Source organism: Pomacea canaliculata, linkage group LG12, assembly GCF_003073045.1.
Source record: "Pomacea canaliculata isolate SZHN2017 linkage group LG12, ASM307304v1, whole genome shotgun sequence".
NCBI lineage: Eukaryota > Metazoa > Mollusca > Gastropoda > Architaenioglossa > Ampullariidae > Pomacea > Pomacea canaliculata.
This window is the reverse complement of record NC_037601.1, coordinates 21,494,261-21,735,179: the sequence shown is the minus strand read 5'-3', so window position 1 is coordinate 21,735,179 and position 240,919 is coordinate 21,494,261. Positions and strand designations below refer to the sequence as shown.

General features: G+C 41.4%; 11 protein-coding genes and 1 long non-coding RNA gene across 23 annotated transcripts; 7 read left to right on the top strand and 5 right to left on the bottom strand.

Annotated features, from left to right (window-relative positions):
* Nucleotides 1-4,074: 4,074 nt before the first annotated feature.
* LOC112553131 (coiled-coil domain-containing protein 102A-like) lies at nt 4,075-5,718 on the top strand. Its single transcript, XM_025220155.1, has 2 exons — nt 4,075-4,331; nt 5,459-5,718. Exons 1-2 carry the CDS (start codon nt 4,075-4,077, stop codon nt 5,577-5,579), a joined length of 378 nt encoding a protein of 125 aa, XP_025075940.1. The 3' UTR covers nt 5,580-5,718.
* A 12,561-nt stretch (nt 5,719-18,279) lies between these two features.
* Nucleotides 18,280-33,515, bottom strand: LOC112577248 (zinc finger Y-chromosomal protein 1-like). Of its 5 annotated transcripts, XM_025260290.1 has the most exons (14): nt 32,374-32,766; nt 31,798-32,033; nt 31,059-31,441; nt 29,805-30,068; nt 28,992-29,252; nt 27,978-28,747; nt 26,167-26,352; nt 25,414-25,769; nt 23,853-24,010; nt 22,996-23,166; nt 22,092-22,406; nt 20,914-21,230; nt 20,188-20,299; nt 18,280-19,775 (listed from the first exon to the last, which is right to left on the bottom strand). In XM_025260290.1, exons 3-13 carry the CDS (start codon nt 31,410-31,412, stop codon nt 20,209-20,211), a joined length of 3,243 nt encoding a protein of 1,080 aa, XP_025116075.1. In that variant the 5' UTR covers nt 31,413-31,441; nt 31,798-32,033; nt 32,374-32,766; the 3' UTR covers nt 18,280-19,775; nt 20,188-20,208. The 5 variants fall into 5 exon arrangements, with proteins under 5 accessions (XP_025116075.1, XP_025116074.1, XP_025116078.1 ...); XM_025260289.1 differs by lacking the exons at nt 31,798-32,033; nt 32,374-32,766 and adding an exon at nt 33,362-33,515; XM_025260293.1 differs by lacking the exons at nt 31,798-32,033; nt 32,374-32,766 and adding an exon at nt 33,362-33,515 and having other exon boundaries at nt 25,651-25,769.
* Nucleotides 33,516-36,617: 3,102 nt separating this feature from the next.
* On the top strand, nt 36,618-58,738 carry LOC112577276 (enhancer of mRNA-decapping protein 4-like). Its single transcript, XM_025260329.1, is given in 30 exon segments — nt 36,618-36,871; nt 37,915-37,957; nt 38,296-38,316; nt 38,993-39,064; nt 40,860-40,968; nt 43,154-43,259; nt 44,046-44,232; nt 44,445-44,602; nt 44,882-44,988; nt 45,280-45,392; nt 45,615-45,698; nt 45,951-46,046; nt 47,256-47,358; nt 48,310-48,481; nt 48,937-49,033; nt 49,383-49,471; nt 49,656-49,803; nt 49,999-50,249; nt 50,252-50,463; nt 50,711-50,833; nt 51,830-52,038; nt 52,554-52,797; nt 53,844-54,090; nt 54,911-55,066; nt 55,387-55,502; nt 55,695-55,860; nt 56,295-56,481; nt 57,138-57,369; nt 57,499-57,662; nt 57,906-58,738. Coding segments are annotated over 30 exon segments (4,272 nt in total). The 5' UTR covers nt 36,618-36,786; the 3' UTR covers nt 58,081-58,738.
* An 11,703-nt stretch (nt 58,739-70,441) lies between these two features.
* Nucleotides 70,442-82,203, top strand: LOC112577251 (serine/arginine repetitive matrix protein 1-like). Of its 3 annotated transcripts, none has more exons than XM_025260297.1 (2): nt 70,442-71,015; nt 77,425-82,203. In XM_025260297.1, the coding sequence occupies exons 1-2, from the start codon at nt 70,949-70,951 to the stop codon at nt 79,647-79,649; spliced, it is 2,292 nt and encodes a 763-aa protein (XP_025116082.1). In that variant the 5' UTR covers nt 70,442-70,948; the 3' UTR covers nt 79,650-82,203. The 3 variants fall into 3 exon arrangements, with proteins under 3 accessions (XP_025116082.1, XP_025116081.1, XP_025116083.1); XM_025260296.1 differs by having other exon boundaries at nt 70,445-71,580; XM_025260298.1 differs by lacking the exon at nt 70,442-71,015 and adding an exon at nt 75,004-75,204.
* A 29,293-nt stretch (nt 82,204-111,496) lies between these two features.
* LOC112577259 (zinc finger protein Gfi-1b-like) lies at nt 111,497-115,958 on the bottom strand. Its single transcript, XM_025260306.1, has 2 exons — nt 115,341-115,958; nt 111,497-114,477 (listed from the first exon to the last, which is right to left on the bottom strand). The coding sequence occupies exon 2, from the start codon at nt 114,437-114,439 to the stop codon at nt 112,937-112,939; it is 1,503 nt and encodes a 500-aa protein (XP_025116091.1). The 5' UTR covers nt 114,440-114,477; nt 115,341-115,958; the 3' UTR covers nt 111,497-112,936.
* A 14,339-nt stretch (nt 115,959-130,297) lies between these two features.
* LOC112577267 lies at nt 130,298-136,804 on the top strand. Its single transcript, XM_025260320.1, has 8 exons — nt 130,298-130,477; nt 131,129-131,232; nt 131,411-131,471; nt 132,068-132,200; nt 132,503-132,658; nt 133,091-133,231; nt 133,355-133,468; nt 133,885-136,804. The coding sequence occupies exons 4-8, from the start codon at nt 132,080-132,082 to the stop codon at nt 134,091-134,093; spliced, it is 741 nt and encodes a 246-aa protein (XP_025116105.1). The 5' UTR covers nt 130,298-130,477; nt 131,129-131,232; nt 131,411-131,471; nt 132,068-132,079; the 3' UTR covers nt 134,094-136,804.
* Nucleotides 136,805-137,714: 910 nt separating this feature from the next.
* LOC112577250 lies at nt 137,715-141,232 on the top strand. The gene is made up of 2 exons (XM_025260294.1): nt 137,715-137,837; nt 138,698-141,232. The coding sequence occupies exon 2, from the start codon at nt 138,720-138,722 to the stop codon at nt 141,192-141,194; it is 2,475 nt and encodes an 824-aa protein (XP_025116079.1). The 5' UTR covers nt 137,715-137,837; nt 138,698-138,719; the 3' UTR covers nt 141,195-141,232.
* Nucleotides 141,156-143,116, top strand: LOC112577268 (zinc finger protein 90-like). Its single transcript, XM_025260321.1, is given in 2 exon segments — nt 141,156-141,656; nt 141,659-143,116. Coding segments are annotated over 2 exon segments (648 nt in total). The 5' UTR covers nt 141,156-141,298; the 3' UTR covers nt 141,949-143,116.
* Nucleotides 143,117-145,505: 2,389 nt separating this feature from the next.
* LOC112577266 (calbindin-32-like) lies at nt 145,506-216,821 on the top strand. Of its 2 annotated transcripts, XM_025260317.1 has the most exons (13): nt 145,506-145,652; nt 152,506-153,504; nt 159,502-159,587; nt 196,285-196,374; nt 197,623-197,709; nt 202,462-202,518; nt 203,211-203,294; nt 204,083-204,138; nt 204,997-205,042; nt 208,459-208,467; nt 214,314-214,370; nt 214,868-214,939; nt 215,889-216,821. In XM_025260317.1, exons 2-13 carry the CDS (start codon nt 153,375-153,377, stop codon nt 216,057-216,059), a joined length of 945 nt encoding a protein of 314 aa, XP_025116102.1. In that variant the 5' UTR covers nt 145,506-145,652; nt 152,506-153,374; the 3' UTR covers nt 216,060-216,821. The 2 variants fall into 2 exon arrangements, with proteins under 2 accessions (XP_025116102.1, XP_025116103.1); XM_025260318.1 differs by lacking the exon at nt 208,459-208,467 and having other exon boundaries at nt 145,509-145,652.
* On the bottom strand, nt 145,646-150,134 carry LOC112553130. Its single transcript, XM_025220154.1, has 6 exons — nt 149,794-150,134; nt 148,648-149,307; nt 147,770-147,802; nt 146,858-147,070; nt 146,302-146,452; nt 145,646-146,110 (listed from the first exon to the last, which is right to left on the bottom strand). The coding sequence occupies exons 1-6, from the start codon at nt 149,956-149,958 to the stop codon at nt 145,815-145,817; spliced, it is 1,518 nt and encodes a 505-aa protein (XP_025075939.1). The 5' UTR covers nt 149,959-150,134; the 3' UTR covers nt 145,646-145,814.
* A 6,491-nt stretch (nt 216,822-223,312) lies between the features above and the next one.
* Nucleotides 223,313-234,159, bottom strand: LOC112577247 (zinc finger protein 341-like). Of its 5 annotated transcripts, none has more exons than XM_025260287.1 (16): nt 233,906-234,157; nt 233,662-233,752; nt 232,830-233,045; nt 231,867-232,081; nt 231,553-231,681; nt 230,584-230,670; nt 230,079-230,433; nt 229,551-229,828; nt 229,033-229,221; nt 228,614-228,760; nt 227,260-227,459; nt 226,878-227,038; nt 226,143-226,343; nt 225,452-225,612; nt 224,786-225,208; nt 223,313-224,388 (listed from the first exon to the last, which is right to left on the bottom strand). In XM_025260287.1, the coding sequence occupies exons 2-16, from the start codon at nt 233,738-233,740 to the stop codon at nt 223,972-223,974; spliced, it is 3,258 nt and encodes a 1,085-aa protein (XP_025116072.1). In that variant the 5' UTR covers nt 233,741-233,752; nt 233,906-234,157; the 3' UTR covers nt 223,313-223,971. The 5 variants fall into 5 exon arrangements, with proteins under 5 accessions (XP_025116072.1, XP_025116071.1, XP_025116069.1 ...); XM_025260286.1 differs by having other exon boundaries at nt 230,584-230,715; nt 233,662-233,759; nt 233,906-234,156; XM_025260284.1 differs by having other exon boundaries at nt 230,584-230,715; nt 233,906-234,156.
* Nucleotides 234,160-235,578: 1,419 nt separating this feature from the next.
* LOC112576916 lies at nt 235,579-239,486 on the bottom strand. Its single transcript, XR_003101971.1, has 2 exons — nt 239,357-239,486; nt 235,579-237,570 (listed from the first exon to the last, which is right to left on the bottom strand). It is a non-coding gene; the product is annotated as an uncharacterized LOC112576916 (long non-coding RNA).
* Between the last annotated feature and the right edge of the window lie 1,433 nt (nt 239,487-240,919).

Here is a 240,919-nt window from a genome sequence, read left to right as displayed (position 1 = left end):
ATATTTCCAAACCCATCTATTTCTGTCAACGGCACAGTACTCAAAGTGGTCCAGGAAGTAAAACTGTCCTTTCTAGCTCACATTAAATCTCTATGCCATTCATGCCAAAAAGCCTTGGACATTCTTAGAGTAGTTGGCCATGTCAGCTGGGGGGCGGATCGCACGGTCCTGCTTCGTCTGTATCGTGCCCTGATCCGCTCCAAGCTAGACTATGGATCCATCATCTATGGCTGCTCGAGAGTCCTACCTTAAAATTCTCGATCCAATTCGCCATCAAGGGCTCCGCCTCTGTTTGGTTGCCTTCCGCACCACTCCTGTATAAAGTTTGTACGCAGAAGCTGGTGAGCCTCCACTTTCTCTCCGTCGTTTGAAGCCCATGCTATCCGATGTCTGTCGCTCATCCTGGAAACCCTGCGTATCGTGCTGTCTTCAGACCTCAGCGTGCTGCCCTGTATGCCATTCGTACCAAGGAGCAAAAGCCTCTATCACTCCGGGTAGCACCTCACCTACAAGCTGCCGGAGTAGATATTAATCAGGTAGAACCTTTATCTCTGCAAACAACTCCTCCTTGGACCCTTCCTGTTCCAGAGATCCGTTTTGATCTAGCAACTTTCAAAAAACGGGACACTTTAGTGACCCCATCTACCTCCAACACTTTCATGAACTCATTTCTGACTATCCTAAATTCTGCTCAGTTTTTTACAGATGGCTCCAAAGTCACAAGTGGTGGCCCAGTCGCTGCGGCAGCAGTTCCGTCCTGCCAACCACAACGGGCTGCTTCAGTCCGACTGGCAGACGAATGTTCTATTTTCACAGCGGAACTCCATGCCATCTTGCTTGCCTTGCAGCATGCTCACCGCTCTTCGGAGCACAACTTTTTGATAATTTCAGACTCCCTTTCTGCACTCCAAGCTTTCATTTCAAATGATTCTGACCACCCCCTTGTGGTTCAGATTCATAAAATTCATGCAGCACTTATTCAACGAAATACATGTAAGGACATTGTTTTTATTTGGGATCCTGGCCATTCTGATATTCCAGGCAATGTTCGAGCAGACCAGGCTGCTAAGGCTGCATGTCAGTCCCCTGGTAAAATACAATCACTTATCTCATCCGACTGCAAAACTGTATTCTCAACCTACATTCTGACCTTATGGCAACGCCACTGGAACACTTTAAATCAAAACAAATTATTCGCCACTCTTCCCTGTCTTTCTGACCGCCCACCTTTGTGCCACACTACAAGGCGGGAGGAGGTAGTCCTTACAAGACTAAAGATAGGAAATACCTATGCCACGCAAGGATACCTCTTGCGAGGTGAACCATCACCAGCCTGCCCCTGGAGTAAGGGAAATTTTAATGTGTTACACTTTTTGATTAACTGTCCAGAGCTCCAGACCATCCGTCGACAGTTTTTTGGAGTAAATTCTTTGTCTTATTTAGGTCCGTCCCATCGGCAGCAGTCTTTAAAAACCTTTTTTAAAAAGTATAGGACTATATCATCAAATTTAAGTTTTTTTACATTCTGATAGTTCTCTCTTGATTTCTGGTGTATTGGTGGCCTTTTTGGGCTTCACCACCCTTTTTACGCTTCATTTTTTTTCGTTTACACCTTGTTCACTTACTATGTTGGTTTGTTCTTAAAGATACATGACTTGAGAAGATTTACCCCGAAACCTTTAAATTTAAAATTACTTTTATTGCGTGATATAGCCCTAGTTGCTGGCACGGAATAAAACACCAACAAATCCTCACAATAACCACAAAAGCACCCAGTCTGAAAATCTGATAAATGAATCTATGTACACACTGTCGCGTGTTGCCTGCCGCAGCGTTGTTTGAGAGGTGTGTGCCCGGGGAGGAGGGGGTCGGTGTAGCTGGTCACTTGATCGGGTCAGGAGGTAATGGGTCCGCATTGGGGTACACCATAACTCAGGATGCGTACTGGTGGGGTTTTTTTTTTTTTTTTGGGGGGGGGGGTCCTGACGGGACAGGGGCGGAGACCTATTAGCGGGGGAATGGTGATTGTTTCCTCTCCCCCTGGTTAGACCTGAATCTGGTTTTGGAAAGCCCAGGGTCGGGTGGGCAGAACGAGAAGAACTGGCGAGGTCAGCTGCGCATCGCCTTTGGCAGAAGTCAGGGAGGCGGATAAACTGTAATGTTACTGTGAACATTCGTCGAGCGGGACCAAGAGTCTGTTCAGGGGGTGTAATTGACTGTTTGCGTATTTTTTTTTCCCGGAAGGGGAGGGGGGAAATCTCTCCTTCAGTCGGGTTACTTTGTAGTTTTGATTTCGTGCCTGTTTCCTTTTTTTTTTCTTTCCCGTCCTTTGAAGTTGGCGAGTCGTAGTTTGGGTATCGCCATTAAACCTGGGTGTTGTATTGTCTTCTCTTGTCTGCGTTTTGTGTCCACTGAGAAGTGATTGGCTTTGTTGCTCGCTTCGGGCGTGTGGAAGTCTGTGTGTGCGGCTGTGGGTGTGTGTGAGGGTGCGAGTCTTGCAGCGCCCGACTGCGGTACGCGACACACACACATTTAAACAACAAACATATAAGTTAAAAGCACAAGCATAATAACATATAAAGCAAACGTCTCTGCTTGAATTCTATGCATCATTATTATAAAGTAAGCCATTAGTGGAATTATTCAAACTAGACCCCCAAAAAGGCTGCAAATATCGTCTGTTTAAAATATTTAAACACAGATACAGTCAAATCTCTCTACTATGCCACCCCGCTACTATGCCACTTTTGTGTGATTGTTAAAAGGCACAAGTTGTGAAATTCCGCGCAGTGCTCGATTATTATACTCTATGGTAGTGTGGGACATCGCAGTTAGGTGGGATGGAACATAGCACGCACACAGGGAGGGTGGAGGCTGGCGATGGGGGTAGGTCGCTGGACGGGTGACAGTCACGTGACAGAGGGAGAGCGGGAGGGGGTCGACTAGCGACAGGATGCAGGTGTGCGGATGTGGTTGGGAGGGTGGAGGATGAAGAGGTGAGGGGGAGAATGAGAGGAGACAGCTAGCGCCAGCCGACTATTCTTGAGAGCTTTGGACTGACGGGTAACTAGAGCAAATAAAGCCGTTTTTACGAACCCTCCGTCTTATGCCACTCTCGCTACTATGCCACTTTTGCTCGGTCCCGGTAGGTGGCATAGTAGGGAGATTTGACTGTATTTCGAAATATTAATTTTTGAAACTATCCTTAGGAAAGTTCACTTTAAACCCCAAATTATCATAAACAATGTGAATATTCCGGTGTGTGTCTGACCGTGTGAAAATGACGAAATTCAAACGCTGTTTCGGTATCGCTTCCTTGTCAGAACCCCGTTGTCTTATACCTTGCTAGAAAGCCCGGAGTCTGTATTTTTAATCGCTTTAACGACTGATTCAAATATACCAATCAAAAGATCACTAATCCCCTGTGGAATGCGGCGTCCCTCGTTCTCAAACACTGGTTTCCTCCCAAGACTAAAATCAAGAATGAAATCCATCGAAGACAGATTGAGAGACGGCCTTACGTAGGGATAAATACTTCTTCTTCCCTTTTTTCTGTTTTTCTTTTTTCGGTTTTGGTTTTTTTTTTTTCTTTCTTTATTACTAACATACCGATTTCCTGCACTGTGGGCAGAAGCTTCGCGGGCCGGATATGACCCGCGGGCCGTAGGTTGGGCATCTCTGTACTAAGAGATTTTCTTCAACAGCAAAGGATTGAAAGATATTCGCGGACACAAAACAAAGCGAGCGGAAATTGCCTGTCCTGCCCCATCTCTTCCACCCCGCGGTCACGCGGCGAGTCAACGCTTTCCCACTGCGCGCGCCTCGAGTTGGCTGTCCGAAGTGTATAACATCTCTGTCCTGTGTCTCCATCTCCAGTTAGTAACAAGAATTCGTTTAACTGTTCAAATGAGTGCTCACACAGGTGATCGACCTTTCGTATGCACAGAGTGTGGTGCTACATACAAGCAATCAAGTCACTTGGCCAATCACATGCGTTCCCACACTGGTGACAGACCATTCGTGTGTACGAAATGTGAGAAGTCATTTATCCACGCCTCATCCTTAAATCGACACATGAAAATCTGTGGGGTACAAAAGAAGGATACAGACGAGTTAGATTCTGTGAGCTTGAAAGAAAGACTCAGGAAGAAATCAGATGATGGAGCAGGAAGGCAGCAAGATCTGGTTGCAAAGTCAGATGCGGACTATGAAGAAGCTGATGAAAATGCCAATGCCAGCAGACCAAGTAGTGAGGCATTGTCATTTGAGCAAGCCAGCCAACTGCAACTTCAGTTAGATGAAGCACAGAAGACAATCCAGTCACAAAAGTAGTAAGTAATAATACTAATATATCTTTAGTATACTGTTTGTGAAAAAAAAAGTTAAAAATTGTAATGATGCTTCATATGCTTCAGATTATTGGCATGTAAATATAAAGTAAATATAAATGAACATGCTTTTCTCAACATTGGGATTATTATTACCCTGACTGTATGTTTTCCAGTTTTTAAACGCCCTCCTTTAGACTAATGAGCTAACAACAAGATTAAGAATTGGACATATTGCTTTGAGAAGGCATGCTTGCTTTGTGAAGTCGGATTACATCGTAAAAACAATTTTTTCCATAAGAAATAAAGGAAATAGATTTAATTGGTTCCCAGCCCCTGTTGATAATATTTGAAAGTTACAGGCTATATAGGTATTTGTTTTAATGAGAAGAGTTATAATACAATATAAATGGAGTTAAATAAACATAAAATCATTAACGAAAGCATTTAAACATCAGAAAACTTGCCGTTTTTACGGCGTGGGTGGCAGCAGGTGTGGGGAGGATGGGGTAGAATTACTGCTTTGATTCCCCCTCCATGAGCACACGTGACATTATAATCGGGGGAGACTTCCCTTTTCTGTAGCTTTGAGGTTAAGGGAAAAAAACTTGTCCAGTATCTGTTGCTTCTTCCTTTTTTGTAAAACTCTTCGGTAATACGACATCACATATTCTACAGACGCATGCCACCTACATACTTTGAAATCATTTCCTTTTTCAATTCATTTGTTGGCCGCTTCTTTGTCATTACCTCACTACTATTAATTGCTCTTAATCTTCTTTGGAGCCATGATTGAGGATTATCTTATTAAAATACAGCACAAAAATCACTAAATAAGAAGGATGCGCACACATATGGGACGACTGATCGTAACTGTGTCTCGAGCGCGAATGATGACATGCTGGTCGGTCACGTGTGGTTCACGTGGCTGTTCGTTATCCGAAATTTTGTTCGCTATCCGAGACAAACATTTGACGAAATTTGTGTCGTTATCCCAAATATTCGCTATCCGAGGCGTTCGCTAACCGAGGTTCCACTGTATATAGTTTATATATATAGTTTAGTCCTTGCTACTCCTTGAAGAGCATTGGGCCATATCATGATATATAATTCACAGTGAAATATTTCAGTGAGAAAGATACACCATCAAGGACCATTGAACAGCTGGAAGGAGAGTTGTCCTCACTGCGTGTTAATTGTGATGAAATCAAGCAGTCCAAACAGGAACTACTGCAGCAGGTAATATATTGAGTAATTATGGTAGCCTGATCTCTATGAAACAAGTTCAAAGACAAGTTTCTAAATGTATGAGTTGTAGTTTAACAACTATTTATTTGTCACCAGGAAATCTATCTGTCCCTCAACCCCCAGAAAACTGAAGTCATGCTTCTAACAACCAGACAGAAAAGACAAAACCTAGCCACCTATTTCCTAATATCCAAATCGGCTCTCAATCAATAATGGAAGTACAGTTCCACAAACTCATGGGTGTTACCATTAACAATAACTTATCGTGGTCCCAACACATCTCAACCACAAGTAAAAACATCTCCAAGAAAGTCTACCAGCTGTCAAGAATAAAACATTTCCGTGACACTCATACAAGAAAACTCTTCTATATCACCCACATCCAGTCAGTCATTGACTATGCCTCCACCCTCTGGGACTCCGCTAGTGGAGCTTTCATGAAACCTCTAGCTAGTGTTCAGAGGCGAGCAATCAAAGCTGTCCTACTAAAACCGAAATTAGACCCGAATGACTTCACCTCTCTAGGCGTCCTTCCTCTACAAAACAGACTTAAATTTAACAAATGTATTTTCATGTATAAAATACTGACGGGCAAACTATCGCTAAGACTCTCTCTACTATTTTCCTCCAATAACTCTAGAACCTTCCCAAAACTGAATATCCCTTTCCTAGACTAGACCTCTTCAAATCAAGTCTGAAATTCTCAGGAAGCATGCTATGGAACAGCCTCCCTCTCCATCTCAAGCTATTGCACTCCCTGAACTGCTTTCGACACCATCTATCTAAACACTTTCAAGATATATCGATGAGGCCTCTAGAGATTCCTCCCAACTCCGTGACCTTGTAAATTATCTTCTTAACCATCACCTTGTACATATCCACTCTTCTTTGTGTTTACTACAAATTTTTTCTATAATGCTTAATTACTTCATTTATGTAGTTAATTTCCTTCCCTGTAAAGGGCGAGGGCTAAATGGAAAAAAGCGCTCAGTTGCTTATTTTACCCCTCGTAAAATGTGTGTATTAAATGTCTGTATGAGTATGTATCCTGCCCTTGTGAGCAAAAGAAAAATTTCTGTCTTGGGTCTCCTTGACAGACAATAAAGTCTGATTTGATTTAAATAAAGAATTGTAATTGTAAAACTCTATATGCATTAAAGTAGGATCAAGCCTGTCAATGCAAGACTGTGCCTTAGCCTTTAGTTTGCAGCTGAAAGTTGTTACCTTCTGTGTATTCTGTATGTGTGTGTTGGTGGGTGCGAGGAGGGCAGTCAGAGTTAGAGATGGAATGTTCATTAGTGTTTGCATGCCTATTTGCATTATACACTGTACAATAACGGTAGTATTTGTATGGTAGTGTGAGTGTTGTGGGATGGAGGTGGGATGGAGGATGGCACGCACACACAGGCACACAGGGAGGGTGCGGGCTGGCGATGGGGGGTGGTCACCCGCAGGATGCCGGCCCAGTGAAACAATAGGTGGGTGACGAGTGATCGCCGATCGGGGGAAAAACGGACGACAGGCCGCCTTGATTGACGGACACGGTAACGGCCCCGGGGTCAGAGCGAAGTTAGTGAGATAGCTTAGTCACCACTTCACAGGTGCGGGTGTTAATTGAAAGACCGTGCGAACACAGTTGTTTTGTTGTTTTTTTTTGCCACCAACGGGACACCGGTGCTGAAAAAGAAAAATAAACTGAGTGTCGCGGCAGTCAGAGGTTGATGTGGCAGACCGTGAGAAAGAGGAACGGTAGATGTCATAGGTACCCCGATGTCGGTATGACACACAAAAATAAGTCCAAGAACTTTCAGTGCAATTTTTTTTTTGGTCATAGTTGTAGAAAAGCCTTGTGTTGAGAATCAAAGCATGATGATGGAGTATGATGGTGTTTGTAAAAAGTAGACTTGGTTTATGTAGTACACAGTGAGCAACATTTCCAAGTCAGACATTATGCACATCTAAGTAAGACCGGTGGCCATCTATGTTTTGTTTCCTGTATTGCTTGAGCTGGGTGTTGAAAGAGTATTGCAAAATTTGTGGTGGTTTCTTGTCATGAAATCAATTTAGCATGAACTTGTTCTCAAATTTGCCCACAGTTGAGTTCAAAGACAGCTCTTCGAGTTTCTTGTATTTTTTTTTTTTACATGTGTTTAAAACTATGTATGTGTTAATATTTATGTCTACCAGTGTTTTTTTCCAACACACACAGTTCAGTGCTGTGTTTATCAGAATTAAAGTTTCTGTATTCATTTGCACAATTATAATCTTGACATTTGTTTCAACTTTTTTGTTTTGTTTATTGTAAAAAATGTGCTCTTAATGGAACAAGCCTTATTTTTCCATGTTATTTAGTTGCATTTTAATTCATGTACAAGAGATTAGAGAGGTATTCATTTTCATGAAGGAAAAGCATGCTGTTAGGTGTGATTTTTTTCTTTGTTTAGAAGCATTCTTTTGTCACTTTGTGTCAGTGCTGCAATTCATCCAGCTCATTTCTAGATTCAGCATAAAGTGATCATTAACCTGGAACTTGTTGGTAGTTATAAAAGTTACAATTTCATTTTCCAAGGTGGAGTACATGATAACATTTCACCAAAACTCATCATGCCATAGCCGCTGCCTATAACCAGTCAAATACACTTTTTTTTGTCTTTTTGCAGTCTGTGATCCTTTTTATAGATGCTAGAAGTGTGATTTTCTTGAAATAATTTTTGTATATAAGATTTATATGTATTTATTGTGTGTTCATGTGATAAGGGATAGACTGAAGTTAAACAATTATGGTTAAAAGATGCAATTAAGTGCCATAACATCTTTTTCTTTACGGCATGTTGCGTTTCTCTATTTAATAAATTAAAATTTGAAGTGCTAGTCGATTCTGTTGCTTATATCAATGTGTTTTTCTTAGTGGACACCTAAAATTTAATGTGTTACAGTTAAGACAATGACAAGAAGTTCCTGTTAAGTAGTATTTTTGTTGCTTAAAAAGTCTGTATAATGTTAATTTCAGCCAACAAAATTACGAGAGGATAATGAAAATGAGATGGGGCGATTGACACCTGACCTTGAAGATGAGAGTTTAAGAACATCCTCAATGAATCCACGTTTGACAGAACTGAGAAGGGAGGTGAGTAAATTTAATTACTAGAGATGGTCATGAAACCTCATACCATTTCTCATTGGAATCATATAGTATGGCTTATCCACCTCAAACAGTTGCAGAGTTCTAGAAGCGTACACTATTTTGCATTCTGTGGCACAAGCATTTAAGGTAAATTATTGTTTGGTGATGGTCATCTGTGATTTCAGTTGGAGTGGTTGCAGGCTGAGAATGCTGTTGCATGGGGCAAATTCAAACGTTTAGAGTCAGAAAAGCAGTCATTAGAACGTGAAAATCACAAACTTCGCAGTGCTGTGGCAGACCTGGAAGAGCAGCTGCAACGCAAACATCAGCAAGCTGCAGCAAGTGTGGATGAAGATTTGCGTGCCCTGCAGTTTGATCTTGCTGAGAAAAACAAGGTGATTTTCTCTGAATGACTAATCTGGATTTTTTTAAAAGCATTTCAATCAAGGGTTATGTACAAAGTAAATGTCTTCATATTCTAAGTATTACCTCTCAGCCTGGAACAACAAATAAAGTTCTTGCAAAATAATTAAAAGGCTTAGAGAAATGCATATTATGCACCAAAAGCACTGAACTAGCACTTGTCAAGAAGGTTCATGTACCATCTAACCAATGCATTTGTGTGTGTGTGCACATTGCATGCAATGATCTATTACTATTGAACTTAAGTTCTACGTTATATTTTGTAACATTGTAGGTCATGAAATTTCAGGGGCAAAACTAAGCTTGAAAATAAAAACTGCCAGGTTATGTCACCTAATAGTTCAACAAAATAGCCTACACAAATATAAAAAATGTGAAAAACCTTATTGCATGTTGATTGTTAGTGAATATGGAGGAAGAACATTTCTTTCTTGGCTGTAGAGTTTGAAATAGTCATTCCTTTCTGTGTGTAGGAGCTGACAGAGTTACGTCACACTCACAGCACAGAACAAGAACATACACGTCGTCGAGCAGACCATTATGAAGCTGAGGTCAAGAAACTCCGGGGACGTGTAGAGGAGCTAAAGAGAGATCTTGCCACTGCAGAAGATGAGGTATGCCTTCACATTATATTTTGTTTTTAAAGATCATATGTGAAGATTATGTGTTTTAAGATCATGTAGAACTCGGTTTACATAGATTCAAGGACCCACAAGCCCTTGATGACAACGAAAAAGCTTGGGTCTTATGCATCATCATCATCATCAACACCTTCATCCATCTTTCCATTATACACTTATCTGCAGTTTCGTTGTAAGGCACAAGTCAGGCTGTTGTTTTATACCATCTGTAGTTTTTATTATGTTTATTTGTTGTACATATTTGTTTATATTGTTCTTGTAATTGATCAGTGCTCAGAGTATAACCCTCTAATGGTTGTGGAAGAGTACTATAAAAGTCTACTTTTATAATAATCATGAAATCCAGCAGGGAATCTCAGAGTTTGAGCTTCTGAATTTATCCCCATTTCTTAATGAACTTTAAGGAACCTGCGGTGAAATGAAGGTAGTATATGTTTATGGCATTTTTCATATTTTCTGGTAGTAGATCTACAGATCTCAAGCTTGCAGAAATCTTTCTTCTTGTTCCTAATCACCCCCAGTGGAGCATAGGGCACGGAAATCTTTAACAAACGTTAAGACATTTCCTGTTAAAACACATCTGAAGAATTGTTAACTCTTGATGGATAATTTTGTTTTCTGACTTCTTTTAGAAAGCAAGAACTCTGCATGTTTGCATTAAATTTGCATAATATTAGGTCATTGGCAGCACAGGGATGAAATGGTACTAGTTGTCTTGAAATGCACAAAAATGCCCTGTTTTCCAAACAAGAACTTTTATAAGAGAAGGATAAAAAAACAACAACATAAAAATATGATAAATAAACTTATAGAGTGAGGTGTTATAGACATGCAAAGGAGCTACTTTGTAGGCACTGATTTTAGACTACGCAATAATTTAGATATCCTATACCTTCAGGTGAAGCACATGTAATTGACATTAAGTTGGTAAAAGCATGTTTTTTTAAAAAAAAGCATTTCAATGAGCATTTCTTTATTGTTTTCTTAGTAAATTGAAGGAGTGAATTAATTTATCAAGTGCAGGAAGAGTCCAGGTTAAAAAAAAAAACAAGCACCAAAGATATAAGGTTGACAAATTACCTCACCAATTAATCATTATTAGTGAAGTATTTTTATAAGTATTCTATTTGAATGGCGCTTATTTGAAATTCTCTGTGAAATTGTTACACAGCATACTACTACAAAGATGCTCCCAAACTGGACATGCATATATAGCTTTCCAAGCCTAAACCTTGACTACAAGATTTTATGATCACACATAGATTCACATTACTTCTGTCTTATAAGAGAGAGGCCTACACACACACTGCATATTCCTCATTTGTAAGCTGTCTCTTTCTGAATCATAGTTGAGTCATGGGTGACATTGTACACAAGTTTTCCTGGGCTGCATTGATCTAAAACAACTCAAGCAGTTTTAAAGAAGACCATGCCATTTCTTTTTCAGATTGTTGTGCAAGCTAACATGTCAAGACGACTTCAGCGTACTATTGATGAGCTTCAAGAACAAGTGGACAATCAATCTTACAGTGCAAGTTGATCACCTTGAGAACAGGTAATTAAGATATAAAAAAAGGCACAGTTTAGGATATGTTGTCTTAAGGGAACATTTGTAAGCAAAGATGATTGACATATCTGCATGTCAAACAGTAGTTTTAGTTAGCTTTTTCTCATGGAAATAGTACTGATGTTGATGTTAAATGGAACTAACCTTACATCATAATAATTGAAGGTATTATTATTTGCCAATCCTTTTCAATGTTCACTACATTCAAGTCTTTGTTATGTGATTTTTATAGAGTTTTGTTGGGTTTTAATTGATCCTAAATGGAGAATAAAGTCCATTTTATTATTTGTTAGCATAAACTATCATTTTATAGGTTGCGCCATGAAAGCCAATCCATTCCAAAGATACTCAGCTCAAGTCTGAAATCATTTACTATGGAAGACTCAGCTGAGCTTGTAGACAGTGAAGATGATATAGAGGAAACCTAAAAAGGGCATGGAATAGTTTAAACAGTTAAAGTCATAAAGCATGTGTAATGTCGAATGTACGTGACTGCTCAGGGAGTTTGCCACCGTTTCCTTTTTAAACTCGAAGTAAGGCTGTCCTTTGTGAACTTACTCCTGGTTACACTGGTGTACATTGTTGCCACTTGCTCATCACTTCCCATTATTTGAGTGTCATGTTAAACTTATTTTTAAGGTGGGACACCTACTCCAATGAGTTGACATAATAAGTAAAATATTTGTTTTGAATATTTTTAAATGTTTTTTTATGTTTATATGCGATGTATTTCGCTTGTTCAATCAATTATTTTTAAATTTGCTTTGATAGCTAAATGACAGCGATAAATCGTGTATAACAACTATCAGTTGTTTGCTAAATATCTGATGGGCATTTGGAAATGTTTTTTAACAGATATCACACAACAAGCATTTATTGCGTTCTAATCATATGAAGTGTTACATTTTGTATATGCTTTGAAGAGCTGTTGACCTGTTGCTATTTATACAGCTGAATGTGGTTGTGTCTTTTTTCTTTGTTTTGAACAATCAGGTGAAAACGATACAGATACTGTAACTATTAAGTACTGGATATTTTGTTAACAGTTTCTTTTTTCTTTTTTTAATTTCAAGTTATTATGCGACAGCATCTGGTCACTGTACAGAACATATATCACATGCTGCTGTTGGCCTTTATACCAGTTGTCTCCCACCACAGCCAGTGTGCATGCCACATGCAGTGCTGTTTTTGCAACATTATCTGACAATCTTTTTGCTATTTGTATGAGCTGAATGTACATTTTCAAAGATGCATAAAACAAAATGTGGAATATCTCTGTGCTGTTGTGGTCTAGATGGCGCAAGCAAGCTGTTAGATCTATTAGTCCCCCCCCCTACCCCGACTCTCTCACTACTGCTATGCAAATTCACCTGTTTCCAATGCCTGTCTCTGTATCATTTCTGATTTCCTTGGTCTTTCTGGCAGCGATAACTGGTGAAAGGCTGTGGTCATCTGACTGCTCTTCCTTTGAATGAAGACATGGGCTAGAAATTTCCCAGGTCATAATGTTACTGCTTTTTCTGCTAATCTCAGAATTACCAGTTTGAGTCTGGCTTTCTACAGCTTCCATGGACTCTGATTAGCTTCTGTTGTCATTACAGCAGTACTATCAGTAACATTCATGCTGCCAGAATCCATTAAAAATTTTTCTAATACTGCTTGCTTCATCTTTTGCACCTCACCACACACATTTCATTTTCTTCCTTTAGAAAGTGAGTAGCAGCCTGTTGTACTACCATCTTTGGAAAAATTAACTCATCCTCTGACTTGTAAACTGGGAAACCAGAAACTTTAGGTCATTACAGTCAAATCTCTCTACTATGCCACCCCGCTACTATGCCACTCTCGGTATTATGCCACTTTTGCTCGGTCCCGACTATAAATTCAATGTAAAAAAAAATTTACTATGCCACCCCTACTCTCGCTACTATGCCACTTTTGTGTGATTGTTAAAAGGCACAAGTTGTGAAATTCCGCGCAGTGCTCGATTATTATACTCTATGGTAGTGTGGGACATTGCAGTTAGGTGGGATGCAGAGGCGGCGTTAGGCATACGCGGGGCCTGGGGCAATGGAGTACATGTATCAATATCCTATTGATATGATGTCAGAAGCACAGATTTATATACAGTTAGATAGGCCAGATCTAGTTCTCGAAATAACACGCGAATTTAGTGTTTTAATTGTTCGTAATCTTTCCCACCGTTTGTGACAGTAGCGGTTTTTTCTTGAAGCGAAATATGGTGACGATATCTTAATAAACTGCTTGTTATTATTGTCGGGTTTAACGTGAAGATATGGGTTCAATAATTTGCTTAATTAGAACTTAGAAGTGTTTTCTGAACGTAAATTTTGTTGTCACAACATGTTTAACACAGATAGCAATAAGTCAGAAAGATGACCTCGGGTTAGGTGACCAGACGTTTCGGGGGCGAAAGCAGGAGGCGTGCCGATGATGGTGTCGTCACCGACAAAGAACGCCGATAAACAGGGTGGGGGGGGGGGACTTTCCTCTGACTTTGCCGAGTAGTGATGCTTTCAACGGCAGATCTGTCCACGCCACTACAGTATTCCATTTTAAATAGAAAACCGGTATTTAAAATTTAAATTAAAATATTCCTACCTTATCTCGCGCTCAGCCAACTTTGCGGACGTGCAGGTGAGGCGCTGTATAAATTATCGTGCCAATAATGGTCCGGCACCTTCGTCATTTGGCGAGGCTGTTACTCCGAAACCTTACTTCATAGACCGTGAATCTCCTTGTAAAGTTTGGGCCATTGCAAGATAGTGTCATACATTTTTCCACAAGGATTTCCTGAATTTTCGCTGTAAGTTGCACCTCACTATTAAAAGTCCTTTCAAAGTTTCCATCTTTAACTGTCTTTTCACTGGCGATGTTTGTATGAGGATTACTGGAAGTGAATAAAATGCCGGGCAGCGGAAAACACGCGAGAGGACGAAATGCCTAGAGGTGAGGGGAAACGTTTGACGTAGGCTTGATGAGATGGCAGGGTATCTGATGTACCCGGGCCCGGGCCTGGCCTTGGTCATCGGATTGTTCTCCTTCTTCTTTTTCTTTTCTCTTACAGAAAGGTCTGAAGAAGGAACACCTAAGCATTACACCTGCAGTATACAATTTCCAGACCTAAGGTAGACGGGGGCGTTGGGGTACGGGTCAGGTGTCCCAGGGCCGCTGGACACAATGATTTATGGCGCATGAACCGTTTAGAAGAATGTTCGTGCATTGAGGTCGCTGGATTAATGTGCCACTTGGGGGACCTGCAAGCAAGTTGGAATGGACAGTAAAGAGGTGGATATGTTACTGATGTATGGACACTGTGAATGGAAAGGATGGGGCCCGCCATTGGCACTACAACCTCTAAGCCTGAAGTGAGAGATGTCAAAGGAACTTGTTTCGTAGTTACTTCACAACACCGTGAAACTTTCTCTTCCCGTCTCTCCATCACCAAGCAAACTACATTAGTCTACAACTCTATACCAGGGGTACGGCCTGTGGATGCCTTTGGATCGGCATCATCTGCCAAAATGTAAAATGCACTTGTTTTCTTTTCTTTTTTTTTTTTAATCAGCCTAGCTTAATTTGCTAAAAAATGTATTTTATCAAGTATAACAGAGTTAGAAATCAGCGGTCCGCATCATTCCAACATAGACAAAGTAAAAAGATAAAAAAATAATAACAGGCTGACATGTCTGATGGAGTTGTTAGAGGCTGCCTTCAAAGGAAAGCGAGCGACTTCAAACAGCTTCACTGTACACAACGAATTCGGCAGGTGAAAGCCATTGTGTACTCATTTGTCCATTCCACACATCACTAGGTTTGGGGTGTATAGTCACCTGCTGGAGTGGGTTACCACTGGGAAGTAAGGGGAACAACCGTAACCAAAGAAGCTGACACCTTAAAGAGGGACGAGCAGACGACCACCGGCGATGTACCAGCGGCGCGTGCAATAAGATATCGGCCGGCAGGTCATTATCGTCACGGGTCAAACACCGGAGCCCGCAGAGCGACGAAAAAGAAATAGGGATCAGCAAGACACCGCCAACACCAAAGGCGCGGATGCGAATCAGTGTACGGTATTTTTAAAGACAAGCGGGACATTGATGGACTTGCCACAAAGCGGGACATTGGGCGTCCAGCCCGGACATTTTATGAGCAGGCGGGACACGAGGTCAAAAGCCTCTGGTCACCTTACTTCGGGGCTGAAGCGCGGGGCCCCTTCGAGAGCGGGGCCTGGGGCGGCCGCCCCATTTGCCACCCCCTAACGCCGCCGCTGGTGGGATGGAACATAGCACGCACACAGGGAGGGTGGAGGCTGGCGATGGGGGTAGGTCGCTGGACGGGTGACAGTCAGGTGACAGAGGGAGAGCGGGAGGGGGTCGACTAGCGACAGGATGCAGGTGCGCGGATGTGGTTGGGAGGGGTGGAGGATGAAGAGGTTAGGGGGAGAATGAGAGGAGACAGCTAGCGCCAACCGACTATTCTTGAGAGCTTTGGACTGACGGGTAACTTGAGCAAATAAAGCCGTTTTTACGAACCCTCCGTATTATGCCACTCTCGCTACTATGCCACTTTTGCTCGGTCCCGGTAGGTGGCATAGTAGGGAGATTTGACTGTATCTGTAAATCAGAAATGAAAATCTAAGTTTAAACAATTGACAGCATTCAAGACTGCAACTGGTGAGAGTCAGGAAAGATTTACCAAAGCGGGACGTGCGATCAACAGTAGACGATTTTAAGCGACAGGTGATTGGACATATACAGGACAGATGGAGTGGACAGAATTAAGCCGGGCACAGCTTTCTACAGCATAACGCACGACGCTCATAGAAACAAATGGCCTACCTGTAGGCGGAACTATGCAAAAGACGGCCTGTGTCGTGTCGTCTGTTCGCTGCACTCGCTTGCTGTCGTCTGCTCGGCCCCCGTCGTCTGCTCACGAACTTGTATTACCTATACACGTCCGTGGTCTGCTCACTCCAGTCGATACGTGAAATATGGAACATAAAACAATCTAAAATATTCACAGAATTTATCGTCTCCAGACGATTTAGTCATTTAGTCGATCTTTTAAAAAAAAGGGGGGGGATCAAAATTGCACTCAAAATATTCCACCAAAGTTTCCTTACATAGTTCCTCCAGTCAGATCGACTTGAAAAATCTCGCCAGAAGCAATCAATTTTAAAATATTCATAGACGTTTGATTTAATACGTCCACTCGATCTCTTCTCGTCATAAATCGACTTCTAACAGCACCACCCGTACTTAATTGTTTCCTCAAGAAATTTTCCAAAGACACAACTCAAACACAACAGCCTCATCACATGTTCATCGACTTAATACGTTTTTCTACTAAACTTTACCGGTTCCTCAGCATTCAACTTTTCTGTAAACGCCACAACTATATACACCACAAATTCTCGCCATGCTGTCGTCTGCTAACCTCAAATCAAATCAACCCCCCTCCCCCACAATTCATCGCTAAATATCACGTGACTTAAAGTGACGAACAGAACAACCAATCACAATCAATAATCCTCCAAATCGCGACGTTTTACTCACACCTGAAAACTAATCCAACCCAAACTATCATATTAGCAGATTTAAAATATCTAAAATATCTTTATCATGCGGTTTATTAAACGACATACAGTTCATACCTATGTAAAAATAATATAAGCCAACGCCAAAAAAAAAAAAAAAAAATCTAAACTATTCCTATCACACGGTGGTACTCCCCATAAGAAAGTTGTACCGCAGGCTGATTTTTAAGAGAATTTCTTTAATAAAAATGAGTAACTGTTTGTAAAGCACACCAATACGAAAACCTGATTGGAGAATTGTCATTGTCATTGTCAAGCAGTCAGCTGGGTACTGATCAGTTTGTTCATAGGCACGAATGTTTGGGAAGTCTGAGCATACAACGCTGCAAATTAAGGAACACTAAGCACTCAAAACACTTCAAATTAAGGTATATTATGTTTAGCTTTCTTGTACATTCTTATTTTCAACTTCACACTGAACCAGTAATTCTGCAGATACCGTTGAATGAATGTTTATACTTCCGTTATCAACATTTAAAGCGGATGGTCAGTCACGTCGGAATATGACACGACTGATTTCAAAAACTTGCTACAAAGCCTTTAGCTATAGAATGGAAACAAATTTTAAATATATAACTGATGTTTCAGTGCCCTGTTGCTTCCTCTGAGCTTGCTTAACAAACCCCATTGTTGAAATAACTTGAAATAAGTTTTTTCCCAAAATACAGGAAATTTTAAGTAACATTTCTTGTGCCGAACACTTTTGTACCCCTAATTCTAAGGCTCAGTGTAATTATAACTGCCATTTCTCCTCTTCCATGCATCGTTATCCCATGTTTTTCGGAAATTAGGAACATAATAGCTGTTATCCTGCAGCTAAGTCCGCAATTGTTTTGATAAATTTATCATATAATATATAGCTCATTAAGGTGTATTGTGATTTTATCTCGTATTTATATTTTAATGAATCTATGCAAGGTTTTTGTGTGGTTTTTACAAGACATCAACATTAATAAGAAAGCATTCCAGAATTATTCAATTGGCATTATTTATTATCCACAATTGTGGACAGTTTCACATTTAATAATAAAAATGAAAGCACAAACAATCTATATAGTGTACAAACTAGTACAAATAAAAAAGTAAAAATAGGTGCCCGATACAGCTGTGTATGAGATTCCTTTAGATTTCATTCTCTCTCTCTCACACACACACACCAACACCACTCCCTCTCCCCCCACATACACACACAAAGTAGCAGAATTGTAAGGCACAACCTTCACATAAATAAGTCACAAATGGAAAGCAATGTCACATACCAAGAGTAAACAATAGTGCTAATATTATGAAATGTCAAGGTTGTAAATGAACCAGATTTTAGTAACACATTTTTATTAACAGATGTGTTTATTTTCATCATGCCGTTTTTTTGAGTGCATGCAAAATGATTCATTCCTTAAATGCTCACACTGAAGGTGTCATTAGATATCAGTGTTTATGAACCCACAGTTCCTTTTCAAAATAGGGTTGACAACTCTCCCACATGTTCCTCTGTAAAAGACTGCTTGTTGGGCCTCTAGTAAAATAGCTTCATTAATAAACAAAATTTTGAAACAGCCAGATATATGTTTGCCAAGATTGGGTCAGGTAATAATATACTTTGCCTTTATAACAGAAAATGGTTTGTGACATGTTCATTCACCCTTAACAATGTCATTTCACAGTGAACTGCTATAAAATGCTGGAGATTATCATTGGACTGTTATGGCTGTATTTATCAACAATTTGTACCTATGTCATAGTTGTGATAACAGTGGACCATTATAAAAGATCATGAAAACCTCAGTAGTGCACAAGGGACAAAATACAGTCATGTCAGTGATAAATCTTCATTTGCCTAGAAATTTGTGATGATCTGTTGCTTCTTTCTCCCACCAATTTTTCATGCCTGTCGGTTTTATTTTCAAGGCACAGCAATTTTTATCAATTTTCTGTGGATCGTTTGTGCTGTTAGATTTGTTAGACATTTTTCTTCTTTTTGGGGGGAGTGTGGTGTAAGGCTTGATGTAGGCTGAGGAATCAGCAATCCAGAATCAGCAGAGGAATAAGCTTTAACCTTTCAGCTTTAAAGGAGCACTTGGCAATCATATTTGGTCGTTTATGACTGTATTCAGTTTGTCTGCTGCACAGCAAAGAACTTAAAAAATGCAAATAAATATAAACCAAATTTTTCTGATGCAACATAAATAGCAAATAGCTGATAACTTTTGGCAAGTTTTGGTAGAATTAACATTATACATTGACAGCTGACCTTCTCATGCTTTCTTTATGCACAAAATGCACAAATGTAAGTATACATCTGCACAGTATTTCACATTTAGAGACTATCATTCTGTCATAAGAACGAAGACACGTTTTCACATTTGAATGAAACTACACACACACTTTGCAATTATCCTTCAACTTTCCTCTTTGTCATATATAATTGTTATAAAATATTAATCTACTACATTAATTTACTAATATGTGATTTATATTTTATAAACAGCATAACAAATGAACTTGTACATATTTCCATTCAAATCAGCTGCAGTCTCTTCTCTGTATGTCCATTTTTGCCCCCATTCCTTTCACCTGTTCATAAATAGCTTGCACAAAGCATTTTGTACTCTAGTTTGGGACATGGCAGGGTACAAAAAGGTAGCCAGGATTGAAATGGAGCCAAAAAAATAAAGTTTTAAAGGGGAAAACAAGAAAAGTGCATGGCAAGATCAAAGAATGTGATTTCCAATGAAGTTGACAGTAACATTTCCAGTTTGGGGTTATTGTTTTTCATTTTAATTGGCACAGCTGCCTCTGGGGTCATCTGGAATGTTGTTGACATCTGCAAAAAACAGAAAAATATCAGCTTTGTAAAAAAAAAAATTCGAAAACTAAATAAATAAAATGAAAGACCAGTTACCATTTAAAATAAAATATGTGGGCACTTTTTCTCTAAAGATTTCATTAAAACAAAAATAAAATTTGCTTAAACAATATAATGTTTCAAAATAGTTTACCCTTGGAAGTCTGTTGCTAAATCCAGATGTACTGTTTTATACCCTAGTCAGGAACAGTTCTAAATAATTCATTACCTGTTAATGTCAGAAATTGTAATTGCTTCCCAATTAAACCACCACCTAAAGACTATACCTATCTAAAACAAATTGCAGTGCATTTTTGAACCCAGATGAAAAAAAGCATTTAAAAACATTTATTTATTTAATCATAACAAATTTCAAAATGACATGACTTACAAAAATCAAACAAAATAACTCCTAAACATAGGTATATCGTTGACCAGCTACAGCTCGTCTTGTTCGCTTGGCAGGAGATGCTTGTTCCACTTCTTCCTTCCTCTTCATGCTCCTGAATAAAGAAAAGCTAATAATATTCTGGAGATGCCACTTAAAGTCTTTTTTTTCAGTTCAACATATTGAATGTACATGCAGGTCTGCATATGCTTCACATCTCTAACAGTTGCACTCACACACAAAATAAAAATTCAGCATTGGTCTGCATGATGATCACAGATTTTTACTTTTTAATCCTGAGATGCATTAATAAAGTATGCTGATTCATTTGTTGATAGGGATACTTTCTGAGCAATGGTTCAGTTTTTTAAAATGTACAGGTATATTGGGGTAGGAAAGAGTAAGGCAGGGAGCTTAGGTTGGTTTGACTGGTTTATTTGGTAGAAAATTGCTTCAACCTTGCAACGATTTCACACTATATGAGGAGAGGAGTGGGTTAGGAAACCGGATTAATCAGAGAAAACCCCCAATGCCCCAGCCTTGTGGACAGGTCACTTAGTCCCAAGACAAGATCTAAACCCTGAGCCATTCACTGCAGTGGAGACAAGTGTGTTAACTACACTACCAGGCGACCCTGAGGGAGCATAGAATGGAAAACTGGAGAAATACAGATAAGGGAGGCAACTGTTTTAGGAGGAATGGGGAGAAAAAGAGGACCAGAACACCTACCGGGTTTTCCTTTCTGTAGCTTTCAACAAGCTGCTCCCTGAAACCACTGCAAATGTCTTTGCTGCTGAGGTCTTGAGGTTCCCAATGCTGGCTCCCGTTACAGTCACAATCATGGGTTGAGAGTGATTATGCTTACTGCTCATGGTCAGAAGATCCCCAGGGGAGGAGACAGGAATACCCTGACTGGAGACTTGTGCCAGAGGAAGGGACAATGGAACCGAGATGCAGTCTGTGTCAACCTCAGGCTTCTCTTGTTTGATTACTTTATTTGCAAAATCCAGATGTGCTAAAATTTCTGGGGCATCAATGGTAGGTATCTGGAAAAGGAATTCTAAGTATATACATTTTTTCAACAAAAGATTACAAATAGCAGCAGACATTAACTGCAGCCAAATACAGTTAAAAGAAAGATTAAAGACACTTTTTCAAAAAGTTGTAGCTTGTCAATGTCTCTCAAAATATTTAGCAGCTCAAATCATGTCTATGTTTCTTAATCTCACTCTTTGTTTATATCCTAAAATAAAAAATAGAAACCCCCCACCCACCTCCCATTTTTTAATTCAAACCCTAAGAATTATTCTTAAAGTTCTTTTCAATTTGTCAAATAAACTCTACCAAAAGGAAGAACTACTCCTAAAAAAAAAAAAAGGATCATCAATAACAGGGACAGGAAACATCTCACCCATGGTCTGGCCCAACCAAGGCAATCACAGCCAGGACTTGAAATTTAATAAACAAGAGCTTTTATCATGGTAACATAAATTATATTAAGTGAATCATCATAATAAATTTTATAGGACTAGCAAAGAACCTCTAATGCAGGATAGACAGGACACATACAAGTACATGACAGGAGAGACATGTATGCTTCTCATCTGCTGCCTGTGGCCTATTTGCCTGAACTCTGATGATTCAGAGGACTGTCAGTGTCAGGCAGGCTGGGGGTGTATACATTGCAAAAGTACTGGGGCAAAACTACAGCTTGACTAAATATAGCAGGCTATTTTTAAATTCATAATTTTGTATGTCCTGCAAATGATGTTATAAATATCCAAATCGCCCTTGGCAGAAAAAAAGGTTCTCCACCTCTGATCTATAAGAAACCCTATTTAAATAGTAATACTGGCTATTTACCCATGGATATTTCTGAAAAAGAGGACATGGATCATTAAATCTACCTGGTGCTGCTGCACTTCCGCTTCATGCTGATGAACATGATGATGCTGGTTGTCCACCTGACAAGACGTGTGCAAAGGCAGAGTGGCTATTACACTCTCCAGATCTGCCCCAGCTGAATAAAGTGTCACACCACCTCCTTCAAGAACTGGGCTCAGTCCAGTCACCTCCCCTTGACTTCTTGCCTGTCCCAGTTCATTCAGCAGCTGCTCAGTAGACAAGACATCCTTGATCTGCTGTGATACCAGCCCTTCTGGACCATCATCTTCATCTTCATCAGAATCTGATTCCAGCTCAACTTGGGTGCCAGCTTCTCGCTGAACAGAAATAAATTTTAAATTATTTGAAAGAAAGAGGGAAACTATTACACTGGCTAGATTATAAGCTCTAAATTATAAGCAAAGTGCTACCTAGTTCAATCAGACTAGACATTGCCAGCTGAAACTAGACTCAATGTTCCTAGATGTAAAGGTAAATGGTCCCATAAACTTGTTGAACCAGGGATGAGGAACTGCCAATGGTTCCTCATGTTCAGGGTATCCCTAGTGGAAGGTGGATCCCAACCATATCCATTACCTTTTTCCTTCCCTGATAAATCAAGCACCTATATGCAAGATTGGCAATTATTCTAGTGAAACTCCAATGATGACCCTCAAACTGTTGACCTGCTCCAAAGCAGTGTCTTAACACTTCTACTTGCTGATGCATTTGGTGTGTCTGAATGAAGGTTCCATTCATTTTGCATCTATACTGGTATTTGTTTTTGTTTCAAGTACGGTATATATGCCTGCTGTAAAGTGGGGAAATGCAATATATAAAATCTATGTTGTGATTATTATTGGTTACTGCCCTAACAACCACAATAATAGAGGTCAGAAAGTTTAATAAAAGAAACTTTAAACTCACATTTCCATCATCATCGGTATCAGAACCATCATCAGAGATGTTTGCTATAATTCCTTTCTCAGCGCTTTTCAAACCATCCTTTTCTTTTCTTGTTGATCCAGAGTTTGTCCCCTTAGATTGTGAGCCTTCTAAAGAAGCCAGAAGATCATCAACTGAACGATCAGGTGGTAGCTGAAACAAGTTAAACTGTGGGTTACCAACCAGTCTGATCTATGGGACTGCTATTTGCATCAGTATTGCCTCACTTGTAAATTACTTTTAACATAAACACAGCAATGGCGTACATCATTTCAAAATGACTGTCTTCTTTTTCTAAAAGTTTATTACTGTTATGCAGGGAAATGAAATTAAGCTAAAATTAACAATTAAGCTTTTTGCTCAAAATGCTCTAAAGAAAAAAAATTGCTTCAGAAAAATAGCCACTGAAATATGTGTGACAATTTGTGACCAATGCTGTTATGTCAGAATGGTGCTTGGACAAAATAAATTTGATGCTAACATTCACTGCAAAGTTTCTGGTTTCTGGTGAAAATGACAAAAAACAAAAACTTGTTTTATAAAAGATTAAACCTTCTTTAGTAAATCCTAAACCTAACCTTTTTTAGTACAAGAAAAATTTAATAACAAATTAAAACAAAATCTGTGACATTACAAAGCTAAGCTTAATCTATATCCGTGCTCCCCAACTTCCCCACCAGGAAAAAGTAAATACAATCATAATACATTTTTGTTACAACGGAAGGATATATTCGATCAACCTGACAGAATCTTTAAATTAATTTAATTTACAGTTAATTTAACCTGTAAAATGTTTAAACAGATGAGACTTTTCTGTGTGAATTTCTATGTCTACATACCTGTAACTTTGGTGTGACTTCCTCAATTCGTCCGTCTGGATGCACAATGACTACTTGTGGCGCATTGCCCAGTTTTCCTTCTCGCCACTCTTGCATTAAATTTCCATGTAGTATATGGTCAGCAGTGATTGTCCGCAAGGATCCACCTTCTCTTGACCCTATTTTAAGTTTAAAGAATATATGCAAAAATCATTTCCATTCCTAATTTCATGTCTAGATTGTAAATAAAAATAACAGTTAATTTATGCAATACCTGACGACTGAAACAAAATATTCCAGAGTTGCATAAATTAATGCATAGAAATCTGAGTATTTCAATAGCTAAATTTAACTAGTTCCTTGTGGCTGGCACATTTACCTTAATTCACACAACTGAAATTAACAAACTGGGCCCAGATTACACTAATCATTACAACTAATTACAGTTAATCATTTTGGTCATTACACTTTAATGCAACACTGGCAAAAACTATGCAGTAAATAGCCCAGTTACAGTGAGTTAAACAATAATAATCTCTTAATAATACGACTGCTTCTGAATCAACATATAATCAGCACAAGCTAGGTAAGAAGACAACATAACTAAGACAAAGAAACTAGATTCTTGTCAGTTGATCCCACTCCCCACCAGTGTTTATCTCTAGTTAAAATTGTTGGGGGCTTTCAAACCCCGAGTTAGAAGTGTTGGACGTTTTTTAGCCCTTGATCTAAACATTTTTAGGGAGCAGTTATCAATCAGCAGCAGGTAAAATGTACACATCAATGTATGTGTTAATATATTATAATCTTCATCCTCGATGTCAATAAATTAATTATTAGTTCTACGTTTAATGTATGTAAGAATTTGTCACTGATTTGATAACATATAATCACAAAATATCAACTTTTATGTTTCTGATTTTTTTTTTACAAAATATTTTACTTAATAAGACCCTCAACCTGAACTCCTTCACATTTTAAGATCCCTTGACAAATTTTTTTAAACTTTTTTGGCTTCTCTAAATTTTGTTTATGAGATTTGGATCTAATTTGTTCATATTTCCATATTACAGGAAACTCTGCTCCCTATACATTGCTGATAATATATGCTGTGTGCACAGTTTTTTAGACCTGACTTACTGAAAACTTTACTTGCTACACAGGTGTATATGCAACCTAATTGCATAATTAGATTTCTTAGATGAGATCCTTAGAGCACAATTTATGCTAGTAGAAGCCAGATGTCCTAATAACCTGGTTTTATATATATATATAGAAATCCATTATAGTAAGAAATCAAATGACAGGCTATGACTGTGCATATTTACTATCAGCATTAATCAACAATTGTTTTAAATATTTGCATGATACTGAAACTAAAAGAATAAGCTTCAAAGTTTATTTCAAGTTTAGTTAAGCAGCTTACCAGTACTTTTATTAATGGTTAGAAATAAAGACCTTCTTGATAATACGAAGAAGAAATAGGACAATATTATGTATACACTACAGAAAGCTAGTTGAAACCCATCTATTATTTTTTCAAAGCTGGCAAAACTCAAACGTATCCACTAATTCTACTTACCTTCACTGGTAACAGCAGGTGTTTCATCCTCTGAGAAATCACAAGTATGTTGAGCCATATGGCGCATAAGATTTCCACGATGGGCAAAAGATTTATCACATGCTGTACAGTCATGATTCTTGTCACGAGGTGGTGGGGGTTGGTAATCCACTGTGTGGTGAAGATTTTTATGTCTTTTCAACAACTGCTTTTGACGAAAGGCATGCTCACACTCATCACATTCAAACGGTTTCTCACCTGAATGTGTGAGGATGTGAGACTCCAGGTGGCGCTGTGAACATGCTGCATAATCACATTCGTCACATTTATAGCATTTTTCACCTTCATGTGTCTTCATATGCATCTTGAATGTATATCTGCCAAAAGAAAGTGAGAACAACAGTTACTAGCTAGAACCTTTCTATACCTGGTGAGGAGATATTTTATCACAGCTCCACTAGTGGGAAATGCACAACCCTAGCTAGAAAAAATGCCATCAATAGTTTAAATTTTCTTGAATCTTTGGAGACAAAAATTTACTGTGACCTCCAATATTTCACTGTACTTTGGCCTTCATAATCTTACTTCCTTCTATATGGAGCTGACATTTCATTAGCGTCTTAAAATAAGAGACAGCTACCAACATATAGGACATTAACACAAATCTGCATGTTCATGGTTGGAGACATAATAAAGAGTACTTGTATATCAAGCTCACCAATAATAATGCTAATCCACATAATAGCTTTCAGTTTAAGCTGTAACAGCACCTACCTGTCTGGAAAGCTGTTGCCACACTTGCGGCAGGTGAGTGGCTCTTCACTGTAGTGCAGCTTTTGCATGTGTATCTTGAGGTCCGTCTTGCGGCCACAAGTAGTAGGGCAGAACTGACATTGGAACACTGGCTTGTTGCCAGAGTGAATCAGCTTGTGTGCCTTTAGGCTGTTAGACTGAGTGAACCTACATCAAGAAAAGTCACACAAATGAGTAAAATTAATATCAAGAATTCGCTTACTTTTGAATGTGAATAGTGTTATTAAGTAGTATGTACGTAAGTACATGTGTGTGTGTGTGCACGCATGCGCATCTGCATGTGTAAGTTTTAAACAATAATGATAAATGTTCTGTTCTTTGATCTGTACAGTCACTCCACTAGAGCTTTTATTCATAAATGCATATCACACAGTTAACTGGCCAAACATTTATATATGGCTTTCTTCCTTTACTTTAAAAGATTTTACGTCCTCAGTGGCCCCCATTCAAATCTTTAAAGACACTTAAAATGTTCATTCAATTATTGCAGATATTTTTGTCTACCTCAATACTTCAGTCCTTGTGATCTACAATATTTTGAGCTAAAGTTTTACTAAAGCTCAAGAAAAGTAATACTGGTTATTCAACCTCCTTAATGTTAACTTTAAGCATTACTCAGGCTAGGAATTTTATGTTTTAACCCCAAGCACATTTTGTGGTAACCTGATGCAGCAGTAAGCAAAGTACCAAATAGGGTTAACCATTTTTGTGTCAATCTCCAGGCATTGTAATGTTTGGAGCTAAACACCAAGGGAGGACACATCTACAGCTCTTGAAACAAAATGTTCTCTCCCTTTCACCCGTTGATAGCCCTTTTGGGACCACTTTTGAACAGTGATATAATCTACAACACTTCATGTGGATGCAAAGACTATTCAAACATTTCTTGAAAAAAATGGCATAGCTGACACTGAAATATTTTAGATCTCCAAAGGAAAGAAAAAACAACATAAGACACAAACAATACAACAAGCATAGCACAACACAGTACAGCACAGACATGAATAAGAACAACAGAATCTTCTTGTTAGGTGAAGAGAAAGGGCAACACAGGATCAGAGTTAACCAATCTATTCTCTATAGATTTCTAATAAAAAAAAGTTTTAAAAAGTCCAATTATAACCCTCCCCAACACGCACACAAACATTCACAAGTGTATGCACACACTTGCGTCTTTAAAAACTTACCAATAAATCCTGGTAATCTACTGCAAATCTTTCATATGTATACATACACATTTGCATATCTATGCAGGCAGAGGTTCAAAAATCTAAAGAATTTCCTTTAAATTCCCCAAAACAGAAATGGAGACACACATGAATGAAGGAGATGTCCAGCTCTTCTTTCACATTTTTGATGGGCTCATCACAGTCTCCAAAGTGGGTATTTGATTTTCAGAAAAAGCCAAAGTCATTATATAGGAGGTCCATAAGTTAGAGCTTCAACTATGTTTATACCTAAAATCACTATAGACAGCTGTTGCTGTTTTACACCATGTCAGAAATATATATCATGTTGATGAGGCCAGGGAAAGTGACCATCTCTTTTCAAGCCATTTGAAGAAAAAAAAGTACTCTTTCACAAAATGTAATAATCATAATCTTTTAACTTCCGTCTTCATTTCTGATCCAGAGGATGAAATTCAGGAAAATCTTTAATCAGATATCAAGATTCATTACATATATTTGTGTGTGTGTGTGTATATGAATACATATATATAAAAACAACACAGAAGTACACTGGTTCTTTGCATCCACATACAAATACCTTACCTTGCATGGCATATATTACATTCATATGGCTTTTCCCCTGTGTGTATCCGCATATGACGTTTGAGTTTGTATGTGTCAGGACTGGCATAGCTGCAGTTTGGACACTGATAGGGTCTTTCTCCTGTGTGGGAGCGCATGTGGCGCTTCAGTTTACTGAGTTCAACACTAGCATAATCACAATCTGGACACTTATGTGGTTTCTCGAAGGTGTGGCGATAGCGAACATGTCTCACAAGCTCACCTGAAGTGGTGAATGCTGCATCACACTGACGGCACTTGTGTGGTCGTGTGCCGGTGTGGGTGTTTACATGGTTTGTTAAAGAAGCACATGTTTTGAAACCCCGATCACAAATTTCACACTTGTGAGGACGGTCTTCTGAATGAGACTTCAAGTGTCGTTTTAGCAAGTACGGCTTGGGACTAGTGTATGCACAAAAATGGCACATCAGATCTGACGAATTTCCATGAAAGAGTTTCTTTGGTGTGATTTTCAAGATTCGCTTTGTTGTCCCATCTTCTTCGATGATTTCCTCGGTGAACTCATCACTGCCACCTTTTAAGTCAAAAACATCACTGGCATCAAGGGTGAGGCCCTGGGCAACTAATTCCTTACTGGTTCCATCAGGCTGCGACATGATCAATACATAGTTGACTTCTCCATTTTCACCTTCGGAGGGTACTATGGCCAAGGTCTGAAGTGTATTGGTTGCATTAAGAATAACCGGGGTCCCAGCAGTATTAATCAGTTGGTCACTGCCTTGACCCATTATCTGCAAAATTCAACCATATAATAAACAACATCATCTTATGATCAGAAGTTCATATTCAAAGGCTGATAACATTTAGTTTCGTCAAAACGATATCTGCATTCAAATCCAATCTTACTTTTACATAAAACTATTTCTTTTATCCTCTTTACTGTCCTATCTACTGACAACAGTAACAAGAAAAAAATTATAACATGTTACATTTACCAGAAAAGCAACTAGACCTAGTCTAAGACTGAACCCCCACCTGCAAGGAGTCAGCTGAAATTTCTCCAGCTGGCTGCACAGCAATGACCTGAGATTGAGACCCATCCCCAACACTCTGCAAAGTCACTAGGCGAGGAGTAACAGTGCAGACACCAGTGTTTAGGGCACTTTGCAGCCCATGAGCCACAACAGTGCTGGTGCTTACATCAGTTGATGAGGAACTGGCACTGGTCAGCAACTCTTGGTCACTGGATGTCATCATCACGGACTGTCCCAGTGGTTCCAGCATGACTGGAATATCCTAAAATGGGCAAACGCATAAATCACACAGACCCCAGACAACACCATCAAGAAATATATCAGGAGATATTTTACACTAAAATATAACCAGCTATTATAAAAAAAACTAAATCTACTGGATGCTTTATTTTTAATTAGTTTGATATCCCCCTATCCTTCTGATACATTCTCGAGAATTATAATTGGACTGATAGTTGATTAGTAAACTCATGTACAATATATATCTGAATGAAAATTGGAGTCTATGCTGCCCTACAAATCAGTTTCAACAGGAATTGGAACTGTTTAGAAGCTAAACAATGATGACAGCAGCTCTTTAGTGCAGCATCAGGTACGGCCATAATCCAGCACTTTTTAGACTATAACTCTCTTGTTATTTCCACTCACTGCCAAAATCATGACAGAGAATATATGACTATAAACTTAACTAATTATAATCTTTAAAATGATGAGGAATTGTTTCAAAATGTCTTTATTTTATTTATGATATGCGCACACACAGAGTCACATACTCTGATATATATATATAAACATAAGAATATGCTGCCCATACCTTGATATCTGCTGATCCCTGCAAATCATCCTCACTCATGATCTGCATTTGACTCCCATCACCTAATGACAATACGCTTCCATCTTGTCCAAGAGAAACAATGCGAATGACCTTGCCTTCATGAGCTTCAAGACCATCTCCAGTAGAGGTCATGATGAGTTCTTGTGATGATCCTGTCAGATCAGAGATAGCGCTGGTGAGGCCGGCCAGCTGAGCATGCACCGCTGCCATGCTATCATCTAGGTCACCAACATTAGGAACCTCCTGCAACCAAGACAATATTTTACAAAATGAAAAGTGTTACCCTAAAATGTAAGGATACAATTTTCTTTGAAATTTAACATTGGTAGGCTCTAAATATGTGACATCAAATAATAGCTTAAAAAATTGTAACTTCATTCTTTTGCAAGGAAATTAAATTGAAATAACATGACTGCAAGCGAAATCATGCAGAAAGCCAATGACATACAGTAATCCCTTGTTTATCGTGGAAGATGCGTTCCAGAACCACCGGCAATAACCGAAAATCCATGAAATAGAAACGATATATTTATTTTTATATTTATACACTATATTAAAGCCTTAACAAACCCTTCCCCATACTTTTACACTGCATAAACCTTTCTCATTTCCTTAATAACCATTCCCACGCTGTTCTGCACATGTATTATACATTTACAGCAAATAAAAGAACAAACAAATAATATGTACTGTACTGTATAGTAATACAGTGCCTGAAATAGAACAATAAACCAACTAAATCTCTCTCTGCCACACATATAATGTAAAAAATTTTATAGTTATATATTTTTATACACTTTGGCTTTTTTTTAATCAAAGAATTCATTTAGTTTAGTATAGTTTATTCCTTGTTGCTCCTCTGAGGAGCATAGGGCTGCAACAACACCTTGCCAATGGACCTGGTTTTGGGCAGCCCCTTCAGTTGGGCCCAGGTGGTTCAGATGTCTAAAAATTCATAATATATATTTTCCACTGATCAAATTTTGCAGAAAATCCGCGAAGAAGCGTAGCTCCGCAAATCCTTTTTCCCATTAATTTCTTTTGAGAACCCGCGAAACAGTGAAGCCTCGAAAGGTGAAGCGCGAAGTAGCGAGGGATTACTGTACATTCATAACTTTGTGTGCATATGTTTTCTCTGTCTCTCCCACACACACCACCACCCATCTTGCTATCAACTTTCAATCAATAATTAAAATCGAAGACACAATTTTTTAGCTGAAAATGTTAGTATACCTGCTTAATCTGTTCAACAATGTCATTATCTTCCCCGTCCACTGTGTTCACTAAGGAGTGTATGTTTTGTGAAGTATCATCACCAAGACTGGAATCCAGCAGTGACTGCTCCGAGTAGAAAGATGTGCTAAAATGATTGGCCCCAGTGGCATCAGGTCCAGACTGCAGCGTCTGGGCCACAGATCCTGGTGTATACATATCTGTGACAGGATCCGAGCTGTCAGCATCACCAATGACTGGGATGGCTGACTGACCAGTGACTTCAATCTCTTTATTAAAAGTGACAAGATAGTTCTGGAGGTCATTGAGATTTTGGGTGGATACATTTGCCTCCACAACCTCACTGGGATCCATGAAGATTTCCTAAGCCCTGCCCACCTAAACTGAAAAAAAAAAAAAACAGGCATGAATTAACAACTGTGCAATACAAAGAGTTCATCCTCTTCACAACAATGTCTTAAGTATTCATCATGCATAACGGACCCCCTATCAATGTTACTAAGCTCAAGTAAGAGACTACAATCACAGGAAGTAACACAAGAAACTCTAGTCATCATCATGTGGCTTAAACAAATACTAGTGAATATGACATTTTTTAGGAAGAGGAAGCAGGACAGAACCCTGGCATCAATCTTAGCTAATTATTTTTGGTTAAAAATAAATGTAGCCCAACAAATGTGGTTGCTGATATTCAATTGCCTTCATATGGGTGTACATTTCATGATTCTTATGTTCTTACAGCATGTCTTTCGACTCTCCATTCTGTCCTGGCTGAGAATGACATGGTTTGTCAGCTTCTGTGTCAATGTTGTAATTCTTGCCCAATCACAACGGTTAAATATAATGCACATGCAGTGGCATATGAAGAGGGGTGCTAGGAGGGCAGCCTTGCAATCATAAAAGATACTGCAAGAATGTAAACCTCTTGTACTGTCACCATGGAGCCCCCTTAAAGTCAAGCATCTTCCAACGCCGCTGTATACAAGATGCCAGGTTGTAATAAACTGGTTCATACATGGATATTAAGTTATATATCTCCGTAGATTGCATGTAACAAAGCTGTGTGATGTGTCAAAACCTAATTGGTTATGCCACATGTGCAATGATATTTAGTGTGGGTTATGTCACAGACATGCAAGCTTCCCTTCTAGCCCTGCTTTATAGTTCTCATCTTTTAAAACTATTCTTTAAAGCTCAAAAGTTACTTAAATAAAATATTAAAATGGTCTTCATTCATCAAATGCTTAATGGTTAATGATCTAATAAAAGCACTCTCTATACTCTTAACAGCTTTCGATATTAGCGCTAAACCGACCTCAAAATAGAAAATACCAAACAGCCTGTTTGCGTTTCGTGGTAAGCAACGGTTAAAATAAAATGTTCTCAGCTTAAACTCATTGTCTTTGAAATTCTTGTTTAAATGAAATTCTTGTAGCCTTCTGTTCCTATAAATGTTCTTTCTCTTGCACCATAATGTACTATGTACATCATGTCATTCATTATCGTCAGCACAAGGCAGGCCTACTCATCGAGGAAGTGATAATGTCGTTTGCAGGTTTCCATCATCGTAACGACGTTTACTTTTAAATTACAATATCTCTCAGTTAATTGCGGTTTCAGATAAATATCCACTGTTATTTATGTTTTTTTCTTCAGAAATACAATCTTTAGACTCAGTCTATATCGGTCTACTTCTTTGTTACTCCCGCTTTCCCCATTTTGCCTGATAATAGTCTGAATAGTTTCACTGCATAGTACCAAGCCGCCATTGTTGCTAGTCATAACAAGATGTTAATCAACAAAGCATCTCGTTCGAAATATTTATTCAGGTAACCATCCGTTGGCGAAAGGTACGCAATCCTAAGATACAGGTGATGTTGCCGCTAGGAGGGGTAAGCTTGACTTTCAGCGCCCCCAAGACAAGCGCCCTCTGTAACAGCCCACACATAGAGGCGCTGTCGGCCAGCTAGCATGCACTCACTAGCTCTCCATGTCAGCACGGGACTCGCCATCGCTGGGTCGTATCTCTCTACCACTGTGCCAAAGGATAATCACTTTACAGTTTGACGACCGTTTCAAATATGAAAAATTTTACGCGATTCGTGAATTCTTTATTTTTTCTAAATCAGACCAATCTATACCAAGATGGCGGCGACCTCATTTGTATTTTGGTTGCTTCATTCCGTAACTTAAAGCCTTTAAAATCTTTCAGTCGCCACTTGCTAGCGGTATTGGACTATCAAGCAGAAGTGAAATTTTGGGACTTGTACAATTTAGAATGTACTACTTTGACTACAGCTTACCAGTAATGCATAATTTTCTCACTGGAGGGCGTTGTAGTCGACCGATGTGATTTCTGGCCCATGTATTCGATGCGCATGCGTGACATGAATTAGTTTTCTTTGAGATGCCAAGACTGTACGATTGGTGATCTGTTCGCGTTCACGCATGTTTCGCAGGAACGTGCAGCTGTACTGCATTTGCTAAAGCGAACTTTACCAATGGCAGAGTTTTTTTTTAGACAGTCCCATTTAAGAGGATTTCTTTGTAGATTAAACAATGGAAAAGCTGATTCAGGGAGGCGCAATTATGCAAACTGAATCTGTAAAATGTGCCTGCATAAAGGCAAGAATCCGAGAAGCCACATTTAGCTTAAAGTATATTTTCTTACCCTATTTCTCCTGAGAAAGCCAAATGGTACAGAAAAATTGGAACTTAACCTCTGTCAAAAAAAGAAGATTGATCAGAATTTAGCTGCTGTTGTCCTTAAAGAAAACCCAAAGTGTTGATATTGCGTTAAGGCTATCAATAATTTAACTAATTTGGGAGGAATTAGAAAATTATGTTTATAAATGGTCTGAACAATTGTGGACTATATTGTTAACAATAACTTGTTAGGTCATGGATATTATACACCATTTCCTGGTAGACTTAACTCTTTTGTCACTCACAAAAATTTTTTAAACAGAAAACAGGATGTAGGATCTGATTTGAGTAAAGTTCTGAAGATGATGCAAGTGACAAGCAAAACAGAAAAAAGTGACTTTCAGGTCACTGAATATACCTTCTCTCCAGATGCTAAGAAAAAATGCACACATCTCTAATGGAAACTGAAAGCATAAAGAAACCCCGTTTTTATTGTTCTTGGACAATTTTTATTTATAATGATAATCACAGGATTTATAGAGATCATATCACCGTTTGACAAGTAAGCTCTATACCAGAGATTCTTATTTGCAACTGGACTCCCAAAGGGTGAAAGTATGTCCATGGTACCCCTCGCACATAAGTTTGCCATGAAAGTACTTATTTTTATGATGGTGTTTGCTTATTCATGTTGCTCCATACCCCTGCATAAACCTTGCCGTACTGTTAGGTGCTCATGCCACCGTTTGAAAACCGCGGCTCTATGCAGTACATAATTATTTTTAATTATTTGCCTCCTTTCTAAGAAGTACACAGCATCTGATTAGGGTAGAAATAGTGTTGCAACTATCACAAGAACAGAAAAAAACATGGAATAGCAGATGTTCTCTTCATGAAAGCTCACATTTTGTATTATCAGAGACTGCATTTCTACTAAACCTTTAAGAAAAGTTTAAGACTTTTGTAGGGTGGGGATATCAGTATATTTTTTCACGACTTTTTATAAATCTCTATTAATAAATAAAAAAATAAAATCAGAAAACTTCATCACTTGGCGCTAAGCTCAATATTCTTGAACATAAAAGCAACAAGAGAAACATATAACACCACAGTTGACAAATTACAAAAATAAAGCAGGGAGGAGAGAAAAATGTTGAGCAAAGAAGTCTGCCAGCTACTAGAGACATGGGTCTTCAGCTCACTCTTGACAGCTTTGAAAGTGCTAACTGCAAAGCCATAACAAGTCATACGGATGCACCAGGGGTACCCAACCTAAGGCCTGTGGGCCACATCCGGCCCGTGAAGGTTCCTCATCTGGCCCACTCATTTTAACCAAACACAGCATAATTTCATTTTTAATGTGATTCTTGCAAAACCGCCATGTTCTGGCCCGTGAGATGTATATCATATCCAGTGCAGCCCTTGGGCGAGAAAAAGTTGGGCACCACTGGGATAGACCATTGGGCAATTTGTGGAGCTACTAAAACAACCTTCTTCATACAAAAAAAAACCAAAAAGAGTTCATGCTCAGTGTATTGGGTGTGGATAAAATGAGATATGAAAAAGTTCTTGAAGTGGAAAAAAAAATACATTTCTAATGGTCAAACAACTATAAGTTTTTGTTCCTGAGCAGTATAAGCATCTGGGAAAGACCACTGCAAAATGGGTAAGCGCTTACAAGAAACAGGCTATGATTACTACTAAGACCAATTTGATGCATTTTTTTTTTTTTTTTTGCTGTGTATGGCATGCTTTCGATCATTCTGCAACATTAAATTTTGGCACAATTTCTAAAATAAAAATGTTGACAAAAAAACAGCTTAAATCTGGGGAACCCCAAATATAATCCCTAGCTACGAACCTCATACTTAGGGATAAAATCCCTGATGCAATTCGAGCAGGCTACATGCACAAAAAGTGCTCAATTAAAGAGTTTTATTGCTGGACCTGAGAGACCAGGGACGACTTAATGGGAAATGGAGCTGCATGAAATTTAGGCTGGAGAGTTATGATGATGATGATCCAGAAGATGACAGAATAAATGGGTCTTTTTTCTTGGATAAACACATTTGTGTACGTGAAAAAACGTATTCCCGAGAATAAGCCCTAATACCTCTTTTGGGGCAAAAGTTGACTCGAGAAATCATGCATGCTAATCACCTGAGATTTCACAGATAATATTGGTGACATAGGGACCTTACATATTGCATTTAGAAGTAAGACACAGGTCCCACTGAAAGCAATATTACTATTGAAAATAATACGGTTTGTCATCGTTTTGCTTCGTTCTGTCTTCGTGGAGTATTTTAAAGTAAACAATTGGAAGTTAAAACAAAATGGACAATCACTGACATGCACACAGCAGTGTAGTGTAATTTGATAAGGAAACCGAAGACACCACGAAATCAGTGAAAGAAACAATGCAACTAAAAAAAATGGCAACTAAAATGTTCGGATGAAAGGAAAATGGAGGTGCAGAAGATCCCGTGGCCTAAGTGGTCCATCGGCACTGTGAGGGGTCACGATGACATAGTGACTAGTCGGTATTCAAGGCGGCGACATTTCATTTGCCTCGATTTATAGTTCTTTGCCGATGTAGTAATAAACACATCTTTTGGTGAAATAATTTGCATTGTAAGCTCCATTTTATAACGCCGACGCCACAGCTTTGTTAATTTTTAAAAATACACGTACAAATGAAACTCGCTTCGGTAAGATCAAGAACTTGTATTACCTATACACATCCTAGGATGGATGATCAAATCAATGATGCACATTTTTAAAAGCAAATTTAATTCCACAAAACTCTATATTTTTAATCATAACTGTATCATTTTCTTTAAAAAACTGTAGACATTCAAATTTTTATAGATAAAATTAGATTGTCCAACGAGACAGGTAAAGTCTCGCAACTACGAGATGGAGGTTTGCCGCCATATTTAGAACCTCGAAACGAGTTTCGATTCTCTTGGCCGGCTTTGACCAAGTGTTTACACTTAGATACCCTTAGTTTTGTGAAAGAGTTTGTATGGTGGAAGAGTTCAAATTGAACAAAAAACAAATATTTTAGTTTAAAACAACGATGAATAACGAGGATGGAACACATTCATCCCTTAACAGCACCGATACAAGCCAATTCCTGCGAGAACTGCAGGCGCTGAACAGTGGTAGGCTTTCTTACCGTTATTTGTAAAGACGAAGAACGAGACTTATATGGTTTATTGATGTAATACAGTTCATAATCATTTAAATTTCATATTTTTATCAGATTTTGATAGACTTTATGTGTTGCACATGCTATAAAAGCTGACAATATAAAAAACTTACCAATAAAGACTCATCACATTTTGTGATTGAAATCCACGCCTTTATATTTTGATATCTGAAGACTTCTTTCAAGTAATTTAGACTCGATTTTACGATTTCATCATTTTTTCTGTTACTAAGGTTTCACGTTTAGTTCGAGCATTACTTTCACACTCGGTAAATGAGTAGGTTAAAGCACACCAGTCTATGACGAAAGTCACAGAAGAGTTGAACCAGTGTGAATAGAAGACTTTTTTTTTAGTGCACAGTATCCTCTTATCCACCTCCAAATGCATGCCTGATAGAGAGTGAGAGCAAAGATATTTCAGGCAACAGACGAAATGTCAGAAGCATTGTCAGCAGTTGTTCCCTTATCTCACAGTATTTTTGTGGTTATGTGAAGCAGTAATTGTTTAGAACAATAAAATCTCTGTAAGAAACATTTCCATAACCTGGATCTGTTATTGCAAACAGTCACCACCATATGCATTTCCACCTTCAATTTAACAAAGGAAGCAAAAATAAATAAATAAAATTTTACTACAATATCTTAATTAAGATATTTAATGATTGTCAGAGTCCAGAAGAAAACTAGATAGTTGACCATTAGTACACAACAATAGTTGTTAATAATTATACTTTTATTTTAATGTATTAATGTCTTAGAAAAAAAATAAACTGATGGGTTGGGCATACTTTTCCTGATATAATCTTTTCCCACATTTTCTATAGATCAGTAGTATAAGGCAGAACTATGATATTTTTAATATAACTACTTTTTCCTAATGAGTTGGTACATTAAGTGGTGTATATATGTATACACATACACACTTTTTATTGTAATAATATGTATTAATCTGTGCGTACATTATAATGTTATTTCATTAAAAAAAAATTGCTTTAGGTGCTGCAGGAAGCTTTCCAGGATGTGGAAACTCAGCAGAGATGTATGTATTTGTTTGGTATTTATGCTTAAAAATTAGCGTAAAGGCAAAATGGAATTTTGTAGTGTATGTTCATAGTATTAAACTTGATTGTGTCAGGAGGACTAGTATACCTAAAATATTATGCTCTTAAACTTATTAAACTTCTTGTTTTGAACTGTTGTCATTTTTACCAACCGTTTATAAGTAAATGATGGAGTAGTCTTTAGAATTTTTGCTGTGTAGTATTCTCTGCTCCACAGACTGCTTATTATCAAAAGGGATTCCAGATATTTTAATGCTAGTGATATCTAAGAAAGAGGTATAAAATATAAACTGAGTATAAACAATGGTGTCTGCAGCATCTTCTATGAAAAGAACAGGTGTGTTTTTTCCTGCCATCTTTTTCTTTCTTTGGTGAAGTATTATGATGATCATAATTTAAATGACATCATTTGAAGCTCTGCATGCTTGGAAGTTTACATTTCCTGTGGTAAACTAAGTTGTTAGATATAAATATTTATAATATAACCTTTATCATCTTCATAATCCATACTTCCAGACTTTATTCTTTTTGTCCTTAAAAATTAGCACTTTTTTATTATGATTAATTATACTACAGCTTTGATTTAAAAAAAAAAAACTAACTGTGTGTGGGTGTACATGCACACTCCTTTACACATATAGATTTAGGAACTCAACGAAGGGCAGTCTAATGTTACCACTGGCAGTGTCTTAAATTTTATATTGAGTGACATGTCTAAAATTTCATGATTTACAGTTAAAGGTTGGAATACAAATCACAAACTGTATTGAGATATAATCTGATTTGATAAAAGCCTAAATTAAGATTCAAACTAATGAATGAATATTTAGGCCATAAACAGAATTTGCAGTTCTGGCTGCATGAATTTCTTAGATTTGTATTTCTTCTTAGAAAATTTTGCATGGTATTATTTTTGCAATGGAAATAATTTTTACATTTAAAACTTCACTTTTGTGGAAGACATTTTTAAATTGTGCATGCTAAGTGTTGATGTTGTGTTGGTTTCATGGCAGTGGCGGTTCAGGGGATGCAACTCTGACCCAGCTTATGAGAACAATCTACAGTTCAGCACCTAAACAGAAAATGTAAGATTATAACGGTTGCTATCTATAATAAACATGAGGGGTGATAGGGGAGAAGGGTTAATAAGGGGGATTTGCCAACTCATTTGTTTGTTGGGCTGATAGTTTTGATACTTAACATTTGGGATTCATTGTCACAGGTGACATGACCTTAGATCAACAAGTTAAAGCTGTTGTCAATCTGCCTACACAAGATCAGCACCTTCTGTAACATTCTGTCCACACGTGCTACCAACACTTTTGTCTGTGTGTTCTTTGTAGGCTTGATTACTGCAACTCCTTGCTCGCTGGCTGCCCCTCATACATACCTCATTCATAAACTCCAGAGAGTACAGAACTCCCCTGCACATCTGGTGCTTAGAGCTAGGAAACCGGACCATATCCCTTCTCTTCTTCGTTTACTGCTCTGGCTACCAATTCATTCTTGGATTCAGTACATGTCTGTGTTGTGTTTTAGTTTTTTTGCAGGCTTCTGCCCTGTTTCTCTGAATTTCTCTTCTCCTGCATTCCAGTCAGAAAACTATCTGCTTGTCTGATGACTATATTCTCACTATTCCTCTCACCAGAACAACATACGGTCACAGGATTTTCAGTGACTGTTCAGCAAAACAATGGCACTCTCTCCCCTTCTACATTCTTTACCTATCCAGCATTTAATCTTTTAAATGTGCGTTGAAAACTCGGCTCTTCCTTGAGCATTAATCCTAATAACAGTCCACAAAATGCTACTTCTTTTTCAACCCCTTCCCCCTTTTTCATTTATTGCTACTTCTCTTGTCTTCCTCTGCTGAATGGCGACGCTCTTAGTTCTTGTTACCCAATTCCTCTTTGCATCTTCTACATTTGTCTTATTCATCAGTATTGTTGTTTATCCTTCTGTTCTTTTGTATGTTGTCCATATCTCATTCTTGTCTCAAGCACTGACAGCATGCTCCTTACAAGCGTGAGTATGCACTGTACAAAACACACATTTATTAGTATTATTTGTAACTAAACTAAGTTCAGGAAATGCTTCTTAGTGTTAATTTACTTATTACCTGTTTTAAAAAAGTCAGAAAATGTGTGCATAGGGCACATTTTAATAGTTACATTTAGAAAGCATTATGCATTTAAGTTTAGCTGTTTTGTGGATCTTTCCACAGTTATTATTCTTCGTATCAAGTTAAATCTATGTTGTTTCTTTGTGTGGTCCGGTGACACAATGGGTAGCGCCTGTCACCAATATATAGCGAGGGTTGGCTGTCATGGGCTCAGTTTTTGTCTTGGGCATGTTGCTCTCTCTCTGCTTATGGCATCTGTTTACAGTGCTTTTTGCCTTGCTGTGATATAGCCTTAGTTGCTGGCTCGGCATAAAACACCAATTCCCCCATCCGCCCCCCTTATTGTTTTCTTTCATGTGATCTCTATATGTAGTATTGTTTTTCTCATAAGACAATAAAATAGATATTGTAGCATATTTCCTTCATAGTGTAACATGTCATATTACAAGAGACAAGAAGCAGCCATCAACAAAGAATTTATTTTTAAAATAATTTCTAAATAAGAAATTTAAAGTTTAGCATGATGCTTAAAACAATTCTCACAATAATAACAAAACTGGTTTTTCTCAGCTAATTTTCATAATAGACTTTAACATTCTTTGATTGCTTCTTCTTTGTCTTGAGCCAGCTGGGGCTCATCACTGTTTCAGTGAGGGAAACATTGGAAAGGTGAGGAAATATATCTTGAACATCCACAACACAATTAGACTTAAAATGCATTTATGATTATTTGATGGGGATGGGTGCATTCATTTCAGAGTGTTGCCTGGTAACCATGAGGAGGAAAACAGCTTTAGTGTCTTTGGACGAGAAGTTGACATTTTTATCGCCACAAGTGGTGAAGGGCAGCGTGGTGGTAGCAACAAGGTGAGCTTGTTTAAACACATTGCCTTGACCTTTGATTATGATCCCCAGGTAGGAAAAATTTGGAGTATTTTTTTTTTAATCATAAAAAAGTAAATGAAACATGAGTGGAAGATAAAATTATAATTTAAGTTCACAAGCTTTTCCTACATTACTCTATTGTGAAATTTCACTTTCTTTTAAATGCAAACAAAATAAAGTATATCAAAATGCTTTTCCAAAAAAGAACATTTCGATACAGGCTTAGACACATTCAATCATCACTGCATGTTTGATATACAGTGGATTTTAAAGGTTACAGATAATTTAGAAATAAACATAATTTATGATGATGAAGAACAACTTAAGTGTCAAAAATAGGCTCAAAAAATGATGAAAAATTGCTAGCTGACTTTGTGTGTGTACATATGTTGCCATCCTTTTAAAAAAAAAGGGCACGTCCAAAAACATTCAAACTAATTTCTTGCTATTCCTATTTTAAAGTATGTAACTCTTTTCAAATGTGATTTTCCTAGCCAAATGACTGGATTTCATCCCCTTTTGTTTACATAGTTTTGTAGTAAAAGTTGTTTAATATGACACATTGGTGGGTGGGCTTAGTAGTTGCTCGTCTCGATAGGTTAAAGCATGTTTACAATTTGCACTCTAATCTGTGCCTTTGCGCTCTCAAGGATGGACTGTTGTAATTCTCTTTAAGCTGGAATTTGTAAGTACCTTGATAGACTTCAAAGGGTCCAGAATGACACTGTTCATCTAATGCGCAGACCATCTAAATATGAACATATGTCACCTATTATGTGTTCTCTTCACTGGCTGCCAGTCGTGGATTGTAAAGCCTAAAACTTTCTACTTTGACTTACTCTTCGTTTCTGGCGCTGGTCCTTAATACCTCTCCAAACTCATTCATATGCTTGCACAACTTTGCTTATCTTCTGACACCAAGTTACTTCAAGTCCTACTAACACAAAGACTTATAGACTTATCTCCTACCAAGCCCCGTCAGCTTTGTATGGATTACCCATCAGCCTTTGACACTCAATCTTTTACCACCTTTAAGTCTAAACTATTTTGCTGTATGAGAGAATTTCAGTCATGTGTCGGCGGTCTGGTGGCGCAACGGTTAGCGCCTGTCACCAATATAGTGAAGGTTGGCTGTCCTGGGTTCAACTCTCATCTCGGGCTGTTCTTTCTCTGCATCTGTTTACAGGGCTGGCTGCCTTGCCGTGATATATCGCCCGGTGGCGCAACGGTTAGCGCCTGTCACCAATACAGTGAAGGTTGGCTGCCCTGAGTTCATTTCTCGTCTCGGGCACGCTATTCTTTCTCTGCACGTGGCATCTGTTTACAGGGCTGGCTGCTTGCCGTAATATAGCCTTAGTTGCTGGCACGGCGTAAAACACCAATCCCCCCCCCCCTCCCTTGCCGTGATATAGCCATAGTTGTTGGCACGGCGTAAAACACCCCACACACACACACACTTTCAGTCATATGTCTTTTTCATACAAGCAAGATTTCAGGAAAAAGGTTTAAGAATGAACTACTTTTTTTTTCCCAAACTCTACTTGATTCAATGCCTTTGACACATTTGATAACGTAACAGATTTTCACCATAAAGGAGCATTTAAAGAATGATTTAAGCACAGAAGTCTGTCTATGCCTTAAATCATCAATTTGCTTAGTTTTTTTTTTTTATAGTCGTCAATGTGGGAAAAGATTTGCACAGTAACTGTACTGAAGATTTTATTAAATGGGGCATTAAAACAGTATTGCCATTTAGAGAATTTTGAGCTGCTATTTGTTTTAAATGGAAAATTATGCTAATGTCATCTTTATATAATATTTTCATCATCAAACTATAGCTTACAGAAACATTTAAGTCCTATCTGTGAATTAAGAATTACAGATGTGACCATCTATTTTTCCATTTTCAGCTTTAACAGGAATTAAAATTTTCAAGTGAATACCGTGGAAAATTGATTTAGCTTTTGCATGCAACATCTCCTTTACTTGTTTGACCAGTTATTACTCTTGACGACCAGTTGAAAATAGTTCATAATATTGCAAATGCATTGACATCACTATGATTGTATTAATCTTTCACAAGTCAGCTGTAACAACAGTTTGTCAATGGCGAGTGTTGTATTGCATCCTCTTATATGGGCAACTCTGCATCTTATATAACTTGTAGGTGAAAATTACTCCACTTGTAAACCATGCTTGGGAATCACGTTACTACTATGGAAACTTGGTGGCTGTTCACCGTGACAATGACTTCGTGGCATTTGCACTTGCAGGTGAGTGTTAGATGTGCATTTTCTGCTGCCTCACTCAAAAAGACATGTTCTGTTAGATTTTGGTTTAAGATTCTGGCTTGATGGTGACCTTTTGGGCCACAACACCCCTTCTAACATATTACTACCCCTTTTATATTATCCTTATTCCTTACGTTGGCTTTTATTGTTAAGGGTAGTGTTATTGTATCACCTGGAGGTCTTGTTTTCTAACCTTTTAAGGTATTATTATCTTCTTTCACCTTGATATAGGCTTCTTTGTTGACATCATAAATATCAACCAACCAGTCAACCCATATGGACAATATTCTTACCTCCTGTTATGTCTGTTTTTATATTCTTCTTTACTCTTAGTATAAAGTATTACTTGTCTTTCAGCTTTTGTCCTTTCTGGCTTTTGTAAAATTAGCAGATAATGTTGTTGGAATGCTGTTTTTATTTTCATTTATGAAGACGGCATACTTAGTCCTCTTCAGTATCACATAAAAATAGCATCCAAGTTTTGTCAAATGAGAATAAGTAGCTGTGAATGCATTTTTGATGTATGGCATCATCCCTGTGCATATTCTGTGGATAAGTATCTATGCTTTGTGGGCCTGCTCATATATACATGTAAAAGTATGTGATGAATTATTTTATTAACAACTGCTGTTTGTGCCTTTCCCCATATTGACATAGGCCTTAGTTAACATTGTACTGTCACCTCTATAGTGCAGAACTAGTTTTCTGCAAGTTAAAATATTATTCTGACTTTTTATGATGGTATAACATTTACTCTAAATTTTACAGGAAAACCTGGAGGTGTAGTGCGAATCCTTAGTCGTCGTACAGTAGAGCGGGCACTTCTGAAAGGATTCTCTGGTTCAGTTGTTGACGTGGCATTTGCTCATAGTGAGGAGGTGTTACTAGCATGTGTGGATGAAATGGGAAATCTTTTTGTCTACAACTGCCAGTCTGCAAAAGATGGAAAGATAGTGTATTCTTTCATGTCTGTCACCAATTAGTTGTTGTAATTGTGAAGCTTGTTTGAGAAGTTGGGTTGTGTGATTCAGACATAAAAAATGCTGTAAAAATCTGATGCTTTAGCATCCTTCGAGCATAGATCTCATGCATGTGTTGAATATGTTACTTGAGTATTTGCCTGTTATTGACATAGATAGTTTTATTACAAACCTTGACTATAAACAGAACAGCACCTGTGCTGCAAATTAAGCGTTCAGGCAATCCACAAGCAAGCGAGTATCATCGTGTGATCTGGTGTGCATACTGGCCAGATGACGAAGCTGATGAGGAGGCAGAGAATTATCAGGACTGTTCCAAGATGCTGGCTGTTACACAGGAAGAGAAAGGTAGTTGGAAGTAGTTGGAACCATCAGAAGATGGTTAGTAGGTACATGAGAATTATTAATCCTGTAGCTTTGGAAATAGGTTGTGTGCAAAATTTTGATGGAGCTTATCTACAGCATCATTCTGTCTCTGGCTCATCTGTTATATGTATTTATCATTATTATACCCCTCTGGTGTCCATCTTGTCTATCCTTTATTAGTTAGCAAAAGCCATTTGTTTTAATTAATGTGGGAAATATATCCATTGGTGTTACTGAAGTCCTTGATGTGTTGTGCATAGATTGAGCTATGGGCAGTGGATGTTGTCACACGCGACTATGGTATCAGCCCGCTTACTCCTGATGATATTGAATCTGGTCTCATTGTGGTAGAGGGACATACTCAGGTATGTCTGTGCACCTACATTTATGTGTTTATTAATTAATACATAGAAGTAATCCTTGCTTTTTTGAGAACGTAATAGTTGCAAGCAGGTATATTATAATAAAAAACGATGAAAGGGGAAGGGCCTTCAACTTAAGAAGCCTGTAACTGTTGAGACAGTATCAAAGGTATGAGAAATAAAAAATGCAGACTTGAGAGCTTCAGGAAATTAGTATTTAAAGGAACCCTTTCCCTTTTTCTCACCTGTTGTGTAACATTATAGTAAAATATGTTTTATGATCAATATCTGCAGCCTATCATTGATGCAGTGTTTTCACCTGATGGTTCAGCCCTAGCCACAGCATCATTAGATGGGGAGATTAAATTCTTCCAGGTGGATTGGCAATACACTAATAGCTCTCCAAGGTAGTGATTTGTTTTGATGTTATGCTGTATATGTATAATGTATCTATGCTGTATATGCTGCTTTGTACAAAAAATGCACAAAATAAATCATAAGTAGTACTTGTCAAAACTGCATTTTGTATTTTTTGAGTGCCTTGAAGCAAAGAAATACAAACATGCTATGAAAGTAATCTTATATGTTTTGTAGACTGATTCTTAATCATTTTACTTAAAAAAAACCAGGTGCTTACATCAATGGAAACCACATGATGGCCAGCCCCTTTCATTTCTTGCCTTTCTTGATAACTTGAAGAACATGACTGCAGAGTAAGTGAACACTTTATCTAATAGGCATAATAGGATTTGTCCACCATTTTGGTTCTTGAGTTACATCAACAGTTACACTATGAAATATATTTTGAAGTAGAAATAACTATTGTCATTGCTTAAGTTGATTTATGTATTTTTTTTTAAAGACTATTTTTTTCATGTGATCCTTTCCAAAAGTATGAATTTTGATGTAATGATTTTTAGTTTTACAGTGCGTAGTTTTGATGTAATTATTCTGCATTTTTGCAGTGCACAGTTTTGGAAATATGCAGTAACTGGTGCCAATAAGAACCAAGAGCTAAAGGTGTGGAGTTGCGAAAGCTGGAATTGTCTTCAGACCATAAGGTGAACTGCTAGTGTATATTTGTATTCTCACAAAGTACTTCAAACATTTGGCTGGTTGCTGGTGTGCATTTTATATTTCCTGTGAGCAGTGTTTGCTGCTGTTTCCTGCATTCCACAGGTCTTCTATCCCCACCCCTACTCCTGCTCTCAGGTTGACAAACTGGTGCCTTCATTGTCATCTGTGTGGCATGTGTCAGTGCATGCATCGGTTACAGCCTTATTTGGTTCTAACTCCATCATGATCAGGGCCATAGGGCTATGCTTTTCAATATCTTCTGTTTTGTGGTTGTGGAACAGAGGTCTTAACCTGAGCACCTGATCATCTGACTTCCTTGCCAATTTTTTTCTTCTCACTACTTCCCTAATGGAATGAAAGGTGTGTCCTTACCTTTGTGATCTTCTGTACCCTTAATCTTGTCCTGAGCCCCTTCAGCTTTTTAATTAATAGAAGGAACAGATCCAGATGGTTGGTGATTCATCATGTTGCATGCAACATTTCATCTGGTCCACCCTTTTTCAGCTGCACAGTATTCCAGGTGGAATTGGGGTTTATCTTTTTTTTAAAAAAAACCTCTTCCTATAGCAATAAGCTTCTACATAATTTGCCAAACAACCGCTACTTTCACCTATTATTCTTCATACAGTCATATCATGGTAGTAAAATTTTTTTCTTTGAGTACGCTGTTCTCCATACAGTCAATTATTTAGTACAGTATGAAAAAGAAATACAAATTTTGGTAGTAGCATTTTTTTTCCTTTGAGTTCTTACCAGATGACATGACAGCTAGTTTCCTGCAGCCTTCCTCCGTGGATCTCTTTCACAGTTCTGGTCAAAAAGTGGAGAATTGAACAGGCAAAGCAGAATAGGAGGTGATTTGGTTGCGTTGTGTGCTGTCTGTTCATTGGCCAATTCTGGCCAATTAGGAGCAGTCACCTGTAATTGAGTAGCTTGTAGGCTGATCACCATATAATCCTGTCATCAGTACTCGAAGAAAGAAATTTTACTTCCAAAATAGTAGTTCAAAGGGAATCTAGAGTCATATAAATAGCATTAAGCTGAGCAAGTTATTGGCACTTTATTATGTTATTGAATGGGTAAGAAATACATAAAACGAAGTAGCTTGTGTTGGCTTAAACTTTGTTAAGTTGGCCTGTCAGTGTTTTCGCTAGTTTAAAGAGAAGCAGTTAATAACATGAAATGTTTTGCAGGTTTTTGGTTCCACCTGATGCGCCTCAAACCATGGAGCCAATGCTGAAAGCTTGTGTGGATTCCAGTTCTCACTATCTTGTATTGTCTGATAAAGTTCATATGGTATGTGTCATCTTCAGTGATTCTCTCTCTGCCTCCTCTGTCCATAAATCACCCAGTTGTGCTCATATCACCATATTATGGTTACCCATCATGTAAATCGTAGTATAATTCCAAGGGAGTCAGAAAAGGTAAGCAATTTGGCATTGGGAGTCTGAAAACAAAAGAGTTTGTCAGAGGTCTTATGGTGAAAGACAAATCATTGTTACCAGATGTCAGTGGCACAGCTCTATATGTATAAAAATAGAACTAATAATTAAAGCAGTTTCGAGATTAGGGATGAAGATTATGATAATATTATGTCATTGATGTGTGCTGCTTTTTTTTTTGTGATTGGTTGATACTCATCCCCATGTTCTGTTCAGGATGCTTAGAGGGGAATCTAAAAATGCGCAGTGGTTAGCGCCTGTCACCAATATAGCGAGGATAGGCTGTCCTGGGTTCAGATGTCATCTCAGGCATTCTGTTCTTTCTCTGCATTTGACATCTGTTTACAGGGCTGGCTGCTTTGTCGTGATATAGCCCAGGGGTGGGCCAATTAATTTTCCCAAAGGGGCCGCAGGAGAAATTGGGATGGTTTTAGAGGGCCGGACTAATATAGTTAACTCAGTTTTACCCAATACTGCATATATAGTATATATACTGGCGGGCGGGCCGGTCAGAGACAGAAGGCGGGCCGGATGCGGCCCGCGGGCTGGCCTTTGCCCAGGTCTGATATAGCCTATGTTGCACCCCCGAAAAGTGCCTGGATAAAAATTGCATGGGAAACTAATAAAAAGTCTTAGAAAATCTGACATGCAATAGTATGCTCTAAGGGTAATCTGAAAAGTCCCAACAGTTTTAACTGAAGGTCTTAAAACCTGAAATTTTAAGGCATCTGAAAGCCTCATGTTTTTTGTCATGGGTAAACATTGCATATATATTGTGACATACTCTATGCTCTATTATTTTCAGGTGCTCTATGTCCTACAAGTTCATCAAGACAGTCTGGCTACCACAGCACACATTAGCTCAGTGGCAGAGTTCCCCCTCACTCAGCCCTGTCTAAGTCTTTCTATTTTAGAGGCTTGCACCAAACGCTTTAAGCTCTCACCAAATGATTCACATTTAGATGAAATAACCACAGGTAAGTACAGGGGGCTTTGTTCATTCAAGATTGCACAAATTTTTGGCTTTCTTTTTATTTGGTAACTTTCAAGTGTTGGTATAAATCACTTTTAGAGGAAAGATATGGAAATTAATATGTATAGGATAGGATGGGCCTCTGAATATGAAACACTTACCCACTTGTGGTCACTCATGCAGGTGCACACAGGTGCATACTTTTTTTTTAAATAATGTAAAACACTAAAACTAATATTTCTAACCACTGGCTGTATTTATCACTAAAATGTTGGGCAAGAAAGAAATGTTGCAAGTGTATACTTTTGATGATTGTTTTTATGCTCTACCTTGAAATGAGCCAATGGCCTAGTCAATGAAGTTTATTGCTCTCTTTCTCTGAAGGAGATAGTGGCTTGCTTAGTATATTGTAGCTTATGAGTTTTTCCCATTTTTCTGAAACTTTTGCAACCTCTGTAGGAGAGCTTGAACAGGAGAGAGATGAATCTCAAAACCGTGACGATGAACTTGAATATAGAACAGGTGTTCAGCTACGCCTGTATGGTGTTCACACAAAGTAAGTATTGCATAGATCTGGCATGAAAAAAGGAGCTCTGTATCTTCCATATCATGTAAACAGACAGTGGCAAAGCTTGCTGAACTTTATTTGTACATCAGTGTTCTTTTAATGGATCACTGGGTATTAATATAATCACAGGAAGAGACTAGCTTGTTAACAGACTGAAGGAGATTGTTCTGTTTGCTCTTGAGCCAACAAAGAGGGTTTTTTTTATGTACAGTGTAATGTACAAGTGACAACAGAGTATGGAGTATTAACTACACTATAAAAAAGTTTTTGCAGCTGGTGTATTGACATAATTCTTTCAGTCTGAGCTAAATTATGTAGATGATGTTCTTTGTTTTAGGGCACTTCAGGAACTTCTGATCCGGTATCGACCAGAGTCCTCTGTTCCAGCCAATGGATCAGCTGCTTCTTTGTCACATGATGAAACAAGTAAGTAACAATGAAAGTGGCTGTCTGGCCCAGCAGAGTATTGTAAATCATGTTTTTATTTGTTGCAGAAGCTGTTAAAGCCTTAACAAACATGAAGGTACACAAATAAAGAACCACATTTGCTTTTTATTTATAGTTTTTAAAATCTATATATATGGCTAGATATATTTTTTCCTTCTTTTAGGTTTGCATGATGGCCTGTCAGATATGAGTGTTGGGGTGGAAACAAGTTTTGCTGACAGTGAAGATGTTGAGACAAGTATGACTTGTGGTCCTGGCCTTCCACGTGGAACTGTACTGCTCACTCCTGAAGCATTTACTTCCACACCAGCGTAAGTGCTAGCGTTACTTGTGGTAAAGAAGGGAAAAATAAGAAAAATTATAAAAATATTTGAAGAAAGTTTTTGGGATATGTTTGATAATAAAAAAATTTGTCTTTTAGACTTAGTTCTGATTTTGTGAGGATTTTGAAACATTAAGAAAGCTTGGCTTGTTGACAAATTTCTGTGTTTGATAAATGCTGACAGGAAAGCAGTTTTGTCAGGACCTCTTCCCAACTCTTCAGGGGCAAATGAGGACGTCCTCTCCAGCACTAGCAGTTTTACTCATGTTACTGGATTGACGGGCCAAAATGTGGATGATGTTCTTCTCTCCCCTGGCAGCTCTGCTGATCACTCTACCACCACATTTGTCACCCCTTCTCCCAAAACACCTTACTCCCTCCCAAACACTTCTCATAATGAACAGAGATTAAATGGAATCCCCCTTCAAATGAAATAACCCCAACAAACATTCCGCTACCTCCTGAAGAAGAAGATGAACTGGCCACACCAAAGAGTTCCCTCCATAGTAATGATAGTTTCACTCCAAGAAGTTCACACCACTCAAATGAGACCTTGACACCTAGCAATCATATGGTGGTAGGGGCTCACTCTCCACAAGTAGGAGACATTCTGGAGGCTTTTTTTAATCCAGCATCGACACAACTGCAGGTAACTGTAGATGTCAGCATAACGTGATCTTTAGTTGTTTTTGTCGTGTTGATATATTCTTAGACTTCCACATGTCTTGACACCATCATTCTGTGTTTTAGAAGTATTATACTGTCTGCAAACTTCCATTGTCTTTGAACATGTTTTTCATAGGAAACTGAGTAAACATGCAGATTTTTGCCATAAAGAGCTGCTAGAAATTTACAAACTTGAAACTAATAGTTATTTGTCATTGAAACATTTTCAGGGAGACATTGTCACAAACACAGGCAGCTTTGAGGTGGATAGTCTAGTGCCTAAGGAGTCTTCTGCAGCAGATGCTGGAGATGCTGGGAATGGTCAAGATACATACGACGAAAATGACCAAGAGGTGAGGTGATTCTTGTGATTGAGCTTACTGTCTTCAGCATGTAGAAATCAAGTTAGATGCACTGCTCAAGTAATAAAAGCAGAAATATTATTCTGTAGTTAAAGATGCTATTTACATTGTTTGGCTTAGTTTTCTACTTTTCTGACTTGTAGCGATAAAAACAAAACCTTTAAGTTGTTGGGGAGCAAGGTGCTAGAGATTACACTATTTTTGACATTACACTTTTTTGACATTTTTTTGAGAGTGCGGTGCCCCATCTCACCTTCACTGCCTTACTTTCCCCAACCCTCTGTGGACAGCTAGGTCAACTAGGGGTTGTTTTCTGTGCTACATGAGTATCAAACTGGTGTTGTTCCTGGTTTGGATGCCAGTTCTCTAACCTCTTGGTTATCCAATTCTCCTATGTTGTGGACAAATTAAAGCATTATGCTTTAACTCTTTGAAACTGTTACCTTGACATTGATTTTGCTATCTCAATGTGCATGCAGTTCAGTTTGAAATAACCATAATAAATAAAAGACTATTGTAGGAAAAAAATATTATTGTCTAAAATGTGCAAAAATGATTTTTTTCCGTCTTAACACTTTCTTTTGCAAAGCAAAAAAATAATTTGGCATGGTGAACACTTTTCCATAAGATTATTCTCTATAGGCTGTTGCACAAACAAGAAAGATCATAGCTAGGTGTATGGCCAGGAGATTTAGCAGATGTTGAAAAAGCTTCGAAAATTTTTGAGTTAAAATTGTCGTTTGCAGAGTCAGAAATATCTTTTGCAACATTTATTTCACGGTTATTTAGCAATGATGCATTCAGATGGTCATGATATTCATGGAATTTTATGTTAGTTTGTCCATCTTCATCAAAATATTGATTTGAGTGTGTAGTCTGACATTCTACAGCACATATCCTGACATAGCTTAAAGGCTAACACTTCAACTTACATGGGTGGACAGTTCATTTTTGAGTAACGGAAGCCAATAGAATTGTTGTTGTCAGGTGGCTGAGGTACTAGGAGAGGATTTGGACCAGTCTTATCAGAGTAGCATATCCAGCACCACTGCAGTTAGTGGCCAGGGAGCCACTGGGGGGCCCACTGAACTTCCTTCTGAGCAAGTTGAAGAGAAGACATCACATAAGCCATGGCCTCAACCACCTGATGTCAGCTCAGAGGCCAAGAGATTGACCACTCAAACATTGCAACAAATGTATGTTCCATTTTCATTCTTATTTTTTTATGGTCCAAATCAACACAAATCAAACTTTATTGTCTGTACAAGGCAGTCCCAGACAAATTTTTTCTTTTACTCACATACGAACATAATATAAGCCTGTCTAAATATATATACACACATACAAACATGCAGGCATGCATACCCATACATGATATTCAACAAACGCACACCTACACTCTCATGCACATACCCATGAACTTCCTGAGAAGGATGCCATGTAATATGATAGCCTATGAGTCCTTGTGTCTTCAAATTAGGATGGTGAAAGCAGCTGGCACGAAGGACCTCTGGCAGGCAGTTTTTTTGCGCATGTGTCACTTTGTACATAAAGGCCTTTGGTTGCATTTTCTTACACACAGATGCCAATGTGTACCAACAGAACATGAAAGTACCTTTTTACAAGACCTTTAAACATGTCATTTTCTGTGTGTTGATTCTACTGTGCATGGTGTTAGAAGTATATAAAAACACGGAAGACATGTTTTCAGTACGCAGGAACAGGCAGAGAAGTCTGCAGATGGTCAGGTTGATGACGAGTATTCTGAAGATCAGAACGAAGAAGAGGAAGCTGATATTGAAGAGGAAATAGAGGAGGAGGTGGTGATAGAGGAAGATGAGGAGGAAGAGGAAGTAGGACAGGCACGAGGAAGGAATTACAGAGGTCGTGGTGGTGTCAGGGAAACACCAGTTCAAGTCATTCGAGAGGTGGTGGACCGCACCATGTTGAACAAGGTGATTTTTTTTTTTTTTTTTGCTACATGAACCTTTTATTCTGAGAAAAAGATAAGAGCAAGTTGCAAGTGCCAAGCACAAAGAGGTTTGCAAAACAAGGTCAAATATTATCAGCTAGTTAAAATGGAGTGTGTGGCCAAATGATACGCATTGTTTATGAAAAAATTTCATATGACCAAGCTACATCTCTTCTTTTTAGCAGAAATCCCACCTTACACATAATACATAAATTATATGTCATTATACTCCTACTGTAGACTACTCAAGCAGCAAGAAGGATAATAGGTTAAGAAGATTAGGCGCATCATTATCTTAGACCAGTGATGCCCAACCTTTTTCGTCATGCGGGCCATATCCATTTCGGACAGCCGTATCGCGGGCCACTGCACCGCAAAAATACAAAAAAAAAAAAAATAGAGCAGATACCATTTTTTACTAGAAACAAGTTGTACTTACCATTAATTATGCAGTAATTAGTGGGATATTTGAAGTTGTTTTCCCGAAACCAACTTCTGAATGTCCGGCCTCATCGTAGAGACACCAAGTCGGAGAACTGAATCGAAATGTTCGTCCATCGAAAAAAAGATTGGGAAACGCCCCTAGGTGGGGATAAATACTTCTTCCCTTTTTTCGTTAAAAAAAAAAACATGCTAACATGCCGATTTCCTGCACTTTGGGCAGAAATTTCGCGGGCCGGATGGCACCGCGTCGCGGGCCGGATATGGCCCGCGGGCCGTAGGTTGGGCATCCCTGTCTTAGACAAATCCCTGTACCACTGTTGTCTTCCATAAGGACATAATTCAGTAAAAGTTAATGCTGTAAAATTGGTATAATGCTATAAATTCTAAAATATTCTCATCTTCACTTTTGTTTTAACAACAGTGAAAAGGATTGTAGTAGATGGGAGGAAATGAGCGTATTTGTGACCCATGCTAGATTTCAACTTCATTGTCAATATTGAGCACATTTTTATGCCTACCCGTGTTCACCATTTAGTCATAAGTCACATTGCATCCCTTTGCTTGATTCTTATTGTCCGTCATCAGCTGCAAGAGTTTATCAGTCAGCTGAATGTGGAAGTAAGCAATCAACAGCAGCAGCTACGGCAGCTGCAGCGTCAACTGGCTGAACAACATGATGTACAGATGGAATTACAGCGGCAGCAGCTTGAACAGACCACATTGCGCAGTGCTGCACATCCAATAGCTGATCTTGAGCAGCAGCTGGGTCGTGTGCAGAATGTTGTGGCTTCCCGGGTGGAGAAGACATTGGCACAGACACTGCAGCGAGAAAATATCCTTTGTTTATTTCAGCCATAGAACATTTTCTACATATGTGCTTATAAAAATAAGGTGTAAAAGTATTTTATTTGGGCATGAGACTCTTAACAACAGTGTAGACTCAGTATTATATGAATGCTGGGCTAATGATATCTGACTAAATTATAATAGAAATCATACTGTGTCATATTTATGCTCTGAAAGAAAATACATCAAGTGAAACCTGATATCAAAAGTAAATTGAATCACCAACAACCATACATCCATATTCACATATAACACTCATGCTCACTTCTGCAACAAAAATGCTCGCTCTTACATGAAGTACATACAGACACATTAGGCATGCTCAAGATCAGGACAGGGTCTCAGTAAAGTTTTTGTTCTGGAAGGATTTGTCTAAGTTTAGACTAAAGGTCGTAAGAGAATCCCTCCACCATTTGTGTGTGGGTAAGTGGGTGTTGGTGAGTCCATGTTCATAAAGGTGCATTTGATGCCTACCCTAAAAAAGTTGTGTGCTTGTGCATCTTTGTGTATGTATATGGAGCACTTAGAGACCAGCTAGTATTAAGGGAAAGAGGCAATATAAATGTGCCTCATCATCATCAGTATGACTTTGACATCTGCAACTCCCTAAGACTTCTGTTTTATTTGGCTTGGTCAGCAAGACACTGAAACAAACATTTTTAGAAAATGTATTTTGCTGTCTAATGTATATTAAATTGATTGAAATCATATTTTTAAAAGGTTTGTGCATTTTTATTGATCACATCATTTTAGTTGGAGAAGAGGCCACACAGTTTGCAAATAGAAAATACCTTAACTTTTCTCACTAAAAACTTTACATGATCGACTTGTAACAAGCGAATCTAGAACAGCAGCCCAGCAAGAATCATTTCATCGAGGTGTCACACAGGCTGTGAGTTCAACAACACAGCGTGCACTAGAGGTTACAGTTCGAAATGAATTTAGGCAAAATGTTGTACCAGGTAGGTCTAGTAGTATTTTTGTGAATCATTGCACACAAATACTGACCCAGCTGATCAGCCCCTTGCAGGACATAATTATATGATACTGTTGAGTTTCAGTTTTGGAGTAAGAGGAACCATAAACTATCTTTTCTTTTAATTATTAATTTCTTAATGGAATCTTACATGCCAGTTAGAGTATGTCATAGAGTATGACTATTCAACAGAATGCTCATAAGCTAAAAATATGCTTTGGTAACTTTAAGTTAATGCTTTGATTTTAGTATTTTTGCAGTGATGGGATCTATTAATAATAATTGTTAATGTTCAAATCTGTGCAGTGGTTGCCAAGGCTGTTGAACAGCTGAAGGAACAAATGCACACAGAGATGGCTCAGAAACTGACTGCTACTGATGCTGTCATGAAGGATAACATTGGCAAAATGGTTCGCTCTCGAGTAAGTATAGCATTTACATTTCATGGTATCATGTCTGGATCCAGAATCATAAATTATTTGTAGTGTATTAGTGCAGGTTTACATGCATTAGGATGGAAAACAACTTGTGTCTGAAGATGAAATACACACAGATGTGTGTGTATATATATATATGCAAGTTAATTTGAATAAATATGAATGGCTTTTGTTCAGCAAACCATAGAAGCTCTTAGCATCACAGCAACTGGAGCTCTGCAGGCACCATTGCAGTCATTGCTGCGGGACACTTTCCAAACTCATGTGATTCCTGCTTTTGAGCATGCCACACAGACCATGGCCAATCAGATCAACACAGCATTTCAGAGTGGTACTAAAGAATGTAAGTACCGGTTGATGTTTTGCAGTGTCAACTTGTATAGTGTCAATAGCTTTAATAATTTATTTCCTATGATCTCTATATTTTATATGAAAAAATATTTGTCCATTGCAACACTGATATGTGGAAAATTCAATTAATGTGTTCTCGATAACTATACATTAAAATTGTGTCTCTTGTAGCATTTAGAAAGAAATTTCACATTTGATTTATGTCTCGGGTATTTATTTCTTTTGAAGTATGTCACCACAGATCTTTTTCAACTTCCTTTATTCAAGACTTGTCATAAGTAAGGCATCTTGTGATAGATGCATACACCCCATGCATTTGCATATATAAATATTCACAAGCTGTTTTGATTGTTCTTTGAAGGTCTGTAATTGGATTATAAATATCTTTTGCTTAATTTCTGAGATGGCTGCTTATGCTTCTTACAGACACAGCACAGCTCAAAACTCATTTGGAGCAGGTTCGTCAAGAACAGGTTGTGGCACGTGACCCCTTGCTTGCACAGCTTTCAGCCTTTGCAGACTCCTTCAAACAGAGCACTGCGCAATTTCAAGAACAGACACTTCAGACAGTGAAGGCAGAGATTGGTAACCAGATGACAAACTTCATGTCCAGGTAAACCTTACTTCTGGTGATTGCTTTATTTCCCAAATCATACAGTGATAAATTCTCAGACTGCATTAGGAGTTAAATATGAGCATATATATATACTGGGAACTGGTTGCAAAACTTTTATTTGTGTGCTTCAGGCTCTCTTTGCATGCTAATAGATATGATCATTGCATAAACAAAGAAGCATTAACTGTGGAGTGGACAGCACACAGGGTATAATTATGTGCTGTTGGACCTTCCTTGCTCAGCTGGCCACAGTAAAGTGACCCCAGGCCTAAGACTGCAGTTGATAGACATAAGCCGTGCCGTTTGCCAATGCCAGTCACACATTATTAGAAACATACCCATTTCTTGCCTTGGGATTATGAATGTTCTTGTTTAAATGATCTCTAGTGAGCTAGCCATTCACTTTTATTGCTGGATGCTTTGTCTTCTGATTCTATTTCATTGAGTTCTGGGCAGCTGACTGCCTGCATTGTAGGTTGATAGCCATAAATTGAGTTATATAATCTTAGAGGTGAATATACTAAAAGATTAAAAAATAAATCATGCTTCTGATGTAGCCTTGTTTTGGATTTAGCATTAAAATAATGTGAGAAAGTGGAAAATACATTCTATCGAATTACTGAAAATTTTGCTTGTGTGTTTGTCATTTGTAGTTTCCAGGACCAAGTTCAGAAAAATCTGCGTTCCATGGTGCAGGAAGAAGTAGGGAAAGCACTGAAAGAACATAGCACTACAATGACAGAGCGCATTAGCACCTACCTGCGTTCAACAGCAGGGACTCCCATCCCTTCAAGCCAGACTCCAGACCCTAGCACTGTTCGTGCTTTGGAAGCACAGATAGGACATCTTGTTTCACAGGGTCGTCTGAACGAAGCTTTCCAAACAGTGAGTGGTGAAGTTTGCTGCTGCCCAATAAAGCCAACCAGTATCCTTCACTTAATGTTTGGATGGTGTTGTGATGCTCATTATGCAGTTCATGTATTGAGCATGTATTTTCTTTGATGTATTTTGCAGGCCCTGACAGCCTCCAACCTTGAGCTTGTTCTGTTTGTGAGTGAGATGGTAGATCCAGCAGTGATTTTTCAGCGTAATCCATGCCCCCTGTCACAAGCAGTTCTTTTGTCCCTGATACAGCAACTGTCTGCAGACCTCAATTCAGCTGTGGGAACCAAATTAAAGTAGGTTCAGTCAGCAGACGCTTTGAGTTGAATGCTGCCATTCTTTATCAGAATTGTTGAAGATGCTTAGCATCATTGCATGTGAGATTGCTGTAAGGGATGGGCATGTATCATTCACTGTGCATATTCCATCACATTTTCTTCCTCTTGAAGCAGTGGTCCAGTTGGTAGATAGTTTTCTATTATGAGACACATTTTTGTTTTTAATTTCCATTTTTATTGTTCCATTACTGTTTCTAACAGGTTTATCACTGAGGCAGTGACAACCTTGGATCCAAATGACCCCATCACAAGGGAGCACATTCCCACAGTGCTTGAGGCCCTTGTAGCTAAGCTACGCTACTTTCAAACAAAAAATCCCACAAACAAGGACGTCAAATTACTTATTATGGCTGCCAGGTCAATGCTTGCCAGATAAAACTGTGTGGAGTTGATTTTATTTGTTGAAAGTGGTCACCTTGATCATCATCTCTCAAGATCAAGTTGTAACACTTGTAAAGTTATGCTGTTCATGTGTGGATGGAATTTGCATAAGTAAGGATGGTATTATATTTGGCTGTCTGTGTCTATGTCTGCGAAGTCTGCCTAATTGTAAAGTTACTGAAGGACTGTATGAAGTTTATAATAATGGTGGAGCCACTGGCCTTTTAGGCACACTGCCAGTTGATTTTTAGACAGTTATTTTATGATATGTTCATGATGGAATAAAGGGATATAGGAAAAGTTATTTGAGCAAATTCTTTGTTAGTCTGGTTTTGTTTTTCCCTTTTTTTATGTTGTTATATTAGCAATTTTGTAGAAGTGCGTGCCTTCAGTTATTATAATGGTGCATTATCCTGACTGTAATATCTGTGTTACAAAATTAATCTATTTTTAGCAAATGTATTATCACTGAATCATCAGTATTATGCTAAAAAGTAGTCATTTGATGAAAATGTTGATTAAAAAAAAGGCAAGAAATGGCTGATGACGGAAGCCTTGAAGATGGAGTTTGTATCAGACTTCATAAATGTTCACAATCGCTTTCACTACAGTCTGCAGATGGAAGCATTAAAAGACAGTAAAGATGAAGAAATGTTTGGCTTTTAGCACGTTTGCCACTAGTGAGCTCTTACTAATTTACAGTCCAAAAAGAAAAGCGAACTACTCTAGTATGTGTGGGTGGTGGGGGTTGTGATTGGGAGACAAAAATAAATGCAAACAGTTGTGTAATTATAGTCTATTGTCTAATGCCTTGTTTTGTCCTTTGACCTTGGTAACGATCTCATTTTTGTCAACTGGTTGAAAATGGTAATAATGGTAAAAGAGAAGGTCAACAACTCTTTTTCTTAAATGCTGTACATTGTCTCTGTCATGTACTGTCATGTAAATGTAAAAATGGCACAACGAATAATGTACTGGTTTTCATTCTGCCAAAGTATTAAGTGGATTGTGACAGCATTCATAAAATCAGAACAGCATTTGGTTTAATGGTGTGTTCAGGTGAAATCTGTGGGGAATGTTTACAGTTGAGCTTATGAAAAACTTTTTTTTGTCTAAGCAGTATAGAGCGCATAGCTGTAACGGAGGACATTTTGAACAACATAAAAAAGCAGACTATGAAAAATAATCAACAAATGGCACCAGATGATTTAATACTATTATTTTCGTAAAACATGTATTTCACATTCATCAGCATTTTTGCGTTGGCTTCAATCAGGGTCTTTTGTTTAGATGCCGTCTCATAGCAATATCCAATCAGCTTTGAGCAGTTTTCTTAGTGCCGTGCGCAAACCAGAAAAAAAAAAGGTAGACGAGCGGATCGATGTGTTAAAATCATAAGAGGTGAAAGCTTCACGATTTCAGCTTCATTAAAATGGAGAAAGAGAAGTTCTGAGTCGCTTTCACGGTTGGCTTACTGAAGTAGTAATTTTAGGTTGTGGTAGTAGAGATACGACGATGAAAGCGAGGAGTGACTTTGTCTCCGTGATGCTTGAGAGATTCCTCATGTCTCTCTTCTACTTGTTACTGTGCTTTAGCGTTTTGAGGGAGAAAAATCCGATGTGTGTCGTCGTCAAAGAACCCGAGTGGATTTTTGCCAGAAAGCCAGAAAGCGGGACGATGAAGGCGGGACACGAGGTTTTTGGTCACCTTAGGGAATAAAGTCGTTTCCAGTCATTTGAACCAACGATTAACTTACGCGCGAACAACACATTGGTCATTACAGCTATAAGCGTAATTAGATAATATATAATGAATAACAAGTTAAAGACAACAATGATTAATTATTACATGTACTTAAATGATACGTGGACAGACTCATTAATGCTAGGAAAATTGTTTTCACAATGTGTTTGTTTGGGGTGTGTGGTGTGGGTGGATGGCAAGGCTGGTCGTAAAAACTTAGTAATAAATATTTCTTATTTATTGCTTTATATATTTTTGATGATTTATTAATCTTATCACGGTGAAATTTAAATGTGGGCAAAGCATCCCTACACATTTCCCTGACTGCAAGAGTTTCTGTTAAAATATATATAAAACAGATTTGTGGATATTTATTAACATATCTTGTAACAGTGCTATTTTCACACTTAAAAGGCTCTTTCCCCCACTGTTATTTCGGAATCAGTGTCTGAGGCTGCACACACGATTTCACGATACTTTTCTCTAAGCCTGGTAAAGATGGAGTTTGCACTGTAGGCGGTTCTTCTGCTCGTCACGGAGACACTTGTATGCCTTCACTGACTTATACATCCACGATGTAATATTGAGAACTAGCTGATTAAACACAGGTAGTTAATCTTAAATTATGATACGAAATATCCACCGCATCCACTAAGTTTCATATCAGTTGTCTTCATATCTCTTCCAGCCACAATTTTCATCTTTCAAGTTTTTAGGCATTTATTATCGGGAAAGCAGATATTAACTTTCCTCAAGCATACAAGTCAAATATCCTGCTGTCCAAAATAATTTTAACATAAATCTGGACACAATGAAAGTTATTTTCAGAGCCTTGCTACTGGCCAACAGCTAGACCAGCAGTTTAATTTCTTTACAATTTTTTGCTCAGAAACTTGCAACGTTTCTAGGGAAGGAACTGCTACATTCAAAACACAATGAATTTACTCGAGTTACATACCTTGAAATTCTAGTTCTTTTCTGATATTACCATTGAGTTAAAACCATTTCAGATATAATAGGCGAATTGTAGCAATTTTAAGAGAGTTCACAACGACATTATCTTAGACACAATGCTACAGCACATTCCATTTGTATACTTAAATTTTTTTCTTTTAAAAAATGCTTTCCTCAGTCTACCTTTATTCTTTCCCCTTGTACTGTATTCAGCCTCAACTTTCTTTGCTATGTCCCTTGGATCTCATTTAGATAGTGTTTGTGGCTTATGTTTATTGTTTTAATAGTTGGAGGTCATCATTGTATTAGTATCACTTGTATTCAGATGCACAGTATAATCCTGTCGCTGTGAGGAGAGAACAGTAAAGACGAGGGCTAGCGGCGGGATGCAAAATCTGTTTGTTCAGAGTCCGGCAAGCAGGAACATTGCTGAATACAAGTTTTACTTGGTTATTTTGTCTCCAGGTGAACACTTTCACCTAAAAAAAAAATAGTTCTTTCACCACATGCGAAAGCACAGATGTTGCAGACGACACTTGGCAGCTTATTTCTTTCACATGACGCGGCGCCGTGTACAGGTTATAAGTATTGTGGCGGTGGATGCATCCAGAAATGCATTTTCATGTTCATAAAGACTGCAGTTTTTGTTCGTTCGGTAAAATATAAAAAAGAACCCGTCTCTTTGAATCTTTCTCATAGGATTTCAACGAATCTGAGATCGGTTTTGTAGTGAGTGCACCAGGACGAGACCTGGAAAATTCTCCAAGCGATGTCGAAGGGCAGCAAGGTGCGAAAAATGCAGGGCCACCAACAGAAATACAAACCGTGCACCAGACGGGAAAGGGTTAAAGGATGGAGGAGGAGGAGGACAAGGAGGGGGGTCGCTTTCATCTGCTTGTCAGCGGTTACGCACCCCTGTCAATTCATACGTCAGGTGCTGCGAGCGACGCCATCCTTTATCGACCCGTTGATTAGCGCAAGAAGCTGGCCAAGGAGGCTGCAGCACGTGCTGTTTATCGACTGCTGCAACCTGTTGCCTGCGCGCTACGTGTGTCGATGTTGTCCAAATGACGTCGCCCATCTTGAAGGATGGGGCGAGATGGTGTTGGGAGGCTTTGCCGTGATTTCCACTTTTCGATTTTATCGACTCCTTACTTCAAACCTGTCCCGCGTTGCTCGCCTCCAGTCCGTTCTGCAAACTCAACCTGTGACCGCGCAGGCTGGCAGGAGGAGGGGTGGGTGGGCGGAGCCGGGGGAGGTCGTGTCTGCGCTCTTGTGGCGTGTGCGTGCGAGAAAAATCAACCGTGCTTCTGATCTTTGCGCCTGTCTCTTGTGTGTGTTTATTTTGTGTGTGTGTGTGAGAGAGAGAGAGCGAGAAAGAGAAGGGGAACAGAAAATGGCAAAGATAGGGTTTTAACGAACTCAAAAGTTCTTTCCGAGAATTAAAACCAGAAAGAAGAAATGGTTTACAGTTATGCACCGCAACCATGCAGAAAAGTTTGCCCCTTTATGCGAAGTTAGTGTAGGTATAAATTACTTCATAGACTGTACTCGTACATCGATGACCGAAACGTTGGTATTCGACGCATGACTGCACACAGTTTTCCACGACTTTCCCCTATTACTGGAAACTTAATTTAGTGTGTTGAAGAACGTTATTAATAATCGAGAGTATTTTCAACAATTTACTAAATGATGCAATCTCAAAATATCTAGGGTGTCCCGTTATTTGTCTCTCCCTAGTCTAGGTAACATGAGCCACTAATTAGCTTAACTAATACATACAACGCACACACTCGTGTAACACACACTCGCCACTTATCTTTCCACACAAAAGTCTCTTGTCACGTGAGGGGCCCCTCCGATGTTGACGTTCGAGAATCCGTTGATGATGCTCCGTTGATGATGCTCCGTCGATCGTAGCTGACTCCCTCACAAGCGCCGAGACTCTGGCACCAGCGCGTGCCACCACGTGTCTGTCTCGTCCCTAGGCCGGACTGCTGTCTCAAGCTTAACAGCGCCTAACAGGACCAGCACTTACCTCCAGCCTCCCTCTACTGTTTGCGACCAAACAGTTACTGGCGATGAAGTGTTGTGCACTTTGTGGTAGAGTGGGTCTTCTACACCTCTGAGTCGGTTGTGCTGGAGCTGTCACGATTCGAAGACAACTCACAGCGGAGAATCTGAACAGCCATGAACAGACCTCTGCTACAACTTTACTCCTCGAGAACCCGGTACGAAAGACCACGAGTCTGGACCGATCACAGTCCTAAATCCTCACCTGCGAGGATCATCCTCTCGCGCGATTGGTCAAACATACTTCAGTTTTACCTTAAACCATTCTGCCACCTAGCTACGTCCAATCACTTCGTAGCTAACACATGATAGACAGATGGTCAGTTTGCTTTATTCCAGCCCAAACTACCCCCCATCTTTACCCCCTCTCACTAGTAACGCAATCTGCGACTACGGTGCCATCCCGTTTGGCTTTCCATTGACTACCTGTGTCCAACGGTAGCGCTGTTATCCTGTTTCAGGTGTGCCGCGGACTTCTATAATTAACGGGCGTAGGGTGACCGATGCTCTCCCCTTCTGTGAGAGATCCCCTGCAACGACACCTACCACCCCGCATTCCAACCTGACCGTGATCTATGTCCGTCATGACATAAATGGTCCGCGGTCACAGGCCTACTGCTTCCAGGGAGATAAACGGTGGTGAGCCTTCCTGGCCTTTTGTCCACCCGACGGTCCAAAGGCCGACTACTACGTCTCGACATACCTCACACGCGTTCCCCAGTTACCCGTTTCGACTTCTGACAGTCTGCTTACCAGCGCGTCCACCTGTTTCGTGGAGGGAACAGAAGTGAGACACCAACACTATAGCCCTATACTAATTATCACGTGACACGGGGAAATCTGTCTCAAACTGATATAATGTCAATTGGCTATGGTGTGCTAAGGTAGTATATATACTCTGTCCATCTCAGCCACCAACATTTTCATCTGCTCATTTGTTCTGTCTAGACAATTGCAACTCTCTTCTTGCTGGACTGTCCACGAAATCTCACTCACAATTAAGGTCTAGAAGTCACCTGCTTGTCTCATTTTCCGGACACACATCTGAGCATGTCACACCACTTCTCTTCATTGGTAGAAGAATAATAATATTATTAATAAATTTACTAATATAGTGTAAACTGACCCTGTGCATCTTATAGGAAAGAAAAAAAACCTTCTATGTCCGATATCACATTTACTCCATATTATTTATTATCTAGCAAGTATCAAGTGAACCAAAGTGAGTTGAGTTTGGGGGTGAGGGAACGGGGGGAACATTTCAAACGAGGCGAACTCTCTCATCCTCGGACAGCGTACTCGGCAACCGCAGGGTCAAAGAGTGCAGTCTATCCCAGCCTGCGCGAGTTAACGGACCGCGGAACGCGAGTGCAGCCATTAGTCAAGCAGCTGCGGATGAAAGAGTGGAGATGATAACAATCAGGCATTGGTGGGTCTCTCTAGATAACCGCCCTGTCGGAAAATACTCCGTGGAGTTACCGATCGTGGCTTATGGGGCAGATTATTTGCTCTTGGAAATGGCTGACGCCTTTTTGTGACATCAGACCGTTGTGACAGATAAACACGGATGAATTGCGGAGCTGTTAACTGCACACCACCTTCCTGTCCTCACAATTAGCAACGAATTTCCATAAAATCTCAGTCAGCTGGTTTTAGTAGCAGTACTTCAAGCAACTGAGAATTGAGTGTTCTTATTTCTTTGTGTTTAGTTCTGCACGATGAACAAGGCCATGTGTTTATTTTTTCGCGGCACCAGATTCTGTAAGTGCCTCGACATCTGCTGCACCTTGGCAAAGGAAAAGCGATAGGTTAATCAAAAGCTTTTTTTTCCTGCCTGTAGCCAATTGTGATATAAATATATATTCGTTATGTCTACTTTTTACTGGTCTATTTCACGCATGGATAGAGAAGGTATAAAACAAACTGAACACAGAAAACAGCAGGTAGGACAACAATATTCAATGACCGTTGTATAAGGTTTACAGAATTTGGGGTAACAGGAGACTATTACACACCGAGGATATTATTTCTGCTTTTAATGATTTGTTTCACGGATCGGCAAATAAGGCCAAAGGCAGTACAGAACATTTTCTTTCTTTTATTTTCTTTCTTTTATTCTTTATTTTCTTTCTTTTATTCTTTTTATCCTTTCTTTACTTATTTTAGTTCTTTCTTCTTGCTTCTTTTCATTTTTTCGATGTGTTAATTTGAGGGCTTCTAGCAAAGTCCGTTGGGAACAGCTGCCGCCACCTTTGGTCTACTCATCGCGATGCCTAGTATTTCTCAGCAAACATTCTCATTCAAACATTCGGAATATTTAATCAGAAATATTTTCATTCTAGACTGATTAAATAAAACAGATGCACGAGTTGCGCACACTGCTAATACCAGAAATCCTCCGGTGGAGGGGAAGATTGGTCCACTGCTGTTGCACATGCACGCGCCCTGCTAACGAGCGTCGGTACTTGGTGTCATTCGACTGCCTCAGCCTCTTATGAGAAAACAAAACAAAAAACCCTCCATCTTCGACTGAGTTAAAAAAAAAAAAAAAAAAAGGTCATTGTTATGAGCACTCCTGTGTTTCTTTATTTATTTTAGTTTTTTTGTTTTTTTTTTAGTTTTGCTCGAGAGAACTCGGTAGTTGTGACTAATATATGTCGCCATTGGCAATGAGAATCGAAAGGGCCTTGGTTCACAGCTCGTCTCTGTGCACTCGTAATTTTCTGTATGTACTCTGCCTCCCACCCCCAGATACTGGCTTGCGTGCGTGCGTTCGTGCGCGTGTGTGTGTGTGTTCTTAATATACTGCGGAGAGTGAAAAGCAATGAACTACCCCTCCTCCCTTTTTTTTTTTTGGGTTGGATTTTTCTAAGTTTACAGTTACCTTTTATGGAAAAAACTTCCCATCGTCAGGTAGGGATAAAGAGATAGTCTTGAGATTTTACAAAGCCCGGTCTCAAGACAACTGAATCTTAAAACAAAACTTGAGGGGATAGGTTACTCGCTTGAACTCTAAACCGAGTTTGTGGCATCCATGGGGACAGAGGATCCGAAAAGCTGTTTGACCAGCACAAGGTCAAAGGGTAAGAGGCAACAAAGGATGGAGTAGAACGGAGGGGTAGAAGAGGAGGAGGAGGAAAAGAGAGAGAGAGAGAGAGCGATTGACGATATGGGCAGTAAAATCAGTAAGATTCATCTCCTGACTCCTTCCTATCTCAACCTCCCCCTCCCCACACACTTTTTTTCCTCCGAGCCTTCTGTTTTTAAAAAAAACTACCATATTTCGTCAACATAAAACCGATTTCAGTAAAAAGTACCAAATATTTCGTCAAAATAAAATATATTCCAGCTGAATGTGTGTTTGAGGAAGCAAAAGCCAAAAAGGCGGGTTAATGGGGCGTGTCCTTTCCTGGCCATCATCAGCGACTAATGAATCGTGGACAGGGAAAAGGCAATAATACCTATTACAGTTTGAAAAGTCTTTTTGTACAATATTTCCCCTCTCATTTTTTTTTTTACATAAGATGTAATAGAATAATAAAAACAGAAGAAAGTTGTTTTCTGATGAAGGGTGGTTACATTAATATTAAATTTAAGTGTCATAATGTGTCATAAGGCAACATCGGAGACACAACGCACCATGCTGATCATCAACAACAACACGAACATCCCAACCTGGTGACCTGGCGCTTATGTTGAAGGTAATCACAAACAACTTTGAACTTTCTCAAAAGTTCTTGATTCTTCAGCTACTTACACACAAACAACAGTGGTATCTGTATGTGTGGCTTTTGAATCGGCATTCAACCTGTAGGTCTGTCAGAGATATTTGTTCAACGATGGATGGAGGGAGAGATGAAAGGATGAAGAGATGGATGGATAGGATATGTGTCTACATGGACTTTTTAGATATATATATTTAAACCTACCTCCACCTCCAATAAAACAAGCATTCAACTTGGTGTAATTAATTTTAATGCTGCCTGCGGTTGAAAATGGAGAGGAAGTTGGAATGTATACCTTCAGCACTGCTGTTGGTTTGTTAGCTGTGAAGATGTCAACTCCAACAGAAGCACGTTTAATCTTTGGCTACAAGGCTACCATGCTTTATCATTAACGGCCGCTTAGCCTCTATTGCCCTCTTCAATTAAAGCTTAAGTCTCACGTGTGCTCACGCGAGGAGTCGCGAGCATTCTGTTTAGCCAGGTGTTGCATTTTGTAAAGCTGCCATAAATTACTGATCACATTTGGGTTCACTGGGTAGTCTTTAGATGTTGCTGTCCCAGGCCTTTAATCAGGTCATAAACGGCTCTTTTTCTTTCATCTCCTTTCATGTGACTCGGTGGAATGTTGTTATGTCACTAGATAAACTCAATTTACACGATAGATGTCGGGGTTGATTTTAGGAGGAACAGCGAAGGAAGGAGCGTGGAAGAAAGAAAGAGAAAGATAAAGAGAAAATAAGTGGTGGTGGGGGAGAGCAATGAATGCCATGGGTGGATAGGTAGGTTAATCATTCATTAAATCCTATCTTTTACAGTTTAGAGAGAATACAATTTGAGAAAAAGGACACAATATGGGGAGCCCCTCCTGGCTGTACTTCACTGCCACGTGGCCAGGTACTTGTTCGAGTAACCTAATTATCCCTCCTGTTCAAGTGGACCAACACTTTTGACTGCTTTTGCAAAGGTGTGTTTATACAGGTCAATGCGTCCTTGTTCAATTTTTGACACGTTGACTGCCACCAAAGAGTATTTAAATTAATGTTTCAACACCTTGTTGCCGATGCCGCTAGGAGCTGTGCAAATGTTGGTACTTAAATCCTCTTTGGTGAGATGCACACACACACACACACAAAAAAAAAAAAGGGGAGGGGGAGAACAACAAAGAAAAGGTTGGGGAAAGGATACAGTGAAACAGAAGCAAAAAACAAACAAACAAACAAACAAAAGTGTCTTTGCCACCTCTGAGACTTCAGCTGCAGGCCAAAGGTCTCTATTGCTAATCTTAACTATGGCTGAAGAAGAACAAGTCTCCACTTTCCTTCACCTTCATCTGTGGATGCTCGTCAAGGTCTTATGTGCCTGTAATTCGTTGTCCACATGCTGGGGTTAGTGTTCCTAGGATTTATTACAATGACAACCTGTAAATGAAGGGGAAGGAAGAGAACTCTAAGAATTTCTTTATTTTTTTTAATAAAACTTTATTGAATTGGACTGAGCTGCACATAACCTTCAACACCATCCTGAGAAGCTGATGTTCTTATAGCTCTTAAGATTCAAACCTTGACTATCTTCGTCTCAAAACAGGCAGAACAGCCCTGTTCTCAGACATCCTTGCCCCTCCACACACACACCTTCCTTTCAATCTCCTCCACGTCTTTTGATGTGACTGCATTTCAGTCCCCTTGGGCCACAGTCATAATCTGCTCCCTGCTTTTCTTTCTTTTTTTTTTTCTTTTTTTTTTTTTGGTTTTGTTAAGACTGCTTCTTTCACGGTCTAGAAACAATAGGTTGCCTGTCTCCAAGCATTATCACTTTGCTCTCTCCATTTGTTCCTCAGATTATCTCCTCCTGCGTTCCTTCGCTAGGTTGTCCGCTTTCGAAGGACAGACAACTCAAGAGACTACATTATAATTCCGGCTTGGCAAAACGACCTTCGGGTATTTAAAATACCCTGTTTCACACGGCTTGACAGACCTTGAAAATGTGCTTTGATAAAATTATCTGCATTTTTATTATATCTTAAATAATGGGTATGTATGTAATAACTATGAGTAGTGAGTATGTATGAAATAACTATAAGTAATGAGTATGTATGTAATAACTATGAGTAGTGAGTATGTATGTAATAACTATGAGTAAATACAGTTGAGGACAGTGACCCAGTCAGTGAGCACCTTATAAGAGGTAAACTAGATGCAAGTGTGTCTGTTTGCACTTACACCATTGCTATTTCTGGTACTTGCTGCTTTTAATTAGGTGATGATGTTTGTCATGGCGATTAGTCCTTGATTAACCCTCCCACCCGACAACATTGTAAGCGCGTCCCTCCCAACTGTGGAAGAACTGTGTAAGAACTGTGTAAGATTATTTGAAGTCCCCGAGAGCTGTGCTGTTGCAAGATTGACAACTGAACCGGACCCACTAATTATCTCTGAACGATTCACGTAACTTCAACAGGAAACAGTTTGGCTGTTTAGCCAAGCATTGCGTGGTAATCTAATTGTCTAATAACCAGATATTGAACTCAGTGTTCTGTAATGTGATCGTCTCACCACCAAAATATCATCCGCCTTCGACTGTATGCATTGTAGTTGTAATTAAAGCTATGATATCGATTCCACAAATTAACAGAGAAATATAAAACAACGGCTATAACAATCATTGTTACAGGATATTTTAAACAGAGAATATGTGAATGGAAACTTCAATTTATGGTTTAAATAGATATTTTGAATGTGAATAACCTATACTGTAGACAAGAAGTAGAGCGGATTCGTAAGCGTAGTCGTACCTTATTAACCTGTTTAATTAAGATTCGGAAGTGGACTTCGTGGCTTGGATATACAATGTGTATCACTGTCACACATTGTAAGACTTGTCATATTAATTATCTTGTCAACATTTCTGTTTTAAAGTAACATCTACATTTAAATGCCTATTGGAATGTTGTCGGTGTCATCTGTTTCCGTCAATGTCTACAGACTACGTTAGAACTGATGTCAAGCGGGTATCGTCTGAGTCCACATTAGATCATCGGAAAAATAAATGATGTTATTTTGTAGCTGTGCTAATAACAATAAAAAAGCAATAAAAGAAAGCAAATGCCAAAACAGGACAAAGAAACTAGGTTCATTTCAAAGCGCTGTCTGGGAAAAGATTGGTGTAATGAACTGAACACCAGCGCCTCCCCTAAACAATCAACAACAAAGCTAACACAAACACACAGAAACCAAACCTTTCCCTTTGCGATACAACATTCAGTTACTAAAGAGTTAAAAGACATCAGAGGTTACAATCTCAGAATCTGTTTGTGTTCCGAGAGGCGCTGACATTGTCTAAATTTGAGGTTTAAATTTCGTGTGATCGAGAGGTCACGTGCGGCAAAGGTCAGCTTTGTTCCCGTGGTATGGAGTTGATTTTTTTTTTTTTTTTTTTTTTTGCATATTCCTTCCCCTTTTCACGAAGCACAGTTAGTAAGAATGACAAGGAGTGTTCTCAGTGTTCTATCCTTCTGCTTTGTGTGTTTTCATGAGGTGAACTTGCAACCAAACGACCAAAGCCCTGAAGTGAATGAAAGAGAAAGAGAGAGGGGGTCACTGTTACTTTTCTCATAAATTATGTAAAGATTGGTTGTAAAATCTATGGTTTTTCTCCCAAACAGAATCCAGTTTTGCGCTTAAAACTTTTTTTCGGAGGTTTGTAGCGAATCGTCATGTCTGAATAGGTTAGTGATTGCTTTTTGTGTGTGTTAAAGTCTGTACAATGAGGAAAAAAACAAGTTGTTTTATACTTTATCAATAATTTAAACTGTAGTGTAGTTTACAGACATTGAGGGACCTTTGTCCTGTGTTACTTCTCACATGCACCATCGAAATAAAAAAAAATGTATACAAGAAACGATTTTTTGTGTAAGTTTGAGGCACACGCGTTCCTCAACACAGCCGGGAACCTGCCAATCAGTCGCACATGCCGCAACACCTGTCGCAAACAAAAGCCAATCAAGTGACTGTAAGGCGGGGCGAAGACATCAAATCGATCTTCCATTGGTTTGCACAAGTCTCTGTAGGGCGTGGCTACACTGACAGGCGAGCGCGCGCCGCTAAGTGTGACCTGGCGAGGCGCATGCAGGGTAAGAAGACAGCCTCGTGTTTTGGGGAGTGAAACGGCCAGGGACCCCCCGAGGAACCTGTCGCAGTGGCCTTGCAGTTCAGGTGACAATAAAGTCTGAGAGATTCTAGACAGATCGTGCCACTGGAGATATTTCGCGCTCTGGCATCAGGCGAAGCATATTCGGGTACATCGACTAAAAGTTTGAACACTAGCGAGGGGTTAAAACATTCCAGCTTCTTGACAGCGTCCCCCTCTATGTGCTGTGCATGGATCTCACAAGAATCTACAAACCTAGTGCTGCTGTGGTTTGCATGTTCATCTGGTAGGTCTTTTTCAAAGTTTTGTTCTTGTTTTTATTTTTTCGGGGGGAGGAGGAGCAAATGACAGAAGTTCCTTTATTTCACAAGTGGAAACATTTTGTGTGCATCAGACTTTTTCGAATGAAAAGATCTTCTTCCAGTGCTTGAACCAAAAAACGTTATTTGCCGACCAAGAATGTGGGTGGAGGGCAAAATCAGGATTGCCACCTCTCACACGCAGGTGTTGTGATCACCAGCTGTGACCGCGACACCCCGTGGAGATCTTAAGCACGTCAGCGGACCATGGACTCGTCACTACGTGTGTAACACGTGAAAGAAGTCTGTGATCCGGAATAAAAGGGAGGGTCGCCGTTTGTAGACGTTGGTCGATAATGCCTCGAGCGTTTCTCATCAAGAAGAAACGTGACGTCGCTGCATGTATGACGTCATTGACGGAGACCGAGACCGCGGACAAAGCGAGAGATGAGATGGACAGAAGCCCGGATGAAGATATGGAAGATGAAATGACTGCGCGGAGCACGCTGCAGAAGGATTTAGAAGATGAGGATACAGCATCCTCAGATGAATGTGAGTGCTTATTTGCTCTCTCTCTTTGTCTCTGTCTCTCTGTCTCTGGGGCGCAACGGATAGCGTCTGTTACTAATACAGTGAGGATTGGTTGTCCTGGGTTCAAATCTCGTCTCGGGCACGCATTCTCTGCACGTTGTTTGGCTGGCTGGCTGATTTGGCGGGAAAGTGTTTCCAGAGGTGATATCGCCCGATGACGGGTAGCAATCTAGAGTACCCGGAAAACCCCGCGCCGGCTGACGAACACATGTCATGTACAGAGCGTGGGCTGAGACGAGATTTGAACCCGTGACGAGCGATTGTTTTACACTACCGAGAGCCCCTCCTTTTTGCAGGACTGGCTGCTTTGCTTCGATACAGTTTTAGTTTCCGGCTCGGTGTTAATCACCAATCCCATCCACCTGTTTCTAATGCGAACTCTTATTTCCTCCCGTATCACCACAGACGATGAGGTTGGTGATCCAAAGACATCATTATCTCATTATCCAAGTAAACTATAACAATCATCGAAAAAATTATTTCAAAAATAGTTTAGTGACATTCTGCCTTCGCTATCCATTTCAGTTCAACCTTTGTTAGTTACATTTAATGTCTTGCATTAACTTTAATTACCAGTAAAATCTTTAGCCTAATTTTTTTATATAATATCATGTTACTGTTAGCCAGAGTTTTTAATGTCAGTGCAGAAAGTGCAGGCTGCTTCTGGTTGTAATGCCGCGCAATAAAAGCGTTGAGTTATTATTATTATTGTTTTATTACTACCGTAGTTTGTTCAGTAGATATACATGTACTGAGTTTTATGACTTGCTACAACTCCTGCTTTCACTCGGTGCCGACAGTGGAGAGAGAGTGCAGATGCCTTAATCGATGGTCCATGTCCTTGATAGGCGAGAACTTGTCACGTGCTGTCACACCCGTTATCTTGCCAACCCCTGTTTCTTTATGGCAGAAAGGATTTCCTGAATATACCCTCCTTTGTTTACACAACATCTGTGTTGGACGAATGACAAATTTGCGACTGTATTTGAATGTCTCCTTACACATTGCTGACCTCTTGACTCCTAGAGGGAGGGAGAGAGGAAAAAAGGACAGGAAGCATCCTCTTGAGGTTCAGACACAGAGCAGCAAGAACTGTATATCTGTAGGTTACCAAGAAATATATGATTGCCGTTATCAAAGAGATTTTACTCAGGTTAAGGGATGAAAAATGTTATCGTTCTATTTTTAAGTATGCACCCTCCTGGCGTTCGTTCTAGTCGGGGTGACGACACTACAGGTAGAGTGTCATTCGGGAGGACAGTTGGGAGCTGTGTTCGAGTGGTGTTCTGGCGACTACTGCTTTTCAGAATACATGGGTCACTTTAAACGTTTATATAAACGTCTATATATGTTTGATATACTTGTTATATTTCTAAAAGTGAGACTCTTCTTATTTCAAAGAAAAAAAAAACCCGAGTGAAACTATTAAATTAATCAATCAATTCAAAGCACCGCCTGCTATACAACATTTATTATAATGTGTTTTAAATGACGGGAGAACTGTAACTCGACAATAAATTAACCACAGACAGATCGTTGGGTCTGTGAAGACAAATATGGAGGTCTGACCAAGTCTGGCCAAGTTTTTACATGGCGGTTATACATAAGTTTGGCAAACTTGCTCAAATATTAGCGGAAATAGTTGTAGTGATTTAGTGGATGTGTTTGTTCAGTCCCCAGGCCGAGTCCTTCTGTCGTCTACTCTAGTCGTCTGTCCCCCCAAAAGCTGGGTGTTTATTATCACATGACAATGACTCCTACCTGTGCCGCACAAAAGGTTGCTATTTATATCTCGATCGCAATGACGCTGATCGCTGGAGTTTTATGTGCCTCCTTGTGCTGACTTGCGAGGTACCCGTCAGTCCCCCACCTCACCCTCAATCGCACCCCCCGAGGGGTTGGGGAGACACGAGTGACTATAGCGTGAGTTGTAGTAACAAAGTAGCGGAGGATCGCGCAGTTCTCAGTCGGCACTAGTGGAGGCGCCACACGGAGGTTTTGTCGCGTGAGCTTGCGCGCGTGGCCGTGAGCGTGCGGCACGTGTGCTGAAAGAAAAGGCTTTGGCGTTGGAGACGGTGACAGGTGAAAGCTGGCGGCAGGTGTAAGCGAAGTAAAAGGTGAGAGTAAGAAAACGCTAGCTTCCTTTCCTTCCCTCCCCTTCTCCCTACCCGCCAGGGCGCGCGCGCACACACACACACACAGCCAACCTGTTGAGATGTAAACCTTATCGGTTGGTTATATTTGTCTACACAACATATATCACTACCCGGAATTTTAGTATTGATAATGTGATGCAGTGCTGTCTACGGTCAAGCTCATTTGTTCTCTCTGTCCTTCCACATATCCCATTTTTCACGTGTGATTCTTCTGGTAAGACACCTGCGGGATGTAGCACCCACCCGGTACCTTCCTGCGCACGCGCTCTGGCATATGACCAACTGCCTTGAATGATGACGCTAATCCGGGTGTACGTCATCGAACACCCAGTTGTCACTCACCTCACCGTGGACAGCACGCCACCCGACCTTCAGCGGTTGGTGAGAGGATATGTTCATAAATTCGGCTGCCATCCACCAGGTGCGCGTGTAAATCCCGAGCAGCTCCACCTGAATAACAATTTTACTTTTGTTTTTTCCTGGTTTGGCCAAGAAATATTTATGCACGTTTCGAGCACCAGTCGAGTGGATTACGCCCCCATTCCCTCCACAGGAAGAGATTTTTTGTAAAAAAAAAAAAAAGGAAATTCAGAGAATCTTTATGAATTTTTTAAGAAGAAAAATGAAAGACACACTACACGCAATTTCTTTATCATCTATAGTTGTCAAGTTTATATGTGAATGTGGCACATTTTCTGTTTTGAAAGAGTCCTGTTGAAGTCAGCGTCTGAGGACAGGGTAGCACAGTACGCGCTTGAGAGACAGAGACGGTGGAAAAGGGAGCCCATCATTGGAATAATATCCATGGATGAGATGGTTGTCAGAAAATAGTCCATAAGAATATCTCGTTGGTATACTCTGACACCTGACGGTCCTTTCGTCAAGGGATGTGTTCTTAGTGCTGCCAAGGCTTTCAGTAGGTGTACCAGAGGGCCTCCCACACAAGTTTTGTTAAAAAAAAAAAAAGTCGTGTAATCAGCACGCGTTCGTGCACGGCATCTCACGTTACACGGGGAACAAAGGGGGAGGCAACTGATGTAGGCGAAACGAGAGACCCGGAAGAGGTGAGGGCAGGTGCGAATCGACAGAATACAGGAGTTCCGCACCTGTCCTGCCTCGGCTACGCTTCGCTTGGCCAACACGGGTCACGCCGCCGGAAACAGGTCGTTGGCGCGGCGCGCTGGGTGGTGGTGTTGGTGGTGTGTGAGTTGGGGGGGGGGGTAGGGGAAGAGAGGTCAGGGGTGAAGGGTCATTATGCTGGGGAGCAGCAGCTTTCGTGAACCCTTTTCCCGGAGCTTGGCCGTCAGTGGCATCCGCACTTCCGCTGCAGCTAAGGTGCCGACAGGCCGCACAGGCAGACACTCTGACGCACGCACGTCACAGCTGCAGCCCTGACGCCATCGCGGTCCCTGTGACGTATCTCACGAAGGTTTGTTCCTTTGCAAATTTTGTGCATTTTCTGTCTGAACGGAGGGACTCCTGTTTGCTGGCTATTTTATTGTATTGGTTTGTTCTTTGCTTATACTATCTCTTCATTCCGAGACCTCACTATCTGGTATTTGTGTGGAGCATTTTCTTAGTTCTGTCAAAAAGCCAGTTGCTGAATAAGTTGAGGCGCGGTAGGCACAAAATATTAGAATGTTAAAACAAACATACCTAATCTAAATCCCAAACTTGGTGTTTTGGGGTCTTTTTTGTTTTGTTTCGACTTTTTTTCTTTTGAAACTTTGTCTGAAACCAGACGTTGGTTGAAGTCCAATGTCTTCGCCCTTGTTTCTTTTCTCCACTCCTCCCCAATATTTTTTTTCGTTCTCGGCCATCAACTGGCTTAGCCACTCATTTCTGTCTGCTGTTTCTATCTGCTCCAATAGGGGTGGGAAACTGCTAGCATGAGGAGAGACACACACACAAAGTTACTTGCTGTCTGTCAGGTCCTTGTGGCCACGGGTTCAGGGTCAAGCTTGAAAATAAATCTCCGGTCTCAAGTGCAAATCGACTATTCAGACCTAACTTAGCAAAGTCAACTCGCATTATGTCTGTATTGATATCCAAAGCAGATGTTTTTTTGTGATATAGCCTTTAGTAAATATAAATTCTGTCATCCCCATCATGTTCAAAACATTGTACAAGGAGTGAAAATAAAAATAAAATAAAATCACAAAAGAAAGAAAGAAAAAACGAGAAGAACTTTAAAGTGAGGAGCCTGTCCATGACATGCAGTCGACCTTAACGAACAACGACCGGTGGCATGTCAGCACTTAAACAGAATTTGACTTTAAAGCCAAGATTTCGCAATAAATTACCACAAAATCATAAATAATTTGATTTAAAAAAATATTATCTTAGGGGAGAGGTAGATGATGATGATGATGATGATTAATATTATTATCATTTTAAAAAATAGAACTTTTATTGTTTTGCGAACTTTAGTTGTCTCGGTTAGCTTACACCGTTAGTGTTGATTTCAAGGGAAGACAACGCACCCCCAATCTGTAACGCTCTTAGTTAAAGAAAAAAAAAATCGCCGAATGTTAGACACCATATAAAATACCTGCCTGAACGAGGACAAAAGAGATTTTTTTTTGTTTTTGTAAAATACCAGAAAGCGTCGGTCCCTCCGACGTGTGGAAAACGCCCTCGCAAGCTGTGCCCTTGAAGCCCCCGAAGGTTGTCGCGCGAATGGCTTCACTTCGGTCCACAAAGCGACTGATAGGTGGAGCACCTGTCCGTTGGAAAAAAACTGCTAATCGCATGATGGGATCTCACCCAGAACAAGAGCGGGAACATCCGCCGCGCGTGTGCACGTGCTGACGCAAACCGACGCCAACGCCACCTGCCAGCGCATGCGCGTGGCTTGGACTTCGAGTCTGGCCGCCGCTTGCCATTCGTGGGTGGTGGTGGTGGTAGTGGTGGTGGCTGTCATGGTGGTGGAGGTAGGGGCGGCATGTCTATGGAATCTGAGGGCAGTGTCCTGCTGCTGGACGCGCGCCACCTTGCGAACGCCTGGGAAGGAAGAGTTCGTGCCAGTCTTTTATGGTTGACCAATCTCAGCAGCTGCAACCGAAATATTCCCACCCCTTGTATAGTTTTTTTCCTCCCTGGTGAGTCGATCACAGATAACTACATTATAGGGTTCAGTTCTCTGTCAACACAAACACACAGACAACACAGGTACACTGTCACAATGTTTTGTCTCATACTGCGGTGCTTGACAGATTTTTGTATTTTTTTACTTCACACACTCACACAAAAAGAGGGAGAGAAAGAAGAAGAAATCACACAACGTAGCTCAGAAATATGTCGACAGTGACTATTAAACATCCATGTTTACAATCACAAATAGTTTGCTCAGCTGTGACTGTCAAACGTCGCCTTCGGTAATCATGGTGGTCATGGTGGTCTCACGTGTTGTAGCGGCTCCTTTCTCAGTAGATGTCACCGTCTGTTGCTGTTCCCACACCCCATACACACCCCTTCAGCACCTTCCCCCTTCCTTCCAGAATAAATACACCGCCTTTATTGATCATCAGGTGTTCGGTCTAGTTAAAGTCTTTGATGAGCTCCAGACGTATGAAAAATGTTATTTATTTATGCCCCTCTACTTAAGAGTTCAACAAACAACTAAACAAATATTTTTTGTCTTTTGCAGTGACAGAGACAAAGCAACCCGTTGAGGAACCAATGCCGACGTGCGGTTCTACTGACGTAGGGTTGTCACGTGACCTTACATTAGCTTCTCCACGTCCTGTATCCCCCGCAGACATGAAAATAGGATGTCGCGGGTCTCCTTCCAGACCGAGGGGCAACGAGGACAGCCCGTCACTGGGACGACAAACTCCATCTGCACAACGGACGAGTCTGTTATCGAAGGCCTCGTCACCAGGGTTGGTTCGATTGCCGCCAGCAGGGGTCGCCGCGTCGCCGCCCCACTCGGATGCAGAGCAAGAGGGGTCTCAAGCAGAGCAGCAGAGGATGCCATGCAAAAGGCATTCGGACTTCAGCGCAGAGTTCCTGCTTAGCCGTCATCCTGGCCGACGCCCCGCTAGGTCGCCGGTGACCCCAGTGACGTCATCTCGTCAACCGTCGGAAGCGCTGCTCACGACGTCATCCGTTCTCGTCGACAAAGTCTGCGAGGACGATCCTCGTCTGTGTGAGCACGCGAAGATCCCTCGCATTCCCTCTCCTGCCAAATACACACCGCCATGTCTGTCCGTGTCGTCGTGGCTGGAGAGCAGCGTGCCCACCCCAGCTCCGTACCCTCCTGCCAACATCTGCCCATCCCCTTGCAAAAGAACCAAGGATTCCGACAGTTCCCTGTCACAAGAGGAAGAGGGTCAAGGCCGGGTGCGCGCTGACCTGGCTGACCTCAACCGGTTTCATGACCTCTGCGCCCACTACGAAGGCTTCTCGGCCTTCCGGAGAATGACCTGCGATGAAGCGGCGCCCTCGAAACGGCCTCTCACCTCTTTTGCGGCCAGGTTTCTGGATAGGAGGAAGTCCAGTGAGATGACATTACACAGAAGAGACTCGAATCTTCCTCAGCTGGAAACAAGAGCCTCCTCCCCGCCCCCACCCCCACGCGAGAGAGGACTGACGGGGACATCGCAGGGCAGGAGGCTGCCCTCCTGTCTTCTGCCACCAACAACCCAGTCGCTTAGCAACCTGGGGGAGCATAGGCGGGGGAGCAGCACGTCTCCAGCACACAGCGAACGAACATCATCTGGTACTGAATCCCCGACCGCCAGTTATGATGGAAGCCCTACCCAGCTGCACCCTCCCTTCATGGATGACGTGGCCTGGAACCACCCTGCCTCGTCCTCCTCCTCCGCCGTGGCCAGTGAACCTTTCATACAGTCGCCGCTGGGCCCAGTGTCTCCGCACCATTTGCTGTCCATGGGATTCCCATATCTTCCGGTTCCTGGTTTGACGAGGTCCCTCCCGGAGCTTGGTCAGCCATTAAGTTACCCTAAGACACTCAACGGCAGTCTCAGCCCTGCTTTCAAAAGCACACGCTATCCTTTTCTGTATCCTGCCGCTGCAGCAGCTGCCGCCGCCGCTGCCTACTATTCCAACCTGCGGGGCTCTCTGCCTTTTTCCTACCCGTTCGCATCTTCCAGTAGCGACGTTCCCAGCAAGTCTCTTGGGGAGAAGGTTCAAAACCCGCTGATGGATCACATTGACGCACTGCAAGCAGCAATGCGCAGGTCTCACCTGGACTCCATGACAGCTTTCTCCTCGCAGCAAGGTTCTAAGGTAATGTCACCCACTTCCACAGGTATGGGCTGCCGCCCAGCTCCTAACTCCCCAACTTCTGCAAGAGATGCTGGTCATATGGGGAAGAAGAAAGAGCTAACAAGGCGTTCCTCCTTCGGAGTGGGTGTTGCTGCCGGGGTGGAGCTGCCAACAGAAAGAATGATGGTGCGCAGCAAGGAGCAGGACACGGTGCGCTACCAGTGCGACGCCTGCAGCAAGAGTTACTCCACCTTCTCGGGCCTGTCCAAGCACAAGCAGTTCCACTGCGCGGCGCAGGTCAAGAAAGAGTTCAGCTGCAAGTTCTGCGACAAGACCTACGTGTCCCTGGGCGCCCTCAAGATGCACATCCGTACACACACGCTGCCCTGCAAGTGCGGAGTCTGCGGCAAGGCCTTCTCACGACCCTGGCTGCTGCAAGGCCACCTGCGCACGCACACGGGGGAGAAACCCTTCACCTGTCCACACTGCGCACGCGCCTTCGCGGACCGCTCCAACCTGCGCGCTCACCTGCAGACGCACTCTGAGGTCAAGAAGTACAGCTGCCGAGCTTGTTCTAAGACTTTCTCTAGAATGTCGCTTCTACTGAAGCATGAAGACGGATGCTGTTCTGGCATGGCCTAGGACTCCAGTTTGCTTACAATTACGCAACTTTCACCTACCTGTACCCCCGCCCCCACAAAAACAAACAAACAAACAAACTGGCGAATACCCTGTTGAACTAGTTCGCAAAGCTAAGGCAGTTGAATTGACTTCCTTTGAAATTTACTATTTTTGACAGAAAGGTTACACCTTGTCTAATGATGGAAATTACTGAACAGTCTGTCCAGGACATCAAATATTGAAAGTCGCTGGATTTTTTTTAAAAATTAGTCTGTCTTGTGAAGAAATGAGTAGTGGATGGTGCAGAGGTTGGCATTCCAAAAGCCGAGCTGAAAGACAGTTGAAGCAGATAACATGTGGAGTCACTGCTTCCTTTTGTTTTTCTGAAATGAAATTAAATCTCGGATATTTCATACCATGGTCTTCTGCGGACCTAAAGTGTCTGCAGAGCAGTTTTCAGTTTGACACTTGGCAATATGAGGTTCGCACAGCCGCTGTGAAACCTTTGACCTTTGTAAGGATCCCAAAGCATGTAGTGCTTGGTGTTGAAATGATGCTCACATGCCCCCATGGTTGTCGGCTCAAGCTTCGAATTATTCGAAGACATGTTCTTGTTTTAAATTAATTTATTTTCATTACTAATAAGTCCATGAAGATCTGACCATTCATGCTCTCAGGTTTGGGGTCTTTTTTCGAGTTTTTCTCCGGAATGTTCATTTTCTAGGCTTCCGGGAACCTTTTGACCTGATGAACAGTGTTTTCAGTGTCGTTCGGTATGATGTAGAGAAAAAGTAGACAAATTGTGTTTTCCCACACTGCCACCTTGTGATCCCTTCAACATTAAGGACAGTGCCACCACTGTGCATTGAGCATCTCTGACTGATCTTGAGACTATGACGAGGGCTGCTTTAGCAAGTTTTCTTCGTGAATGCATACCCCGGGACATAAAAACAAAGATTGTCTATAATATATCACAATGGCCACAATGTAATTGTTGTTCCACAAGAATTTAATGCAGTAATTTCTCCTTAAGCGGGGTTCGACAAAAGATTGCAGTTTTAAAGGAAGTACATAGTGTAAAATGTTTATGAGCTAATTGCTAGGAAATGTAATTATTTATTACAAGACTGACATGGCATTTTCTTCTTCTTCTTCTTTTTTTGTTTTTTTTTTTAAACTACCGACTCATGTTGAATTTAGATAACATAGATATTTTTTTTTATAGATTCATTGGATGTCAATGCCATATGTGTGTGCGTGCATGTCCGTGCGCGTGCGCGCTATTTATGCTGTTACGAGTATCTTTTGATGATTTGCATCTAGTCTTTAGAGTTGTCATAGCAACACTTTCCTTCTTTGACTCATAGTACTTGTATAAGACAATACCTTGATGCAGACTTTGAATATTTTTGGTGTGTGTACAATGTTTACAACAATTAGCCTGAATTTGAGAGTGAACGAGCATTAACAATGTCTAAACTGTGGAGAGAGCGAGTGAGAGAGAAAGCTAGATAGAGAAAAGAAAGATGAAATGCAGTTTTTATCCGGAAATGTCTTGGTGGTGGCCAAAGAGCGTTTCTCTTTTCTTTACATATTTTACAACCTCATTCCAGAAAAAAAAAATTGGGCAATATCTTCCTGGCGTTCTTTTCTAACTTCCATCTTGACATCTGCAACAACTTGTAACGTGCACTTCCGCGTCACGTGACAGCGCGACCTGTCCCTCCGTAATTACACGCGCTTTCAGTATTATGACATTTTACTCGCCATTCCAATCCAAACACTTCTGTTCCTTTGCAGTTCATGAAAACAAACCTGAGAGTGGGTTCCTTTCTCTTCTACACAGTGTGTGCAAAGAACTAATTTTTGTTCCTTTAACATCCTCCTGTTAGACCAGGGCGACCCCCTGACACATCCTCCTGCTACATCAGGACATGCCCACTACCTATCATCTTGCTATACTGTGACATTCCCATCACACCTTATTTTGTTATTCCGTGACACATTGCTACATAAATATATATTTCAAGATTATCTCATTGTGTTGTACACGAGGCAGGGACTAACTAAAGGCCATCGCGAGTTGCCCCAAGCAAAAAAAAAAAAATTTTATAAAAGTACAAAAGCACTTCTGGAGATGAACGCTTGTACTTTACGAGAGGATTTTCCAGGTACAGTAACGGTTCTAACGTTCACTTTCACACGTCAATCGATCTCGACTCATTTTTATTTATTTATTTACAGTGTCTTTTTCGTTCCGAGCGATGTTTGTTTAAATTCCCCCTCCCACCACTACCCCCGAAATCGCCATGATGTATCCTTCCACACTTCGCAGTCTTCCTGAGTGCCAAATCTGTCCACGAAGTTTATTTAGTTTGTTTTATTTTGTTTATGCAACATTTTGTTCTCTCCAGTGAAGGCGAGCGGTTCGGTTCTCGTCAGTGTTCCGTTGAACCACTCGTGTAAATTATTTGTGTGAATGGCACGGGGTTGACCGCAATAAACTGAAATCTGAAAATGTTGAAGAATGTGTTCAGTGTTTCAGAAAAAAGGCAAATATTGAGAGAATGGAGAACAAGAGACAAGAGGAACTCTCTCTGTCACACACTCACAAACACACAGACTAAGAGAGTTGTGTTCAGAAAGTGGAGAAAGGGTTCATCACACACATCTCTTCTCACTTCTTTTACTCACTTCCTCCTTCGCCACACGCTCTGAGATTATTTTTTCACATTTGTTTCAAAGACAAAACCAAAAAACAAAAAACATTTTTGTCCATTATTAGGTTGAACAGTTGAACAGTTTCTTGTTTTAAAGATAAACTACCGTCTCATTTCAATTCCACTCCCATTCTTTAAAAAAAAAAGTGGTCGTGCGTATCAGTCTTCTTAACCCTGTCACCACCAGGCATCAGGTCACGAGCAGCAGTTCTCCACCCCCCTTACCAACCCCCTCCCCTGCCACAGTCCCTCCACTATCACCTGTCGGTTGCTACACGAGCCTTGCACCTGCCGCTGTGGTATCAAGCGTCCTCATCCCGCCGCCACGCGACATCATGGCAAGGGAGGGGCGATAAAGGCGGAGGTGCTAAAAAAAGAAAAGAAGGTAGATATTCAGAAAGGATAATTTTTTTAATGTTGACAGACGAAAGGTCTAGCCAAAAAAAAAAAAAAAAAAAAAAAAAAATTGGCACTCATTACTTACAAATCGCTTGTACTGGAAAGTATTGTTGATTGGTTTGGAAGGTTTCACAGACTGTATGTCAAGTGGTTCACTGATACAGGTTCACACCAAAAACCTAGTCTTTCTAAGCAAGAGCAAAATTGTGCAGGTGTTTGCTCACATGAAATAAAAGGAAGCTATAGAGAGCGCGATATATATATAATAAAAACGGAACGGAATTGCAGAAAATTTTTGAACCCGCTTTACTCAAAATGGCAACCACCCTACTTGCAACCTTTGTAATTTGAGTTTAGAACCATAACCCTAGCCCTTAATTTTAGAAGAACTTTGGTAGCTAAGGAAAGGCCAAAAAATGTTAAATATGAAAAATCTCAATTTTCTGACAAGACTCATTCTGTGATGTCGGGTGCCATGAATATAGAGAGTGGAGTTGTAACGCGCTATAAATAGAGTGGGGGGAGTTCACGGGGGCTGTAACAGTATTCACCTTCTCTAGAAACAAAGGTCAGGCACTGTCTTTGACTTCACCTGGGTAGCCAGGTATCGGAGGAGGGATTGAATAGTGCATGGCAGGGGGTGGGGGTGGCGTCAGGACTGGCAGGTGGCACGACAGTCGCCACGCGCCGGGTGCAGCCACGTGGGCCGCAGGCTGGGTCGGGACGAGGAAACCGGGTAGTGGGTGGGTGGGACGGTGAGGGGGACCTGGGCTGTGGCGGGGGGCTGGCCTGTGCGCGGGAACCTTCACGGCATCAACTCTCAGCAGGCGCGCGTGAGGACACGACAAACAGAGAGAGAGAGAAGGGGGCACAAACACATACCCGGGGTCTGAAGATGGCGCCAGGAGGGAAGAAAAGATTGTGTGTGTGTAAGAACGAGAGAGAGAGAAGGAGGGGTGGGGAACCACATCGAGAACGAGGCTTCAATAAGACAAGTGAGGACATGATTCACTAAACCTACAAACTGCTTTGTTGGGAATTTTTTTAATTTTAATTCTTGAAAGGATTTGATATGCGAAAAGTCAGAAACTCCTCCTTCTCCCATGTTAACCACAAAGAAATTCTTCTAGTCATTGTGAACTGTTCGCTTTATCAAAAGTTATCTCCCTCGTAATACTTCGTGGGCAGGACCCGCATGTTCACTGTTTTCTCCCTTTTCAAAAAAAAAAAAAAAAAAAAAAAAAAGCCCAGTTATCTATTTAGCATCTTATGTTTCCTTTCGTCTTATGTGTGTCTGGCTGGAACTTTCACGTTTTCAGTCCACCTGTATGGATGCTCCATTATCCGGGTCTCAAACTCTGAGCTAGTCTCTGTCTCTCTCAAAGTGTGTGTGTGAGAGAGAGAGAGAACAGTTTTCATCGAAAGTTATTTGACTATGAAGTATGAAAACTCTCATTATCAATTATTATTAATAATATTATTAATATTAAATTTAAAACTACGCAGGTCCGTTCGTTGGATAGCTGGATAGCTCGCTAGACAGCTAGGAAATGTGAATTGGACTGAGGGCTATGTATGGAGGGTTCGCAAGGTGCAAAGCAATCTCCACGCCTGCAGCACCCACCCTATTCTCAAGGTGACAGGTTGCACCGCCATTATCGCTTGACAACTCTCTCTTTTGTCTCGGCCAATGAAAGGCGAGCAAAGTCGGCCAGCACGTGACCGCGGCGCTCATGCGCATTGCCGCATTGAATGGCAGACGCCATGGTGCTCCCCTCACTTTGTGTGGCTGACGCAATGAGCGGCTGGCAGGACCTGCTTGATATCAGATTGTATTTATCACACGGCATCTTCCTTGTCTGAAACACTTTGTCCATCCACACAATCCCTTTGAACATTTCGCTGACCTTTTACCTTTAACCTGGGCCCCATCGCCTTTTCCTGATCTCTGCAATCATTTGGCAAGCACGCACAGTTAATATTTATTTCTGTTACTTATTGTTGTATGTCTTCCTCCAAGTGCACTTTTCTTCTTGACCTTACCTACATCCACAGAACGTGGAGTTTCATGACTCCAACCCCAACCCCTGTAATCCACAAGTCAGGAGGTGAATCTGTGACCGCGCAGGTAATCCTTATTGACTGGCAGTGTTTACCTGCCATACTGTCCTTGTGTACACGTGTGGGCAGCTGTAGATGTGGTTACAGTTTTAAAGCTGTGGGTGTACACCTGTAGCCTGCAGGTGTCAAGTGACTGGTCTGAAGCTGTGGGTGCAATTTTGTGTTGAAAACCTAAAAGTCTGACAGTTTAATTTTCTTGATGTCTGGGAGGATGGTGGGTGTCCATGGTTACGGTGATGACTACTCCCATGTACTACTCATGATCTTTGTCACGTGATCCATGCAACATGCCTCAACTTCACAACCTCACCTAGACATAGATACAGGTTTGTTTAAATAAGTTTGAGTTTTTTTTCCCCTGTGTGACCCTTACAAGAACTCACAGACCTACAGGGAATAATGTGTTGCGTAGTTTTCTTTGTCAAAACTTTAAAACTTATTATGAGAAAGTCTTTACTTATTTAAATTTATAATTTTACTTTTTAAATTTTTTTTAAATTTCAATGGAAATGGTTTTAGAGATACTGTAGTTTTTTAATTTTTAATTAAGTGGGTTTTATTTTTTTTAAAAAGCTGTCGTTAAAACACACAGTGTGTGTGTGTGTGTGTGCGTGCATACTTTTGTGTGTTTCCCAAGGAAATGTGAACGGTAGGTTGTTCACAATGTTTATCACAATGAAAGGCTGTTTGAGTCAAGCAGTTTTCTTCCCTAATAATTCAGGTACCCCTTCACCTCTGGGTAGACAAAGGGTGAGCGTGGGGCGGGTATTTCTCACGTCACTGGCTCGAGTAAACTACATTGTGTGGCACGGGTACCGACCTGGACCAACAGGTGCAACATGGGTACCAAGCCTTCTCTGTTTCTCAACAACATTTGAGATATATTTTCACCTGCAGTAGTATTTCATCCGGTAAACGTTTCATTTCAAACATCTCTACTTGACGGACTTTAGACGGGGAAAAAAAAAAAAAAAAAAAAAGAGCGACGAGCAGAGAGACGAGGAGTTAACCGTTGTTTGATCACAACTGTTTGACCATTTCCAACTCGAGTGCGTGACCACACGAGCCCGTGCGAGAAAAATCCTTGTTGGGAAAGCCACCATCGGCACTTGATTCGCACCGACGCGCATTCACCCGCGCATAACTCCGACGCATGCGCGCGCCTGGCGAGATGAGCGCGACGTGGACGTGACGGCAGGTCGGGCGCGCGTGTGTGGTGACCGAGGCGAGGCGGAGGGCCCCCCGGCATTGTTCACATTGCGCAGGTTGCCTCCCGTCTCGACCCAGGCTCGACGCGCAATGCTCAAACAAGGGAGGACCAAACACACACCCTGACGAGGACACACTGTTTAAGCAAGACATCAAAGGCACAAACCCCCGGCCGCTCAAGCAGGTTGTGTTTTCAGTTAGGGGGATCAGGCGGGTTTGGGTAAAGGCGAGCGCATTCTGGGACTATGAATTACTGAAGTTTGTTTTCAAAATTCTTCTTTCCTTTCACCGCTAGCCAAGCACCAGGGAGTCAGGGTGGGAGTGGAGGCTGGTGGAACTTGCTAAAGGGAGGAGGGAAGGGAAGAGTGAATAAAGAAAGGTGGTTGGGATGGGAGGAGGGGCGAAGATGAAGCTGAATGGGAATAGTAGGGATGGGGGCAGTCGGGCTAAAACGCCTGTGAATGAGAATGCTGCAGAGAATGAACAAGGGAAGCAGCCTCAGCTCGGTGTACAAACTGTCTTTAGAATTGTTGAAAGCTCGTCAGGAGTTCAGTGCCCTTCGCAATGGCTGTCTGTCAGCGAGAGATGAGTCTGGCTGTACAGTAGGAACCTTTGGACTGGGCGACACGACGGCTGGAACCGATCCTCACCCCGGGGAGCTGGCTAGAGCAACGGCATGCCTACCCGAAAGCGAGCATCCCATGAGGTCCGATACCGCGCGACACTGACGTCACGGTAGTACATCGATGGGTTTTTCAGCCAATGAGAACAGAGGTTAATAGCATATCATGACGTCATAATTTTGACCTCTTTCTGAGCTTGGTGATGTTTGTGCGTATAAAACGAGAAACTCGCAGAGGCATTTGTTGTTACAGTCTTGAGCAAAAGTAGATGCTGTGTCTAGAGCCACTTAAATTAATGTCCGCCAACCATGCCTGGACTTCAGAAAAGAAGAGTAAACCTAATGATGTGAGTTATTTAAATGGTTGAGGTACGTTACCCCTCACTCACTCAAATAGACGACGTTAAATAAATATTTTTCTTTAAATATTTTTCTTTAACACCGACTACAACAAATCTAAGAGTATATCTCACCTTTGACACGCATTGACTGAGGGTTTTGAGTGAACATTTAATAAATCTCCTTTGCGAAAACATCTACAATACTTTCTCTCTCTCCTCTGTGTGTGTGTGTCACAAAGCCGTGGAACCAGCTGCATGACATATTCAAATTTTCCAAAGTTAAATCAGTTTAAATAATATATTTGATGGAAACAATACCAAATGTAACTATAGAACTTTTTCAAGCTTAAACTGTGTTAAATAAGACAAAATTGCTTAAGTCGGACCTTCTTTACTTGTCAGCATAATTCTGTGCCACTCTATATTTGCAAAGGAGGGATTTATGAGAAAAAGTTTTTCTAGAGGAGTTTTAAAGTTTTATAAAACATGTTATGCAACTAACCTCCGAAATTTAAAAAAAATTGTAGCCAGATGAACATTTGAACCCAACGCGTGTCATGCGCATCAAGACAAACCTTTGATAAGAACCTGTCTGATGTCTCACAACGAATTCAGATGTTAGCCTTAAAACTATATGTCCTCAGTTTTGTTTGTTTGTTTTTTGTGTTTAAATTTTTTTCTTCTTCCTTTGTAGACGTGGCGACACCTTGTGGCTCAAACCCAGCGCTACCTTGGCTGTTGACAAGACGCCGAACGTTGCCAAATACAAAAGACGGATCGCTTTCTTTTCGTGGTCTTTCATGACTGCGCGAACTTTGCCAGTCACGTGACATTGGCGACCTGCCAAACACGATCAGGTCTGTTAGACAGGTACACCTGTGTCCTTCGCTCGATTGGGGTCCACGTCACTGTGGGCCTCGAGACAACGTGGAGTGTCGTCGACCTGTGTGTGTGGTGCACAAAAAAGAGCATTGCGCATGAGCGGAGAGGAATGTGTGCGAGACTTCCTGTGACTTTCTAGAAGAAAGGAAGTAGGGTGGACATAGATTGCAATTACATCGACGGGATAAAGTAACTGGATGGAATTAGACAGAGAAGAGCTGCTTCCAGAAACGCTTCCAGAAGTTGCGTTGGGAGGGGTGTCCAAGGGGAGACAAGTCGGAATTAGTCGATGCCCTTTCGCCTCTGGTGGCGTGGGATACAAGGCACAAGCATGCTGTGGAAAATCCACACGGCAAAGCCCGTCGCCAAATTCTGCACAACGCCGCTCATGGAAAGATAACTGTGCAGGATTTCCTGCAGCAAAGCATGGGCACCGACGGGGGCGCTGCTCAAGGATTACCTCCCTGATTTGAAAGCTTGCGGCTTTGCGCAGGCCTGTTGGTCGTAATCCGGTGCCAAACATCCCATACAATTGAACCCCTCTCTCCTCCAGTCTGCGCACTCGGCGCGACCCTGTGTTTCGCGGAACAGCGCAGCGGACCATGCAACTCCTCCATGCGTTGCGCTCTTCTGCGCGCTTTGGCTGAGTCTTGTTTGCGCTCGGAAATGGCCTTTGTCGCTTCTCGGCGAGTGTTGTTGTCCCGAGAGTTAGCCGAGACTTCAGAGCGATTTGTTCGAGACTTGCTCTCTCTAATTTCTTAATCTGGGGCGCGCCACGAGGAGAGTTTTTTTCCTTCTCATGGACGACAACGACGGAGTGGACAAACAGCACCTGCTGACGACGTGCTTGGTGGAGTTAACTGCTGGTGGTGTTGGTGATGAAGATGAAGGCGCTGTGTTGGCAACAAATGTGGCTGAGAGGAGGGTGTTTTGGCCGTGGGTGTCAGACATCGTATCAGCAATCAGCAGTATATCATAACAGTCTTGTCAAACCCTGTAAACAGGTGTAACAGGTTGAGAATAGTAAGTAGTTATGGCCCTTAGATAGGAGAAGAAATATAGTGAATACAATGTAAAAAAAATAATAGACTGTAGTATGGTATAGCATATACAGATACAATGATTGGTTGAGATTGTCTGTCACTAATATCAGTCATTTGATCTTACACGTCAGACGTCAGAGGTCTTGAAAACGTCTTAAATCGCTGTTCTTAAAGACAAAGTCGACCTCACTAAGTTTGGTCTAAACAGTCGACTTGTCACTTGAGACAGAAGACTTAAGACTCACTTTCAAGATCTCACAACGGTGAGTTTTAGAAGTTAAGCCCCAAAACTTCGGCTTAAAGTTTAAGTCCAGCTAAGACCTGCAACCCAACCTAGATAAACCCTCAGCCAGATTGCGAGGCTATTATTTTGCACCCATCGTTTCTCTTCTCATCACCAAAGCCTAGCACATCAGTAAAATAATTCTCTGACGATTTTTTTTTTACCCAAATCTGTTTATTTGCTTTTAAACAGTGGGGATTCTACTAAAAGCGTAAGTTCTCATACATAGAAAAGAGGAACCACGAAGGAACGGTTGATCACTTCAACGGGCATTCAATGTTAAATAAGAGCTTAAATTAAAATAAACAACAACAGCAAATGTCGCAAAAATCAAATCTGATGGAAGCAAATACATGTCTAGAATATATGATCAGTCTTTTGAATGTTGTAGAGAATTCTACCTTGGCTATAGAGGCGCCGCCTGCTGTCACTATTGTCCTGCTCAACCAGTTCACTGTCACTGTGACAGATGCTGAATGATTGCTGAACCAGTTCCACGTGGCTGTAAATGATAGGTTCTTGATGCCTGCTCGGCGAGTGGAGTTGCACGTGTAGACTAACAAAAGAGATGCTTCATCATCGAGGGTGCACCACGCACACGTTAAAACAAAACGAACAATTTCATACCGACAAATCGAAAGCAAATAATATTGCAACCCTGTGAGTATTTGACCCCTCATACTGAACTTAAAATAGACTTCATTATTTACAGGGGTCACTGTAGGAAGACACTGTAGTTTTGGTGATTAATTCACTCCTCACTGCTTCTCTATGGAAACATGACTTACCACGGAATGTAAATAGTCATCAAGGACATGACCATATTAGGAGTGCTCGGTGGGTACACCACTCTCTTGTCACCCCTACAGTCAGAAGCCCTGGGTGCAGATCTCGTTTCGGGACAATCTGTGTGTGACACGTGTTCTCACCTATAGTAAGAAATTACCTCTCCGTGAAAGCACTTTCCTGCCAAACCAACCAACCAACCACGGCCTGGTTTTTTCTCTTGGACACGATGAACCATTTACAATTCCCTGCCACTGTGAAACTTCTAACCGTTTTCATTCTTTCACTAACAGATCATCCACATGAAAGTTCCGTCCGTCACCAAGCCGGGATACGTGGTGTTCGAGTCCCATCAGTGTCAGGACACCATCGCCATCGCTTCCTTGCCCTCCCCTCCCAACCTTTACCCCGTCCCGTCCCTCTCTCCTCCGTATTGATCCGAGGCGGTGTAAGAGGAAGCAGCTGGTGTCGAGTCTCATGGCGAACAATGGTTGCAGCAACAGGTCGTGCGCTGGCGGGGTGTCGCCTGTAGTGGGCGATGTCTTTAGGTAGCGCCAGCTTCTTTCAGTCTTTTTTTCTCGGTTGGGGACTAAGCCAATGCGCGTGCCACTCGCGCGGTCACACATCCACCCTCACCCCGCTTCCCCACCCTCGTGCTTGCGGTAGGGTCAGGTAGCAGCCGTCATGGCCTGACACACTTGATTGGAAAGATCACAAAGATCTGTCAATGCTTATGAAACCATATCAAACTTAACATTATCAAGTTAATCAAGTTTTTTTTATTAAAGTTAGAAGAGTAGAGCTGTTTATTCAACCTCGAAAACCTCAGTGCGACTGTTTTATCTTTTTCTTAGAAAGCAAAGTCAGTTTACAAATCTTTCCCACCCAAAGATATTTTGTGTGTGTGACCCATCTGTGTCGTTAACACTTACTACATCACACTGACCCCAGAGTCAGGATAATTTAAAGGTTACTGACCACAGGTATTCTTCGACTGTACTGAAAGCGTAACAATAAATAAATAAATAAATAAATTAAAAAAAAAATAAATAGCTAAAGCTTTCTGCTTCTGCCAGAGTTAGAATGAGAACCAGTAACTGATGGGAAAAAATTGACATTGCTAATACTTTTGACCAATTGTTCCTCTCTCCTTCTCTCTCTGTGTCAAGGCGCTATGTCGAGGGCAACGAGTTGACTGTCTCCCCAGGGCCAGGTAGGCTGTGCGCTGTCTTGACGCTGTCTTCTGAGGACGTGGTCCACGAAGTACTCATGCACGCTTCCGTGTCGACCATCACTCCGGCGTCACCTGCTGCAACCGGTGGGCGAAATTAAAACAGGATTTGAAACAAATCAATAAATCAAGGGGGACACAGGATTAGGAAGAAAAAAAAGTCGGAAGCTGTGATCGATAGCCGTGTTCTGGGTGTCCTGGGGGTGGGGAGCATTCAGTAAACGACCCGGATGTTTCTGTTCTCTTTTTGCGTGCGTGTGTGTGTGTGTGTGAGCAGGACAAATATAACAAACTACGGCTGGTTTATTAAATAAGCCCGTAGACTTGTTTTAAGGTTGGAGAGGGGGTATACCGTGCAACAAAAGCCATGAAGCTTATGTAAAGTTTACTTGGACATCGTTCACAATATCAGCATAAGTATTTTTCACATTGAAAGAAAACAAATAATTAAACGCACGTGATGGAAATAAAAAACACGCACGTGAATTTTATTGATTATTCCACAGGACAAAGATAACAAACAAACAAACAAACAAACAAACAAACAAACAAACAAACAAAAGGACAGTTACGGACCAGTCCATGTAAGACCGAAACCTGACATTTTATGAACTCTTTTATAACAAACAAAGGAGCTTACCACCATAGACTGGTGCAAAAGGTTAAAGGTGTAATCTCTAATTTTTATTGACCAGTATATTTAATAAGCATGGGAACAGGAAAATCTTTGTTCCGGTGAGTATTCGGAGATCGATCACTGTGCCTACGAGACTTGTATCGCCGCGGTCTCCGAATGGCGCCAGTTGTAACCTCATCTAATCGAAGCAAAGGCCTTTTTTGTATCATTAATGCTGAAATGAGAATCGCGATGATGCGTGGTCTATGTATTTTGTATTGTTGTCTACATGGTGAATGCAAATGGAGATTATATGTGGCTTATGTGGGGGATAATTATATTAGCTTTAAGGGGATATCCCTTGATTCTGGCTTTGTAAAAGGTTACACGCTGGTTAACAGGAAAACAATAGGACTTCACGTTGAAGTTCTAGTGTACTCTAAGCCGCGCAGAGCTGTGCACTATATAGTTGCGCCAGTTAACCTTAACCCTAACCCTTCCTTACATGACAGAACTGAACTCGGGTGTATAAACCCCAGGGTCGTATACATGCGTGTCTTGGAAAGCGAGTCAGCATTCATCCCTGTTCTGATTCACCAACTCGTCTTCTCCAGGTGACGTCACATTCGATGACCCCATAATGAACTGTCGACATCCGGTGTGTGAGAAAGATTCTTATAATAATCACCATAGTTGTCAATAGTTGTGTGTAGTCAGTCGATTAGTCCGCCTGCTCGTCTTCCTTCTTGGATTTCTGACACTCTCCATCCTTACTGCTTGAACCTTGGTTCCTCTTTGTGTCTTCTGTCTTTTATTTCTCATCCGAAAAGTTGTTTCTCTATCCACCGTTAGTATTCTGTCTCCTACTTGTCAACCACCGAGAGCATGTTCCTTCGTGAGCATAATTATACGCAATATAAATCACACGTTTATTATTATTGTTCTTATTGTTTTCTTCTACCCAGCGAGATCTTCGATTTCCACCGTGACGTCACCCCGAGGGCTTAATCTGCCATCTGTAAACACCATAGGGACAACATTCGACCGCGACCTGGGTGTATTTATAGAAATTGTATTCATCCCTGTGAAGTCGGAATTTGATTTTTGTCGCAAGTGTATGTCGTTTGTTTTTCACCTTTCTGTAAACCTTCCAGCCTGGAGCTTCCACAGCAGGTTTGTGGTGTTTGTTTTAAATACATTTTGAATGTAGGCAGGAGTTGATTAGGGTTTTAGGGGTTTGTTTTATGTTCTTCTGTTCAAAGTCCTTTGTCCAGAACCTGGACAGCTAAAATAAAGGCAATTATTTGGTGTCTTGTATATGTGTATGCACGCATGCTTTCTGGTTCATCTTTCCTGAACCATCCCTCTCTATGCTCTCCCAGTAATCCCTCCCGGACATCTTCTGTGCCCTCATAAATCATCAACCCTCGGTTACTGTTCCAAAAAAGGCAATTTTAGTCGGAATCTTCTCAACTCTTCACTAGCACTGACGTTCCGCTTGAGTTATTCCAGAAGGGGAAAAAGGTCTTCGATGAGATCAGCCGCCGAATTCCATCGCTTGGACCATAAAAAGCTGTTGTGTGAGCCACAGGAAGCTCGACTGTGCATCATAATGAGACACAAGCGATATCATCGAGCATCAGCTTGGGTATGTGATGCGAGCCGGTCGCCGCTCAGATCCGAGTCCAATATCAAAAATCCTCGCTTCATTTCATTTTCGCGGAAGGATTCCAGTCCAGGCAGTGTGCAGCGGGTGCGATGATATCTGTCACACTTAGAAAGGTTGGGCTGGTGGAGACAAGGAGTTTACAGTAGCGGAGATTAGAGTGTTAACAGATGTGTTTGTGGCGCAGAATCCTCTGGAGCTAATGTAAACAGCGATGGCTGGCTGATTTCTGTGCGGCTGGATGAGTCTGGCAATTAAAGGTGTATTTATTGTTGGCGAGGACGATTGATGAAAGGAAGGAGGCAAGAACAATCATCGATAAGCGACGCTGTTAATGGGAGACAACTCTGGCACCGGAGCAGGGTCTTTTGGAACTCCAGATCACGTGGCTTGTGGGAGAGTTATTACCCTCGGCGAGGTGTAGAAAGGTTCATCTGGGCTCGTTTGTCTTGGTCATCCCGTGATCAGAGCTCGCAGGCCGCCAATAGAAGGATTAGAGGCCCAGCAGATTCAGGGGAGATAACTACAAGCGAGAATAAGCAGCGTGTGATTGGATGGTGCGGTGCTGGCAGCAGTGGCAAAGCATCATGGCGGGGAGGAAGCGGCAGGCTGAACCTCGCCAGATCGTCCTCTCCGATAGCATTCGTCACCGATGCAAATTGAGTAAATAAAGCAGCACGCAGACGCACTAACACATATCAACACGGACACACGATCTGATGCACTCATGGACACTCTGAAACATAATCCCTTGCCCCTTGTCTCCATGTCTGCGACGTAGTATTAATACGCACGCTACTTTAACTGCTGCATACCAGAAATACCTGTAAAAAAATTGCATGCACTTTTTAAACTGAGAAAGTAGACAAAGCATTAGTCACAGCAAGTGAACTTTGAAATGGCAACCCTCACGTACCCATTCCCGCCAGCTGGGTGGACTGATGGAAGTTTGCTGCGCTAATCGGGAATCGAACCAGCGCACTCTCCTTCAGTAGCCTCCTCCAACCAGTTAGGTAGGATTAGCTAAGAGCTAAAGACCAACAATCAGCCACGGAACAATTGTTCAAAGTGGATGATTATGATGCTGTACAAATTTCTTCGGGAGGCAGCGTAGCTTGATTGGTTAATAAGCTAGACTGTGGAACAGAAAGTTCACCCCCTTCGCCATTCATCAGCTGCTTTGCCGGAATGGACAACCCATTTATCAGGGGAAGTAAACAGGCCGGAAGCAGAGGATTTCGCTTCATCTTCCGTCTGCCATGTTTATCAGGCAACCACGGAGGTAGCTCCTCCCATGGGTGTTAGAGTATCGAACTCTAACCTTCATTGTTTTTAAATGTTATCTCCCTTTTCTATGCAAAGTATCTGACTGCTTGTGATGCAGGACCCTGACCAGTGATGACAGTACTAACTCATTGACTGCGACTGCACCATCCCCATCACCACTTGACTGCGACTACACCATCGCTGCACCACCACGCACCTGCGGCCATGTTGCTGGTTGCAGTCCTCAACAACATTTTGCGACTGATGGCGTACATGCTTGCTGACTCATGTCCTGTCCTCATACATTCTTAGAATACCTGTCCCGCTGTTTGATTGATTAGGTAAGTATTAAGGTAGGATTAGCATATTAACAATCCACCCCTGGCGATAATTGTTTAGTTTACATATTACTTATTCCGCGGCAGGTCACCGCAAGTAAGTACTAAGGCGAGAAGGAGGGAATGAAGGATGGAGAGAAAGAGAGAGATGTACAGAAGGATGGAGGAATAAAGACGACAAGCACGTTCTGCAATCAAGACGTTACTAATATATCACCACAGCTGTCGCCATATCGCTAAAATTTATGCTGCTGGATCCTCAGAGCTTGCTTGGAGAATTCGAAATCGACTCAGTCTGTGGATAGCGGGGTAGGCTGAATGAACGAACACTTCTGTTCGAAAAAATCATCGAAAGGGAATCCTTTCATGGGGCAGAGGAGACAGGAACTACTGAGTGTACAGTTGTTTACAAATCACATTTAAGACAGGCAACACGAATTCAGTTTCAGGGGTGGGTAGAGTGAAACTGAGACATGACCACTGAACGACTGTCACCACAGACTCCACCACCAGACCATCCCTAGCGGTCACATTATTTTCTTTCTGTGTTTTGCCACAATACTATGATGATCTTCACGAGTATATTGATACGTACATTCTCCATGTTGAAATATATTGCAACTGAAAATTGAAGATGGCTGATCAGGAAACTTAGTTCCTTCGTATCCACTTGTTGTCTACGATCTCTTCAATAATTCTGATCATATCGGATGTTGAAACAATTCGTTGTTCGCTTTGTTCCTTCAAGACTTCTCTCATCTACCTTTAAGGTAGTCGATTTCTTCTAGAACCTGATTCTGATAACCATTGTCATCCTCTGTTAAAACGATTTTAGCGAGTTTTAAACTCTTTTCAAAGAAGAACCATGTAAGTAATGAACCAATACGAGTAGCAAAATCTGTTGAAACCGAAATACAATTTTTAAATTAGCTTCTTTGAAAAGGTAAAGCTTAAAAGAGTTTACTCAGACCCTGATTTTTTTTCTGAGTTTAAATAAACTCATGAAATATTCAGCATTTATAAACGAAAGCCTAAATTAAGAGTATTGACTTAAATGGTCGTTTGGAGCTTGCAGAAAAAAGTAATTTGTTGGCAGCATGGAAGAGAGACACAACTAGATAATACAGAATAATAATACAGCCCACCCATTATTTACCTGACGCGCAGGAGAAAATAACCTTTTGAACCTAACAACCTCCTCCTCGGATCGCTGCCTCTCCACCTGCCCAGGTGTAGATTTCTGAGCAACCTTATGAAACGGCATGATTAATCGATGGGCAGGTAGTTAGCAAACGCAGGTGTTACAACAATCTCACGACATATCAATCTTTTATTACGACGCTTAGATGACTTTTTTCCTATCCTATCAGCCAGTGCGAGTGTGCCTTACACCAGTCTCCATCCGCCAAGATGATGCTCACATCCAGCCTGTCTTGGGTCGGTTATGCCCGTGTCACACACCATCTAAAGCTTGTATGAAACTGTTGAAGTCATCATGCACTCGTACTGTCATCTAAATCAGCATGACACATTGAAAATATTTCCTTTTGATATCAAAGAACGAAGCAGCTCAAAGAAAACCAAATAAAAAAAATCCTAAAAGACAGTGATTGGGGATTACTAATAACGAGACATCGTCGTATGAGGGGTAAGATTGGTCAACCAGCTTCAAACAAAGCCAACCAAAGTTTCTAAATTATTTTCAAATCAGTGATTACACAACACGACATTGTCCATCTCGTTTCCTTCAAAGGTCTCATAACTGAGACCATGTTCATTGGACCCTTCGTCTGAACAGCAGACTCCGTCCAGGTTCACTGTATTTTGGAAGGCTGGCCAAGTTTGCTGTGTGTCTGACGATTTTGTCAAGCTGTGTGAATGAGGCTTTAGAGCAGTGGGTTTTCTGCTTCCCAATGACAGATTGAATTTTGTTCGTGTCGTCCGTGAGGCTGCATGCACGAGACGCATTACACTTGACGCCTGCTGGCCCTCGCCTGAGTGAAGCTCACCCCCGGGGTAGCGCTGATCGAAGGGCAGGGGCAAGTGGGTGTTACACTGCCTATTTTTCTGTGTGTGTGTGGGAGAGTGTGCGAGTATGCGTGCGTGCGGGTGTGTGTATGTGTATTCTACGCGCAAAATCCTTTCTGTTTTCCTACGCGGTTGATGTGTATGCATGGGTATGCGCGTGAGCGCGTGAGGAAGCCAGCCCCGAATACTTGCAATCATTGTTGTACAAAAGCCAATACAGCAAAACCAACAACGGAGCGTCTCACACTATACCTCCCCTGGCAGTTGTCTGCCCCTGTGTATTTACCGTTGCCGACAAAGGTGACATCGTGCACCTGTCGGCGGACACATAACTACCTGCCTGCGCTACTCTCGCAGTTGCCCCGGGCATCGCGGCCAGAACCGCCAAACCTTTCTCGCGGGGACGAAAATAATGAAAACTATTTTTTTTTTTTCTTTTTTAGAACCACGCCGACACTTAAAAAAAAAATCGCACTTGTCAGAAGAGAAAAGCCAAGCACTGAAGACACACGGGGACGAAAGGCAAAGAGCCACGACCGGCCACCCAGGCTGGTAAAAGAATGAAGAATGGCCACAATCGTCTCCCTTGTCCATAGAATGCGAACAAGGGGACGCCACTCCGTTACCTGAGTGAGGTGGCGCGGCAGGGCAAGAAGTCTTCTTTATTGTGTCCCCTGACAGTGGCAGCCGCTCACACGCTATGATTCGTAAACAATTTACAAGTCCAGGGGAGGAATCCACAAGAAAATACTTCGTCAGAGCTTAGTAATATAAGTAACACAACTTGTACACCATCAGGTTCTGTGACCGCCTGTAAAACGAATTTTATTGAACTGTTTTTCTCTTATGAGAGTTCTTCTCCAGTCATTTTTATTTCGTACCAGGAAGGCAAGTGTGCACATTTTGAGTAGTAGATAATATTATGGCATATGTGTAAGAGAGAGACAGCGTGGGTCAACTTTCTGGTGGCATCGACAAGTATAAGACAGAGGGCTTGTGTATCGGACAGAGATGCCCGTCATTCAAAAGATTTTCTTAAAATATTATAAATTGGCCATTTCCAAGTATACCATCTTATAAATTGTTTATATTTTCAAGATGTCTTTTTACCAATTTTGAACTTTAAGTCCCTTAGGTGTGTGTGTGCTTTTGAAAAGCTTACTGCTTGTCAGCTAATGTTCTTCATGTCTAGATGCTATCATTGGAATATTATTCTTATTTACATTATGATTTGTACTGGGGAATTTTTTATTTGATTTGTTTGATTTGGCTTGTGCTTTCGGTTGTTGGTTAGCTGGTTGATTGGTTGGTTGGTTCATTCGTTCACTCTTTGTCACGGGACACACATGCATTCTTCATGTGTGAAAGGCCATTCTGCACAAAGCTTGGACCCAAAAAGTTTAGCGAGAGGAGGGTCTTGGCAGGAGAAAAGATAGATGAAAAGAAAAAGAAAAAACCAACAAAGATTCCCATCTTGCTATCGACTGGTGCACAATCCCTCGACGCCGCCAAAGCACCGCTCTTGACCTGTGACCTCTGCCACCTGTTCTTGTGGACACTTAGAGCTTGTGAGTGCCTGTCGCCGCCTCCATGTCGAAAGAGACTCACAGCTAAAAAAATGCAGATACGGTTGCCATAATGCGCACCCGGCCCACACAACAAAAGCTCGAGCGGCGAAGTCATTGACGGTGGGTAAGCTTGTCGGCAGGGTACTTTTTTGTTGTCCGGGGTCGACATTCATGACCTTTGCCTGGGGTTGCTTATGAATTATGGCATGAAAAGTCTGGCGATTCAATGTCTTTTTTGCGAACAGAGAGCCTGTTCATTGAGCATACACAGAAACGGGACAGGTAGCTGGGGTGTGTGGGGTGGGGTTGGTGTACGGGTGCAGGCTTGCTGTCGGTCCACCCAAGCAACGGCTTTGTATCGCCGTCCTAGAAGTTGTGAATCTTGGACGATGTGATTTCAGTATACAGTGCATCGTCCATGCAAGGTCTGTTCTTGAGACTTTTGACTATCCAGCTACGGAAAGTTGTCACAGATGGCATCACCCTAAGTATCTGTTGTCTGCGGGAACTCTCCTAACCTCACCATGACAGTTCTCATTCTTCATGCAGAACTGGGTCGAGGTTGAAGCCAGACGGAGGTTCCAGCTCACGGACAGACACACCCTAGTTGCTGTGGGGTCCCATGTGAACAACTATTTTATTGCTATTAATGTGTGCCGTGAGAGTTGGTTAGGTATGGTACCCGCCACCTCTCCCTCCCTTTGTTCTTGTGGAGGAAACACAGCCGCTTTGCTTATAGTCCGGAAGTGGCACTTGATGAATTTAGCATCCCTCACATAGGTCACAGGTCGCATGTGCAAAACAAGTACCCATAACTGCTAAACATCGACATACCGTGTACCCTACTACCACTGCTGTGATCATAACCACTACTACAGCTGTTCGTTCGAATAACTTTTTCACGAGTAATTGAGCGAGCGAGTGAAGCTGTCGTCAAACTATTTCAAATTGGAGTCAGAGGAAATAAGCGAAGGAGTGAGTGAGAAGGGGGAAGGAGACGAGAGACAGAAGAAAGGAGGGGAGGGAGAGATTTTTGCTGGGGGAAAAGGTCGAGCAAGAAGTAACAGACTGTGCTGTAAAGTCTAGGGGAGGTTATTAAGTTTCCGCCCCATTGCGCACCTGGTATGCAACAGGTGCGCATAACCCAGCCCCCTCCCTAAAAAAAAAAAAAAAAGGCCATAGACAGGAAAAGAAGATCATTCTTTGTTAGTATACTCCGTCACTCCCCTAACCTGCAAGTTACATTCGATGCTTTCTAACAACGCATTCTCTCCCTTTATCGCTTTAGGAAGCATCGAAAATTAACATTATCTCCCTTGCTACATGCTTTCGATGTCGAGACTGATCTGTGTGCAACGATTTATGGGGTCCTTCCCCTACATCATCCCCCCCAAAAAGGTTGGGGGAAGGTTTCGCAACATGGTTTAAAAAATGAGGTTGAGGTGGTGGGGGCTGGAAGGTCTACACCTGCGACTTCCTCGTTTCTGCTCGTTGTCAGCAGCTTGTCGGCGTGAAGAGTTTCCAAGCCGCGGGCTCGAGCTGTGGTAAGGCCATCAGTCACGCCTGTTAATGAGGTTAGCGATGAGAGTGGCGATGGTCGTGCGAGCAGTTTCACACTCCGCTTGACGCCTGCAACCGTGACGGAGGCGAGGTGCCGAGGACGTGCTTGATAGACAGAACGATAAGAGTGCTGAAGTCGTTTTTACGACAGAACGCAGACAAGGGGATGTAGGGTGGTGGTGAGTGTGGGTGGGAGGGGACTGGTGGAAGAGCGGCAGGGGGAAAAGGGGATTTCCACGAATAATTTTTATAGCGAAGTTTTGACATTTTTAGTGCCGAGAGATTGCCTGTCTTCACATTTCTTGTTGGAGTAGCGACGACGGCCATGGCAAGATGGCAGGCAAATATGCACGCATGCAGTTAATATGCCGCTCTTCTAGAAGTTTACAAGTAGTTTCTCAAATGTGATCACGAAAGGCAAGGAGATCCATGACAGATCTCCTGTTGCCGTAATGCAAGGGTCATAAGTCAGAGGTCAGCTGCGCCTTAGCGGTAACGTACAGGACATCCAGTGCAGGTCCAATGAGCTGTCAGTGTACATGGTCCTCTTAACGGACATCCACTACAGGTCAAATGAGTCAATGTACATGGTCCTCTTAACCAGACACATGTTGCACATGACAGTGTTTGGCCAATATTTTACACGACCCTCATGTAGACGTTTGTCCAAAGTGTTTGATCTTTTGTGATCTTAAGAAAGCTTTCACTGCTGTGACAACCACCACTGGCCTACTGCTCTACACAACCAAGGCAAAGTATCGCAGATTTTATAGTTGACATTAAAAGTACCGCCCACACTAGAAAACACAAGCAGCCTAGGATCAAAGATAATGTCACGGACACCCGCTGTGTACAAGGATAGCTCACGTGACTAGAATGAACGATACTTGAGAGTGCATCAATGGTAGTTATCAGGTACTATATCTTTTTGCTCAAACAGCTGGCGTTCTTTGTCATCACCAACATAGGTTTCATTGACAACCAGCAATACAGCTCTCGTTTGAAGTTTTTTTTTTTCTTATTTCAGTTTTGCTCTTATCGACAGTGAGTGTCAAGGGCGGTACAAGAGCAAATAAAGGTTTGATTATATCATCAGTCGATGTTTGAAGGGGTGGCAGAGGGTTAGTCATTCAACATTTTGGTGAACAGACCTAATCTTTCAGTTACCTTGCTGGAAAAAGTAAGGATACAGGTTGAGATAAAAAAGAGTTCCTATCGGATTTTGAAACTTGAAGACCATCGTTAAGACCCTCGAAGGATGCTACACCACACAGCTATAGGGGACGAGTCACATACTTTCACAGACCTATGTATATCTGTATCATGAAATCTTCTTTCACGGTGAAAATCTTTCCATCGTTCTACAGTTCTTCTTTGTTTCTTCGTTCTACCTTTATTTCCATTCTCCCGTTTTTCTTTTCCTTCTTTCATTTTTTCCTCGCGTGCTATGAAGAAGGAAACAAGGATTCCTCCAAACTGGACATTTTGTGCAAACAACTGGAACTGTTGATAGTGCCAGTGACGCGGTGATGTGGCAATGCTTCCAGAAGGAGGCGGGGCTTGGAGCCATCAAGGAAGAGTCTACCGTCGGTGGGGAGGGGTTTCAGACAAAGGGGCGTGGTCTGGAGAGCCGACAAGACCTTCCTGGCCGTGGTCTCAGACTGACTGACAGCAGTTCGTCCTTTCAGACAGCAATCCTATTCAAGAATGCACGAATCAATCGCCAAAATGACTGTCTTCTCGAATAATGTCCATTCCAACCACAAGCTTTTCCACATCAACATACATCATCGCCTAAGCTCGATGTATACTTATCATTATTCCCCTAAATCGTGATTGGCAGCATAATACTTCAAAGAAGTCTCACAGGATTATAATGCTTCTTCAAATTACTTGTAGTACAAAAAGCTACAGCAAGAACAGATTAAGGGAAATGTTGATTGCCAAGGGTAGTATACTACATTAAATTGTCACCTTTCCCTCGTTTAATTAAGCGTTTGCCTCGAGCCTGTGTTGAGCCTATGCCAGCACTAAACCAATTACATAACTTTACAACTGATTTATACATTCATTTATGAAAATAAGTTGTTATTGGTCGCACGCGGTGTGTCTTCATTGGGAGAGAACTCTGCGGGTCATCATTTCGCACACAGAGGTCGCTAAGACATCGTGCCACGCGCGGCGCGCGCACACAACTGCAGCGCCACCTGACGAGATACTTCAGTTTCCCTCACGCCATCCGGTCTCTAGGGGCTCATGTCAGGGGGATTTCTTACCCCCCTTTACACTTAGCCCCCGTGACCTCAGGGGCCGCAACTCTATGCCGCGGCTGACAGGGGAATGTTCCGGTGGAGCGCCTCTGATGGCGGCGCCTCGTTCACGCGCTGACACAGGTCGGGCAGCAAAATGGCGCGTGAAACTGCTCCTGTCACGTGGGCTTGACACGGGCTACAACGAATGGAGAGCCATACAACATGTACTTTCACCTGCCCCACCCGGCACCCGATATCGTCTGCACCCTAAGATGTCAACTTGGAAGCACCAATAACATATCTGTTCGTGCTTGTGTGTGTATGTGTGTCTGTGTGTGTCTGTGTGTGTGCATCTATGTACGGATGCATATCTTTACAGATGCAGTTAAGTATGCATTAACATTTCAGTAACGACGTTTTTGGCACTGTTTTTTTTTTTAATTAAAAAAAAAAAAAAAAAAAAAAGAAAAGAAAAAGAAAAATCTCTGTACAAATGACCATGGTCCTCTCTCTCATCAAAATATTCAATCATCGTCCAGACCTGACAGTTATCAGACTACGAAATCAGAAGTTTTCTTTAAACCTTTTCTTTAACCGCACGTGCACTGATACAGAACCAGTTGACATTTCTGAGATTAACAATGTTTTTTTTTCTTTAAAATCCGTCTCGGAATATTACTTCTTTTTTATCAACGGTCCTCCCATCCCTTAATCAGACCTGAGAAAGGATCAACCGTAAGAGGCAAGCATGAGTTAACGAGTATGTCAAGGTAAGAGACAAAACAGATGTAACAAGCTGTAACTAAAAAATAATCACCATTGATGGTTCTTTCAAAATGTGGGAAGGGTTTTTTAGAGCTACATTCTAATGAGACGTTGTCATACCAACAAGTCCAGTTTTATGGAATCCTGGGAAATGAATCTTGGTAGCAATCCAGAAGTTGAAACTGCAATGTTCAAAGACCCGTATGTAATAAAGGAATAAAGTCATTGTGTCAGATCATGAAGATTTAGCATGATGCAATGAACTTAAACTAATCATTGAAAAAAATAAGTTTCCCGGTGGATCTTGACTGAACTTATGTTTACTGAACTTTGTTACTGTAAATACAGTTTCAGTGTGACACACCGCAAGGCCAGCTCTCCTAGACAGGTATGTAAATCTTTACATCTGTCGCACTCACAATTTTTTGAAGCGATTTCAAGGAAGCTGTAACAGGTTTTGCAGCAATAAAAAAGTTACATATTGAATACATTTTTTATTATTATTTACTGGCAATCTAGATCGTGAAGGTGTCTCTTTTTTTTGTTTATAAAGCAAGCTCACGTGTTCTCGCAACCAGGTAACAATAAATGCAGCAGGTGGTGAGAACGATGGGATGATAGGAGGACGGCAAACATGTGTCGAGCAGAACTAGAACTTACTTTGTATAAAGTCAAGTTTTTTTGCCCGAACATTCACCAGCAGATTATAAGTTTCATAATTTACATCGAACATAAGTTCATCGTCGTGCTTTCAAAGGTCATATACTTATAGTTATCTTTTTTCTTTTCTTCAATTATTTTTCATTTTCTGTAATTGCTGGTGTTTGTAGTAACTCAATAACATTGCCGGGCTACCTTTTCTGTAGTCTTTGCCATAAAGCATTGTCAAAGGTGTCTCTAGTTAGGTCTGATGACAGCAGCAGCTGCCAGTGACCGACTGAATGAATAGTTTATGGCTTCCGGAGTAAAATATCGGCTGAATGGGATGAAAGTACTCGCACGCGCACGCTCTCTCTCTCACTCTCACACACATACATATTTATATATTCGGTAATCTGTAACAAGTGGACAGTCCGAGGTTCTACAAAATCGTGTTAAGGAGTTTTCTAGCGCACGCGCGTGCGTAAGCGAGTGTCTGATGGGGAAGGGAGAAGGTGGGAGAGAGGGGAGGGGAACCAACGAGGAGATCGAAGGAATGATAAGAAAAGAACGGCGTTGAGAATCAGAGAAAAAGGAAGAAAAAAATCATAGAAGGACGGAGTACGGGAACCAGCGGAAAGACCAGAAAAAAAAAAAAAGACAGACCCGCTGTAAATAGGATGAGGTCCCCGACATCCATTAATTTTACCAGAAATGCTGAACTCGTCAAGACGAAGCACCGAGAACCTTGTTCAGGTTGTGACGACTGCAAGTAAAGCTCATTTCTACAGAAGTCGAGGTTCACTCGAGCGCGATTTACTGATTGCAAAAAAGCGACTTCAAGAACTATAGTCCTTCATGTTTGATCGACAACCGCGCTGTCCCTCAATCCCGGGTTCACTCCCTTTATCACACTCTTTCGTGTCTTTGCACGTTTCCCCCAGCCCCGCACCCACCCCTCTACCCCTGGTTTCTGTGAACTATAGAAACATGCACCCCGATGTCGAGAAACATGTGAAAAACTATACATCATAGAGTACTACAGACTGGAATGTCGCACTTGTAATGAAGTGTTTCGATTTATGAACTAATCAGTGAGTGCAACTCAGCAAAAATAACGAGGTACATCCTTTTCCGAAAAGTTTTCAGAATGAAAAAAAATAATATTGGGAGTATGTATTTAGTAGAAACTGGAGTTTGTAGTCGCAAGGAACATTTTTTCCGTGTACCCCTTGTCAGAAAAAGACAAAGACAAACCAACACAGAGGGGAATATAGATGGCGAAGGAGTTGACCTCATGATGACCGACCATTAAGAATTATTTCAAGATAACCCTGACTTAGTGTCCACGGTGCAGCCCCAGTCCACACACCTTTACACTCGTTTTTTTGAACACTGGATCAAACTGTCCACACACAGGTCAAAGTTGAGTAAAGATGGACAGAACATCCAGTCTTCTTCAAGACAAAGAATGCCACAATGGCGTTTCTTCATGCATGGGGAGATGCAAGACTGACAGTACTGTGAAGTTTTCTGCAGGTGGACAAAAGATATTCTTTATAAAAAAAACAGACAAAAAGGAGTGAAGGGGTAAAAGCGCGAGATTCCACGAGATTTTACGACTGTCGACAGTCTGTTCCTTTCTGATGGTTGAAGATTTTTGCCTGTTTATGTTAGTCATGGCTAAGTGAGAACATTCTTCCTCAACGCCTCTGTTGAGACGATGGCGATAATATTGTCACACTCAACTACATTTCTTTTTATTTTTTTCCTTCTTTCGTGAGGTTTTTTTTCCCTCCACATGCTTATAGTCTCACTGCAGTAAGGGTGCAACAACAAGCTGCTACCGACATACGCATTGGCGTATCGATACTGTGTATCGTTAATCTGAGAACATTATATTTTGGAAATGACAAATATGAAATGTTTACATATATATACTGTTGTAAATGATTAGGCTTGGGGAAAACAGTCTCATCTGTAAATGACATCAAATTTCATTTTGTCAGCTGTACTTGATTTTTTTTTCTCTCTCTCACACAGAAAGAGAGAGGGGAGCAGTTCCTGGAGGGTTAGCGGGTAGACACGTGGGAGGCGGCAGGGGTGGGGTCTGAGCTGTTGAAACACACATCGCTACAAGTAGAACTTGCGTTTTCCCCCCATGTCATCGAACCCCTAAACCGTGCCTAAAAACCTCTCCCGCCGCTAGAGGGCGCTGATAGTTTCACTTGACGCGGTAAATTGCCGCGCGGGAAAGACACAGGACGGAGCAAGGTGCCAGAACAGCGCGGGTGCACACATCCCCAGTCACGTGACCGTGCTCAACCCGCGGGCCCCTCGCGCGGCTGGCGTGATTAATTAGGCGGCAGATGATGTTTTCAGCAGCGAAACACGAGCGTACATCAACAAGCTCGCACGCGCGGCAGAATGCGGCGCCGTTTTGCGCCGTTAATGGGGCACGACGCTCCTTGAACCCCCTGCAGGGAAGGGGGACACAGAGAGGAAAGTGGGGGAGAGACCGTTTCTTCACCCACTCCAAGAGCCATCGTCACGGTGTGAAGCTTCGGCTGCAAGTTAGAGGGTTACAGATGAACAGTTTCATTAAGGACGAGCTTTTATGTGGGATGAATACTTGTATCAGACGCACTGCTAGAATGCGAAGTGGTCTTCTCTCCCTCCCCACCCCCAACACATCCACCCACCACACACACAAAAAACTGCTTCAGGTATATAAAGATCTAAGTCAGAGATAATTAAGCGGAGATAATTAAACTTTAACAGATGCAGCGACCTAGTGAAAGAAGGACGTCTCGCGCTCTGACGGTTAAATCATGGAGATCAAAGAGAGAAGTTGTTTACCAACCAAACTGGAATGTTGTTTTCTCTTTTAGCAACTTAGCTGTCTGAAGGCTGAGGCCATTATTATGTGGCTTTGTCTTCAGATGAAGAAATGCTAATTTTTCTCCGAGTTTTGAACCGCACAGTGACGATTGGTTACCGACTGTAGGTAACTTTCTCTGCTCGGTTATGAATCCACTGATATATATATAAAAAAACGATTTTACTTGTTGAGAATTCCTTCCAGATTTAAAAATTAAATACAGGGTCATACCTGTTTAAACCGTTCGTGCCTTCTCTCTTTCTCTCGGGAGATAGGCTCGGCGCCTTTCGATTGTTATCTATGTAAGCGACATATCTACGAAGAGTGGTACACCGGGCCAGTGCAGTGCCCCGTGTTCTGCAATATATCCTGTGAGCTGTTGGCTGTCAGGCTGCGAGCACCACATCACTCCAGGCTGCCAGGCTCAGCAGATGTACCTGCTTGCCTCCCGAGGTTGTCAAAGACTCAAGTGCAGTCCAGGAACAACATTCGAGGGCAAGGCGAGGGTGAGGGTGTGTACAAAGCCATCGACAAGAAGAATGGGACTCAGACAAAAGAGAGGCTGCACTGTATGGGGAGACATGCTCTCTAAAAAAATAAAATGGTTTGGAAGGCAAGGAAAGAAGGTTTCAAAGAGCACGACCGTAAATAGACGAAGATGCATCTGCATTGCAAGTGTAGACACCATCTTACTCCCGTGTGAACAACGGCTGTGAACATAAATCAGCTGTATCACCATTTATGGGTCATGGGAGAGAATTCTCATCCGGAAATACCAGATGCAGAGCTGATTTCGGGAATTAGTATAAAGTATCTTGCATATTTCTTTTTTAGTGGAAGAGGCAGGGGGATAAAATTTTGATTGAAATATTTTCAGCTTTTTTCATAAGTCTCTAGGAGCTTGTGTTACGTAGGTGGTTAACTCGACAAAAAGCAGGTTAATGGAACTTTTTTGGATTCGAGCAACGCTGATAACCGTCTGTGCATTGTTTTTGTTTTTGTTTTTTTTAATTAAAGAGGCGAAGATAACGGACTTTGTCTTTCACTCCCAGCCACCAAATATCAATGCAAAACAACCAGCCCAGATGTCACAAGAAAAAGAACAGCGTGCTCGAGACGAGATTTGAACCTAGGACAGTCAATCCTCACTGTAGTAGTTAGCGTAACACAGAATGGGGAATGGAAGGGTACACGTGCAATGGGCACATGCTAGACAGAAAAAAAAAAAAAGAAAAAAAAAAAAAAGGGGTGGTGGTCTCCATTTACACCAGACCCTAAAGAACTCAAGATTTTAACTCCAGGAAATCTGCTTAAGTCTGCGACGAGAGAGAAGAAGAAAGAACGGAGAGAAAAAGCGGGAGACATGAGAAAACCATGTGCGCATGCGCGAGGTGTAGCGCAAGATTTGACAAGGCAGTCACAGGTGCGCGCGCATGTTCGCGTACTGCTCTGATGAGACAAGCGCGTGTTGCACGTGCTGGGTTACCATGGTCACGCTACGCTTGAGTGCCGTGTGCAAGTCGGGGGTAAAGACTGGAGGTTGCAAGTTCAAGTTGTTTACCAGCTCTTCATATTACGGGAACTGTGTCCGCCCTGCGTACAATTGCTACGTTACGAGGTGGTAAAAGCTTTAATGATGACTTCCCTCCCTTTATCTGACTTCTCTCCCCTGACGCCTCGCTGCGAATTTCCGTTAACCGTGTCCCCCAACTGTGACGGAGGGAGCTTGTGGGTCGTGGATCAGAAAGGGACGTAAATGGCGGCGCCTGTACGTGGCCTACCATGCACATGCGTGAGTTTTTTTCTATTGGCCTGCTCCCACTCCTTGTCTTGCTCAGTTCTAATCGCACATAAACGTCACGTGACCAGGAGCCGAACACGAGCACGTCACACTTCCATGATGCTGAGATACTGGAGGGCAAAAGTTCGCATTGTAATGAAACTCAGTTTGTAAGGAGTTTATGGTAAATGTTTATCAAAACAAGCACTGAAACAAACAAACAAACAAACAAACAAACAAACAAACAAACAAAAACAACAAACAAACAAAAAACAAGCAAAAACTAACAAACAAAACTTTACTGCGACAGTTATTCAGTCATCGACACCGTGCACACCAGCGAGTCTTGAGTGCGACTATCGAGAAGTGGTTTCTCAAGAAATTTCTTAAACTGTCTCTTTGACAGAAGGAAGGAAGAAAGGAAAGAAATAAAGAAAAACACGTTGAGGGAGGATGGTCTGGAAAAGCAATCAGCGAGAAAAGGCGCAAACATATTTGTCTGCTAATTTGTCGCATGACTGCATCTGGCCCACTAAGTTACTCCCCCATGTTGCTAACTTGACATGTCTCCCGGAAGGTGGCGCGAGTGGTCGTAGATCTGAAATGTCACTGGAATCGGCAAGATGTCGGTGTCTGTGGGTTTTACACACTTTGTGTGGAGATTCTGATCCAGCAGAAGCCACTGGCATGGGATGAGGGGGGTAGCAGACGGAGGGGGTGGAGCAGGGAGCTTTGGCTGGGTGCGGGGAGAACTTTGTATTCGTGCATGTGACAAGAATTATATAACACATACGTATTTTGCATTCGAGATTATTCGAAAGACTGACAAATCGTACAAAATAGCTGATGGACAGAAGGTCTTAAATCTGGAAGAACATCGTGAAGATAGACACGTGGCCACATTTCCCATGGCGAGTAGATAAAGTACCCGCCCCCAGCCCTCATACCTTCGTCCCCCACCCAACACATAAACATACAATGTATGTATATAAAACTATAATAAATACTTTTAACACAAGTATATCTATTTCAACGAGTGTCATTAACCCCAAACTTATTACAAACAACAACCAAAGAAAAACAAAAACAAAACAAACGGTAATATAAAAATTATAATATGTTCGCTATTTCTTATTCTTTCGTTCCGTTCTCCGCGCATGAGTGAAGAGAAAAGTTGTTAGCAGGCAGCAAAGAAACCGTCCACAGAAGATTGAGCGAGTAAATTACTCCGATGCCCCATCAGGAGCCACGAGGAAGAATTCTTTGCACACCCGACTGAGAGCGTGAACTGCGTGTAACAGAGCGATGTCATTAGCAATTAGCCAAAAACGTTGGCGCAACAGTTTGAGCGCGTGACACGTCACTAGGACGCACGCGCAGACCGCAATGCCGAACGAACACGAGACTGAAAGTCCTTCTTAACCAGGCAAATGCTGTCGAAGCTTTGACCAAGTTTGGCAAACATGTATGCCCTACCTTCCTCCCCACCCCAACTGCCCCACCCACCACCAATCTGCAGCTAGGACGGCTCTGGCAGTTTGCTGGGCCTGACGGGAATCGAACCGACACACTTCCGGGTTCTGTCGCCAGTTTATTGTTTACTTTCCCCTTTTCCTAACCGTAACTGAAAGGAAGGCAAGATCGTTTTACTCACGAAGCGTTTAAAAACAAAGTATTATAACTTTCTTAAGCTTTCTGACTTTCTTAAGCTCCTGTCTAGTAAAACGTACCACTCATCCGAGACAGGTCGGTTCCAGACAGGACCCCAGTCAAACTGTAAATCTTTTTCAGTCAGGTCATCCCCTGAAGATATAACTAAAATTAGGAAAAGGGGCCGAAAAAATTGAAGGATATAGCCATTATTTTTCGTTTGTGGTAGCAGTAGATATTGAGATGGATGAATCGTTTCTTTGCTGGAAACATTTCTCATATATTTGCTGTGTGCAGTCCTTCAAAACATACCCGACAGCTGGAAGGTACTGGTCGAAAGTTAACATTCTTTTTACTTGGTGTAATCCGCATATTTTAATAAAAAGTGTGAAGTAGTGATCAATAAACATTTAATCGTCGGTTTGGGGAGTTTTGAGGGGGCCATACAAAAGTTGCCGAAGGGCACTGAAAGAAGACATTAAGCTCAACTCCTTGAACAAAAACTACTCTTTTATCTTAATTCCTTCCCTCATTTACTATCTTCCAGTAAAAAAAAATTACATTTTCTTGTTCTTCGTTTTATATGTTTATAGAATCGAGTACAGGATGGTTTAAACTGTATTTTTGTCCATAAATTGAACTAAGATTTGCGGTTGCCTGTTGAGTTAGAACTTCCTGGGAAGTGCTTAAGAAGAACTTGGAGACTACCAGAAAGACTACCAGAGAGACTACCAGAGAGACTACCAAAGAGACTACCAAAGAGAATACCAGAGAGACTACCAAAGAGACTGGTTACGAGTAACGAGTGTCCTTGTGACTACTTGCTGGATGGACTGGGACATATTGAGCTGTAAATAAGCGACGGAGTTGATACAACATTAAATACAAGCCCCGACTATTTGCGTTTTTCAAACATTTCGTAAATAACGACAGTAAGTAAAAATTTTAACCCCTATAAAATAAGCATCTATTCCGTAAAATTAAAACAGTGCAACGAAAAAGGGAAAATATTACAGCAGTGAAATCATTTCGGATTTCATACTTTTCTCTTTGCTTGTTTAGTTGCAGCTACAACAAACATCTCTTTAAGGCTTTTAAGGGAAAGCTGTTAGAAAATAAACCCACTACAGTTTGTTCTTTTACTTTCTACTATTTGTTATCAAGAGTTGTCCTTGTCATTCCTTGATGCAGGTGACATGAAGTCATGTGATTGTAACCTTTACGCATCTTTATTCACCATCGCGATCAATTGTTACATATATAACTTCACAGATAACACCAAGAGGCCATGATAATTATAAGCATCATATGGTGTTGATTACATGTGATATGATATGAAACACCATAATCCTAGTGTTTCACTTATTATCAATATTAAATACACATAAACTGACAGATGTGACTAATCACATGATTCATTACTGTAACTATCCTCTCGGCAAGTTGTTTACAATCTTTGTTGATGTCCAGCCCAATGCAAACTCAAAAATTGTCAACGCGTCTTCTAAGAAAACGGATACTACAGCAGAGGCAAAAAAACAAAAACAAAAACAAAAACAAAAAACAAATTGCTAAAAAAGTTGCGATTTTATGTTAGTTAAACTACAACATAAGTAAATAAAATGGACATCCTTCGAAGTAACTCTCACAAGAAACCTTGCTTTATTTATATAATGCAGTATATAGAAAAAAAAGTTAATATTTTGTCACCAGAGTCCGATGTGAGCGACAAGAAACTGTAGTAACAGTTGACCGAATAACAATTCTTAGTTACAAATTTGCCACATTTTACTCTGTTTGTCAATAGATAATCCCCACAACCCCACTGAAAAGTTTTTAATGATAGGCACTTCGGCAGGTTCTCTTTCCCCGAAAAAACATGATTAGAAACAAAGTTTCTCAATATTTGTCTCAAAAATATAAATATTTATACTCAATCAATAAGGCACCTAAATGTATGGTTTGTTCTGTCCATTCTGGTTGCATTGGTCCTCAAAGGGTGGCCACGTAGTCTGGAAACTGTCCAACGTACACTGGATACTTCTTTAACATCCAACCGCCAAATGACCAGGTTCTCGCTAGGTGGCAGTTGGCGAAAATGCTTTATTTTCTAAGCTGATTGCTTTGAGTTAGCCACCGAGCTAGCTTCTAGCCAGCAGTCTGAACCTGGTTTGTACTCTGTGTTTTCTTCATTCATTTTGAAAACGGTTGAAGTATGTCCAGCATGTCAACGTGGACAAACAAATATGATCCTTCGTTGGTCGCTGTTGCCTTCCACGAGCCACGAAAACTGAGTACAGGAACTAGGTGCAAGGTGTCGAAGAGGCGGGGACAATGTTTGTAGCTTGTAGGCCCATAATATTCTGTTTATCTTTTGTTTATGTTTAGAACAAACATTGTCACATCCAATGTTCCTGCTTTCGCTACACTTCCTTTGCAAATCAGTTAACCCAATTAATTTATGCGTTTTTTTCCTTGTTTGTTTGCATGTTTGTTTGTTTATTTGTTTGCTTGCGTGTTTGTTTATTCGCCCATGTGTGTTTGTTTGCTTCTTTGTTTTTGTTAGTTTTTTTTCCATTGTCTGTAAGATGAAGCATCCGATCTCAATTTCCACACCTCGCTGTCCTCCCTTTGTTTCCACCTAGAAGACCGACTGACGGCTTCATCGCTGGAAGGCGGCGCAGGTCGATTCCCGGTGCTTCGTCAGCAGCGACATCCGCGAGAAGGTCTTGGAGCACGAGCGGCAGCTGTACTTCTTGACCTCAGAGTGCGTCTGCAGGTGCGCGCGCAGGTTGGAGCGGTCGGCGAAGGCACGTGCGCAGTGCGGACAGGTGAAAGGTTTCTCCCCCGTGTGCGTGCGGACGTGGCCTTGCAGCAGCCAGGGTCGTGAGAAGGCCTTGCCGCAGACTCCGCACTTGCAGGGCAGCGTGTGTGTACGGATGTGCATCTTGAGGGCGCCCAGGGACGAGTAGTTCTTGTCGCAGAACTTGCAGCGGAAGTCCTTCTTGACCTGCGCCGCGCAGTGGAACTGCTTGTGCTTGGACAACCCCCCGAAGGTGGAGTAACTCTTGCCGCAGGCTTCACAGTTGTAGCGCGGAGCCTGCTGGCAAGAAAGAGCAACGCCGGTGGTGGTCAGGGTCTGCAGAGGGAGGGGCTGCTGCAGGCCGTGGTTCGGCCTCTGTTGTTGCTGCTGCTGGTGCTGGTGGTGGTGGCAGCCCGGATGATGGAAAAGGGATCCCAAGTGCAGACCGCGAGTCTGCAACCAGGAGAGCCAAGAAGACAGGCTGCTTGCCATGGGATGCCCACACCCTATTACACCTGCAGCCATTCCCAGCTGCACACCGGAAGTTCTGTTCGTCACGGGTTGCTGTCGACTGGCTTCCTGTTCAGACCTGCAGACCGCTCGAAAGGCAGAGCTTTGCTGTCTGAACAGAACGACTGCATCAAGAGAAGGCTGCGCAAAAGGGGGTCGTGTCACGTGATCGGATTCCATTGGAGCTTTTCTAGCAGGACAAAGAGGAAAAGGTTTTGCACTCTTTAAGACTCTGGCGGACACCATCGGAAGCTGCTCGGCAGTTTTTTTCACCGATCCTCCTGCGATCCAAGGCCGGACAATTGGTCTGAAGGCACTTTTGACAGCAGGCGTCGTGTCGTCTGCTGTGTAGGGGGATCGCATCATCGAAAGATGATTGGTGACTGTTCCACCCGATGCTCTCGAAGGCAAGAGCGGGTGGATACCCTTCGCAGCAAACGGCGGAGACGCCAGGACGCTTTTCCGATCATCCTTGTCATCTGCCGATAACAGCTCATCTGTCACGTGTCCCGCCGTAATAACACCGTCGTTTTCCATCAACGACCACGACCTCCTCAGCATCGTGTGCATTGTCGGCTCTCTTGTTGTCGTCTCGTCCCTCCCGGGAGCGTCGTTAACCCTTCCGGATGCGTGTGCACGTTCCGTGACGTCACTTCCGGCTGTCGTGGACAGCGGTGCACGACCGTTGGGGACGACGAGAGGAAGCAATGCCGTCTGCGGCAGGTAGCACACACCTGATGACCCGTCGTAGCAGCAGCTGGAAGGGGAGGGAGGAGGGGAGCACTTGTCTAAGATGGCCGCGATGCTGTGACGTAACGGTTTGTCGAGTCGGGACATGGACAGGGTCGGCATGGTGACCTCTCTTTGAACAAGGAGCCGGCTCTGTCCACCTGTAGGGGAGAAAGAGATTGCAAATCATTATTGTGTTGGAAACAAAAGCAGCTGATGATGTTTCTCATCTAGAATTTTTTCATTCAGCTGTCGACCGTCCATCCTTCGAGGTATACACGTTTGATGTTATTTGTATATCCCTGAATAGGAGCACTTCAATGTTTAAGTTGTAAATGGATTAGCATTTCTAGGTATATACACTCAAAGAAATGTGTATTTCATAATCAAGTTTATATTATCATTATGCTTATACTTGACACCATTCTACAATAGAAATCTGACATAATTACTACAGAACTAGATCAGTTCAGTTAAGTATTAGCAGTGGAAACATTACTAACTTAATAAACATAGTAAACCAAAAAAAGTATTAAGGTGTAGAACAGAAATGTAGAAAGGTGCAAGAGAAACAAATAATTTCTCTGTTCACACTTTCCAAGACCTGCAAGGTCAGGAAAGTGCTCAATAGCCAGTCATCTGAAATGCTCGTAAAGACCATTAACTAACCCTATTATGATCATAATGATTGTATAAACATTACAACATTACATTTTTAGTCTCTTTATCCTCCTAGAACCTAGGGGTATAGTGTCCACTAGTACCTTATGACGGTCTACAAACATAAGATGTAGGTATTCCAATTCCGCTTTTTCTCAGTTAAAAATTTATTTCTTCTGCTTCCTTGTCTAATCATTTCACAGATGTAGTAAAGTACCAGGCCTCTCTACTTCTTATCTTGGACTGTTGTGAACTGTATGGGGACGAGAAATACAATGCCATTCAGTTTTTCCACAACAACTGATTGAAAAATATAAAACAGCAAAAGACAACAACAACAGAAGCAACGAGAGGAGAAGGTTACCTGATGATTCAGTCTCATATGACGAGTTTAGAGGTGCTGAAAATCGGTCCTTGTAGATGACAGCTCGTGGACACTCTCACCAACACACACGCGCACGCTTGCTGGCTGTTGACAGTTGCACGTGCAGGAGGGACTGGCAGCGACTGCAGACGCCAGCACGCGCACTACTTTTTAACGCGATCGCGGCGCGCGAGGACAGCACTGCGGTGGGTGTGGCGAAGCTGGAGAAGGTTGCGCGCGTGCAGACAGGTTTGTTCACTTCTTCGTCCGAAGGACAGGGAGGGAGGGATGGAATGAAGAGAAGAATGCACGTGCATTCAGCGAAAGGTCAAAGTCGAGAGTCCGTAAAATGAATCCAGGGAACGGACAGACAGGGATGGATTGGCTTGGTTGGGTTGTAGGGCTGATGCATGGTTTGCTGTACGACACAAAAATAAACAACCGTCTGTGAGGGAGTGAGAGAGAGAGAGGGATGGTACCGCCTTCCTGCAAGCAAGAGCAGCCTGGATGGAAAGGTATTTGGCCCCGCCCACCGCGGCACGTGAGAGAGAATGACAGTCCCACGTGGCTGCTGATGTGTTGTGGAGGCTGATGAATCGACTCACGTGGCTTCCATAGACCGATAACTGCCATTATCGAGAAGGTTGTTGAGGAAATTAGCGGTTCCTTGTTTTCTCTTAGGACATCGGAACTGATGAGGAGAGAGAGAACACGACCAGTACTTGTCTCTTCTTGACCCTAAGGAGCATCTACACTGGGAAACTCTAATGATGCTCAGCTTTGAGTTTTAGAAAGAAGCCCAACAAAGGAAATAAGTTATGATAAAATAAGTTACAAACCGTATCAACATACAACTCAAATGCTGCACATAATTACCATAAAAGGGAAAAAACCCAGGATCTATACAAGTATCTACACACGCAACCTCCTTGCACACGTGTGACTTTGTGTGCGTGCCCGCCATTTGAATATTCACCAACATCATAGTGACAGAAAAAAAAATTAACAGACGAAGCTGCTAGACAGTTTCTCTCTTACAAGAGAGAAATCTCTTATTTAAGAGCAAGCCTTGGCGTTGCTTCCCCTTCCTGTACCAATTTCGCTAATTATCTCCCGTCGCAGCTTATGAGATTCCAGTGCGGCATCAAGGGACTGCACCGCTGTTGATTCCCCAAAAGACGAGTCTGTGACTTCAGAAGCCATGAAGAGCTCTCTGGGCATGAAAAGCATGAAAAGCTGTGTCCCAGTGAAGACCAATTCGAGATGCGAGTGTTTGAGTCAGGTGCGAACTCATCCGAGGTGAAAAATAATGATGCCTTTACTAAGTCCGTTTTAGAAATAAAAGAACTCCCCATTCCTCTTTTCTTGACCTAGCACTACATCCTGGAAAAGATCCTCCACCGAATATCTCTTCAAACATGGCCTCTCTAACCGCTGACATGAAAGCCTCGACTGAGTGAGACAGATCAAGAGGACAGGAAGTAATTAAAGCCACGAGCTGAAGAAGATATAAGTTTTTGAAACATGCCAAATGAAAGTAAATTTCTTGGCCAACTTGGAAAGGTGAAGAATGTTTTGATTTCCAATGAAGTCAAAATTTTTGACATTCCAGTCTGATCCAGAAATTTGCTGCCACAACGACCACCACTTCGCAAGTACCTAATCCTTCGCCGCCGATGGAAGCAGTCGTCTGCTGGATACCAATGATATTGATGAAAAAAATGATGAGGATGAGTATCAGGATTTATGAAGAAGAGGATGATAATTCGTAGTACGTGTAGTGGTTCAAACACTTGCTTGTCACCATAACAATGAGAGGTGAGAGGTTCTGGGTTCAGATCTTGTCTCAGGAAACTCTATATGACACTGTATACAGGGCCGGTTCGTCGAGTTTTTTTTCCCCCGTATACTCCGGTTTCCTCCCCAATCCATCTCCTCTCATAGAAATTACCTTAGGAGGAAGCACTTTCCCTCAAAAACAACCAACCAACCTTGCTCTGAATAAAACGAGTTTCTTGTGTACTGTGTATAGTGTTCTGGTTGTCTTTTGGATAGAATGAGTTTCTGGTTGTCTTGTCATATAGACTAAATGTTTCTGGTTGTATGATGTATAGAGTTTTGTTGTTGTTATTGTTGTATTATGTACAGAGTGAGTTTCACCTATTCACAGCATCTTACTCTCTTGACAGCCTTACAAACACCAGAAGTTCAGTCTCACTAAGTACAGACTAAACATGGTGGACAAGGCTGATCGTACACGCATGCGCACACCCTCACCCACCGTCCCACACGTAAACAGGCACAAACATTTTTATTATGTTCATTGACATGGAAACTATTGTGGTGTAAATAATGCAGTAACAACATGGAGGTTCAGTTATAAATTGGTTCACGATATCAAACCGTAAATCAGCTACATCATCATTTTATTATTCTCATCGACATGGCAAGTAATGTGGTGTAAATAATGCATCAACAACAAGGAGGTTATGTTATAAATGGTTCACAATATCAAACAGTAAATCACCCACATCGCCTAAATCATTGTTTAAGCATCAACTGCCACATCAGCTCCACTGAAGTAGGGTTGCAGAAAGGTATGGAGGTGCCTCTCGAAACCAGTTTGCTTGTCGCTTAGCATTCGCACGTGCAGCACGAGTCCAGCGAATCAATTCTATCATCGCAGCTTACATCGGCGGTAAAGGATAGGCAAACTTTCCCTAAGTCCGCTCATTGAGTTTCAACAGCAGCTGACTCCTTTTGGTCGTTGCTAGGATACCGGAGAAAAAATTGCGTAAGTGCGTGAGCAGGCGGGGCCATAATTTGTGTCATTTACGTCTGATTTACGTGATATGCACATTATTACGAAAGGGGCCTTAATTGCCGACCTCTGACCTACGCCGTCGTCGCCATTGCATTATCTCCCTCTGTTGCCTGATTGACGGGACTTCTATGAACAGATTGACGCTAGTAACAGTTTGTTTGGATGGCTCCTTCGTGTAAATTATTTTTTTTTACCCACAAATTTTTTTATTTGTGTCAGAACTCCGTGAGTGGTGCTTTACAGAGACTTTTTCTGATGATGGAGGTGCAGAAGAATTAAGGTCAATGGACAGGTAGGGTTAATTTTACACTCTGCGATCATGGTGATGGAGATTTTAAAATAGTATCATGTTTGACATGTTCTGCTTTTTTTCAAAGAAAGCTGTTCGTAGGTGTACGAATAGTCAGGCACGTAATCATAAAAAGAGAGTGAGAGATCAAGCAAGAAAGAGAGAGAGAAAGAAAGAAACAATATAACACAACTCGACTGTCAATCACACCTCTCCTCTACCCCAGCAAGCTGTTGTTTTTACGACCGCATCAGTGACTTACAAGGGTTTTTTAAAAATTGTTTTGAAGAACACTTGTGGTGTGCACGGCTACTTCTCGGTACTAGCGTTTCCAGAAAGCAAAACCGAAAATCGTTGAAACCGAAGACGGAAGGCGAAAGCGGTAACGACTGGTGTGGTGGGTGAAAGGGGAGGGATGGATGGATGGGTGAGAGGGTGTGGTGGGGTCTGTTTTGAAGCGATTATATTTGCCCTGCCATAACTCGGCGACAACTTTTCCGAGAAGGGTACCTAGGCCACCACCCCACAGGTCCAAGATGGTCCTTCAAACTGATCAAAGCAGAAGTGGAGAGATCTTGAAGACAAGAACCTCGCCGGCTTAGGATGCGTTTGAAAAAAAATCACAAAGACTCACTGGAACAGTCCTCTCCAGCAGGTCTTCACCCCTCCCATCCCTCCCATCCCAGCTTCCTACCAACACCTCCCCCCTCCACCACCAACTCATACACCACTCTCTTCCTTGATCATCGTCAACCGATTTTTTTTTTCGCTGCTTGCTCCTCCTTTCTTCAAGCATCAGCACGCGGTGTCCATAAACCTGCAAACAACTGCACGTGTCGCTCGTCGAGTGCCTGCTTCAAGATGGCGGCCAGCGCAGGCGTCACAGCAAGAGGTTTCATGGCGTGCGCATGCCTCGTGCGGGGTGACAGCTGCGCATGCGTAGTGCAGCACTGGCCACGCGCCGAGTAGGCACGGCCGACTGGTGCTGATGAAGTGGAGTGGCTGAGAGCACAAATAAAAGCGTGTTTTCTCTGGTGTTATGCTTGCGAGGACAGTTTTGAGGTGAAGTGAAGTGAGAAAAATATCAAAGTCAAATAAACGGACTAATGGGTTATGCCGTGCTTGGGAAATTAGTACCTGCTCAAAGGAAAAAGAAGGAAAGAAAGAAAGAAAGGATTAATAAGATGATAGAATAAAGAAGACAAATAAAGGAGGTATAAAGAGCTAATCCTGCTTAAGTTTCATTAATATTCTCCATTTCGACCAGTTTCCAATGCCGATGTAAAGGCGATCATTCTCAGAGCCAAGTCTATGACTTGCCAGACAGACCCAGTGTCCACAAGCCTTCTAGAATACTTAGTTGTTTTGCTTCCTGCCATTACAAATATTGTTAATGTTAGTTTGTCAACAAGTGTTTTCACATCTTTTAAACTGCCCTGGTAAGCACACTTTTAAAGAGTCCACACTGCTCAATGTGTTAAATAACTATAATTCCCAGTTTCAACCTTTCCTTTTCTTTCTCAGATAATCAAGAAAGTGGCTTTTACACAACTCTCGACTCACAAACTGTGTGTGCTGTGTTTTAATTTCTTTGCAGGCTCCTGTCCTGACTATTTCTGGCAATTTCTCGTCACCTACATCTCAGTCAGTCTATATCCATATCTACTCCCCATCGAATCCTTTAAGCTTGCACTAAACACACATCTCCTCCATCAGCAATCAACAAAGTGCTAGTCCATTTTCTATCCTTTTTTCACTTTTCTTGTTTATTGATTAAGAGTGACACAAACCAACTAAGTTTTGTTTTAATAGCCAATGGCAGTGAGGATGCTTTCTCTTTTATGATGCTGACATTTAAGATGATGGTGATGCATGAGTAGGCTTTGTGTGTGTGTAAAAGTTGATAATAACTAGTCTTTACAGCGTTTATTACTGGATTGTATGTATAACAGTTAAAAGATGTTGTGTAGTTATTTAATAGATTCTTACACCCTTGTTGGAACTATGGCAATCAATCAATCTTCCACACACACACATGCACTCACACACACATGAACACGATCGAGCTAAATATTCTTAGGGTAACTTAAAAAGCGGGGCATGTAACTATCTCGACATAGTGAATAACTGATCCATTTCACCACTGAAAATCATTTAAGCGATATATTTATTTATAAAGTTTTTATTAAAAAAAATAATAATACAAAATGTATAAGTAGTGTTCACAACTTTAAAATTTTTCTATCAACATTCCCTGGTTAAAACTTGTGAGCATTATCACAAAGCATGCAAGATGCTTTCAGGAAAACATCTAAGCCTTTCCCTCCTCCAGCTTTTCACACATGTATGTGACTTGTTAGACAAGACTGCCGGGTCTGGAGCACGTGTAAAAGGGTTTTGGAGAACGGAAACAAGCAATTGAGTGCCAGCCAAGCGACGGGGGAACACACGCAGCTTCAAAAGCAGACGTGGCGGCGACAGGTGATGGCTGTTTTTTGAAGTTGCTTGTTCGAGAGTTTCAGCAGCTGCACACAGCAAGTCAGCTTGGACTCCACCTGCCGGCGTGCTACACAGTCTACAAGGTAATTACTTTCTCTCACTTGCTTTAGAGCAGGAACAGACGTGATCAAATACATCAGCTACAAGAAGAAGCCCCTGCTCTTTCTTTTTTTGGGGTGGTGTTGGTGTTGGGGTGGTGGGTAGTGCTTAGTCTAATAAAATAATGAAAGACTGAAAAAAGGTTTTCACTAAGATCACTCCAGTGTGACTGAAGAGTAACATTCAGTTCGATATCTTAATGAATCTGAAAAAGTAGTTTAAAATTACAAATAGTAACTAGGCGGATGTTGTTATGAAGCGGACATTTTAATAAAAAGTGCTCAGCTGAGTCACTTAACGCAATACACGAACATGAGAAGTTATTTCTTAAGTGTATATTCAATAAATTTAAATTTCGGTTACTCATTTAATACGTAGCCTGCAATGTAGGACAAGAAGTACGATGATCAATATAACACAAAGCAGGAATATTACAATCGTACCAACTAATATATCTTTTCAACTCGGAAATTGATGTCCTTGATTAAATGTATTGTGGTAGGCTGTTCCAGTCAGTTGATGTTTTGCAGTATAAAAGAGTTTCTATAAATTTCAATCCTTACTGTGGAATTGTCTTACATTTAATTTACGTCTGAGGTCAGGATTATTTTATCCGGCAACTGTCGTCTGCCAGCACAGGGTCCTTCCCACTAGCAGTTTGCCAAGACCACCATCAGTCTCGGCGAGCCCATGTACCATCCCACTCTCATTTTCGGGGTCATTAGCGGCGGGTGACTGAGGCCTCACCTCGTCTTGGCGTCCACAGCAGACGTCCCTGTCATCAGCAACACAATGTGATGCCTGAGTTCACACCTTCCAAATAAACTAAGTGCGAGTGATCTCCATTCCACCTGGAGAAGTGTCTGCATCATGCACCGGAGAAATAAACCGAGAACATCTGGATCAGAGCGGACTGCCGCGTCCTGAGGACATGTTAATTAAGATGAATGTCGTTCTTCTGTCTCTCGGTCTATACACCTATCGAAACTGGTATCGTATCAACAATGGCAGAATTTAAAATGAGAGAAACATTTTGTTGATGAATGTGTACAACAAGGCGTTAGAAATAGACATTTTAACCCTACATTGGGCATAAAAATCTCAAGTTCGTCAGATTTATTCAATGTTAAAGGGACTGTACTGTGCACTGTTAGAAAATATATTTTCTTTCAGAATTATGGAGAATATACTTCAGTAAGATTAACCCCAATATTTCATTGATACGCATTACTGGTAAATAAAAATACTATATTAAATTGCATAAAACCTGTGGTAACCCATTCCAAATGGGTAAAGGAATGAGAAAATTTATCTTATACAGCTATTCATTCACCAAAATAATTAATTCATCAGGCAAGAAATCTTTACATTAACCGAACCAGCACTACAACTGACTTAATTTTGACGGCTAACTAGACAGACAGTAACGGTTGTAGTTGGTATTTTCTGGACGAAAGATTCAAAAGGTTATTTCACGAAGAAGTCCTTCAAATTCACTAGAAGACATCGTTCATTGTGGTTCTTTAACATTTTAAACAACGTATTAAAATAGCAAATAAAGCGGCTGACATATCAGATAAAGCCGAGAGTGAGCATTCGCGGCAGCTGCCTTCAAAAAAAAAAAAAAAAAAAGAGAAGCGAATCCAAGCAGATTCACCTTGCATATTAAATTCTGTGAACACCATTATGTACGCACTTTTTTCCAGTTCCATTTCCATTAGTTTTGTAGTGTCACTTTGCGTTGGGTTTTAGTTCATCACCGGCCTGCTGCATACATGTTTAGAATTCTGAGACCTCCCCACAAAAAGAAAACAACCCTCATCTAGAAATATGTATAAGAAGCACAGAGACAAGGGTCGATAACAATAACAAGAGCAGCTGAACAATTTTTCTAGTGACAGAGCAAAGCAGCCAAAACCATACTGTAGCTAGACTCACACAAAAATGTCATCCTGCGACAAGCCGTCCAGAGGCTCGGCAAGCGGCAGCCATGAAGCAAGGGGCACTACTCTGTCAGCTCAAACGCATCAAAGGTTACTTCCCATGAACGACTTTCCGCTTTTGCGTTGCTTGAATATGCATGGTTGGAGATGGTCTATAATTTTCTGTTCTGCTTTTGTTGGTCGTGGAGGTATTTTGTTTCACTCGAGGGGTGAAAGATGTATAGTCGAAACTCAGGAAGGTATTTATAATTTTTGTTTGAAAGACGCGCTGTAGAGTCGCGAGGCTGACACAGGCCATTGAGTGAAGTTCATGTAGTTTTTCCACTTATGATGTTTTACACAATTCATATACAGTGGAACCTCGGTTAACGAACTTAATCCGTTCTGGAAAGCTGTTCGTTATCCGAAATGTTCGTTATCCGAAACAATTTTTTCCATAAGAAATAAAGGAAATAGATTTAATTGGTTCCCAGCCCCTGTTGACTCGCTAATATTTGAAAGTTACAGGCTATAAAGGTATTTGTTTTAATGAGAACAGTTATAATACAATAGAAATGGAATTAAATAAACATAAAAACATTAACGAAAGCATTAAAACATCAGAAAACTTGCCGTTTTGACGGCGTGGTTGGAAACAGGTGAGGGGAGGAAGGGGTGGAATTACTGCTTGGATTCCCCCTCCATGAGCACACGTGACATTATAAAATCGGGGGTGACTTCCTTTTTCTGTAGCTTTGAGGTTAAAGGAAAAAACTTGTCCAGTGTCTGTTCCTTCTGCCTTTTTTTGTAAAACACTTCAGTAATACGACATCACATATCCGACAGACGCATGCCACCTTCATACTTTGAAATCATTTCCTTTTTCAATTCATTTGTTGACCGCTTCCTTGTCATTACCTCACTACTATTAATTGCTCTTAATCTTCTTTGGAGCCTTTATTGAGGATTATCTTATTAAAATAAAGCACAAAAATCACTAAATAAGAAGGATGCACACAGATAAGGAACGACTGATCGTAACTGTGTCGCGAGCGCGAATGACGACATGCTGGTCGGTCACGTGTGGTTCACGTGGCTGTTCGTTATCCGAAATTTTGTTCGCTATCCGAGACAAACTTTTAACGAAATTTTTGTTCGTTAACCGAAATATTCGCTATCCGAGGCGTTCGCTAACCGAGGTTCCACTGTATTTTCATTTATAATTATTTATAGACATAGCCACAAGCTTCTTTTACTCTTATTATATATATACACACACGTTGAATCTTTTTTAAAGTACGATTTTGATTACTAAGTTTGACGGATGAGTTAAAAAAAAAAAACCTAGATTGTTAACTTAATGCGTTCTGTCATTCATCTCCGATCCAGTGTCCATGACAGCAGTGGTTGTCTGCTCACTCTCCGCAGCCGAGGTGTTCGCGTGCCGTGCCCTTTAACTCCTCACCCTGGCGTGACGCGTGGGGTTTCCACCGTTTGTTGAACACAAACCTGGCGCCGAGGAGCTGCACTTTCCAACAGTCAGAAAGGAAGGAGTCGGCAGGGGACCAGGCACCAGCAATGTTAGTCTTCAGCTAGACCTCTGATAAAAACAGTCGATGTGAGAACAACAGGATGAGTTAAAAATGACATTCAGATAGGCTCTAAATAATGATGGCATATGGGATGCAACTTGTCAACAATCATACACGTATTTCGCCATCACAGGCCGTAATTGAGCATGCGCAAAAGGTCACCCGGGGAAGAATGGAGTTCACTTCTAAAATAGTGCGTAAATGTGACATTAAATATATTTTGTTTTCTGGCTGTCAAATTTCGCATTTCCCTACTAGATCCACCTAGGAGTTCAAGAATTAAATGTTTGGCATTGTTCTGTGAAGAGATGGAGGAGAAACAAAATGTAGAGCAAAGAGACAAACAAACTTGACACGAGTTTCGTGTCATTCTGTGGTCAGACGTGGGCGTTTGATAACCCTGGAGGTATTTGTTTAGTCCGTTTTGTGTGAGAACAGGCAAGCCAGGAGTAGTGATACTGAACTCGTTTCATGGCATATCGTGGTGCATGCGAACTCACAGCTGGCATGGCATGCTTTGATATTACAGGCTGGCATAGCACTTTGTTAAAGGGGTAATTAGAGTAATCAGCGTGTTCAGAGCAACTGCTACGCTTAAATTGTTTTTGAGACATTTCTAACTGAAGCATATATGCACACGCACACCCACACCAGCAAGCTCACAGACATCAGTTTATTTAAAAGTGAAAGAACGGAGAGGAATAAAACACTCAATAACTATACTACACTTCCATCATTAAAACCCAAAATGATCTCGACCAAAAAAAAAAAAAAAAAAAAAAAAACAAAAAAAAACAACAACAACACAAAAACAACACACACACACAAAAAGAAAGGTGGTATAAATATTCATTCTTCATTGTCATGTTCCTCACTCTTTTCTCACCATATTTTTTTTTTTACACTGCCATCCGTATATAGCCTTGGATCGAGTCAACTATTTTCCTTTTTTATACAACTTGATTTTGTTTCAACTGGTCGGTCTATTCAATGAAAATGAGGTTTCCCTGAGGGATTGACTGCATTCCATTCTGGAGAAACATCACTATGCGCACAAATCGATTACAACCGTGATGTCACGGGTACCTGTAAGCGTATTTAGCCACTGGGTATGAGCCTACCCATTGTATGCTTGACATTCGTACATTTGAGATGTCAGAGATCTGACTTTTTTCTGTATAGTGATGTTTGTAATATGGCTGCATACGGATAAGATCGCAAAAGGAGGGAAGGATGAGTGATTCACTTTGTTTCCCAAACAAACAAAAGCAAAACTGCATTCAGGCAGACCTTCAACAGATATCCCATCAGGCATGGCATTCCTGTGTAGGTTGATACGGTAGTGGAAGCTAAAAATAGACTGGAGTAGCACGCTAGGGCAATCAACGATCTGCTCCATTAACTGCGACCTGAAGGGATGACAAATAAAATGGTTCGTCAACAGACAGATCCTACGAATGTGTTTCCAAGATGAAAGAAGCTGTAATCCCCTACCACCAGAATAAATCGCGATGACTGCTGAGTGTGCAGCTCTCGGTCCTTAGTCACGCACGTGTGCTTCGTTTTGTTTGTTGATCGGAGAAGCGCAGCGCGTGAGGCAAAGCTTGACACCGAAAACAAACGTGCTTGTGTGCCGAGGCGAGGTGGCGTCCGCCATTTTATGTGAAGGCTTTATTGCCAGGATGGAGCAGCTGGTTGGCTGGGTGGGTCGCTGGCTTATCCAGCTGAATGGAGCTTTGAGGTCACATCAGGTAACTTGACTGGCGGGCTCGAGCCTTGCAGTAGACTTGGTGTGCCAACTTTCCCTCCCTTCCTTCCTTCTTCCCTCGTCAGGTTTGAGACACCGAGACGGCGTTGACAGGACGACAGATCGACCTGCTCTTCACAGGTAAATAATTCCACATATAGCTTGTTTCCACGACGATGTTGACATTGGAAATGTATGTATACTTCTAAAAGTATCGGGATTACTTGAGTACCGGAAGTTAATTAAATATATTTGTGTATCGAACAACGGAAGCAAATTTTGTTTCAATTTTTATTTTTGGCCAGGGCCAGCGAACCGAGGTTAAGTTCATCGTCAACAGCAACGGTTATTTTAAGCAAACGTCGATAAAGCAAGAGAAGGTGTATTTTGCCGTCACTAGCTGTGTGTAGTACAGACTGAAAAGAACTGGACGAATAAAGGTGGCGTGTTTTAAAAGTCGTCTGCTCACAATGTTCAGTTCCATTGGCTGCGCCATTTATGTTGCTGTTGTGTTTCTCCCACCTGTGACATCAGCTGGAAACTTGACCAAGGAACTTGAACTTTTTGGGGTAGATTCCGAGGGCTTAAATTTGTTGGTGACAAAAACTACGTTGGTTCATGTTAACTTCACTCTGTACTGCGTACATCCTAAAATAACTTACTCTTTAGTGATAAGAACTGGTGACCCTTGCTGTGGCGAAAATACAAGGACTGCATACCTACAACATATCGTGTATAAATTCAACCTACCCGAGAAGTTTCGATTTCTCAGCCTCGCATTCTCTTTTGACCCCAAAATATCTGGCACAACTGCTTCCGAGGGTCGAAGGGGTCTTTAGCTTCCCGTTGCATCCGAGTTTCCTGGGAAGAACCCGACTGCTTGTCATGGGCAGACGAGATGTCGACAAAAGCGTGGAGCTACCGACTTTCTGGAGCTACCTTGGGTGTCCAGCGAAGACGACACTCAAGAGAAGGAAAGGAAGTCGGTGGCGATCCAGGGACAGCTGCGGGAGGCGACTGGCTTGCTCAGGGGAGAGCAGCTTCCCGGCGCGGGAAAGAGATGACACAGAGCGCATGTTGATGCAGGTGGTGGTGAGGTCCACTCGTCCGGCCAGAAGCACGGACAGCGTGTTTCGCGCCGTTCTCTCTGCCCTTCTCATCGTCTCCACCGTGGGCTATTGGCCTGCAGGCTGACCTGGTACTGGTGAAAAGTGTTCTGCAACGACCTCTTGTACCGGTCATCAGCTTCGTCTGTCAAAACATCATCATGCCGGTGGTAAGTGGCGCCATCTCACTGTAACGCTTGTATGAAATGCCTGTCCTATTGTGTTTGCTGCCGGACACCGAGGACTTTCTCAAAGCAAAAACACGATTATCATTATTTTCTTTTTACCTTTTTCTAATAAGAATTATATGCTTTGCTTCTCTTCATCACTGAGCGGTGCCTGCAACTGAACAGTGATGGTAGAAAGGAGAGGCTGAACACGTGAGATCGGTTCTCTGTGGAAGCAGGTTTGCTTGCATCTGGTCCGCAAAATAGATGACCATAGCCATGTTGATGTGGTCCTTTCAGGTAGCCTTCGCATTGGCCAGGACGGTGAACCTTGCTGACCCAGCCGTGTCGTTAGGTGTCTTTGTCTGTGGGATCTGTCCTACTGGAGCCCTCAGTATCATCTTCTGCTCTCTTCTGGACATCGACATGCCACTGTCTGTCACTATGACGACCATCAGTTCCATCGCTGCCAGCGGTCAGTTGCATCTGCTTTGCCTCCTTGTCTTCGTGCATCCACCCACCACCATTCATGCACGAATAAAAGTACACAACACAAAACTGCCATTTCTGGAATGTGTATTTTATGAAGTAGTTCAAGTAACCATGACGAAGTAGTGCGAGGAGTGATTGTGAGACTTTTTGGTTTGTCTTTCCGCAGCACTGATCCCGCTGTGGTTGTTCACGGTGGGCGCCACGTTCCGTGATGATGAGACTTTGCTGGAGGTACCTTTGATCGCGTTGTGATCATCCTTATCGTCCTCCTCATCGCCCCGCTCTTCCTCGGTTTTATCGTCAGAAACAGATTCCCCATGTTTTCCCAGGTAAGCTTCGCAGAAATCATGGTAACATTGCTCTTCTGTACGCGCGCGCGTGCGTGCGTCTGAGTACAAATGGATTTAAAGATTCAAGTGAAATTTGAACGAGCCTACCCTAATAAAAGTTGTGAAAATCAAAAGAATATATTTCAGAAAAAAATGTTTTTGCCTATTCCTATAGATTTTTAACGGCGATAAAACCCGCAGTAACAAAAATCTCGTTCTTTTTTTCTGTTGCAGGTGATTTTAAAGGGACTGAAGCTGTCTCCATTGCTGACAACTGTGTATCTAGTGACCTTTGGCATCTATGCCAATCTAGACATTTTCCGTCTCTTCTCTGGAAAATCTCTCCTGATCGGGTGTCTGCTGCCTTACTTTGGGTACTTTCTTGGAGGTGTCAGCGGCTTAGTGCTACGTCAGCCGTTCGACCGCCTCTGGGCACTGGCCACAGAAACTGGCCTGCAGAACACCGCCATCGTGTACGTCCTGCTTGTGTATGCACTTCCGGCTCCTGAGTGTGATGTGATATCAGCTGCATCTTTGGCTTCAGCTATCCTCACGCCAGTCCCATTGTGTTTAGTCGCTGGTCTGTATTTGCTGTATAAGAAACTCTGCAGCAGGAAGAAGGTAGTTGACAAGGAAAGAATTGAGGAAGTAGAAGAACCAGGTAAAAATGCTGACATTGCAGAATCAGAAGAGGAGGAGAATCCAGAGGGTCACTGCAGGTCACCACTGAATGCCTGGCGAACGGAAGACACATCAACAAAAAAACCCTCTCAGACTGTATTTATACAAAACACATGATATCTTTGTACATATTTGAATGAATGAATGATTGGTTGATTGATGTATTGATTGATTTATTCTTTAAGTTTATTTAAGGTCAATAGTGCCACACAGAAGAGAAAAAGACAGAATGAAAAAGAAAGGAACTAAAGCAAAGATCCTACCGCATTTATATTTCACAATCGTGTATTTACCCATCACTTTAGTTTCACCGTTAATCTTCGTCTGAAATGCATGGTTGCCATAGGCAGGTAATGACTGGAGGGTATCCGGCTTCACCATGTGAGCAACCTGATCAAAAGATTTCTTCACTACGCTTTATTTCACAAGTATAAAAGTCAATTGCTGATTAATGCCATTGACTCGTAAAATAAAATTTCTAATGATGATGAGTGTTGAAATTACTTAAAATGAAAACTTACAATATAAAGTTGAAAAAAGTGAATTGGTTGCTGTGAGTTTTAAGCTGAATCACCTGTAAAAGCACCGCGAGCTGGTCGTTCGAAAGACGAAGTTTGTGTTGTAGGTGAGAATTCAAGGTAAGTAAAGGCTGAACCACCGGAGGATGATGGAGAGTAATTTATTTGAATAAAATGATATAAAAAAGGCAAAAATGTGAAAAAGGGGGGCGGGAAGAGACAAAACGCATGGCCCAGGAAAAGGAGTGACATTAAATAAAGGGAATTAACCACTATGTCTCAACATATTCGGAAATTATTTCCCTTATATTTCATGGAAAAACGAAACGTGTTGACTGTTGCAACCCCTACCCTCCTCCCCAAAAAATCCCTAAACTAACCCATAACAACAACAAAAACTTTTCACTTTCGTAATATCATATAGCACATAATCATCATTAGATTGTGTTCATCCAGTCATACTTCAGCCAATATTCGACACTTCATACAATTTTAAAATCAGTTGCTGATTGACACCTGTGTGCACTCATTCTCGGACACGTTTAGTGACTGAACACATTTGTCTTTAATTTTACAACTAGAGAGAAAGGGTATTTTAGTTTCGAGAATACGTAGGATGGGGATCATTGTATATAAAGTTCAAACATTTTCTTCGCTTTAGGGGAGACAAGGAGAAAGAAAAAGAAGCACCCAAATGCACCGGAAGTAAACATCACATGAGCATCATGTGATAACGTTCAGCATGTCGGCTGTACTTTGTTGAACTAGTTTATAGAGTTTTTTAATTGTTTCAAAACTTCGGATGTGACCATGAGTGTATTTAAGAGCTTGAAAGGAACTTTTCAAACTGTTCAGCAAGATATCGTAGATGGGTAAGGCCTATGTTGAAGGCAATGTTAACGTTACAGTAGGATTCAATTTTAGCTAAAATTTTTGTTTCAGGCACAGACTTATGCAGATACCACACATCGCCTGTTTCTTCGTCTTTTTATTTCAGTCAGACAGCTTTTTAAAATCTGTGACATTGTGTTATATATATATACAAAGGCAAACGTCAAGGAAACTATTGGGGTCTGGGACGTGGATGGGGATAAGTGGAGTACACGAACAAGTTCATGTGTCCATTCGAAGGTTTTGTGATACAGTCTAGAATGATGAGGCAACAATTCTCAATTATGCCAGCAAGTTTTTTGTGACAATAAGTTTTCCTTTCTGGTTTGACACTATGTTTCTACCACCCCCCCCCCCCACACACCTAGAATAAAAGAGTTTAAAAATAGTACATGAACACGAAATTTTCAAGATATATATATATTAAATTATAGTATGTCTTTGGAACCCCTTCCAGTTAGTAACAATAAGCAGAATCAGTTTTCAAAAGTTACAGTAGATAATGTTACATGTTTATGTTTCAATAGCCTTCTGTCACTCTTTAGAAAGAACTTGATCAGATAAAGTAAATATTAACACTTAGACACTTGGATTCATTCAACATTATGAAATTTCCATGATATTCTTTCCAGTCTGCGAGCCTGACATCGCTGGACTCAACTCCACGCCATGAACGACTTAAGCATCTTAGAGAGGAAGGCATCAGTCTTGATGCTGGAGCTGACCTTCTATACAGGTAAACTTAATAATTACAAATATTACATGTAAATATGAGAATGACTTTTTGTATTTACAGAAAAATAATTAAATGTTTGATAGTTAACTATCATTATTTGGTTTTACAGGTATAAATGATAGTTCCCTTTAGAAGCTTACGTATTTACTGTTATGAGTTTGAAAACATTGTCTAATAGGTATCAGAAGGACTGGGCAGATATTCAGAACTATACAACAGAATCAGCAAAACAAGCTGAGGTTTGTGCTTGTTTTGTGTTTGTTTGTGCTTGTAAACTGTTTGCTTTGATTTTTGTCTTTATAGAGAAAGCCACTGATACATTATTTGCAAATGAAAACTTTATTGAGAAGCATTGTGAAAAGGGACAGAATCTAGAAAGAAGGGAGTTGCCAGTATGAAGCATCTTTTGCACAAAGGAGATAAATAGTTTGTTCACATGTGGAAAAAGGAAAAGACTCAAGCAAAACCCCAAATGTCCTTTTTTCTGTTACATTCTTTTAATAAAGTCATTCTTTTATTCATTTATTCAGCACTGATACCTATGACAACTGATGTTAATAAGCTTATTGTATGATATTTGTTATTATTTTGCTACCATTTTATTCATGTTTGTGAAGCCTTTTGTCAGAATGTAAAATTATATGTGGATTAGATTTTTTTTTCCTATTTACAAGTATTTGAAGCTAATTTTTTAAAATAATTGTAATAAACATAACATCCTTAACAAGGCATTTTGTTCTTAGCAGATTCTAAAAAATCAGATTAAAAAGAGTTTACATGAAACACATAAGATGTACAAGAACATAAGTAATAGGCATTAATATCTTTTGTTTAGAAAGTTGACAGCATGATCAGCACACTGTTCAACAAATGTGAGAAACGATGGGAATTGCTATGTCACCTTGAGCAAGAGGCTGCAGGCTTGTCAGCCTTAGTTGTCACCTTGAATAGCCTGACCTCTGTTATTGGTACTAAAGCTTCATCTGTGTGAGTGCGCGTGTGTGTGTGTGTGTGCATTCATGCTTGTGTGTCTTTGAACATGTTTGTGCATTCTTAAGTGAATGAAACGAGTGTGCATGAGAGAGAGGAAGTCTATATAGTGTGTATATTCTAGTCTTCTTTAAAAAAAATTAAAAAGGCATGTTTGCATTCATCTGAATTAAAATGATGCTGGTGGTGATGAGATTGATGATAATAATAATAATAATAACCATTAATAACTCATTTGTCAAATATGTTTATGTTTTTAACATTTTCTTATCTTGCACAGAATCCTTGCAGCAGGATTTTGAAGCAGTGGAGGAAGAGCTAGATCAGTTAGAGAATGTCTGCGAAGAGCAGACAATGGAGAAAGAGAAAGCATCACACTTGGCCCAGCTCGGCGCTTACCGCAAAGCCAAGGAGTCTGAGTGTCTTGCTGTGAAAGGTGTGCAAATTATTATAATAAAAATAATATTTGCTTCAAAAGAGATCAGCAGCAGTGGGGAAAGAGGCCATGTGATGTAGATGTCACAATCGAGTACAAACAAGTACAACATACATGAACATGGACATATTGATTAACTCAAGAGTCACATCCTTATGAGTTTGCTTCAAATGCACTTCACAAAGTGTCATAGGTTCTCCTGATTATAATAACAATGTTCTTAATTTTGAAGGAAAAATATTCAAAATATGAATATAGAGCACATTTATAGCAGCTTGAGGATATCTTGTCTGCTTTGAGAGAACCACTGAAGGCTACAAAAACCATCACAGAAATCTTAATGAACATCACTAGTCAAGACATGTTGAATATGCAAGCAGTTGTTCCAACTTAGTATATGCGATACCTACTTCATGCACTTTGACTTTGCAGGCAAGCTGTGGGCTATGTTAAGGGAAAAAGCCAAAGAAAAGGAAGTCCACAGATCCCATGTCTTGCATGAACGACAGGAAGTATTCCAAAATGCCTTTATTCATGATATGGATTTCTATCGTGCTCATGGCCATGTAGAACGTAAGTCTGATTACACTTTTCTCGGGATGTTAAAAAGTTAAGGAAAGGAAGAAAGATGTGGATCTGCCACATAGGAAGTATTAAAATGACCAAGATTTCATTCACTGTTCTGTTGATTCCAAGGTTTACCTAGTGGCACAGAATTTCCCAAAGTGAGCAGCCTGAGTGAGATTCACATTGATGAAAGCAACAAAGCTTTGGATGAATTCCTGTCATCAGATAATGATCCATCATCAGGTATTGTTTAAGGGTTAGAAAAATCAGCATGGGGAAAATTGAACACAGACAAACACTTGCATTTGCACACATACAAATGCTTAAAACAGTAGCTACAAGCACTACCACCACTACCATACTTTTGTATGTTGGTTCTTAGTCACACATACTCACCTGGCCTCTCAAGAATACAACAAAAACTTAACGTTCAGATGAGCTAACTTCCTTGGTATCAATCCCAAGATACGATGATAACTCAGGCTTAGCATTTTATGTGGGGTAAAATCAGGTGGCCCGAAGTGAGCATCATGGGTTTAACTGTTTTTACATAGAGTTCTAAACCCTAGGTTAATGCTAAGTGGTTTAACAACTGTAGCTGTTTATCCCATTGTATATTTAAAGTACTTTTCATTACTGATAACTTCATTATTTTTTAGATGCTGCCACTGGGGAAGCTTTTATTGAAGATGACTACACTACTGATTATAGTGTTAAGCAGGATGAAGATTTTCAAGAGCTGGATCTTCAACCTCAAGAACAAGCACTTCAGCTAGTTTTTGATGACCCGGATGTTCCACCTTCTCAGAAAAGGGGTAAAGGTGATGCTGCTGGTGACAGGAAGAGGAATTTAAGAAGGAATATGTAAATGGTGAAGCAAATGAAACACAAAAATTGGAAATCAGTGTGTTAAAGGACAGCCTGAATAGCTTAGAGGAAAATGAAGTCAGTTAAGAGGGTGGATGGTAAACCAAGAAGTGAAAATCAATCGAGTGAAAATGCTAAAAAGCATTATTCCAGAATATGATCAGTTTCATGAAAGATTGACATTTCAAGTTGTTGAAATGTTTTAAATTTCCTGAAATCTCTGCCAATGCAAAAATGGAAGGCAGTTCCTTAGGGACCATATGCTGTTGTGGGCAAATTGTTGTTTCTTTTCAAAAATGGATCAAAGAGAAGGAAGGGTTGAAAGGCTGGTGCTGCTGTGTTCGAAGTATTTTGTTCCGAATGTAAAGTAATTAGATCACAAATATTTTACCTTATCTCTCTCGGGTATGTGCTGAAGTGGAAGAAAAAGTGGTAATTTTTCATTTTATAACTTGGCATCAGCATACATTTGGTATTATGCAGGCACAAATACGTATGACATTATATATACACATATGCATGTATGAGCCCATGTGCCTGTACATATGAATTAACATATACTTATACACATGCATAAAACTTGTTTGGTATGTGCATGCATGTTTGTGTGTGAGAGAATTTTGAATGAGCTATGAAATAGTGCTGCACCTACTATAAGGTCTTTCTGTTGTACATAAATTTTTTCAGATTAAAATGTTTTTCAGATTCAAGGCTATCTCAAGTATCCTGTTAATTTCTGTCAGCTCTTCTACTTCAAATAGATCCTGAGAAAAGGAACTTTGAAATAAAAAACTTAATAATACAAAAGTTTTTTTTAATTTTGTAAAGGCAAGTGGATCGAACATAATTTAAAAGTAGATACCATTCATGTTCCTTAGGTTTCAGGCTTGTGAGAAAGCTTTGAAGCAGGATATATGTTGAGTAGGCATGACGTAGGTAGGTTAAATATGTTGAGTACACATGACTTATGTAGGCAGGTTAAATGGGAGCATGTTTTAATGTTGCAACAAGTGAGGTTCTGGCCACTTTTTAAAACCCAGCTGAGAATTCTGACATTCTGATGTTGGAAACAGAGCAGTGTTAATTCTCAGATTTTGAAAACAGTATTAGATGTAATAAAATAAACTCTGTCACTTATAAATAATCTTGACTTTATTGAAGTATGCCCACACTTCAGCTTTTAACAAACTGCACTTGAGGCATTAACTATATAAGACTAAATGCAAGGCATCAGCTGGCAGTGACCAGATGTTACACACTATATCAGAACTGTTTTTAGATACTTGTATGTTATTACTCAATATCTTTTTCATTGCTACCAATTTCTGTGTACTGCCATTAATTTTGAAATTGTTCTATTTTGAGCAACTCTGCAAAAAAAAAAAAAAAAATGGTGGTGGTAGAGGAAATTTGAATGTTGTAGGTATTTTTCTTCAAATACCAGTATTTACCTCTGGCCATGAGTTAATATGCTTGGCTAAGCTGTTGCTGACTCTAGTCAGGGGTTAGATACATAGAGAATCTGTGATAACAAACTATCATCATAAAAAGTAAATTCTCTTATAAGATTTTCCTTTTTTTGTCATGAATGCTTTTTTTTGTTGGTTGAATATTTTAGTTTTTGTTTTCCTTATTTATTCACATCTTCAAGCATGTATTTTTGAAAACTTTTCATGTGAATATTCAATTTCAATTTGAACATAATTTCATTTTATATATGGGTCGATATTGCTAGCATTTTTTGGTTTTGGTTTCTAAATGATATTTATCAACTGTATAAGTGGGTGTGTGTGTAAATTTATGGTGTTAAATATGCTGCTAGGAAGCTTCATTCCTGATTTGACTTTTCTTAAAGGTCACCATCTATTAATTACAAATTATCATGCAACAGCTGTTATGAAAACTTAATGCATTGTGCTAGTGGTAAATATGTAGCTTGGTGTGGCAAAACTGTACATATTCCCTATGTGTGTTGGGGAAGGGATAAGTGCAAGTGCCTTTGCATATATATACACACTTCATACAGCTTCAATCCTTCGATCCAAAAAGCAGTTGAAAGATTTAAAAGCATAGTTTGCTAAAATAGTTGGCAAGTACTAATTAGAAGGTCTCCTGCATGGGTACTAACGAAGCAAATAGAACAGTCATGCAGTGTTGTATCGTATCCTGTGTTGCACAAAATTTAATTCATGTAATTAAAAAAATATTATAACTGGCAAGTCTGATTACCAGCCAGCAGAATGAGATCACGAAGGGAAATCATTTAACATTTTATTCATGGAGGAAAAAGCCCAGTAAAGTATGTTCAGTTCCTTTTTGTGATGGTCTTTCTGTAGGTTTGACTTAATCTACAGAAAAAAAAATTGTAATTTCATGTAATAAACATGATGAATCCTTATCAATAGTGCATGTGTCAAATTGAAGATATTGCAATACTTCTTGTCAGTTCTTTAGATGGGATTCTAATTTAATATGGTAGTGGTTTTTTTTTTTTGGAGGTGTAGGTGTGTAGTTAAACAGATGTTCTACTTCAATATATGCAATGAGGTTGTTTATATGAATAACTTAAATAAACTGGTACAATGATAAGCAGCAGAGGCACATTTATTGCGACTCATTACTAAGAAATTTTCATTTAACAAATCTGGTTTCATTAAATGTAGTCTATTTTTGTATAAAAACACTGCTAATAAATTATGACTTATTCTTTCAATGTGTGTGTTGTCCGCACAAACCAATATAGCTATGTTTATTGTTTGATTTTCTATTTCTGTATCCTACTAACAATAATCAGCTTGTGCAGCGCGGCACCCCAGCCAAAGCCAGGCTCACTGTGCTTGATAAACAGAAAAACAAAGGAAATATTAAAATCCTGCGGCTTTTTCATTAGTTAACCGAAGACTTGGATTATTGCGTTGCTAGATGAAATCTTTACCAAACCAAGTTAGTGATTGGTATAGTTCAAATCTACACGTAAAAAACTCCATTGTGTGTTCTGTGGCGAACACTAAATAGATAAATCGATAGTCTACACAATGACTTAAAGTGGACAAATAACCGTTATGGCTTCAACAATTTGTTCCTTGCACTTCCTTTTGCAAACGTCTCTTCTCTGCAAAGGCTTCAAGACTGCAGCTACGCTGATACATCTATAATATCTTTAAGAAAAGTTTTATCGACAACTACGCCAAAAAAACACCAAAACCCCACATAAAACAGGCGCTACAATGACCTCAACTGTAATCTACGTGTGCACAAATCTCCTCAATCGTCATCTGTTTAATGCTTACAAAAAAAAGCATTATTCTTTTGTCTACTTTCATCAATCAAGAGCTTCATATAAATAAAGTAAATATGTGCATTTGGTGGAACACTGTGTGTTAACAACAAATTGACCGAATTAACATTCTTACACGAAATACGAGAGAGAAAAAGCTTTATATACTGTAAACTGTACATAATATGTGACACATTTCATATGTTCAAAAACGTGCAGTCCGTATTAAATGCATTTTATGTTACTGTATTTGTATTTCGTTAGGTTGTAAAATATTGCAAGTCGCAAAACTACAATAGGAACCGCATATTGTTAGATTCTCAAATGGTTGGACTTCTCAAACCTCCATGGGTAAGCACGATCGACAAGGTGCCTGCGCACACACACGCAGGTACAAATTGGACAGACGATCCCACATGAGTTTACGGCTGGTTACACTCATCGTCAGTCAAACTATTTCACTTTGAGGTATGTGAAACAAACATGTTTGATCACAGATATATATCATTCTTGACCAATGTGTAAATAACGTCGTACGTAAATGTATTGTGGTACAGTAGGTAAAAATCATGTGACATGAGCTAGTCACTTATAGTAGACATGTGGTGCAGGACAGTACCATTAACTGCATTTTTTTGGCATCACATTTTTTTTTTTCATTATTGGGTGCCAGTTTACCAAGTCTTACTTAAACAAATATAAAACGGACGATTCAATATTGAAGGACCATAAACTTAGATACATGTACATTTAGTTAACAACATATATGTAAAGTTCTGATATATATCAAGATAGAATTAACTGAAGTTAGATGCAGATGTAAACCATATTGCTTTTATCATCTAAGGAGCTTTCTACATTTTGTGTTTTATTTTTGTAATATTGGTTATAAGATGATAATTATAACAATGGTATTTATATTATATAGCACATTTCCCCACTTGGAGGCAAGTTCATTGTGCTTTATAAGATGTAAAAGGCATTAGGCAGCAAAGAGAAGTACAAAACACAATCAGACAAACATACAAACACACATGCACAGTAACGATTGTCAGGAACATTATTAGAGAAGGTGGAGATAGTAAGATTCAGGGGACACAGATTACAGTAGGTGTTTCCAAAAGATGAAAGCATATAATAACTCTACTGTACAGAGAGACAACAACTAGAAATGACTCATGTCCATAATGTGCTAGCTAGAATTAAAAATACCTGTTTGTTCTAACTGTAACTGCACAGGAATTTAGTAAAATTGTTTATGTGATATAATTTTTAATAGCTTTCAAATGGTATGATGAATGATTTTAAAATATTTTTTCTTCCCACAGTAAATAGGAAGTCTTACTGAAGATGGATGTCAGAGCAGGCATTGATGATATTGGTGAGATGTTGGCTGTTGTTGGGGTCAAAGGATGGCGCTGTTGTGTGTGTAACATGACCTTTCCACGATTCTTTAGTATTGATCATCATATGAACACCGATCATGCTGTACCCCACCATGTTGGTGCACCATCTCTGGGAAGAATTGTTCCTTCTTCTGATCAACCTCAAGATGAGACAAGTGTATCATCTACCAACCAAGTGGGTGCACAGTCTTTGGAAAGTATTATTTCTTCTCCATGTCATACTCAAGAGGAGACAAATTTAGCCTCAGCAAGTCTGGCCCAGGCTCCAAGTGTGGGTTTTTCTGATCAAAATTCCTTGGCAGTTGAGCACATTGGCGCACATATACCCATCCAGACTGATGTTTCAGTCAGTCATAAAGAAAGTGGAGTTTTGGAGAAACCTGCTGTTCATATACGGATCAAAAAAGAGCCGCTAGAATATATTGGTTCATCTGGTCAGCAGCAGCAAAATCAACATGATTCTTTTCAAATTGTTGGGATGAGAGAAGAATGTCATGAAAGTTTGCCGTTCTCAGATAGTGTGGCATCAAACAAAGAGTCTTCAGATCTGCACAAAACCACACTTAACCTTATTCTTTCTGCTCATGAGCTACTGTCAGAAAATCTTTTGAAAAAAGGTTGCCATGGCAACAAACTCCCTGATTTCAAAGAACAAAATTCCACATCAAGCATTGGACATCAGAGACATCAGAGTCAGGCAACAACAGCACCTGTTGAAGACATGGAGGGTATAGAAGCAAGGTTTGATAGCATGCGTGTAACGCGGACAGGTTCTCCATCAGTTCCAGCGTCTAATGTCTCAGGGAAAGAGCTCCCATCCAGAAACCAGAGTCCCACCCATGATATCTGGAATGCACGAATTCATCACTCCTTAAGATTCAAGTGTAGTTGTGGTGAACTGATAAGGTCCAAACATGAATTCAAGAAACACAGAAAGGCTTGTTTTTCCAAGCACAAGACATATCCTTGCCCTGTTTGTGGAGTGGTGTTTGGCCAGAAAAAAGGTCTGAAGCAACACATGCACATAAAAGGTTGGCAGACTGTACTATGCACCCTCTGCACAAAACAGTTTCATGATCATTATGCTCTGCAGAGGCACTTTGAGTCAGCCCACCCACATTCTGAGACTTCTCTGCATGCAGTGAATACCCAGGAAAACGTGGAAATCCATGGTGACCAGAAACAAGCTTCAGGGAAAGAGAAGGAAGATGGGGATGTACAAGAATCAAATAGAAAGGTTGTCGGCTCAACCAAACCGATTGTTGTGGAGCTGCCCTCTGAACAGACGACTTCTATGCAGCCTCTTTGCCGAGAAATCACTTCTTCTCGGCCGCCACTTGAAACTCAGATGAGCATTATAACGTCCGAAGAACAACCTAGCAGCGACACCGAATTAAGCATAGTGGTTGATGAAGTGACTTCACCGTCCAGATTGTCAGGAGAAATAACCGGTGGTGATAGCGTCATTGAAATCAGTGATGAGGAGACAGATAATGAAGAGATGACGAATAGCCCAAGGAGCTGTGAGAGGGATGAAGAAGAAGGAGGAGAGCATTCAGAAGAAAATTCTAGATTTGCCCACAAGTGGCAGGATCGGAAATGGAGGAGAATGTGTAAAATCATGAGTTTGCATCCTCCCTGCAGCGCAGGATTTGACCCTTTCTGGGCTCACTGGGGTCCTAGAGGACGATGGGGTCGTGGAATGAGTTTCTGGGGTCAACATCGACCTCCATTTGGGCCACCACCACCTCCTGTATCATCACTACCACCGCCACCACCACCCCAACCACCACATTTTAACCTCCATTTTCCTATGCCACCTTTTGGCCGATTTCATGGGCCATATCACCACGGCGACCCTTATAACTTCCATCATCATCGTCACCATCATCATCATGACAAACGTCACCATCAATTTTTTTATGGGAGACATACTGACATGCATAAAGCGCATCACGGTAGCTGCCACGGATGTCTCGAGGGTCATTGTGAATGGTACAGCGAACCAAACATTCCTCAGTCCACTGAAGGTGATGATGGTTCTCAGGGAAAACATGATTCTGAAGTATTCTCCGGCGAGAAAAATTGTCCCAGCTTTTGCACCGACGATGTCCGTGAGACGACATCAGGCGAAGTAAATCCTGGCACGAACAACAAAGGCCCCAGAACGTCTACAGCTGAACAAAACATGGCTGAAGCTGGAGAGGAGGCTGAATTTCGAGGAATAGATTGCCTTTTCAAAGGAGGGCGTAAAAAGCAGATATTCGCATTTCTTGTGTCGAAGTTGAAAGAAGGAGATAATCGCTGGTACTGTCCGGACTGCCGGCAGGGCTTCGATAACATGGAGGAGCTGAAGGTCCACTGCGCATATCACCACAAGTACAAACGTTTCCCTGCTTCGTCTGCGAGGAGAAGCTGAAGTGTCCTGGGGCCTTCGCCAACCACGTCCGTCACCACTTCTTGGAGTTTCAGAAGCTCAGCGGCCACCCGCTGGGCCCGTTCCGAGGAAGAGGCCGGGGGTTCATGGGCTGGGGGATGAGACATCGCGGGGGGCTTCCTGCCTTTCCTCCTCATGTCTTCTTCCCAGATTACGAGGGCGGCAACGGCAGCAGCGACGAAGGGACCAGTGGGCGAGAGGGCCGCGAATGTCCTGTGTGCAAGGTCAAACTTCCGATGGACATGAGCGAGGAGGAGTTCGAAGCCCACGTTTGCGCTCACCAGGACGGCGAGTCTTCCAGCCTCAAGTGCGAGATCTGTGGCAAGGAGTACATGGCACGCGCCTCCCTGTTGCGCCACATGCACACACACTCCGGCACGCTGCCGCTCAAGTGCAACATCTGCGGGGAGCGGTTTCTGGAAAGCCGCGAGCTGACGCGTCACCAGACACGCACACTGGACAGGTGGCCTACACGTGCGCCGAGTGCGGGGCGGGCTTCACCTTGAGGTCTTCGCTGCTGACCCACACGCGCTCGCGTCACACTGGCGAAAAGCCCTTTTCCTGCCCCTCGTGTCCCAAAAGGTTCGCATCCTCATCGCTCTTGAGCCGCCACCGCGCGCGATGCAAGGGGAGCTTGCTCAATCATAGCAGTCCTGCTTCGGATGGGACCGAGACAGGGACACAAGGCTCCGATACCAGGTCTTCCATGGACCCAGACGCTAATGAACGATTTTGATCGATGAATTCTGGACAATTATTTTCTTTTCGTGTCACTGGATTAAGTCGATTTTATGTGCAATCCATGCTGAAGAAAAGCCCTCACCTCAGTCTCAGGAAACCTGTTACAAGAAATGCGCTTTCTGCTCTCTTTCCATATGTAACATTATTACATAATTTATTACATTAGACCAAAGTTCAGGTTCGTTCGTTTCTTTGTCTTGAAATAGTGCTTTTCACCTGTACAATATTGTACGAGTGACGTTGAATGGAACTGTACCTGTGATGCTAAGGGAGCCAGTATTTGTTGATTCCTAAGAGATGATTGAATTGGGTCTTTCACTTATAAAAGTTTATGCACCACGAAGAGGTTAGTACAGACTTGCACTTAGTGTTGTGCGTAAAAAGATGAAGAAGAAAAAAAGCCCGTTAATAACAACAGTCAGTGTTGTGTACACGACCTCTTCAATACACACCTGGGGGGAAATGCGCATTTGTTTACAAGATTAGGGTACGTGTTAAAAAAAAAAGCTTTATTGCTGCAAAGCTTTCATAAATTATATGTACTGATATATTTCAATAATAATGTGTGTTTACTTAATTGCGCTTTAAGTTGATTGTTTATTTAACTCATGTCAAACGCGCGCGCATATGCACAGTTTTCTCTCTATATCTTTACATATATATATATTCCAAGAAAAGATAAATGATTTTCCATGAAGTAGGTGAAAATGTAACAATAAGAAATCCACAGATGTATGCGAATGAAAGCTACAAGGATACCAGTTTTTAGACATTTTAATTTATTTCACTGAATTTTTTGTGTTTCTGAAATAGAATTGTATATAAGCATTCGAAGTTTAATATAACAAGTTTTGAACAATGTCTTTACATTTGTGACTAGGGAATCCACACCAATATTTGTATTATTTCTTGTGATTTTAATGAAGAAATATAATTAAGGTATTGTTCAGACTTTCTTGCGAGGTTTAACTTTCTGATCAATGTATGTTTCCTTTTAGATATATTTTGGTTTGTTTTATTGTATTACAATGTTATGCTGGTATACTTGTTCCCCCACACGACCTCTGTGATTAATTGCAACCTATCAAAGATTCAGGCTGTGATCTACTTAATAGACTTTCCATGTCAAGTTAGATAAAATCGAAGAAGTGTTAAAACATTAGCTGGTCTATGAACATATAGATAGTATTATTTTCACTATTTTGAGATATGCAAGTCAGACAGTAAATAAAGCAGGAAGTATGTCGCAAGATTGGAGGAACTGACATTGCAGTGATTGTATACAGTGTACACCATGTCCGGCCACATCCAGCTGTTTAGTTTTGACCAGTTCCCTTTCTTTTCGCAAGATGAATTTATTTTTAAGCGCCATCCAAAGTGGGGGAAAAAAAGCCGAAAGTGTACCTTGTTGTGGAATTGTAGCAATGCTTGCTAAAAAAAATATCTTGCTAATGAATACCGGTTTTTTCCATATTGCCAAACGACCAGCCAAGACATATGCATGCTGTGTGATGTTCATATGTACTTTATAACTCCAGACATAACATTCAATGTGAGGTTTTTGTCAAGTGTGCAGCATTCATACTCTGGGGCGATTTTCAGGGTTAAAAGATTGTGAAACCCGTTTAAAAACTAATCGTGTATTGTTTGAGATATTAGCAAACATGAAAAGAGATTGTATAGAAAGGTGAGGGGGTGGGAGCTATCCATTTCTACTTTCCTGTTTCTGTCACCAGGCATTTAGTTGCTGCAATATTACTGCTGTTGAGAAATTTATTAACGTGTGCTCTCCTTTTATTTATCATGATTGTGATTGAAGACAAACAAGCTCATTAAATTTTATATTGTTTGAAGGTTTCTGTTCATTTTCAATTTATTTTACCAATTTCCTCTCTCTCTCTCTCGCTCTCAAGGCTCGAGAATTGTTTTACGTGTGCTTTTCTGTTTTTTTTTTTTAATTGCTGCTTTGTGTTGTATTACTCTATGATAAATATCTTTGTTAGTTTTTGAACTATCAATGTCCACGCCTCAGATAAACCTCATCTAGCTTGCCGTGACTGTGCAAATAGTGTTTAAAACATCGTAAGGGTTCTTGTATCAGGTATACACTTAGTTTATATTTCACCTGTCTGTCGCTTCAAATGGTTGTTAGTGACAATAAGTGAGCATGATTCATCATGTTGACTATGATATTGTATACAGGTACACTGTAGTCATTAGTCTCCGAGTTATTTCCCCTGGCGCTTCCCGTGACCTGAATGTTGAGTCAACGTGACCTGGGTCAGTAACAACTTTGTCCGTTGTGTGTGTGTCCTTTACAACAAACGTTTTCGAGCATGCAGCTAAAACCCTGTTCTTTATCTACTATATATATTATCCTCTTCACAGCTTACATAACAATCTCTTGCTCAGCGATAAGCATTGTATGCGACTTTTGCCGACAGCTTTCATCGTGACCGAGCATTTTTAGTTACTAAACAAACTCGTGCTTCACTCAAACAGCTTCATTGTTAAAACACAGAAAATCAACACTGAAACATCAATTATTTTATCATCGTCTTTAAACAGATGCTAAAATCACAATAAAATTCAATGCTGGGTAGTTTGAGAACTAATCACCCTCCCTAAAGTTTGAATTAAGCATTTCCGTTTGTGAACTTCCTCTGAACTCTGTATACAACCATATTTCATCTTAACTTCCGGTCAGGCTAAGGCAACGAGCAGTCGCCCCGTGTGTCCACTGCTGACGAGGTCAGTGTCCTGTCTTTGTATTGTCCTATCCTGCAGTCACAACACTGTGAACATACATGTTAGAGGTTTACACGTGGCGGTTACTGGTTCCTCAAGCAGGAGACTGGAGTTTGACAGATTCGTGAAGGGAACTTTGAAAGATATTCTTTGATAATCATCACGGTCTTGGTTCATCACATTGATGAAGTGTCTTGAGGGGAAAGTAGGATTTGTTGGTACGAACTAGAAGAATAACAACGGAATGGGGATGCAGTGCACAGAGACAACGGATGCCTTTTTTCCTCCCTATATTTTGTCACTATCAATCCCTCAGTTCCACTTGTTGACCCATGTATTCTTGGAATAAAATGTAGGGTGATTATGAGTGGCCTTGGTCATATGCAATAAATTGTCCTTAACATTAGAGTTCGCTTGCATGAAGATGTTGCTGACCTATGAAAGGCCTAGAAGCTTCTTGATCTTCGTATTCACTTCAAGTTCCCAAGCGGACTGGAAATCAAGCAGACGGGAGGGTGTCTCTCTTTCCCACTTCCAGCAGTTGTCCCCCACTTTTTCACTTTGCACGACCGATAGTGATGCATGACAGCAAGGCTGCTGGGAAGCTGGTACCTGTGAGATAAAATGTCTGTTATATCACAGTTGAACCATAAGTTACGATTTCTTATAGGAAATAGTATCCTATACTATGCTTTTAAGTCAGAAAAAAATTGCATCTCACTAGACCTTTAATGTGCGATAAGCAAACACCATAGTGTGTGTTCTTAGGATGCGAACCGCCTGCACAGGAAAAAGAAGTTAAAACAGACTGGAACACCCACCATTTGTACTTCTTCATCGGCTGTCCACTTAACCTTTGCGCTTTGACCATCCTGGCTGGGGAGAAAAAGGATTTTGGGAGCTGCGGCCCCTGCCTTGGGAGTCCAGCATGTTGGACTTGGTCATCTGCAGGTGAGTCAGGAAGAAGAGGTCGGTGTCGTTGTAGGTGCGACCCCAGTCTGTCAGGTGGATGTGAGAGTGGCTGACGAAATAGGCGGCGTCTGGAAACTTTGCCAGAGCAGCCTGAAGAATGGAACAGATCAGAAGGAGAGCAGGTCACAGAAAATACAAAAATCAAAAGTTCAAAATAAAGACACAAGAAGACATCAGAGGAGTTAGCATTTCAGACATAAGCACTCTCTTTCCCCAATTTGTTTTCTGATCATAATAGCATTTGTAGTCCCTCACCTTGAATACCTCCCTGAGTGTGTTATGTGGCGATGTGGGAACAAGGAGTTCGTCGTAGTCAAGGACAAGAACGAATGTGAAGGTGGCCAGTCGACGACGGCAGTCGTTGAGGTTGATCCAAGCATCCATCCAGGCTTGTTCATCGTACACTCGAGGGCGGACAAACCCCCGGGGTGGGTCACCTGTTGCAGGTCACCAGCAAGGGTTAGAAAGACAGCAGCGGGTGGACAGACTCAGAAGGACAGACCAAAAAATCGAAGAACAAACAATTTTTATACACGAGTTGCTTTCAAGGCTAGGGACAGTCACGTGTACAATGAAGGTGACGACAGCGACAACAATCATCAACTAGACGACAGTCCACGTGTGTTACCTGCTCTTCTTGCCAGCGAAAAGGAGCGAAACGTCACCAGACCCTCCTTCTCATAGTGACGCAGAACGTTAACGGTCCTCTCAGTGACGTCAAAGTAGTACACGTGGATTCGTGTTACTCCTACCAGTCGATGGAGTTCTATCCACTCCACCTGTTCAAGCATACAAAGGCTTTAAAATGCTAAAAGAGAAAATCACGTTTATGCGCCATTTGTTCTCTGAGCCTGTGTTATCAAGCGGCCATGTTTTTGTCTAGTAAGATGGCGGGTGAACTTGTTACACAATGTATGACTGTTGGTAACAGTTAACTTTAGTAGTACTTGTGTCATTGGTGATCGATTCACCTTTGGGACATGATTCGATTCAACTTTCGGTGTTGGGACGATGTGGTCACAGCGCGGTTGATTCGGCTAATGGCGGGTGATAGAACTGAATAATAGGATAGTTATCTGATTATTCTTTTATTTGTTTGGATACAACACTATCATCCGTCTCAAACTTACCTTATCCAGGTAGACACAACATATATATAAAATGCTGCAGCTAGTTTTTCATACCAGTTCTATGAGAGGGACATCTCCGTACAAGGCCGGGAGGCATATGGCAACGCTGGGCATCCCATCGTTCATGTCGTTGTCGGTTGATGTGACAAACTCGATGGGAAGAAAAGGACTGACTTCTGCCGTGCAGTTCTTGTACCCGAACGCCAGTCGCCTCACTCCGTGTTTAGTGGTCACGTGACATTGGTACTCCGTGTACGTCAGGTTTACCTTAAAAATTCAGTCAGTTAGCAAACAGCTAACAAAGACAATGCACTCTATTAACCGATAACATACTTTAGGACGTACGGCTTTCTGACAAAAGTCTCCACGAGGTCTAAAAGCTAAACATCATTGACAATTAGTGTAAACTCATAGAAAACCATGATCATTGCGATCATTTGACCACGTGATCAGATCACGTTAGTTTGAACTAACTTTCTGGACAGGTCTAGACAAAAGTTGACAATTTCAATCTCCTGCGGTTTCTAAAACGCGATTTGGAAGTGAGAAAAAGAACATGTTCGTTCGGTATCCATCATGGCCGAAAATCACCTCCTCCTGAACATAAACTACCTGGTGGACATAGGGTCCTCAAAAGGGATCAGATGTGGTGACGCCAGTCGACTAACTAACGCAGTCCCATAAATCCAAACTCTCCATTCGTCACGCCCCAATCAATGTTTGCAACAGACTGTAGGTGATGCAAACACTCCAGTTTATGAGTTTATTAGGTACTTGACACAGCAAGCACCTACTTTATACTTCTCAGCTCCTCCAACCTTTACTTCCTCGGACGAGAAGAACTGCATTTTGTGGACAAATGGTCACGGAGCAGAAAAGTCGGTTGATGTTATTGGAAAGGTCGCAAATCACAGAGTGTATTTTATTTCACTGACAAGTTTATTCCTCTCAGAGGTTCACACTCACCTGAACGGCCTCCTTCCCTAAGGCCGTTCTTAACTGGACAAATAATTGACAAACATTTGACCAAGTTAAACAGTTTTAGAGGATGGTTCTATCGAATCTTTGTCAGACTTGGTCAAATGTTTGTTCGTATTTGTTCTGTTAAGCAATGCTTTCACATGTTGGGAACGAGTTCAGATTCTGAGATGAATTGAGATGTAATGAAAGACGCTAATAAAAGTTTTAAAAAATGAGACAAAAAAAAAAAAAGGAAGTATCGTAATTAGCACTAAGAATAGTCAGAGAATTGAAATTATCGAGGGTTTCTTTTCAGAGTAATGCTGTCTTCGTTAGCGCACGCACAAGTTCACTAAGGTTTGCTGTCCCGTACCCACGAATGAAACTGCTTGCCCATAGGTCCTTTAGTGTATTGGTCAATCCATCTTTATGTTTTTAATTATCCGTCCTTCTATAACTCCAACCATTTCGTAAAAGTTATCCTCCACATAATCCGACGTGTGAGGACTTGTTTCCAAATTATTAAAGTGTTTGCCTTCCTGAAGGTTTCCGTTTTAATTTCAAACAACCTATATTAGCAATATTGCTTGATTTGACATATGACAGTGAAACATTCAATAACGGCTTGCATATCTTCGCAACTCCCTGTAATGATACACATCTACACACCTTCAACCCCAACAAAGGTAAGGCAACTGATAAAAGATATCACGAGAAATAGTTGTTTGTGAAGGAGAAAGAGTGGTTCAGAATAGACCCAGGCTCCTTTACGTTCTCTATCCATCTACAAATGCCATTCTTATCTTTGACTACTGGGATGAAACGAAAGAAGCAAATATATAAGAGAAAGTGACGTGCAGTTGCCTACCCTTGGAAAATTTAACCACGTACGTGACGGCAACGGCTGGTGACGATGTCAGAGGTGACCGTCCAGCGCTTCCGAGTCCGGAATACAGCAGACGAACTGTACCTTGATGTCCTTGTTTTGCCGGTATCTCGTCAGTCCACGTGGTGAGGAAGACAGTATGTCTGCTGCCTTTGCCTCCCGCATGTTCCCCAGTCCTCTTCTCGACAGCCGTCACTGCGCTCAGCACGTGCACCTCCAGCCCCGGGACTTTGGCGTTGGTGCCTGCTCCGCCAAACGTCTTGCCCACGCCTTCGGTCCTCCGCTGTCGTGCAGCTGCGTTGCAATGACACCTGGCAGTGACCTGTCGATGTTGTTGTCTTCTTCTTTGGATCCATCGGGGCCTAACGGCGTCTGAATGGTCAGCGTTCGTTGACACGTTCGTCGACGAGACTAAAACGTCCGCGTCGTTGTTGTCCTCGTATGGAGATAGCGATTTGACATCGGTGTTGTCCTCCTCTGCATCTTCAAAGTCATCGAATCCAAAATTTGCCACCGGATGATCTCCTATGTTTGAATTGTCAGAACTGTTGCTGTTCGTGTTCCCTGGATCCGGGTGGGAGGAATGGGAGGACGGGTCATCTGTGTTCCCGTTTCCAAGAAATGTTACTAAATAGGAACTTGCGGACCTCACACCCACCTGAAAGAAATCGAAAACTAATCACAATACGCACAAAGGAAAGATCAAAAGCAGCATAACTAAATAAGTAAATAAACATTTAGATAGAAAAACAGATAAATCAACTAATAAATGGAGAATCTAATACACGCACCAGCCACTAACTCAAATATATAGATAATAGCATCGCTATCAGTAAAAATTTGTAATCATTATAGAAGGAACGGGAAAAGGGACATACAGAAAGAACAAAGCACTTTGGAAAAAAGGAGTGACAGTAAGAAAAGAGAAAAAAACTTCTTGAGGCATAATTTATGCAGATACAAAACGCAGCATATTGTCTCCTTTGTTGTCCAGTCACCGCCATCACTCCCCTCATCATCGAAAACAAGAGAAAGGTCACATCCTGTTCAGACTGGCATCCATTTAATAGCGACATCAAAGGCCTGCCTTGTCACTCCCTCCCTCAATATGCTACAGAAACAGCAAAAGGAAATCTTTGGTCACCTTGTGTCCTGGCCCAACTGTTCTCAGGCCCGAGGACATTATTCGGTAGACGGAAGGGGAGACGATGAGGAAGAGAATGTGAAGAACGGTTAAAGTGATGAGGCCCAGAAGACATGTCAGCATGGAGTAGACTCTCAGAGGCCTGTGGACAGATTCATGGTCCATCCGCTGCCCTGCACGGTGCGTGTCCACGGTGGTGGTCACAGGAGTCAACCAGACCAAGGACGGCAACTGCGTCAGGACCAGAGCGGGGCGCTGTATTTCAAAGGCACGTGAGCTCACAACAGTGACACGTGTAAACCACTTGAAGACCCTAACTGACTTATTGATGTTCAGTTTGGGTGTCCTCGAACCTATTCACAAATCACTGAGTCTCGTTGTCGTTAAGGGAACCTCGAACCTGACGATAAACTCCTCCCACCAACCCCTTCCCACTCGGCAAATCCATTTATTAAAAATGGTTTATTCAGTTAAACAAAAGTACTTTTCTGTGATATTCGGTCAGTATACAGCCTGAACTGTTACCTTAATCAAAGAATTAGTGGCATTTTTACCAAAGAAAATTGTTAAATTGTCAATTAGTAGGTTTTATTTGTAAATCACTTTATTACTTGTATTAGTATCGAGTAGGTTGATCTTTACCTTGTAACTAGCACTCGTAACTAGAAAGCCAGTCGGAAACGTCCATTCTCCTGATGCTGTCTGGGTAGGGCTGGAATGTTCCAGAATCAAAGTAAGGATCAAGTAAAACTTCTTGTTTTGTCAAGAGCTCATGCTTGATGTGTTTCGTTTGTCATCTGCTTGGATACACTAGCTGACAGGTGGACACTCGAGACATGAGATTTTAAATGACACACGGACTCCCGACACATATTTACACACATAAACAAGAAAATAGACGTACATAGGTCAGCGCAAGATTGTCAATACATTTCAGCTAGAAGTTTTCAAGCCAGAGTTCAAATGAAGTATTTTCCTACTTTTAAGAAAACTGATGTAAGATGAAATTGTTTATTGGAATAACTTCTCAAAAGTTAAAAAAATGTCATGGTTTAGTCCAGCTGTCAACCTTTTGCTTTTTTTTTGGGGGGGGGGAGTTAGGTAGGGTGGGGGTGGGGATCGATCTTGCTGCCGATCTGCCCCGTGTGAACTTGACTGCCCCTTTAATTAACGAGCTCCTCGTAAATCTACCGCAACTCATCTAACTGCAATCAGGCGCCGTGGAGGTTCTTCACACACTGAGCCATACATCAAAAAGAAGAAGAAAAAAATAACAGCTTTGTAACAGCTTTCGCCCATCATTCTGTTTTGAGGAACTGCAGTAGAGCAGCTGACCTGACCACGCAGCACGCAACCCCAAAGACATGGTTTGTGACACTGACTTTCACCAACAAGTGCACAGACATTATTTTCATTCCCAACATTTTATAATATCATAATAATATAATGATGTGTCCTTTTATCGCGCAGTATCCCAGGCAAAGTTCTCCGCCCATTACAAACCAAAAAAACAACACAGACAACATTCCAGTGCCTCTCTTTGTGAAGTTAATGGAAATATCTGGTCGCTCTTCTGCCAAATGACATTCACAGACCAAGATGTCAATGAGATAAATGTACAGAAACTTATTGGGATAGACAAAAATATACCAGAAGCGTAGAGAAAATCATCAGGAGAATGTCTAGATGAACACAAAGCAAAAATTACAGTAAAATGTTGAAACACACGACTGTTGGACACTGATTAAAGTCTATGGGCAGGCTCGACTGTTTTCTGTCTGACACATACTTAAGCCTAATATGTTTGTTTTACACTGGATTTTTTTCCCCATTGAAGCTTATTTACTACATTAAGGAACTATATCTGAATTTATGATTTCTCTGGTTACTGCGGTTCAGGTCACCGGGTACAAAGGGGAACAACCGTGGTATTCTTGGGAACAGCGCATAGTCCGCAGTTCAGTCCCTTGCTCCATTTTCACACTTTGCTCTTCCTCATCAAGACCAATTTATAACTCACTGAGAAAAAAAAAACTCTCACACATCTATACTCAAATACAAGGTACAGGATAAAAAAGAAGAAAGAGTCAATGACAGGAAATGCACGATAAAAAGATGAAAAAATGTCAGACAAACAGTCATACATTACATAACCACAAAGATGCTTTTTGAGAAATGTTCCGTTAATCGATATCCGCCATTGCGAACAAAACCGTGCTGTTAGTATATTTTAAAGTATTATGTATTGCACTATATGCATATATGCTTGTATGTACTATACGTTTGAGCGTATTTTTGACTTTTATACGACAGTCTGCTTTTCATTTTGTTTATGCCAGTATCATAAATAATCTGTGGACCGTCGTTGACCGAAATGTTACTCAAGGCCTTGCTATGAATAATACATGTATCAAAAGTTCAATGTAAAGGTTGCACATTGACCAAAACCTAGCAGGCTACATATACATTATCACTTTTCATCCGAAAATATTTTTCCCCACTGTATGCATGCAGATCGACTTTGTAAGGAATGCTGAGTTCTTATTTTTCGGTTGTTTCATATAAATAGTAAACAAAAATATTTATTTACTTGCTAAGAAAAATGGCCACGTCTAGCATTTTATCTGTGTTCGTATCTTCTTACACTTCACGCGAAATGAGATGTTCACGAGAGACACCTGACTGGTGACACGACCGTTCTTTTTGTTGCAGACGCTTAGTAACACTGGGTGAGCGGCTTGTCACGTGACACCTGTTGCGCGCTTCTCCTTCTTACATCGATCTCTTCCGGCAAAGCTCTCCTAGTCGACCCGCGCTAATCTCTCGCTGTTCGCACACTAAAGGGCCGGCAGCCATTAGGAAGGAAGATAACTGCAGGACGAGAAAAGCAGTGCAAGGGGAGATAACTGGTTTGAAGCGAGACACGAGACTGCGGGTGAGGGGAGGGTGTGGCAACTGTCGCAGCAACTCGCGCTTGCCGACCGACAGCGACACAGCAGCAGCAGCAGCAGCAACAGCAAGCAGGCTAAGGCCGCGTGACGAGAGTCTGTGGCCAACTCGGCGAGAACTGCGACTGCAGCGAACAACAGAGCGAAGCTGTCCCGGGGGCTAACGACACTTGCCACAGACTAGCAGCTGCGTAAACAGCTTCACGTCGCACGAGTCCAAGCTGTCTCCTCAGCTCCGTCAGCTGCGCGCCTCTCACAGCCGTTAGCTGTAAAAGGTAGCATCTAAGCTTTGCACAACTCGCCACGAGAATCCAGAACTCGCAGTGTCATCCTCCCTCGCCAGTCATCTGTTGCAGTGTGTACCACCGGGGACTCGATCAGACCCTAGTAGGACTACTTAAAAAATACGTGCGTTTGATTTTACCCCCTCCCTAGCACGCTGCTGCAGGCGTGGAAGTGGTTGAGCAAAGTGACAGAAAATTACTGAACCACCTGCGCGTGAGAAGGATTGTCACCACAGACCCTCAGCGTAGCTCCATTGCAACAAGTAAATACCTTGTTGTTGATCCCCCCTACCACAGATTCCCATAGCACCAAGAAACCACATCCCCACCCGTCTCAAGCATCGACACCATGGCCAGCACAGAAGCTTCTGCCAGGGATTCCAACTTTCTGAGGCAGTTCCGGGACTTGAACACTCGTGAGTTTAAGCGGATCACGGCCAACCAGTTTATGGATGTGTGGAACCACTACGATACAGACGGTACGCATAACCGACTTCCTCATTGTTTGGTGGTAGTAGTGGTGGTGGTGGTGTGACTGTGGTGGTGGTGGTGGTGTGGTGGTGTTGGTGGTGGTGATGGTGGTCGTAGTGGTGGTTGGCTGACGCTGGTAATCTGTTGTTGTCGTCACTGCTTGGTTCTGTATTGTTTTGGTTTGTTGTTGATTATTGGATCAGGGTTGCGTGAGAGCAGCTGTGGGCGTGTAAGGGTCTGTCTGATTCGGCAACCAGCTTGTTGTTACGCTTCTGCCCTTCAACCACCATCTGTCGCACCGCGTCACACGAAGTTGCAGCTGACAAAAGATCGTCTGCACCTTTGTCAGCCGCAGCCTCGACTTAGACTTGTCCTCGCTTGTGTCTACATATGTCAGACTTTCGTTCTTTTTACTGGTTTTTTTAACGTTTGTTTCATAGGGTTGTCAGACTTTAGTGTCTTACTATTGTCAGCTTTAGCTGTCTTACAAATGTCAATTGTCAGACTTGCGTAAAAATTTTACTCTCCCATTTGTCGGAATTCCAATTTTTCTCTCCTGTAACTCGTCTTCTATAGTGGGTGAAAATTTGCTGCGAAGCTTCCCCCGTATTATCCCAATCCTATCATCAGCTTTGCTCATTTAGAATACAGTTTGAGAAAAAGATGCAAAGAGCTGATATCATCATCCAGCTTTAAAATCAACATTGAAGCGACAGAAATCCAGGAATCTTCAGTTTTGCTGCATCTTATGGTTCTGTACGACAAGGCGTGGTTAGTACTAAGTTGGAAGACATGATATCTTGCTTTTATCTATGTCTTAAGGATGTATGCAGTCGGGTGTGGCTAGCAAAAAAGACAATCGCCTGGATTGGGTTGCATGACGGTGCATTTCTGGGTGGTCATACATAAACATGTCCATAATTTTAGAGAGTAAAAGAACTATGCGGACAGTGTTTTGGACCATGAGAAAGGCAGGCTGATGAAGCCAAGAATGTTTCTTAAATGCAGATTCATGACAGTCCACCAACGCTAGTGACAAAACAAACATTCGTCAAAGATGTCGGCCCTGTTCAAGTTCCAGGTGCAAAGGATGGTGCTAGGTGCTAGCTGGATGGCGAACACAAAGTATTCTCCAAAATTCATCGTAATGTTATGATATTTTAGCTGGATTCATCACACTTAGTACACAGACTGTTTTCTAGCGGCTTCAGGATTTGTTTACCAGTTGTAAGGTTAGCAGGCGCCTGACAGAGGTGGGCAGAGAGTTTGGCATTCTAAACGATAGCCACAAGTGATTTTTGGTGTCCATTGATGTCCTCCTCCTCCTCGTCATCATCATGATTGTCTCTACTACCTACGTTCACTTTCTTCTCTGACACTTCACGACCGCCGTTGCAAACTAATGAATTATGCGACAGAGGAAGGTCAGCAGGTTCATTACCAACAGCTGCAGCTGGTTTCATTCCAACTGGAAAGCTGTTTTTTCTGTCGATTAGTTAATAACCTCAGATGCATGCCGGGCACGGCTTGTTGACTTTTCTGGCAGCGATGAGTCAACACAGCGTTGGCGGCGCTTAGGGGCCAGATGATCGGTTTCCTTTCTGCTCGGAATGAAAAGCCTCAGCAAGGTCTGTGGTTCAGGAGATGGCCGCCATTACCACTCATCTGCAACCACTTACGTCAATGCCGCCAGCAAACATCGGGGACAGCAATCCAGTTGCTTAAATAATGCTCAGATACAAATGGTTGTGAAATAGTGAGTTCTTGTCCAGACTTAGTATCAGGATCGCACTGCGGTAAAATCCCTGTCAGTAATGTCTCTTAGTATATATCTTATGAGTGAGAAATATGTTAAGATTAATATCTAATTGTTGAGAAGGCTGTAACATTCCATCAAAAAGAGACTCATTCTATTTTTGATTACGAGAATATCGCAATCGTGACTTTTGCAAACAAGTTTATACAGACACCAGAAAATTGGTGGTGCATTGTACAAATGTCGCGCCATTGCGTGTCCTGAGTGTCTGCGCATGTCCTCACCACGTGTTTGCGCAGGCAATGGCGCTGAACAGCCAAGACTACGTCTTCAGCTCAGTTTTGATTGGCTGGCGTCAGGTTTCGAGTGGCAGTAAATGTTTATGACGAGGCAAAGGTTCTCCGTCAACAGAGAGTATATTCTCGACATCACGCACAAAGTCAGATGATCGACCTGGAGAGACATGCGCAGAGGAAGTATTTCCACGGGCATTGAAGCTAATCATTCCGCGTGTGATTACGACTCACTCAGTCCATAAACTTCGTTTGCAACATCACTAAAACTAAAGAGCTAAAGATACTACCGTGGCTGGTGCAGACAAGAAAGTGATTCCAATTTTCTGAGTACTTCTCGAGTGTCGCACCTACAAAGAATGTTGTTGCCTAGAATCTGGTATCTCAAAGAAGTATGTATATTTACCTGTACATTAAGAAGTTTCAAATTTGTGATTGTCAGCAAAGAAAGCTTTGTTTTGTTGTTTGTTCGACATGTTGTCTCATCATGATCCATTTTTACATCGATTTCGCTGCATCAAATATCATAAAATGGAACAGAATATTTCAGCGAAAACAATTGAAAAAAGGATCATGATGAGACAGCATGTTGAACAAACAGCAAATCATAGTTCAATGTAAGTAAATAAACAACAAAATATAGTTTAATTTAAACGAATAAACAAGAAAGAATAGTTTGATATAAATAAACAACAAAGCATATGTGAATAGAGAGAAACGTTGAGAGGAAAGTGAACAAAGAAAGTCTAAACAGAAGAACGCAATAGCAAAAGAGTAACATTGGCGATGACAGATAAAAACAAGGTTGATACAGGCGAGCTGTACACAAACAGACATTAAATATGTAACAGATTTGAAGGACTGATTGTTTTCAATTACTAAGAGTTATTCCACAGTCATTCATGAAAGAATGTAATAGTCATGCTAAGCATGCAGCCTTACAGATATTTCCAGACACCAGAAACATGTCTGATGCTGTTTACAGAAGAAATAGCGGAGATTATACGAAGTCACGTGACTACAGGCATCAGCGTACAAAAAGGTGATGCACTACTTTCTCGCAAAAAAAAAAAAAAAAAAAAAAAAAAGCTGAAGTCGTGCGAGAACTCTGTGTACTCCGCGTATACCATTGACACACATTATGCTCTCTCCACCAGTGGCAGGTAACGGATCTTTTCGTCACCATGGAGACGGAGATGCGTATGTAGAAATGCCAGCTGTCAGAACACTTATCAAATATTGACCATGCAAGCTCTTGCATTGAAAACAAATCTCCTAGGTTTGCTTCATGCGATCATACTTCATTTGGCTACAGCGAATTATGTATTGATCTTCATTCTTGAAGCGACTGAAAACTCATTTAGTCCCCCATTCTCTCTCTCTCTCCACCTTCTCTCACTGCGGAACAGGACTGTTGACCGAGAGTGTTGTCCTTGTCCTTGTATCAGTTCGTGACCCTCGCAAGAAAACCTCGCTGGTCAATGAGCATGACAAAACCCAAAGTCCGTAAATCCGTTGTTGTTATAATTATTATAATATTACAAAAATATCAGCAAATAATTGCGCTTTAATTATAGAGCAAAGAGTATAATAGATGTATATATAAGTGTGCACAGTATATATATATCCATATAAAGCAAATAACTTATACATATATTGCCAGAAAGTTCCAAGTTCTCAGTCTGCTGCTGTTGGCTGCTAATTGTCTACTTGACCTTAGCACCAAACCTGAACACATTAATCCTTGTGAGAAATAATCACGACTAACATTTTGCATTAATTACAAAATAGGCCGCGGGCAATAGCAGGATCCCCATTTTCGTTCCATTTTGCTGATGAATGTTGTTGTGGGGTGACTGGAGCAAGGAATTCCTGTGGCATAATGGATGACCTGGGCAAGAGGTGAGCTCCATAAATATTTGCCAGCTTCCAGGGTAAATGTTTATATTAATCCTAATGGCAAAATTGGTGGTCAGTTTTCTTTCTAAAAATTGGCCTGTGGAAAGCTGACATGTACACATCAACACTGTTCTTTACTAGATCAGGCTGGAAGAAGTTATGTGTGGAAGAGGTTAATGTCAAAGGTCATAGCTATGAGTTGGAGGTAAGGTAAGTCAGAGACAAACTTCACTGAAGCTGTGATGGACTGAAAGCTGAAAAGAAAACTTTAAAAAAAACTACCACAGCGAGAGCCCTCAATGTTTGATAAATAATGGTCTTGCGCCTGGTCGTTAGCTCAAGCCCCGGAGGAATAGGAAATAGGAAATATGGAACAGCAGAAGTAACAGGAGAAGCAGCTGTCGAGGTCCAGTAGCTACAGCTTCTGCAGGTTAGTGATGCCAACCACAATCCCAGGCAATCGTGTTCTCGGGTGCTCATGATTAATTAAACAAAGAAACAACTGAAAACCGACTTTAACAGTTTCGGGCCAGCTGGTTCTTTCCTGTGTATTGAGCGGAACCATGGACCAGCGATGCATAGCTACCTCTGAGGTATATTATGTATATAAGCTGCCTCAACCCCACCCATTCACCTTTGGGGTTGGCGACAAGGAAGGTAGTCCACTGACAACTACAAGTCGCAGCTTCTCTTGCAGTCCATACCTACCTTCCGTGTGTGAATGCCTCCTGGGTAAGGCTACCTCCGAGATGTATCTACTTTCCGTCTATAGCTTCATCTGAGATGTGTAGTCGTGTAGTCGATGGCTACGACCTATGGTGTCTTTGCGTGCATTTTCCCCCTCATGGCCCCGTCGATATCAAATTGCAGACTTACAGCAGCAATGAGGATGCAAGGCCAGACAGTTAATTGCCCTTTACTGCTCCCTCCTGCTCATAAATGTCCGAGTGCCACGAGTCTTACAGTCTCTCCAGGGAGGAACGATTTTTGCCACATTACATACATTACTTGAAAGTGAAACTGAGGGAAGGAGGACCCGAGAGCAAAGAGAGTGAACACAACTCAGCCCAGCAAAGACCTTCTCTTGTAATTAAGAGCCCAGCTTTTCATCGGCCAGGTCGTCAATCGTGGCGCTGCTGGGGGTGCGCGGCGACGTGCGGGTCGAAGAGGTCTCGTGCCTGAGCGTGTCGCGAGATTGATGATGTGGGCGAGACTTGCCATGTTACCCTCGCTAATTCATTGCTGTCGACAGACCTGGCTCCATGGCCAGCGGCCGTTTACTCTTGAAGCACATTGCATGCTCTGGACTTTTTTCTTTGGTTGAAGCACCGGGATAATCTACTGCCGGGTCCAAGCAAAATACGAAAATCCACTTCTCATTTTACATCATTTATGGCTCGCTGGTGGCAGGCTGCAATTTTAGTGATGTTAGAAAATAATCAGTGCAAATAAAAATTACAGATGTAGTCGTTAAGATCCATTGTGAGGACTTGTCTCTGCTGTACCGAGTGATTAATCGCACACGGCTGATGTCAAACAAACAAAACATTTTTAGTCTGGTCCCTCTCAGATTAATTTAGCAGTCCAACAACAACAACTACTACAACGGGAAAGTCCAAAACATTTGATACTTGTTTGTCAAGGTTTCAAGAGCGTATTTGAAAAGGTCAAAATATCAGCACCAGTCTAAGAAAAAAAGGTCGTTAGCAACCGTCACACTATGGCAAGGGTAAGCAGTTGGCATAGCAACCGACACCTTTGACAGGTTGAGGATAGGGACAGTCTCCAAATAGTTTTAATGGCTGCATCCTTTTTTCCCTAACATTTATATTTTTCTTTATTCTTTTGCTCTTTTTTTTCAGTAATTCTTTCTTTTGCTTTGTTTTTGGTGTGCTAGAGTAGGGTGAGGGTTAAAGTTAGGGCAACTCACGGAGGAAGGTGGTTAATAAAAAAACACCTTCTAACTTCAGATAAGAAGAGATGTCGGACACATTTCGATCATGCTAAACAAATGATGATCTTACCGACTGTTACTATTTTTGTGTTCTTCTGTGCAGGCAATGGTTTCATCGAGGGTTCCGAGCTGGACAGGTTTCTGTACGAGCTGGTCACCAGTGTCAACACCTCCGACCTCGGTCCTGAGGTGAGTAGCCACTCCTGCATCCCTTACAATGAAGATGTCAATTGTCTGTCACTCTTTCATCTGTTTGCCTCCGTGGTCTTTATATGTCAAGAACATAGTGATATCTATTTCTGGTGCTTCTGTTACCTACACCACAAAGGTCAGAGGTTTCACCTGTTTTGACATTTTGTCCACTTACCTTGAAAGATGGCGCCTTATCTTCCTTGGTTTTAATCGGACACACAAGAAAAAAATTAAGTTATACATCAGCATTTCCTCTTTGAAACACCAATAAGGTATTACCGAAACAATTATAGAACCTTACTATAGTATGTACTAAAGATATACTGAAAGTTTTTTTCCACATCAAAGAATGACGGATAGTCCTGCAAAACACTCGTCAATCGTACACAGTCATACTGAGGCAACACCAACGAAGAAAATTTTAAATATTTAAATATAGATTTTTCAATTTCATACCACAATCTTTTTAAATACTTTATACACCCAAAACAACAACAAGAGCAAAAAAAAAACAAAAAAAACAAAACAAAAACAAAAAATAGACCAAAGCAAGTTGGTTGCACGCTGACCACAGCACGGTAATCACACCAGACGTTTACTGCGCCCTCTGTCTGTCGTCAGCGATGTAAGGGCCGACAAGTGCAGCCTCTTGACGACTAGAGTTTTATGGGCAACTAATAGGACAGAAACCACCAACGGCTTTTATAGGGGCTTGGCGCTGATTGGAGTCTGGACCACCCAGCCCTCCACCCCCATCTCCCCCTACACACCTCCCTCAACCAAAAACACGATCATCATCTTTTTCTTTTTCTACCTTCATCAGCTCCAACAGCTATTATTTGAGTTGTCGTCACTGTAACAATCAGGATATTAAAAATACGAAAAATGTATTAAGACTTCTTCAAGGAAAATGTCAACGGACGAAAAATTCCGATGTATAGAAAATTATTTACTTTATGTTTAGGTAATTTCTAAGATCTTCTATCGAAGCTGCTATTAAGAAAACAAAGGTGACAACAGCAAAAAAGATGAATTCATTTCAGTTGAGTTCATCATGAAGAAGATGCTGGAGCCTTTTAGTTTAGAAAGTCCATCGAAAGGTTTTCATTTCTTTCAACAAGCTGGACACAAAAGTCTGAACATGAAAACGGATCGCCATTCACTGCAAACCAGTTCAACAACAGTAAAACAGAGAAGCTGTGGTGTAAAATTTTTGCCTATCGAGATTGATAGATTTGCCTGATGGGATTTGTTTGTTTGTAACCCACACACAAACATCCTGCATTGCTGGACCAGAAACGCTGGTAGCCAGCACCCGACACTCCAGCCACCCGACACTCCAGCCCCGTCCTCGCATCAGGTTGCAATAAAAACTTTGCGAATGAATATTTTGCGTATGCTAATTTAAAAAAGAGACTTTTTTTAATATGTGATGAAAAAACTGTTTTATTTGTTTTCTTGTTCCCGCGTGGTGATCGATGAATCTGCGTATTTCGTTGAATGGGACTTGGGCTGCCGGCCTTTGACCTTTCGAGTGCAGGTGCTGATCTTTGGCAGACAAGAGAATGGTCTCCTGGGTTTCTTTTCTCCTGAATCCGTCCGTCCCTCCATCAGAATGTCAGGAATACAGTTTGGGTGTGTATGCAAGTGTGTATGACCAGAATGGAAAGCGTGGAAGTTGAAGTGAGCTCTAGTCAGGAGAGATCACGTGACTACGTGAATGAGATTGCTGACTCTGCCTTTATCCATCTTTTTTTCCAACCCCCACGTTTAATATAATTCGCAGCAGGGACACAGAACACGGAAAGAAGGAGAGAGATGGTGGATGTAGAAATGTCTAGGTGGACCGTTACTTCTAAAATTAGCACAAACCTAGAATCTCGGGATAAGTAAAATAATGATGTAATAATTTGAAAACCATGCTGTAATTGTTTCCTAATTAACAGTTATATTATTTATATTGACAGTGTTCCAGCTGTTGTCTGATTCGAGGCTCGGCTATGAAACATGAATGTGTTTATGATAATAATCCGATGTATGTCGCTTGTTCGTTGGTATGTGTGTTTGTATTATTCTCTGTGATGCGATTCGGAGGTTTTCATTTTCTCCAAACCTGTGAACAAATTCCCTGCTTACCACGGCGCAAGATTTCTCTCATTATCTGGCAGTCCCACCCTGGAGTAGTGTAATCACAACTGCAGTCCCAGGGGTACCTGTCATTGTCGGGGGCCTTGTCACACAATACCAGTGTCACAAGCTGTTACAGGCTGTTAATGCGATTGGCTGCTGGCGGCACGATCAAAGCAATGCTCTCAGACTGTGTAGTGTCGCCTCCTGGTGGCCAGTGCCTACCATAGTCGCCATTATCTGGGGCTGAGAGCGGAGTCTGCAACATGACCTGCTGATTCCTGCCTCCCAGGACTTGGTGGGCGATGGATGGCAACAGCTTTTTGTTGATTGGAGAGAGAGAGTGTAGGAGAGAGAGAGAGTAGGAGAGAGGTAGAGTTTCGTGTCAATGTGTGATTTACTATGATACTAAATATTATTTTCATTTCCGATTTTCAGTCCATCATTCCTGTCTTTATCAGTTTGGTATAAAGTTTCCCCCTTTATTACACTTTGCAGAGCGATGACTTGGTGCTCCAGCAGATGATGCTTTCTTTCTTTCAAGAGTTCATGACCCCATGATTGTTCTATCAAAAACTGTAAACCCTGTTTCTCGATCGTTCTTGACTCTACTCCTTATTTCTTGTTTGTTCTTGCTACTATATACTTAGTTATTATTCTTGTTAGTTCAAAGATATTCTTTGATTTTTTGTTACCACGGAATGGCAATGGTCACCAATCAGCTGAACTGTTCTCTTTATTTTATTTCTTTCTACTTTGCGAGAGAAGCTGCTTGAAAGTAAAGATCGAGTGTCTTGAACGTCTCGGGGTCGAGTCTCCTTGTGATCCATATTCACCTGTTGCGTTTCTCATGTGAACATCGACATGTGTACCTGCAATCGATGTTGACACCAGGTGGGAGCTGACGTCACAGAGTAAACATGTTCCACCTTAAAGGGCTTACTTCAGCACAATTTGTAAAAAAAAACTGTGTTGAGCACAGTAACAAAATGATACTTTGATACTTCTTAAAGAGACTAAATAGAACTGAAAACAACAACAACAACAACAACAACAACAACAACAAAGCTTGGGATCCCGACAATCCATGACCACCATTAATTAATATGTGCTTCTAAGTTGCTCATATTTTCCGTAAGCCCAGCCAAGGGACTTTAAAAATAATTACACAAGAAGTTTGCTAGAAATCTTTGGCGATTGGAAACAGTTAATTAATTTTTAATTTGCCCTCAACGCTCGTTACTGGAAGCTGATGGTCTGTCGTGGTCTCCCTTTTCATCGCAGGAGACATTGTGTAGAGAATGCAGTTGTCGGGTGTGTCGGGCGTCTTTGATGGTTCTCTAGGTTCATCGAGTTGGAGCCAGGAGGGAAACCCATTTGAAAGCTGTTTTGTCTTGCAAGCCTTGCCGACTGTGCCAGGGTTGTTAATAATAAATGAACCCATTAAGATCCTGACCCTTGGCAAATACTCCTGCTTAGAAAACCTGAGCGAAAAATTGAAGTTTCAGACGAAGTGTTAGTCGTGTGCGTGTGTGTTTGTGTGAAATAGAAAGGGTGGGTGTGTTTGTGTTTATGTGTGTGAGTACTGTGGGTCAAGGGTTTTGAAGTCTGTCTTGTTTTCAAGAAATAGGAAGTCTTCTTGGTGTGAGCTGCTGTAGTAGTTCTCAGGACTCCAAGAACCACAACCTGTTGTTGTGCTGGTCCACTGGAAGGGAGGACAGCTTTTGTCGTGAGAAAGTCTTTAAAAAAGTGGGAGCCATTCGTCAAACATTATCTAAACACTGAGCAGACATCGGGCTGTTCGTCAGAAAAAAACCTCGATGCTGACTGCAGAAAAATACTTGAAGAAACTCGTCCTATGCGCTGAGAAAGTTTGAATTGAATTTTCCTTTGAACCTGAGAGTGGATCTTTCTTTGAACTCAGCTGTGGATCTTTCTTTGAAGTTGGCTGTAAATCTTCATTAAACTTGACCGTGGATCTTGCTTTGACAACTGTAAACATCCAACTGCTGTGTCCATGCGAGGTAATTCATTTGCATGAAGTCCGGGCTTTTTCATAATGAAAAATAATTCACATTAACGAAGCAGCATAAAAGAAGGGTGGGGCTGAGAATGTCGCAGTGACCGCAGGAAGCACCCGATATAAGGGGGAGTGGGAGGGGATAGAGTGTGAGTGGGGCCAGATGACGTCGGTTTGAAAAGGGAGATAACCGATTCCAGGCAACGAGACAATGCCGGGTGGATTAAAAGTTACCCGGGAACTCAAACAAGGGACGTAACTGCCGTCAGCACACACGTCCGCACGTGCAGGTACAGAAAAGGAGTAAACATGAACACACACCCACGCATCCTCGTACATTCAGGTGCAAAATGAGAAGACGAGGGAGGGCGGGTCTAGTTTTTTTTTTTTTTTTAATATCTTAGAGGAGACAGACAAACGATTTCCGTATCTAAGTTTTTTCTGTTTAGATATGGCCTGTGGCACCACCACTGTACCTAGCGGCACTGCCATCTGAAATTAATGTACGGGCGAGGATTGATTTTGCTTCCAAAGGAGTCCTAATTGGTGGGTATTTGTTCTTCTGTCGTCTGGGATAAGGATAACAGAGCTATAAGCTCCATAATTTAGCAGCATTATCTTTCTCTATGTGTTTGCCGGCATCCAGGCAAGCAAATCTCATTGTCTCTCAGGTTTTTTTCTTCTCGCAGATGTAGAGCTTTTCGATTTGCAGGCTTTGCTTCACTTCTGTCCGTCGATATCTCCATCTGCACTCCTGTGCGCATCTTGAACCATTGATCCGCCATCTCGTGCAGTCACGCTCACCCTCGGCACGTGCATATCGCGCGAGATAAATATTCGTTTTGCGAAAGGTTTTTCTTTCGGGTGATGCCATGCAACAGGACAAGTCCTTAAAATTCGGTGGGAACTTTTGACCGTCAGATGCACTCGACATTTTCCTCCCATTTCCATTCTCGTTTTTGTCCAGTTATCCTGGCTTCCAGCTCTCGTCTCTTCGCGAGATTCCGACATTGATTGCAATGCTAGTTGCCAGAATTCTGTTTAATATTTTTTTATTTCTTACAACTTAAAGGCTTAGTGATGCATCTCTTGTTTCTGATGACAAACCATACGCAAGACTGTTTCGAAAAACAATGTGATCAGATGTCCTTTTTTGGTTCTTGAGATACATGTCTACAAACATCATGCATAGAAAATATAAACTTATCATATCACTTTTGAATATATTTTCTCCTAATTAACATATGTTTCCATGGACTAGACAACATAAACTTAGTCATGTACAGCCCCGACCTCTGTGTTGTTGTTGATGTTAGGATTGTGTCTAGAAAACAGACATCGGACATTCATATTATGTTGCTCTGAGATTTACACATCCTTTGGAAAAGAATACATCCGACTGCGCATCTTCAAAAATATTCCACCCGACTAGACCTTTAATTCTGTTTGTATGTTCCCCTAGTAGTCAGAGACCCGAGGCACACCGTGTTGTGAAGTCTGTATACATTTGTCGATACTTCTACCACAGTTGAAGATGACATTTGATTTCTGTGAGTGTTTGTTGTTACGAGGTTTACTCCAGTTTAAAAAAAATTCAGCCACGCCTAATAGAATCGAACACGAGCATCACACTTTGTCACAGACGATCCAAACCTCTTGCAAGACTTCTCTGGCACCATGAGATGATTTTCCACAAATGGATTCCTACTTTGCCCCGAGGGGTGTGTGTACAGGTTCTGCTGTGTTTTTATTGACAAGTGGGCTGTGTCTAAATCTGTGAATTTTACTGACACACCCATCTAAACGATGTTTATTCAGGGACGAACACATTTTGTTGCTCGAGACCCTCTCTCTCAGATGTCAGTAAGTCTGTCGGCCGTTGGTAAGATTTTCTTCCAGTAAAGCAGACGACTTCCTTTTATCAAGATTCATTTGTTTCCGCTGGCAGACATTTTTATTTCTTGGCTTCTGTTGTCGGCTGGTCCCCGGAGTGAGAGCAGAGGTCAGCTGGTGTTTACTTTAGGATCGCACCACGTGAGCGGCGAGGGTCCTGTGGGAGGTCACGTGACAGGTAGTCGCTATGGACTGGGAATTTCTGTCCCAGATGTCGTCTGCTTTTCTGTGTGGCTTTCTGTGTGTCGCCATGTCTTTCTTTCTTTCAGATCTTTAGTTTAAGGGATTTTGATCCGCACCATTATTTTATTTTTGTTTTCTCTTAATCTCTCCTGTAGGCCAGTTCATCTGCTACTTCGATCTATTACATTAAGATAAGGCGATCAGAACTGGTAACATTTGACCTCAATACTTATTTAATATTAAATTAATTAGTAAACTTATAAAGACTTATCTAAACAAACATTTTACCCCGTAAAATATTGCATCGCTAGTACCCGACTATTTAAACTGTCGATTGAAGACATCAAAAGATCGTAATAATTTATGTTGACAAACGACCTCAGTTTCATTAATTCAGTATCAAAATATACTAAACAAACAAAACATTTTTTACACTGCCTCTTTTCTAAAAACAAAATATTAGATATTGAAAAGGAAGTATGGAAACATTTTGAAACAGGTTTGTTATTTGTAGATGTCACGGTAGTCGTGTGATCACCGACATGATGACCTACATGTGAAAACATGACACAGGTGTCAGGGTCAAGGTTTACCAGTTTATGTGTCACGTCGATCATCATCTACATAAACAACATCACCCCGGCGATAACTGGGGTAAAACATTCCTGACAACGACGATAAATCTAGTTTGTCACATCCTGCCCTCAGGTTTTGTCACCACCCATCCATCCTTGTCCACCCCGTACACGCAACACTCACCTCTCACTAGTGGTTCAATGCCACCCCTACCCTGTTTCCACTCTCTAAGCTACCCGTACACAGATGTCAAGGGTACAGAGCTGGAATTCTCCTTTCGGAGCATTGGACTGATTCTTGTTGGAAACCGAGCGGTAATCGTAGCTTTGATGTTGTCACCACAGCCACCCGGGTACTAATCGCTGAACGGATCTGGTTGCGAATAAAATGTTGTAACTGTGGTGAACTCGGGTATCAGGCGCACTAATGTTGCGTGGCCAGCCAGCAAAAGTCCTCTTTTTTTAAAGAAATTTTCCGGTTGTGATTGGAGATCGGAGCAATTCCATTGGCGCGTGCGTTTCATTGCTGATGGAAATTGGTATCCACCCCGTAGTGTATCCTGAAAGCAAATAATAAAGATGACAGTTGGGATTGTGCTGTCTAGTTCTTCTCAAGAATCAAGAGGTTTATGACAACAACAAAAATGGTTGAGGACCTGCAGTCGTTCACAAGCCTGCGCCTACATGAATAGAAAGCTCGCGCTCACTCAGTTTTAAAATATTTACAACCAGTAGTTAGTTGGTTGGTTTATTATGAAAGTGCTTCTACCTTCAGGTGATTTCGTCCTATGAGGGGAGAGGGAGGGATGAAACCGAAGTAACTGGAAAAAACGAACGGCCTTGCGAACATGTCTTTCATATGAAGAGTGTCCCGAGACGAGATCTGAACCCAGGGCCTATAGCTGCAGTAGTGACAAGCTGGGGCCCTCTTTGCAGCCAGACATTTGTTCTGTACTCTGTTATTTATTTTCTTATCAGGTTTTTCCTTTCTATGCTATATTAAACAATAAGAAAAAATATAAACTCGTTACTATCGTGCAACTTCCATCCAGAACCCTTCATTGTCTCCCTTTGTTTAGTACTTCGTTAACGTTAACAATGCGCAATAACTCTGTCTTTCAAATAATAATAAAAGACACTCAGTGAAGGAAGTTAAGGTCAGAAGGGAACTCACCGTAGCCTAGAAACCTATGGATTACTGAACTGAGAGTGGTTCATCAGGTCTAGGGCATGACGTGGAAGGCAAATCCTGTCTTTTACCTCCCTTGATGGGCTCACACGTGGCTGCGGGCAGTGGAAAGTGGGTGAGTGAGGGAGGTAATGTGTACTGGGGGTCAGGACGCTCCACCCGAGTAGAAAGTTGTCGGTTCGTCAGTTTATCAGAGATAAAAAAAAAAAAAAGACGATGAAACGAGAGTGCTTGGTTCGCCTTCCATAAGGTGAAGCACACACACACAGCCGCTAGTTTTTTTTTTCTATTTCTTTATGAGTGAGTGAGGTGAAAAAAGTGAGCTGCCCTCTTGTCCCTTTTGTCTGAGAATGTACATCAGACCTAGCTGCCGGAACTAATTCTCGTTGCTGCAGGCGACAGTCTTTTAGCGGCTGTAAACCGTTGCAGCCTCACAGCATCGCGGCCGTTGCCTTGTCGCCCAATCACGTCTGCCTCGCCGACTCCTCACAAAGCGGACAGAATGTGAAGATGAAAGTCTGCCCTCGTTTTTGATGTCCCTTGTGAGTCTCGACTTCTAGTGGCTTCTCTCGGGGTCTCGCGAAGTCTGGCAAGGTGCATGTCTTTTAGACCGGAAAAAGGACAGAGAGAAGCAGACGAAGTTTTTCCTCCGGTAAAAGAAAATTCTTCCAGCGATGAAAGAAGGGTCTATTATTTGTATCGGAACTGTAATCAAGCATTGGAACGGGTAATGCATGAAACTAGTTTACTTTCTCAGTCGCCGGATTCTTGTGTTGAATTCAGACAAAAGCTGCTCTGAGTAGAACAGAGGTGGTCTCCTGATTCATCTTAGCGAAAAAATGTTGACTCTACATCACCGCCGAAGTTTTCATTGTAAGTTTATATTTTTGATATAGTCTTTCACTGCTAAGTAAATGTCGCCTTTGTTTGGATTGTTGTATTTGGCCATTGTTTACAAATTTACATACGGATTTAGCTGAAATACGAATAAACATACTCCTCAGAACAATTTTTCCAAAAGAGACAAGAGACTTTGTAACCGGAAGTATAAAAATTTGATATGCAAATCGACAAACAATAAAGACACAATCAACAATAAATTAAAAATTGAGTGTTGTGGACCACAATCTGTGGACAAAAATATGTCAGAATGTACTCAGAGAAAGAGGTACTAGGAGAAACTAATGTCTGTAAAAAAAAAAGTAAAGAAGACACAACATAGAGACAATTAATGGACACGTTTTGTGGTATGAGGGAGGAAGACTGGAAGAACTGACTAATGCACCCCTTCATTTATGTGTCGGAAGTGTCGCCGACGGGATCCTGAGCAACGAGATTAACTTGGCCAATCTCATCAGGTCAGGTTGTGTGAGTGGTGCTCACTCCCTCAAAGTTTGCGATCCACTTGATGGCTACAGCTGCAAAGTATCCTCCTTGTCCTGCTGTTGTCCCCCCTGGCCACTGCAGGCATCCAGACGAGTGATGTCTCCTGGTTTGGATGGTGATTGATCTTCGTGAAGCGATCGTGGACAGAGTTCCCATCATTCCACATCGCCCTGAACGTTCACATGAACTCCATGTACTCAGTGTAACTCCATGATTGTGGTGTTGGATCTTTGTCTCTGCTATCTCAAACCCTTGTTTCCGGTTAATTCTTGTGTCTTCCCACACTCCGGAAGATATTTGCGTGTCATCCGGTCCCAGTCTAGTTGATGACAAATGTCAACTCCTCTCAGTCCCACTCCTCGCACGCGCACGCGAAGCTTCTCTCCCCAAACTGCTTGTCGAGGCCAGACGTGCGATGGGAAGAGGGGTTTGTTGATGGGTTGCTGGTGATTGTAAAGCCCTCGTCAGGAAATGAAGCTTGTCCACAAGTGTCACACCCAGACTGACTTTAGTAAGTTGGAGGCGAGACCTGAACCATGAAACCATCATCTTCACTATCGTGGTGACAATCGCCTCATCGTCACCCTCCCCCAAAACATGGGGAACAATGAGATTACAATGAGTAAACAAGCTGCTCACGATCATCTTTCAATGGTTTCAAAGTTCAGCCACGCATGGGAAAAAAAAAAGAAAAAGTATAGCATAATACTTCAGTGTTAAAGTGCGTGTGTGTGCGTGCGTGTGTGTGAGAGAGAGAGAGGGGAAGGATGTTAGAGAAAGTATTCCACAATCGATGGACTCACTGTGGGAGAGTAGAGAACGTCTAATGATGTTAACCTCTTCTGATGTGCACTTTCCTTGCTGCATCCGTGCATAACTCTGCCGAACACCCACCGCAGGCTCGCCTCCCTTGAGGGGTGGCCACGGTGGCTAAGCGGTAAAAAGCTTTGTGCAGATGATATTCGCTCGAGGGTTCACTTCACTTTTCCCAGGGTTTGTACACCCTCGAGATGAGGAGCTGGACTGGTTCACCGTGACACTCATCTACTGAGCCTATGTGAAACTTTTGATATAAGAGGTGAGAGACTGTAGACTGCAGGTAATTAAATAATCAGTAACTTGGAAAAATGAACTTTATGCAGTTGGTTGAAAAAACCGACGATGTACCTGTTACAGAAGCTGGAATGAAATTATGGTTGTCATAGCTTTTTAATTATTCTAGATTTTTCTTCTAGAAGGTTGAGCATTCAGCGATTTCGTTAGCCGTTGCTCGAACTGTATAGTTTACAACAACAACATTGATTTGGAGTGAACTAAAGGAGACTTCCGGTCACATGATGAGGCGACCTTGCGGCCTTGCGTCCAGGCACCAGGCACCGGGTGCACGGCTGCTGAGGAGACAGCAAGAGAAGCTGCAAACTAGTTTTTGTCTGGAGCCAAAGCCAGTCTAAGCCCATCATTTCCGTAAAGTGTACGGAGACCTTCCGCCCGCTAATCAATAGTCGTTGTCGTCAAGGAGTACAGTTGGTAAGAAAGGGGTGGAGAGGGTGAAAAAGGTTTTCTTCTCACCCGGAGACATACTTTCTCTCTCTCTCACACACACAAGCATATTTAGCTGCTGTTACAGCCTCCTTTCACTAGAAGTTTTTTTTAAATATTTTTTTTTATTTTTCTTAATCTTTTAATGTTGTTTCATCACAACCATTTCGTAGGACAAAGGGGTGTGACTGTCCACCCGGCAAGCCCCACAACACGGACAACCGCTTCATTGGCATTATTTGCACTCAACCAGTAACAGCGAGAATTTAGGGAGCAGACCATATAGTCACAGTGCGATGTGTTTTTAACAACCTGCTCATTGTTAATGTGGAATTAATAACCAGAACAAAGTCTGCATGGAGTTGCGGGACTTGTCAAGTCCTGTTGGTGGCGCTGCTCAATGACTCTGCGTGCTGGAAGCCATTTTCTCTGAACCTCTGAGAGCATAATTGCTGCTCATAATAATTGAATGCCATTTCCACATCGGATCACCTCATTAATGTGTATTTCTCTTTTCTTGTTTCCTCTCTCTCTCTCTCTGGGCTTTGAATTCCAGAAATTACTCTCTGGTGTATCGCCATTTGCATAGTGAACAACCCTCTGTGAGGTGGCTTGCACAGGATGATGAATAAGTGTTCACTGCGAACACCAGGGGGACAATATTAATGACACAGACGTTTTCATTCGTGGACTGTTGAGCTACCATGACAAATCGCTATGAACTTCCGGTACAGGCAGAGAGCGCCGCCATGTTGGTGTCGTACTGTTGAACGCTGTGGTTACTGTCGAGTGTTCTGTATTTTCTCTTGCCCTGTCAGTCTCAAATCGACTTTTAAATGTAGTCTAGCAGTTACTATAAAGAAAAGGTTTGTTAAGATTTTTCTGTCTATTGTAGTTTTAAAACTTATGTCTCTGTAGGCTTCAAACAGATGAAAGTCTTTAAGAACATAATTCATAATTCTATCTGTAATGTTCTGCCTAGCACAGGTGGCTTTGTATGTGACTGTTTAAGTAGTCTCAGGATCCTGATATATGTAAGTTACACGTGAGTGTGTGTGTGTACTGATTCGAGGAATAAGTATGATCATAATCAGTATATACAACCTTAAAAACAGAATTTTGCATTTTCAATTATGTATGCATGTATGTAAGTTATGTATGTCAACCTTAGTCAGGTATATGCATATTCATGGTAATTATTCACAATTTCAAATAACACCAACTGATTTCCCGTATTATTTATATTCTCTAACCACAATCTGCTTGTCAAACATGATACAGTTTGCACGATATTGCTGCCTCTACAACAGTTCCCTTAATCTGTAAACACAGTCAATAAATGGCATCCAGTTACCTGTAGCGGCATCCTTCATACAAAATAACGGATGGCACTGCAGCCTCTGTAACCAACTTTAATGAGCCATGAAGGGATGATGTTGTGGATGATGTTAAGTCTTCACGTTGCAGATGATGGACAACATTACTTCGCGCTTCGGTGGTCACAAGGTTGTTTTTAGCCACCAATTTTTTTTTTATAGTATATAGCAGCAAACCCCTCCAAAATGGATCTGATGGAAATCTGAAGGTGTAAATACATTAAATAAAAAAATTACATTAATTAGATGACTTTTTAAATTAGGGCATATTGTTTTTAATTGTCATTTATTATGTTATCTCACTTAGCTTTGGAAATCCTTCAATACTTTACAGTGTAAACTTATCTCTCATTTGAAATCTTCAGTCTAGAGATCATAGAAGCCGATGGTGAGATGAATGTGCTTTTAGAAGCCATTAACGGAAATCGAATGCAGACACCGCGTGTGTGGAATGGCATTTACGCATGCGCAGACCCCAGTGACATCCTGTTTACTCTCTGCAGCCGAGGTGCGGCTGTCATCTTGCGCGGTCCGAGCAGCTGTGAAGTTAGAAACAATCAGACTTGCAAAGTGAAAACATTGTGGACTCCTTCTTGATGTTGAAGACCGTATTATCTAACGAACAGATTGATTATCAGCACAGTTGTCAGGTGATGTCACAGCCGATGAAACGGACTGTGAAGACCTAAGCCCAAGCTGTGATGACCAGAAAAGATGGATGAGGAGTCAACGAAGACCAATCTTCGCAAAGCTTTTGGTAGTTGTGGATGTCTCGGTTCACTGATTGTCGTGATTGGCAGCTCTTCGGTTTTATTTTCTTCACGAACAAAAAAGTTATCTTAGGAAACTAAATGTTGTCATCCAAGTATTTTACCATGCATCTATGTCAGTGTTCATGTGAGAGTGCACGCGCACACAGGAAAAAAGAAAGACAGAATCTGCATTAGTGCCTGCCAGGCTATAGAAGGGGTAAACAATGGGTCTTTCTCTCTCCACCCCACTTCATTTCTTGTGTCTGAATTAGTGTGTCCTCAGCAGGAATGTTTTATGGAACATTCGAAGTCTTACAAATCTGTGTATCAAGCACACACACACACAAACACACGCACACGCACATACACACACGCGCGCGCACGATTTCTCTCTCTTACGACTCGAGCAAGTTCATTATCTCGGAGAAAATATTAAGAGCTCCAAAGTAGTTTTGCCTCCTAAGAGAAAATCTTTTAGAAACGGGGAAGAAATGACAGGCTCTCTCCCTCTCTCCTCCCAATCCAATTACAAATCTCGATATTTTACCAATAAAGTCGTCCACTTGGAGAGCACTCCATTTCCAGATTGTTATTGGCTCTTTCGTTTTAATTCCTCGTATCGGATGTCATAATAGCAGGACTGCATCCTGCATTAAATTATGTTAGTTACCGAGTGCTTCCACTTCAGCTTTCTCTTTTTAGTATGCGGCCATAACCAACTACAATCTGGGTAAGTACAATAAAGCAATGTCATCTTGGTAAGTACTTTTGAAATGAACAAATTAGAAAAAAGGGAGAGAAATCATGAGATTATATAGCAAGCGCCAACAGAGAGAGAGGGGGAGAGGGAGAGGGAGAGAGAGAGAGTAGTGAGAAACTGTGAAACTGAGGGAGAGTAAGAAAAAGGGAGGAAGGAAGAAAGAAAGATTCCCTTCTTTAAACCACCCCGATGAACAATGTTCTGACGTATCATTCTCAACGCACAGACCTACCTCCATCTCCCCACCCCACTTTTACCCACATACCATGACCACAGTTACGAGTCTGATTGCCAAAATAGTTCCTGCGGACATCGATTCAATGTGGGTGTAGTGGACAGGCTCGTGAAGGCGCCATGAGCCTGGTGCGCGCGCAGCCGACTCTACCGACACCATCTCCCACCCACCCCACCTACCCCGCCTCCTCCATTAGCAGATGGAGTCGCTCACACGCTGACTTGACTCGCACTAGTCGCACCAGTCCACTACTCAACATCTTGTTAAGTAGCTTCCACACTCCCTCCCTACTGATACCCGATACACAGGGAAGGAGAAAAATAGTCCGTCACGTGACGGGTGCATGTGATTAGCTTTGGCCGTATCACAACTCTTATACACCGTCTCAACGAGATGTGTATCATCAAAACCGGATGTGCAAAAATAATAATAATAAAAATATTAATAATAATGTTTACTAGACATTAGTTATTCGATCCCCCAGGACATCAGAAACCAAACCTCCATCGCAGCTCGCCAAACATGTCATTTGCGTTCTTTGCGGTGAGGGAATGTTGGGGAAGGTATTACAGTAATACAGTCCGAGCACAACAGGCCATCATTAAGGTCACGTGATTGAATGAGGTCTCACAGTCTGTCGTCAGATGCACGGTGGGACATTGGTTTGTCCCGTTGGCATCATGCAGTAACGACTGGCACCAAGAATAGAGCTTGAAGAGCTCGTATGTCGAGGACTTGCATCTTCCTTTTCAAATTTTTTGTTCAGAAGCAAGGGTGTGTTTGTGTCTCAGGGTCGGGTACAGCATTGCACCCTGGGAAGACGAACATACCCCTATTGTGTGGCGGGGAACTTCAACAGGTTTTTAATTAGAAGAGCCCTATCCTCTTCCTCCTCTCAACTCACATCCAGTACAAATCATGAGTTCGTGTTCTTAATTCCTCTTCCCACCATTCCAGACATCTCATTCACTTTTTTTGCCTGCTTTTTTTTTTCCTTTTTTTCTCTCCTTCAGTCATTAGATTTTAATCATTTCTAATTTTCCCCTTACTCACGTCTTCCCGTTCTACTTCATTTAAAAAGCCTCTTTAAAAAGAAACAAATTTGCTTTTCTCTCTCTTTCTTCTTTTATTCATCGTTGTATTTTTCCTCTTACGGTTGTTGTTTTCCGGAATTCATATATTTTGATGATACTTTGTAATTACTTGCTAAAATATCTTGCTTAGTGTAATTTCAAGTAAAGCCAAGTCACAGTGCAGGATTAATCTTATCAGGTGATTTATTTTAGAGAGATACCGATCCCACCTATACATAAAGCAAATTTTATTGCATTCCACCTGATTATGTGCTCCATGATTTTAAGTGCAGTTGTTTGCTCACCACTAGCTTGGGTAAACACAAACAAAGGTGGGAAGGTAAAAACAAAAAGCCTTCCAAGCTGTTGCCAGACTGGGGAACACATTATGCACCGAGGTTTGTGAGGCAAACACGAGATAGCTATCGGTTGTACAGTTTTAGGGTACTATTCATGAAGCCAGGGTAAATTGTTGTCCAGACCATGGGGTCTCAGTAATTACAACATGGATGTCTAGACCCTGTAAATATTGCTTTATGTTGCTGTACCCCAGGGAGTCTTTGCTTTATGACTACAGTCTCAGTGGTAAAGTAACATTCGCAATCTGGACACATCTTCATGGGGACAAGACCCTTCATTTACCCGGGACAATGACTTACCATGGCTTCTTGAACAGGACCTATTGGTCCAGACAGACCTAAGAGTCGTCTACCTTGGTTACCGTTATCTTCAGTTATAATAAATATTATACTGTTTTACTTTATTGAATCATATTCCGCCAAATTATTTTTTCTAAACAGTATTTACCCATATTTGCATTATAATAATACTAATTATCATCATCATAATTGTTCGTCTCGTCGTCGTCGTTTATTAAGGCCACCGCCGACATATCTCATCATAAACATCTTTTTAACTTTGGGACCAACGCTGTTTTCACTTGTTTATACATTTTGTACTCCCAACAATTTTTACAAAGACTGTTCTTCATGCAAATTCAAGATCCATCTGCTAACCCTGTCCTCCCCTCCATCTGTCCACATCTTGTCTTTAACCTTCTGGTCCCCTTGTCTGTTCTTATCATCATACCTCCCTTCTTTTCTCTAGTCTTCCAGTCTTTGTCTGTCCTGTCTGCAGCACTCTCCCATTCCTTTGTCAGCTGAGGTGCTCTACAAGGACCTCGGTGTCGCTTGTTGAATAATCCAGAGCACACAATCGATGATATTTTCGAAGATCCACGGGGCTTTTTGAGAAGAGTTTATGTAAAGGATTAGCAGCTGCCACTGAACTGAATGTCAGATAAGACAAGTTGAGGACGAGGCCAGCAGCTCTTGGCTCCTTCCCCTGCAGATGGCTGCTGTCTCCCACGGGAAAATATGGATGGGAGGACTAGTGGTGGGCGTGTTTAGAGGATCTGCCAGGACAGGATGTGAGCGAGATCGTCATCTGTTATCGGGGTTGACATTTTGGACATTTTTGTCTTGAATTCTATTTCATTTGTTTTCAGCAGGTCCTCTTAAAATACCTAAATAGCCGTCTATTCAGTCGCTTTTGTATTTAATGATATATATATATATCAGAAGCTATACAAATCTTTAGTACAAACATTTATTTAAGTCTAGAAAATAACAAGAGGACAGGGTCCCAGTGTGCACACATGCTAAATGGATGCTAACACCATCAGCTAAAATGTTTATAAAATATTCGCAAATTAGCTGACTGCCTCTAGCCAGCCCAGTGATCGGTCACTGATGAAAAATACTGAAAAAAATGTCTATTTGTTCAAAGTTCTGACTAGCAGACGACCCGGTGTTACTAAGTGCCTGACAACTTTGCTCTTTGTGTCTCATTCGTTTAACTTTTTTCCCTCAGGAAGAAACTTGAGCATGAAATATTAACTCTGTGTCCCCCAACCCCTCAACACATGCTCTAAATAATGTGAGAGAACCGCTGGGCGGTAGAAAAACGTTGAGCGAGGAGTTTAGAGTCTACAGGCCAACAACATCGATCCTTGGATGTTTTTGTTTCCCTTTTTCATCTCTCTTTCCCTTAACTTTGTCAATTTAAGGTCTCTTAAATTTTGTTTATAACTTTTCAGATGAGTCATAAAAAAACTTGCTATTTGATGCCAAGTAAATAATACCGTAAAATTTAAACAGTCCCCTACTTTCTGAAGAAAAAAAAATAAAGAAAGGGGAAGAAAGGAATGAAGTCGTTTTTAAATTTTTCAGTGTCTGAGGAGTCTGTTCCCTGGAGACAAACACCTGACACTTCCATCACAGACATACATTTTTAAAATTTTCAGTTCGTGTCCCGGGTGGCCACTAAGGCTCACGATCGACATTGTTCTGTTGTTTCTCGTGGTGTTTGAGAACAGCTGTGACATGTTACAGCATCACCTTTGACCTTTGACGTTAATTGTGGTCTGTGTTAACCCTGCCTGTACTATCTTGCCAGCAGGATGAGAAAAAAAAAAAACCACTACCTCCTGTCAGTGCATGTCGTTTATCCGAACCTACTCCAATTAATAATCGACCACAGCTGTGAGTTTTTCTGATGCTAATAAACCCTCAGGTGAAATACCTGTTGACATTTCCGCTTGGGTTACAGAAGACACTCGTCATCGGACACACCTGTGTCTGATTCTACTTTCCAATTAAGACGAAGATGGAAAGGAAATAGTTAACTTTCCTCTTTCATCGAACAGATCCGATGATTCCTAACGCAGACCACACATTATTAACCCCTTATTTACTGACACTTTATTAACCTTCCTGTACCGATACCTTGGTTTATTATCTTCACCCACAGATGTCAAAGATCATCGTGCAAAAGCTCAACTTCTCGTTACTGAAGATACTCTATCCTTGATGTCTTTTCTGACCTGTTCCTGTCCTACCTTCTGTCTGTGTTATTTCCCTAGTTTCCTCGCAATACCTGTCTTCCCGGACTGTCTGATACCGTTTAAACACCCCAACCCTCCCAATGCCGACTGGCATTTAGCTCACCCTGCAGGACCTGGAAATGTCTTCACATCCTTGCCTTCCCGAGAAAGATGGAGATGGGTGTTGAATGTTCTGAAGGGGTTAATGGTATGAAGAGGTTCCAAAGAGGCTCCTTCCACCTCCTTTTTAAGAATTGACCTTTAGTGTTTGTGACAAAGGTGTTACTAGAAATAAAACCCGAGAACACGAGATGTCGCAACGCTTTGAATGTCGCAAGGTCTCGCATCGAATTACGGCAGAAGGCTTTTAGCTCCCTTAGTTGTTCACGGTCGGTAAACTTCTCTGCGCACGCCCATGGTTTGATGAATTGGCGATGCTTTGTCATTCATGTACTCTATAAAAAATAAATAATAAAAAATAAAAAAAGAAAAGCATTTACTCTGAGAACTTGCTAATGGCCAATGGCGGAGAAAAATAACCACCTACAAGTGAACTTTATTTCATAAAAGGTCATGATAAATACCAAAGCCATAAAACACATTAAACATGGAATAAAGATAATTAAATCTTACTTGCCTAAAAGTGAGACTACAGTATAAAGACCTGGAAACTGTGAACCTAAGCAGGAAGAATGGAGATGGTAGCATGACAAAGACCGAGTGTCACACGAGACACAAACTTTAAGCAGTTTTTAACGAGGTCTAACGATACATCAGCAGTGACGAGCATCCAGGGGAAAGTTTCCATCCTCTGGAAACTGCAAAACATGCTGCCAACGGCCTGGCACCAATAAATGAGAAAGAAATGAGGACCCTCCCTTAACGAGCAAGGGGACTGAGGTTGAATAAAACTCGTCCCAAACAATTAACGTCTTTTTCATTTCGTTGCTGCATTTAAACTCGCCGATAGGGCTTCTGGGATGTCAGTTTGAATTTTACACTGTCCTCTCTATAGGTGAAAAATTACGAACTTTTTATGTCAATTTAATTTAGATTGTTTGATATATCTTGGCTGCGACATATTTTGAAACACTTCTTTATCTGTCGTTTATCCAAAAGTGACTTCCCTTGCCGAGGGAACACTTGGATTCGAACATGTACGGTTTGATTTGTGCAGTTTCTGCCGGTTTTGAAAAAACTGCTATGAATGCAGAATTTCAGCATCCGAATAATTCGAAATGTTGCTCGTTTCTCTTTTGTGTTTGGTGTTGGTTGCTGGCAGTGTTGGATTGGTGTACTATCGTGACGTAGTACACTGGTCGCGGTGCTCTTTGATCGCAGGAGCGATTTACAAACCTCGAAACATCTTTCACACAAGAAGGGAATGTCATACGCAACATATAACGGACAACATCGTAGATGAAGTGTTAGAGCATCAGTCATCTATCTTTTCGTCATCAGACTTTGTCGTCGTCCCTCCATTCTAAGACTGAGGTGGGAGAAGGCAACTGCCATGTTGATGGCGAGAGGTGTTGCAATCGCTCTGTCCCATCATGCCCATGTTGGAGAGGCGATTGCATCGTGTTCGTGTTTATCAGTCGTCCATCACCCAACACAAAAGCTCGCACCGACACAGACTTGCGCTTGAGTTGCCGCGCGGCGAGGAGCGAATGCATCACAGTTATTAAAGGACAACCCGAGTCAAGCACAAATGTGGAGAAAGCCGACTGAGCATTTAACGAGGTGTTGCCACAACATCATGCCAGCTACAGGATTCTAACTACAGGCTAGATAAAACATTTCCAGAAAATTAAAAATAGTTTGTACCATAAATGTACCTGAAACTGAATCACGAACATCTTCAAGTGCATTACCTAAAGAGGTGAATCAAGAAGAGTAACCTCTGATACATTAACTGAAATACTGTGTTCTGGTACAGTAATCATGAAAGTCGTTACAGTTACAAAATCCTCACAATCTGACTTCAAACTCCTTTATGTAAATAGCGAAATGGTTATTATCTTACACTGATTCCTATTTGAAAACTAAAACCGGTGTAAGACTTAACGGCCATTCTGTCTAGCAAATATTTTGCTGTCAAAGCCTGTCAGAAAATAGTCTACATCTAATAGCGCTGACATTGCCAAACATAATGAGGAAGACACTGACAAAGATAATAACCAAACAAAGAACCTGACAAGATCCGATTCAAGATCGTGTGGTGAGTTGTTTGAACTCGTTCTTGAAGACGACTGAGCGCCAAGTAATTGGTCGTTAACGACTGGAGGAGAACAAACACGGCATGAGCGGACTTGGCACGTGCACGTGGGAAACAAAGCCAAACAAACAACAAAAATATATAAACACTCTAAGATTGTCGGCAATATTATTTTTTTCCTGTATAAACCGCTTTACTCGCTTCACAAACCGATTAGCTGGCGGCAGCCATACGTGTTACTAAAAATAGTTTTGATGACGTGCACGTCCGCTTCAGACATACGGGTGTTGTCTGGGTACATCGAAATATTAGGCTTAAATCTTCAACAGTCGTAACCTTTATTGAAGTATTTAGAAAAGAACATAAGTACCGAAGTATTGGTGAAGCGTTTAGTAAAAGTAAACAAAAACAAAATAAAGATGTAACGGCCATAAGGATAGAAATGTTCACAAAGTCATTACGATCCTAAATATAGTGTATCTGAAATATAAACAAAAATCAGACAGAACACCCCTGTAGGTATATATTGAGAACTTCATGCTACATCAACACAAAATCATCAACAAAACATAAATTAAAACCCTCGCCACCCTCTTAGTCTGCCATCACTCATCAACAAATTAAAAATTCGCTGATCAAGAATGAACTTGAAAGGCTAACAACCGGAACCGTCTTCAAAATTTGTAACAGCGGTCTTCACTTGAACCTCGTTGACCTTTCGCGGTCACGAAACCTCCCCATGGAGGGGAAAGAACCCGGTAGTCGCGCGGTCTGGTCCTGCGGCACGCGGCGCGGCGCGGCGCGGCGAGGAGCATTAAACGAAAGAGAAAGTAAAATAAATCTTCATTGTCTGCGAGCTGCTGCAGCTCCTGAACTAGATGCTCACTTCTCCCTACAGGCACGGCAGCCGGAAATCCATGGAGACGGAGCTCGCTCACGATACTAAAAAAAAAAAAGAAAAAAGAAAAAAAAATGGAGGTTGGGAGGGAATGTCACGCATTGCCTGTGAAGTGTTGGATTCTAATTTGATTTGCATTGTGGTGGTTGGGGAGCTCGTTAATCGAGTAATGGATTTTGGTGGGGAGGTCTGTGTGTCTAGAATTGGGTTCTTGTTAAGTCTGTCGATGTAAGTATGGAGTAAGAAGTCTAGAGTAACAACTAGTGTTGAGGTCGAGAGACTGGAACTACAGAGCTGGAGGTGGCGCTGGAGGCAACTAGGTGCAGGTGAACACAGAGAACAGTTCAGATGTTCAATATTGTACATGTGAACTAGAAACAGCAAAGCCTTTGAACTCGTTTAGCAGGCAGTTCATAATATCTCAGAAATTACTTTGCTGTCATTTATCTTCCAATTACCGAGGCCTGGCTAAAGAAGTCACTCAGGTGTCAATGGAGAGATATTATTGGTTTTGGGGTCTTGTAGGTTTAATCAAGATTTTTAACACATGTATTTTAATTTAATGGTTTTTTACATTGTTTTTTACTGCTTAAAAAAGTTCAGAATTCTAAATAAACATTTTTTAAAAGTTAGGTAATACTTTACTCCTCCATTCGATCTTTACCTCCATTTCACATCAATCGACAAAACAGAGACAAAGGAACATACTCATGAGATGCCAGCGAAGGTTCTAGAACCAAAAGTCTGGAAACCAGATTCATCCCTCATGTCGTCAATGTATTAGTGCTTGGTCACGTGACCTTTTTACAATGAACACAAGTCATCTGCCACCTCTCACCCTGCTCTTAACAAAGATGTCGGACGAGGAAACTTCATCACCACGTTCATGTTCTCACCGCCATTCAAGTCGTTGAATGTGGAAACTTTATCTTTTTTTTTTTTTAGGGGGAGAGATTTTTTTTTTTGTTTTTAATCTTGACATTGCTGTTGTCGGATTTGGAAACACTTTATTCTGTGTTCATATTTCGATATCAACATTGGTATCTCTCTGGTGCTGAGGTCCAGGAGGCGCTACATCCGTTAGCCATTGATTCCAGGCTTGGAAACCAACTCAACAACACTCCTCCACTGGATGCACTTAAACATAACGGCTCCCCGGTTAAAACAAGTGATAAGGTCGGCAATAACTAGAATTGGTTATTATTGATTGCAAAAATTAAAATTGCTAATTTCGTGCCGACAACCGATTCACATCTCAAAACATATAAGTTCTGGAAATGAAACTGTCAAAGCGGAAAATATGAAATTCGATCGTCACAATTCCGCAACAAAATAAAAATGTAATTTTATCATGACCGCACAATCCCATCAAAAATTTCGAAATAAACTGATTTTCTAAACGAGGCCAGTTTTTTTTCCTTGGTTTTTAGTTTCAGGTGTGGTGCAGGAAATATATTTTAGTGTTTTTTAAAAAATTTGTTTTCGCTTTCAACATCTAACCTTTCGTTTTGTTTATGTGAAAAGGGTTCAATCTTTGCCATAAGAGGTAACTACACAATTCTGAGTCAAAGTTTAGTAAGCTTTTTCTTAGTTTATAATTCATCAGACTTAAAGAAGATAAATTAATGAAGACTTTCCTTCTTAGATTATCTATTGTAACAAGTTTAATAAAATAAAAAATTAATTGGTTTATAACTGAGACTTCTTACATGCTCAAAGATATTTACTTCCTCTGCTATGGATATTTTTTGTTGATTTATACCCTGTCAGCCTGCATTACTTTTCTTTTGTCAGCACCGTGTTTACCATTTTGGTGGTGCCTGTGAATTCAGGAAAACAACATCAATCAACATATTTTGTCCACAGAATATTGTGCATAAATTTCCGCCAACACCAACGACTAACCCTGACATGGCCACAAGCAATATTTTCCGGTAAATGCTCAGAACTGGATCCAAATTTAATCAGGGCTCGGTTTCATGTCCACCCCTAGGGACAGCTCTCGTCTGTACAGACCTTCTTTGTATCGTCATCATCTGTTTCCTCCATGCAGCACAGGATATCATAGACCAGACAGACGAACACACTGACTGTTGCTTTCCTCCCTGCAATGCCACTGCTTGTTTTCAGCTTCTTCTTTTGTCCTTTTCTTTGGCGACTGGCAGGAAGAAATGTTCATCGATTGGTTCCCATCACCCTCGTGACTGTGGTCCAGCCTCTCTTTGAAAAATCTCTTTAGGCGTCCTGCTAGTCAGGTGGAGCATGGAGGAGGGGGGAGGAAAACACGGGAGGGTGCACAGTGTGCTAGCAGGCACATCAGACATCAGTGGACAAGCCAGGTTCCAGCTGCGGCTCACGAGGCTGTTGACCAGGAGGATATTATCACCTACAGTCCAGGCCTCCATCGTCCCTTTGTTTACTGCTGTCATCATCAGAGAGAAATGAGGCTTGGGGATAAATCGCATGTACTCTTCTCCTTTTCATTATTTCTCTCTTTTTCTCTCCCCAGTCCGTGTATCTCTCTTTAATTTCTTCTTCATTTGCCCCTCACACTCTTACCACCTCCATGACAGACCCTCTGTCACATGTGTCAGTCTTTACATCATGCCAGCTGCCACAACATCTGAGCTCACACGTGTATTTAAACTCGCACGTGCAAGATGTTGCACATGCAGGGTGTTGTCGATTTTGTTGTGCGTGTGAGTTCGTGTGTGTGTGTGTGTGAGTGCGTGTGTGTGTGTGTTTTCGACATGCACGACTCGGTGAATTGTACTGACGTGGCATCTTCAGGATAGTTTTCTTATTTCCCTACCCACCCACCCCAGTATGGCACACCTGACCGAAAGGCTTTGGAAGATTTTTAAATTTTCACACCAGGGGAAGGCAGACACCTTCCACTGCCAACTTCATCATTTGAATAAATCAACACATGGTAGTGATGTCAATGAGATATGTTGGGGAGTCGGTGGGGTGGGGTCTATACCTATACACGACTTCAGGGGCGTTGATCTGTGTAAAGGTTGATGTATCGGGTAGGTGTGCGGGTGCATGAAGGCTGTAAGAAGGTAAATGCTGAAGGTCGCCAGAACAGACAGGATTGGTGTTTACGATGTGTGGGGTCTTCCATAATATTCATTTAATTGTCTCTTACCGTGTGCTACCACCACCACCAGGAGAACATCTCGCCAAGATCCTGACTGTTTGTGACGTCACAGAAGCCAGTACGAGTTGCAGATGCACACTCAGAGAATTACAGACAACGTGTGTACGTGCGCGCGCAGCGACTTGCCGACAGACCGTCAATGTCTGGCTTCTCCTCCTTCCTTGGCCGCCCAGTAAACACTTGATTTACGCAGATCCTCCGAGCTCAGCCGGGCAGCGGCCAGCCTCCTAACGCCAACTGTAAACGCAGGAACTCGCCATCGTCCATAAAGCTCCCGTGATGCAGCGCGCGCCAGACATTGCGAGGACGTGCATGGAACAACAAACATGGCGGCCAGGACACTTCCTGGCTACTTGCTGTAGTCAGCCTCCGTTTCGAACTCAACACTTATCAAATTTGTTTCATTCCAGATTTAAAAAAAATAACAAAGAGCCGAGAGATTCAGCTTGTGCGTAGTTTTAGCAGTCCACACGTGACCAATGTAGGTGTGTAGGTGTAAGTGTGTAGGTGTAAGTGTGTAGGTGTGTGTGTGGCCGGGATTTTAAAGCGTCAACTTCCGGTCACTATGTACAACGGGGGTAGCTTCATCTCCACCTTCCTTGTTGAGGCCGGAGCAGTGTAATTATGTTGTTGTTGTTGTTGTGGTTTCTCTTTCTCCACCCTGACACTAAATAATTAACTACAGGTTACTCGTACAGCGACATTCTTGACAGAACACATCCATACCAAGAAACTACTGAAGTATAAAAGCAAACCCTTTGTTTTTTATTTTACGCAAATTTGCGTACATGTGTGTGCGCGTGCGTGTTCTATCCTGTCTGATGACAACAACAATAAAAGTTCGTGCTGTCGGCCATTTACTGCACTCACGTGAGGCCGCCACACTCTGGTGCACTTGCATGAAAGACGAATTGAGGCCGGACGAGTAAACCTCAAGCATCAGTGACTGCCAAACGTTCCCCCTACCCACCCAATGTACCCGTCCCCCACCAGCCTTTGTTGTGCCGGCCTTGGACACTGACAACAGAGCTCAGTCAAGCACACACACACACACAAACACAAACAATGGCCATTCCGGTACAGAGCAGTCAAACCCAAAAGCACTTTCCAGACCTGACTACAAACCCGTGACAGGAATCGCTTTGACAGTAGTTCTACTGTGAAATAAATTATCAGCCTCAGTCTTTTCACTCAATGGTAACACAAACTGCAATTATGTACCCGTAATTAAGTAAATTCAGTAATCAGTTCAGTTACCAAACTAACAGACCATGCGCAGTTTGAAATTACCATAGTGCTGTCCCTTTTTACACTAGATACTCTCCCCTTCCATCCACCCCTAATCAATTCCACCCCGACCCCGCCACGCTTCACTGAGCGTGTCCACGGTAGTTTCCCGTCAGTTATGGTCATTGGTTTCGATAAAAACCAACTGAAAGTACCGAGAACATGTAGACCTCGCCTCGTGATAGAGAGATTGGTGGACAAACAGCTTGTGTTTCTCTCCTTCATGCCAAGCTTTCTCCACGCATGAGCGAACGGGAGAAAACTGTTGCCGACTATTAGAAAACACAACATAACGGTCAATAGTAAACCTCGATGGTAAACCTCAGTGGCAGCATGTAGGGACTTGTATTATTTTTATTGTAGCCCTAAAATCGTATAAGAGTGGGTTCGACTTCTAGACGACTTGTAGATGGAGGAAGGACTGAAACTGTTTTGAAGACACTCTGTCCTTTCTTGTTCTGTCCTAATTCTGGAAGACAAATAATGACAAATGATATTGATGTCAGTCACGAAAAAGTCAGGTGATGAAGACAATCAGATAACGAAGAACTTTGTCCATGACTACAAGAGGAATGCATAGGAAAACAATTCAGAAAAAGATTGGTTTGAGATATCAGATTGTTTATTTGCACTTGAAGATACTCTTTGAAATGTCAAATAAACGAATTGACTTTTGCCTTTTCAGTGAAGTTTGGAAAGACAAAGTTAGACATCGGTGTTAATATACCAACCCACCATCCTTCCCCTACACACACATACACACACGTACACACACACAGTTTCTGTTTAATACATCTGGCCATCTTTGATTCAGAGCTTCAAGAAGCAGAGGTTTCGATGAAGGAAAAGTAATAAAGTTTCATCATTTCCTGCTGGTTGCACAGACATTTTTCTACTTGAAGATGTGAAGCACAGAGACCATACATCAGCCTTTGACAGACTTTCCCCTTTCCCCTTCCTATAAACAATCATGTTTTTAAATCAGTAATGATCAATGGCCTGGCAGGCAATGGAGGACCATTTGTTTGAAGACCAAGCCTTAATCTCAAAAGTAAAAACCTGGGGTAGAGAGTAGAGAGTCGCTTTGTGCCAACAAGTCTCAGTTTTTAGTGCGGGGAGACAATCAACATTCATCGTCGCAAATGTCAGCTTTAATGGCTGCTGCCAGAAAAATTACAACATACCAACCATTGTCATTCGAAGGCCACCTAATCGGTGCTCTGATGTACAGTAGTAAAAAAATTCATGTGTAAACAGATTTATTCGTTCTTCAGTGGCTGAGTCTGTTACGGTTGTCGTAGTTGTTGTTATAGTCTCATCATGTAGCAAAGGTTAGACAGTGATATCATGTCTCACACTGCTGTTGTTGGGTTCAAAGGATCTTAGAAAACTTAATTCATGTTCTTAACTGTTATTGTTGATGCCATGACAGTCTTTAAATTTCTTTCATCACACATTCAGTGGAGAGGTTTTCAAAGAACTGCACACCACCTCCAGTAACCCTGTCTGCTACTAGAAGCCAAGAGGATGTGAAGCACGCGCGGCTATTAATCACGTGACTGCGGCCTCCTGTCAGGAGCTGGCGAGGAAATCTATAAAACGACGACTGCAGTGTTTTCTTCCTTCACTCTGACATGTTTTAGCAACCATTTTTTCATATTTCTAGTAGAAATGTGACAACAGCGCTCGCACGACTGGCTGAGCTCTGTAGACATTCAACCAGATGTTGTGGAAACCCACACCAGGGACAACCACTACACTGAAGCTGCAAGAAGCATACAGTGCTTCAAAGAACACAATAATAACACATCAAAGAATCATCAAAGGGGAAAAATTCAAAGAAAAATATCTAACTCAAAAGAAAAAGAAATAGCGATGAAAGAAATGTGAGAAAGATTGGGAGGAGGGGATTGCGTGGGGCTTGTGTAGGGAGGAGGGAAACTTGTTCAAGTTCCTCACACAAGGTGAAAGTAAAGAAATATTAAAATATAAATGTCAGTAAGATATACGAGACCTTTTAAGAGATTCGTTGCGTTTATTCTGTGTTGTCAGAAGGATGTGACTGATGTCCGACACACCTTGTGTAGCTGTGTATAATATGATTTGAACATTATTGAACTTTAAAAATTACATTAAATTACACGAAACAGGTTCCAACCCTATTTTAAAATACTATCTATCTGCCTTTCGAATTTGTGTCTGGATGTACTTAGAGAATGGTAAGATAGTGAAACCTGGCACAGGTGGACTCGAATATCAGCGGGTGACCACTCCGACCACATCTTTATGTACTTGGAGGCGTACCACGTGTCTGGCATCCTCCCTACAGAGGTTTACACCCTCGTCATCTGCTGCATCCACAACTCCTCGTCGTTCTTACCTCTTCCAGGTCCACAATGTCGCTATGGTTCTGGTTGATGGGTGAGTTAGTTCACTTTAGTGTCATGGGCAGACATTCTAGGTGCACAAACATATTTTTTCACGGTGTTTAGCAGATTTAGACAGGTGTTGGACATAGCCAGCAATACTGAGACCTCTTGAAGGTTTGTTGTTGTTTGTTGACCTCCACTCGAGGCAGCAGGAGGAAGGCGCTTGGCGACTGTGTGTTGATGTGACCAACCTTGTTGTCGGACGTGTCGGTGTGCTTGACTACGCTGGACTGTGGTCACAGAGGTGTGCAGATAACAGGATGTGACCTCCTGCAAAAGGTCGTTCTTGTTTACGGATTCGACAGGTTGTTTTATTATTTGGATCAGTTCAGCGGGAACGGATATTGAGATAACAGCCAATGTTTGTCCTTCTGCGCGTTAATGTTATAGCTGATCAGATTAACTTTTATGGAGAGAAGTTATTGAGGGCATTAATGCGTGCACGCGCGCACACACGCACCTTCACATACCCTCCCGCTTTTTATTTCTCCCTTCCCTCCTCTCCCCTCCTTACACAGTATCAGCAAGATAACCGAGTCGATCCGTTTTCATTTGAGCATGTGCTAGTGTTTGTCTACTTTGCTGGGATTGCACCGGTAAAACAAACACATTTTGTCACGTGATTGGTCCTACTCTACACTTTCTGATGAAGACAAGATATTATCAAAATCTGAACACGATTTGCGTTATTCAGATTGTCTTCTTCTTTTAAAAAATACTTTTGGCTTGGCGCCTAACCGAGAAGTACAGAATGAGAAGGGAATCTACTATCCACCCAAGAACATCCGGGGAAGTGGGCGGGTCACGACACCCGATTAACGTGGCCGGCGGGAGACTCTCGTCATCGATCTCGTCAAGTCCTTTCTTGTTTGGACGCCACTCGTTGTGAGGGACCTGAGGGGTGGGGAGCTCGTGTGGGGAGGCAGGAGGGTTGTCAGCCGTGGGTGTCCTTGTTCACTCTGTCTCTCCCTCTCCCACCCGACCCCTTCCTGTGGATCGTCGTAACGAGCTGGTGCTGAGCGTCAAGTTCCGCTTCCGGGAGAACGTCGTTAGTAGCGCGGGAAGTGGAACAGAGGCAAGAGTCGTCTTCCCGCCATGTTGTTGTCCTCGGTGTCAAACGCTCGTGCTCTTTGTCATTTCTAACCTTCCCATTTCTAATGGGAAAATAACTCCCTCCCTTTCCCTCTGTCCGTTCTTTGAAACCCAAACGTGATAACATATACGGAAAACATGTAATACTACACCTTAGAAAGAAAGAAAAACAAACAAAATAAAAAAAGCAAAAAAAAAAAAAGCAAAAAAAAAACAAAAAAAAAACAGACAACAAGAAAAACGATCAAACTAATGAACTAACAAACAAACAAATAAACAAATGAACAAACAAAGGAACAAACAAATGAACAAACAAAGATAGAATGAAAGAAAAAATAAGATTTACTGAATGAATGAAACAGTAAACTTACAACATGCCAAGCTAGTCTTTAAATGAGTGTAAATACTTGATGTCATATTAGGCAAACAGCTTGCTATATACAGTATATATATATCATCTCACTCATTGCCTGCATACAATAGAGAGCACATTACAGAGGTCACACCGGGTCAACGAGATGCAAGTCCCACTTCTCAGCATCACGTGATCGTGCTTGGAGTGTGGCAGGATTTTTCATGAGATGATTTTCTCCTCTTCTTAGATGACGAAGTGGATTTTCGACAGGCTGTGTACACGTGGACATACTCCCATCGCAAATCAGTCTTTGCTTCACCACAGTCCCCTCTGTGATTGCTCGGTCACACCCGATAGTCATCTGTCCCCAAAATTACTCGCACGGAAGATTTTGTGTTCGCTACAGTAAACTTTACGGACGGACAAATATTTGACATGAATCACTAACGAATGTTGGCACTGTGTGTGTGTGGTTGGCAAATACTTAGACAAGTACAAGAATTTCAGCAAAATATTACATTGTTCGTAAACATTTACAGCGTATATGTGATTTACACTCCATTGAATTCTACTGCGGTTCGATTCGTCCTCGTCTGAAGTGTTGAAGTGCGAGTCTTTCATCAAAGATCAGACACGTGACAGCTATTGAATGAAACTTTCGATTAATTCTGGGATCAAACACTTGTTCTGGTTTCTGTGCTCGATGAGCCAAATAAAAACTTTCAATATTTTTCACTTGTAAGGCTTTTGTGTTCAAATCTCAGTGAAGCCTGCAGCTGTGTTCGAATCTCTTTGCAGAAAAAAAAACTTTATGTTAATTTTTATGTAAAAAAACTAGTACTAACTATTTCAAGGTGGTTTTCAGAACAATGGCCTTTTGATGTTTCTTCTGTCAGGAGCTGTAGTAAGTCGATTTTCAAGAGAGAAGTCAGCAGGTGATATCTGGGTGCAGTAAAAATTTTGATAAAGAACTGACAGATTTTTTTAATCATCGAAATCAAATAACATTTTTAACATGTGTTACCTGAGCTCACCTGTCAGAACATTGTACAAAGACCTAGATTCCGCGAATTTGTTTCTTGAACGACTGCAAACCTGAGTGAACTCACAGGTGCATGCTGGTTGGTGAGTGGCTCATCTGTACAAGCTGTACCTGGAGCAGGTCTACCTGACAGACGCTCAATAGTCCAGGTGTACAGACTAGGTACTGAGTGTCTATCTCCGTGTATTTATATATCTTATCACACCAGGTGCAAACTGCATGATGTCAGAGTACCACAAGCTCACCGGCACATTGCAGTTGCCAAAAGTAAGCATCTCATAAAGAATGACATGCGAGATCAGTAACATCAGTAGCCAGGAATTCTTGTCGAAGATTATCGAAGATTATGTTTGTCGTGCATTCAGCAACACGTGCGTCCATCGTGGTTTAGACAAGACCCACGTCTCTCACCTGCTGTCCGCACCTAGCGGGCACGTGCACTCAGGTACGCATGACCGACGCCATCAGCTTGCCGGTAAGTAGGTCAGTGGGTAAGTGGGTCAGGAATGTCTTACATCGCCGTGGCTCACCACGCAACACCGAGCACAATGACGACAGCAGTTGCAGACATCGACACTTCTTCCACCTGGTGTGGACCGCACCGCCCAACACACTTGTAAAAAAATGTAATGAATTTCTGTACATGAATAAAGATGAGTGATCGATGATGTAGGTAACGATGCCTGAGTCCTGATCGATAACAAAAGGCAGTGGCTGGATGGATAATATACACTTCATCAACTGCACGCGGTCTGTGATGTATGTAGACTGTATTTTGTTGTTCACAGTCCACACAAGCTGTCGCCTCTACCCGCGCACAAGAAAACATTTTTCATTAGAAAATTTATAGACAGGCTCCACATTTTTATCTCCCTCACCATCGTATAGTGCCTCAAACAAACATTAATGATGATAAGTGAACCATGATAAATATTGTAAGCGATAATTAATTAGCTTCTTTATCTACATCTATAACAAAGTAGAGGTTCTGTAATAAAAAGCAGAAACAAATAAAGTACCTGCAACCAAAGAGAAGTTTATACAGGAGGAGGGCAAGTTGACGGATCTGGAAACCAGTAGAGTACCACACCATTGCGGAGATGGCAGGCCTCGTGGAAGAGCAAGAAACCACATCAGAAAAAGAGGGCATCAGCAACAGTAAACAACACCTGCGGCATCAAGAAGCAGCAATTCTCCTCCCACACCTCGCTAACCTTTCACCTCCTGCTTTCTTCCATCTTTATTCATATGTAACACACAATATATATATATCGAGAGAGAATAAAACTTTGGTAACTGTGAGACGCATCTTCCGCCAAGAAGCAAGAGAGAAGGAGAGAAATGATGAATGTGGACGGTCTGGTTGTTTGTGTCTTGCCGGGCGCAGTCAGGGGGAAGGTGTGATGTCTCCGACCGGAGTTACACGCAGTCCAGCTCTTGCTTTTCTTTGATTGCCTGGCGGTCTGACCCACGGATCCCTCGAGGTTCCTCCGCCACAGACCTTTCTATCAATTACCCTGACGTGGGGTCAGGACGTGGGCAGCTGACGAACTGCAGCCGCAGTGGATGCGAGACCCGCCGGCTTCTGGTGAATACTTGATTCTTAAAGACGAAGTAGGTGTCGCCCTCGACACTCGAGCCCTGCGAGAGCCCTTGACATACAAATTATATATAAAATTGTATGTCTATAAAATACACGTGACGTACAAATTATAGATATAATACACAAATGACGTACAAACTATACACAAAGTAAACAAGTGACGTACGCATTATTTATGTGCGAAATACACAAGTGACGCACAAAATATGTAAATGTGATATACACATGTGACGTGTAAGTCATGTAGATATGAAATACACAAGTGACGTACAAATTATGTATATTTGACGGATGAGTGACGACTACAGTGTCCTGTAGCGCCCTCTGGTGTTGAAGGACAGACGTTCCGTGTCTGGGGTTTGCCCTCGAGATGGAACCTTGTCACGTGCTCATGGAAAAGCAAATGTAGTATGGACTAAAGCACTCTTAACGGTTCTGTCCTTTCTGAGGAAAAGGCTACATTAGAATGTATATATGCCTGTATATATATCGTCTGCTTGCGTGCACTGTATTCACAATGACCGGCTTGAACATAAACAATGTTTGGCACTCCGCACGTGACGACCCCGGGTGAACTTACTTGCACGTGCGAGGAGAGAAAGAGGAGAGGGGGAGAAGGGGGTAACTCATAAATATTGCTCTTCGCTTGACCTGGCAAAGTCAAACACCTCACACACGCATACAAACACTCCTTCTTTCTCCTTCTCTCAATCTCTCTCTCTCTCCACACACACACTTCAAAGGGACACACACTAGAATGCCGTGAATGCTTTCCTGTGTACTGGGTACCCGCAACACGTCCATCTCTTCACAATGTACCCGCTATCTGTAATCAGAAGGGTGTGATGTTTAATTAATGATCGTTGTTATCAGTTCAGGTCGACGTGTACACATCAGCAGCGCGCCACCCTGTTTTAATTCAAAGCACCCGACAAAAGCCTGCTGCCAGTGTTGTCTGTTGACAGGTGGGCCACCCGCCCTGTGACACCTGCGTGAAAAGGTCAATTAACTCACCTGGTGTTCATCATTTATTTCATCGCAAGAATAAAATACCAACCGAGAACTACAAATGAAGGTGTTTGTTTATTCCTTCCATCACCACTCCCTCGTCCTGCTAACAAAAGCTGTTTCGCCATATTCCAGGTGTACAATGTCAACGAGGCTTTGAGAGAGCCTGCTAAATATTAATATCTAACATACATGTGTGTGTGTGTGTGCAATACTACATACCGATTCTCTAAGCAAGGACAGGTGTAACTGTTAATCCATGAAATAAGAGTCAGGAGAAGTTGGTTACATGGATTCCAAGTTTCTCGATATGAAGACTACAAGTGAGCCCTCGACAGGATCAAGGGTAGACCACGCACGTGTTGTGAAGGCGACACATCAAAACACAAACACTGTATATCATTACATCTAATGATGCTAAATACCTGAATGTGCGGCAGACCAGCTCGAAACACACACCACTGGATGTTGTCCATGGATATGAAATCCAGATTTTGAAAAGAAAAAAATAGCTCACTGTTTGTCATTCAGATTTCCTGTCGCTTGTGAAACCCAGTCACCTGCCATGATTTTCTGTTTTCTCATGCTGCTACCCCGGTTGCAACTAATCCCAACCGGCGGAAAAACAATTTCGACCTTCACAACACGGTGTGTAGAAGCTTCCAGAATCCGCCACTTGCAGAACCTGATCTCGGCAATAGAGAAAGGATTACATCGATTGGACGAATACTTTTCGGAAGTACAGGCAGGCACTCCCGGGATCCATATCAAAACATCCCATTGATCTTTTATTGAGATTGTTTGAGCACGTGACCGCTGCGGGAGCGAGTGAAGGTAAGGTCGGGAAAGGAGAGTGGTGTGGAGAAGATCAGAGAGTCAAGTTGCTGGACAGACTGACGAAAACACTTGTTTATTTATAAACACCACGACACTATGGATTCTCGTGGCGGCCATCTTCACGGACTTTTTCTAACCACAGAGTGTACATACATACATACTCGTTAGTACATACCGAGTGTAGAATCGTGCGAGGTGAGAGGTCAAAATAATGCTGAGGTGACATCAAAAGTAATACACAGAGGTGAGAGGTTAAAATAATACACAGAAGGTGAGAGGTGAAAACCACAAACAGTCAGCAGGAAGGTGGGAAGACTGCTGCTCGTTACCCCCCAACCCACTCCCCCTCCTAAGTAAAAGAAGGAGAGAGAAAGTGTGGTAGCCCCAGAAGGGCCAGGAGCCCACTTAAAGAGAATTTAAAGGGCAAAAATCGATCACTTCCGGTAGACTTCACGCGCGGGGTCCAGCCTTTGAGCGGCGCGGTGGCAGTTTATGGCTTCTGTCCCTGTTACTGCCTCGTTATGGCTTCGGGACTTGGACGCCATGTTAGAAATTCTATTGTGCGCCTGGCAGAGCGCAGCTCGGTGCTGGCGAACAGGTCGGTGGTGGTGGTGGTGGTGGTGGTGGTAGTGGTGAGGGGGTGGATGTAAGGAGGTGCGGAAAGCGGAGGAGGGTAAGTACCCTTCCCCCACACCGATCTGATCAAACACTCGCCCTGTTCCACGTCCTTTTGCGTGACAGTGAGCCACATCCGGAGACAGCCACCGTACCTTCATGCAGCTCCGCCATTGTCAGCCTCACGTGACCGCTTGGGTGTTTATGATTGGCTTGGAGAGGCTGGAGAGGGCGGTGGAGAAGAAAGGGGCGATGGCAGCAGACGGTCGCTCCATCAGAACTGCAACCAACCACTAAAAGCAATCTGCGAAACACCCGACCATCTGTGCAGTCGTCATAAATTTTTGTGTGAACAGAAGCCACTTTTTATTTTGAAAAATACATAAATACATTTATGAACGTTTTACCCGTTTTCTTGTTAACACAGCTTTAGACTGCGAAAAAAAAATGCATCCTCTTATCTAAGTAGCTAGGGATTTTGGAAATCAGAATTATTTTTAAAACGATTTCCTCTTACAAAAGGCATTTTAACCTAAGTCCTTGTAATTTAATCCAAAAAAATAAAAATGTGACAAGATCAAAAGCTGAGTTCAGTGTATTAACCGTCGCCCACTGCGGCGACTACGAGCCGCTTCTCTTCCTTCCTTGACCCACTTCCATCTGTAATTTGAAGGGAAAAACATGTTGGGGGAGCCTCTTCTCCAAATTTCCATAAGTTCTTTTTTAATATTATTTTTAAAACGGCTAACACGGGGGACAGCAAACGAGTTCTAAAGCTGACAGCAATGACGCAGGGGGACATTACCGGGCAAAATGAAACAGGAACATTCTGGAAGGGAGAAAGCTAACAAGATATAATGGCGTGGAGGACAGCGGCATTGAAAGCATGTCAGCATAAAGAGATGAGTGCTTTCAGCGCCAGAAATGCCAGGATTTGCATGTAGACCAACAGCTGCGAGAAGCTTCCAAACGATAGCAACACAGGAATGGACAAGCGGGTGGAAGGTCAGCAACAGAAACTTGGACAAATGGTGGACGCGGTCTGGTCTGACTCTTGTCCATTGTCTTCTATCCTGTGAAACTTGCTCTGTCTCCTGTCGACTCGAGTTAGTGTGGTTTGTCTCCTGTCAGCATGCCATGGTGTGGTTTGTCTCCTGTCAGCATGCCATGGTGTGGTTTGTCTCCTGTTTTCTCTAATCAGACAGCTCTCCATTTGGCAGAGCTCCACCTATCGTCTGTGCGTCAGTCTGGAGTCAGGAGGCAGCAGTAAAGAACAGCTTTCAAAGAGGCAGGACAAATAGTTTCAAACTAAATCAATAAACTTTTTACATTTCCTTAAATTGCTGTTGTTTCCTCAGCTTCTTCTGGGGTTGTTTCAAAGGACATGATTGGAAGGCTGATAGAATTTCTGTCCTCGGAGACCTGAGATGGACATGCAAAGTGAAGCGCCTGCTGAAATGTTAGAAAAGATATTGCGAGAAATAATCTAATTCTGCGGAGTAAATATTTAGCAAAGAAGCGACTTGCGCAAAAAACAAAAACAATTATTGAAAATGGTTTAGTGCTGGTCATCTTCCTCAATGTCATTGCCGAAAAATGTATGTTCCTCTGAAATGCCTTTCCTGCATTTCATTTGATATAAGCAAGCAAACTGGATGCAACAATATCTGTGGTGTGTCACCTGATGTATAGTTTACCTGCTACACAAAGAGTGGAAACTAGTCGCAAGGGGAGGATCGATTCTCTTCACAACTGATTGCGCCTGGCTTCGTGTTGCAGACCGATTTCCTTTTCCGTTTATTTGTTGTCCTTGTTGTGAGTAAGGCTATGGAACACTTTGGTGGCGGGTTAAAACATAACATCTTTCTAGACTTCAGGGCTCCGACATAGAATATGATATCCTTCCAAACCTGAGAAGCTTCCGCTGGTTGAAATGGTGAGGTGGCAGTGAAAGGACCACCCGAGGTTGATGTGTCAACGTATGGTCACATGTCCTGGTCTAGAGAGTAGTTTTCCTTGAATGCTTGCTGGGAGTAAATTATCACTAAATGCCTCCCAAACCGGACACCTACTACTGAATATAAAAATATTTGTAATTTGTTACATTGTCACATATTCCATCAGAACTAACCCAGGTGGCTTCTGTGTGTTGCAGGTTGTGTCCCAGACTGCACTGCAAGACGCCAAGCAGTTGATCCTATGCGCCTTCGATGAGAATAAAGATGGTCGCATCGACATTTCAGAGGTAAGGTGAGGGTAGGGGATGATAACCATCTAGAAAGTACTTGCATTACATATGTGATGTGCCAAGCATGCCTGGGATTTGTAGAGTATCAAAATTAATATTAATGGACGCATTAAATATTCGGTGAAGCGCCTCTTACATTGTTTAATTAATCAGCCAACAGGAAGGTCTGAAATATGTTAATGAGGTCTGTGAGGATACTCTTAGTTTGGTCTCTGTGAATGGTGGTGTCTGAAGACCTATATCTAGAGGAGGTAGGAGGATTTTCATTCAAACTTTGTAAAATACTCTCTTGTGTAGAGTTTATCTGAATCATCAAAAATTTTTACATTATAATTGCCATAAGTCTAGTGAAACCTGTCCAGCAGATGAAATGAAGCCTGTGGGCAACAACACTTCTGACCGCCAGCATAAAAAATGAGTCTAACCCTCATCAAGAAATCCACCCACAACTGCTTGCAGAGATTGCATCAAGTTTCCTGAAACAAGTTTTATTCAGTTTTGTTGAAATGAAATTCTAGTTTTTCATTTCAAACGCCTGGACAAGGCAAGGTTCAGACAACTGTGCTGTCTGCGAGCCTAAATCTCCCTCCCTTCCCCCTTCACAGCCTCTTTCTGATGCGATGATGGACTGGATGTGCTTACCCCAGGTGAACTTAGTCGCAGAAGGAAGGTCAAATGAAGGCAGAAATCAGTCACATGGGAAAAGAAATCCTGTGTCGTCTGCAGCAGACGAGTGTTTATATGCATTCTGACACTGGGATTCCTTTGAAATGAAACATTAATATAAAAAAAATCGTTTAACCTGGTGGCCAATAGGGTTTAAGATGTCTGGAGCTGATGTTTCGCATCAGTGCATCATACGTTTCTCTTTTATCATTCTTCACTTCCGGTACCATGGTGTTAGCAGCAATATTCATCAGCCTTTGCCTGCTCTTGGTTGTTTCGGTTGTTGCTTTGGCGGGAAAGTGCAGACGGGTAGAGAGACCCACAGTTGCTGATGTCACAGAGAAATGTTGAGTGTACCACCCCTTGATGGTGCTCACCACCAGGTACTCAGCTCCCCACACGAGGCCTGGTGATCAAAACTGCTTTTTTCCACTTCACGATTAAAGAACCCCGTTTCTTTGTCCAAAAGGTTCTTCAACTGGTCACGTGATCCATGTATGATAAGGACAAATAATTGAGTGAATTTTCCCCCTAAAATTAAAAAAAACCTGATGGAAGCTGTTCTTTTTTATTTGTCAGCTGGCCCAGATTCTGCCGATGGAGGAAAACTTCCTTCTGTTGTTCCGCAGGGATCATCCGCTGGAGTCCAGCGTGGAATTCATGAAGGTAATTAGTCGATCGGTTTGAAATGTGAACCTGATTATGCATATTTGCTCACAAATTTGCCACGGGGTTAAAGGGTGGAAAGAGATAACACAGACAAACGAACGGGTAAAGGGAGTGGAGTGGAGAGAGTGAGAAGTATTAACCCATTCAATATAATAATTTATTCCGGCTCACCACACTGCGTCCTCAAAAACCTTCTTCCTTCCTTCCCAACCCACCCCGTCTCCACCAACTCGCTTGAGATTTGAGGTGAGAGCAAAATCATGTTGTTAGTGAAGTGTAAAGTATGTTAGTACCACGAATGAACTGATTTCATTGCCTTGAAGCAGTCAGATTCCAATGAGACAATATTAAAAAAAATTCTGAAGCGTCGTAGATCATAATTTATGTTGATGTTGAAAAGCTGCCTTCATTCCCATGTCCTGATGATAACAATTTTATGACGATGGTGATTTGCTGAAACTTTATTTGTTCATTTAACCCTACTGCACCTAAATAAATTAACTCCTGTGCTACTTTTTCCTAGAAAAGGGATCTCAACAATAATACTTTCGTGTTGAGTGTTTTTATATTTATTCAAAACGTTCTAGGGTACATGAGATCACTTCCCCTTGTTATCAGATACCCGGTTAACATTTAAACGATACCTGACTTGACCGCTTGATGTCCACACTAGGATGGTTGACATTTGTATGACTGTCAGTTCAAGTTGTCTGTTTGTTCTTGTGTGAAACATGACCAGTATTGTTGACCAAACCAATGCAAACATCATCCTTACACTCTCACTTTTTTGCATTATCAGACCTTAAAGGTAAAAACACAGGTGTTAGTATTGTACTTGGATTTGTTTACATCAAGTCTTCAGCCAATGGGAGAGCAGGAACTTCTACAAGTAGGTGTATTCGTAAATAATTGTGATATTTCGAGTTCTTGACTTGTTTCTGTTTTGTAGCAGAAAACCTTTTTAATCTTCAAACCTCACCGAGTGTTTCACTACATAATATTACAACATTTTTGTGAAGGTTTTGCCCCGTTTTTGAAGATCGAACTCGAAAGAGCGATGTAACCTCCCCGCTCCCCCCTCAATCAAATATTGTGCAGACAGCTGCTGCTTCTAAACTGAATCGTTTCTGAAAACCTACCATCGGGTCTGACGCCTCGCAAACAAACCTCCAGATGTCTGACGCTCCAGACATCAGATATATGGCGCTGCAGTCTTCAGATGTCGGTCCTGGCAGTCCATGCCATCGATCCATCCTTTAATCGTTCTACCTCCATCCTCATCCCTCATTCTACGCCAGCGCTGGAGAACAGGCCTGGACACAATACAGTTCCAGACAGGACCTGACCCTCCCGTCACCGTTATTAACGAGCCGACGGGTGGTGGACCCCACTTCCTCTCATCCTGCGCCATTCCTCGTGGAGTCGTCGTGTCGATAACTCTGTTGTTGTGAGCTCGAGAGGGAATAGAGTTGTCTTTGAGCATGGCCGACATCTGCATCATAGTCTTGTCAATCATTGGCCACACGACCAAGAGAAATTAATTTCCTGCGTCGGTGGCTCCACATGGTCCAGCTCTGGCCGTGTCCAAGCAGGATGGAATTCACATCAAAACCAGGCGCTTTGATGGTTTAAGAGGATTTGGCGCTGGTGGAGCAAGCAACTGTGATAGAAAATTCCCTCTTCCTCCCTTCCCCATCCCCTTCCACATTTAAAACACAAAAAAATGTGTAAAGCTGAAGATACTGACTGCTGTAACATGAGATCGTGTTTGCAAACACCCGAACATTTTATTAAGGAAGATTGTCACAAAATGAACCCGGTTTCGAGAACTAACTTCCATCACAAAGGTTTTCTCTTCGTTTTACAATAACACTCTCTATAAACTCTCAGACTTTATTAGAGGAGAAAGAGAGGTAACGATGTTAGGGGTGGAGGTGGATAGGGAGGAGAATGGTTAATGTCTGTATGCGTGCCTGTGAGGACTTCAGAAGACTCGCTGAAAGGAATTGCTTGGTTGTTGATTTTTTTTACTCGAGGTTCCTTCGGTAATAGCTCACTGCCTTTATTGTGCTCGTCTTTATTTTCCTGACAGAAAATGGAAAGCAGGTAGAGATTGTAGCAGGCACAATGGACCTAATGTAGTCAGGAACTGGCATCCTGGAGTAAGGCATCCCTCGGCATGACTGTGGGAGCGGCACATTACACAGGGGAAATATCCCCTCGGCTTCTGCTGTTAGGAACAGTAAACAGGGCGATAAACCATGGGTCTTTCAATGAACACTTGATGGAAGGGAGGTAGCTGAGATCTTAAAAAATATTCTTAGCCGAGCGTTGCGATTATAAAAGAAACAAGAGCTACCTGGAGCCAGTGAGGCACGTGACTAAAGCAGTCAGTGTTGCACATCCTGACACTGGTTAGAAATTTTACATATCAGGTTAGGTTACAGATAAATAAAGATGGGTCTTCTTAAAGTTTTAGTCGTGTGGGTCAGTTTTTTGAGATGGCGGAGCTGTCGCTGCTGCTGGATGAAGACTATGAAGACTTATGTGGGTCAGGAAGGCGTGAACCGACTACAACAAACCTTTTAATGGCCCTGGCTTTCATGTGGCTTTGGCTCGTTCCAGCCAATAAATCCACAGCAGCCCAGCAGCTCGACTAAAACCTGAAATGCGAAATGAACTCCTTGAAAGCGGATAACCTGCTTCCGTCAGGCTCTAGTGGAACTGGTGAGTCCGGGGTGGGTCGGGGACGGGGTGAGGGTAGGTGGGCTTTGTTTCGTTCCACTGGAGGGCGGTCCTCGGTCACACCTCACTGCACACAAAAGGGAGTGAGAGTGTGTGGCTATTGAGATACCCACAGTTCCATAATTTTTCTTGCTAGTAGACTGAAATTCATGTGGAGAGTGTGTTCCACCTCGAGGCTTGAACAGCCAATAAATAGTTTTATGAGCCAGCCATGGGAGTAGATACAGTGTCCTGCGTACACGCAAGCTATCAGATGTGTCGGGCTGTGGGGTGATTCAGACATGATTTCAAGCCTGAGATTCTTATCATGTTGCGAACTCAAGACATAGAGTTTATAGTTTGTTTTTTTATCTCATCGGTTGTCTGCTCAGACACCAAAAGTTCAGCGTAAGGAAAAAAAGATAATTCAAAAACAAACCTGTCTAGGTTCCTCCCTCACCCCGCCTCCCAACACACAGCTACCGTACGATACAACATGAATGGCTAGCGTTAACCAGATCGCTAAGTTTAACTGTCGGGCATCCAGCTAGCGACTTAGTGAGCAGTCATGCAACTGACCCCAGAACTCACACCAAACAGCTCCAGTCGTGTCTACCTAAACACACACCAAAGCAGAAAGCAAAGAAAAAGTTTAAGAAAAAGCAAAACGCATTTTATCTGTTCTTTCGATTCCACTCCATCTTGCCGTGTGTGTAGCTGTCACACTAACCCGTCGTCCGTAGCAACAGGGATCTGCTGTTGTGCCCCGGAGTCCATGTGGAGGAGAAGTAAAAGTATCTTGATGGCCGCACCGATGGCACCACTCCAAGGAGGAGTCTTGCTTCAATCACACAGCTCATGCAAAATATTTTTCTTTTCATGGGCTTTGAATTGCTTTTAGTGTGGAGTACAGTCTAAGCATGAGTTTACGTTTTTGTTCCCCTATTCCCCCTTCTCTCTATCCTTTCTGTATCTCTCTCATACATACACATGCAACGTGTAATCATGCATAGATACATATGCATGCGTGGAGTATTCACATACATACAACAATATGATATTATTCTTATCGATGTTTGACTTCAGACAGAAGCCTGGAGTTTCTGGCGACCTTAGTGACCCAGACCCTGTCCATCCAGACGCATTGATCCCTCTCAGCTTCGATCTCTGTCACAGAGGGACGACCGTTGGCTGTCACGTGACATCCTCTCAGAGAGAGACTAGCGATCGTTGGCTTGTCCCTCCCACAGGGTCCACATGGGAGGTCACAGGCTGACCAACGTCAGGTCCACACGAACTTTGTGACCAGTTTAACCCTTTGACATCTACTGTCGGGGTGTGGGAGGCGGGGAATAGTGTAGGATGGGGTCTTAAAGTCTACTCACCAGTCAAACTTGCAGAGTCTGAAATGTACTATCTACATTTTTATTCTACTATAAGCCAGACTGTCCTTTTAAATGTCTTTCACAACATTTCTTAATTTAGCGAGATTTACCAAGACAAATTTATCTTTAATGACAGAAAAGTTTGCACAAACAAGTAAAGTCTATCGAGCTCTTCCCTTAGAATAAAGATATTTTAAGACATCCATCCTCCTAAACATTAAAAATAATGATTAGAGAAAGATGAGACACACACACCATAATTATATTCCCCGTTATAGCCTTTGTGAATGTTTCCGTGGTTGTAAGACGAAGCACACTGAGCACTCTCTAGCACCAGCATCACACAGTGGAGGACTGGAGGATTCAGAAGACTGTGTGGACATGGAGCAGTGGTCCTTGACATTTGCAGCCTCCTTCACTTTGTCTAAACATTCGTGTGAAGGAGTTGTCCTGCTTAGTACAAGCACTACTGCAAGCGTTCGACACAATGTAAAAGCTTTTATGCAGACCAACAACAACAACAACAACAACAACAACAACAACAACAACAACTCCCATGTGTCTTAGCGAAGTATCACCTGTACAATTCCTCTATCACCTGTACAAACATCACCTGTACAATCGTTTCTTCTTTTACCAGGTCTGGCGGGAATACGACACAGACCACAGCGGCTACATTGAAGCTGATGAGCTAAAGGTGAGAGCATTGTGACCCCTGACCCCGCTAGACAAGCTGGTTAATGCAGATTTCCTCTGTGTACAGCGTTAACGAAGGTTTATGTGGATTTCAGTTCTTTAAAAAAAGATCAATTCCCCGCAGCAATAGGGCATAATTGCAACGAAAGATTTGCCTGATGATCACATTGCAGATGAATTGTAACATAGTTACAAGACTAATGAAACATCCAATTAAATCCATCTTCTGTGTGTATGTGTGTGTGTACGCGCGCGAGACTGAAGACTGAATAAGCCGTTGGCAATTGTAAACGCTGCGACACTTTTGAATTTTTTTTTTTTTGCTTTTTTCCCTTTTTTTTGTTTCTTTTATTTATCAAGTTCTCTGTGGACCGGTATAACAAGATGACAATCTGAATCGTTACTTCTAGCGACTTGCAGACATCAGCTTTTATTAAGCATGATAAAAAAAAAAAAATTCTTAATATCTCCTTGAATTCAGTAGAAGACGGCAGGACAGCTTTAAATCTCTTTTCTCGCCCGATCGTTAATGAAATCTTCTCTTGCACTCACCAGGAAACCCGGCCCTGAGCCCCACACCCCATCTGCCCACCCTGATTATGCGTTTGTCACTGCAGTGCCGCTTCTTTCAAACAATTTGCACACGTCTCTTATCCCCTGAGTTTTGTTGATGTTAATGTTTCCTTTGAGCAGATGTTCCTGCACGACCTGCTCAAACAGGTCAAGAAGGACGCGGAGGTGACGGACGAGCAGCTCATCACCTATGCTGACACCATGGTGAGTCGGTGAACGCTTTATTTCTCTCCCCCTTTAATCTGGTCCCCTTTTCTCTCTTTCTCTTCGCCCTAGTTTTTCTCTTACACGCACAAATACACACATACGATGATCTTATAATACAGAAATCAACATCAGACCCATGTTTGCCTTTTCCTGCAGACCTCGACAGTAAAACAAACGCTTTCGCCATGAAATGTTGGGTGGTTTTCTTGTTTCTTTTTAATATCTAATCAAGTAAAAAAAAAGTTTCATGCAACAAAATCTGTGGCTTTGGAATTTTCAAAGTTGTTTTACGGCTGCAACACAAATTGAATTGTCGCCATCAATTCCATTCTCATCTTTCAACAACACAAAAGCAAAAAAGGATGAAACGATGGAGACATCAAGCGAACGACTGACTGATGACATCTGCTATGGCGACATCACTTTCTTCTCTTGTCTTCAGGGAACCGAGCCACTTTAGTCTTCACTCCGCCCCCTACACTGTTGTTGTTATTATTATTACATAAAACCTGATACTGTAATGATGTTACAATGATAAATTTCTTGTGAATCGCTGCAGCAACTGTCACAGACATCACAACCTGGTTTGAGTTCCATTGCGAACTATTTTGTCTGATCTGCCTCAAAAAGCCGCAAGGAATGCTCAAGAAAGCCATCCACTTTAATTTAAATTCAATTCTTACACTACAACATGTCTATACATTATTTGAATGTTCTATAGAAACACGTTAATGGTCTGTATTAAAAATCAATATTGTTTATAATTATTGTTCTTGTTATTGCAGCTGCAGCTCTTTGACCGCAACAAGGACGGCAAGCTTCAACTTAGCGAGATGGCCAAGTGAGTTGCTATCATTATTGTTCACTCAGGCACACACACACATACACGTCTTGTTACTTAATACTTTCCTGACACAGATACTTGTCGGGTGTGTCTGCTGAGGGTGACATCTTACACTCATTTCATTTCTGAATTGTGGAGGTGGCAGAGTTTCTGGGCAACAGTTGGAAGCCACAGCTCTCTTGAGATGAACCTCTGTGACTTCTATCTCCGTAGCCCAGACAGAAGCCGTTCAAATGATGTCTTGAACATTGCTGGTGTTCCCTGAAACCAAACATTATTTTTTTCACTCGTACAGACAAAATCTGTGATCCAGCGTCTGTTCTACTGTTGATTTTGGCACCAGACTTTTTGCCTTTTGCCAGGTTCATCAGCGTTTACATTTTTGTGCTAAACAGAAAATGTTTATTATTTCTATTCGTACCACCCTACTGGACTTTATTACAGGGTATTCTACCCACAAATACATTTACATCAACTCACAATTTTACAGAATCATTATTCCTTGTCGGTTAAAAGCCTTATTAGACTTATTCTATTTCTATTTCACAAGTTTTATTTATTGAGATATATATTATGCAACGTCGCTAAATGTTTTACATTTATCTCTTTAATATTTCTTCAGTCCTTTTAAAACTTCGTTTTTGTTTCTTTATTTGTTTTAGTGTTGATTGTTTATCTATCTTTTACAGGCATAAAATGTTTACTTGCTGCTGGCCCGTTCATTTGCTGTTGTAAATTATATATTTAGAAAGCTGCTTGTTTGACGAGTTTTCATCGATTTCTGCTTCATTGGTGTGTTGTTGAATGAATTATCTACCTGTTTATTTGAATTACTTACTTTGTGTCCCTTTACAGACTTCTGCCGGTGAAGGAGAACTTCCTGATGCGACCAATTTTCAAAGTAAGTAATCGTTTGTCAAACGAATGGAAACTCTATGAGACTAATTAATTGTTCGTGCATCTTACCGTTTAGTTGTTTTTGGAGTGTCTTCCCCTGAATTCTATCACCACTTTTGACTTTTGTCTTCCCTTTGCTCAGTCACCCCGTCTTTCCTTTCACCATTCCGCACGTTCACCTTGTCTGTAGAATGGCACAGTCCTGCTTCTGTCTAGAGTCTGAGTGTCGTGCTACCCGTCCAGCCACCCCTTTGGCCCCTACCTCCTGAGTATCGTAGACAGGGTGGAAAGTTCTGTCAACCATGTTGCCTAGGAATGGCATCATTACTGTCTGTCGGTAGCAGTTTCCAAGAGACAAACCGTTCGGGATGTGTATTTGCCTGCGAATGTAAGCATTCATTTCCATCTGGCAACGTCCTTGTCTGCATATTTGAGATGAGACATCACGATCAAAACAAATCACTATTGAAAGCACAGTTTTCTTTTCAATCTTCCATCGCCAAAACGATGAAAAAAATCACCGATTAACATACAGATTCATGGCTATTAAAATTCTCGTTTTTTTAACAGCGGGAATTGATATACTGCAACTTTCGATGCCAATACTTTATAAAGTTGGTCAGAAATGGTCATGTGATGTTTGCTGGAATTCAAACTTTAAATCAAAATGATTCTGGACATTGATATCTACATGGTGTCTGGCCAAAATTGGCCCGTGCACTTTCGCATATTTGGAGTTGTGAATGCCAGGTCTCGAGGGAGCCCCGGTGTGTAGCCAGCCATGTGAAGTAGGTTTCTCGTCTGCTGCCACCAGTCTTCGTTTACAGAGCCGACTGGCCAGCTGCTCACGTGGCTGTAACAGACGATTCCCGAGGGCGTGAAGGGAGGACAGAAAGCAAAGAGGAACATCTAGGAAGCGATGGGCAGGTCATGTTCCACTCTGGCTCCTTCTGCCCACGATGCTGCAGGAATACAATGTTCTTCAAGTCCAAGTCTGAAGTCCTGAGGCAAGGGCTCACAAATTTGATTCGGGTCTCTCAAGCCCAGCTTTTAATATCTTCTATCTTCTGTCCTCCCTTGAGCTAACTGGTTGGTGTGAACAGGTTTGCTTCACTCAGTTCGTGAGCCAGACTTTCTGCGTACACCTGTCAACTCTTTGACAATGTGCCAGATGGCGATCGCAAAAGTTCCAAGTCTCTGACCGCTTGGTAGCTGAACATCTCAAACAGCCCATCACGATGATCAAACTCTGTCGCTCGCACAAGATGGAGCAATGTTTCCCGTTGTCGCAGCGGTTTCCTGCTGTCCAGACAAATTAGACTTTTCTCCGCTGTCCAAAAAAACAAATTTTGCGCTGTTCAGACAACTTCCAACTCTGCTGTTGACCAGACCAATCCAGAGTTGTCTGTAACGGTTTCCTGTTGTCCAGACAAAACCATCGCTGTGTAAACTGCTTCCCGCTGCCCAGACAAATGCAGAACTTCCTAAACAGTTGCCGATGTTCTCGCCTTGACCCTCCAAGCTGGAGACTCAGTTCCAGACATTGCTTCACTTAAATTGGTGGAATGCCCGTCTTTTGTTCTAGAGTTACACACTACAACAAACATCACTAGGTACAGTAAAAGGTCAGCAACACCTGTTACAGGACAGTTTATTTGCTGTTTGTAAGCTCGTCTACGCTGACTAAAATTATAATTGCTTACATTGATTTTTTCAGAAAAGCAAGTATGTCGAGCTTTATCATTATGCTGTTCAAACTGACCATAAATAAACTGAAAAAAATATAAACTCGATCGTTTGGGGTAACCATCTAAGCCCCGGGGCATGCTGGAACCTTATAATACTTGTCACGAACGGGTCTGAAAACAGCAGACAGATCGAGTTCCGAGTACAGAAAGTTCATCCAGACTTCGGTTGCCATTGTTTCTTGTGTGATTTCCGTCCGGCCTGAGGCAGAGGATCATTATTGACGATGGCAATCGCTTTGTCCGACAACTCACCTGTCTGACACGATACGATAACTCTGTGATAACTTCCCATTTCAGGCTATAAGCTTTACTAAAATTTGAGTCTTACGAGAGATAACGACGGATCCCCGACCCTCCCTGCTTCTGGTCTTCATCACGACATGACGGGCAGAGCGTTTGTGTGCAGTTCACGTTCCAGATTTATGCTGTCTTGCAAACTAAACACTGGTAGCTATTGTCCTGATATGAATTTGAAACAAAACTACGAAGAACACCATCACACGAGGTATGTGGTAACAAAAACCAAGAAAAACTTTCTTGAAAGGACACACTTGATACACAACTCTCGACAAGTGTGCAGGACGTAGAGGAAACCGAGAACTACAGAAACAAATGGATAAAACACTTGAAAAGCATTCAAAACTTTAACGATCTTCAGCAATTTAAAGGAAGGCTGGCTATTCAGCTTTAAAACGGAGTTACTGTCCCATGCAAGTGGATGTTTGAGAGGAAAAAAATACACAGGCCCTGGAGACGATGCAAATGACGATGGACGGAGGGGAAGAAGTCAAGACTTGGAATGCGCATGCCCTGCAAACACGAAACCTGTCTTCAGGGAAGAAGAACAAAATTGTTTTATTGTGAGTATCGTCCCTTACGTGACTGTTGACAGCAGAACTGAGAAAGACTGTTGCACAATGTTTTATTGACTGTCTCTCTCTCCCTCTAACCCTCCCTTCCTTTCTGCAGCAGTGTGCTTGGAGATGTGATGAGATTTCACGTTCCTACCTTAGTCTCTCTCTACCGTTCTATTCTCTACTTCTTCAAATTTATTTATGTTCTAAATTGTTTGGGCATTATGTCTTTTTTGTGCGAATTTGTGAAAAGATAGATTTACAGAAAAAATGAAACAACTCATTGTTTTTATCGTGTCTTTCTAATCATATAAGCTTTGACAGGTTTTGGGAAAGGGGTGTACATTTAATCAAAGTTTGGGATGGGTATGTATATACTCCTCTTTTACAATGATTGGAAAATAACTGAAAAAGACAAAAGACTGGTCATTGAATATAAAAACTACTTTCCACGATACAGGCGGCCAGCTCATAAAGATTATTTTTAATTTTAAGTAAAAAGTGAAATCATCTAAGATATTATGAGTCTACAAACGAGACAAAGTTGGGAAAATGGAGGCTGAGGAGCTAGATGACATGTCTTTCGAGACATTTATAAATAGGTTTGGAGATATGATCCTGTATGAGAAGTGAACTCACGGAAACTTGGTTTTTCCTGAGTGTTGTGTCTGTCCTTGACTGTACTTTCCTCCGGGCATTTGTCACGTGTTCACTTTGTCTAAACAGTAGATTTGTTTTTGTTTTTGTTTTTGTTTATTTTGATTGGCTTGTTACACTGAAGGGGACCTTTTCTGTTGCATCAACCCGCGTGGGTTCAGTCGTCACCAGTAAGTCACCAGAACGTCAGTGTCTTGTTGTCCACGTCAAACATACAATCACATTTAATGACGTCATCTCTTAGTGTGGTCTGACGCAAAAGTATTTTTGTCAGTGTCAATATTACGTGCCTCCATATTCCCAATGCATGCGTTATGTCTGTGTGTATGCGTGCGTGCACGCGCGCGTGTTTGTGTGTGCGTGTATGTATGTGCGTGTGTGCATGTGTTTGTGTGTGTGAGCCTATGTGATCATGTGATTATACTCTTAAAAGCAAGCATGTGATGTTGTTGCTTAGTTCTCTGGCAGCCATCTTTGTTCTCGTTTGTGTTGACCTTTCGCTTCCGTTGTGATCCGGAACAAGGACTGGGGGCTGTGATGTCACTTCTTTGCCGCAGCGAGCTTTTTGGAATGTTGTTTGTGCTTGTAGTGCTGACTGTGTTTGTGCAAAAAAAAAAAAAGTGTTGGCCACGTGGATACTTGTAACAGTCATGCTTACCCAGTGGACTCAGTGATTGGGTGGATGCTGTCATCGTCTTACATCAAGCCATTCATCTTTATTATCAACACATCGCATTAAAACAAATAATTCTTTCTGCAATTCACTATCCAACAGTTCATTTATTTTTAAGAAAATCAAGTTTTCGTTAAAAGAAACAGTCTCATGAAATTTAAAATATTTTCTTCTGACATAGTATTTAGTGTCCTACATATCATTCATGCTTGGCATAATAGTAGTGAGTTTTCTTTTCCACTGAAGTCTAGTGTTCTCTCGCACAAAATACATCTTCTGGTATCTTTATTTTGTGTATGGACTGGCGAATGTAATTTTAATATGAAATTTATTACACTAAGATGACATTGCTTGATACCCAGAATCAGATATTTTTTAATTGAACGAGTTACTTTATTGTTGATTATTTTCTTGAATGTGCATTAATCCTCTTAAAAGATATTTTACACGGTAAATAATTTTTATGTGAATATGTGTAATATATATATATATATACTGAACATTTATATTATTAATCTAAATACTCTGCTAAACACAACTTTTAGTTGAACATAATGCATCATACTGACCATTGTATACGGTCATCAACAAATTTCAACATTTTCACTAAAGCCGTAGTTTTTAGACAGATTATTTAGCCATAGCATAAGCACGTTGTGCATTTTACGTTCATAATAATTCAACCATAACATGTTTGAAGTCAATAAACGGTTCCTGTTAAAGACAGAAAAGGATGCAAGGTAGACAGATACAAGAGACCGTGTTGAGTCACATACTTCGCCAGGTTGTCTGCCATGGCACGGAGAAGAACTCAGACATGTCTCCAAAATCTTGTCGAATCAGATAACAATAAATGTCTTTTTTGTTAGCATGCAATCTTATCCATTCAATCACTCCTTTTCTTGGAATCTTCTGACTTTTCTCGGTATCTTCTGACCTTTGTCGGTTGCCTCTGACCTTTGTCGGCTGCCTTTGATCTTTCGCAGTATCTTCTAACCTTGTTTCTTGCTTCTGACCTTTCTTGGTATCTTCTGAATTTCGTCAGTTTTTTTCTGAACTTTCTCAATATCATATGACATTTGAAGGTTTTTTCCTTGACTTTTCTGACCTTTGTCGGTATCTTCTGACCTTTGTTGGTATCTTTCTTGATTATTGTCAACTACTAACGTGAATCCAGGTACATTTTTTCTCTTTTCCTTCGGTGTTTCAAGACATTGCGTTAAACCACCACCCGTCCATCCATCCTGCCTGACTACACCGACATGTTTAAAGAGGAACAAAAATAATCTTCAGATGGTCAAGCCTTTACAAGATACTGATTCCTCTTAAGCCTTCTTGTCGTGAGATACTTATTTCTCCTATTTCTTCGGAATGCAAGTCGTTGATGGTTTGAGCCTCAGTTATCCCAGGTAAAAAACAAATGGGGGTACAATTCACAAGTATCTTTGTCTTGGCCGAAATATTTTCAACATCTCAGATCATCGGTCAGGTACAGACGCGTTTGAAAACCGTCTCCGAACAGCAGCCAGAGAACCACAGATCAAGCATGTATGAGGACCAGACAGAGCTTGAGGCTAGAGTGGGGGATATTATCTCGGAATAATGAAATCTGCCTCAGTGGGATGCTTGCCTGCAGCTCATCGGCTTCACTGACATATTCACGGAAGGAGACTTACTAGAGTCCCAACCTTGTCGTGACTTCTGGACGGTGTAAGGACAGGTCTGAGACAGAACAATTACCAGACTCGGCTTTTTGCTGTGTTCCCTGTCCTGGCGTTTGAGCATTAGGGATGTCTCAAGAGAATTACCATAATTAAGCCAACAAAATGCAGACTGTCGGTCTTGGGCTTCCAAAACACAATCATCCCTCCGGTTGGTAAACAGGGCAAGAAAAGGACAAGGGGAGGTGAGCTAGATTAAATTTCATAAAAACTCGAGGCTAATTTTTAAAATTCTGCTTATATTTTCTGCGTAAAGAATTTTGATTATGGAAATGAAGTTTTTTCTTCATATTTTACTTGTCTTTTGACAACGTGAATGCTTTGCCGGTTTTTTTTTTTTCTTTATTGGAGACTTTGGATGAAATAGAAACTTATGACATTTTTGGTAGAAATACAATCTTTGCAAAGAATGGTCCGTCCACCAACAGAGATAAGGATTTTGATGGAAAGATATCTAAGTTGTTTGTATTTGCTAAAGTCGTGCTTTGGATGGCATCATTTCCAACCTTAGCGTAAGTAAGGCCAATGAAATGCGGTATGAACATGGCTGACATGACTAGAGAGACAAAAAGAGGATAAACTCGTGACTCAGTGACCTTCCATCATGGAGACCTCTTCTATTATGAGACCTGTTTGTCTACTTGTTGTCAGGAACCTTAATGATTCCAGCTCAGAGGTGAACGATCTACTACATAAAAAACAACAGAAATGATGTGTTTACTTTTATCATTAACAGCATCAAATACTACGCATGAGCTAAACCTGGATTACACAGTTCCACATCCTAGAGTGCCTAAAACCGCCTTCAAGGGGTGGTTGAGCTTAATTCTTTGCACTTAACATTTCCTTCTAATTGCCTGCAACCGTCCACTTGCCTCAGGCCACGAATGTTGCTGCCTGACAGACCTCTGACCTTTAGAGGCGACATCATAACTGCTGGCACGGAAGCTGAGATAATCGAAAGCAATAATTTTAAGAATTGAGAGTAAGAAAAAAATACAAGGGCTTTGCTTTTTTTCTTCATTTTCTTCCTTCACTCCCTTCATCCTGCTTAAAATGGGAAGAGCAAAACTTAAAAAATAACTTTATTATATATTTCAGACCTTTCACTGTTTAATCCTATATCTATTAGAGACCACAGTAGTTACTTTTTATTTGAAACCAGTTTAATCTTTAGGGAAATTTTGGTTTCAAGGCAAAAAAAAAAATGTAAACTCAAACGTAGCAACCTGTCAACTATTAAAGGGAATTCGGCATGAGTTCACTAAGCCCTTTCCTTTATCAAGATTTTCTGAATCAAGTCCTTGGGTGTAGCGGGGGAGTGGTAGGAGGTCATCGCAAAAAACAAAAAAATCCAGAAAATGAAGGATTCCTTGAGTTGGGGATATGACCTTCTGATTCTCCCACAGCAACAATCAATATTCTTTGCAGAAGATTACTTCAGAGGAAAATGCATCGTTTCCTTTTTTTTTTTCTTCTGAGAGAAATCAATCCGCTTGGCGCATGACTGGCTGCAGTTTATCATAACTTCCGTTCACATGTTTCATTGACCCTCCTTCTCGTGCTACTCATGCGACAAAGCCAGTCATATCCTTTCTCGAAGTCGATGAAGTCGATTTTGCCAGGTAAGACTGACGGAAAATTGCTGCCTTGCTGCTGAATGTCTTCTTTTATTGTCTCTGTTATTAGACATTCCAGAAACCGGTAAACAGAACTCTCGTCAAAAGAAAGAAAGAAAAAAAGTACAGAGAAATTGGTTTTATTGAAAGGCTGATGGTCTTCATTCAGAATGTTGTAGACGTTTTATCATCAGGTGGCGCTGCTGCACGCTAAGTATTAACTTGGAGCATAATCAGACTTGTAGCTGACATCCTCACACCCATACCAGCAGATGATTCCTCAGCTGTATGCACTTTCTTAGAAGCAAACATCTGCTTGTCTTTGAAATATATTTGTGGTAAGTAGTCATGAAATGTATATCCTGCAATCTTCTAAAAAGGAAAAACAGTAACATAAACAAAGATTAAAAAGGGGAATTAAACAGTGATAAGGCAAGTGTCATGGCTGTCACACGTCCATACAAGGTAGGTAATACTAAAGTCCATGTCATACAAGTAATAGATGTTGATGTTTAAACCTACCAAATACATCATATATCTATCTAACATATATCTCGTGTAAATGGAAACAGACCACAGGGCGCACATGTTATAGAGTTATCCTTGAGTTCTGATCACAGTTCGGTTCAAAAATTACTGGCCATGAGTATTTATCCCATTCACAACCCCAACCCTCACCTATCCCCCTTCCCTGACTTACCTGTAAGAACTTGTTCTAATTCACAGTATTGCCAGCAGAATGCTTTCCTCAACTTCAGCCACTCAAACTACTCTCGTACCTATAGTCAATTAGCGAAAAAAAAAAGTGCGACCGGACAGACACTAGTCCAGCGGAAGCAGAAGTATGTTAAGGACGACCATTCCGGTCTAGACAGAGTCTTTTTGAGGATCCACGATGAGCATCAGCCTGGACTCAATCTGTGTTCCGCCGTCTGGGGACGAGATGCACAGAAAATCTTCAGTCGCTACCTAAAATGCTTTTAAAGGTTTAGAACCGTGCAATCTTAATGACTGGACTGAGTTTAAGGTACTACTTGGTCTCAGGATAAACGGCTACAAGTATCACCTCGGATCTCATCTTCTACATTCCCGTCCAGTCTGTACAAAGGTTTTTCTCTTCTTGGACTAACATCTATGTGCAACGACATTGATACAATATTGTTATCTTCGCTAACAGGGAACTTACTACGGAAGATCCAAACAGATGTTCTTTGGACAACACCTAGCGACCGATGCAATGCACGGAGTTTCCATGACAACAATGATTGAAACTGGATCCTACAGGCAGAATTATTAACACTCGATTGTGTAGGCAGAGTTATCAGCACTTGATCCACAAGACAACGCTGTTGACACTGGATCCCAGTGGGGCTTACACCCCGTTCTTTCATTCGTGTCTGACCGGTCTCTGTTTCCCTCTGGCGGAAACGCCTGATGTCGAACAGTACACCTCCGCGCCAGCGTCCTGCTGGAGGTTGGAGGAGGCAGTGGGGGGATACCCAGTCGAACCCTGCGGTTAATTACGACACTGCTACAGCGTCTGCGACGACGGCGACACCAAAGTCGGGAAGGCGGGTGGCAGTAATTTACTGGTGTAATTACATATCTTCAACTAGTGCTGCCGCCTGCGCTTAGAGACCATCATCGGACGGACGGCAACCGTGACCATCTATTTCTCTTTCTCTCTCTGCCGCTGGCGACCTGCCAGGTCATTTGCGCGGGTGGCTAATCACACCCGAGTTGCTACACACAACACGAGGTGAAAGGTTAACTTGCCATCATTCGCTTGATTTTTTTTGAAGCAAAAGATAATCAGTTTAATCTCTGGTTTCCTCTTTCAAGAACTGAATGGGGAGCTTTTCTGAGTAGATGATAGTAAAAGATAACAGGACATGAGATTTTGTTTTTTGTAGTAGTAGAGGACGAAGACCTGAGTCAATGAGAAGCGTTGGTCTTCGTGTAAAAATGTGATCAGCAGTAACAGAATTTGCTGTTCTGTGCAGGGCGCCAAGCAGTTGACAAAGGATGACATCACTCGTGTCTTCAACCTCTATGACCGGGTAGGTATTCTTCCCAAACAGACACAAAACTATGAAACATTAGAATAGGAAGGGAAACTGTTTTGTCAGGCATAAGAATGGCAAAGGGAGTGCTTGCCATCATCTGAAAGTGTTGCTGTATTTTGTCCGTCTCTGTTCTCCCTCTTTCTCTCTTTCAGTGTGTGTTCTCTCCTTTGGTGTGAGAATGGAAAATAAATTGTTTAGTCTGCTTGCCAGACGAAATAATGAGAAAATAATCATTGCTTGGACATAGCCCAATATTCTCCTGTCACAGACTAGCCGGCATAGCACGTGGGATATTGGTTTCTAGGTTTGATTGGTTTGATGGTTGGTGAGCGTGCGTGACAGTCACGCACATTACTGAGTTGTGACTCACGAACTCTGTGCTTGAGATGTGGCGAACCATTTGGCTGCTGCCTCCTTGGTTGAGTTGTAGCGAGTGTTTGACTTCTCGTGCTTGAGATGTCATCTTCTCGCTTCTGTTTCTGCACTTGCAGGACAACAACAAGTGGATAGAGAACGAGGAACTGCACGGATTCCTGAAAGACCTGATGGAGCTGATACAAGAGGTATGTTGCTCTCACCTCGCCAAGATTGCAAACTTCTCATCCTAAACTCAAATTATACTGCCGCTGGATTGCTCGTAGCCACCAGCTATAGTCTTAGTCATATCCATATCATCACCATCTTATAAAGCGCCACATACACACACACTGACGCACTCGACATAGTAAGTAAACATGTTGTCTACAGAATGCCAAATGGGAATGATGAAAGATATGGTAGCCATCAGCTGCTTGCTCGATTCTTTTGAGAAACTCTAATTCAGGCTGTGAATGTCATGTCCATTAAAAACTTTTCTAACGTAGCATATCTCATTTGTCAAAGTACACTCTACATACATTAAAGTGGTTTTACTTTTTCCCATCCCTCACCCTCCATTTACTGACCACGTCCTCCATGAACAGTTTTCACACGTGTCCCACGTCGCACGTGAAAGATCGACTTGGCCTCGTGTCCTAACATTGTCCCTAAGATCGCTCTGTCCTCTGACTTTTTTTTTAAATCTCTTTATGTGTATAAGAGCGTGCCTCTGAAGTTAATCAGCCCGGGGCTGCAACAGAACCAACATGATAGTCAAGGGCAGTAATGGTGGTAATGGGCAGTAATGGTGGTAATGACAGCATGCTATGCCCTGCCTCTGCGATCACGCGCACGCTGTCGCTGGTCCCACGCTGGAAATCACTGATGACCAAATTGCACGTGACAAAACGATATCAATCACGATGATGGCAGGACGGTCAACACTACCTGGCCTGGGGAGGAAATAAGCCATGCAGGGCTCTAGGGGAGACAAGTCTCAATCTCGATCGTGGGAGAGCATTCAGGCGGAAAACGGTTCTGACAGTTTTTCTCGCTCCCTTGTGTGATGTTACAGCTGCAGATAGTTTTAAACCCTCCGCCATGTGGGACGTTGGGTAGTTTAACCACCCGATGATGATGATTTTTTTTCACCAGGATTACGATGCTGAGGACATCGAAGAGTCCAAGCGGGTCCTGCTGCAGCAGTGCGACCTCAACCGAGACGGTCGTATAGACAAGGACGAGCTGTCCATGGTCCTCATCACCTTCGCGAGGGCTTCGCGGGTCGAGGACAGCGGCGCTGAAGCCGCGGCGACCGCCAAGTGAAGAAATCTTCCACGTCATTATCCACCCACCCACCCAACCCACCTCATTACCCTCCTTCCACTCTCCACTTCCCCCTCTTCCCTCTGATCACTCGCCTTCCGGCAGAACGGTGGCGCTCGCCTTCGCAAGAAAGGAGAGTAACCCGCTGCTTCCTTCTCTCTCTCTCAAACATTTCGTCATGATCACGTGAGCTTCTTCACGCGGCTGTGTCCTTCCCTTCCAACCATTGCACATCTCAATCGTCCTCCATCGTATGTGCCAGGCCATTGAGTGTTTGATTATTAATTACTGTGGACGTGTCTTTCACATTCAACTGCATATACCTTTTACTGTCCATTATTTTGACCTCCATATCATCTTCCCAGGCGTGGAACAAAACTGTAGCTTTTGTATATCCCGACCAGTCCATGTCTATCACCTAGCATCGATCACGAAGGTTTGCTCGACTGTGATTCTTGGTTTCAGGACGACTTCTTCGAGGTCAGTCGAGATGTTTGTTCAGCGGCTGTAGCGTTCCTTATACTCTTTTGCCCCATTTTCTGGACCTCGGCCCCTGATGGTCTTTGTCGGACAGCTGAGCATGCCTTACGCACCGTACTTCCCCAAATGGCGCCGACGAGTCTCAACAGGAAGTCATTTTGTGCAACATTCTTATAACTGCCCTCCAAATCCAAACAACCCACCCGGCCACGAACCGACGCATGCGCAGAAAGACACTAGAGCATCAGGCTATACTCGGACACTCAAAAAAAAAAATTATACGGGTGATATACTTCCGCCTTAGTCCGTAGAGTAAAGTGGTCCGCGGTCCGCTTTGAGAACCACTGCTCTAGAGCATCATGCTATATTCGGACACTAAAAAATAAAAAAAAAAAAATTATACGGGTGAATCTGTCACTGCCTAGTCCTGAAAAGTCAATTCGCTGCGCTTAGCAACTGAAGGTAGGACCACTCGCAACATCCGGCTGCTTATAAATGTCCAAACCGAACTCAGGCCATCATAGCACTGACACTTCGGCTCCACGGCCTGTTCTTTTCCACTCAGCTTCGCCCTGAGGACAACAACAGCAACTTTCCAAAGCAACATTTCACACTAAAACAGAAACTTCAAACAGATGACCAACACTTGTTTTTAGTGCGCATGATGGCATGTTATTTGAAAAAAGTGTGCTGGGAGTCTCCAGGGTTGGGTATGGATGATAAAGAAGCGCATTTAAGCATCTATCAATCTTTTGCCTAAAATTGTCCGACATTTAGCGTTGTAAGGTATCAGACATGATAGAAATATGGTTGTCAAAGTCGAATGTTCGCTTCATGAGTCACTCCCAAATTCGTTTGACGCATCTCACACATGTGTCTGCAAACACTCGGCTAAGTCTCAAATGGTTAGATGAACAAGATGACACGACGGGGTGTGGGTTCGGAAGGGAAGCCCAGTCTTTCCTCTCTGGTTTTTCTTTTTCAGCAGACAGAAACTTCAGCTAGAAAGATAACTCCTTTTCTGTATTGCTTGCTCAAAGTTTCAGTTGGCTTTCCTGTCCACTTTGTCCCCAGTGTTTTCAAGTCGATAGCAATGGCCTGGAAAGTTTGATCTCCCCCACTGCACCAACTTTCCAGCTCTACGTTTTCACGCAAAGATCACACATCATTAGGCTTCTTTATTTTTTTTTTTCTTTTTACGATTTTTATACAATTGCTGGGTCTTGCACCCTCTATCATGAATATTGCTCTACTTTAAGTACATACTTAATGTACACGTATCGAAATGTCTTTATGGATTTGCTTTCATCAATTTTGTTTGTTTTGTATAAATGTATCGTTGACGTTTGCTCATTACTCTTTTTCTACATATATATATATATCTTATGCTAACCTTCGCGAAACCGACTCCTGCTTCGGAACGAAAACTGTGCTCAAATAAACAGTGCAATCAAACCGGAAATGTGGGTTTTCTTTTCAATCCTTCAGCTTCTTGCATTTCTTCTTAAGGACCTTGGACCCTTGCAGATGTTATAAAGCACCGCTTGCTTTGCATCACACCCCATCCCTCCTAAAAGCTTTCTAAGAATTTAATAGTTTTTTTAATTATTCTTCTTTGTGCCAGAAGTCATGCCGAGTTTACTTATCTGTTTTTGGAATAGCAGTGCCTACGAAAATGTCTTAAAGAAACTTCATCCATTCTACTGAAAAATAAATGAATACTAACGACTGCCAACCAAACATACGTCGTTGCTACAGAAAAGAATCCATTAAAAATACTCACGCGGGATCCAAATTCTTCAAAAAAATCATCTTGAAAGTTGTTTACTAGGCGCCAGAACCGAGAAGTATTTCGTCTTTAATGCGACTCGTGTACATTCAAGTGTTGTGAAGTATCAGTGTTGACCCTATAGTACCTACCTACCCTGAAAACAAGGGCTGGGTGCACAGAGGTGCGAGCTGAATGCAAGGCTTAGCAATCAGCTCAAATCCTTATTTAAACAATAGAAGTTTAGCATGCAGCTGCTTCCCGTTACCATCATGCCACTGTGTACCCGGCTCCCACCCGGCTTGTGATTGTCAGGGTCAAATTAGCTCTATAGATGGGCATGCATGTTCCTTTTTTTTTATTACAAAAAAACAACATTCCTGCAATGTATGACTTTTGTCACAGTCAAGAGCTTATGTTCGTACAACACCATAACAATTCACTTCGCAAACCAGCTGGCGCATCTGTTGTGTCTCTCAACATCCTTTCTGAAACGCACAGCAAAGTGTCTGTCAGAGAAGATTAAAATTAATTAAATAAAGCTATGTGAAAAAGATGTTGTCTCCCATGTGTGTATGTATGTTCGAGGCTCCTTTGTGGTGTAAACGGGTGGCTATGATAATGCTTTAAATGAAATATATCTTTTATGCCAGAGATGGTGAGAAAATGTGCAGTTCTGGTTTTATCTTCGTCTTTACAACCATCTTGTATGTTTCCGTTGCTGATTCAAAGTTTGGTTCCTGGCCATTGCGAAAGTTCTTAAAAAAAACCAACAACAAACAAACAAAAAAAAAAAAAAAAATCGGAAACATCGAAGACCATAACGTCCAACGCACATGAGGAAGAATCAAGAGTCTTGCTTTTGAAGTTTAAAACGGTTTCCAGACCCCGCGGACACTATTTCATCTTTCTTTACCCTCGGACACCTTTGCCACACTTTATAAGTACTGCTCCAGGGGTAAAACAACATCTGAGGTGGTCTGGGCATCGCTTTATATCTTTGGAAACAAGACACTTGTCCTTGAATTTCTCCTACTGCCCCAGGGCAACGCTTTACCCTCGTGTTACAACTACGGCCCCTGGGGTAACAAAGCAGACACGATGTTGAACAGGTACAAGGACCGCGCAGGTCAGCGTGAACAGCTCCACCAAACCAAACTTCAGGATGTCAAAGAAGGAGCACTTTTTCAAAGAAAATTATTTACACCTACAACCCAAACATGCCGCCGGGCAAAAGCGGAAACGAGCGTTTATCATGCGTTTAAATGAAAATTATTCACTGTCAGCAGGCTTCAGTCTCCATCACATCCGCATTTTGCCTGGAAATGCGCAAGTCCTGTTCGGCCGTTTTGGCATTTCAGGAATGTTTTTGTGGCCCGACAATCACTCAGGGCCGAAACTGCTGAAGTTCAGGAGGGGAGAAGATCGTGATTTTTGGTGATGTCTCCGCTGGAAAGATGTGTGTCTAGAAGCCGGCTAACCAATCAGATCTGAGTGGTCCTTCCTACATTTCATTTTTATTGTGAATACAACGGAGATAAAAATACACATTACCTTCTGAAAAAGAAAGAAATGAGCGTATGATTTCAAAAAAAAAAAAAAAACAACAACAAGCAGAAATAAGCAGTTGTTTGTAAGTGATTTCCAAAGACTAAGTCGCAATAACAGTCCTTAAAAAAAAATTCTTTTCCGTTCAAGAAAAATGCTACAACTGAGCCAGTACTTAGCAAACATTCTCAATTAAGAAATGTGGATTCTTTCCAGTGAAGGAAAAAGGCTTGGGTAAAGGGAGAGAGCAATACTTTGATCACTTCCCGATCCTCGGATTCCAGCAGACATCACGTGACAGCCAGCTATCGATTACGAGTAGCTACGTGCACGGGTGAGAATAGCTATATATATATACACCTACCCCTCTACACACTCGCAGAGAAGCCATTTTAACCTGTTAGACCCTGTTACTACCTCCTACTATGTGCTGTCATGAAATTAGGTTTGCAGATTACCCCTTTCCCTTTTCTCGGGATAGTGTGCATTGCCAAAGGTTCACGGAGGCTAAGGTCTACAAACTTTTGATTTTATTACACTAACTTTGGATGCTGCGGTTGTTGTGTTCTTTATTCTTATTTTTTAGGTGTAGGGAGTTCTGCAGACGGCAAGCCGGTTTGGTGTGAAGAGAACGACGATGTGGCACGCACGTGTTTTTGCAGAGCTGGCGAGGACATATCGACGAATCCAATTCTCGATTAGAACCGATGTTCTTGAATAAAAATTCTTGCTGTTTTAATTCCCAAGTGTGGATTGCAACTCCCTAGTTGGTCACCTCAAAACACAGTCCTCGCCAACCTGACTTTTTCCAGGCTATCGGAGCGTGATTACTGCCTGTTAGAGATGCCCAGGAGACAAGATCTCGGCTCCACACATGCAAGCAAAACTGAGATGAACTTGGGGATGACAAAGACCGTCAGACTACCTCCACCCTGAGAACCCACCACAAGTCAATAGTAACCGTGTTGACAGTTGTCCGAACGTCATACGGTGAAGTAAAGAGCATGCTGGGTACTAAAAGCAACTCCATTGTTTACATCATCGTCGTCGTCGTCGACATAACTTGTTTACCGCAAGTTTCCCACACACAATGGAAGCTCAAAGCGCTTTGAAATGATATATTCACGCTAACAATATTGTCAGTTATGTTTACACTCTGCACTATACATGAAGGTATTTAAAAACAGAAACAGTTGTGCTCTCCTGCCAACTCCCGTGACTGCGACAAGTAACAGTTCTTTTCTGTTCCAAGCGCTTTTGATCAGACGGATAAACAGATCAAGATATATAGTATAAGGATAAAAATAATAATAACCTGCAAGGAAAGAGGTTGGTGATAATCAGCAGCGTGTTTGATCAGAACAGCACACACCATGATAATGTGTGGCATGATACAAACAAGACAGAAATCCAGGTACCAGAAATCCACAAATTTATCCTTGAATGAATCTCCATCATGGTGACATAATCACCTCAGCAAGATAACATGCAAGAAAAAAAGAAGAAAGGAAAAAAAAAAAAAAAGAAAGCGAACGCTCTGAGCAGGAAAAAAAAAAGAAAAAAATATTGTCGTCGGCATTAAAAGAAAAATCAACTATGCAAGCCTGAATGACATTTGCGATCGTCAACGACCGCTTGCTGTCTGCTAACTAAACCATGACTAGTCAACACAGTGAAGTGCTGTCGAGTTGTCAGCTGCCACCCCGCCCTCCCAAGCTTCAAACAAGTCTGAAGTCACGTGGTATTCCACCTCCCTTGTGAAAGGCTACCTCCACCCGACTGGCACCTCGTCAGCGCCCTTATGCTGCAGACTGAAGCTCTGACATGATGCAGACGATAATAATGTCGATGCACTCTGACACAGAGTGTTGGGCAGCAGATTGCTGCAATCTCTTGGTCTGTTGCTTACCCACTGTTAAAATGTGTTTCGGAGAAAACGTAGTTGCACGACGCAGAAAAGACCGTTAGCGAATGGTAACTAAACTCGTGTGATCTTCGTTAGATGTTCTACCAGTAAAAGAATTTTGTCACCGTTCATTTAAGAGGTTATGCTTCCAATACTATTTTTTCGCAGAATCAGTTATTCACATCACTAAATATCTATAATGTATGCTTGAGGACGAGCTAGGATGAAGCCAAGGTCGCCAGCATCCCTGTAGATGGCCACGCCCCCAACCAACTCTATGTTCTTTGCAGCATCAGATCGATGTGGAAGCAAACAGCCACATCTCAAATGTCAGCTCTGTCAGCAGCGGCGGATGGCGGAAACAATGCCAGCGAATTATTCACCAGAAAAAAAAAAGGTTTCATTGTATCATCGCTGGAGGAGACAGCCTACGATTTATATGTGAATGTCTTTATTTGAAGCCTCCTACTGCAGACACGATTGCCGAACTACAGATTATTCGGGCCTGTGCGGAGGCAAACAAGGGGACGGCAGATTAAATCCGTTCGTGTGTCCTTTCAATACAGTGCCCATGTATTTAGTGACTAAAAGGTCAATTTTATGTATGGTAAGCAGAGAAGAACTCTCTAGCAACACAGCATGGTCACTCGGACGGAAGATGTAATATCATGTCACCTCCCCTAAAAAATAATGTCGCTTGCAATGTCATTACAAAGCCAAGACAGAGGAGATTATATTGTAAAATACTGGTGTCACTATCAACGACTGACGGCACTGCAGTGACAAAACTGATGTCCTAGTGCTAGGTTGAATGTCATAGTGACACAACTGGTGTCATACAGAGACATGACTGACATAATTACGGTGATACTATGATTTTACAAACCAGTTTGCAGAGTACGTGCGTGTGTGCCGCGGATGTCTTTAAACGAGGTGCTTGCACACACACACGACTCGAAATAATGTCGAATGAAATGAAAACATTTTGTTGTGGACGGTTTAATAAGTTCTTAACTCAATCATATTAAGATTATTTCATTTTAAAATGAATATATTTACAGATCATGAACACTCTGTTGTGATAATGATTAGCGGCGGCATCGGCGACGAATCTTTAAGTCCAACGATAATATCTGTCAACCTCATCACGACAGGAGAAAGAACTCCACAATTTATCTTGAGCACTCATTGAAACCATGCAGGCACATACCTTCGTGCTGAACAGGTGCTTGCACGAGCTTAGTTCAAGGGACGCAACACAGTGCAACCAATTTTCAATTCAGTTACCTCCCTTATAAAAATTGCCCTTTTTTTTTTCCCCCTTGTTAAAATGTCTTTAAAAACAAAAGTGTAAAGCTTGCACACTGATCAGTGTAGTGTGTTCTATGATAGACATGTATAAATAACTGTAGACTTTCAGGTTGGAATGAATAAAACCTGTCAGACAAATTTGTTTTAAGTAAAGCCACAGAAGTGACATGGTCTGAATTAGCAAATATGTTATAGGCACTTACACTCCCAGCAGCATGAAGTGATCCTGAGAGACAAAAATTCATTCAAGACACAGGTTGTAATACCACTTGCAAAGCTAATGTTATATGTGGGATCATTTTCATCTAGAACAGTCACTGACTCTTTTCACAATGTTTACAGGTACAATGCATTGCTATATCCAAAGTTTCATACATTATCTATTATCAGTTTATTTTGAAATACTGTAACTTGAGCTCAAACGACTTTGATAGTTATGGAGGCATAGTTACACAAATACTCCAACTGATCATGCCTCTCCTACAAATTCAGGAGGAGGGGGGTTATGTTCTTTTTTTAGGGGGAGGGGAGAGTACTCAAACCAGAAAAATTATAATGCATTAAATCCACACAATACATTTACTTTGCTGTTTTGACTTCACAGAGAAAGCTTTAGCAAAATGATCATTGATACTTAAATTCTTTTATTTTTCCATGTACAATATACTTTTACAATATTGTAAATCAACAAGAAATCACAAATGTGGGAATCAACATCTGGAGTACCTGTTTGTGCTTATCAAAAAATATTTAATGACTAGAAATTTTCAAGCATTTTTTTTTAATCTTTCTGGAAACGACATCAAGCCCTCTCTCCCCATTCAAATATCATTTAAGGCCGAAAAAAAACACACACAAAACAAAACAACAATCAAAGCAGTAGTTGTTCCTATATACAATTAAGAATTTGAGCTAGCAGTCTGCAAGATTTCAGCAGAAGCCTTCAGCAGACTTTCTGTACCCTGCAGAACAGGATCCCCTGTGCTAAAATCCACAAGCTGTGCTGGGCACGTTACGTATGTCTGTTGTGATCCTGACCCTGTTCCTGTCACCACCACTTGAGTTGTGACGACCTCTCCACTACGTGACATACCCATGACAGGCAATGTTGCTGCCTCCATGAGTCCTGCTCCCCCAGGAACGGTTGTAGTTTCTATGATGGTGATAGGCTGAAGGGTGCCTGCTGCTAGCCCAGCTTGAATGCTGGCTGGGGTGAGGGCAGTGTGCAGAGTGGGCATCCCACCATCACCGCAGTCTGTGAGGTGGACTACATAGTGGTCAATGACTTCCTCTCCATCAAGATCACCAAGACTTTCCTAAAAAAAGAGTAAAAGAAAACATATCACAAATAAAAATTCAAACCAAGTAGCTTATTTAAAATTATTTATGAGTTTTAACTTTGTTATAGATAATATCAATAATAGGAACTTTGTTCGGTAATGCGGCACCATTTACTGACAATCCAGAGCAGGCAAAGGTGGTCTCATGATCTTTTTCAGGTCATTAGTGAGATGTTAGAGACCTCCCTTTTCTCGGGGCCAGCTTTACATGAGGGCAGTGCCCATCTCTCCCTAGCTGCCTTACCTTCCTCAACCCTCATAAAAGTCAGGTACCCATTCCTGCCAGCTGGATCAACTGGGCTAAGTGAGCTGCACTACACGGGTATCAGGGATGTACAAAAATTCAATTATCCTGTCCTTTATAAGGTCTCACCTGTGTAACCGACTGTTTGTTCTCCAGAGATGCCACAATGGTGGCTGATGTCTGATCTTTCACAATATGCTCTCCTCCACCTACTTTATCTCCTTCATTGTCATCATCAGCTACCATAGTAACTGCTCTTACACGTGAAGTCCCCTTCTTATGACTAGCAATAGCAGCTGCCACACGAGCACTTCTCAAATGGATGCCACTGCCAGACCTCAGGCCTGACTTTCCAGACAATCGCCTTGATCCAGTCCCGTCATCTTGGTTCGATGCTGCACCAGATATCGTTACCAATCGTTTGCGAGGCCGCCCAATCTTACGGCGATTCCGGGGTCTGAACAGCTGGGGTTCTGCTCTAGATCTGTCAGGCTGACACTTATGCACATTGAAAAGCTTAGCTCGGAAATACCCTTTGCCACATTTCTCACACTGGAAAATAAAAGCATTCAAATTTTCAAAACACTCTTTCAAATGTCTACTTACTTTTGCATTTCACAATCACCTGAAAATGTTCACGATTATAGGACAGTAATAACAAAATCATAAAATAATAAATAACATTGCTGAGCTGAATCACAGGTGCTAAAATTAATTTTTAAAGCCATGCAGTTCAGTAAACTTAGGAAAGCATTTGAAAAACACTCTCAAGACATGAGCAAAGCTCTCACTAACCTTGAAGCGATAGTCAGCATTGTGACCTCGTTCATGTTCCATGAGGTGTGGTCGTCGGCTGAAACCCTTTCCACAGACACTACACTTAAAAGGCTTAATGCCGCTGTGTGTGATGATATGTGACTTGAGCTTATCAGGTCTATTAAACTCTTTGTTGCAGCCTAACATGGTACAAAAAAAAAAAACCCCATTAAACCACTGGTGCAAAACTGCTCTTTAAAATCGAATGCTACTCAAAGTGAAGCCATGAGGAATGAAACTACCAATGCAAACTTTAAACCAGGGATGCCCAACCTACGGCCCCCAGGCCACATCCAAAGATGCCTCATCCAGTCTGCTTATTTCAACCAGACGCAACATAATTTCATTTTTAACATCATGATTCTGGCAAAACTGCCAAGTTTTGGCCTGTGAGAGTTTATATCATGTCCAGTCCGGCCCTCGGGCGAGAAAAGGTTGGGCACCACTGCACTAAACAATAATTATCAAAGAACAATAACTCATGAATCTCTTCTCTTCGAGAACTCTGTAGTGATGGCTGTAAAAACAACAATTTTGATGTATGATAAGCCATACTAAACTAAATATGTGTTTTCTGATATACAGGAAAAATTATGCATACTTTAAAATAAAGCACCAACATTTTGATCAAGTACCCATAACATAGGTTAATTTTGAAAAAGCAGCAAACCTGTCAGGGATTTAAAGGGACAGCGATACTTTTTGATAGCTTCATGGATGGTCATGTGTCGTTTCAACTTGTCTTTTCTATTAAATGCTGCATTGCAGGCTTGACACTGGTAAGGTGTTTCTCCAGTGTGAATCAGCAGATGGGACTTGAGATAGTGTTCCGTCTTGAACCGTTTACCACAAGAGTGACATTCAAATTGTCCTGTAAGAAAGGCAGAACCTGACAGATCTGTCTTCTTCTTGCATCTTGTTAACCATTTCTATTCATCATCTACCTCTTCATTCACCTGCATTCTAACGGTTGTCAAAAGAGGTATCACTTGTGTATCAGATACCAAATGTAGGGTACATTAGAACAAAGTCATTGGCCAATTTTTTTTGTCTGCATATTGAAAGAAATATGAATAACACAACATACCATAAAACATATCACTTTTTTTTGGAGTGGAAAACAACCATGACCAACTTCACCCTGGGGTTGTATACAGGAAGGACAATAATTAAATGTATGACTAGATGCGCTTTCAAATCTTGACTTATCATCTATTACTGCTATACTTTTTAGAATGGCTCTATGCTCATACTAGGACATTACAAAAATGGCATTTACTTAAAAAGTGTTAAACAAGTCTTCTGAAGAATGATTTCACCTTCTCAAAATGTCACAGTAAATCAAAAATGTTATTGTCTTTCATTGTGCATTATGCAAGCAGTCTAGCTGCAGCTAGACTCTCACCTTCAGATCCATGTATGGGGAGGTGTCTTCGTAGAAATCGCTCACAGCTGAAAATCTTGTGACAGTGGGGACACGGATACTGATGGGTGGTGGTAGCCAAGTGATGTTCCAAAGCTTCTGGAGTAGTGTACTTATTCCCACATTTGGTGCACTGGAAATGCCTGCAACAGGGTTACAAAGAAAATGTGTAATTAATTACTATTGACAATACTTCTTGACCTGTTTCTTAACCAAGTAATCCTTCAAGCACGGGCGATGCGTGCAAGATTAACTTTCAAGACATTTGCCTTATGCTGAAAGCTTAAAGGTCTAACTTTACTAAGGACTGAGCAGAGTAAATCTGACACTTACACAAGCCTGTACACAAATACAGCTGACTCACCGTGGTCCAGATTTAAGGCTCTGACTGGGATAAAGACTGTGTGTGTATTGGTGAACTCCAAGTTCATACAGTGAGGGAAAGTACTTGTTGCACTGGTGACAGCGATAGGTCATTTCATTTTCATGTGTCTTGGTATGGTCCAGGAATGAGTCCAGCTCTCGGAATGAAGCTCCACAGTTCTTCATCACACATTTGTACACCTAAAATTAGGAAGCAGACGCATAAAACTTCTGATACAGAATTTCACTAAATCTGACCAAGTCATCAAACAAAATCTGGCTGATGAACAATGTCCAGATTTTAACACAGTAAGAAATGTGTTGTGGCTAGTAAGCTCCAAACAAAACAAACATATCTTTCTTTGCAAAATGATGACACAAGTGCACATGCAATGATGACTAGCAATTTTACTACTATGACAAAAACAAAATACTGACTTCTTCCTGACTTTTTGCAGAATAAACTTCAATCATCTAGTCCAGGCACTGATACCACAAGCGCATTTCAGAACTTTCAGGAGTAATCAATACATACTCTATTTAATAATAATTATAATAAATGCAAAATTTATATAGCTCATACTCACACTTCTAAGGATCATTCTCTTAGAACTTAACAACAAAAATAAGACATGGGTAACATACAAGGGACAGAAAAACAAGCATATGAATGACAGAAGAATAAAGAACAATACCGATGACAAGAAAAAAAAGCAAAAAAAGCAAAAAGGAACCAAGTAACAAGCACTGAGAGTATCATGATTTTGCAAAGACAAGCAAGGAAGTAGTAATAAGCTGAAAAGTGGGGAAGGGTGTGAAAAAGGACTCTGTGGACTGCTGTTAGAGAAATGTTTACGGAAAAGGTGCGGTTTCAGTGCACTTTTAAAGGATTCAATAGTGGGCAGGTGGCAGATATGGAAAGGGAGAGAGTTCCATTGTTTTGCTGCACAGTAACTAAAACTCCTTAACCATATGTTGCTGTTCTGGTGACAGGAATAGTTAGGAGACAGGAGACAATGAGGTAGTTTTCTAGGAAGTTAAGAGAAATAGTGAGGGCAGGAGCCTGCAAAGAAATTAAATATAGCACAGACAGTTTGGAAGTGAAAGCGGATGGGTAGTCCATGCAAAAAAATGAAGTAGAGGAGTGGCATGGTCCCGCTTCCTAGCTCTAAGCACCAGATCTGCAGCAAAGTTCTTTGTTGAGAAATGCAAAATGTACTCATTATTATTATTATAAAGTTCTTGAAATTTTTATGTACCTGGGTATCAGCATCAAAGGTCAAGGTCCAGACCTAAAGAATTAACTGTTTTCCATAGATCACAAAAAAAACCACAAACAAAAAAACCAAACTAACCTGTTCTGCTTTGTGCTCCACCATGTGAGTTTTTAACTGAAAGAAGGTTTTGAACTTTGCTGCACAATACTGGCAAATGTATGAGTTGTCCACAACTACTCTTACTTTCACTTGCCCATTTGTTACTGCACTCAGTGACTCCAGCACCTAGAAGCAGAAAAACACAAATGCAAGAGCATACTTTCTTTTTTTTTTTTAAATGTAAATGACAATAAAGCTAATTAAAAATACCCAGGAAAAACAAAAGGTTTTATTTTTTTTTAAACAAACAAAAAAAAAGCCAAATAATAGAAATTACCAGCAAAGCTGGGCCGGGGAGTGGGTGAGCAGTGTTGAGTAGGAGGGAACACAGCTTGTGCACAGTTTATTTCTGTTATTTGGTATTTCTTTTAAATTTAAATTTTTTCTCCATATTTTACCTTTCCTTTATCTCCATCAGCTTCTTCTTCTTTAATGAGTCCCACTGCATGTCCTTCTCCAACTGTTACAATCACTTCTTCTTCTGTCTCTGCCTCCACACTCTCTGGCAGAGAGTTGTCCTCCCCATGTACCATGGGCTGAGGCTTGGGCTGTTTGGGTAGTGTGCTGGAGTTACCAGTGGGCCACACCTTAGACGCACAAAAGATGTGGAATAGATGAAAAATCAATGCAAACTAAGAGCTTGGGCATTTGACTGTACACTGACGCAAACATACATATTTACTTTCAAATCCTGTATGAGGATACCTATACCCACACATACAAGCATGCACTGATATGCATGCACAACCGACAAAAGAAGTCATGGAGCAGCATAGAACAAATACTTCTTTACTGCCTTGTAGGTCACAGGATTACAAGACAACACAAAAACAGAGGTTGCAATGCTATGCTAGTGATGTGGTTGTATGTAACCGTTTCCATGTGTAAACAAAAAACAAGCGCATATGCAGCTTACTTTGTGTGTGGCCATATGCTTCTTTACATTTGATTTTTGAGCGAAGGCACGGCCACAAACAATACACTGGAATGGTTTCTCTCCTGTATGAGCCCGAATGTGCTGCTGTAGATCAAAGTTCTTTGCAAACAACTTGTTGCAGTACTGACACTGCAGTGAACGCCGTTTAGCATCACCCCCGGCTCCCCTGTCACCACGTCTTCCACTGCCTCCATCATCAACTTCACCACTGATGACCACTGCACCTGCTGCAGCTTGAGACTGGGATGACTTGCGACCTAAAAGCAAAACAATGCTTAAGCCTTCACACACCCCTCATTCTGTCAGAAAGGAAACCAGTAAATATGACCACAATCTGCTTCAATTCATGACTGCAACTTGAAACATGCAGCATAATTTTGTTATATATTTGACACTTTATGTCCATGCTCCTAAACATTAGTTTGCTGTTTAAGCATTTATTCTAAGAGCTTTAAAATGTGATCATGCAGCCACAAAAATCAAGGTGATGAAATCAAATGTCAATACCTGCTTTGGTAGGGGTACGTCTTAAGATGGTTGGTGTTGGTTTTTCAGGCAAAGTGATGGTGATTTGCTGTGACTGTGGAGCTGGCTGTTGCTGCTGCTGCTGATGATGATGCTGGGTAGTTAAGGTCTGCATGGCAGGCTGTGTGAAAGGGGTGATACTGCAAGTGGTTGTAGGCAGCGGGGTGAATGAGGTGAACTGAGGGTTGGTAGCAGCAGCATGGGGGTTGAAAGAAGACAGCTGTGCAGGTGGATGTTGGGCAAAGGTAGCACCAGCTGTGGTGATTGCAGGGGCAGGCTGTACTGCACTCAGAATGGTGACACTGCCAGAAGAGCGTGGATTGTAGGGTGCTGCCACCTGCATCAAAAGCAAGCTGACTAGAAACAATGTCTCTCAAAGGATTGTCTGTCCAACTTTAAAGTCTTCTTTTCTCATTTTTTCTAATGCTGTGGTTTTAGTGCCAACAATTATAAGCACGCATTATTAATTTAAAAGCATACAGCATACCATCTGAATAGTCGATCCTTGTAGGCTACTGGGGTCCAGACTGGTCAAAGCCATCAAATCATCCGTCAGAACAACGCCCTGGGGTAGCTGTGACAGTGGGGATGTTGGCAGAGTTGCATATGTTTTCAAAGGCTGTAAAGGAAACTATGTTTTTAGAAGAATTTATAAATGCAAAAAGAGACACCCTCTGTACTTCTGAGTACTGTTTTATATTTTCTTAGATACTATGTGCTACATTTATAGAAAATCACAGGGATTTTTTCAGCATCTAGGGCTATGTCACTCATTTAAAATGAACTCTTTAAAGTCCACTCAAATACATACATTTAAAAAATTTACTCTAGGAGAAAAAAGACTTGTCACTGTTTTGCTTGGAAAGTTCACTTGCGTAGAGTACGCATCTTCTGACACAAATACATAATACACATAAAAATGATTGTGTGTGTATGAGATAGGTGTGCATGTGTGTTCAATGGGTATTTATGTTTATATAAATACACACACAACATGTTATGTTCACAAGTATAAATTATTTTTGTGAGCAAAAGAAAACTTTCTGTCTTGGATTATGCCTGGTAAAGACAATAAAGATGGATGGATTGAGAGAGGGATGGAGAGGAGATGATATTGATGATGGATAATGATAGATGATGATGATGATGATGATGATGATGATGATCTGCACAGTAGATTCACAAATAAAAACAAATGATGCTTAAATACAGATTTAAAATACTCATACCACATATTAAAACACAGACCCGCAAACAAATATATGGAGACTTATTAACAGACATTAATACAAAGCAGGAAAGAATAGTACAAAAGCATACCACTAAGGCACTACATCAAAATGATAACAGGAAGGGTTGGCAGACATGGTGAGGTAGAGTCTACAAGTCTGTATTGAACGACTGAAGTACCTGTATTTCAGCACAAAGCAATTATAATCTGTGCAGGAGTACCTACCTGAGTTACTGTGCAGATGCTAGATGTGAAGGCTGTGGTACCTGCAGAACCCAAAGCACTGCTGAGTGCAGTTTGAATCCCATTCTGTACAGGCTGCATATGTGCAAGTGGCTGAAGCTGGTGCAGTGTCTGTAGAATGAACACTATGTGTAAGGGGAAAATAATTTTCATGAATATGCCAAATATTTTTTTTAAAGTTTGAAACTTGAAATTTTAACTATCGAATTTGAAATACCTTACTCTTAGCACTGGTGGTGAAAACTCTTAAGAAAACAAATTAACACTAGCATAACCTTTCAGCTATCTGTTCACACCTGCTGCACTTGCTGTTGCAAATGTTGCTGGTGTGTTTGTTGCTGATGAAGCTGGGTTTGCTGGTGATCAGGTGCAGGCTGCACCACTTGCTGCTGCAGATGTGCAGATGGTGACATTGCTGCTAAGCACTGCGTTTGCTTGTGAGTGAAGAAAATATTGAGGGAAGTGAACTGCTTTTTGCACCTTCCACACTGGAACACATCCTCATCCTCTGCTGTTTCATACATAGAAAATGTTTAATTGATTCTTAAACAGAGTGTTAGGTACACATTGAACAGTAGATTTTCATGTATTAATGACAAAGAAATCATCAATGTTAAAAAAATGCCTCCAAATTTTACTAAATTAATGCACTTGTATTTTTTTTTTATATTTATAAATATTTCCAGAAATTATTCAGGGTTTTTTTCATATATTTTTCAGAAAATTGTTGCCTAAAAAGGTTACGGAAATTCCTCCTGGCCTTGATATGTCCTTGCAATTGAAAGGAGGCTATTTTCAAATAGTTATTGTATTGGGGTTGGTGTTTTAGATTATCCTGAGCCTCGCGTAAAATGTATAAATGTTTAAGCTATGACAAATCATTGCATAAGGTGCCAGCTGTATTCAGACTTCTTGTAAACTAACTTGTAAGTATGAAATACATTTTTTTTAATCTTCTCAAATGTTAACACTAGATCTTTTTTTCTTGATGTAAGAATTCCATTTTATAATAACACTATTTATATTCTTTACAGGGTCCTAACCAGTTTTCTTTTTCATCATCATGCAAGATACTCATGTGACCAAATAGCCCCCTTCTCTTCACATGATACAAATCAATATTTAAAGACTTGGGAAGAGAAGGGGATGGGGCACAGTAGGTCAGAATGATAGAATTGTTAAATAAACCCAGTATTTTTTTTTAATTGGTTCTTTAACAGCAGGAAGATATCTAAATATTCTTCACTACTGTTGCTTACCATTTGCTTCTTGTATTTGTTGTGATTCCAACAAGGACTGCACTGCAACAGCTGCCTGGTTGTCCACTCCCATCCCCTGTCCATCTATCCCGATTGATGTCATTCCTGTGCCTTCAACCTGCAGGGTGCTGACTGAGACTGCTGACTGAGAATCTACCCCTAAGTGTGTAGCATTGACCACAGGTTGGGTGTCTACTCCCATTTGTGCCACAGTACCTGCACTCAGGAATTATTTATAAATGAGTCACATACCTGAAGAGGGAATTTAATTACCTTTTGATACTTGTATGAGCATTCCCAGTCATGATTCTCCCTCCAACACAACTTATATATATATGTTTCTACCCATTCACTAACCCAAGTACATGGTTATTAATATTGCTCTTGGGTTATTTCATTTTATATATCTTTTGTATTTTTCCCTTAATTGCGTCATTCATATTTCATTACTGATCATTTAACTATAAAACCTTTAATTGGATCTATAAGATAACTTATTTTACATTTTATTACCTTAATTTCTTAATACCGTTTTTGCTTGTAGATCTCACTATTTAATATTTTACATTTTCTCATGGTGAATATAAGCACCAAACTGAGCGTAACAAAGAAAAATCATAATACGCCCGCCGCCCGCGCGCGCACGCACGCACGCACACAAACATCAGAATATACAATACTCGGGAATACACCACTTTTCGAAAATAAGTCGGCTGCTAAGGAAGTAAATTTAATAAATACCAATTCTTCATTTAAATAACAGCGGCTAATAAAAGTTATGAGATGTTAACAGTTGATATTAAGGGTTTGCATCACACAGCAGACGACATACCTGTGAGCGACTGATAGCACAGCGTGAGACATGTGCCCGCGGTGTCTGTGGTGCTGCAATTTGTTGTCAGCCGTTCCATGAAGTACAAGTCCTCCAAACAATAAAGACAAAGGAGAAATTTCCAAATGAAGTTGAAAAGCTTATATTCAATATCAAAACACTAAAACAAGAAAACATTTAAATATATCATTGTTAAACAGGGAGAAAATGTATGTTTAACTCTCCAAACAACCAAAAAAATTACTTAGACTATTTCCTGAATGGAGGGACAGCCGGTCTTCAATATGGCGGCTTACACCCTCCGTTAAGTGAAGCAACACAAAATTCATAGGCAAAATCTCTTAACTTCTTTACCATGGCTTTAAAAAGTTAAAGCTAAATGTAATATATAAATTTGTGGAGTAAGTAAATGAATGTATGAGACATTGCTTAATTATTTAAGAACTTGTTTCTTATTACTTCCCTTAGAAGAGATCTTTTAAAAGGTCAAGGCCAAATTCACTCTGTTGGTGAAAAGAACAAGTCCATGGTTACAAGACTCTTTAGTTTTCTCAAATTTAGCACAGACTAAAGAGGAGTAAATTGTTTGTTACATTTAAAAAATAAAAACAACACTCAGGTGTTAGTGGGTGGGAATGATGCAGATGTTGAGTTTCGAGTCAACCTTTAGCTGTTCCGGGAGAGGCGATGGAACTGTAGTGATGGAGATGTGTTGATCGAGGCTAAATAGTTGCTTTATATATTGTTTTTCTTTATACACATTAGAACTCGAGAAAAACACCCAACATACCAGTGTTCTATATACAAACATTTGTGCTTAAGGCTACCAACAGTCCAGCTATATATCAGCACCAACCGTACACAATTGCTTCAACCTACAGAACCTCAAGTGATAAGACCAAGGACGGATAAAGGGAATGTTAGTTCGTGATAAGACGATCGGAACCTATTAAAAGGAAGGAGGAAATTGGTGTTTTACGCCGAATCAGCAACTAAGGCTATATCACGGCAAAGCAGCCAGCCCTGTAAATAGATACCACTTAGAATACGTATTACACTAATGTGTTGAACGATATTTGGTTTCAATGGTTCTTACATGAATTGAGAGGGTGCTTTTGCATGTATGAACACTTTCTGCGACAAATTTTTCTTGCTCTGATAACACTTGTCTCAGGGTCAGATGTCAATTCATGTTCTGTGGTGGTTGAACTAAAGAATAGTGACTGCTGAGTTGGAATCCAATAAACATAATTAAAAATAACTATTTTTAGATTCTTCACTGTTGTCAGATTCCTATAGGAATTTTCATCAGAACTTGGAACAAAATGAAAACAATTGGATATTTTATTAAGCCTAAGGTAATGAAGTATTTTTAATATTTTTTAATATTTGAATGCAATTTTTAAAATGTCACCTAATTGTGGCTGTCTGTTAATATAATATTCACAAACGTTTTGACAGTCAAGTTCATGTCTTTATGAAGACTGCAACAGTTAATTGCCAACAATATCAACAGTCAACATTTTAATTCAATGTCATGATGCATTTTAAGCACTGCTTGCAAAACTTGAAAAGCTGGTTAATAAGGAAATATTTATACCGTAGAAAGATTACATTTCAGGAAGAAGCCCTGGGCTGGATTTCATGTGCCTCTATTCTGCTTATCAGCTGTTAGGCACAATATTTCAAGTTTCACATCAAAAGTCACCATGATTATTTACATGTGCACTTTTCTGAATAAAATTTGATTGTGATTGTGTGAGATAGACCTGAGCCATCACTTGTACTTGCAGACCATAGAAATTTGACATCTTATTCAGTAACAGTCCTTTTCTATTGGTGTATCTAGTATATTTGACATCTCTTTATGTCTGTATCCTGTCCACAAACACACACCTTTTGAATGAACACCTGGAGCAAATTTCAGAAAGGTTTAATAGTAGCTAAGCAGGTATAAGCTTTGGCAATATAAATGAAAACTGTAGTCAAGAAATAGAGTCTGGAAAAATCCAAAGTTCATCTTCCTTCTACTGTCAGTGTGCTTGGCTCTACGACAATGCCCAGTCAAGACACCAGTGGTTAAATGCAAACAGGCAGATATATGCTGCGTTAAAAAAATTCTACTTAACAGACATTCCAAAAAAAAAAAAACCCCAGGAACCCACAAAATAATGAAATACTCAACAAGGAATTTGTTCTCTCATGATGCAAACGAATAATTTCTTACTCAGAAAAGCATACTGTGAAAGAAAGACGTGAGCTTTTGTCGTGTTGAGGGTCTATCACATTGTTTTGCATATTTTCAAATACAAAAATGGTATTCAAGTGTAAAAAGGATAACAATACAGAGAAGCATACAATATAAACTGCTAAGCAAAAGAGACATTACAATGTTATATAATCAGACACAAACATGAAATGTTTGTCCTGCAAACAGGGCAAGTACTTCAAGTCTTAGGATGTGGCTTTTTTGAGTCTAGTACAGTACACACTTCAAGTTCAACTTTTTGTGTAACAATTGTGAAGCAGACCATTAATACATTCAAGATATTAGTTTACTAAAATGCCAAGATATCTGTATCAAAAGATAGAATTTGTGAATATGATGCACAAGCTTTAGTTAAAAGGCTAATAATTTCTAGTGCTTGCTCTTTTCCTCTAAAGCATTAAAACTGTCAGGTATCTATGGAAAACAAAATAACAATCATTTTCAATTTATGTTACATGAGCTACAGAAAAACTGAGCATTGTTTCCCATCTGAAAACATTAGAGTCAAAGGGGAAATTCTGACACTAACTTCTCCAACGTTTGAAACAAACTTTATTTAAAATGCAGAAGGAAGCTTGAAATGTTCTTGAGCACTTACACATTTTGTTAAAATGTACAATTCAAATGTCAATCTAAATTGGTCCCTTCTTGTATAAATTCCAATGGTCCATTATTTTATCAGATAATCAGAACCAATTGTGCCCATGACTAATCCCATTTCTGACATCTGTAAATATTAAAGTGAATTTTATTTCTTCTTTTAAGCCACAGCAAACAATGGTCCCTTAAACCCTTCTCTTTCACTGTCATAATGACTGAAAGGGAAATGTTAGGTATAGCTTTCTAGTTCAAACATACAGAGGAACGCAAATGCAGCAGGTGAAAATATAAAGCCTATGATGTATGAAGTTGTACATTTACATTCTGCATTAAATGTAATTTTCAATTTCTTAAAAGTTCAGAGAGATGATATTCATCTTTATCTTTGTCTTATAATTCAGTTTACTGAAATTTTTTTAAAACCCTTTTTTTGGTATCTTTATGTTCCTTCAATGGGGTTCATCCCATAGTTCCATGCAACTCTGTAAATTTCAGAAAATGAATTGGTAGCGAAGAAAATTTCTTGAAATCTTGATGTCATTTTTTTCCCCTTGGTAATTTCACAGGTGGATGATGAGGAAGGGAATGCAAAGGAACTGAAGACATGTCTACAGATATTTAGCAATTTACAGAAATTAGGTAATCACGAACTGCCTCTACAGATGCACGCAGCTTTTCTGCTTTCACTGAATCATCTTTGCTGGCTGCTCCCACCAAAATGGTGTTGCTGATAGTGAAGCATGCTGAGCGTTTTGATGCGTTATCTGTCTTTTCCTTCAAAACAAGCAAACCATCTTCCAATATGAGGGCTGCATACTTGCTTCCTGCAATTGTCGTTCCTTCAGAAAAGACGTTAACGTCCTTGTTCCTGATTATATCACAGATTTTCTTGGCTTCTGCTTGGGTTGCACCCAGTGCCAAGGAATCATTTGAGCTATACAAATTACCATCAAACCCATAAACGCTGGCCAAGGGGGCCCCGTACAATCGAATATTTTGTGCGTAAGAATCCCAGCTCATTTTGTTGGATTTGCTGTAATCTGTAACAAATGATAGACCAAACAGTTGATATATTATAATATAGGCATTTTGTTTGTTGCTGGTTCTTTATCATTATAAACATGGCTTTTTATGACCACTGACAAGGTAAAAAAAGTCCATTGTAAAAGTGGATTTGACCAAATTTTTAACTTGTTATTTGTTAAAAACTTTCACAATAAGGTGCAAAGGACTGCAGACTGAAACTGTTATTACTACACAATATGAGTTCACACTAATTTTCAACTTTGTATGCGGCCATTTCATCCTTTAGTCTTAGCCACAACTGAACATGGCAAATTAAGATGAAAACAACCCTCCTGATGCCTAAGCAACACCAAAATAAATGCCTGATAAAATTCCTGACCATGTAGATGATAATTTTGATGCTTAAGATTTCCTACTGCCAAAATGACTTCTTGCTATCACATTATCCTGTGAAGCCCAATGTACAAAACCTTTGTTTTGAAAACCCATGACAAATCTAATTTCTTCTGGATATTCAAGTGTTGTGTCAAGATCAATTCAGGTAGGAAATGTTAATTCTGAAAGTTTTAACTTGGATTGACATGCTCTATAATTTACATTCTTTGATATTTACTAAATTAGATGAAGTTTCTCAAATACCAGTCATAATTTCAATGTGTTCAAGGGTCACCAGATTACTCAATCACTTTCCAACATGACTAAGACAACTTGATCATTTACAGGACCACCATTCACCATGACTGAAAGATGATTCAGACATCACCAAGACAATTTAAGAAAAAAAAAGTAAGAGACTTTTACTGCTGATGACAAAAGTTGTTAAATGCACAGATTAGATAGTAGAAATCAAAATATATATCTGGTTTGCACCTGATGACTTCTGTGTAATAAGATACACTTCATGCTTGTTTCAGAATTAAAGCACAAAACTTTTAAAATATGGTGCAGTTACCTAATATGTACTTAAATAGAAGTTGCTTGAGCTTTCTAGAATAATGACTTATCAGTCCTCAAAACAGTTTTTAAGTTTCTAAGTGCCTAAATATTTTTATGTGATATGATTTACTTAAGTTTCATTTTGTTATATTTGATATAGATTTATAATCATACTTTACAAAACCTGACTAAAATATAATGCCTGTAATCGCAGCCAAAAGGATTAACTTGATAATTATAACTTTAAGCTACGAATTCTGCAGCTTTGTTTTCATCCGGTTTACTACTATTGCTGACTGCTAATGGAAGCTGTTTATAACTTTTGGGTGTGGTGTACGTAAACGTAGTTCTTTGGCGTATCCATAGTCGTATACCAAGCTTCTTTAGGAAGTACAATATTCCACATTAGAATAACATGACGGAGACTCCCTATAAATAGTTTCATGCCCTCGGCAAACACTCAAATTGCCATGTCACGCTTACAACTCTTACCGCGACAGAATTTCTCGGGCGAGCACGAACCCATTAAAAATGAACCCTTAATTAAGTCCACATCAAAAAACGATAGTAGAAAAATCAGATTAAGGAAAACTAAAAGTGTTGATTATCCTGATATATAACTTCAGCAAATATGAATGTCATACGCACACGGATCCACAAACTAATATCGGAGAGCTCAACCAGGGAGCAGGCGTTCGCCATTTTCGCTTGTCCACGCCCGCGTAGCCGGATGGGACAAAATGACACAAGACCAGCCACGTCAATAGTACACTCATTAGACATAAAGTTACAAATTATGTTCCTGTGCTGTATCAATAGTACTTCTTTTTAAATTTCGCCATACTAACATCGGAACTTACCTACCTCTCACTCGTATGCGTGTAACGGCTAACCGCCTCTCGTTCGACTCCCGTATGCGCCGGCGTCACTACGACCTTCACCTTAACCCTTGCCAAGTGCGAGGTTATTTGCGCAGTTAGCAAGTCTTGAGGTGGCCGAGATCGACATACATCTCCTTCCTCGTGGCTGCAAGCGCGCGTGTATGTTTGTGTGTGAGAAAGAGAGACCATAAGAAATTAAAACAGTCAATACCTGGTGGATCGCATAGAAAAAAACCTTTGTATATCACTGACCGCTCGATATCATGCACATTGGTATGCAATGGCACTATGGCAGGCAAAATTAAAGCCCCAAACCCAAAACTCCGTTTTTCTTCAAATTTTGTGCTTTAAAAAAACTGTTACGGCGATATCTGTTACAGGGTTTAAACTGCAACTCCTATCAGTGACAATTAATTAAATATTTATTAATTCATATCACAACTTCCATGATTCCAAAAGCTGCAATGCTGGGCTGTCGGAAACACCTAAATAATAATTATGAAAAGAAGATACAAATCCACGGTCTGTAAGATAAGTTTTGTTCTTTTCTGTTAAACGGATAATTAAAGCTGAATAAAATGTAGGATTTAATGATTGATTTGAGCAGATGAAGACACCAAGATGCAAACAATTCATATACTCTGCTATGTCGTCCCCTTAGGAGTCTAGAAAGTTCTAGCCTATGCCGCCCTTGTACTCTGTCTGCTCTAGTGACCTCTCCACAGACCCTTGATGGATGTACGCATGCAAAGGGCAGAGGTCAGCTCTCTTGTAGTTCAAGCATCCCGGCAGAGGCATCTCATGCATGGGCCATATATGGAGAATCAACTTTGACTAGTCGGCGATGTGGATGAAAATGTGCAACCCACTTATAAATACACAGGCTTCACGAATATCTTTTTATCCCATACTCAGACAAGTGAATTTTTAGTTTTAGTACTTCCTTCTATAACATCACACAATGCGGACATGTTATTTGATTGCCTGCATTTTTAGAAGTGAATCATTATACATGGTTCGCTGACTCAGCATGACGTCACGATTCCAGAAAATGTCAAGATGGAAACTCGATCGATTTCGACCGTCCGACACTTGCAAAAACTTTCTATAGTTCATCACATTGTATAGCTTGGCGAGTTCTTCGCTATTTTTTCGTGCTTTCTGACTTTACTAGCAGGCTATACAATCAAACTCTAATCAGGAAGTTTCGTCGACACCACCTGCACATTTCCTAAAACAGAAAAGCATTTTTGATCATTAATATTACTCCATGTTGTGCTTGAAGTGACCTGGGATCGAGGTATGCATGCCGTTGTAGTCCTATAAATGTAAAGAGGATGCACATTATTTTTTAGAGAAAAAAAAGCAGAGTACAGCAATTTATTGTTCTAATAAATGAGACAACTGTTGTGCTCGTCAGACAGCTATTTCAACACTGAGTTCGTTACATGTGCAAAAGGCATGGCAGGAAAAAAACTGCAGTATCTTCCTGGTTTGTCACACGCGGAAGTTCATGAGACATAGGATGAAAGCCTCAAAATCACGT

What these genes read in the sequence shown, in the direction of transcription:
- LOC112577247 (XM_025260286.1), bottom strand. Translation starts at nt 233,740, where the DNA reads ATGGAACGGCTGACAACAAATTGCAGCACCACAGACACCGCGGGCACA. An exon ending in CCCCATACATGGATCTGAAG is followed by an intron (nt 226,344 to 226,877) that starts GTGAGAGTCTAG and finishes CCTTTCTTACAG; the next exon opens with GACAATTTGAATGTCACTCT. An exon ending in ATGCTGACTATCGCTTCAAG is followed by an intron (nt 225,209 to 225,451) that starts GTTAGTGAGAGC and finishes TTTATTTTCCAG; the next exon opens with TGTGAGAAATGTGGCAAAGG.
- LOC112577250 (XM_025260294.1), top strand. Translation starts at nt 138,720, where the DNA reads ATGGATGTCAGAGCAGGCATTGATGATATTGGTGAGATGTTGGCTGTT.
- LOC112577259 (XM_025260306.1), bottom strand. Translation starts at nt 114,439, where the DNA reads ATGCCGACCCTGTCCATGTCCCGACTCGACAAACCGTTACGTCACAGC.
- LOC112577248 (XM_025260289.1), bottom strand. Translation starts at nt 31,412, where the DNA reads ATGGATCCCAGTGAGGTTGTGGAGGCAAATGTATCCACCCAAAATCTC. An exon ending in AAGTCACACCAAAGTTACAG is followed by an intron (nt 23,167 to 23,852) that starts GTATGTAGACAT and finishes AACTTGTTTCAG; the next exon opens with CTACCACCTGATCGTTCAGT. An exon ending in CGGAAGTGCAGCAGCACCAG is followed by an intron (nt 21,231 to 22,091) that starts GTAGATTTAATG and finishes TTCCTTTTCCAG; the next exon opens with ATACCTACCATTGATGCCCC.
- LOC112577251 (XM_025260296.1), top strand. Translation starts at nt 71,385, where the DNA reads ATGCCTCGAGCGTTTCTCATCAAGAAGAAACGTGACGTCGCTGCATGT. An exon ending in TACAGCATCCTCAGATGAAT is followed by an intron (nt 71,581 to 77,424) that starts GTGAGTGCTTAT and finishes TGTCTTTTGCAG; the next exon opens with TGACAGAGACAAAGCAACCC.
- LOC112577266 (XM_025260317.1), top strand. Translation starts at nt 153,375, where the DNA reads ATGGCCAGCACAGAAGCTTCTGCCAGGGATTCCAACTTTCTGAGGCAG. An exon ending in CCAGCGTGGAATTCATGAAG is followed by an intron (nt 197,710 to 202,461) that starts GTAATTAGTCGA and finishes TTCTTTTACCAG; the next exon opens with GTCTGGCGGGAATACGACAC. An exon ending in TGATGGAGCTGATACAAGAG is followed by an intron (nt 214,940 to 215,888) that starts GTATGTTGCTCT and finishes TTTTTTCACCAG; the next exon opens with GATTACGATGCTGAGGACAT.
- LOC112577267 (XM_025260320.1), top strand. Translation starts at nt 132,080, where the DNA reads ATGATCAGCACACTGTTCAACAAATGTGAGAAACGATGGGAATTGCTA. An exon ending in TAGCCTGACCTCTGTTATTG is followed by an intron (nt 132,201 to 132,502) that starts GTACTAAAGCTT and finishes TATCTTGCACAG; the next exon opens with AATCCTTGCAGCAGGATTTT. An exon ending in TGCTCATGGCCATGTAGAAC is followed by an intron (nt 133,232 to 133,354) that starts GTAAGTCTGATT and finishes GTTGATTCCAAG; the next exon opens with GTTTACCTAGTGGCACAGAA.
- LOC112553130 (XM_025220154.1), bottom strand. Translation starts at nt 149,958, where the DNA reads ATGGACCATGAATCTGTCCACAGGCCTCTGAGAGTCTACTCCATGCTG. An exon ending in CCGTTGCCGTCACGTACGTG is followed by an intron (nt 147,803 to 148,647) that starts GTTAAATTTTCC and finishes TTATTTGTCCAG; the next exon opens with TTAAGAACGGCCTTAGGGAA. An exon ending in TAGGGAAGGAGGCCGTTCAG is followed by an intron (nt 147,071 to 147,769) that starts GTGAGTGTGAAC and finishes TGAATTTTTAAG; the next exon opens with GTAAACCTGACGTACACGGA.
- LOC112553131 (XM_025220155.1), top strand. Translation starts at nt 4,075, where the DNA reads ATGAAAATCTGTGGGGTACAAAAGAAGGATACAGACGAGTTAGATTCT. An exon ending in ACAATCCAGTCACAAAAGTA is followed by an intron (nt 4,332 to 5,458) that starts GTAAGTAATAAT and finishes GAAATATTTCAG; the next exon opens with TGAGAAAGATACACCATCAA.